The 288,358-nt window shown below is 39.9% G+C and overlaps 1 protein-coding gene and 1 non-coding gene across 2 annotated transcripts; both read right to left on the reverse strand.

Moving 5' to 3' along the window:
• Nucleotides 1-5,272: 5,272 nt before the first annotated feature.
• ADAMTS19 (ADAM metallopeptidase with thrombospondin type 1 motif 19) lies at nt 5,273-233,654 on the reverse strand. Its single transcript, XM_054568513.1, is given in 24 exon segments — nt 5,273-5,589; nt 7,781-7,958; nt 26,273-26,425; nt 28,864-29,068; nt 33,200-33,335; nt 45,061-45,214; nt 50,556-50,713; nt 63,165-63,245; nt 69,233-69,353; nt 73,295-73,422; nt 80,031-80,070; nt 80,072-80,204; nt 81,478-81,608; nt 86,777-86,878; nt 102,542-102,692; nt 104,056-104,196; nt 119,344-119,449; nt 156,948-156,991; nt 166,276-166,433; nt 167,114-167,197; nt 168,784-168,956; nt 173,909-174,074; nt 232,278-232,951; nt 233,529-233,654. Coding segments are annotated over 24 exon segments (3,663 nt in total). The 5' UTR covers nt 233,623-233,654; the 3' UTR covers nt 5,273-5,437.
• Nucleotides 33,580-33,743, reverse strand: LOC129066804 (U1 spliceosomal RNA). Its single transcript, XR_008528738.1, has one exon. It is a non-coding gene; the product is annotated as a U1 spliceosomal RNA (small nuclear RNA).
• Nucleotides 233,655-288,358: the final 54,704 nt, after the last annotated feature.

A 288,358-nucleotide genomic window follows, 5' to 3' on the forward strand; every position in this document is an offset into this window, starting at 1 on the left:
CTATAAGTGTCGACAATAAAAATGAAAATTGAAAATAGAAGAAATCAAGCTTTCTGCTCCCTCTCCTGCTACTGGCCATACCCCACCCCCACCCCCACCCCCAAATCTGTGCCCTTGCTTATCCCTGGAAATATTTCCTCATGCCCTGACTATTGACCCCCCGTTAACCATCTCTTAGGGGTCATCGCTAACACCTAGCCTTTCTTCCACAAAACCTTGACATACTTTCCTAGTAGGAATGGGTTTTTTCCTCCTTTGAAATCTTAGGGCGACTTGCTCATACTCTCACCTTGCTATCTTGTGTTTGGTAACATATTTCATACTTTTTTTCCATGAGTCTCCACACTGGTGCATCATTACAAAAGGGCGGTCCTATTGGATGCCTCCTCCCCGACAGGGGTCATCTCTCAAGATCCTCCTGAAGCTTCTTGCTCAATACACACTGAAGGTTGTTGTCTCTTCTAGAGCCCTAGGAAGGGCTCTACTTTGGTTGGAAATTGGTAATCCAGTTAAATTTGATGTAAAAAAAAAAGTGGCTTAGTGCCCTGTTTCCCAATCGCCCATGCTCAGTGAAAAAAGGAATCCATTGCCAAAAATGTTTATGACATGCTCTATAGTCTCCTCTGGTATTTATTAATGTACAAACTCACATTGAAGAATCTGCTTTATTAACTCTAGAATTTTCCAAATCTAATTGATCACATAACACCCATTTCATTGTTTTTAACTCTTCAAAATTTTACCGAAGAGTACTTGGACAAATGTTGACTTAGGGTTTCTATTACTTTACTGTCATTAATACCTTCATTCTAGAGTGAAAAAGAGTATCAATACATATAATTAAAACTATGGTGCAGGAACAATCTGGTGGAAATGTGAATATCTGCAACTTCTCAGCCTTTACTATGTAGGTAATCGCTTGCTTTCTTTCTTTTTAGAAAAAAATCTTTGAAAGTCTCATTTCCCCTTGGATTTGGACCCAGAATTATTGTTTTTTGAACCATGAGGATTGTAAAAGTAGAATTAAATATGGTTCACTAGGCAAAACTGTCTACATATTAATTAACCTCATTTTCTTCTTTCTTCTCATTCTCTCATCTTTCCTTCTCTCTTCCTTTCTCTCTCCCCCCTTTTCTTCCTTCCTTCCTTCCTTCCTTCCTTCCTTCCTTCCTAAATTGCACCAATAACCTACTGAAATGCCTGAAAGTGTTTTCAGTGAAAAGCTTGTACAATGTCCAGATGAGCAGTTGGAATTCATCAAATTATCTGAGAAAGTTTCAAAATTAGTTGGATGGTTTTGATTACAAAGAAAGCCTGTGATGAGGTTATAAATCCTGTGCACCTATTACAAAACTTTTTCAAAGCTGGTGAACAAGGGAGGCAATCAGGGTAATTGAGTGCACAGAATTTGGAGTCCTGGTAGCTTTACTGCATCCAACTAAAATGTGTTCTTGAGCAAATCACTGAAACTTTCTGAGCCTCAGATTGCTCAGCTATAATGTGAAGATACTACTAGTACCTCACACGGTTGCTATGAGATTTAATAGATATAATACGAACATGGATTTTCATTTCAGTTGTCTCATTTAAAGCAAACTAAAAAAATTACTCATATTAGCCGTTTATAGCTAAAAAGCTAACTCCATTTCCCAGAATCCCCTCCTGTGACTGATTCTGGATTAGAGTTGTCCAAAAGAGGAGCTTGCATGAAACTTGAAAGGCAAAATGGAAGCGGCATCCATTCATCTGAAAGTCTTGTTGCAATGAGATACAGCGACAGACAGAGGCACAGGGGCTTGGCAGTTTCCGGGTGGCCTTTTTTCTCTTGAGCTCCATGCCCACTTTCTTCTTTGCCACTCCTGGTGCTGTTGACTAACAGCAAACTCAGATCCACTACCACATGTTTGACTGTGGACCTACGAAGGTGGAAGGTATATAGACACAACGGCATCCCAAAGACACTTTTACAAATGGTCCTTTCACGGCCAGACTTACCTGGCTGTGCCTGGCTGCTCAGATCCATTGGTGGCTCCTCTGATCCTCCCGCTCTTCCCTGGGACCTTCCCTGGCTCCTCCTGATGGTGTGAATTCAAATCTGTTATTCTGTAACACTCCCACACTGCTCTGCTGACTGAACTATTACGATTACTGGTACAAAACCCCAATGTTTCCAAGGAAGAGACTTTAAGAAATGAAATCTGGAATTAGTTCTCTGATCTGACTACACCGAATGGCGTTAGTGACCCTGTTTCCAGGAGTAAGGGGGACCCTGGTCAGCCATGGCACATAGTGCCCAAATGGGTATCCACATTCTCACCTGTAGTCGCCTGGAGGGATGTACCTATTGAAAGCGAGGCTCCAGGTTACCAAGTACCTGCTGTATTAGAGCTTTTTCATAGAAACAAAGAGGATAATGACTGTGGGGTTGATCCATTGCTTCTAAATGGGCTGGAGAACTTACAGAAAGAGAGTAGTATGCCTGAGGTTTTAAAGTCCCTGCTCGAGGTCTAAGCTGGGAGCCAGAAAGCTCGTGCGACTGTATTGAAATAAAACCTTTTTTGCTCTACTGTTTGTTGTTCCACGATCTGTCATGTCTTCTAAGTCCATATCCAGATCCAGTCCTGGAAGACTCAGGGGGCCAAGCAAACACTGTGGATTGGGAGGTGGTTCCATAAATGGCAAAGGAATGGCAAGATTTCACTCATTCATATTTATTGAAACCCAATGTTCAAGGATGTTTCCTAAGAGGGTTATGTTAGGATGGAAGGAAAGGACCACGATGTTGAATAAGCTAAATGTTTTTGAAATGGGTTCATGAAGTAGAGATTCCAGAAAGTGTTGGTTCATATGGCTGGGAGTCAATCTAACAATTCACCTGAAACCCGGACCTGTGGTGGCCGACCTGAGTGAAGCGGATGTGCTGTAGAGGAAGGCATGTGGACATTTCGGAAGATTGGCTTTGATAGGACAGGTGTCCCACCTGTCCCACCTGTCCCCTGAGTGTATCTAGGGGGCATCCCCTTCACCAAAGCTTTGAAAAGTCACTGGGGAAGGCAGCCCTGGAATCCTTACAGAACTTGCAAGCAGCTCTTCTCTGAATGTTGGAAACGCCATTGGGAAATGCTGCCTCAAGCTGGGCTTCCTGAATGTCATGAGAATATGGACACCCCCCCGCCCCGCACAAAAGGGTGGGTACCACATGGCTGCATTTCACCGCCAGAGACCAGGAGCGCATGGTTCTCATAAAGGGCAGTAGAGACACAGGGGTCAAGGGAGTGGTTTGACCTGCAAAGATTTCTGGTTTTGGCTAATTGTTCATGGGGTCCTAGGACTGAAAAACATACGCATTCTTCTGAAGTCTTATATTTGTATAAGCATTTCATTTCTAGTCTTAGTGATCAGAAGTCTGCTTTGACTCACCACAGCAGGGGATTGCATTTCTTGGCCAGTTCCAAACAAAGGCGGGTTCGCAGATCCAGAACTCCTTGAAGGGAGCGGAGGCTAGGTCCCTTTGAGGAAGGACTTTGCTACACTCTCCAAAATTCCTATGGTTAACCTACCTTCTAGTCACTCCTGATGGGGACTCTATACTGGGGAAAGGAAAATAATCTGACTTGGTGATGTTTACATTTCTGAGAGACTGGCCCTAAGCTGCTTCCCGGTGGCCTGAGTTTCCCCCTCATGTCCCACCGTCAGAGCAGGAGCTTTGGAGGTCCGGCCACGTAATCAGGCTTTGGCTTCGGTCTGTCTCAGTGGACCCGAGAGCTCCTGGACGTGTCCCATAGCAATTTCCCTAATTCTGGAAGGTGCGTTTGAAATAGACATATTCAAAAGACGTTAGGTGGTGAACATACAATAGAGTATATAGATGTCATATTATAAAGTTGTACACATGAAATTTATATAACGTTATGGACCAATGTTATCCCAATAAATTTAATTAAAAAACCAGAGACCGGCCAAAGTCCCTTTCCCCTTTCTGGTTCCATAGCCTGTGGAGTGAGGGCTTTCACGGTGGCAAAGCCAATGGAGGCCACCAGGCATGAGGAAACCCAGGTGGCACGGCACAGGCAGGGGGCTGCAATACAGGCAAGGGACCCCGTTTCAGGGGATGTGAACCTTTTCTAATGAGACATAAGCACGACTGCCCTTTGCTCCAGAGAGAGACAGTGACTTTATCTTCCAAGGCCGTTCACCGTACAAACATCCCTCAGAAGATATTCCAGAACAAGAGCGGACAGCGCCAAGACTGGTGGAAATATGAGAGACCTGTGAAGAATTGCCTCCCAACAGGAAATTTCACATATTTTATTGAAAAAAATCTAAGAAATCATGTGAATCATGTACAATATTTTCTCACAAGAAAAAAATTTAAGCTGGTTTTTTAACGTTTCACAGAATTGTAAAACTTTTTAATTTTAAAAAGAAAAAACACAATGAAACTACCACAGTATTATCAGCTTTTTGTTTTTCCTTGTTTCTAGGGAAAAAGGCTGAAAAATATTTAGTAAATTTTCTCATTATGATTTGCAAGGTTAAGTACTATATTCTTTTAAAATCTGCTAAAAAGATACAAGGAAATGGGTGGATCAATGCTTTCTTTGTTCAAAAAATTTAAAAAAGCTAAAATCTAATGACAACATCTTAAAGTAATACACATTTTTTAAGGCTGTTACCATTTTCTAGAACGGTTTCTCTACACTATATCAACAGTGCAATGGTGATTCAGTGTAAATCATTAATTACAGTGTTTCATTGTTACAATACTTGTGTTCAAGTACATGTTCATGAACATGATCAAAGTCTCTATTTTGACTTTTTCTCTTCCATTATTAAAATAAGGTTATAATTACAGTAGAATTTTTCCAATAGATGTCTCTAAATCTGAACCAAATTCATAATACATTCTCTAAAAACCTGCTCAACACTACGAGGTGTGTTCTGTTTACACATCTCCTTCCAAGGACAGAAAATGAGCTAATTCTGCGCAAGGACACCAAAACACAAAAACAATTTCCTCCTCAGATAGCTAAACTATTACACTAACTTAGCACACATCCTGCGTAACTCAATGGTATTGGTGGGGAGAGAGTAGCACCTCAGAGACAGCCCTAACTCTTAAAAAAAGATTTTTTTTTAAGCCTAATGATCATAGTTTTTTGGGTTTTTTGTTTTTTTTTTTACCTTTTTGCCTTTATTCTGGTAACTGGATCCAACGTATTCATATAAAATTACTAATGAAGCCCTAGAGTATAAATCACAATGTTTGTAGCACCAAAACAAACACCATATTGGCTGTTTGGCAGGCCCCCAAATAAATTAATTTGATTAAATTATACGTGATCTGATAATGTTTGATCTGAAAAACATGCTAGTGTGTGTGTGTTTATAAATAATGTGACCGCAAAGAGCTGGGAGCCAGCCCGCCCGCTGGAGGTCAGCTCTTCTGCTGCAGCTTTTGGGCATAGAAGTCCCTGCAGGTCTCACAGCAGCGCTGATACCAACGCATGTCCTGACACAGGTTCTTCTCGCGGATCACGCGGCAGTACACGGGCCACTGGTCTCCCAGGCACTTGAAAGTCAGAGCAGCTGTGGAACAGAACACAGGGAACTCAGCACCTGCCGGTACCCCAGCTGTCACGAGGAGAAGCAAGGAGCAACCATGTAAGTGGGCATTCCCTGCACGCACTTGGACTCGGTTATACGGTATCACCTCTGGGACTTAAAAGACGGAGCTAACGCGCGTGTGTGCGCGCGTGCGCGCGCACAGCCTGAAATAAAGGGGGGAAGCGAATGCATCATGTCCTCACTTATTAAAAATAGCTGTCTTACATTCAAAGAGTTGTCCTGCAAATGGCTTTTAAGGTTCAAGTTGATGACTTTCGTTTCTGTTTCTATTGGATTTTTAGGTGAGAAGGTTAAATAAAGACAAACAAACGTGCTCAATAGATCTACCTTTTTGGAGATGAAAATTAATAAGTATTGTTATGGGTGAAATTATAAAGAAAGAGCAAAACAATAATAGGCTCCCACATTTTATTTTTTCTTTCTTCATTTAATATTTCAATTACGCTTTGCATTTAATGTTATTCTGTATTGGTTTCAGGTGTATGCAAAGGGGCTGGACAATCGCGGACTTCACAGAGGGGCCCCCCGGCAGCTTTCAGTGCCCGGCAGGCTCCAGGCGTCAACATCGCGGTGTTATGGGCTGTGTTCCCTGTGCTGGAGTGTCTGTCTCTGGGACTCTTCTGTAACTGCAACGCGTCACTCCCTCACCTTTACCACCCGGTCCGCGCCCGCCTCCCTCTGACAGCCGTCCCGTCCGTTCTCTGTCTCTGTGAGTCAGTTTCTATTCTGTTTGTTCAGGCAAGTCTTAAGGGGGAGAACTGGAGGTAATGACTTCATGCACCTTTAAAATCAAAGCCATTTATCACATGACTGAAATTTATTACATTAAAGTGTTTGAGATGAGAACTTGATATAAAAAAATTGGTCGTATAAATTTGGCCTCTGGTTTTGTGAAGAAACAGTGTGTTCTGGCATGTGTAATAAAAGTCACTCCTGCTACAGTTCTTTTCTTTTGCCACTATTCTAATAGGATTTATTATTTTACACTTAACAACCTTGGATTTTTCAATCACTGTGCTTTTGTGTTTGAGGGTACACCTTTAAGAAATACTAAACAGAAAAAAATGCAATTTTAATTAGATTCTTCTTTTAACTCATTCTTTCCTGCCACACATTTCAAGAAGGGCTCCAAGTATGCTGTTCTTGAATACATGGATTTAGCTGCATTTGCTCCAGAGTTACTTAACTTTTTGTTTTAACTAGTCTTGATTCTACTTGCACTGATGATTTCTTAGAAATGCTAATTATTTGGCCCCAAAAAGAAAATTTTTGTATTTCCGTGAAGAACCAAACTTTTTCATTTGATTGAATCTTATGCCTGGAAGAATATCTATGACAATTAATGATCAAATTGTTCCCCTGGAGATTATGAGCACAGATTAAAACTCAAAGTGTTAAACATAGATTAACCCAATAACAGCCCAGCAGCCGTCCTGGTAAAAGCCACTAATTGCCACAGACATAAAGGCTAATCCATTCGTGAATATTTGTTATGCAAGTGCAGGCTATATTTACTTAAAATACATACCGTACTTCTTCATGATGGATTGGAGTAAATAGCTGGAATTAGGAATGCATATGAAAGCATTTTTCATCATAAAATATATGTAAATCAGTAGGTTGCTAGTAGTTATTTTATTTAATATTATGTCTTTAAATATGAAAAAAAATGGTACCTCTTGTTTGGTCATATACACCATGCACCTGTTCATCTTGAAAGCAATTTTTTATTCTCGGTTCTCCGAAGGGTAATTTATACCCATGATCAGAAGGAAGGCTACTCACAGCAGGGAGCTCTAAGGCACGTGCCACAGCCTACCTTCGCACGAGACATCACCTTAACTGACGGTTCTGCCATGGGACTGGCCAGAACCCCATGTGTGGCTACAGCCTCCCACCCTTGCTATGACGGCCTTGGGTGTGACACCCATCCTTCCAGGGTCTGGCTCTGAGGAGACGGCTTCCAAAATCCAAAGAGTTCAGTCTTTGGGATTGTGTACCAACCTGGCCATTTGGACTAAACCATAGTTCAAGAGAGCCAATTTAGTCAGGACCAAATTAATTAGTATACATTTATAACTAAGCTTAAAATTCTGTGCAAAATAGAAGAAGCCACAAGTGTCAAAGGCATCCCCTTTGGTGGTCTGCTTACCCAGCCTAGGTGATGTTATGGTGTTTACATTAATCTTCTCATTGCAGGGCTGAAGGTGGCAGGGCCTGTATGCTGCAGGTTTTTCTGAAGAAAAACATTCATTTCCATGTCTTCCTGTGATCTTATGCATGCACTGGATAACACGCGACTGCATTCCTTTGCCACAGGTAATTGAGCACTAGGAGAGATACGGAAGGCTTGTTAAAAGTCCTCTTTGCTGTTTCTCCTTTCTAAGCTATGAGCCACCCTCTCCCTGTACTTCTTACATCTGAACATGAGCCATAACATCCGGAGTTGATGCAGAACATGGGGTAGAAGCATGGGCACTCACGTTTGGGTACAGTGTGATTGGTGCCTCTGGCTGGCCTCGGGCAGAGCTTTGGGCAACGCAGGACGCAGGCGAGTAAAGATGGAGAAAGGAAGCTGGAGAGTTTCACGTGGAGTGAATAGAGTGACTAATATCAGACATGCACTTGGGCAGTCAGTTTTTAAAGTTCTAATATCTAGCTTGCAGCAAGAACTTGATTTGCTATTTTTCAAAATAAATTTTCACTTCTTTATAATGTTAACTTTAAAAAAAATCCCCAGTTGAGGCTGTGTTTATTGATTTTAGAGAGAAAGGAAGGCAGAGAGGGAGGAAGTGGGAGAAAGAGAGAGAGACAGGGAGAGAAAGAGAGACACAGAGAGAGAGAGAGAGAGAGAGAGATGAGAAACATTGGTTGGGGATTGAACCACCACCTAGGTATGTGCCCTGATGGGGGATCGAACCTGCAACATTTCGGTGTATGGGATGATGCTCCAACCAGCTGAGTCACCGGCTGGCCAGGGCTGGTTTGCTATTTTTTAATCCAGTCATTGATATTCAAGAGTTAGCATACACCCAACCACGGACCTGGATCCTTGTTACAGTCTTTCAGTCTACTCATCAGCTCCATTTGCTCTGGTCTTCAAATGTATATCAACAGTTTCAACATGGCTGATCACCCTGATAAGTTATTGAAATAACTGCTATCTTGGCAGATGACATGATACCCAATATTGTGCCAGTAAAAATATTTGATAATCTAGATTTCTCTAATAAAGTACCCTTTTATGGATTCTTGTATTTCAGCTAAATATTGTATAATCTTCATTTGTAAGATATTTTGCAAAGAAAAACATATTTCATGTATAATCATCTTTAATTAGAGAAGTCTCCTGGGTCCCCACATAACCCCAGATTTGATTTCTTACAAAAATAAGCTGGTGCTCGTTAGACTAAGAGAATACAATGATTTTATGGTATCACAAATACCTGTGAGAGAGGGAAAATGCTTGTGTTTCTGAAAATGGTGATTTATTTTACTAGTCACATTATTTTCTATACAGTTACTCATATTGATATTTAGCCAAATAATCCTGGTGTATTCTAATTGAAAATTGGTAAGTACTTTCTGACTGTCACCTTTTAGATATACACAGGCATAAGGTTTGTAATGTGCTTTTTCCCTGTGTGTTTTACCAACTCATGGTTAGAGGATTACATTCTCTTTGCTACCACTTCTTCTTTTACATTATCATGGGTCCCAGCTCTTATTTTCATTTGCACAAGATGCACTCTACACAAACCCTTTTCACCCCAAGCCTACCCTGCTAATATTTGCTTTGTCTTTAGTCCCCAGCCTTCTAATCAATACCACTTATTAACACTGAATATGTATTCTTTCGAGTTGCTTGACATATACAGTCTCCTTGGACAAAAGTCTTTGGTTTTTCAGTTCATTGCCTACAAGATAAAGCGCAGTATCCCAGGATCTCCGGGCTGGTGTTTACCTACCCCCTCAACCTTACTTTCCATCCTTCACTTTAGGAATAGCATCTGCTCTATTACAGACTAATCATGCCCGGGCAATTTCTATTCCCACACCTACAACTGCATTCATAGTGCTACTCCTTTCCAAACGCCTGGTTGCTTTTCAAATTGCAATCTCAAGTCACTGCCTCCCTGAGGTGTTCCAAATTACCCCAACTACTTATGCATATTTATGGTTTAAAACCATACATCCATATATCTAAGGCTATCCCTTAGAATCAGTTGGAGATTTTGGGTTTTTTTTTTTTAATTGTAGAGTTTAAGGCCTAGAAATTTCTAAGTGAGGTGAGTCTGCTCTGCAGCCTGAGTTTGGAAACTACTGGTCAATAGCATGTGTTCTGTAGTCAACATGCTCCAATTTATATCAGTTCTTGTCTTGGATTAATATCTTTTAAAGCACCCAGCTTGTCTCTTCTGGCAGACAGTAAATCTCTTGAAATTAGGCTCATTGTTATGCCACCTTCAGTAATAAAACTTACATGTCAGGGATGAATGTAGCTTACGAAGAACAATGGGATTCTCTGTGCATGCCATTATGTGAGTCTACTTTATAGATAGCTGATCTTTCAAAATTTTATTCTGCAAACATTTCTACATAATACCCTCTTTGTATCTAATGAATTTGTAGCTTTCTGGAGATAGCAGATTGAAAGAACAACAACTGGAATGTTACGTCCCTTTAAATCTGATTTTTTTCTTAACCTCTGCCGCATGTGAATGTTCTGGTTCAGTTTAAGCTTTATTATAACTTAAAACTATTGTATGAGGAGTGACTGTTTGAAGTGCTCTTTCTTCCCTGAAAGCATCTTAATGTCACTCTATAAAATGGATATACTTATGTAAGTGAAGACATTATGCTTCTTAGACAAATATTTCTAAGAAAATGCAAGAGAGTTAAACTAAAAACTCTTAAGGGGTTAAGTTAATATGGAAAAATATCATTCCAGGATCTACTCCTAAAATTTATGTAGCTCTTGAAAGTAATGACATTATTTGAGAAACCAAAAACCCCCCAGAAGCTTTCTAGCAGATGAACTCATTCTCATCAGTAGAGGAGGTTCTCTGCCGTATCCCCGAAGCCAGGGATCTGCTGCAGGCTCTACCTCGTATGTACTTTTGATTAATTTATATCAACTGCAAAGGACATGAGCAAACTAAAGTATCATATCATTTTTCAGAATTATAAAAAATTCAGTATAGTAACTAGAGACAAATGATGACTCAGAATACATAATTTTAGCAGATAATGGCCGGATAATGTCTTTCCTAAAAATTTGAAAAACTTTAGGAAAAAAAATGTGAGTTGCATTTCTTTGCAAGTTAAATTTTGTAACTTCTACTTGGGAATAACCTGGAAATAAAAAATAGGATCCAGATAATAAGAAGAATTCTAGAATTCATTTAACTAAAACAGATTCATTTTTGCCTTTGAAGGACACAGAATAAGCTTTATTATAAAGTACAGAATTAAATAGCCTAATAGCCTTAGAATCTAATTCTCATTACTATACTTTAATAAAATATCAAGCTGTTACTAGTAATTATTTTCTTTATAAAATATATTTTTAGTAAACATTTTATTACAAATATGTGAAAAATGAACAGATATTTAAAGAGTTGAAACCCTTAAGTATATTCTAAATTAGTTATTACTTCATTATTGAAAATACCACTAAATAATTGAATATTCTCTCAAATTACATTATTATGATTAAAGACTGGCATTAAAAGAAAAAACCAAAATTAATTCTTGAATGAGGAGACCTGGGCTCTAATATTTTCTCTAGCAACTAATTTACCTGCAACTTATTTTTTCTTTTGGGAAGCAAGGCATTAGAGTAGGTCGTAGTTATAATTTCAGGTCTAAATTACTATGAAAATAAAAATTCCAAACATCTTATTAAAAGTTACTGTAGTCTGGCAATTTTTAAGAACTGGAGCTATGTAACAGTAAAGACTCTAATTTCATTATCTAATTATTCACTGTACTACCCAACAATGGGATGACAAAAATTCTATTAAGTGAAATCCCAAAATATAATTTGTTTGGCTGTCTCAGAATATTCAATCATTTGTTGGTTTGCCAAATATTTACTGATCACTCATATGTTCAGGATCCCATGCAGAAAATAAAAATAGCAGAAATTACTAATATTGTAGAGCCAGTACTTTATTCAACATACTTTATTACAAAACACAATGCTATAAAATAGCACTATAGACTTCTACTAAAGGCCAAAATGCTAAAATGTCACCTCAATTTGCCAGCATCTGGTAAACAAACACGGGGTATATCAGATAACTTGCCAATGATCTCTCTTTCACAAGGAAAATTTCCTGAAAAGAGTATTTTAAGAGAGAATTGCATTGTGTGACAAATATTCTATTCCCCAAACAGTTCACTATTGCCCTGAAGGGCCTTTTGAAACCCGGTGAATCAAGTTTGTGAATTAGAAGCCTTTCATTCTGAACAGCAAACACAATCTTGACATCCAGCTTTACTGGAGTAGAAAGGAAACAGTAATCTTTAGAACAAACTTAGAGCAGCTTAGAAAATTGCTCATCGGGTTTTGGCGTTAAAAACAGTATGTGGACAGACACAACACGGCACAAGGAAATGGAAGCTAGCCGCTCCTCTTTCTCACTAAGAAATGAGCCTCGCCATCTTTGAAAATGAACTTTTGTTTTGTTGACTTAGTGATGTTCATCATATCCATCTACTTGAGAACACATGACTAATGTTTTTAGATAACGTGGCTAAGGATTTCTCTTTGAATAAATCCTTTCTTGACCTGGGTCACTAAACAGTGACAGTTTCTAGAACTAAATTATGTATTAAATTATGTCTGTTCTGCAGCTTTCACATCAAACACAAGACACAATAAGGGAAACTTTCTCGATAAGTCAGTTTGAACTATTAAAAGATTAAACAGTCTAGTAAACAAGAACCACAAATACAAGTGGTGGCAAATCAACAAGAAAAGGGCTTTATCCTCTTTTAAAATGAGATATATATTACAGAACTGTATAATCATACTCAATATCTAAAATTCCATTTTCCTCCTGTCTTTCTTATACCAGGTAAGAAGAGCTGACTGACTTTGTTTTATCTAAGAAAATTTCACCTAAATAAATGGAAAGGGAAATATGTTGGGACATATAAGCAATGCTCAAGTTGGCAGAATAGTCTAGTAGACCTGTAACTCAGATGTTTATAATTTTCTACAAACAGGCAAGGGTGATCTGAGGATAGATATAGATGTGAACTCTTGGAAAGTTTTATTGAATGGGCAGGACTTGCCAGTATTGGTAAAGAGAGCAAGATGCCAGAATTACTTGGCAAATATATGGATTGGCCTACATGCAAACAAATGAGGGAAAATAAAAAATGTAGGGAAAACCACACTAAAAAATTCTTAACAGCGGCATTCTCATAGACACCAAGGAATGAGATGAACTCTAAATGACTATGATGTCCATCTGACGGACAAGCCAAGGTGGGGAATCCTTTCTTCCATCACAAAGGACAGGTAGATGGTGAGGCACGGCCCAAAGAGTAAAAGAAAGAAACCAGCCATAGAAGTTTTATTCCTGACATAGCATCACTTATGGCATTAATAGACAGTGTTGCTAAGATCTTGGTGTAATACTTTGGGAAATATGCAAACACCTCATAGAAGGAGTCCAAGGAAAGGCCATTTATCCTGAGACATTTTATTGAAGTTATCATTTTAGTACATTTAAGAGTAGTGAGTGTGTGTTGTCAAATAACTGTGGCCTGATGAAATTATTTAAGTTTTCAAGTCTAATCTGATGCATGGAGGATAATTAGGTCTTAATTAGCACAATGGTGTGTGTAAGTTTTTGATGGATCAAATACTACACATAAAATATGAGTGTATTCTGTTACTAAATATTCATTATTTTATACAGAAGTATTCTTCTTATGATACATTTGAACATTTATCAAAACTCTGCATCATTTAAAAGTAACGTCAATGTATTGCTCCTTATTGTCCCTGTGACTACCACCGTGCCCACTTACATAAATCCACTAAATACTAGAATGATAGCAAGCATGCTCTGTATTATAGACATGAGTAAAACATGGTTAATTTGAAGAAAAAGGACTACACAGGCATCAAACAGTCACCTGCAAACTTGTAAAATGTCAAAATGAGTGAGAACAGTCACCGTGATTTTAGGAGGTTCTCAAGGTTTGCCATAGTACCACTTGAGTCTACTTTTGCAAGATATAAAATTATTTTTCTATCACTGAAAATTCATGGATCATGAAGGAATCTCCATAATGGCTCATGATGTAATCTACCTAGTATCTTGACTCTGTCAAAATGACCAAAGAACATCGTTTTCTTCTTGCCCAAGTAAGTAACCTATGTACTTCTGATCAACTTTCCTTTCAGGACTTTAGAATAGTCACATAGACATTTTTTTTTTTAAATCTTCACTGGAGGACACGCTTATTGATTTAAGAGAGGAGAAGGGAGAGAAACATCGATGTGAGAGAGAAACACCAATCGGTTGCCTCTCATACCCCGCTACTGAACCCGCAACCCAGGTATGTACCCTGACAGGGAATCAAACCTGCAACCTTTCTGTTTATGGATTGATGCCCAACTGAGCCACATCAGCCAGGACCAATAGACACTGTTTTGGTGCTAGGCATTAGTGGTTACTCTGAATATTGAGATAACTTAGTCTGGGGAACCAACTGGGAAATGATGGTATAATAAATTCGTAGACTTAGGCTAAATAATCAACTAGTTTGCCAGTGAGCTTATGGCACTATTTATCTATGTATGTTAAATGCTAATGTTAAACTGTGAAACTCTTCAAGCTGTAAGTCTTGTAAAATGTCCTCTTGAACATTACAAACCAAAGAGACGGAAAGCCCAATAGCAAAAATACAAACTACTAAAAGGTACTTATTTGGAGGTTTGTTGGTTAAGACACATAACTAAACTAGCACTGGTCTGCTTTTGAATTCCATAAAAAAACAAATTTCGGTGTGCTTTGGGGTTAAAAATAATAGTTCTCACACTTGGCCAGCACAGAGATTACCCGAGATTCCTTCCTTCTCGGCTGTGCCAAAGATATATATTTTGGAGAGAATGTGTATTCTCCAGGCCAACAGCTAAGGAAGGCTCTGTAATGCTTTACTGCCTTCCAGCTGGCCTCCGTAAGAAATAGGAATTCCTAAATTAAGAGAAAATTGTCATTGGCAAAAAGAGTTCAAATTATTTTTTTCGACTAATATAATACACAACCTTATAGAACCTGATATAATCTGCAGTGATAAGTGTCAATCTATAACAAGGTTCACAGCACTGACTTGAATAATGTGTCTCTGGGAATAAATGGATTACTCCAAAGTGGTTTTAACAAGACTGAAGTAGCATTCACAGTGGAGAATGGATCTCATAAGGAAACTAAACGATGACTTCTAGTGGAAATTATTAGTGCAGCATTCCTATTCATTTATGTATATGTTTGGCAGTTCCATCTTTCAACTTTTTAATAAAGTGAGTGTGAAACAAACATACTAAGGAACAAAAGTTAGGTTTGTTTTTTAAGATTTACTATTTATTTTGGTCAGTGTTTCAGCATCTTTTGAAAGTAGTTCATCTGCCTTATTTAACACACGGGTATTTGGGATTGAATCTATTCTTAGAGGTCAGACATTTGAGAATTTTTTTTTTTGCATATGTGTTTAATTAATTCATCGTTTGGTTCTACAGTTCAAACTATTTTTGCTTCTTTAATGAAAACATTTGCATATAGTTACAGCAAATCAAGAAAATGTGTGGCAAAATCAAGCAGAAAGTAATCTGAATTATGAATGATTAGCAGAGAACTGACTATGTTATGAAAGGACTGTCAAAATAACCCCCAAAATAATTTTTTATATCAAAGTACATGTTGATCACCACAATGATAAAAGGAAAAACAAGATGTTTTGCATTAAGAAGCAATTAGTAAACACAAAGTCTTGGGCTCAGATACAATTCTGACAGTGCTCAGACTATCAATCACAGGCTGTCACAGAGGTGAAAAGAAGATAATTAAGACATTTCTATTTTATTGCTATCCTTGCAGTGAAACATCTTGCCACCAGGGAGAACTGTTGGGATGACAGTGATTAAATTTCCTTTTCAAATAACACAGTTTCCAGGTCCAGCCCGACAATTCTAGGTCAAAAATGGATCAGATCCTTGTGTAGCCATGTGGGAAAAGTGTGTGTTTTTGTTCTGTTTTAATAGATAAAGTCTTGATTTAAAATAGCACAGAGAGCATTATATAGCCACCTTTAACTTATTCCAGCCTGAAATAAATACTGTCCTTGCCAGTTCACAGAGAAAATTCCTCAGTGTGCTTTGCTTCCGTCCACTACTTTCCTTCCAGGTTAGATAATTTCTGTCTAACCTGCTGGCAGATGTTCCTGCCAAGTGGACTCACGAGAACGTGGAGTCCGCCAGCTTCCCTGAAGCTCAATGCTAAGCGCCTTTTTTTGACTTAAATAGCATGTTCTTCAAATAAGGGTGGATTTACTTTTCTTCGTTTTGAAGTCACATTTTTAAGTAGTTTGATTTTTCATACAGGAGTATGTCAGGGAGTCATGTGTTTACATAAAATTATTTTGGGTAGTTGAATGTTCCTGGAGAAAAATAAGCTGGTTACTAATTCTTTGTAGGAAAATATAGTTGTCATATAGTTGTAGCTATTATAGAATTAGGTCCCCCCAAAATAAAATGGATCAGAAGAAAAGAAATACAGTGTTTAGGTATCACATTTTTTTTTGTTTACTTGGTGAGAAAAATTAGCAATCATTTATTTAATAAACATCCCTACATGCAGTGCAATGTCTGGTCACTCAGATTAATGAGACATGTGAAGGGGTGAAAACATTCTTAATGAAACAGCAACAATATAAGGCAACGAATTATTAATTGAGAAAAAGTAATAAAGTCAAAAACTGCAAACAAATCCTGCCATTAATTGGAGAAGCCCTTTGAAAAATCGGTCACTAGAGGTGGTCCCCAAAGGATATGGATAATTGGGAGAAAGTCATTCCAGCCAAAGAGAGATGTATAAACAGAGACATGAAGGTGGAGAAGTATGCACTGTTCAGTCCCGAGCTTAGTGGACATCCTAAATCCATGAGAATACCGAGGCCATTTTCAATAGGTAGGTCAGGACCAGAACAGGGAAAGCTTTGCGTGCGAGAGTGCGTGTCTGGTAGAGGGCAGCACAGCCAGGAGGGATTCTCCGGAAGTGCCGGGCTACAGGCTAGAGCGAGGAAGTCATGCCTGGGCGTGACGGACGTGAAAGAGGGGTGTCAGGGGGTCAGGGAGCACACGAGGGGTTGTTACTCCAGTCCTGGAGAAAAAATAAGGGTGGCAGTACCACACTGGGACTAAAGGGCCACTGACAATCGGCTGAAGATGGGTTTCTGTATGTATACATAAATATAGGTATTAGTTGGCCCTAAACAAAGAATGAAATCTTATCATCTGCAAAAACATGGATGGACCTAGGGGGTCTTATGCTAAGTGAAGTCAGTCAGACAGAGGAAGACAAACACCATATGATTTCATTTACATTTGGAATCTAAAGAAGAAACTAAATGAACAAACAAAACAGGAACAAACTCACAGATAGAGAGAACATTTTGACAGTTGCCAGATGGGCGGATGGTTGAGGGGCTGGGTGAAAAAGGGGAAGGGATCAAGGACAAATTGCTGGTTACAGAACAGCCACGGGGATGTCAAGTACAGCACAGGGAACATAGTCAATTATAGTGGCGTAACTATGTGTGGTGCCAGGCGGGTGCCAGGCTTACTGAGGTGACCACGTAGTGAGTTATAGAAATGTCTAAACACTCTGTTGCACACCTGAAACGAATATAATATTGAATGTCAACTGTAACTGAAAATTTAAAAAAAAAAACAGCAACTGAGACAAAACCCTACTGTGTATAAAGAAAGGCCAAGTACCTTCCCACCTGGGTAAATGGGAAGACAATATCGACATATTTCCAGAAAAGGAAGCTGGGAGTGGGATATGGCTTGAGGAAACAAAATACAACATTTTCTTTTAAATATTCCACTAGCACAGTCCTAGGGAGGTGGAAGTTTGAGTTGAGAATAAAGACACAGGCTTCTCTAACTTCCTCTGATTCAATCCCCGTCTCATCGAACTTCCCTAAAAGGGCACCTCTCTCGTTTCCCAGGAGCTTCCTCCTGCTCCCACCTCGGTCACCTCCGCAGCCCTGGCTGCCCCCGCCCTCCCCACCGCGCAGGCGCGTGTCTGAGGGAGTCTGTTCGGCTGCATCTTGTCCTCTCGAGCTGGCCTCCCTCCTCAGACCCTTATATTTTCAACATTTAAACACCATCTGATCGGGGACCACTTTGTAAAGTATCTGATTGTCTAACCATCTAATCACTATGCTGTACACTTGAAATGAATACAAAATAACACTGAATGTAAGCTGTAACTGAAAAATAAAAATTTTTAAAAGACACATGCATTGGGCAGGAAAGGGTAGGGAGGAAGAGTTATTGCAGGAGTGAAGAAAAGAATTCATTTAATCTCCTGCATTTAATATTTGGTTCATGTCATGGAAAGGCTCTGAGTAGATTGGGAAGAAAATTAAAACCACTGGATTTTTAATAAAGTTACAAACAGTTTTAATAACAGGCACCAAACCTTATTTTATAATATCTCAAATTGTTTTCCTGGGAAATCCTGTGTCATTTACTCTTTCCTGAAGACCCAAATTACATGAATATTATCATATTAAAAAATGTAAGCACTGTCTAAATGGCGATGGCTCCAACATTTATATTTTCACCCCACCCCCTCCTCTGCTGGACACTAGTGTCTGACTCTTTATACGGGCACGTGGACAGAGCACACACTAGAACTCAGAGTCTTTCTTCTCCAGCTGGATTCTTTTCTAGGGCTTCCTGTCTCACATCACAGAACCAGCATCCGCACACATTGTTCAGACCAGACAGCTACCCTGGGAGTCCTTCTCAACACCTTCTTCTTCCTCACCTCCTCCACAGGCAACCAACCCCGGTTCTGTTCATTCTATCCTCACAGTTTTCGAAGCCAACTATTTCTCCCCATCTCCCCTAACAGGACAATACAAACAGCTAGCATGTATTTATTTGCCATGTATCTGACGTGATTCTAAGAACTTTTCAAGAATTATTTCATTAGGCTTCATTAACTTATTTGAACAGAAGATCCAGAATTTAAACCCAATATTATTTGACTCCATACATTGATTTATCTTAGCTCTTCAAGTCCCAAATCCTTGAAAAATCACTAGAGATATTTCGCATTATAGGAACTTGCTACACATACCCATATATACAACACTTATAAAAATGAACACTACTGCGGTCTCTCTAAATTATAAATACTCTTTAGATAGAAGCTATATATACATAGTATGTGTGCCTCATTCTCTTTAAGCTAATTTATTTCTTCTGTGTTCAATCATACCAGCCAAATGCATTTGACTAGGTTGAGTGATTGAAACATGGTGAAAATTCCGTTTTTAATATATCTAGGACGATAATAAGTGTCTCGAGAGGTCTTATTGTTTTAAAAATAAAAAATGAGAGCAACGCAAAAAGTGTCTCACTCCCTGGCAGTGTAGAGACCAAGGCAAAACAACTTGGTAGCCAGTAACTCAGGGATTTTGGACATGGTTTAGGAGAGCTCCGTTCTCCAGAGAGAATGGTAAGTAGCAAACTGTGTACATGCTCAGTGGATGTATCTAAACAAAATAATAGCAAGTCCTTCTTGAGGAAAAGAATTCTATTTATCACTGAGCAACTTTTTTAGTGTGAACAGCTTACAGACGAGTGAGTTTTCAAATAAAGGTTCCTATAATGCAAAAGATCTCTTATTTAGGATATCTTTTGGGACAGTTTTCTTCAATGGACAGTGTTTAAAGCCATGCCCACAATCTTTGATTTATATAAGTCATTGGCTGACCCAACAATGACAGAATTTCAGTGTGATAGATTCATATTTGTTTAGGGGGTTGCTGTTCAAATTTTCCTGTCTTGTGAGATTATTTAAAACTATAAAAACAATAAGCAATTATTTTCCAATTATCAGTAGACTCATAGATATAATTAGGACATAGTTCTGTAATTGAAAAATAATTTTTTAAAAAGAAAATAATTCTGAACGTAAATGATAATTCACCTAAAGAATAGTTTTCTAGATTATAGATAACTTTGGTTGGGTTTCAATATACAAATTTTTTCTAGTTTGAAAGAAAACTCACCAAACTAGTCTTTGAAATTAGAAAAATCTAATGTAAGCTTTTCCAAAGTGTATTACACTAAATTACAAACTAGCTACATGATCTGTAAACGTGGCCTTTGGTAAAAGGAGAAGAGACCTGAAAAGTCCTATAGCAAAAACTATTTGCTCATCGTTGATTAACTACCGTATTTCTCATACATGGAGACCACATGCCAAGGAATGTTTTCCATGGAACATAATTTTGGGAATGCGAGTCTCAAGAATTCATAAATTATTATGAATTTAGTCTTACAAAAAATGTTGACATTCAGGTCTTTAGCAACTACAAATTTTACTATTGTATCTACTTGACAATATATTTTCTGCATTTGGCAGTTCCCATTTTATTCATCCTTTTACTCTCTAGTTTCAGCCAATACTTACCATTTTCGATTTTTACATTCTCTGTAGGGCATTGAATTTGGTTATTTGCTGTTGTTGCTAATTATTTCTTTAAATGTGAATGGGAAATCTTTCTAACACCTGACTGAGCTTCCCTCTACTAGCCTGTTAATAACCTGCTTAGTTTTATTTGAATTAACACCAGCAAGCTACGCATAGCCCCAGTTGCATTCTGGGATCTCCTGCAAGCCGATTTTAATTGGAGTGGGTACGTGCCAGCATTGGGTCATCCAGACATGTAAGAATCTGCCGTCCTGAGGTCCCAGCCTGACATGGGGCAACAAGAAATCCCTCCTTTGGGATTTTTGGGTCTGGTTCTTTGCATGCCTTTTGACTTAATGCAGAAACATGAGGCTGCAGACACATCATTAAAATCACGGCATTATCTAGTCATCTTGTTTAAGATCTTCTTGGCTGCGATGAGTATGATGTCTCTTTACGATGCCTTCAATGATTCACTGAGTTTTCCTTCAGTGGAAAGAAATGTCCTCATTGATTATCCATAATTTCCTACCAACTGTGATATCACAATTACTGCTGTCCCTATTAATTTTAAGGAATGACAAGCTTCTGTGTAGAAACAGAAATGGTATCAGTAAGCCAAGGACCCTGTGAGATTTGGGAGCAGCTTGCTACAGCCTATTAACTTTCTAAGAGCTTCAAATTCACATGGTCTGTCTCTCTAGGCATCCACTACAACATTCAGAGGTGACAGAAATATTTTTTTAGGGACTTGGGAAAAGGTGCAAACCAAGCCACTTATATTGATTGCTGGCCAATCTGAATAAAGGCATGACAGGGTAATAAATCTTCTGTTTGTCTTTGTAGATTTATTTTAAGTAAGGAATCTTTCATGAAATTGTTGTTTCTTTGATTTTGCACCTTCCTGTTGAATTGTTTTAATTGAATAATTAAAAAAATATGAGAACACTTAAGGTTGTATATGCAAAGCCCCCTTAAAGAAAGATCTGGCATAATTCACTTAATTTAAAATTCTGTTTTTGATTTCTTTTTTAAAAATTAGAGGCTAACTACTCAGGAAAAGGCACACTTGTTTCCCCACAGTTATTGCAGAGTCCCAGGACAAGGCGGGTGTCCATAACGTCTGCAGTATGTATGCTAAGAAAACTGTTTCTTTTACTAGAAATAATCCAGACAGATGCAGGTCTTTCATAGCTACAAAAATAAATTACTGAGCCATCAATATGTTTTATTTTGAGTTTCAGCCACAGCATTGTTTTCAGGAAAGAAATGCAAGAAAATTATTGTAAACACCAGTTTGAGATGTGTAACTACATAGAAATTAAAAATCTACACTCAGAGAATGATCTCAAAATAAGCAGAATTCCTATTAGCTTAAATGTAACTCTTATAGCTAGAAAGCATGTATTCGGTTTGCCTTATTTCCCCTATTCATTAGGAAGAATTACCTTAGTCTTGGGATTCCTCTTCTATTTAACTGACTATACTGAACATAATTGTGGTTTTCCTTTGCATCAAAAGTTAAAAATGACCTTTCTTTTTTTTACTATAAGCTTTACATATACTACTTTTAAACAAAGATATACCATACTATCTATATAATTAAGTCATATAAAATGATTTCTTTTTCTCTCATCAGCATTTTGAATTGTATCATCACAAAGACTCATAATCTCCAAAAATCTATTTATCATGTCATAATTTGATATATGGCCAAAACTATTCACTTCCCAGAATTTTAAAGAACTAAATTAAATTTCAATTGTAATGTATGAATTGATTCTACGAATAAACCATAATTAGGTGCAATTCCAAGGTGTCTTGTTGTCACTATAATTCACATGAGAAAGTATAAACCACTTGTTAGTACTGCACAGAAAAGTTAATCCTAAAAAGCTTCATGAAGAACTGAATTCTGTTTAGCAGGTAAATAAAACAGTACTCTTTGCCCTGGCTGGTGTGGCTCAGTGGATCGAGCGCCAGCCTGTGAACCAAAGGGTCACTGGTTTGATTCCCTGTCAGGGCACATGCCTGGGTTGCGGGCCAGGTACCCATTAGGGGGTGTGTGAGAGACAACCACACATTGATGTTTCTCTCCTCCTTCTCCCTCCTTCCCCTCTCTCTACAAATAAGTGTATAAAATCTTTAAAACAAAACAAAAAAACCTTTATTTTCTCTCTCCTGGCTTCCAATAATGAAAACAAGAAGTTATAGAAGTTCAAATAAAGTTAGAAAGGCCAAGGTCAGGCAGAAAAGATGGCATTTCACTGGACATAAAAGACTATGTTATTTTTAAAGTAAGTGTTCCATACTTGGACAGCTTGACTGTGTAACTATGGATTTATGCTGCCAGGGAACATATGGGTTATACTTCTCTCTGCCGGCAAAGACCCTAAAGCCATATCTGTGTCAGAAATACAGTCACAATGGGGCATCTGATTGTGTCCGCGGTTGACCCCAGCCAGAGCCAGGCAATGACATCATTTGTGTCCTGTTTTTGCCAAACTTTCAGTCTCGATGAAACAAACATGAGTATTGCACAAAGGCTGCATCGCATTTACTTAGAAGTCAGAGGTCGTGATTATATGCCAGATTTTTCTCTTCGAGTATACCCAGATCTATAGCTTTTCCCTCTGAAGCAGAGAGCGGGTTTCCCACTGTTGACACAAAACCGCCAAATCATAAATTCTGGAAATCACACGGGCTACACAAATGCCGCAGGCACTGTGCGAGGCATCAGCCCTGTTCCTAGTGAGTCTCCATGCCGCCAGCGTGGCCTTGGCCCCATGGTGGACAATGGGTTTCAGACAGTGGGGCCCTGGGGGTCTATCTGTCCTTTCATTGATTCCCTGGCAATATCAGTGTGGGAGGAGAGTTTTAGAGCGAGATTTATGGAGAGTCCGCTGAATATTCTGGGTTAAAGAATGCAAGGCTTGCCCTGGCTGGTGTGGCTCAGTGGATTGAGTGCTGGCCTGCAAACCAAAGGGTCACGGGTTCCATTCCCAGTCAGAACACATACCTGGGTTGCAGGCCAGGTCCCCAGTAGGGGGCACACAAGAGGCAACCACACACTGATGTTTCCCTCTCTTTCTCCCTTTCTTCCTGTCTCTCTAAAAATAAATAAATAATAAAAATTTTTTAAAAAAAGAATGCAAGGCTTAATTTTAAGTCCACTTAAGGTTGTCAATAGTTTAACAATCTTAGACGTGGAGTGAAACTAGCAGATAAATCGACCTCAGAGAAGCCCAGAAATCCACTCACAACTGCACACAGCTTGGTGCTTTTCTGGTCCCGGCGTCGCAGCTGATTAGAATAAGAAATCGATGCTGCCTCTGTCCATTAATATTTTAATCACTGAAATTCAAATATCACAGCATTATCTTTGCTCTCTGTAATTATTTTGGGACGGTCTTCATGTTAACATGCGAATGATGTCTTGGGAGTAAAAGTGGGAGGAGCGAAGTAGGTAGAGTTCACTGGGAGCTCTCTTTCAGGCTACAGTTGGCATCTGTTCTGCTGAGGCTGCCATTAGGAAGGAGGGAGGAAGCAGCGTTAAGGAAAAGAGCAGGCTTAGATTCACAGAAGGCAAGAACATGCAATAGACCAGACCTTCTAAAAAGCAAACAAAGAAGAGAACAGCCCAACAAGCAGAGATGAAAAGTCACGGGAACAAAATTGAACGTTGATTGTGGCTGTCCATCTCCTTCCTTACAACGGCTATGTTCTAAATGGGCAGCAATATATAACACAACACAATCAGCTGAAAGTGATTCAATCCAAGTATATTTAAAAACTGCATGTCACTGAGGTGAACTTTAAAAAGGTTTTTTCAGGCTCAGCATGGAAAACCAAAACTAATGTTTTCTATAATCTCCCCAGTTAATTTTCATTTTGCCTAAGACTTAACCAGAGGCCACATACGAGGCACATTTTAATCCTCAGCACTTGTCATGAAAACAGGGCTTGGCAGCCATATTTCCATGTGCTGCAATGGAGGAGCTTACAGTTAGTTCTGTGTCATAAATTACAGTAACACTTGGGTCTTCTGTTTTTTTGCAATTACACATTTGTTTTTTGTAGTTAACAGGGTTGACCACATTTACCATTCAGAATATCCTACTAATAAAATTGGAAAAATGTAGCTCATAGATTGTTGCGGTTTTTAAACTTTTCCTTAGTGCAGAATCACTTAAGGAAAATATCCAGAATTTCACTAGCCAAAATAAACGAGCGTGGAGTTCTCACAACTGAAAGTGGGCCGTGGGTGACCTTCGCCATACCCCTCCAACTGGTTTTTCATCTTCTCATCCTATTTTATACCTTCCGTGGTGAATTAAGAGTTGATATATACGCACAGCTTGCAAGTAATACTGATGTCTGTTGCCCTCATTTCACTCATATGGAAACAAAGACACAAAGGCGTTCGGTGGCTTGGCCAATTTGGTCCTCTACGCAATGGAGTCCGGGCTGTCCCCAGGTCTCTCGACTCCTACACCATTGTCTTTCCGTATCACCCTATGGTTTCTCTCTCTAAGAACTGGGGAAACATAAGCCTTGAACATTAAAAAAAAAAAAATCTGTATTTAATTTGGAATTTTATTTCACCTAGAAGCTGTTTACTCTGAAGTGTGATGTTGCCTTACATGGTTCATCAATTAAAAGCTGCATGGATTGGGCTGAATATTTCCTAACTGTAGCCAGGGATTGATTTACATTGTTTACAAATGCCTCCTTTAAGAGTCTGAACTCTGAATGTTCTAAGCAGTGGAAAGAGTACAGTTTACTGAGAACTCTGATGTGCCATGTTAACAAGCAGACTTCTGTGAGGGAGGAAAGCATGGATAATCAGAAGAAAATAGATTTTCAATGTCATGTATTTGGGGGGTGGGGCAACATTGGGCAAGCTGCCTAAGCCCGGCGTATAATTCAATGAAAACGTTTCTTTCAGAATGTCCCTCAGTGCTATTTATGAAGAGCTACTGCACTCCTTACCTCGCCCCCGGGGTCACCGCTTTATTTTTATTTATACAATAAATAAAAGTAAAGAAGAGAGGATTTATTAAGTCTCTTCTAAGCTCTAGAATTGTACAGTCCCATGACAGTAAATATATTATGTGATTACGTGACAGTAATTATGTGATCCCCTAGCTGTGGCTGGGCACGGGGGTCATTTGAGAAATATTTATATTTTTTTAAAACTGCTGGTTGAGAGATATTTGCACCTGGATAGGATCAGAATTTTATCTTAAACCATGAGTATTTATTAATACTTTACAGAGCAAATACAGTTCATTTATATACGAGACGCTATCTACTTCATTCATGGACTTTAAATAAACACAGCTACAGTCATGGTATTAAACTCACTATTCAGCTACCAAATGAATTGTGTCCACTTGATTTGACCGAAAGGCTTCAAGAATTCCATCCCTTTCCATTGCTTCTATACACAAACCCAAATATTGGTGGGAAAAAGAATGTCATTGACCTATTATGATGAGAATTCCTTTGATTCGTTCTGCTGATTCTTTTCTAAATTATATTTTGAATTGTCTTACCTGATAGCATTTGATTTATTAGGTAAGTTTTATGCAAAAATATTCTTACAAAGAACTGTATCACAAAAGTTAGCAACAAAACAACAAAAGTATTTTTGAGAGCTTTCTTTGTGAAAAAATGGTGTTCATTGCTTTATACATTTTATCTTAACCTTGATAACAGTTTCCTAGAGCTCATGACCATGCACAGACAGGCAGGATTTGAACCCAGGGATATAATATTCCAGTGCCCATGATCTTGACCTCCACTTTGTACCCCCCTAAACGTCTCACCACGTGGGGCCAGCACCCAGGGCCATGCAGGCAGCACTGAAACCTAAGACTGAGGGTGAACGGAACGATGCTCACCTTAGACCAGTCACCCATTCGCCACACGTAGCATTTCGAGTAATCCTCACAGTCCTCGGCCTCCCTGGGTCGGGTGGAGAGGACGCATTTCTTCCTGGGGTTAGTACACCTCACAGTCCGGTGACGGACGCCTTTGCCACACTTGACCGAGCACTGGAAAATACCACCAGACAGTTTGGGTCAAGTCAGTGATTCGGAGATATAGACAAATGATGGAATTATGGTAAGTTTTGGTTCTACTTGCTTCCCAATAGCCTATAACCCACAGCAAGGCCAGGTGAAGGAACAGGGAACGAGGAGGAAAGGCTGCCCACCGTCCCAGGCGCCACACGTAGTCCAGGGCACAGCGGGCAGTGAGAGGGTTTCGGGAGCAAGGACCGTGATTACAGGGACAAATATAACGTGGGGATTGCTGACGAAAGCCGAACAGTATGCAGTGATCAAAATGTAAACACTGCATTTGACTGACATCAAATTTTCACACAGATTTACGTAAGAAAACTCACTGTTTTATTTTGCTTAGATTTACTCCATTTTAGCCTTAAGAAATGTTGTGAAAAACAAGAAATCCCTACAGATTGTCGTTTCCCACAAACTGTTCTTGCAGCTAAAACAGAGAAAACCTTAGCCAAAATAAAACAAAGAATATCTTTACATAGTTATATGTTCCTAGAAATCATCATTCTAAATGGTTGCATGGATGGAAATACACTTTGGATCACAGATAGTTTAATTTGCATTATAAATAACTGATGCTCGATTTGACACTGGCGATGTGACAGGAAGCGCCCGTGTATTTCACTGATATCTCAGGGGCAACTACCCTCTCTTACAGTGATGCTTTCTATTATGGAATACGTATAAGCTTCCCAGGTTTACAAAGGTGCGTGCCACCGACCTTCTGGACACAGAGACCAGAATGGTACTGGGGGGACCACGGGAGTGTAGAGGGGAATGAGCTATGGCAGACGTGAAGGTCCACCTTATATTTGTGCCTCAAAAAGGTCTGGAGAAAGAGGTGCAGGTAAACATTGAGCACTGATGCAGTGCAGGAATAACCACGCGGATTCCAACACTTAGGTTTCTGAAAACTTGAGCGTGGAACCAATGATGTTTTCAATACACTACATTTTGCACAAGTAAGTGGTTATCTCCTCATTTATGGCTTGTGTTTGAATATGGTGAGCTTTAAAGTAGACTACATGTGTGATTTGGCGTGTGATTTGGCATTTGTAATATTATATTTTTATTCTTTGCAATTGAAACTAACCCTGATCCATGAAAATCAATTTTTAAATGAACTCAATATAAGGGAGATGTTTTTCAATTAGCATATTGCATTAAGATGTATCATTTTTTGCAGCTGCTGCCAGAAATCTGTAGAGCAGAATCTTTCTGACTATTTACTTCTGAAGAGTTTGCAAAACATTATGGTTGGGCTTGAGGGGGCGGGTATTTTTGTTTCTATGGCGTTTCTGTGAATCTTCTCTCCAGATTGAACTGATTCACTTTGATGTAAAATTGGATATTGCATTCATTCTCAAAAGTACACATCACACATGAAGAAGAATCTATTAAACAGCAAGGTATAGCTCAGGAGATAAGACAACAGAAAGTCACACTATTTGCTCACGGGCATTAGGGGGATTGTGTTCATTCAAATATTGTCACAAATCTTATTCTCTAAGTTATTTTATCCTCATTTTCCAAAGAATGGCTACTAACTGCGGCCTAGCATTTTCTGTTTGTCATTTTCATATCCTATCAATTATGCTGAAATTAAGTGCACAGATGATTCTGTTCTGGGTATGTGTGTGCCTCTGCCTTCGTACATGCGGGTGAATATGTAAATGTGTGTGTGCTGTGTACACACTCCCATGTACTCACCTAATGTGCTCCAGAGCAGCCAGGAAATGTAATGACTGGTATTTGTTATTATGTAACAGTATGCATCATGATAACAGAAAATCAAGCAACAGTTTGGCATGGAACACACAAGCGCACCACATGCTATGAGCTAGCAGGTGAGCGGGGCACTGGGTTCAAATCCCAGCTTTCCCACTTAGGTAGGACTTTGGGTAAACTAATTACTGTGTCTGAGCTATATCATAAAAGGATAAAACTGTTACATTTCTTCCATCGGTGATTAAATATAAATAATACAGTAAATGTGAAGTAAAAATGCAATCCTGGATCATAAAATGATTTGTTAAATGTTCATTACTTTCTTCTACTTCCCCTTTTAAATGCTCTGGGTTATATAATGAGTCAAATGTGGATTTTCATATGTGCCTACTTAACAGTATATTCATGGTATATAAATGAAAAAGCAGAATTCTACAATGTGTATAAAATATGCTCTTGATCATGTTACAGTATTTACGCAATAAAGAGGAAATATATCTGTTTTTTCCTATTTTCGAAATGATTTATAATGAGTGGACTCATTTTATTATCCGTAGTGTCAACAGGTGGCACTGAAAAACACCCGCTGTGGCGCACAGAGATTCCCATCGGGATACGGCGCGCCCTGAAAGAGGCCGGAGGTCAGGGAACAAAGAGGACGAGCCGAGCAAGCGGCATGTGCGCACCTCGGACCACACCCCGGCTTCCCACACGGTCATGCAGTCCTGGCCCTCGCAGCGCTGCGCAGCGGCGGGCTTGGGCCCCGCGCAGTCCCTCTCCCGGGCCCTGGTCAGGGTCCCATTGCTCAGCTGCTGGGTACACGCCACTTGTCTGCTCTGCATCCCTTTTCCACAGGTCCGCGAACACGGGGTCCACTCTGTCATCATCCACCTAAGAGCAAAGCGAGAGTCACGGGAACAAATGAAAAGGGCGCTACCATTTCCAGTGAACTGGGCTCTGCCCAAAGGACCCCCGATTTAAACACCTCTCCAAGTGTCGTTCAGGACGGAATCAAGGCCTACGCCAGAAGAGCGATTCACGAAATCTGGTATCTGTGCAATTCCTGTCACTAAAACCCTCTCTGCACTTCCCATTATTGGGACGACCTTCTGGTGGGGTCTGAGCGCCCTCTAAACGATCTGCACGGTCGTGTTTGAGCCCAGCGCAGGGCCGGCAGGAGCCGGAGCCCCGTTCTGGGTTCCTTACTAGCTGTGCACGTTCTTCAGGCAGCACTTCACAGCTGCGAAGTTTCCACTCTCTCATTCGTAAAAGTGTTCATTGGGCTGCCCTTCAACAGGTTCTCAGCATATACCACCTACATCACAGTAAGGTCATAGCTATTCCTCCACTTCCGTAGCTCCGCTGCACTCTTGTTCGGAGAGGAGGCCACATGCTCAGCCGCTCCCCAAACACTGTCTCCACCCGCGGACATTTGTTGCTGGGGCGTTCGCTGCGGAGATCCGCGGCAGCCGGTTCCAAATCCCCTCCTCCCCGAAGGGCTTCCCCCATCGCCCCCCCCCCCCCTCCCCCGTCCCCCATCCCCCCCCCCCCCCGCCCGCCCCGGGGGACTGCGTCCCCTTGGCCCTCTGTCAGCTGGCTTGTGGCACTCACAGGGCGCTTACAAGTTATTCTCTGGGGAAGTCCAGGGGCTCAAAGGCTGCCTACAGAATGTGACCTTCTTTTGCTGATAAGTAAATCATCTCTTCACAGGGCCTCATTCTTTGCATCCATGACACTTTCCACACAATAGCTTTGCATCAAACATTTCTCGAAATAGAATTTATGTTCCTCTCTCTGTTTTATAGAAACAGTCTCAATTCTTCCAAATGTACTTGAGCCTATGTGTTCTTTTTTTTTCTATTGTTCAAATACATTTGTCTCCATTTTCCCGCCACCACTTTCCCCTGCCCCCCCCCCCCCCCCCCACGCGTTCTTAACAACGGGACAAAGAGATGGTATATCTTCTTATAGCCTAGTTTCCTCATCTGTACAATGTTTAAATTCTAAATGATTCTTTGTTTCTGTTTCTGGGGGGGGAAAAAAAACAACCAAAAAACTCATGGTGACATTTGGATACCAGTGTCCCTTCTACCAAGGTTCTTGTCTGCCCGCCTGCTGAGAGAGGGGCAGACCCACCAGTTCACTTTGGAGGCTCCTGGTAGGTTTTTCCTAAAGGAAGTACTATCCTGCTTCATCAGTTTCTGCTTCATCTTTCTGCACAAGGATACCCAGTCAATGAGCACAATAATCAAAATCCATCTCTGTCCCTTTTCATTCTCCCACTATGGAACTCAGGACACCTGAAAAAAGAAGTACTTGCAATTTTATGGAACCTCATTTTTTGAAATAAAATTCATTTTAGGGATCCCTCAGTTAGTGATACAAAGTTGCTTTTTTCCGTTGCTTGTGAAAAATGCTCAAAAAAAGAGAATACATCAAATGTATTGTAATGAGAGAAAACAGCCTGTATTTTAGAACCCAGCTAATCTGGAATTATCCCATTTCTTTAAGTTTCTTTCTTACAAAGCTATTTACTAGGACATCAATATATTTTATATTTGGCACATAGGGTTCCATCAGGCCATCTGGTGCCATTGTCAAGAAATGTGAATGGAACTTAGACTGTTTCTTACTAGGATGGGGCAAAAGAAGAGGCAAGAGGAATAAAGGTTGTAGGATATCAGGAAGCCTTGGAAGTTTTCCTGTGAGGACCACCATGAATCACCCAGGTCTGTTCTTGCTTTCCGATATTTTGGTTAACCTCACCAACATCGCTTCTTGCTGGTGCAAGGCATACTGCCTCCTTTTCCAAGAGATGAAAAATACTGATTCTAACAAAAAGACTTCCAGTCTCTAGCTATAAAAACCCCTCCCCCAGAAACAGACTTTTGAAACTATTCATTTTACCAGGCATTGTTGCGCCATTTTCCCCCTAGGTGGCCGAGGTCAGTGAATGAACAATAAACGTGCATTGTGCCCTCTGGTCCTTCACTGACTGAGTGAGAAAGTGACACATACACTCCTGTCCTCCAACCAGCTCATTCCAGATTCCTGAGATACCAGAAAAAGCTGCCACTCCTTCTTCCATATGGGAAAGTGACTTGGTATATAAAACAAACGGTGTTTTGAAATATTTTAATAAATTACTTAATGCAAGATAAATAGCATTTTAATGCCTATTAAAAAGAAAAAAGAGAAAGACAATTCTTAGGAATAACAAGAAGAAGAAAGGACCCAGGTTCTTTAGCTGACAGGACAAAGGCCCAAAACTTGCTTCTAAATCTGTCCAGCATGGAATGCAAAGGACTCAAAGATAGAACTGCAGGTAACAATAATTCTTTAGGTCGCCTTTGCTGTTGATTGCTACTCCACTTTAAAAAAAAGCGTCATTAGTTCATCTGCTTATGGAGTTAGGCTGAAAGCATGTAAGCAGGCAGGTGCATAACATTCTTGAATGCATGGTAATATACTCTTGTCTTGCGCATTCTTTGACAGTACATTCTTTTGTCCTATTCTTTAGAAACAGACTTTTTCCTGGCGGGGGTGTGCGATTGTTAGAGGATGCATGCAAAGGAAAGGAAAGGCTGATGATCAAGCTTCCGACACCTTAAAATGCATGGCATCTACAGCAAAGCAAATTTGGAAGTTTCAGCTTTGCAGGGGAAGGAAGGATTTCCAGAATTCTTTTAAGCTCCCATTAACATAGCATGAGCCACATCCACAGGGCTTAATAACTGAGCTTTGCAATGGGCAGAAATTGAGGGAACTCAGGAAGCAGTGCTACCTCAGAAAGGGGGTAGGAGGGAACGTGGATAAGGAAACCGGAAGAGAGCGCTGGCCTCCAGGACCCTAATTCCCAAAGAGATTACTGAAGACAGAAGCCTAAAGAGAGTTCAGGAGGAACTCTGGTCTTCCACCCTTTTCCCTGCTCACACTTCTTCATTGTGGTAGAGGGTCAGGAAGATCATATTAGTTGCAAATCCCTACAAAGCTACAAACTCTGCATATCTGAGTTGCAGGATGTATACATTCACTGACTCCACTGCAGACACTATAGTGAGAGGAGACCAATTCTCTGTTTGGCTCCTTAAGAACTTGCCACTACACGCTAACTCACTGAGCCTCAACAATTCTCTGAGTGCCAGGATAGAAACCGGGCCCCTGTCTTCACATTCTAGAGGAATCGATCCAGCCTCACACTCTTTTTCTCATTCTGTCCCTAAAAGTTTTGGGGACTTTTGACACTGAAGCTTAGTGCCAACACCAACGGTACATCGTTTTATATGAAAATGTGTGGATTTTCAGGAGCCCACTCCCACGAGCCTGGCTGCTAGCCTGCTCCCGGTCCACTCACTCGTCTCTGCCAGCTGCTAAGGCATGGCTTCTGTCTACGCCACTTTGCGCTGCTCTTGAGTTTCTTGCCTGCTTTCTTGCCTAACATTCCTTGGGGAAGTCTTAGGGGACCAAAACAACCAACGATCCAGTAACTAGGACCCAGGGCAGGAATCTGGGATCAGAGATGAGAGTTGGGCAGTTGGCCTAATGGGGGAGGAGGTAAGGATCCCCCAGCTGGACCAGGGAGACTCCACTGACCCTGTGACCAAGCAGGGGACTGGTTCCTGGCCAGTCCTGCTTCGGTTCACATCAGCCCAGGCAGGTTCTAACACACAGTTATGAGGAATTCAGGAAGAAATAGCTGCATTCAACCCAATAACCAGGTTTTTGAAGAGGTGACCGATAGCTGACCCAGCAATTGAAGTGACTTTTCTTCCCCTCAGCAGTTGTTTTCCCGCTGCAGAGAGCTCAGTTAAAGTGAGGCAGATCCTAGCCTGGACGCTCCAATATTCATACCATCAAGTCACCGTCTTTCGTAGACCTTGCTTACCTAACACCTTACATTTTCGTGCAGATCCCTTGCACTGTTTTTAAGAAGATGTGATTCTTGTAACATTTTGAGTGTGTTTTAAAGACCAGCAATTTAACAGGCAAATGGGGCCTCAGCGAGTGGCAGGACAGGGCTACCTGGTTTGGCACGGCTGCTCGTTGCACTTGCGAATCTGTGGCTCTGGCTTTGTCAAGTATCTGCATTTCTTGTTGTCCACAATGCTGATGTTTTTGTTCATGATTTTCGTGCAAGACACTGTTGTCTTCCTTTCTCCTGAAAAGAGCAAATAAAGATATAAGGAAATGTTATTATAGGCATTCATCTAATGGATCTAGGAGGTATGCAGCTTGTTGTAACTTTCAGAGATATTTTACACAAATCTTAGGCTAGATCAGTGAAGGTGATATTTTTTTACATACAAAATGCATCTCTAGGCTTAAGGAAGATGAATGGTAATTTTTTCCATGTTAGAAATTAAATGGCAAGTTTTTATTTATTTTTATTTATTTTTTTAAATCAGGAGAGAGCGCGAACGCAGTCCCCCACTACCACAAATTAGGCAGTCGAGTTTCCCACATGTGGGGAAATCGCAAGGGTCGGCACACCCGGAGCGCGATGGGTGAGCCTCGCCCTGGGAAGGCCGCCTTCGTGATCATGGGGTCTCCCCTGCCAGGGAAGTATGCAAGTTTTTATTTTTATTTTATTTTTTTATTGTTGTTCAGTTACGGTTGTCCCGCCTTTGTCCCCATTGCTCTCCCCTGCTAAATGGCAAGTTTCATATTATGAAGGGCCTGGGGCACCATAAGTTGACAAGATATTTATTAAAGATTTGTAAAGAATATGCCATGTTTAGCATTGAGTGGTGGAGAGATGTATTTGTCTAACACCGATGTGCTTTTATGAAAACACATAAACATGCATGTAAATATGTATTTATCTTTTTCATTTATTGTACATGATCAGTGCTCCGCACTAGGTGAAGCAAAGCAAGCTTATTTAAGGGTATGACTCAGACCTTTATTCTTATCACGTCTGATAAAGACCCCAAGAGTTCTAGGCATCCTCATTCCCTAGTGATTGTCGCGTCCTCTACGAATAGCCATGGGGCCCTTGCCATTGTTCACCCGATTTCAGAAAACTGGCTTTTCTACTTCCTCTGGCATAGGAAAGCCAACGATAGGAAATGAAGTCGGTGATTTGTAGGCTGCTAGAAACTCACTTACTTGACAATACCTTCATTTCACCTTATATCGAAAAAGTCTACTGAAGATGTGCTAATTCTGTTTCCCTACAAAAACCTAAATGTTTATATAGGATTTAGTAATCTAACTTATTCTTAGACATTATAGAATAATGAAATAGGCCAACAATTTTAAAGCCCCATTGATCATGAAGGATTAAGAAACAAACCACAAGTCTTCTGAGTCACTCTTCCAAAGCCCAATAGTTAGGGCCTTATGACCACCTTGCATTCATAATTAGGGAGCTCAGAGTGTTCGTGCTGGTCATGTCAAAAAAGGACAACCGGGGCTGGCGGCAGACAGGCCACTCTGTCATGACAGAGAGGGAAGGCTGGCATCAAGGAAGGAAAAAAAGGGATTGGAGAGAGAGAGAGAAAGAGAGAGAGAGGAAAGAGAGAGGGGGGGAGATTTTAATAATTTTTGAGCATCATTTACTTGGACCTAAATGGGGGATGGGAAGAGATAATGGAGTGGCCAAGTAGAAGGAAAAAGAACAAGCATAAGTTCAGGATCTTCCCTTGACTTCCCTCTCAACCACAGTGAGCATAGTGCTGCGACAATTTATAGTATAAAAACATGACTATGCCTGTATGTATGCAAACGTGGATTAACTCACAATGTATCTGTGGTTGCTGCATGCCATGTAACCAAAACCATTAGATCTTCAGTTCAATCTTCTGGCATAGGCAGCACATTAGACTTAATCACAGTTGTGTTCAATACCCACCTGGGGTATTGAACTGGACTGGGGACCAACTTCACACAATTTTCAAATAAACTGCTAGAGAAGCAAAAATGACTTATTATGCTCCTTTTTTTTTTTTTTTTTTTTTTTTTAGAGAAAACTGGCCCCAAGAGGTAGGCGTTATCTAAATGTAAGAATCTGGGAGCCATTTTTGGTCGAGTTCCTCCTAATTTCCAATGCTTTGGTGCTCCTTTATGACCTGATGCATGTACCACATACATATCTTGGTCAATTTTCTCTAGTGCCAGCCTATAGGAGTATTATTTCTATGTTACAATGATGTCAGCCTAAAAGTAGGATTAGAAATATTACATTTATGAAATATAAGTGCTAGTTTTCAAGTCTAATTAAAAGTCTTCATAGTCAACAAGACACTCCTTCGCAGAATAGACATCATTGCCTAAACCCACTTGAATAATGGCTTTTTGCCAACTACAAAAATAAAAAGATAACCCCCACTACCCAGAAGGCTTTTGCTGAACATATATGTCGTCATGGAATAAATAGCTCAGGGCTAATTATACCGCATTTTCTTCCTTTCCTCAGAAAATATTGTATCTAATCTTAGTTATGTTAGCCCAGAGCTAACATATTGAGCTAGTGGAAAAAAATCTTGCAAGTATCACTACTGGTATATCATAAGGGATAAAGCTATCAGCAACATTTCAGGGAGCGCCTAAGTGGGGCTCAAAGCAAGCTTGAAAGCGTGTGAGTATGAATTGGGACATTTCCACAACGTAGCCAGGAAGCTCACAGCACAGATTTTTTGGCAGATAGGAGAACCTTAGTTCTAATTTTTAAAAAAATTTTATTGAACAAAAACAATAGAATCGGGGGAAAAAATGTATTGCTGAGCTACAGACACTTCATGCCTACGAAAATACAACTAAGATCATAAAGCCATATGGAAATGTTATTGTTCGATTTTTTTCTTTTATATATTTTTATGTCCTAGCCAACACAGGAAATTTCCATTCTAGCATTTAATAGGAGTATTTATAATGCATCCAGTCTGCGGAACCCAGGGACGAACAGAAAGCGAAGCAGCTGGCCTCCTGCCCGAGCCGTGAGTGGCTGCCGGCTGCCGGCGGGCAGAGCGTGCCCACGGCGCGCACCCGCCTCCGCGCCACTCCCACCACGTCCGCGTCGGGGAAATCTGTTTCCATGTTTTGAGGCCAATTATGAATAAAATAAACTAAGCATTCTGCATTTGTCTTACTACCAAGTTTGGGCAATAATCTGCACAGGTCAGGTAATCCTTACGTACCGACTCTTAGTTTTCTGAAGACACTTAACAAAGACTAGACAGATGCTACGTTGCGTCCCTGCTTTCCCGGGCTCCGAGGTGGGCTGATTCTTTTTTCTATGCTGTGTATTTAACCTCTGAAATGGGTGTTTTTAATAAAACTATATTCTATCCAGGCACATCACCTGTCTAGAACTTGCATCACAAACGCAAAACCATGTCCTCAGGAGCGAGTCCAGGGTTTCGACGCGCACGGTGGGAACTGTCTATCTGCTCCTGGAAAAGGCAAAAGGAGCCCTGGCCACGGACAGCAGTGCGGTGATTGCCGGGGAGGGCGCTAGACGGGACTAACCGGAGATGGGAAAACACAATAAAGACTAAATCAAAAAATAAAATAAAACTGTGGAACTCCGGAAGATGGAGACTATATATGTCTTCAGTAATTTTTTTAAAAAAAATTTATTTATTTACTCATTTCTTTGTTGTTGAACTAACAACGGGCAGCAAGCAAACCAGAAGCAAGCACACTTTAATGAGGACGAAGCCCTTTCCTATGAGCACGTCTTAGAGGTCCATAAATTGCTGGCTATTTTCTAGGCATACATTTTAAAGTTGAACAACTGCCAAAATCACATCATGTCATTTACTTCTCAGACTTTCTTTTTAATGTTTCTATAAATTTTTTTTTCCCTCAGGGTTCGGGCTTTATAGTAAAATGACTATTTTGGTTTTTATTTTAGTGAAAACATTTTTATTTTGTACAGTGCACAACCCCCAATATATAATCCAAACTGATCGTGCCATTTCCATGCACAAGCATTTAAATGGGATCTCGTAACCTTCCAGTCCATGTACCCTGACTGCTAGCCTAACACTGAGGGCCTTCATGAACTCACTTCCTTCGACTTTGCTGGTCAAATCACTCCTCCTACCTTGATCCTCACATTTTGCTTCCTAGTAGGAAGTATTCTCACTCAGTCTCAGTGCCTGGGCGCCTTTCTGCACCTCCAGCTCTCGACCCCTGCAGGGACTGCGCGGTTACCTGACCCCTCCCACGGGGGCAGTGAACTCTCTAAAAGCAGAAGGCACGCATCCTTCGACCTCCCAGCAGCAGCAAGTACACAGTCAGTGTTGGTGGAAGAATCGATGAGCGACACATAAGCACGCAATTCAAGCCCCCAGTGCGTTCTGTACAGAGATTCGTCTCAAAATGTGTTTCCTAAAATGGTGGAAAATCACCTGCAGATGAAATGACAAATTACGGGGAACAGTTATCTATACCAAATCCAGTTAATGGGTTATCATTTAGGGATTAAAATTCAAGTTTATAAAGAGTTGATGTTAACATAAGAATGTTCCTACTGATTTAAGGAAAGGAAGTAGGACACAAAATTGTATTAATTTTACTGAAATAAAATAATGCAAAAAGAAAATTACTTTGTTGGCTAATAACATTTATTTTGGTATGTGCACAGTGCCTCTAAAATGGAAAAACGAAGTGCACCCTTGAAAACGGACAGGCATTTGTATGCCGAGATGTTTCCTGAACTTGGACCCAAAAGCTTGGACGCCTCCTTAGAATCTGGCCGGGGACAAGGAAAGTCGTGTCCAGGACATCACAGTACAAGGCTGACAGCATGCAATTCGTAAGCTAGCAGGATCCAGACCAATGTGAATGATGTGGAATGTTGGCTTATGGTTCTCCCCTTTAAATTGTATCTATTTAGATGTCCTAAAAGCCCGTTCGACTCTTCATTTATTTCAAAAGAGGTTATTGAATGTTGGGCTCCTCCTTCCAGGTTTTATTTCATTAATTTATCCTCTGGATCCCAGTGCATCCTGGCAGAGACAGTTACTGTATGCAGCGTGTGAAATGCGGGTTCCTCACATACCGCGCAGGTGCTACGCAATGAAACACCTCTAATGTCTCGGAGGACCCAGACCACCTAAACCGGTCTTTTATTTCAAAAAGAACTTTATCCATGACCTACACTTCTGAGGTGCCAAAATAAATTTGAAACATTCCTTCTAAGATTTTTTAGATATTTTAGAAGACTAAAGCAGAGCAAACATTTATTTCACAAGTATATTTTCAGCTGTTTGAAAATAAAAGGACTGATTTCAATGGCCAATGCTAAAATACAAAATAAGATAGCCATTCAAATTTTCCTAGAATTATCATTAGCATTTGAAAAGATGATTAGGAAATGCATATGTATTTTAAACTGTTAGAAACAGCTGCTTGAGATCACCAGCATCCATTAGATATATTTAAAATAATATTCCCTCTCAAAGAAGGGATTTCTATATCTGGGGCTTTCCCTATCTTATATAACTGATATTAATAAGTTAATAGAAATGCATAATAAATTAACTCCTTAGGATTAACATTTCAAAACACAGTTGAATATGCTGATGTGAAAGATTGTTAGAATAAAAATTTAGCTACATGACACTAAGGTAACTTCTAAAAAATTTTTTTCCCACTTATTGCTGGCAATCTAATGCCTTATAAGAGAATTCAAAAAATAACTTATGTCAAACAATGAAATTTCATACTGCCTTGTGATACTTTATTTGTTCTTGCTTAATATTTTTCTGTGAAGTAGAGTAGTGCTATTTTTTTCTCTATTCTGTTGAAGATAAATTTTGCATGAATCTGTTTCCAATGTTCTGTGCTTTGAACTTACTCTCATTTAATTCATGAATATGCTGAAAGATTACAAAGCTTTTTCTGGCTATAAAATCGACAATGCGAAGTCAGAAATGATGAGATTCCTGAAATCCTGTCCATCCACTTTATTTATGAACTGCAAAGGAAAATAATATCCAAAAGCCCAGAAATATTTTGGCGTTGGAATGAATATGTGCCCTATTAACATAGGGATAATCGAAAACTGTTGACTGAACACAATGGAAGAGATCTGAGAGAGAAGGTCTATTCCAGCACGAAGTGTGTAGAGGCTGTGTATAATTACAGGGACTGTTTTACAAAAGATGCCATTGGAAATCATCAGAAGAACATATCTAAATCCCTTTTAAATTTTCATTTTATTTTTAATTAGGTTTGTTAGGGTGGCATTGGTTAATAAGATTATGTAAGTTTCAAGCGTACAGTTCTGCAATACATCATCTGCCTATTGTCTTATGTGTTTACCATCCCCCCGAAGTCAAATCTCCTTTCATCACCAAACCTTTGACCCCCTTAACCCGCTTCAACCCCCACCCCCACCTAACCCCAGAAACCACCATACTGTTCTCTGTGTCTATGACTTTTTGTTTACAGAGTATATGCCACATGAATGAAATCATATGGTTCTTGTCCCTTTCTGTCCGACTTTCACAGAATAAAACATCGCTTTGAATCCAGAGGAAATCTATATAATCTCTTAAGGAACACGGCCTATTTTGTGGAAACAACACTTAGCTTCTAAGCTGTTCTTGAAGAAAGTATGTGATGAGGAAGAAAGGAGACTTGAACTCAAGTAATCCTGGTTCCAATCCTGGCTCCTCCCCAATTGGGAAGTCACTTAATCTGGCTCTCCTTCCATTTTCTCATGTTCATTACTTAGAAGTTATGCTTAAAAAATACTGGAAAGCACTTCTGACTCTGAAGCAAAAAGAATTTATAGTAAATCTCTCTTTCTTAAGGTTTGGAAATTGGCAAAATAGATTCCAAGTGGTAATTAATTTTTTTTAGAAAAAAAATTTAGCCCTAATAACTTGCTTGTTCAAACTGAAGACTGACACGTTCAGAATGTTTACTTCTGGTGCAGCTTTGATTAGACACAATTAGAAAAGAAAGAAAGAAACCCAAGGATCATGAAGTGCATCGGGCAAACACTTCCCTGTGCAGTTTCAAGTGTAAACACACTTTGAGGACTGTCCCTCAAGGCTCTAACACAAACGGCCCACCTGTCGTCACCCCTCCCCCGCAGCCCGCCCTTCGACGGGCTGCTCACGCTTCCCCGAGTTACAGAGAAAATTCTAAGCGCCTGGATTTTCATTTCAAGTATGCGTGTTTGTGGTGGTGGTGTTTTTTTTTTATTTGGATGGAGGATGTGAAGCAGAACCCTCCTCCGCAACGAGCCAGGGGCGCAGCGGGCGGGCCTGCGGCTCGTCCGCCGGGGGGCGCCGGAGGGCGGAGGCTCCCGGGTCACACGGCAAGTCAGGGGCCCCGGGAGACACGGGGCCAACGGGAACTGCATCGTGGCAAGCTGACCGCTCAGCTTTTCTAAATTGTAAGATCGACTTGAAACCCCTTTGTTGTAATGACCCTGTGTCCTTGGGAGCAAAGTGCGTTCTGTGACATCGCCTCCTTCCCTGCCACAAACGCGGCCTTCGCTCCGGTGACTCCAGAGGACAGGTGTCCGCAGCCAGGCCAGAAGCCCGGAGCCCTGAGCGCTCTGACAGCGGCTGCGCCCCATGCCCTGCACTGCTGGGGGGTCCCGGCACATCCTTCTCCGCCCTCCCCGGGGCCTTTCCTTTCGCTCAGCCCCAGCGGTGCCCATTTTTCACTCATTCCCGGTGCCAATGGCCTAGAGGCGCGGGGCGTCCTTGCTCCTCGGGCCACCACCGGCCGTCGCCCCTTTGCTCCTGCTCTGCCGCCAGCCTTGGGGCAGGCTCTGCCCCTCAGTCCCCTCCTTGGTGACATCAGGCTTCAACCTCTGCGCCACCCCGTCTCTTTACAATTTCAGCCACTGCATTCCTTACATGAGCTGTATTGTGTAACACCGCTCCTAGCCCGAGTTTTGTAACAACGACGTCGATCTGAGTGACTTCTAACACCGCCGCCCCTCGGTCCCCGGCCCTCTCCGCTTCCCTGAGGAGTTAGCTTTCCCTCTGAGCCAATACCCCCCGGGGTCTCAGCCTGTCACCACCCATCACCAGACCCCTCCGTGATCGCAGCTCTATTTCCTTCCTTACGCAACTGGATTCCATGGCCAACCATCTCCAACTCCTTACAAACCATCTCAGGTCGACCACGTGCTCCTTTCCTTTTATTGCCTTCACCTGGCAATTCCTAACCCGACCGCGCAGGTGCTTCCGCAGGCCGTGCACAGCTTTTCTAAAATTGTGAGATCGATTTGAAACCCCTTTGTTGTAATGACCCTGTTTTCCGGAGGCAACGCGCGTTATACTGATCGGCGTCAAACTAAGCCCATGACCATTAACCTGACGAGGACCCCTGTGCTCCCCCGCAATTAAAATCCACGTCCCTGTCTGTTCGTTCTCTCATTCTCTTAAGTGACCTCTTTTCAAAATTCCAGCATCTATTTTCCACCTTCCGTCTCAGCGAGATGGCTTTTACTGGTAAACTTGCCGCGACGGGGAGAGTTCCACCATAAATCACATCTACTGCGCCGTCTTTTCTCCCGTTACTGGTGAGGGGCCTTCGTATTTCTGCCGGACGCCACCTGCTCCATCCATCCCGTCCTGCTCTCACAAGGTTATCACTCCTGCGCTTTCTGCTCTTTCGTTTGCATCTCTAGTTTCCGTCCTATTCTAGAAAATGCACACTGGCAAACAATCCTGTATTATTCCCCCTATTAAAAGCAACAACAAACTCTTCAACTCATATTCCCCTCCGATTGCCGCTACACTAATCTGTTTTCTCCTTTCGGCCGCATTTCCTGAGTTACCCTGAGCCTTTCCTCCACTTCATTGCAAGCCATTTTCTCTTGAATCCACTCCACTTAGTATTTTGGGTCAAATACTTCATTAAAATTAATTTTGGCAGCGTCATCATCGATCTGTTTGTTTCAAATACAATACATACAATGTATTTGAAAATATAAATATATTTAGACATGAGAGTCAATTCGCAGTCCACTTTTTTCATTTTAAAAAATTTATGGGGGTGATATTGGTTAATAAAATTGTACAGGTTTCAAGTGTACAATTCTATAATACATCATTTGCATATTGCATTGTGTGTTTACTACCCAAAGCCACACAATTTTTTACTTATTAGCAGCTTTGATACAATCTATCACTCTGTCCTTGTAATACTTTCTCACCTGCCTGTCTTTTCTCCTATGTAGGTGGCTATTCGCTTTCATCTGCTTTGCTATTCCTTCTCATCTCTCTGAATTTGAGATGATAGAGTGTCCCAAGGCTCAATCCTCCAACAGCTTCTCTCTCTTCATTCACTCCTTAGGTGACTTCACTTAGAGCATTCAAAAATGTCATCCATATATGAGGTCTGTCCAGAAGGTATTCAGCCATGTAATATGAAATATAGAGATATTTATTGAAGATAAAAGAAATAAGAAACATTGTACATAAGACAATGACGCCTCAGTCCCCTTCAAGGTAGGTACCTTGGGACCTCACACAGTTCTCCCAATCGCCATCAGCTGCCCTGTCATATTTTCCTGAATCTCATCCATGGTCTGAAATTTCTTCCCTTTCAAAGGCAATTTTAGTTTGGGAAAAGCCAGAAGTCACAGGGGGCCAAATCTTGTCAGTAGGACGGCGGGGTCACCTGGACGATTTGATGTTTTGCCAAAAAACTGCACAAGATGTGATGCTTGTGCAGGCGCATCATCATGAGGAGGCTGCCAGTCACCAGCCGCCCACAGCTGCGGCCTCCTGAATCATCCGAAGGGTTTCCACGGAGGGATGTCCAAGCTTAATGCAAAATTTGATGCAGATTCATTGCCCTACTCACTCAGTCATTTTGAATGTGATGGCCACACAGTGCACATGCTCACTCAACTGTGGCTACCGCCCCCCCTGACCAGTACAGTGATGGCATCATTGTTCACGCATGTGCATTCCAGTCCACTGTCCTTGGTTGCCAGGTTACATCGATGTCACACAAACCGTTTTCATCATATTAACGATGGCTGGACTTTTTCCAGACAGACCTCGTATCGTATATCTCTAGCCCAATCTTCTCTCCTGAACACCCGACTTATATATCCAATTGCTTACTTGACATCATACTTAGAATGCCAATAGGCATCTCAAATCTGTTTGGAAAATCAAACTCTCCTAATTGTGCTATGCCACAGACCTTTTTACGTAAGTCAGTGGTGACCGCATTCTGCCAGCTGCTTAGCCAAAACCATCACAGTCACCCTTGACACCTCCCTCGCTCACGTTCAACATCTAGCCCATTGACATACTCTCTCAGCTCTGCTTTCAAAATGTGCGCAGAACCGAGCCACTCCCCTTGGCTCCCTTGCCACCACCGTGCTCAAACTTCTGTCACCAATTTCTTGGCTTTTACGATAACCTCCTGGCTGATCTCTTTGCTTTTACCCTTTTCCTTCATTCTATCTACTCTCAGCTCAGAAACAGAAATAACGGTGAAAAACATAAGCCAGAATAAGTGGCTGCTGTATTCAAACCCTCCAATGGCGTCTCACCTCACTCAGAGTAAAGGGAGGCCAGGCTGGTGTTCCTCCTGCCCCGCCCGTGTGCAGCCCCCACGCCCGCCGCGGGCCTTCGCTGGGAACTCTTTGCCCAGGACACCCCCGCAGGGGGCCCTGCTTCATACCAGATGTTTAAGTTACTGCGAGCCCATTCTGGCCTTTTCTGACTCCAATATCCTGTGCCTGCCCCTCCCATATTCACAAGCCCCGCTTACTTCCCGCTCTTGAATTTTTACCGAGCGCTTATCACGATTTGGTTCCACGTTGTTTATGTATGTGTGCGTTTTCTGTTTCCCTTTCCCCCAAACACTCTTCTTCACGTGCCAGTCTCTGTCTGCACTTCTAGCAAATCTCCTGCAGCAAATCTAGGTTATATGTAGCAATGGTCTCTTCCCTTAGAAAACAAAATTGATGTTCTGTCTCGTGCTAATCAGTTTATATGGTATAGAAAACACATACTTTTGAATAATTAAATGCAATGTTTCCTTTTCGCTTCAGGGGGCCCTGAGTTACTACAAAGCAGTGGGAAATTTGCTAAGTGTAAGTAAGAATGCAAATACCACACTCCCAATGTGCAAGATACAGGCGCAAGTTGGGAGCCTGGTGACTTGGGATCTTGGCCTGGCCTTGGTGCCCACTGGTTCTGTAACTGACCACGCATTTACCCTGCGGCGGTCACCTCTCTCATCGGTAGGATTTTGTGATCTCCTGGACTCACATTTGATGCTGAAGTAATTTTGTACTTTTGCCTACTCAACTTCTAATAGAAAAACAAAAATAAAAAACTTTGATTCAAATTTCAGGATACTTCTGTATTTATTGAAACTACTGATATACTCTAAAACAAATCAGAAGAAAGGAATTGGGGAAATTAAATTATTTTTCCCATCGGCACTATACAGATTTAGCTTAAGTACGCAGACAACACAGACGCAAACGCAGTATCTCTTTCCTAGCACCGTCGCATTCATTTCAGGTCTTGGGGGCAGATGTGCTTTGGAATTTAAAACTTTTAATATTTTACACAGATAAAAAGTAAAATATAAAAAGTGCATGTATTTGACATAATGACCAGTATGGTGCCAGGGCAGCCCCTGAAAGCAACTACATTTGTATTTATAGAAAGCAAAGCAATGAGCAGTCATATCAAATGACATATGTAACGAACCTCAGTGGCCTTTTTTCAATTCACATCAAATTTTGCAGCAGAATACTGAATAGTTGACATACTTAGCCACTAAATGTGCCACAGAAAAACTTTCAGTTTCCATTCTTTATGGAGTTTGGAATTTCAGATAAGAGGTTGCAGGTCTGTCTTAATGATCAGTAGTTAATCAGGAAACAACTACTGTTTTGGAAAGGTACATATTAGGCCGTCCTTTACCTCCTCCACACGTGGCATCGCAATCCTCCCAGCCTGTGTGTGTCCACATGAAAAGCGGTTCAGGGGCTTTAGAGCTCTGATTCTCCGCCGGGGGGTCTGAGGGGACGGTGTATTCGTAGTGCAGGCCGTAGGTCTGGTCTTGAAACAGCAGCACCTACAATAGAAGATATTAAAGTGATGAAGGTAGATGGTCAGAGGAGAGCACACTCAATGCGAAGCATAAAACTAAGGATGCTATAGCCTACAATGCTTATTGCACGGTGGGCACGCTTCCCTAGTAAACAGTAGAAATGTGACACTATGGTTTCAGTTTTGTAACTGTCATACTTCTGAAAAGCTGGAAGTTCCACACTTGCTTCTGAGCTAAGGACATCATGAAGGAAAGACCACTTGAATGAGGTCAAAGATACCAGATCATTTGCTTTCAGGTCGATGTACTTGGGTATGTACCCCTCTAATGTCAAGCTATAACCCACAATTTAATATCAGGCATAGCCTTTTGATTCGTATAAAATGGAAAGATGACTAGAAAGTCCCTACATCAACAGGGGAAGAGGACAGAAGACTCCGGAATTCCTTTTACTCCACAAGGGTGGAGAACTTCCAGGCCACCTGGAAGACGAGAATTTCATTCCAGGGACACTTACAGTTAATTTTGAATATTGTTAAAATATTAACTTAATAATGGGGCAGTTATGTGCACGCATGCGGACCGTGCAATGGCCTATAAAGGATGTGTGGCTACACAAGAATGGCTGGGTTTGGGGGCTACGTGGGCGTGGGCGGGGCGCCGTCCGTGCTGTTCTCCCTGGGCGTGCCGTTCGGGGCTCAAAGCCGGTCACGGGCAACCATACCCGTTTCAAACGGTCATAAGCGATTATATGTACCTGAAATATAATCACTTTAAATAAAACAATGAGTAGACATATGTTTCTTTATAAATGCATTTGCACAAAATATGTTAGACAACTCCGTGGCATATATCACTTCCATGAACCCGTGGGATTATAGAAGCTATCTATGTAACACATTGTGATGCGTGAAAACACGTCCAAGGGCGGTCAGGAAAAAGTCCAGCCATTGTTAATGCTCGTATATTCTCCCATTCAATGGGTTGTTTCTCATTTTGTTGATGGTTTCCTTTGCTGTGCAAAAGCTTTTTAGTTTGATGTAGTCCTATTTGTTTATTTCTCTTTTGTTTCTCTTGCCTGAGGAGATAGAGCAAAACAAATACTGCTCTGAGAATGTTTGAGGTTTTACTGCCTATGTTTTCTTCTAGGATTTTTATGGTTCCAAGTCTAGCATTTAAGTCTTTAATCCATTTTGAGTTTATTCTCATGTATGTATAAACAGATAATCTAGTTTAATTTTTTTTGCACATACCTATCCAATTTTCCCAACACCATTTATTGAATAGACTATCTTTAACCCCTTATGTTCTTGCCTCCTTTGACAAATATTGACTATAAAGGCATGGTCTTATTTCTGGGCTCTCTAATCTGTTCCATTGATCTATCTGCCTGTTTTTATGCCAGTACCATAATGTTTTGATTATTATGGCCTTATAGTATAGTTTGATGTCAAGTGGATTGATTCCTCCAACTTTGTTCTTCTTTCTCAAGATTGCTGTGGCTATTTGGGGTCTTTTGTGGTTCCATATAAATTTTTAGAATATATTTTTTAATTCTGTGAAATATGCCATTGGTATCTTGATAGAAATTGCATTGAATCTATAAATTGCCTTGGGTAGTATGGACATTTTAATGGTGCAAATTCTTCCTATCCATGACAGGATACATGTTTCTACTTATTTGTATCTTCAGTTTCTTTCTTCAGTGTCTTGTAGCTTTCAAAGTATTGGTCTTTTACATCCTTGGTTATGCTTATTCCTAGATTTTATTCTTTTTGAAGCAATTGTCAATGGGATTGTTTTCTTTAATGGTGTATAAAAATGCCACTGGTTACTGGATATTTATTTTGTATCCTGCTGTTTTACTGAATTCATTGTTCAGTTCTAGTAGTTTTTTGGTGGACTCTTTAGGGTCCTCCACATCCAGTATGATGTCATCTGCAAATAATGACAGTTTCATTTCTTCCTTTCCAATTTGGATGCACTTTTTCCTTCTTCTTGTCTGATTGCTATGGCTAGGACTTCCAGTATTATGTTGAATAAGCATGGTGAGAGCAGACACCCTTGTCTTGTTCCTGATCTTGAGGGACATGCTTATAGTTTTTGCCGATTCAGTATGATGTTTGCTGTGGTTTGTCACATAAGGCCATTATTAGCTGAGGGATGAATCCTCTACTCCCACTTTGCTGAGTTTTTATCATAAATGGGTGCTGGGTTTTATCAAATCCTTTTTCTGCATCTATTGTTATGACCATGTAGGTTTTCTCCTTCATTTTGTTTTTGTGATGTATCACATTAATTGATGTGTGGACATTGTAGCAGCCTTGCATTCCCAGAATAAATCCCACTTGATCATAGTATATAATCTTTGTGACACATTGCTGGATCTTGTTTGCTAATATTTTTTGAGGGTTTTAAAGCATCTATGTTCAACCGGGATATTGGCCTACAGTTTTTTTCTTTATAGTGTCTTTATCTGGTTTTGGAATTAGGATAATGCTGGCCTCATAAAAGGAGCCTAGGAGTCTTCACTACTCTTGCATTTTTTTGGAATGGTTTGAGAATAATAAGTGTTAGACCCAGTCACTCTCATCTTAGAAGTCATTCTTCTTTGAATGTTTGGTAAAGTTCACCTGTGAAGCCATCTGGTCCAGGACTTCTGTTTGCTGGGAATTTTTTGATTACTGCTTCAGTTTCACTAGGTATGATTGGTCTATTCAGATTGTTTCTTCTTGATTCCATTTTGGAAGATTGTATGTTTCTAGGAATTTATTCATGTCTTCCAGATTGTCCAAGTGGTTGGCATGTAATTGTTTGTAGTATTTTCTCATAAGCCTCTGTATTCCTGTGGTGTCCGTTGTTCTTCTCTGCTTTCATTTCTGATTTTATTTATTTGGGGCCTCTCTTTTTCTCGATGAGCCTGGTTATTACAGAGCTCTTAAATTGATGAAATAAACATAAAGAACAGCTACTTGCCAACTTATTTAACTAAATAAAAACCTGTCTATTTTTCCTAAAAGAACAAACAAACAAAAAACCACCTTTTCCCTGACAGAACTTTAGATTGCCCTCGAATAAATAATGCTCTTTGAAACAGACGCGCTGGCCACAGCAGCACCAGCTCCTCCTGGAAGCGTCTGAGGTTGGCGGCAAGCTCGCGCAAGAAGGAAAGTGTGATAGTCTCCAGTGGAGGGGCAGGGGCCGGGGCACAGCAGATGTGCTGCCTTTCAAAATGCGGCACAGGCGCTCCGTCTGCAATAGTCATTAAGGAAAAACATCTTAGAAGTGCAGTTTCCCTTGGATTACTGCATAAATCCAGGTCACATAGATGCCTTCTTTTAGACATAGTTCACTGACTTTAATTATGTGTCCTGCTTCCAGGAAAAACCTCGGTAACTACCAGTCAGATTAAGAATTCTGCAGCAAGGGAGTCCCTCTGCCCAGCACTGAGGTCTCACATCGACTGTTTTGAGATTTTGAATTAGAGGCTCAGTAAAAGAGCTCTGGTCTCGTGCCATAAAAAATGTGGGCCACCCGATGGCATTTCCTGTCATTCAATCATTAAAAATGTTTGTTGCTGGGAAGGTGGTTATTTTAGGGGGCCCCCGGGTGAGCCCTTCCTAAGGTATATAACCATCTAATCACTACGTTGCCCACCTGAAACTAACATAACATCGCGTGCCAACTGTAACTGAAAAGTAAATTTAAAAAAAATAAGTGACCCAACCATGGAAAGAGTCAGCTATTGGGCATACAGTGTTTGTTTAGTCATTTTTTTCCCTCTCTCCAGATGGCGCACAGCACAGAGTGAAGTTTCCCATTCAAGTGGAATAATGGGACCCAAAGAAACTGTGGGGAGGTGAACAAATCACTATTCCAAGTGCACACACTAGCGATCCAAGGCTGTTGTAAAGAGCTTAGGTCTAAGCTTCATGTCAGGAGAGGCAGCATAGTAGGCTCATTAATATCTGGTTAAGTCTCAGCTAAAGAACTTATTGGGAGACACTGTGCATATCTCTTAACCTTTCCAGTACTAGTTGTTCAGTAAAATGGAGTAATAATAGTACATGTTACACAGTGTCACCGTGAGGACCGAATGCTGTAACAGACATAAAGTACTTTGGACATGTCTGACTCACTGCTCAGTGAAAGGTAGTCATTTTTAGTAGCAGCAGCAGCAGCAGCAAGATTTGGAACAGAAGGCCCCATGCAACTCTCTTTGCTCCCTTAATCCCTGTCGATAACACCTATTGATTGAAATTCTAGAAAACACTGTCACTGTAAATGTGGCCTGAGGACGCGCAGCAGGGGCATCACCCGGGGGCTGGTTAGAAGTGCAGATCTCAGGCCCCTCCCCAGACCGAGTGCAGCAGAGTGTGCACTTGAGCAGGAACCCGGGCGCTCTGCCGGCCCGTCCAAGTAGGAAAAGCAAACGCGCCAATACGTGATTTGAACCTCTAACTCCTAGTCTAGCAACACAGATGTCTCCAATTGAAGGCAAATTCAACTTAAATTGTGCGGCGATATTAAATAATGTGGCATACCACACTCCAAATAAAGAGTCAGCCGATCGTGTTTTAAAGTTGTTTCTACATGTGGACTTAAAGAGGTGTTGAAATGCCTGAATTTTAGACTTTGTCACTAGGACGGAAAACATGCCAGCTCTGCCGTCAAGCCTCTGGTCCCCCAGCCGTTAGCATGACTGCAGCGGCGAAGGTCGCAGAGGGCGCCTGAACTTGCCACGCGCTTGGCCGCAGAGCCCCGGGGTCCTGCTTCATCCACGCCAAACTCTGTCCGGCTGCACGCCCCGCCTGTTCTTACAGGGGAAAGAGACCGATCCCAAACATTCCAGATGCCACAGTTCTGTGCAGGAATCAATTAACCTAGTAAGAAAACGGAACAGAGCACTGAAAGCACTGTTGGATGTATTTACCAAATCTTTTCCCCAGAAACAGTATCATTTTTTCGAAGGCATTTTATACAGAGTCAGACAAGGCCCATTTCACGGATGTATGAAATGCTATGATTCACCGCGTTGCAGCACTGTCTCCATAGACTTCCACTGTGGTTAGTAAATGTACGCTTTTAGGAAAAAGAGGGTTTTTTGTGTGTGTTGCTTGTAATTCACCTCTACTTTGAGTCTGTGGGTCCCTATAAAATTTGGCTCCTCTTGTAATAATTTCCGTTTTTATATATCACGATTGAAAACACATTTAAAAAATCCCTAAAAGCCCACCTCTTAAATGATTTTAAATGTCTACCTAACATTTCAAATTTGGAAAAAAGATTATAGAACGCGCAGTGGGAATGTCCTTTGCCACAGGGACTGATTACGCAATGTCATCATCGACTCTTTCCCTCATACCAGGAGGTGTAAAGGTGACGTGGTGGGACCTTTGGCGGAGATCTTCTCCCAGAGGCCTCGTCTCACGTAATGAACAGTAGTTCCCGCTAAGTTGAAGGCTCCAGAGTGTTCGATCTTCCAGTCACTGTTGATAGACTGCTTCCCAGTGTCTCTCAGTGCTGTAAAGAGGTTCAAAAAGGCGAGAATTCACCAGGAGGAAGTATTAGTCAATACCCATGTCACATGACTTCATTAGAAGTATTTCATTCACTTCTGAACAAATGGGTCGACTCCCTGTCCTAAAACGAGGCACATCCTCGTTGGGGAAGTTCGAAACCAGAGCAAACGCCACAGGCTCTCCTGCTCCCCTGCGACTGTCCCAGCTACGTGGCCACGTTCGCCGCGACCTCTTCTGGCCTCCTTTGCACAGCTGACGCCTGTAACCCTTATTCTGGCCCTTAATCGTCTGCAGTGTATTCCCACTTCAGGGCGCCGTGTGTCTGTGCTGTCCGCGCAGTGGTCCCCCGGGCAATGTGAGGGCTGCACGCCATCTCTGCATGGCCACAGCTCCCGCGCCACTGAGCAAAGTGAGTCATGAAAGAAATGCCACCAATAGTTCATTTTTATTGGATTTTTTCATTACCATTTATCCCCCCATACGCTCTTCCACAGCCCTCGTGATTGCCCCGTCGTTGCCTGTGTCCATGAGTTCTTAACAAACAGCATTAAACAGCGATGTTAACCAACAGATCAAAATGGGAGGATTAGGTTCACTCCAAAAAAATTTCAAAAATAATATGTTGGTCTTAAAAACAGGACTCAAGACCCTTTCACAGCCTTAATTTGTGATTTGCTGTACACAAAAATGGGAGATGAATGCTAATTCTCACCCATAAACAGCCACCATTTGTATGGGATTAAACTGTTTACCTACCTTCTTGTTCTCTGTTTCTTTTTTGAACTGATTTCTGGTACTATTTATTGTAACTAAGATTCATGACATGGACATGAGATGTCATAATTACCATTTTAAAGATTTATTTCAAAAACGATTTAATTTTTTAATTAAAAATTTTAATTTTTTAAAAGTATTTCATTCATTGATTTTTAGAGAGAGGGGAAGGGAGTGAGGCAGAGAGGGAGAAAAACATCAATGTGTGAGGGAAACATCAATCAGTTGCCTCTTGCAAGCCCCTGACCAAGGACCAGGCCCACAACCCAGGCCTGTGCCCTGACCAGGAATGGAACCAGTGACCTTAAGGTTCACAGGCCGGTGCTCAATCCAGAGCCACACCAGCCAGGGCTAAGTTAAAAATTTTAGGCTTTCCCATATAACTGAATTCTCTTTCAACAGTCATTTACATGTTCACCAACGGTTTTATGTCATAATCTATGAAAATGTTTGATAATTTGAGCCAATAATCTTCCTAAATATTATTTACTCTAATCTCTATTTACTGAATGTTTGAGGGTTTCCAAGATTTTTATATCATAAATAATGCTCAGATAAATATACTATACACTAAGAATGTGTTCATCTGAATATTTCCCTTGGGTAGAGTCCCACATTTAGAATTACAAAATTGAGCATTCATAGATTTTGAAAAACAACTTCAAACTGATTTTTGTAAAGGTTGCATCTACTTATGCTTCCATAACAGTGTCTGAAGTACCCATTCTGAACACCTTCTTGGAAGCACCTTTCTGTTGCATGACATCTAATCATGACAGGAATTACATACCAAGTATCAGCTTTAGATCGGGCAATATTCAACATTCTGGGCCCTCTCAAAATGAACAATATAAAATATATTCTCTGGCTTCATGGCATTTATAATCTAGCTGGTGAACTAGAACTCAGACGAGTTATTTATGTAAGTAACTAACACTAATTATGCTGAAGCTTGTGGGGCCAGGGAGTTGGAAGGGCTTGCCTGAAGGGCACCATGTACTGGAGACCTCGGCCAAGGCGAAAGGGAAGCAGAGAAAGCGCCCTGGAGCCTGAGGAAACTGTGAAGGGAAAGGTCTGGAAGCTCAGCGCAGCAGCTCGGTGAGAGCACCGCGTCTGCCGCCAGACACCCTGGAGGGGACCGTGAGGACGTGAGGCTGGAGCAGGGAGCACCAGGCCTCATAGGCCTCGTTAGTTTTTGGAGGGTTTTTTCCTAAGGAAAACAAAAGGAAAGCTGTAAAAGATATTGAACAATACTGTGCAGAGAACTGGCTGCAGTGGGACCGATCCGGAGAGAGAAGAGAGGCTGTAACACTCACATAGAAGCCCCAGGAAAGCAAGGGGGCCTGGGTTAGGAGTGGAGAAAACATCCAGAGGAATTTAGGAGTGTAATTTACAAAATATAAGGTTGACTTGATTGTCGTAAGTGAAAAACGTGTCTGGTATCACACCAAGTGCCTAGGGTGAGAAAATGGTGGGCTATAATGGCAAATAATGAGATGGAAAAGACTAGAAAAAAGCGATGGGTGAGGAGACATTTTAGGAGTTAAATTCTGAATAATCTAGATTTAAAAAGCACTTGTTTCATTACTATGGAGGTTAAAGACATTTTTCAGTTGCATTTTTATTTAAATTAACTAAATATATTATTGATTATCTGTTAGGGTTTTTCTGGGCCATGGAGGGATGTTCTGGTGCTGACGTTCACATAATTCCAAGCAATATGTTAATAAAATTACTGAAAATTTTACCTCATCAATCTTAATTTCTAGCAAATAATGTATTTATAATGTACTGCATATAAAGTATATGTTTCAGATAAAATATTAAACATACATATTTTCAGATTTATGAAAAATATATAAATATTAATTTTACCTTACATTTTAGACTTGAAATATGTTGATAGAAAACTCTCAATGCTTTGCAAACAGCTACTACCCTCTGGAAATGGTTATACTTCACGTAATGCTAAATTGATTAAAAATAATGATTTCCCCAAAAAGGTAAAATATTTCTTTTTATTTCTCTTAAAGTCTATTAAACATTTTGAGTAATTATTTTGGCCAGTATAATTCTATTTTCTTCTTGTATTTCAACATATATTCAGGACAAAATTATAAAGGAGTATTTTTTGAAAAATCTCTAATAAAAATGCCTGAAAAAACTTCTTAAAAAATACCATATACCTAAGTTATTTTTAAAGTCCAGTCACATACATTTTGTTAATTACAGATTTAGGTTTTTAATTTGCTGGTATGTTTTGACTTGTGTATACTATCTTATTTTGTGATTGCTTTTTTTTCTGCTTGCTGTGCAATTTTTATTTTTCCCCTATCTTGTTTTCTACTGTTTTTAAATTTTTATTTTAAAAATTACATTTGGTTCTCTAAATGTATTTCATCGATTTCTATCTATTCTTATTTTTAAATACCTCTTTTATACATTTAAACATATTGATCATATATTTTTATATTTCCTATGTATGAGACAAATATGCCTCATTCTTCTTGCCCTTACCTTTACTGTTTTGTTTGTAGTGTCTATTTCCTTTTATGCTTTCGGAACTTTTTTTTTTTTTACTATAAAATTATATTTGTTGAACCTTAGAGAATTCCTTTGAGGCCTTCAAAGGTGCATTACTTTTCATTTGCCTACACCAACCACCGTGGTAACCTCATTAAAAAACCCTCTTTGCGTTTCGGAGGTCACAGTCGGGGAAAGTGGACCTGCAGACGTACAGGAAGACCTGCTTTCGACTGCAAATTCTCAGGGAAGCGATTTCTACCTCTGCCTAGTACCAAAGTCGACATTGCCTTTCTTTCACCTTTGAGGTGCAGATGCATTTCCTCTCCCCTTCCCTTTGAGCTCAAGGTCCTCTGGGGTCCCGCTTGATCTCCTATTAGAGTCTCTACTTTGCAAAAGTCTTAGGCCGTGTTTTTTGTCCACGGTGTCACCAGGATTCAGGATAAATCCCTGGTGGGCCTTCAGGCAGCCCAATACCCTGGCTTCCCAATACTTTGCGTTTGGCAGGGGAAGATTCCTTCACTTCTTTCCAGTTTGGAGGTAAATTTGAAAAGTGTTTTTCTTTTTTTCCTCCCTTTGTATTTTGCTCAACACGTTCCATTGTTTTTAGTAAGAAGTTTTTCCATAGTGGGGTGTATGCTAAGCTGCAGGCAAGGCAGGTTGGCCAATATGACCTTTTTAAGATCTTTGCAAATCATAGGCTATAATGATTTTGTCGAGATATAACATGGTGTCCGTGGTAGGCAGCTAGAAACACATGAGCAGAGCAAAGCCCTGGCTGCCTAGCAACCGGCAAAACTGGGGAAACAAGGTTTAGACCCCCTGACCTTTCACATCACTAGTCATGTGGTTCGGACCCTCCCCCGACCTCTTCTCCCCTGGCACGTTGCTAGTCATGCGGGTTAGACCCTTTGGAGAGGGAAGGCACAAGGGGGCCAGAGAATAGGCCCTAAGCATTGAGCCCCCAGGACCGTGAGGTTCTGACCTGCATCAAATTCGTCCAGGCCTCCATTGTGTTTCAGTTCCAGACCCAGAAAAGCAGCAAAACCAGAGAAGCACTGACGCCAGGACCAGCTGCATTGACTAAGGACCCCCTGCCCTGTCATCGACCAATCAGTGGAGACCACGACCCTGAAAGGACACGCCTGGAAAGCGGATGACTCTTCTATTGAGATCCTCCCCTGGGACCTTCCTTAATATCTCCACCCTTAAGAGCCTTTAGGACTGAGGGTCCAGGGCTCTCCTTCACCTGTGCCCTCCTCCTCCTCTCTCCTTCCTCCCCCCAGGTGCGCTCCCTTTACCCTTCTCTCTCTGAAGCTCCAAGGGCCTCCCTCTCTTGCCTCCGCAACTTGCTTCCTGAGCCTATTTCTTCTACCGTTCACTTCTTCTTCCTCTGCGACTTTCTAAATAAACTTTCTCTTATAGTTTGAGTCTTGCCTCTGAATACTTTCCTGGCCAGAACTCAAGTACTGAGGCTGGCGAACCAAGGCCCCATCTGACCCCACTAGTCTGACACCTGGGGCTGCTCTCACCGCTGCCAACGGGTCTCTCTGACCTACTCTGTTCTCCACTTTAGGCTTTGGAGTAAATTATTAAGTTATTAAAACAATAAAGCTGCCATCTTCAGAAAAGCAGATTGTTGCATATGTGAATGCAATTCAGAGAGTAATAAAAAACAATCATTGTACTGGGAGGAAATTAAATGTCTCCTACGAGATAATACAGTTTGACGTAGACAAATTGATTTGTTAAAGAATGATCAGTTAGCCGGGATAAGATCATTTTCCTTTCTTTTTCCTAATGCTCTTTCAGATGATGACTTTCAATGACTTCCTTCCAATGCCCAAAGGGGCTTTTTGGAAACGTGGTTTGTGGTATGTGTTCTCTGCCTAAAGATTGGCAGAGAATACCTATCACAGGCTTGAAATATAGGATTTTAATACTGTGTCATTTTCTTTTCTCCCAAATTTGCCCCTCATCCCTTTGCCTTATTCTCAGTAAATGCCTTCATTACTTGCCCAGTTGTTTCAGCCAGAAACATAGAAGTTATCCTTGAAACTTCATGGTGTATCAATACTCACACCCACTTTCCAACAAGTTTCAACGGTTCAACCTCTTCAGTGTCCCTGGAAGCCACTGGGGTTTTCCCAGTCCTACGATTTTGACTGGATTATGAGCTGGTCTCTGCGTCTTCATTCTTGTACACTCCCTCTAATTCATCAAGATAGCTGTATTTTCCTCACTTAAGCAAATAAGGAAACTTAGTGAGTTCTCAAATAACCATGGTAATGTATTAGCATTTTCAACCTTGATTTAATCTCCAGACTAGTGTTCAGGACATTTAGGGGCATTGATGCTACTTCCTGATACAGGCAAAAGACCCTGATAACTTAGGTCTGAGCCTCAGACTAAGCACAAGGAAAAGTGACAATGAGGCCAACACTTAACACAGATTGGTGATTCCATTTTTAAAGTGGTCTTTTAAAAAAAAAAAGATTTTATTTATTTTTTAAAGAGAAGGGAAGGGAGGGAGAGAAACATCCATTGGTTGCCTCTTGCACACCCGCAGCCGGGGACCTGGTCTCAAACCCAGGCATGTGCCCTGACCAGGAATTGAACCCACAACCTTTTGATTTATGGGATGATGCTCCAACCAACTGAGCCACACCAGTCACGAGGGTGAATGGCCTTTTAATGACAAAAAGTGATTGGAGATTCATGTTTAGAGATCTGCATCAGGGAAGGAAGGTGGACGGGATCTGGCAGAGGTGGAGGTGGCAATAGGGGACACAGTCATTCCATGATTTGTACTCCACTGAATTAACTCTGTGCATTTCATCACATCAGTTAAGAGAAGGGGAAAAGGAGGGATTTGGGGGGAAGTTCAGGGAAAATTTGTTCACATATGACATGTATTTTAAAATCACAAGTGTTGTGTAGAAGGCTATGATTAAAAAAGAAAAAGGAAAAGTGAGACAGCAGGAACCAGGTACTATGGCCACACTGCTTGGGTTTCAATCTAGGATCACAGTTTTTTCGATGTGTGATCTTAGAAAAGAAACTTAAATTCTGTTCCTTTAGTCTCTGATTTTAAAAATTGGGAAATTAGTGCTACACACTTCATACAGTTTTTGTGAGGATTTATTTAATGGATATATTTAATGCGCTGACTCATACAAATCACTATACAAATGTGAACCATCTTTCCTTAATTAAAGTTCACTCAGAAAGTCTTTATTACTTCCTGTGTGCCAGACTCTGTTTTAGTTACTGCAGATACAGCTCTGAGCAAAAAGACCCCTGCCTTCAAGAATTAACAATGGAGACAGACAATATAAAAGCATGTGTGTGAACAAATAAGACAACTCACACAGTGGTAAGTCCTACAGAGGAAATAAAGCAGGAGAACGTCATAGGGAGTGGCCTGGTTAGGGGTCACAGTGGATATTGGAAGAAAGTGACCGATTTGAGGAACTGACAGGACTGGCTGATGTATTAGAGCGGTGAAGTTCCAGGGGAACTCCTGGAGAGAAATAAGTGAGTGCGGTAGGAGAGATAATTTCCCCCAAACATATCCATGCCCTAAAAGATAGATATCATACAAAGTATATTCTCTGGCCACAATGGGATGAAGTTAGAAATCAGTAACAGAATGAAAACTGGAAAATTCACACATCTGTGGAATGTGAAGCAACATACTCAAACAACTAATGGATCAAAGAAGAAATCACAGGGAAATTGGAAAATACTCAAGACAAATGGAACTAAAAACAAGCATCCCAAAACGGATGTTGCCAAAGGGAAAGCAGTGCTTTGGAGGAAATTAATATCTATAAATACAGTAACAAAGAAGAAAGATCTCCAATTAACAACCTAACTTAAAGAATTTTACAAAAGCTACCAGGAGGAAGAAAATAATAAAGATTATAACAGGGATAAGTGAAATAAAAAATAATTGAGAAAATCAACAAAACCAGAAGTTGGTTCTTTGAAAAGATCAACAGAGTTGACAAACCTTTAAGATAGATGGATTAAGAAAAAAAAAAGAGACAATTAAAAAATCAGAAATGAATGTAGGAACATTTAAACTGATGCTACAGAAATAAAGAGGACTATACGAAACTACTACGAACAATATTATGCTAATCAATTGGATATGAAATGAACAAATTCCTATAAACACAAAACCTACTGAGACCGAACCGCAAAGAAACAGAAATCCTAAATATACCTAATATGTAGTAAGCAGACTGAATCAGTAATCAAAAATATCCCAACCAAGAAAAGCCCTGGACTTTACGGCTTTATTGGTAAATTCTACCAAACATTTAAAGAAGAACTAATACCAGCCCTGGCTGGCGTGGCTCAGTGGATTGAATGCTGGCCTGCGAACTGAAAGTTCTCCGGTTTGATTCCCAGCCAGGGCACAGGCCTGGGCTGTGGGTCAGGGTCCCAGTTAGGGGTGTGTGAGAGGCAACCAGGGATGTTTCTCTCACATGTGGATATTTCTCTCCCTCTCTTTCTTCCTCCCTTCCCCTCTCTAAAAATAAATAAATAAAATATAAAACAAATAAAAATAAAATAAAGAAGAACTTAACACCAATCCTCAAATTTTCAAAAGAACAGAAGTGGAGGAAAGACTTCTTAACTCCCTAGGAGGCCAGCATTTTCCTGAGACCAAAGTCAAACGAAAACAAAACAAACAAAAACAGAACTACAGAACAATTTCCCTTATGAAGACTGATGTAAAAATCTTCATGAAAATACTAAAAAAACAAATTCAGGAGCACAAAACGCATCCAACTCAGAAGGAAACAAGAGTAATTATTTGTGTTCACATATGGTATGTTCTTGTATGTAGAAAACCCTAAAGATTTTACCAAAAACAAACAAAAAAACAGAACTAATCAATGAATTCAACAAAGTAGCAGGATATAAAGTCAACAAGAAAAAGCAGTTTCATTTCTATACACTAAAAATGAATAATCAGAAAATGAAATTAAGAAAACAATTCTATTTACAATAGCATCGAAAAGGAAAAAAGTACTTGGGAATAACTTAACCAAGGAGGTGAAAGACTTATACAATAAAAACTAAAATACATCATTGAAAGAAATTAAAGAAGACATAAATGGAAACACATTCCAGGTTCATGGATTGTAAGACTTAATACTGTTAAGATGTTAATATTATCCAAAGTAACCAACAAATTCAACCCAATTCTTATCAAATTCTCAATGCTCTCCCCCTGTTTTTGCAGAAATAAAAGAAAACTATCCTAAAATTCATATGGAATCTCAAGTGACTCTAAATAGCCAAAACAATCTTGAAAAAAAGGAACAAAACTGGAGATTCTCGCTTCCTGATTTCAAAACTTACTAGAAAGCTACACTAATCAAAACAGTGTGCTACAGGCATAAAAACAGACATAGACCAATGGAATAGAATACAGATCCCAGAAATAAAGCGTCGCCAAATGATTTTTGACAGGGATGCCAAGACCCTTCAGGGGAAAAAGAACAGTCTTTCAACCGGTGGCTCTGGGTAAACTGAATGACCGTACAGACAGGAAGATGAAGTGGGACCTTTAACAAACACCAGGCTCAAAAATTAACCCAAAACGGATCAAAGATCTAAATGTAAGACCTCAAACTATAAAACTCTTCGAAGAAAACAGAAGGCAAAAGCTTCATGACACTGAATTTGGCAGTGATTTCTTGGATATGGTACCAAAAACATAGGTGATAAAAGAAAAGCAGATGAATTGAGCTTCATGAAAATTAAAAATTTCATACACATAAACTTTTGTGTATCAAAAGACACTATTAACGGAATAAAACCCCACAGAATGGGAGAAAATATCTGTAAATAATATGTTCAATAAGGGATTAATATCCAGAACATATAGACAACTTCTAAAACTCATCAACAACAACAAAAAAACCTACTTCAAAAATGGGAAAAGGACTAAGACATATTTCCAAAGAATGCATGCAAATGGCCAATGAAGACACACAAAGAGATGTTCAACATCTGTAATTATTAGAGAAACGCAAATCAAAACTGCACTGAGATACCATTTCACACCCATGAAAATGGCTACCACCATGATAAACAGAAAGCAGCAAGTGACAGTGAGGATGCGGAGAACCTGGGCCCCGTGCACACTGCTGGTCGGGGGGACGACGGTGCACAGCAGTTTCTCAAAACAATTAAAAATAGAATTGCCGTCTGTCTCCGCAATTCTCCTCTGGGCACATGCTCAAAGGAATGAAACACGGGGTCTTGAAGAAAGACATGCGCACCCATGGGCATGGCGGCGTTATTCACAACGGCTGAAAAGGGGACGCGGCCCAAGTGTCCGCGGATGAAGGGACGGATCAACAAAACGTGATATATACAAACAATGGAGTATTAGTCAGCCTTAAAGATGACGGGAATTCTGACACATGCTATGGCATGGGTACATTTTGAGGACACCCCTCTAAGGGATCTGAGTGAGTCACAAAAAGGCAGTTATGCATGCTCCCACACACCGAGGTATGCAGAGTGGTAAAATCACAGAGACAGAAAGCACAATGGCGGTTAGCAGGGGATGGGAGGAGGGGAGAATGGGAAGGTATCACTTAATGGGCATAGAGTTTCAGTTTTGCAAGGGAAGACGGCTTCTGGAGATGGATGGCGTGGTGGTTGCACAACAGAGTGCGTGTGCTCAGTGCCAACGAACTGAATACTTGACACAGCTAAGGTGGTAAATTTTATGTGTATTTACCACAACTTTTAAAAAAAATGTTAGTGTGGGGAAAAAAGACATCCATGCCTGAATCCCTGGAACCTAGTATGCGATCTCATATGGCAAACACACGCGCGCGCGCGCGCGCACACACACACACACACACACACACACTTTGCAGCTCTGATTAGGTGAGATGGGAAGATTATCCTGGCCTATCCAACCGGGCCTGAAACACAATCAACATGTTGTCTTGTAACAGGTAGGAAGAGAGAGATCTGAACACAGAGAAGATGAGAAGGCAATGACATTAGTGAGGCAGACACGGGAATGCGGTGGTCACAAGCAAAAGAATGCTGGCAGCCACCAGGCGCTAGCAGAGGCAAGGTCCGGATGCTCCCTAGTCTCCAGAGAGAGAAAGGCATTGCAGCTGCCTTGAATTTTGGTCCACTGATCAAGCTGATCATGGCCTCCAGCTCTGGGAGAGAATACGTTTGTTTTTTGAAACCTAAAAGTATGTGGTAATTTTTACAGAAGTCATACACCATGGATTGGGTGACATTTACTATAGAAAGAGGTTTTGGTATGTGATAGAAATAAAAATTTCGATTTAAACTTACTGTTTCTGAGGTGCATGAGGGACATTTGACAATTTGCATCAAATAAACACAGAAAGCCATGGAGGTAGACACAGCTCCCTAGGGAGACAGGACAGCAGGGAGGAGAGCAGAGCCCTGGCTTGAGCTGACAGCACAAAAAATCTGGAAACCACGGACAGGCTGAGAGTCCTACAAAAGAGACCAGTAAGGGGCACCCAGTGAGGGAGGGGTCCCAGGTCTTAGAAGGCAAAAGAAGAAGGCAATTATGGAACTGAGGAAAGGTCAACAGTCTTTAATGCTGTTTACAGGTCCAATAGCACATGACCACGGGGTTGTCACTATGGAGGACATTTGCTGACCTTGAGCAGGGCATAGAGAAGAGACCGCATCAAGGCAGGGTGGGCTGAAGAGCCTGGGAAACCAGGAACCAGAGGGAGCACGGAGACCGCCCATTTGGAGAACTGGCTCGTGCATTCAGCCACATTTTTCAGGTTCTTAAAAAACATAGTATGATGCAGAGTTCTGTAGAATCTGAGATAACTCCATCTGAGACATGTGTATTCCCTTCCAGCTCGGGCGGGGCGGGGGCGGGGGCATATTCCCCAGCGTAATAGCCAAGTGTCGGCTATTGAGTATTTTGAAACTGTCTAGAGTTGGCAGAGTGTCTCCAAAAACTGGGTATTAGAGCTTTAATCTGAATTTTGACATCTGGGATGATTTACGTGCACTTAAAATGCATTTTAAAACCATAGAAGGTTAAAAGCAGATAAAATTTAAATATCAGTAATAACACACTAATGAACGGGCTATGTGACAAAGGGTTTATTTTACTTTCCCTTTTACTCAAATCTTCCTACTCCTAGAAAGCAAACCCTAATAAGAACAATAACTCAATCCAAGTATAGACTATTTGTAATATTATAGAGTACAATCATGTAATATTGGATTTTTTTTATCATGTACAAAGTGTTTTCTTATTGGGATATTATTTCTTATTTGAGAAAGAATAATGAGGACATTATTTTTGGTAAGAAAAAAAAAGACATGGAGGCTTTCTTTAAAGATATTACAAATACAATGTGTAAGTTTTGGGAGAATATTGTGGTTTTTGCCAGACCTAATCACATTAGGTCCATCCACCTCTGAGGCTGTGACTATAACACTTCACTCCATATGAGTTAGTTTCAAATTTGAATATACGAAGCAATATATATTTTGACAATTTAGTATTTTCTTTCATATATTAAAAATCACTAATTGGCCCAATTAAAATAGCTGATACAATTCTCTGCACAAGTAATAATTAAAAATTTTAAATACTGTCTACATAGGTGAGGCAAGAGAGAGCATTATTTCCCATTAAAAGATTAAGTCCTTTCAGTTTGTAGAATTTTTTAAAAGAATTCCACAAGATTTCCTAGTTCTGAACTAACCATTACACACATACACACACACATATTTATTTACATATGCAACAAATAGAAATATGTGTTTATATATGAAATATATTTATAAAATATATATTTTATATAAATGAATGCATATGAAATAAAACCTATCCAAATCCTCCAATGAGTGTTTTTTTTTAACGTAGACTAACACATGGAAGCAATTTCTACCTCCCTCCAAACACACAGACAACCAGATTGCTTTTGCTCCTGGGAAGTCCCCGGAAAGAAATTTCTACTTGATGTGACAAGAGGTGCTTCCTGGGAAATTCACACACATAACTAGAAACAGACCGACATCCTTGTGGTCATCAGACTCCCAGCGCAGGGAGCTGGGCTCGTGCGGGCCGGCTGTGTGTCTCTGACGCAGGTTACCTAAATAGCTGTGCGCCGGCTTTTCCTCCACCACTTTGATCCTTCGGGCCCCCGTAGGTATCACCAGCACTTCCACGTAACCTGTAAGAGCCAGTAAGTCAGGAAATAAATCTCGTGTTCTTAGGAGATGCCTTTTGCTTAGTTGACTTGCCCTTTCGTCTTTTGAGTTTGGTGTTTGATATGACATTTCAATACCCATAGAAAGAAAAACATCTTAGGTACAAAAGCTGTCATAATTTCAAGTGGAGAAGTTTCTTGGAAAGATGCTAAGAAAGATCTACAGCGCTATCAAGGGCAAACAGACACTTGCATTTTATGTCAAAAGCTTACTGATCGCTTAGGAATCTGAGAAAAGAGAAAGCACAATGGGGCAGCCCGGTTAGAAACACGTGGATCTTGAGACAGAGCAGGTAACCTCTGACTCTGCTCCAGGAACTCCTTCAGGTTAGAAAGCGCGGGGAAGGAGGTGTGGCCCGTGGGGACCGGTCCCTGGAGCAGCTAAGCACAGGACAAGAGACCGTGCACTACCTGAGCAGACTAACATAGAGTTTTGAAACTGGGTGTATTGACATGTAAGTGTAAGGCCACCACAAGTGATCCAGGGTCACCCTGGGAGGCGTCAGAAGGCTAGAAGCAAGGCACAATTAGCCATTTCCCAGGAAAGGCTTTTCAGCCAAGTTTTACAAATACAGAGCTTGAAGTGAAATAAGATAAGAATAATGTGGGATAAAAGAAAGAATGTGCAGAAAAAGTCAAAATCAAGACTTTGTTCAGTGTGGAATATACAGACGACTACTCTTTTAGCTGAGTAGTTAGGTTTCAAAATTAAATGGAAATAATAGTGAACATTCTCTTAGTATATATGTGTAGCTCCATATATCTGATAAAAGTCTAATTTCAAAGCTACTTTTAAAATAGCACAATAGGTAATCCTAGAGTTGTCTGCTGCTAATTATTCAAATTCCTGAAATTGTTTCAATTATTTGGTGTATGCCAAAAGGTAGCATATACCCCACCTGGTGGCGGTGGCTGGAATTAAGCTTTTAGAATCATAATTTCCATTAGCCAACACTGTTTATTCAATGTAACCATTTTTAGCAATACCAAGCCACACAAGCACTATCCTTTTGTTCCACGAACAAGCAGGCAGCAGTGAAAAGAGAAAGAAGTGCTCACTGTCTATTCGTACATGGAAGTAAGGTAAGGTCTGAGCACTCACTGAGCTGATAACAGAATTGAAAAGACAAGGCAGAAATACCTTATATAAATGAGTTACCTAAAACTTCAAAAATTATGTTTAAAAGATCATACGCAAAATGACACGGTTCCCTCCCTGCTAAAGAATACAAACCACGTTGTTTAAACTCTTGCCTTTCTCTGATCCCATCACCGCTCAAAAGGTTTGCTGCTATTTTTAACTCACAGAAGTGGGATTTATTGTCCCTTTTTCCCTTGTAAAGGGTTATATACATTACTCATGTTTGAGAAACACTGACATCAGCCAGAATCACTATGATTCCGAGGAGAGAGCCATTTTTATAGTCAAGGGGAGCTTCGGAGAGAAGTGTTTGGAGGGATTGCCTTTGAAAAGTGGAGGGGCTCTGGGTATACACAGAAGGACGGGTTCAACAAACGTAGAGAAAAGGAAGGGGGTAGGTGGTGTCCTTAGGAGCACATGAATAACATAATTCTGACAGAATGAGACGTAAGAAGACAGCTCTACGAAAGAGAGTTCAACACACGCCCAGGACACTGGATCGATCAATTTGCAGCCTCAGGGCATGGTAACGCAAGGAACCTGGGCCCCCTCCCCCACCGCCCCCCGCCGGCTGGAGAGCCTTTCCCTGAAGGCAGGATGCAGGACACCCAGCAACGCAGTTGTAGGTGACAGCATCGGGAGTCTAACGTAAAAACCCAGGAGGGCATTGGGAAGGGAAAAACGTCTGACCTTGAGGACCAGTTGAAAGTGGGAAAACAAGCACTGAACTCTGGGCTTTGTTATTCCTGATGTGAGCATGGGGCCCCGCCTACGGGAAGGCGGAGGTCAAGTTGGAGTGAGAATCTAATGAGCTCAGCCCTGGAATTTGTATTTAACAAAATGGTATCACACACGAGTACAAATGCCCAGTAAGAACTCGGAGGCATCTGCAGCTCTGGAGAAAGGTCAGGCCACTGGAGAACCTTCCGGAAGCATCTTCACTGAGGCAGCTATTTCAGCCATGACAGTGAGTGGAAACAACTGAGAGAGAAGTCAAGAACCCCACCTTGGTGACAGTCATCGTTTTTAACAGAGATTAAAAATAAATCAGGAAAGAATTAGAGAAGGAATAATCCCGAGAAGAAGATCTGCCTATTTAGGTGCAACAGGACCCAGTGGATTGGAACCTCAAGAAGGTTTGTTGGTCAACTGTGCCATAAGCAGTCGGAACATCAAAGAGTGTCACACTCAAGAGATGACTTGGTCTCCGAGTGCATGAATTCAGCTGCTTGGAGTTGTTAGATTTCAGGATGTTACAAAAGAAGACTTGGTAGGGAAAAGTAGAGGTAGTAGCTGGAAATTCTTGTTTGCATTTAGCAGTAAATTCAGAGGTATGTTGTACATTAGGACAACAGTTACATTTAGGTTTATAGTTAGATCCAGAGCACCTTTTTGTTATTCAATTGGGATGGCTTGGAGAATAGTTGAATTAGCCTGGGCTTAAAGAAGAGAGGAAGAAAAATATTAAGCAAAGACATTTGAAGAAAGGTAGACAATGACTGGGGGCCTAGATATTTTTTAGTAAATAAGCATTTTAGCACAACTGAGAATGCACATGTTTTAAAGAGTGTAAGAGTGGCTACCATTGAACTTAAAAGTTGGGATAAAGCCTGTGATGTCAAAGTCGTAAGTTGTATCCTTATTTTGTGACAGTTTGCTTTGTATGTAGGAACATCCTATCCCATTTTATAACCAGAGACTCATTATTAATCAGCCATCATAAAATGCCAACCTGTAGTAATCATTATTTTCATGGAACTAACAACAAAAATGCCACATTTCAAGCAACCTTATATGCTAATCACTGTCATAGGTGATTTATTATTACATTTAATCAGCATGATAACACCCAAGGTAGATATTACATTCCTCACATGATAGATGAGACAATAAATGTGGGGGAGGGACCCCTTTTCCAAGGCTGCACTGTCAGTAATTAGCTGACCCAAGTTTTGAACTCGGATCTGTCTGATTCTGCTCTGTGCTCCCAGCCGTGACCCACTGGTACTATTTTATAACATAACATATGTGACACTCTGACTGTCCTACTCCCATGGCAAACATACAAACAAAAAGCTACACAGAATCACTGCCGTTATCTTTTATACTAAGAAGAGAACATTGGATGCCCATTTTCTCTTTAGTGTAAATTGATAACTATATTGTTCCACATTGGCCTTCTTCACACAATTTCCCTTTAAAAATTCTTTAAAAAAATTATCTCCCTGCCAGGCAAGTTACAATGAAAGACATGACAAATGTACAAGAAGAAAAAAAAAACAAACCTCTCCTTAAGTTTATTTTCTAGCTCCAACAAAAATGCCTCAGCAAACTCTAAATAGAGCACAGGGACTGCAAACACCCACATGCATCTGCACACGTGTGACTCACACAGCACACAGGGCGCACGCGGCCAACTGGACCAGAGGCGGCTGCAGCTCCTTCAAGAAATTCTAGGAAGTCCATAAAGCGTACGGATAAAATTGTCTCAAGAGAAATGAATACAACATTCCTAAAGTCACAAGTAGATGAAGTCCATGATATAATGAAGGACTCATGAAGATTTGTTGTTGTTTTTTTAAAGTTCTGAATAAGGTAATGTTTCATTATTCATTTAATCCACACAGATGAATGAATCACACACTATACATATCATTGAGAATATGGGACACAACAGAAAGAGCCATATCTTTTTTCATTGACATTAAAATCTAGTGGGGAAGACCAATAAAAGTACAATTACAAATATGATCAGAGCTACCATACAGATACAAGTACAGGAAACGTCCCTAGAGCAGTTGTCAGCGGTGGGAGAGGAAGGCCGTTCAGGGAGCACTACAGCGCAGAACCGGGATCTAAGTGACGACTAGGAGTTCACCGGGCCAGGCTCAGAGCGAGCTAACAGAACCATATTTTCTAATGCAACGCGCTGGAGGGAGCGAGGGCAGTCAAAGCATCTGGAAGAAATCTGGTGGCTGTAGATTGGAGAAGGAAAGGGGCCTGGATGAGAGGCAGTGCTGGGGGGACAGGTAGGAACAACATGCAGGGTCGTCTTAACGGCCCAGGTTAAGAATTCTCATCTCTTCCCTGGGAGCAATGTGAAACTAGCATAGAGTTTAAGAAGGAAGTTATGTTATTGGTCTCTGGTGATTCCAACACCTGAGGCATCTCAGACATCTTCCAAGTAACAGATGCCATTAATACTTACCTATAGCACACAAACAAATGAACAAAAGTAGAAATGAAAGTGCAATGAAAACAAATTTTGAAGTAGGAATCGGGGAAATTGACTCTCATAACCGCAGTCAGAATGAGAAACATCACGGGTTTGTTAACTGGTGTTTCTCTTTTCCGTGCTTGGTGGAAAAATCCAGTGTTATTGCAGTTAAAGAAATCAGTGCTGAGTGTGCCTCAGTATTCTTCAGTGAACTGTGTCCACGCATGTTAAATATGCCAGATTATCCTTCAAAAATTTGAGTATCTTTAAATCTTCAATCTTTCAGGCCCCATCTGCACTTCTGCACTATAAATACGTCTGCCATCACAGTCAGGCCGAAAAGCTTGTTATAATTGCACTTCCGAGTTGAGTCTGGGAGCCTGTTGCAGCTCCACATGACTTCTCTAAATGAGTTCCGGCAGATGTTGACTTGTAGGACCCGTGACCCTGTCTAACAGCTTTGGAGCCTGAGATCTTGATCTGTAATTTACCCTGGGCCTTAGTTATTTTTAGGCTCCAAAATCTTCAGGCTCACTGATCTTTCATTCTGCTGGAACCTAGCGAATGCTTATTTTCAACTTCAGGGGACTGTGCCTGATATTCTTTCCGGAAGGATTCCGTTATCTAGAATAAACTCGGTTCTCCTGATTATTCAAATACAAATGACTTGTTTCTTGTATTCATATTGATATACATTTTAGTCTCAGGTTTTTTAGTATTTGGCCAGGAAAGAAATTTAAAATACTTAAAAACTGATCTATGTAATATACGCAAACGAAAGATGATGAAAATATAATCACAGATTCTAAGATGGTTCAATAGATAGATGTCCAGGAGAGACATTAGTGTAAATACAGAAATGTCTGTTCTCTCCCAGAAGCTTGAGGGCCTGAGTATGCAGCCTTTTCTTTCCATAAAGCATATTTGAGGTAGGTTACACTTCAGCACAGACATTACTTTTCGTTGTGGATCACTTTAAAACTCACACTACATAGATCATTCACGTTCAGTTCATCCATGAGCCCCTGAGTATAGAATTTATAGTGAGGAAGCAAGAACAGGGATGACTCCCCACCGTTCCTCCATCTGGAACACTCCCCCATACCTCTGATTCCCCTTGTTACTGCTTCCACCACACTACACGGCTGCAGGCTCTGTTTCCCAAAATGTATTCCCTTTACATTGAGTAAAAATATTAAGAGAAAATAAAGAAAATGGAAAGCTGAACGCCTGAAGACTAATGCTCCAAACAGTTGGTTTGGGCTGTTGCGAACCATGACTCTCGGTGCGACGGCATGTCTTGCGCCGGAGAGCAAGGTCTGCCGAAACCCGATAACATTTGCCGATGCAAATTAGATTATTCCCTTGCTGCTCCAATTTATTAAATGCAAAACAGATGACTTCATATTTTCATTACTGGGAAATGGGCTTGTTAGGATTTCTGGCTCGTATCACACGTACAGTATGTCTTCATGAAAAATCATTCATGACCCATTACAAAGTCTTCAATAGAATCAGAACTGTGATCAACGTAATCTCTGTCCCCAAAGGTTGGTCACATCATTAATTTTGAAAAAATGAAACTATAATTACCTGCTCCTCTGGTGTGATTGAAATCCCCTTTAATGATTCTGCACGACTTCCCGCTGCCGTTGCACACCCCACAGCGATCCTCCCTCGCGAGAGACCCCAGCGCGCCGTCGCAGCCGGCTTTCTGCAACGAGAGCGGCAGCGCCCCGCACACTGAGTTTTCCTTTTGCTTTTTTTTTTTTTAGGACAAACGTAGTCTCTACAAACTAGACACATTTAATTGACAAACCAATAAAATGCTACATTTTCTGGTGCCAACTAATACAGCAAGCTCATGTCAAATAATATCTATAAAATGATCAAATAGCAGACGAGTGATGAGAATCTTTTTCTCATATTAAAATGAAATGATATCCTAAAGCAATTTGGTAAACTATTACTGAGAGAAATGCAATTTACATAAATCCCAAAGGCAATGACATTTCTATTAAATATAACACAATTAATCTAATGCATTCCACTCCACATAGAACAGATATGCTTCGATATATGGATAGCTTCACTTCGAAGGTGGTAGCAAAGCAAACGCTGACTATTACATATTAATTTTGTAAAAACCGAATGTAAATGTTTATTTTCACTGCAGTTCACGAATGGATTCTATCCCTGTCCCTTTGGCATCCAGCCTGCAGATGTAAGAGCTGCTCACACCCTGGGCGGCTGCAAGAAAATATGGATGGCAGTGTTCGCTTCTAGATGCTCCCAGGAGGACTGTGTCACTACAAATCCCCTGAGATCCAACCACTGACTCTTTTCTGGTGAATTACGTTGGTCTCCCAGCGATGTGCAGACAATATAATCCTAGTGTGCTAAGCTGTGCGGACGCACGGCCAGAAACAAACGGTAGGATTGCACAATTATCCCTAAGTAGGCGTTGCAAGAAAGTCTGATGATACGCCCATGTACAAGTTACAATTACTTTAGAGGGGTTTCTAAAATATTAATAAAACAAACAAAAACAGGGTTTTTGGCTGTGGCTGGTGTTGGCGGTGTTGCAATGAGGGAAGCAGGGAGATGATAAAATGCAGCTGTCGTATAAATATCCTGAGGGGAAAAATCCCATGAAACCGGTGTAGCAGAGCATCTTTCCTTTGTCCCGGGTGCGCCGGTGTCAGGAGGTAGACAAAGCAATGCCTTGGCGGGGAGCTCTCGGTCAGAAAATCAAGGCTTATTCGGGGGGCTATAAAGGGAACATCTCTGGACGAAAGAGGCGGCCCCCACAGGAAACTCTCCACAATACCACAAAGGGATGGGAAAAGTTCACTACGGCGGAGCCACGGAAAGACCTGGGAGTCCTGGGGTGAAGGAAAAGCCTAGAGTGGTTTGTCAAGGCAAAAGCAGCATGACCGCTCTATCCCCAGCATCTAGCTTGTTCCCTGGCGAATACAATACACCCAATAAACAGCAGTTAAAAATCGAATGCACTAGTACCTAGTAGTGCTTCTGTTTTTTTCTAACCCTTGTAACTGGGATATTACATCTGTAAACCTAAAAGTCAGAGATAGATATAACGCTGTGGCTCAATAATCATGTATTTCTTAGAATAAGAATCAAGGCTTTCATATTCTGTCATTGGAAGCCTCAGGTACACGTCCTTTAACAAAACACGCTCGCGTGGCTCTGAGAGCTGAGGAGGAACGACTTCGACGAGGCGACGCTGTGGAACCGGAGGCGGTAGCCGGGGTACCCTTGGCCTGCGGGGGACAGCGGTGGACAGCTGGACAACACGGGGCGGAGCTTTCCCTCCCCTTGGCCGCAATGGGATGGTCCCTATTTTCAACTGCCCGGCTTAGTCCACTCCCCAAGGTTAGTAGACTAAGTTAGTGGACGTTCAGCTTCGGTGCTATGCATTTTGTGATAAAACAGAACATTCAAGCCAAACCCAATATATTGAAGGCTGTCAGGAAAAAAGAAGTGTGTTTTTAATTATACTGAAAGACTGAATGAAGCATTTTAGTTAAAAAGCCAGGATCTTGAGGTATTCCAATGCTGTTAGAAGCCAAAGTCCATTTCCTAGAACTTTAGTTATCATCCTCGGATTCCCACAGCACTGACTTACGCATAATTTTTGGCTGTTGCTGTAATTTGATTGGCTAGCTAGGGGGAACTCTAACAGATCTGCCTTCACAATACTGCTGAGTGAAATGCACAGCAATTTAGGCTGCTGTACGTGGCATACGCAGTCGGAAAAAAATTTTTTTTGAAAAATAATTCATTTAAGACATTTACTAACCTGACAGATTTATATATAATGACAAAATTAGGTTAAAAGTTTTAATTGCACAACATACAGTTCTGAAAGCAAAATATGTAGAGGTAAATACTTGCAATGATTTATTTTTACAGATAAATGAAAAATTGCATTTCATGTTACTGCCATATTCTGTTAAATAAAGGGAATTAATATGTAATTATAAAACCACATCTTATGCCATTGTTAGTACACAATTCTGTGCTTTAAACTTTTACAGCATGCTGCAAAACTATGGAATCTTATAGATGGTGAGGCATTTAAGTTGCATGGTGTTCTCGAGTTTTTACCCAGACGTCCATAGACCTCTACAGAACCACAGGCTGATCTACCTTTAGCCTGCAATTGTTCTCAAATTTTGGTGTGAGTGTTTGTATGTGGTTAGGTGTGCATTTTGGTGGGGGGAGGGGACGGAAACTTTTCATGAAATTCTCAAATGTGTATATTGAACACACACACAAAAATCAATGGCCACCAGTCCAACAATTTCATTTGACAGATTAGCTAATGGATGCACCCCTATCTTAAGTGACTTTACCATGCACACAGTTTCCTAGCGGCGGTCATGGACTCCACTCGGGGGCTCTGTCATAACTAAGGGGTTTATTTCCCACCTGTGCCTGGGAAGCTGATCAGCTGATGGCTCTCAGCCACCCGCCCTTTTCAGAAACTGCCGTTCCCCAGGTCACCACACCCTCTTCCAGGGACAGCTGACATCCAAACGCTCATAGGTGCTACAAGTAAAAGGGCTCTTTTTCTTCCCCTCGAAAGGAGACAGCTTTAAAGAGCCATCTGGTTTCAATGCTCCCTGAGGATCAGCCGAAGTCTTGTGCCGGCACTACAGCCCCGTTCCTCCCTGTGCCCAGCCCTGCCTGCTTCCGCTCCCCGCATGGATGTTGACCATGAAAACACGTGGCATTTAACGTCCTGCATATCGATCTTCCAGGGAAGCCAACCTGAGGTGGTGGCAGAGCTGTAATTAGCAGCCTCCAAGTTGTAGCCTTTGAACTTGCCACCATGCTTCTCATCCTTGCTTCACAAAGTCTCTACCTTTCTAACGATAAATGAAGAGCGCAGGTGCGTGCAGCAGATGAAGATGACATGGATGGATGCTGAGAATGCTGTGCTAAGTGAAATAAGCCAGACAGAAAAAGTCAAGAACGATATGATTTCACTCATATGTGAGATATAAAACTGAAAGCAACAAATGAACAAATAAGAAAACAAACAAAAACTCATACACACAGACAACAGTATGTAAAGATATCAGAGGAAAGGGAGATGGGGGGGTATTAAAGATAAATGGGGTCAAACACCTGGTGATGGAAGAAGATTTGACTGGTTGGGGTGCACAATGCAATATACAGATCATGTATCATAGAAATATACACTTGAAACCTATGTAATCTTATTGACCAATGTCACCCCAATAAATTTAATGAGGATTGATTTGATAGTTGCCTACCACATGGCTCAGTCTTGGACACAAGCCATGGAGAACTGGAGCGTTTGAATTGTGGGTCTGCCATGTTTTGACATAAAATACCCAAAGTGTGACAATTTTAGACCTGTAATATGTACACGACGGATTAAGAATCTCAGATTTTTTTCCACCAGTAATGGATATTACAGATCATCTAGCCCAAACCCGACATTATACAAAGTAGATCTGACTTGGTCAAGATCACAGTTGAGTCAGGACAGCACGCACGACTCTCGACTGTCAGCGCAGAGTCTCCCCCACGCCGTGCGGCTGCTCCAGGCTCCCACCGGCCTCCCTCAGCATCTGCATTCTCCCTTTTAAAAGGTCTTACCTGACACCTGCCATTGGCACAGAAATCTAATCCCTGATATCCACAAGCAGTTCCATCCATCACTTTCTCTGACAGAAGAATGGGCTCTTCTTTCCCAACAGGAGAGCAAAACAAGGCACATGGTTTTTCTGAATCCGGAGTGGATAAAAAGAAATGAGCAAAAGGGACTCCATAAATATTTTTATCTTAAGCATTATTTTTTTTTTCAGAATAAAAGCTACAATTCGATGCTAACTGGATGATGTGCTACTAGAGCAGGTGACACTCGAGGGCTGTTACGAGAACAGGGGATGATGCCTGGGAGAAATGGGGATCCAGTGAGCGTTAAGGTCCTGCTTACGAGACCTCTCTTCCCACTGTTTTCAAAGTGTATCACTTATTCTTCTCTGGCATTAAACCTGTACCACATGCGAGCCAATCATTCTTCTTGAAAAATGTTACGCTCACCCCTACTATGGTGCACATCTTAAGATTTACTTTATCCATAAAACTTCTTTAACTTTTTTTAAAAAATTATCTTTCAGTTACAGCTCACATTCAATATTATTTTGTATAGTTTCAGGTGTTCTCAACATCTCAATTATAAAGCCCAGTACACTAAATTTTCAATCCTATGCCTTTTCATTTTCTAACTGAAAAATTACTAAAGGGAGGGAAAAGAACTTCTAAGATAAGCAAGTCTCATAAGATTTTGCGCGACCAGGATGTTTAGAAACATAATACCATCCCATGAGAACACCTATTGGTCTGCACAATTGCTTAAGTGCTGGCTAGGGCTCAACCTCCTTACTGCTCAGTCAGAAAGCGAGTCGCTGAATAGGACGTTGGGGTTGAGACCTAAGTTCTAGATAAAGTATTCTTGAATGGCTGACTGTCTTCTTAGGTGCTTCACTAAACAATCGAATAGGACGGTTAGGGTTAAAACACTTGCTTAGTAAGCTCAAAGATCGCCAAATTATTTTTAAAGTGCCGTTTCTAAGCGTCGTACAGAGGAGCTGTAGTATTTGGTAACACCGGTAGTAGGATTACCCAGATCTGAAACCTCAGAGCAATTTCCATGCTACGTTACCACTCTACTGGCTTGACACTACTCTGTCCCTTTACTGTTTATTAAGCTCATATAAATGGTATGGAAAATAGTCTACAGCCTCCGACACTGATCTGCGCGTGTGTCTTCAGTGAAGTCCCACGTTTGCCGACGGGGTTCTGTAAACACCAAGTAACAGCCAGAGGCGTGGACCAGGGTATCACTTTGCAAAGAGAAGACAGGCAGTCAAACGAGCCTACGGAATTGAACCTTTCAGTTTTCACAAGTGGCTCCTGAATACTCTGCTTTGAACAATTTTGATGAGTTGGAACAAGGCCTTCGATGTGCATGGTTTTGAAATTTTCCTTTAAGATGTTTTATAAGCCACAATAAAGCATTTCAGTGTGCTCTCACATCTCAAAGTGGGCTACGTTTACTCAATGAGTGCTTACTATGTCATATCCTTGACTTAAAAACAGTTGTTGTATTGTAACACTTTAAAAGTGATATACATATACGTATGTACATACATATCTATATGTATGTTCTCTTTCTGGAGTTTTCAGGGAAGTGAGGAGCACACCAGACATATGACAAATGTTGACAGTAGTTAATCTAGAAAATTCCACTCACATTCCAAGCAAGACTTCAGATAAAAATCTTCGTACTTCTCCTTTTACAACACAATGCCCATTGGCTGTGCTTACTTCAGCTTTGCAGGTGACATGAACATTTGATACCTGTCTTCCTTCCTGGAGTGCACCCTCGAGGTTGTGACGCTACAGTGACCCATTTAACATGCCAGCCCTGGGCAGGCAGGCTCTGTCTTGACTTAAGAGACAAACCCTTTCCAAGATATGCATTAAATATGAGTTTCAGCCTAGTTTCAGCACAGAGTATGCAAAGTACCTGAATATAAAGCCATGCATCTTTGTTTTTCTCTAAAAATAAATGTCCACTCCGGCACTGGTACCTACACTTAATTCTCCTAGTCAAAGACCACGCCATCCATAAGAGTGACCGGAGTAGCCACTGGTGCTTCAAGGTGTCATATGTTATTAGGACTTGGGCTTTCAAAAAGAAGTATATATTTCAATTTCTTCCATAGTGCTATAATATATGAAGGCTATTGTATATTTTATTCATCATACAGACTTCTGTGTTTGATTGATGTCTCACTTGCAACAAATTCATGATCAGAAATGTTAACCTACTGATTATATAAATATCCATTATGGATTACTCTGGTGATAAATGTCACTTTATAAGAGGTAGGAACTTATTTAACTGTGATTTCCAATATCTTTAATATTTCGAATTGACCCTCATCCAATTCTGATTTTTTCTCATCTGAAGGGAACCCGTTTCCTATTTCTGACTTCAAGCAGGAGGAAGTAAGCAGGCTTCCGGTGACTTTAATGTTATCAAATTGTAGTCGGTTAGAGGCAGAGACAGAATTAACCCTCGCAAGATCAGATCATGATCTGAATAGTCATCTTGATTCCATTTTTACAATGGAAAGGTCGGGTTTATATATTTCAAATTAATGCAACAAATATGCATGCGAAGCTCAGCGGCCGCGCTGCACAGAGGGCCCAGGCGACAGAGAGAACGGGCAGGTCGACGTCTGCCGCCGCAGGGCGCTCGTGGGGTGCTTGCGAGGGGCACACGGCCGGTGTGGGATCAGGGGGGCTCTTTTTTTCTAGAAAACTTGGCATGAGCTCTGTCCAAAAAAATCATAAGTTTCCAAGGTAAGTAAGTTGGGAGAGAGAGCGCCCAAAGCTTGAGAAAGAAAAGGTATCGCGCCACGCAGCTGGCCCGTTTGCAGGCCCAGAGGGAAGAGCGCAGGATGCATGGGGGCGGAGGGGACCAGCCAGGCCGGGCGGAGACGCGGGGGGTGACAGACGTGCAAGGGGGCCACAGGGACGGCCTTAGACTCGCAGCGATGGAGTCCGAGAGGGGTCCTGAGAGTGCTCGGCACGGCGCACGGGGAGGAGGAGATGAGCGGGGTTTCGAGCGCGAGGCCATGCCACAGATGGCCGAGCAGGACAGGGCAGTCTGCGTCGGGGGGACTGTCGGTGTCCCTCCAGCATATACATGATAAATAAAACCCAGTGAATCAGTAAGATTATCCTAAGGAGAACGTTTAGCGAGAAAACTAGAGGGGCCAAGATGCATCATCAGAAAATTCCCACTGGACACATCGTTTATTCGCCTAATATTTATTCAGTGACTACTCTGTTCAGTTGCTGATTACAGTGCACCAAATATGACAAGTCATATTTGCTTTTACAGCTATCATTTGGGCAGCATATAATAAACAAGACATAGAAGTTTTATAGCAAATAATAAGCTCTGTGAACAAGAGAATAAAGAAGGGAAAGGAAAGGCACTGCGTTATTATTTAGGAAAAGACCCAAAGGAGAGAACGGATCATACTGATACGTGGGGACAGCGTTTTGGCACAGAAAACAGCAACTTCCAGGACTCTGGGACAGGAAGGAGGCCGCCTTATTCTAGAAGGAGCAAGGGAGCCAGCCGGGGGTGGAAGGGTGTGATGAAGAGGTGAAGTTAGGGGGTAACAGAAAGCCACCGCGTGGAGGTTCATGCAGGCCATTAGGAGAACTCTGGACTTCTAGTGAGCTGTGAAGCTACCAGAGGGTTCTGAACAGAAGAATAACATGATATGACTGATGTTCTAAGTGTATCATTCCAGGCATCATGTTCAGAATATACATGGCAGAGAAAGGACACAGGTATCAAGAGCAGTCAGAAGGCTACTGCTGTCACCGGGGTGGCAGGTCTGGAGATGCTGGAAATGATGACACTCTGGGTGTACTTTCAGGATTGGGCGAATGTGACCTTACCAATATTTTGAATGTAAAGTAAAAGAGAAAGAAAGGAAATTTGATGACTCCAAGGTTTTTGGTCTAAGCATCAGGAAAGACAGAATAACCAGTTATTAAGAGGATTGTGGCCCTGGCTGGGTGGCTGAGTTGACTGGAGCATCATCTGTTACCCCAAAAGGCTGTGGGTTCGATTCCCAGTCAGGGCACATACCTGGGTTTCAGGTTCAGTCCCTGGTGGGGGCACGTACAGGAGGCAACTGATCAATGTTTCTCTCTCACTTCGATATTTCACTCCCTCTCCTTTCCCCTCTCCTTTCCTCATCAACAAACACACCCTCAGGTGAGAAATAAGAAAAAGAGGATTGTGTAAGTAGAATATTGTGCTCTCATTTCTTCTCAATTGAAGAAACTGTAGTTCGCAGACCATTTGAAGGAAGAGAGCATGACACGCGTGAGGCATTAAAACAAGACCAGTGTTGGAGCACAGGGTGAAAGGGATCGAGGTTTTAGGTGAGGCAGGAGACCACAGAAGGGGCCAGGTTAAGGACGGTCTGGTTGTGCACGTCCTATTGTGTAATTTGGTTTTCACCTGAAGAGCTATGGGAAGCCTATGAAATGCTTCAAGCGGGAGAGTCGAATGAGCAGATCTGCATTTATGTGAAGGCCTCTAGGCTGCCCCATGACCAGTGAGTTGAGGCGGCAGAAGAGTGGAAACAGAGGGACTACTTCAGAGCCACGAAGGCAGCTCCAGCGAGAGCCTCCGGGTGCTGAAGGGCGGAACAGTGAAAGGGGAGGCGGAGCGGGGAGAGGTTCAGGACATGAGACAGAAAAGACACGGTGATGGGCTGGACAGGGGGGAGGAAGGTAGGCAAGTTGAGAAGGGCTCACCTGTGGCTTGCGTGCCTGAAGAGCTAGTAAGACACTGAGACAGGAGACTCTAAAGGGAATCAGATGGACACAGACTGAAAGGGCTAAAATCATGAAGTTAGTCCTAACCTTGCCAATACGCAAGTAGAAATGTCAAGGAGAAAGCTGTACAAACAAGTTTGAGGCGCAAAGGAAAAATCTGGCTGCAGACATAGCTTCCTGCGTGCTTTGCATATTCGAACTCACGGGTCTGGAGGAGACCCCCTAGGAAGAAAATGGAGAGTGAGAACAGAACCGCATCTGGGCTTGTGAGAACATACCAGAGATCGAGTAGACAGAGGGCCATGTTGCGGGAATAAAGGCACACAAGTGTTTCAAGAACCAAGAGGTAGGCATCCATTTGAACGCATTTGAGAGGTCAAATATAAAAAGGACTGGAAACCATTCATTAGGGTTAATTTCCACGAAAGACCTTGACGACATCGGTGTGATTTGTGCGGGTGAAATTCAGACTGAAAAGTCAGGAAACAGGGCTGGACACCAGGCGGCTCTTTTGAGAAGTGTCCGTGAGGGGAAAGCTGCATGTACACCAGCGTGGGGGACGGGTTATGAGCTTGAAAGAAGGTCTGTAGTTTTTCTTGGAGGAATCCTAAATAGGTGTAAAACTCCAATGAGAAAATCCAGCGAGAGATTGAGTCCATAAGAGAAAACCGGGGTCACCAGTAAGCCAGCTGAAAGGGAAGGTAGGAGTGACGTCCGGGACTCAGCGGGAACCACCGGCTCTGGGAGGGAGGGCTGAGAACTGCGCTGTGGGGCTGAAAGCGGAGGAAACGCCTGCAGAGATCGTTACACTTACAGGTTTGACAGCAAGAAGAGGAGGAGGTAGTTATTTATCTGAGGGTTGCGCCCGCTCCCACCTGGCGTGTAGTGGAATAATGCACCATATTGTTCGGCTCCTCCCATTCGTGCTCGTCTGCTCAGATGCCCACCCTGAGGTTGCGCTTTGTTAGATGGGTGCGCTGAGATGGGGAAACAGTAGAATTTAGGGTACGACGGAAAGATTAGTCCAAACTGACTAAGGGGAGAAATAACAAAAGGAGAGACCAGCGGCGTGATGGTCAATTAAGACAGAGCATTCACCACCATTTTTGGTAACCGCAACTTGAACCCACAGCCCCACTCACCATGGGCAAGAATGATCATTCTTAAGTAATAAGGCAACATATAATTTTCTTAAAAATCCTTAGCATGATTTAAAGATTTACAGGAAGTTGCAAAAATAGTACTGTGTGTTTTCCATCTCTCTAGTTTTTGTCATTTCAACAATGCTACATAAATGGAATCATACAATAGTGACCATGAGAGACAGTTTATTTTCAATCAGCATAATGCTCCGAAATAAAAAATGTCATTGCACATATCAGGAGTCTGTTCCTTTTATTGCTGCTTAATATCCCATGGTCTGGATGTACGTACTTCAGTTTGTTTAACCATTCAACTATTCAGAACCTTTTTGGTTGTTTCTGGGTTTTGGCCACTGAAAATAAAGCCTGTTTTAAACATGGGTGTACATGATTTTTTTATGATTGTAAATTTTCACTTCCTGGGATACATGCACAGGACTGCACTTTCTAAATTATATGATGAGCACGCCTTTGGCGACTCAAGAAACTGCCACGCTCTCTTTCACAGCAGCTGCACGTGCCATTTCACATCCTACCAGCAAAGTCTGCCGGACCCAGCGTCTCCTCGCCCTCGCCGCCCTTGAGTAGCGCCACTCTTTTTTATTTTACTTGATCTAATGGGTGTGCGGGAAGAGCTCCATATTTTTAAATATATATATTTTTAGCCAGTGCCTGTGGTTGTTTTTATGTCAGTGAAAGGCAGACAAAAATAGAGCTTTGAAAGACCTAGGCTATAATCTGTAAAATGACATTTACTGCTGTTGTAAAACACTTTGCAGACCTGGATGTGGAGGCCTGGTTGGTCCTACCTTCATCCGTGACAGCTTGCCACTGACGCACATGCTTTTGAGGACGAAGCTCTAACACTACAGGCCTGACATTGCCCATCTCTGAATCCAGGCAAACCTGCAGGACAAGGTGGATTCTCACATACTCTGTATTGTTTTCTGGGACCATTACAATCCCTCGCTTCAGAACCTAGCCTAGAAAAGATAGTACAAATAATCAATTTTATCCTTTTTTTTTTTAGGTTAACTGCTCTTTTTTTAAAAAAATTAAAAGGCATTATATGAATAATGTAATATTCCTTTATAGTAAATATACTTTTGAAAATGTGGACTCATCAAATGGTCAGTAATAGCAGGAAATCCATGTTTACTTTTTTAAAAACTATGTACTTTTTTCCAATCCTTGAGCAATTTACCTTCCAGAATACATGAGACATAAAAGCTAACTTGCCATGAAAATTAAAAAGAGGAAAAGGCAGAGTCTGGGCAAAACACAAAGCCTACAATTCCCAGGAGGGAGGTTCTGTCTAAGAATGACTAAGAAGATGCTTCTAACGTCCTCACATAAATTCTTTAAAATTACTTGGGAAGGAGTTGGGCCACTGAGCCCACACCTGGAGGCTGAAGTGCCCTTGTCACACCCTGCCGAGGTCCGCTCTCAGGGTAACCGGTCAAGCACGGGGATCCTGCCGCGCTCCCTGCCTGTACATGTGCTGAGCGTGTTTTTATTCCCCATCACCCTTAGCTTGTTTTGGCACCGACTTTGCGCCCACGCCTTCCACTTCTGAAGTCCTCGCCTCTCCCTGCTCTTCTCATGGTTCCTTTAAGTGCTGACCTACTCTTTCTAATACTATCTCCCTGGTCGTCCAACACATTTTATTGGATTGAATCAAGAATCCACCCTGTGTAGGGTTTCAGTGTTTGTTCTTAGAAGGATTGGTCTTATTTCATTCTTTTTCTTTTTTTATTCTCAATGACAGTTGACATTCGACATCATTCTGTATGAGTTTCAGACGGCAGCGCAGTGGCTGACAGTCACGCACTTTACAGGGGGGTCCCTCTGGTATTTGCAGTGCCCGCCCAGCATGCGCAGTTATTGCAATGATGTGACGATATTCCCTGCGCTGCACGTTACATCCCCACGGCTGTTTCCTGACGACCGATCTGTACTTTTTAATCCCTTCCCCTTTATCACCTGGCCCCCCCACTCCCCTCCCCTCTGGCAACCATCCGCCTGACCTCTGCGCCGGAGTCTGTTTCTATTTTGTTCATTCTGCTCTTCAGCTTCCACATATAAGTGAGTTTTTACAATATATAAAATAAATAATTTGAGGGACTCATGAGTTTCCCCAAGTGGAGCAGGGTTCGAGGGGCACTTCTGGCTTTCTGACATGGCTTAGCAGAAAATCTTCGCATTTCACAAGGGAAGAAAAACCTGCCCCCCCGTCCCCGGGAGCCTGGCGTTTACCCGGGCCACTCGCGCGCTTGGCTGCTGACCCCGGCACTGCAGGTGCGGCTGCAGGGGCCCCACACGCTCCACTCTCCGGCCGCGTGTCCGGGTGCGGAGGTCCTGCTGGCACACTCTGCCGCCTTACACCACTATTCCAAAAGCTGTGTCTCAGGGGACCGAATCAGGGCACAGCAGAAAATCATTCACTGGCCTACAGAGTCACTGAAATTGCAATGAAATTGCATTTCCTCGAGCCCTACCCCAAACATTTGTCATTGAAAAAGACCCCCCGGTGAGGTGGCACTTGCTTATTGTCACGGTAGCAGAACGGTCCAGTTCCCCCAGATCTCTTGGCAGATCAAGCGGTCTCGGCAGGAACACAGCACACAGACATCTGCACCGCAGCCCCGAGAGTTCAGTACTAGGGACAGGGGAGGGGTGGAGGGGGATAAGGGATGGGGACGGCACAGGCCAGGACAGGAAAGCAAACACACTCCACAAACACAGCAACGTAAAGGTGATGAACAGGAAAAGCAGAGAGACATACAGATAAGAATGGAAACTAATACATCAATGTCCTATAACTAGAGAGAAGCAGAATTTTTGAAATCTAGCAATTTTGATTTGAAATGTCAGGGATTCAGGGTACTCTCTTGATAATGAAAAAATAAGTAATATTTAATTTTAGCACTTGATGCTTTTTTTCCCTTTTTTTCTGAGAGTTCTCATCAAGTTCAAACAAGTTTTCTTCTGAAAGCCATTTATTTGAAAAACCTGAGCAATTAACTCTTTGAAATTCTGTTGTTTCAATTTTTCTGCAGCTTACTTCATATCTATTCGCTAAGAAAGGTAGCGGTGAGCGAAGCGAGCGTGTGCCTTCTTTTTTTGTAGTGACTTTTTCATGAGCTGCAAACCAAAGCAGTGGAAGAGGCGGTTTCTGTGGTCGCCGAGGACTGGCTGCCCCGACCTGGTAGGTGGCTCATTACAGTTTCTCCTCAGGATCATGGCAAACGGGTCCAGTGTAAAAATCGATTGAACAAAATCATGTGGAGAATAACACGTAAAGATCAGGAAAATTTGACTGATGACTGCGTGGTGACGGGGGTTGAGCAAGCGGACCCTCCTGTCCTAACCGATCTTCCCGCACTGAAGGGCCCCGTGATTTATGAGGCATTTTGAGAAAACACTCTGACCCTCAGTTTTCCCATCTCAAAATGAGGGTGACAATCAAATCGATCTGATAGACTTTTTGCAGGGGTTGAATCAAGTGCTAAGCACAATCAGTGCATAGCCCATATTAAAGATGTAATAAAGGTTAACTATAACAAAAATAATTTATGGGTATTATTATATTAATGCTAGTAACAAGTTTCCAGACACATAACCAAAATTTTGTTCATTCTCATCTTCATTGATCTATGTTTCTTTAAAACTTATTCTGAGAATATGTTTTTAAATGTTTTTAGAAAACTTAGAAACTATGGTACATAGTTTCACTTGAGCCCAGACAATGCTTTTCTACGCAATAAAATAATTAGTTCCTACAGATCTTCTCTGATCATGTCAAATTTTAAATTCAACCTCTTTTAGAGTCAAGAAATTTTAAATATGGGCTTAAAAAAAATAAACCTCAACAAGTCAGGTGTATTGATATACTTAGTCTGTCATGAAACAAATTGAGATTTCATAAAAAGACCCCGTCTGAAAATGTCAAGAGAGGGACAAAACAGCCCCTGTGAAAACTTTCAAACAACTTACGGTTTTAAGGGTTAAATGATGTTATGCCATTCACAGGATAGAAAATCCAGGGTGAAAGCTGTCAAACTTCAACTGGTCAAATTGTTTCGGCCTACCTGAAAGGCATTCTCCCTGGGGTGAATGCCATAGCTCCTCGCCCGTTTAGCAGCAGGCTGACATAACATGCTGGGCGAGAGGTCGCCGCTGCCTACAAATATCCTGGGAAAGCCCAGGATCTAGACTGCACACCACTTCACCTGGACCAAAGCTGGCAGATGAAGAGAAATGGAAACAGATCTGCAAGCCAAATTTGCATACACCAATCAGTGCAGGTCACGGAAAACATCATGTCCTATTTAGAGCTCATCACCTTGCGGAGTAGCCTATCACCCACTGGAGGCAACGGTGAGAACCTGCTTTTGTGTCTTATAGGTCTACGGTGCTTCAGTATGGAGGCAAGTGTTAAATGTTTTCTTTCAATTATTTTACAACATATTCCAATGAGTTTGATTATAAAATGATCCTAATGATGTCTTTCATTAATTTTCTAGCTGTATGTTTTGTTTCATTTATATCTTTTAGCCTCAAAACAGATATTACACCTGGTTTAAACAATTCACAATTTGTCATATCTACTAATTCAGTTTGAATTGTGAAAATGTTATGAGGATATGTATTAATACAGACTGTTTCTGGGACGATGCATGATCTAAAAAGTTGATTATATTTCTATTCTCTCAAATTTCTATGCAGATATGTATAGGAAGCCCATGAAAACACCCAGTGGGAAGCAATCCATAAAGATGTCAAAGGAAACATTACTTTCTAATCAAATCTTCTTATATATACACTGTTGGATAAGAGAAGAGAGCAAGAAAGAAGGCATAGCAAATTTCTTATTGTGAAGATATTACAATCTTCATTTTATAATATAAAGAATGACAATGGTAATTTCAAGAATCTCAATTTAGGAAAGTAAATAAAATATGTTACATAGAACCCTTCAAAATACTCTAAAGTTCTAGTAAATTGGTGTAATACTTTCCTTTCCCCTCTCCCAATTTCTAGCAAATATCATAAGTTAAAAACATAAATTTCTTGGTTTTTACCAAATCACTTATCAACTCTTTAACCTCTGTTCACTATAAATGTAAACACAGATGACAGAATTATTTAAGAGAAAAGAAGAAAACAGGCTGCTTTTAATTTGGAAAATGCATAAATAGTGATTAATCCCTGTATTTACAACCATTTTGAGTCATAAAATTCTGTAGGCACCTTCTCCGCTTAATTATATGCTCTTAGGTAAGCTAGTTATACAGCTAGATTGACATCCCGTAACAAAATTCCCAGCTTTGTTTCTTGGTGAGCAGCCTATGGAGCCGGCAGCGTTAGTGCAAGGTTGCAAGCCTTCAAATGCCGCAGCACCTCGGCCCCTGCTGCGGAGCTGGAGGCTATTGTGGGGCGGCTCTGCAGCAGCGGCAGCGGACGGGCCTGGGAGGAAGCCCATGCGGCCTGAGGAACTGAGAAGCTCATCAGTTATTTCAATACACACAGCACTACAGCAGCACCACGAAACGGATATCATTAGCTCAATTACAGGGAAATAAAACATTTTACTTCTGATGTGTTTAGACACCTTGAGGATACAAATTATTCTCATAGATATCAGAAGAAAAGTAATAGCCAAAAACTATTTACACACCAGATTATAAAAAGAACAAGCTTTTATATGGCTAAAGAATGACAAAGGAGAATGGGTTGTGTGATATTTGAGGAAATGTGGCAAAATATTTGGATACCTTTGTTTTATTAGTGCTTTCGGGTTTCAGGGCTGATGAAAAGTATTGCTGGTGCACAGTTTTATGATTCAAGCAATAAATTACTCAGCGCAACCCCATGAGGCTTGGCCAGTACACACGCACTATTGTACTTTTGTGTATCATTTTAAAAATAAAACCAATCCAAACCCTCACTCTCTGTATAAGCTCCTAGAGAAACATCTGGCACCAAAAGGGAACAGCTGAGCCATGCCTCACAGAGGCTCCTGTCGGAAGAGCCATTTTCTTACTGAGTGCACCTAGTGATACACCATTTCCAACCTTTTAAAAGATATTTTGGACTCAACAGTTTGTACATTTTTTTCCTGTTTTTAATTAGAGAGATCATGGAAGTAATAAATGACTATGTAATTATAGCCAACAATCAAGAAATGCCTGGAGAAAAGTTACATTCGCCCTCACCTCCCTGTTGCTTTACTGCCGTCCGTCAATTCCAGTTCCCTCCCAGGAGTTAACTCCTAATTACAGTATGGAGTTTATATTTTCAAGCCATTTTGTATATATTTAAATATATATGCTTCGTAATGTGTAGTCACATCTGGATACAAGTTGTTTTTCCTTAAACCTCAAAAGGCATCATAAAGCGTCAGTTTTTCTGACATGCCTGGGTCCCGACCACCGTGCCTTGCAGACAGTTTCATGTGGGGACATGAATATATCTCTGCTTCATCCCTGTAATACCTACACTGTAACCACTGCTCCTCCGATGAATGGTTCTGTTGTTTCTCATTTCTTACCATCGCAAATCGTATTTACATTACCATCAGTGTATGTGTCTACGCGTGTGTGTATGTTACACAGCCATGTGCCTGTCTTGGTACATATGTGTAAGTACTTCCTTAGGACAAAATTCTAGAAGCAGAACTGCCAGATTTCCATTCTGTCAATTTTGCAAATCAATGTGTTTTTAAAGTAGTTCTTTTTTCACTAAATATTCACCCCAAGTAATCTTTATGTTGTTGTTTCTTTTCAAATGTAGTAAAAGTTCATGTTCTTCAAAAGCAAGGTTTCTGATCTTTCATCTGGAATAAAGTATTCTAATATTCCACTTTCCCTTCATAGAATAAAAAATTTAAAGCTATGGAAACTATTGACCTGATACATTTTGATTCAATTTACCACAACTATAAGTTTATATGGAGTCTACGTCCTTTGTTTTCTTCAAAAGAAAATTAAATTTTCAACAGCAATTATTTTGATTTGGAAATACGTACTAATAAATTCCTATAGCCTTATAATACATATTAAACAACTTACACAGCCAAATATTTACTAAATTTCAAAATGTCAATCAGAATATTTTGTTTATGATGCTTGAAATGACAAGGAAAAATTATACTCAGTGGCTCTCCTGAGACAATATTTTATACCTAAAAGTATTCATCAGTTCTGAGAAGTTTTCTTGAGCAAGTTACTATTTGTGACTATTTTACTTATGTTTGATTTATATAGTAAAAACTATGAACTCTTTTTTTGGCAAGGTAACACATATATCTGCCTCTCACCAATTCAGAGTCAACAACGATACAAATATTTGCATCAATATGAACAAAACAACCGTGGATTTAAAAAATATAAGCGTGAAAATTGAAAGTAGACGAAATGCTGAAATTTTTATACATACTGAAAGTATTCCACTAGTGTTAAGATGGATACATATGTAACCGGCAGCAGAAAGTGCAAGTTTCTGAAGCCGTATCTGACGTTCTGATTACCTTCGGGCCCCACAAGTGACTTACCTTCCCAGGGTCGCAGTCGGTCCCGTCCACCGGCGGGTCGAGTTTGGTTCTGCATTCCTTCTCGCCTTCCACCTTGCACCACAAGCCTGTGCAAATCACATGCTGAAAACAAGGGCATCATAACGAATAAGGAGGACATATGCCATGGTTGAGGTTAAAGCAATAATTTCTGAGAAAGCCATTTCAATAAAACAACAGAAATTACTTGGAAAAAAGTAGGCGTTAGGTACTTTTAATATTGAACTTATGACTGAAATAATATACGGCTTAGTTATAGTGATGAGAAGCTTTCTGTTCAATAGGTTTAAATATTAAGAATTCCGTTTACTATGTTTAAATGTTTTATCATTTCTTTTCATAAAACAGGGGACTGCAACAGTAAGTAGCTACAACAGAAAAGTGTGAGCTAAAAGTCCTTAATTACGCCAGTGCACGAGCCAGGGTGGTGGCGCTGGAGTGAGGTGTGGGGGTGTAGACAGAGAGCCCCCTGGCCTGCAGCCTAATCCCACCAAGCTCTGCTTTCCACGCAAAGCCCACGGCCAGCGACTCGAATCTCATTGCAGAGCCTCCCAGTGGACGTACTTCCATAAGCTGCCAGCCGTTTACCTCAGCAGGGATGCCTTCTAGGCCTCCAGGATACAGGGAGCTTTTTCTAGGGAGAACTTGAAAGGAATAACCAAAAAATACTGGGAGGAAGCAGCAGAGACACGGAAACAATGAAGGAGGAGAGCTCTGAGGAAACGCAGGATAGAAGACGCTCAGAAGCGTGAGCCACGGCTACGGCTGTGGCCACCCGGGGACGCCGACGGTAACAGCCACAGCTGGCACGCTCTTCAGGGCTCTCTATTTCTCTCAGACGGTTGCGTTTTCAGACGTGAGCAGATCATTTACATATCGCATAGACATAGGAAATCCATGAGGAATATTAAAGGGGGTGAAAGTCATCTATAGTGAATAGAGTTGTGTTGTTACCTATCCAGATATTTGGAGGAGAAGGTAGAAGTGAACTAGTCAACGGAGAGAGAAGAAGTGGGTGGCCGAACGGGAGACGAGGTCATGGAGGGGCGGGAAACCCAGCGATGGAGGAGGCACACGGAGGAGGGAGCCGTGACGAAGGTTTCGGGGGCAGAAGAACCAGATCTCAGTGCAGGAAGGACTAGGGTCTCCATATTTGGAGGGAGAAAGAAGCCACTTAGCAGTTGACCAGTAGGCTGATAAGATAAAACGGCTATTTTAGGAGGTTTACTTTGGCAGTGGTATTCAAAACAGACTACAGACCATGGCAAAGTTCAAATTAACATGACTCAAATCTATGAAATACTTTGGAAAAGATATATTTAAGCTAACGTTTTAAAAGGGTCTGCTACAGCTCTAACAACAGATTTGTCACAACTCCCAAAATACTATTTTCCTATACTTTCTTTTTAAATATTTAGATTTCCGAATATTTGTAAGCTCTTAAAAATCCAACCATCTAGCAAGAGTGTGCTATATTTTATTTACTTTGTATTATCTGCTATGACAGATAGTTTTCTGCTTCAAAATATTTCGTACATCTTATTATATTTAGAGTTATGAGTTAGCTTATTTTGTAATGCTTTTATTTGCACATATCATTTATAAAGACTTCGTCCAGGAACTTATTTACAAAAACCCCTAAATCACATTGCTTCTATAAGATATTTTAGACTCTTGAAAACAGGTTGACTGTTTAATTTACTTATGCGGACACATTTATATTTGAATGAACAGATCTCTAACCTGAGAATTTTAACTCCTAAAAGTATTTATGTATTTATTGACCTTTCTGGTAGGGACGTTTGTAATAATGGGGTCAAATACTGAATATTTCGCCAAAGAAGAATGTTGCTTTACTTATATTTAATAAAGCTTACATGTGTGAAAACACGGATTATTTTCATCGAGCTCATTAGTTAATGCACAGTGAACTATAAGGGCCAATCTTCGGTGCTGGGGCGCGAGGACCGCCCTCGCTGGGTGAACACGGTTGGTGGTCTGCATTCGACCTTGCGCCACCGTCTGCTGTTCAAACAGCAGGTGCTTGCATTGCCGTCCTTGCCAGACACCGAGAGCCTAAGAGCGCGCTTGGCAGCGGTTCAAGGTAAGCACAGTCCCGTCAGACAAACCTCCGAGAGGAGGTCTCTTCACCCATTCGTTCTGCGGGTCCAGGGATCTGTGGTGCATAAATCGCAGGCTCATTCTTAAAAATAACTCGGATCCAGAAGTTCAAACTAAACTGTCTTTAAAAAGCAAGAAAATGTTGAAGGAATGGAATGGGCCGTTTTTGACCTTCGGCGGAACATCTCAGATGTGTGATACTACAGCTGGGTAGTATGAAGCCCTTTCTTAAGGTATGAGGAGTGGGGTTGGGTATTTTGCTAGAACCAAACACTCCATGTGTTACAGGAGTCAGAGTTGAATTTATTCAACTTAATTGCTGAAACCACTTAATATGCCCATTAAGAAAAGAACGCTCAAACCTAAAATGCTTTGCGTAGGAATCCAGAACCAAAATGCGCAACTCAGCAAACGAATAAAAATAATACAACATCCGTTTTCTCTTCTTCCTTAACCAGAGAAGACCATTATGAGCACATAATATGAATTCAGAGTTTATCTCAAGTAGACTTTTAAAACTTTACATGAAAACACTATATTTTTTAAAAAATAATTTAAGTGGACGATTAATTGTTCATGGATAAATATCACAAAATTTATCTTCAAAGAAACCTGTACCCATGTCTTTTTTTATAGCGAATAATTCCATTAAGATGCTCTGAAATTTATGTTAAAATAAAAAACTTAAGTGCATATACAGGGAAATAACAATTCAATCTTGAACGTGTAACTCTTTGTTCTTCTATATATTTTTCTACAAAATACAATTTCAGTAACGTAAACATTTGATTGCAAACGTAATCCAGTATGGGATGGTATTTTCAAAACCAGTCTTTTCCATCACAGAACACCTTAGTATCATTAAGAACAGAAGACGAGAGAGAAGTATTTAAAGAATCAGAAAAAAAGAAATAATAAAAAGATGAAATCTAGTTCTTTATAAATACAAAATTGAAAATTAGTAAGACAAAAGAAGACAAACATTATTAGGAATAAAAAATGATAGCATAGTTACAGGTAATGTAAAAACAGAAATAGAAAGATTATAAACTTTATGACAACTTGACAACTTACATAAAATGGAACAATGTTTCTAAAAACTTACTAACGTGGTCCCAAGAAACAATAGAAAAGAAAAACTGTTTTGTAACCATAGGATAGTTAAAATTGATTGTTAAAAATCTTCCTGCAAAGAAAGCATCTGGCCCCAAAACTAACAATCTTTCAAGAAATTTAAATTCTCAATTTACATTACCTCTCCAGAGAACAGAAAAAGAGGAACTCTTCTAAATACACCTTATGATATCTAAACTAGACAGGGATTTTAAAAGAAAGTAAAAATAGTTATCTACCTCAGAACTAACTTAGATTTAAATATGCTAACAATGCAGTAAGTATGCAGAGGGTTTCATAAATATACAAAACAAGCTTTAACAGACTGAATGCAGCAATGCATAAAAAATGCCATGTACCAGGACCAAGTTGGCTTTTTCCTCGAAATGGTACTGCAATGTTAGAGATTTGATTAATGTGATCAAACACATCACCAATTTTAAAATCTGTAATTCTCACATCAATAGGCACAAAGCATATGATGCAATTCAACATCCATTAAAACATTGATTAAATAAGATCTCAGCAAACTAGCCACTGAAGGAAATGTTTTCATGATTAATGGATATTTATAAAAAATCTACAGCAAACATCATAAAAAACAGTGAAATGTGGAAAGTTTTCTTTTAAGATTAGGAAATGACAGAAATGGCATCTTGGCACCAACATAAGGAAGGGAATACATAACATTCAAAATGGCAAGAGAAAAAAATGTCATTATAGACTCTTAAACTTAAAATTTTATTCAAGATTAAAGGTCAAATAGAGACTCTCATGGAAACAAAAACTCAGTGTCTGTCACCGACAGATCTGCCCACAGGGATTTCAAAATGATGTACTTTGAGAAGAAATATGATTGGATAAGAAAGGACTGAAAAGCAATGGCAAGAAAAGAGACTGATAAAAATGAGAATACATAGAAATAAATGTTGACTAAATAAAGCAACAATAGTTGGATTTTAGACATTATTATAAACCTTTTTAATATAAGAACAACCAGAAATCTAGCTCATTTACATCCCCAAACTTTATTCCTTAACAGAGGAGATTTGGCTATTAACAGTTCCATAAGTTTGACTTCCCTTTTACCTTCCAATCCACATACTGCAGATTGTTAGTGGCAGAAGTTAATAGACATGGGAAGAAAAACATAGCCTATGACTAGCAAACAAATGAAGCAGCAAGTGGCAAGGGACTCCTCATTAGGGCACATCAGAAAGTGTTAGAGAAAGTTGAGCAGGAAGGGGAAATTTAGAGAAGGGAGAACTCTCACCACCTACTTAAGGAAGCCCCACAGAAAAAACAAGAATGAAAAGTGGGAAGAAACAATTGAAATTATTTGAAAGAAAAATGATCCAGAATTCCTTAGGGTAAAAGATATAAGATAAAAGATCCTGCCTGGCCAAGTGGCTCTGTCAGTTGGAGCATTGTCCTGTACACCAAACGTGTGCTGGTTCAACTCTCGGTCAGGGCACATACCAAGGTTGTGGGTTCAATCCCTGGTTGGGGCACGTGCAGGAAGAAATTGATGGATGTTTCTTTCTCATATTGATTTCTCTCCCCCCCCCTTTCTCCTTCTTTCTCTTTCTCTCAAATCAATAAATGTATCCTCAAGTTAGGCTTAAAGATATAAAGATTCCCCTTCTTGAATGAGGGAGTAAGTTCCCAGAAGACCAACCCTTCTGCAAATAACAATCATACACCGAGGACAGGATACAAAAAGCAACTTCCTGGTGGTTCTGGAGCGTGAAAAGAGGTAGGTAAATATTTTAGGGAGCTGAAAGATTGTCACACGTTGAGGTCATCATTTTTGCAGCTTTGACCTAACAGTGGCTTCTGGTCGTGGCATGACATTGGGTGGCTAAAGCAACAGTGAAGACAGAAACTGGGGTGGTCAGAGCTCACAAAAACTGAAAGGACAATTCCCCCAAAAAAGACTGAGGGAAGCCTGTCTTTAGATGGCACCCAACCCACACAGACATCAGACACGCTCCAAATAGCGAAGGTTAGGGAAGAGTTAACTCATCCAAGACATGAGCAGATCTACATGGTGGGCAAGACAAAGTTTCCAATTTGAGTTTAACAAACTTAATTGGCTTTGAAAACATAAAACAGAGAGAGAGAGAGAGAGAGAGAAACCCCACTCTTTGGAGGGAAAAAACAGAATCCAAAGTATTTGCAACAGAGATCAGAACATTTTCTGCACGCTGCCACACAGTAAATATTTTAGGCTTGTGGGCCATATGGACTCTGTTGCAACTATTCAGCACAGTCATTATAGCTCGAAGGCTGACAAAGAAAACATGTGGACAAACAAGGGTGACATTTTTCCAGCAAAACTTCACTTACAAAAACAGGCAGCTAGTTCCTAGACCACAGTTTATAAGAAAATAATAATCTAATATATAATATGTTATTAATGTATTAATATTACAGAACAAATCTACACAGGTAGTCATGAGAAAGTGTTGAATAGTCTTACTCACAATAGCTGAATTTCAGATGTCTGCATAGCGGTGAATTGTAAAACAAAATAGTTTATCTACCAGGGGAATGCTATTTAGTAGGAAAAAAATAATCAATTACTGACATACATAAAACATGTAAAGAATATATGAATTTTGAATGCAGAGGAAATTTGGTTTCTCCAAATAAGGTAGAAAAGGAAAAAGTAAAGCATATAAATAAACACAAACATAAAATAGGTTGACAATAAAAATCCTAAAAAACACTAATTTCAATAAATGTAAAAATGTTAAATTTGCTGATGAAAATTGGAAGAAGTATAACTTGGTTTAAAAAGAAAAATATAAAATCTAGCAATAGCTTTTCTCTAGTAGACACATATATTTATCTATATCAAAATCTATATTTATATTAATATCTGGAAAGTTTGAACATAAAGGTATAGAAAATATTAGCCAGGATAGTGTTTTTAATTCCAGACAAAATGTTTTAAATACGGATCATTAAAAAATGGAAAAGGAAAACAGGTCAAGTGGAAGAAAAAAACTTAAATGCATATACACTTGTAATATAACTCAACATATATAAGATAAAAGTGACAGAATTATAGGTAGAAATTAATAAATCAATAGAGCTGGCATACTTCTAGGCAAGATGATGGTGTAGCCAATGTGGTACTTGCCTCCTCTTGCAACCACATCAAAATTACAACTAAACTACAGGACAATCATTATTTAGAACCACCTGAAATCTGGCTGAATGGAAGGCCTACAACTAGGAAATTAAAGAAAAAAAACCCACTGAGACTGGTAGGAGGGGTGGCAATGCAGAATGGGCTGATCCCATACTCACGTTGGGCAGATAAAAATCGGGAGGGATATATTGGCTGCAGAAGTCCCCCTGAGGAGCAAGGACCCCAGTCCCACAGCTGGACCCCATTTTAGTGTCCTAGTGCCAGGAAGAGAAGTCCCCACAACTTCTGGCCGTAAACCAACAGGGAATGAGGCAGAAGGAGACAGAGCGCTGTTGGACCCCCAGAAAGTTCCTTGTTAAGGGCCCACGTACGAACTTACTCAGACTCACTCCACCTGAGCTCCAGCACTGGGACCGCAGCTTGAAATGCACCAGAGACATACAGGGAGAAACTGATTTGTCCAGCATCAGGACAAGACCTGGGGGGTCAGCTTTCTTCCTGACAGAAGCACTGGCAGAACCAAATAAATGACTCAAACCAAAATAAATGAGTCATTATTCCTTTGATGAGCCCTCCCCTCACAGAGCCAACAGGCAGGTGCCTTATCTGAGACTCTGTCACCCTGGCTCACACTATCTGCCCCACCCTGGTGATTCCTTGAGGTTCTGCCCCACCTGCATTTCTGGCCACCCAAATTGTCTTCAGTGGCTTTTCCATAAGAATGGCCTGCCTAAATTCGTGCTTTAGATTTTCCTAAAAATTTCTCAAACCAGGAGCATCTGGCTTCAGAGGGCTCTGTACTCTCACTAAGCGGCCCCAGACCTGGCACTAGCAGCAGCCGGCCTGGGTTTGCAGCTGAGCCCCCCCAGGGCACCTCCAAGCTCAGCGCAAGTAGCAGCCATCTGTGTCACTTTGTGATTCATGCTGGGTCCATGGCCCAGGCAGAACAGGTTGCTGCTGACCTTTGCCTGCTCCTGCCAGGTGACCCCAGAGCCAGCTCACCCAATGAACAGCTTCAGACCATGTCAAAGCACCACCCAACCACCTCTACAAGTGACACACGCAAGGGGTACACTTAGTGGGCCCCAGAGCTCGTTGAAGTAAGTCCAGCTCTTTAGGGTGGGTTCTTGTCCAGCTGATCCTCCACAGAGGTTGGAGGTCTATGGTCAGTGGTCACAGTCAGTCCTTGCAGTTGACTGCCCTGGGTATAAATCCTTCCCTTTGATGTGCCAGCAGCAATGAAGCCTCAACTATAAGAGGAGGGTGCACTCAGCCCACATGGAAGGTGCACCTTAATTAACCAGCTTGGGTGATAGGGGAGGCTGTGCCACTGGGCCCTACAGGACACCTACTACATTAGGCCACTCTATCAAGCCTGGCAGATGTAGCAGCTCCACTTAATACAATATAATACATAGAAACAAACACAGGGAGGATACCAAAATGAGGAGACACAGAAACATGTCCAAATGAAAGAATGGAACAAAACTCCAGAAAAAGAACTATACAAAATGGAGACGAGCAATCTACTAGATGCAGAATTCAAAACACTGGCTATAAGGATGCTCGATGAACTTAGTGAAAACCTGAACAGCATAAAAAAGGACCAGTGAGAAATAAAGGATACAGTAACTGAAATGAAGAATAACTTACAGGAAATCAAAAGTAGAGTAGATGAAACAGAATCAAATCAGCAATTTCGAATGCAAGGAAGCAAAAAACACCCAATCAGAACAGCAAAAAAGAAAACAGAATCCACAAAAATGAGGATAGTGTTTGGAGCCTCTGGGACAACTTCAAGTATACAACATTCGCATCATGGGGGCGCCCGAAGGAAGAGAGAGCAAGAAATTGAAAGCTTACTTGAAAAAATAATGACAGAAAATTTCTTTTAAAACAAAGAGCATTGATCATTTATTTCAAATATCTTTAAAAGTAAATACATAGCTTCCTTCCAGGAACAGCCTTACAGGTGAGCGGTGTCTGTAGTTATCTATAGAGTATGAAAACAGAGGTAGAAAAGACTTCCTTAAGTTTATCATCCTGGTTTCCTGTGTGTTCCAAAGTTGACATTTTAAGGATATCTTTGATTAACAGTATAAAGGAAATATCTTTAAAGCCAACTTTTTAAAAAGAAAGATTTAGAAACCACAGGAATGTTGATATACTATTGTTCATCAACTTTCTCATTTCCCAGATGGAGGAACTCAAGTCCAGAGAGCGCAAGTGAAGTGCCCAAAGTCCCTCCAGATGGACACCTACTGCTCTACCAGTCACATGAAAATATACCACATACAGGCTCTGGCCTCAGTTGGTTAGTGCATGGTCCTGGTACAGCAAGTTTGTGGGCCTGATTCCTTCTTTTACTCTTTCACTTCTTTCTTTTCTTCATTTTCGCCTCTTTTCTTCCCTCTTTCTTTTTCTTTTTTCCCTTCCTTCTTTCCTTTCCCTGGGCTCTGGCAAAGGCAGGGACAGAGTGAGCCAGAGACGCTCGAGGAGAGACCGGGGAAAGAGGCCCTGGGGAGAGAACTGAGAGAGCAGCTGAGGGGATCCCAGTGGTGACCCATCCCCCAGACAGCAGCAGCCATACTGCTCAGGAAGACCAGAAAACTTCTTTAACTTGGGGAAGGAAATAGGCATAAAAGTCCAGGAAGTATAGTGTCCCAAACAAGATGAACCCAAAGAGGCCTACACCAAGACACATCATCATTAAAATGCAAAAGGTCAAAGACAAAGAGAGAAGTTTAAAAACAAGAGAAAAGCAATTAGCTAGCTACCTACAAGGGAGCTCCCATAAGACTGTCAGTTGATTTCTCAACAAAAACTTTGCAGGCCGTAGGAATTAGCAAGAAATATTCAAAGAGATAAAAACAAGGTCCTGCAAACAAGATTACTCTATCCAGCAAAGTTATCATTTAGAATCAAAGAACAGCTAAAGAGCTTAGACTAGAAAAAGCTGAAGGAGTTAATCATCACACACTCAGTATTACAAGAAATGTTAAAAGGTCTTAAGAAGAGAAGAAAAAAATTTTTAAATATGACCAATAAAATGCCAATAAATACATACCTATCAATAACTGAATCTACAAAAAAAATAAACAAGCAGAACAGAAACAGACTCATAGAGATAGATGACATTTTGACAGTTGCCAGATGTGAGAGAGATTGGGTGGATGGGTGAAAAAGGTAAAGGAATTACAAAGTACAAATTAGTTGTTAGAGAACAGTCATGAGGATGTAAAGTACAGCATAGAGAATAAGACAATAATATCCTCATAAATATGTATGGTGCCAAATGTGTGTGAGATTTATCAGGATGATCACTTAGTAAGTTATATCATGTCTAATTACTGGGGTACATACCTTAAACTAATATAATAATGTATGCCAACTGTTATCAAAAAATAAAAATAACACAAATGAAAAATTTAAAAAAAGAGTTGATATTTTAACATGTCTGTCAGTTACTGATAGACCAATCAAACCAAAATAAGAAAAAATAGATATTTTGAATAATATTAATATGTTTCCTCTAAGATCCTGTGACAAAAATGAACTTTAAAGAACACACACACACACATTCTTTCAAGTATTCAGAGGACAATTACTAAAATTTATCGTGTATTACATTAAACAAGAAACTTCAATAAGTTTTAAAGAATTGGCATTATATTGGTGTCTCCATTTTATTGCAATGCAATAAAAGTAGGTATAAATAATAAAAAGTTATCTTTTAAAAATCCAAAATGTCCTTAGTGCTAAAGAAATATTTAAGCTGAAAGAAAATGAATATGCCATATAAAAATTTAATTCTGGAGTAGTGAAGAATTTGTATAAGAGGGGAAACAAAATAAAACAAAACAGAGCAGTCTTAATGAGAAAATTTGATGGATTTACCACCTGAAATTAAAAGACAAAGAACATCGTATACAAAGTTAACACACAAACAACACACCATGAGTATAGAAAGACCTGCAAATCCTAGGAATTCTCACCTAGAATATAGAAAGAACTGTAAATCAGCAAGAAAAACAGAAAATCCAAAAATGGGCCAAAATGAAAATAGGCCATTCACAAAGAAAGAGACATTACAAAGAAAAGCTCATGTCAATAAGAAGTCATGGAAAAATTAGTCCTGATGAAAGAAGTTAAAGAGCTAGATTATCCAGTCAAACAAGCTGGATAAGACTCAAGCACTCACAGACTAGCGTTAAGATTCAAAGGATAAGATGAAGCTTTGATTAGATGGCCAAATAGGCAGAATCAATTCTTGGTGGCTTTAACCCACCATAACTGTATAGATCTCATAGGAAGGGGGACTTTATAAGTCTACAACTTCCCAATCTCAACAACATGATTTATTAATGATGCTATTTTAGTTGCCCAAACAACTACTAGCCCTCAAGGGCAATTCCATGTTAAACCTTTTAAAGTCCAAATTCCCACTGCCTCTGGAAATCACAATGCCAAATCACAGTGGCTCAGTCTCCTAGAAGTCTTCACAGGATACCTAATTCGCTGTCAGCCTGTTCGATGAGAGGTTTTAGAGGTCCTACATATTTTGATGTATTGAGTTGATATAAGAGCAATGTAAAACTGAAACTCTCTATGTAACTTTTTAAGGTCACCATGTGATTCAATTACACCAGAAAGTTTTCTACATACTATTTATATCTATACATTTCACAAAGAGCCTAGTCCAACAGCAGCGGCAAGAGCCTTAAGGCTCCTGGCGGTCTTCGAGTTTTTAGCACACGTCCTTATTATTCGAAAAATGTAACTCTTCTGTGGCCGCTCCTTGCTGATCCCAGGGAAGCACCCATACCTCTGTGTTCTCAGCGAAGCTACTACAGGTGGCTCTTGCAAGGACTTGGTGCAGCTGGAGCTGGCTCGGCCACAAAACGCCAGGTGGCCTATGGGCACCAGGACTCAGGAACAAGGCTGCCCAGGAAGCTACCATATTAATGCAGATAATGCAGATCTCTGAGGTCAAGATGTTTCCCGAGCATCTTTACAGCTATGTCTTAGGGTAAATTTATCGTTAATCAGATCAGCATGTATGTAATGATGGAGTCTCTAGTGCTGGCGTATAAATGTTTATAAGTATGGAAGAGCAAGATCTAATACAAACACTATAGACCGACTAGCATTGTCTCTAGTATTCTACCAGGGCACACATTGCTGAAAAGCTGCTCTGAGTGCTCACTCCATGCAGCCTGGCAGTTACTCATAAGTGATTGGAGGTGGAAAGAGCCAAAAGGATGTCTGAGTAACTCATGTATAAGTTGTGAGACATAAGTTATCTGCCCTTACAGTTGGTTTTTACATCATCATATATTAATATTTTATTGAACTATGAATTATTGCATTTAATAAATTAATGAATTTGGTTAAGTCAATATTTTAGAAGGTTATCTTCATGTTATCTTGCCATGTCATGTAAAGGCACACCTCAAAAATATTGTGGGTTCAGTTCTAGACCACTGCAATAAAGCAAGCATGGCAATAAAGCGGGTCACAATGTTTTTGGTTTCCCAGTGCATACGAAAGTCACATGTACGCTCTACTATAGTCTGTTAAGGGTGTAATGCCATTATGTCTAAAACACAACGTACTGTAAATACCTCAATTAAAAGTGCCTTCGTACTAATAAATGCTAACCACCCTCTGAGCCTATTGGAAAGTGGTGCCGACGGGCCTCGGCTACACGGGTGCCACTGACCTGCCAAGCGCCATGAGGCAAAGCACAACAGAGTGGGACATGCCTGTACCTAAGAAGCAACTCTATGTTGGCGAAAAAGCAGGATCCCTCCGTGGTCCGTCATTTGACTGATTCATTTAATCATTTAACAGATACTTACCGAGCACCCTTTCAGATGCTAGGGGTACAGTGATAAAAAGGATAGACAACTCCTTTTAGGAGATTTGTTTTGTATAAAGTCTAGATGGCAGATTGGTAGATGTGGTAATTCCATGTGTATCCACTTGAAGGTCTAGGTATGTGCCTTAACAAGCAGAACTATCCAATCATCTACACTTATAAACTATTTCCCCTGATGTTTTTAAGTTATACTTCCTGACAATGTCTGTCTTGGACCTACTTACATCTACTTGGATGTCTAATAGGCATCTTAAACCTAAAACATGACCAAAATGCCATTCCAGGGTATTTTGCTTTCTGGTTCTTCTTGCTATATTCCTCCCAAGATAAATGCATGGGTTGCTATCACATTCCTTCAACTATCTAAACAAATGTCACCTCCTACAGGAAGCCTTTCAGGCCACCCACTATAAAATAGCACCATTCCTACCCTCCCACCCAGACTGTACTCCCTCTCCTTCTTACCTGGCCTTATACTTCTCCAAGACGCTTATCACCAACTGACACATTATATATATTTACTTATTGTCTGTTTCCCCAACTGAAATATAGGCTCCATAAAGGCGATCTGTTTCCTGCTGTCTCAGTGCATAGAGCAGTGTCTGGAAAGTAGCTGGAACTCAATACACATTTGTCACATCAGAGGCTGAGTCTGTAAATAACCTCTTCAGTGGCTCTATCCGTCTCTCTCTCCATCCATCTCTCTCTCCATCCGTCTAGTTCCTGCGCTGCACGCTGCAGTAATTTGGGATTGAAATGATCATTTTCAAGGGTAGTACGGAATTAGGTGTTGGAATCACAGGAGGCCAACCTCGCAGTTCTAAGGGACTCGAGAAGCGCATAATGCAGCCCCGCTTACCATTCTCTAGAAAGCATGGCTCAGAGGGAAAAAGAGCTTTGACTGCGGGGAACAGCAGACCAGAGGGATGGCTCTGGGAGGGCCCAGGGCTCGTGCCCCTCCCGCCGGACCCCGAGGCCTGCCCTTCCCCGCGGCCACAGCGGCCTCCTCCTTCCTGGCATCGCTATAAAAGTTGTCTTTGATAAAGATGACACACAGACAGAACTAGGGAAAACACATAGACTTTATAAATTAAAAATTCACACACATATAATTTGAGGGGGGGAACAAAGGAAAACATTTCTGGACACCTAAACCTAAAACTAAATTTTATTTGCAATATGTTTAGTTTAAAACAAGGCAGCATTTTAGGATATGGAGAAACTTAAATATAAAGTCCCATAAAAAACAGTTATATTTTCAGAGATGGGGAAAAGAAAAAGTCGTGGCGGTGGGTCTGCGAGGAATAATTATATAAATAAAGCAAAAAGCCCAGAAAAATAAATCAATTAAGGTATTACTTAATCCTGATGGTGTAGATGCTATGGCAGATAAAATTAATTCAGTTTAAATGCAGGAAATGATGTAAGGCCTTTCCACAGAAAAGACAACACGTAAAGGAGTTTAAGTGCCATAAGAGGTAGTGGAGCACAGCGCTTACAATGAACTCTGCTGTTTGGACTTGCATCTAACACTCCCTCTTAACAGGGAAAATAACTTAATGTATTATATAACTTCTACAGGCCTCAACTTGTTGATCTGTAAAATAGAGTTGAATAATAACTTTGGCCTATAATTGTTCTAAGAATCAAAAGAGACCATAAATGTAAATGATTTATACGCTGTGGCACAGAATTAAAAATACTGTAGAATGGTACTGGCAAAGTTTTACTAACTCTGATATATCATTATTTTTAAATTAAAATAATTTTAATAACTCTGATATATCATTAAACATAATGATCTATCATTAAAAATAATAATTTCTAAAAACTTTTTAAAACATTTATAAAAATAATCTAAAGTTTACCAAAACCATGTTTGTTTTTGGCCATTTGCTGGGTTTTCCTAACCCTCGGAGTACTTTATGAGACAGGAATGTTTTCCGTTTATCAGCCCTAGCAATTCCCTACAGTTGATGAACTGAAATTGTCTACTGCGCAATCCAGTGGGAACCGTGTGCCGTTTTACCAAAACGATAAGACTGTCAGCATGCGGACATGTCTACGCACAAAACCAGCCCTGTGTACCTCACATTTATTTTACCACGAAGACTTCGGAAAGAACACGGCACCCACTTTCTGCTTATCTAAAGGCCCAGAGGCGAGAGCAGGCTGAACAAGAAGACTGGTAGAAGGGAATAGGGAGGCCTCAGGGACAGCTCACACAGAGCCGACCTGGCCACTGCTCCACGGGTCCAGGCTCCGCCACGTGGAGACCGTGGGTGCCAGGTCGCAGTCGCTCCCATACACCCGTTTCTCCTGAGCATCGCTATTCCCAGATGGGCATTACATCATACACATGCTTTCACCTGTCACACTCCACACAGCTCCGGCTCCTTCACATGTGTGCTCACTTTAATCATAAGTCAAATATTCCCGGAGGGCCTACCCTGGGCCCGCCGCGGGGCTGGAGGCCAAGGGCGCATCCTCTGCCCCGGTGGAGCTTCCACACCAGTGTGGGGATCGACAAGAGGAGAAGAATACGCAAGTGAGCAACTCCTCTGTCAAGAACTACAGAGCAGAAAACAGGTCATAATGTCAGGTACTCTTTTCCTTACAATGGATTTTAGTCAGGTCAACAGCGTCCACAAGAGCGTTACCGTCAGCAAAGCCAAACTCCTTTGAAGCAATCATAGAAACTTGGAAAGAGGTGCAGTTACCAATTCACTGTAAGTGTGACTCCCAGTTTATTCCTGAAATACTGTGTGTGTGTGTGTGTGTGTGTGTGCGCGCGCGCGCGCTAGGAAGAGATGGGCAGCTAGGGGATTGGTAGCAGGAAGAGAGATGGGAAGAAGGAAGAGCAAATAGAGCTAAAATTCTTACATATTTAAGAAGGGCATTTTGTTCAGTCCTCCAGACTTCAGATTGCTAGACTGGAGCAACAGGCCTTGCTGAGTAATGAGTGACTGTTCGAATACTCAAACATAGAGCATCATATGTTTACTCTGGTTGGACTATTTAAAAATGTATGCTCTAATTTTTATTCTTACAGAATACACTTCTACCTTTTCATTTCCAGGGTTAAAAGACAACTCTTTCTCCACAATTACCTGTTCATATATTGATTTATTACTTTTTTACCCAGTTACCTACCATGTAAGAAAGTTAGAGATTTAAAATAGAAGCATTAAAATGGCATAAGGCAAGTATTTCCCTGACTTTGGTGCCATCTCTAAGTAGAAATTCTTGGGTCACTCCCTATTTATTAAACGCCCACATCTTATTTCTACACTCCCCCCGCCCCGTTGCTGGGGAACATGCAAAAACTTTTCTTAGAAAATCCTTCTTTCCATATTGGGGTGATTCTGAGCCATAAACTTTAAAATAAAGTCATCTTCCCCTCCTCTAATTAATACTTCTAAACAATGAATGTGAACATGCCCTTTCAAATCCCACTGGACACCACACATACCTGCATCTCTTGACAAAAGGAAGCCAGTGGCCCAAAGAGAATCTGACATTGCTCGTCAGCGGTGTATGTCATCCCTGGCAACTTGGAGGGGACCATCACGGAGTTGACACTCTGGGGACTTGTCTGGAGCAAGCAGTTACTGGCCTTTGACCTGGCAATATGCAGACATGGGCAAAATTCTGAATGTAATGTAAAAAGTTATCATTAGCATGCAACAGGAAATATTTCATAATATGAAAAATGTTCTTACTTTTACTTATAAGCACTCTTATTTACTGCTATAGGAAGTAGTCCATATATGACAATCATTGACTTATAATTCTTTAAGATAATCCTAATAGTAATAATAATCTTCAAGATACCAATTTTTCGGTTTATAAAGGTCTTTCCTATGGGTTAACTCAGCTAATCTATGTAACTCTGTAAGATGGCTTCCCATTTCACACATTTATAAGGTGAAAAACCTCAGGCTCAGAAATTGCCTAAAAGCAATGTGTGAAGGTAAAGTATCAACAACATTCAGGGATTTAAAGAATCTATGGAAATTGTCCTCTAGTATGTATTTATCGGACGAATAGGCACTTGACACTGTAGTACAATTTCCATTTAATTTTATCACAGTTCGGATTCCCGCGCTGAAGGCAGCCAAGCCCAACCCCGCGAGCTGCGCAGGGGCCCAGCAGGGCCGCCGGGGCGCGGCCGTCCCGGGAGGCGTGTGCTCGCGCGCGGCGCGGGTGCTGCGGCCACGGCGTCGCGGCGGAGGGCGGGCAGAGCACAACAGATTGTACATCTTTCAGAAAGCTACGGTAGTGTGACAACAGTTTTATTTCAGATTTTAATATTCATTGAGCAGAAAGAAATGGGCTTTCCCATTTATGATGTATGTAAAAATGGAGTATAGCTGTGCAGTGAAATTGGCCAGCTCGGTGTTTGCAAGTCTCTCCCTTAGACTTTGGGAACTTAAGTAACTCCCTCTTATTCACCCACTACTCTCACCTACTGTTTCAGCGGCTCCTTTTATGACCAGAGGAATAACTAAAGGACAAAGACTTTAAAATGAAAATTAAAACAATAATAATACTTTTCATTTCTTTTTCCAACCAGGCAGACGCCCAGCGTTATTGCTGTTGAAGGTGGATAAGAAGAAAGCAGAGGACTATTTGTAAGGATGAAAACTACACAGTAATGAAAAAATAGCCAGCGCTTAGAAGTGTCCCAATGAAAAGGGCTTTTGTTACAGAGGGTCTTTGTGATGACAAAAGGCAGTGCCGAGCGATGAGCGATGAGAACGGTCCTTGCAAAATTCTAAAAAGGCAGTTAGATACTGTGACAGGTTTTTTAAATCCTTACAATTTTTCAACACCGGGAGTCCATGGAAAAGCCTGAAATGGAGCACAGCGCCTTGATTCCCAGCCCGGGGTCCTTCTGCCGGGCCACACCCCCCGCCCTGGTCTGCGGAGGAAGCAGGTGCCCACAAACATTCACGACGGACCAAGAGGAAGTGGCCCCAGTACCTTAGGAATCTTTCCAAATCCTCCTTGCTACATTGGGACCAGGAAACATCTCCCAGGTTTTGCCCTTTAATCCATTCACCAGACATGATATGAAGACCGTCCGCACACGACGGGTGGTCGTTGTCATGACTGATGCCCATGCTGATTCGAAAGAGAATTAAAATGTTAAAGTCACATTAGAAAAATGTTTTTAGCTTTTTGTAACTGCAATTAAATAACAGCTGAATACTTTACATAATGGGAGAGAAATCAGTTTTAAAGGTCGAAATAAAATTCAATTTTGGATGGATTTATTTTAAAATTTTTGTTTTCTAGATTAAAGGTAAATATTTTTACTTGGTAAAAAAAAAAAAAACCACTTTTCCAATCAATTTAGTCAATAATATGCTTAGTTCACCTGTATCAAAATGACCTACAGACATATTTTTCACTTAATAGTATATGAAACAAACAGGAATAGTAAATTTCTGCTTGACCACATGAGACTCTTGCTCTTGACCAGAGATTCTTTATTTATACATTATGTCAAATCTGAAACCGCATTAAACTATTGCTTTCCCCTTATGCTTCACTGGGCCGCCTTCTTCACCCATCATTGGACACACACTCTCCCCGGAACCTTCCCATTTATTCCTGGCCACCCTTATTATTCTACTGAATCCTGAACCTGTTCTGTTAAGCTGGACTGCCATTCTAAAAATCAGACGTAAGATGTACTAAGAGAATGTTGAGTTGAATGCGCCTAAAGACTGCCCTCCTTGCTGTTGCTCTCAGACCTCTGCTTGCCCCTGGGTCCTCTCACTCTCTCCTTCGCGCCTTCCCCAGCCGCCTGCTCTGCCAACCTAAGGATCTTGAGGTTGTCCTTTAGCCCTTCCTTTCCCAAGGATCCCCAAGCTATTTAACTTACTAAGGGTTAGGAGCAGGCCCTGCTAATTCTACTTCATAAATATTTCCCTCAACTGTCACCTCTTTTCAACTCCTTTTGTTATTGTTAAAGAGAATTATAAAATACCTAGTTTTGAGAACTCCTGTGGCCTTCTAACTGGGTCCCCTGCCTCCAGTCTGGCCCAGCATCGTCCCTTCCGCTCCTCCCCTGCCCGGGGAGGTCTACTGAAGGCAGAGCTGGCCGGCCACCCCTCTGCTTTCCCATCATGCACGGGGCAGCTTCCCGCTCTTCGGCATGGTGCACGGCCTCTTCGTCTTCTCCCAGGCCATTGGCAGCACCTCCTTTCCAGCAAAACCAAAGCATTTCTAGTTTCCCAACTGTCGTGTTGTTCCTTATTCTCTTGCAATTAATAGTTACTTAGCAGTTTCTATGTGTCATACGCCATACAGAGGAACTTACAAGTTTGAATTAAACAATTCTGTGGTAGAGGAACTATCCTAACACCCACTCTGTTGGTGAGAAGTTAACTTTCTCAAGACCGTGCAGTGTGGAAGTGGACAGTGGAGATGTTGGAGCTGAGTTGGTTCGCTCTAGAGTCATGTGACTAACCGGTACACACTTGACATCTGTGAATTCCATTCCCGCCCCTGCCCTGTCCAAAGCGCCTTTCCTTCAACATCTTTGCAAGGGAAATGCCATATAATCTTCAAGATTCAGGTCGATGACTTTCAGGAGGTTTACTTTTACTAACTCCCACCTCCCCTGTTGCACTGTCTTTTTCCCACCATAGGATCCTGCAAACAACATTGTTATAGTGTTTTCTACAATGTATTAATATTATATATTTTTCCTTTTTTTTCCCCTGTCATTTCTTGAGGACAGGGACTTACTCTTCTCTCTACAATCCTGACTTATTGGAATCATACTCTATAAACCATGCTTAAATGCTGAACTAAGTCACCAGGTAGAATCACTTCTATGTCAGGAAAAGTTCATATAACCTCCTATGAACTCTCATGATGAGGCCATTAAAATAACTGTGAGTGAGAGTTAATAACAAAGAAGCAGAAAGAAGAAAGTTTGTTCTTTACATGCCAAGTCTGAGATGATGACAGGGGAGCCAAGTGTTCCCTCTTCTCACTGTGTAATGACCTAGATAATAAACTCGTCTCTCATAACAGAGAGTTGTAAATAAAAAAATATTTATATTGTCTTTTAAAACGCTGAGAAAAGAATTATTATAGAAGTTGCTAAGGAAAACCACAACTGGACTACATTTTCCGAAATAAAAATAAAAATTCTGAAGGCTATCAAACTACATTTTCGTTACGATAAATTAAAATTTTAAACCAAAATGATAACACTTAATATATTTTTGAAAGAAGGAAATTACATAGAGGGAATTTATTAATGCTTAAGAATAATAAGTAACAAGTTCCCTATGTTTGCTAGCTTTGAAGACTATGAAAATTATGATAAAAAAACCCCCACAAATTATTGAATATTATTTTTCACTTTTAGTGTTAGAAAAATTTAGTTATAAGATGAATCACATTTATCTTTCCTTGTCTAATGAATGCCTTTAAATAGGGCCTATCTCCACACACATCAATAGAATGATTCACAGAGAATAAGAAGTTAGGTGTTTTTCAAAGAGGGAAAATAAGAGACGACACCGTGTGGGTGTGGGCCAGTTCAGTTACTAGGGGTAAACTGGAGAACGGTGGAATTAGAAAGAGATCGGAATTGCGCCATCTCCTTATTCACGTGCACAGAGTCAACTTCAATGATCAAGACGTGAATGTGCCCCGGCGTCCTTGTCTGTTTAAAGCGCCTCCCTGCCGGACGTGCAGGCTGCCCCCGGGTGGTGTGAGATGCCCGGCGCGGCGCCGGGACAAAGTGGGAGCTCACAACTGCTCTTTTTGTGGCACCGTAAATCAGAGAATTTTCTTATTGTTCTAATGTGTCAAAAGAAAAAAACACGCAAATTGGTAATATCATTAAAGGTAATCGGTTGTGTTTGCTGACTTTGGTGAAAGTTGTGGACTTAAAGAAAACCGAAGACATAATAATGGCAAGAATTCACTTTGTTCAGACGTTAAATTAAAATCAGAAATTGTAGACAGGGCACAATCTCCCGGGGGGAGGAAGAGGCCTCCCGCTGTTTCCGAGCGCGTGGCTGGGTAGCAGCCCCTGCCAGCGCCCCCCTCCGACCCCGCCCCTCACCTCCCGCCGCAGCACCGTGGCTGGGGGACCGGCCCCCAACTCCGGGCGCGGGCCCTGGGGAACGTGCTCAGCTCTCCCCTCCGAGGCCTGCCGTCTTTCAAACCACACACAAAGACTATTTCCTTTGAAAGGCAATTGGTCTTTTTCAGAAATAATAAAACTTCTTAAGTAATGTGTCCATTTGAGAGTAGAAGAGGGATTTGTTTCCAAGATTTAGCAATTTGGATTTTTTCCCCAAGTAGTGTAACGTGATTTTCTAAATTGGGAAGATTACAACTTCTCATCCAGATGAGCATTTTCCTTTTGGGATCCTGCTTCTCATGTAAGAAATTAGCTACATCCAAGGAGAGATCTGGTGATTCAAGCATTGTTTACCTTTAGTTAAATTTTCCTAAAGCTATTTCACTTGTAACAGAAGAGATGATCACTAAATTAGGACAAGGCTTTTTACTGTACATCTGCAACTACCATCACGAGACGTCACTTAGGCCTGGTTCTACAGATTTGAAATAAAACAATTAATTGTGAGCCTTTACCTGTTCCAGTCACTATATTAATCATTTCCAGCAGTGATATCATTTACTCCTCGCAATATTCCCATAGTGTTCCTATTATCCTGATTTCCAGCTTACGGATGAGGGAGCGCTGAGGTTAACGGCGCAGCTGCGGCTCAGACCCACGCAGCCTGATGGTCAAGCTGAGAGACCTCTAAACCACCAAACTACAGTGTTTCTCCTTCTGGTTCCAAACTCTCGATTAATGCAAGTGATTTCTTGTTTTCTGAATAATTACAAACGTCTCCTCTCGGTGAGCAGAAATGTGCGTGTAGTCCTGCAGCCAGGCTGCATGTACTGAATGGAAAGCATTCTCGAAATAAGACATCAGCAACACCTTTCCCCAAACTGTGCAACTGAGCTACGTTTTAATAATCTCAGTTTAAATTCATTTTGACAAAGAGCCTTGGGCAAATAAACTCTCCACTAACATCGTACATGGTTGTCAAGTCAACTGAAAAAATATTTTTATCTTATAAAACTTCTCAACTTGTTTAAAAGTGCCTGCCAGGAAGTTTTGTGATATCCTGCGGAAAGCTGGAGAAGCATTCGGATTTTGAAGATAGTCCCTTTTGATGTTCAGAGTTACAGAGGAGAACATTTATGAATTCACTCACATTTTTTGGATAATTTTAAAAAGATCAGAATTTGTTAACAGCAATATTTTAAAAGGGTATATTTTTTGTGCTGAACACATTAAAAATTTTATTGTGATATATAATTTCCCACTACAAGGCACATATTATATGAAAAAAATCAATTTAAAAAAGAAATGAACTATAACAATATTTAACTGGAAGTGGATTGTATTTCCCAAAATGACACTTAATTCCAGAAAATTTGGTGTCTAGATCTGATCTGATGTAACTCCACTGTTGTGTGCTCATGGAAAAAAGCCTAATATTAAGACACACAAGATATTTTCATTACTTTTTATATTTTAAATTATTTCAATTATTTTAATTTGCACAGAACAATGAAATATGTACCTCTATTATAATGCAAATCAAAAGGCAATGAGAAGCAAGTTAGCAACAAGGTAAAAAATTAGCGGTTAAAAAAGAGTAGAGGTACAAAAAGATTCTTTTTGACCTTGCTGCGCATTTATGCATCAGGTTTTTCTAGCAATTCCACAAACGGTGTTGAGGACCCACCGTATGCTGGGTACTGCACTGCCCTCGGTCCTAAAAATGAGTAAGATCCAGCTTCTGCCCTCAAGAAGTTCATTACCTGCTGGAGTTGGAACGCTCCTTGCCCTTATGCAGCAAGTAAATGCCTGGATCCTGCTACTTCCTTACGCCTTAAAACGCTCCTGCCCAGCCAGCCCTCCCTTCCCGCGTCTCCTGCTGTCAGCGAAGGCTAGCGCGGGTTCTCTTCACCCCGGGGCTGCTCTAATGTCTGGCCCACTGACTTCTTGCCCCTTAGCTCTTTGCCTTGGTTTAATTACTTCAGCTTCTTATAAATACATTAATACAAAAAAAACAAAAAACTAGTTTCCGAGGCAAAAATCTTTTAGTCTTCCTACAAGCAATGATATTGAAAATATGAACTCTGTGCTTCAGAACTGGAGGGCGTGACGGCGTTGACTACTGAACACACGGGTTCCTGGGCCCTATTCCAGCTGATGGAGAATCCTTAGCGATGAGGCCTAAGAAACTGCATTTGAACACATTTTCTAGATCATTCTTACTTAAAATTCAGAGAACCAATAAACTTGTTATCTTGTTTTTTAAATGATCTGTAATCTGACTCCAATCTACTTTTCACGGTAACAGTCCACCCCAGCCTCCCCTCTTGTACAGGGCTTGCCTATCAGGGGGCCTCTCCCAGTTTACCTGTATTCAAGACTCAATTTTAAGACCTTCTTCCTGTACAAAGGACTCTTCAAAAATTCTAGCATGTACGTCTCATGTTCCTTAACTTCTTGGCCCTCCAGATACATGGAATGTAGGATATATCAGAACTACCTTCTAGTTCTGGTGAACTTTAAGTAATATAGTTGTTACATAAACTATCACCACCTAGAATTTAAGTGTTCAGAGAACAAGGATTGTCACATTTTCTTTTTAATTCCTCGAATTATTTCATTCAATACCTTATTAAATAAATGTCCACAGATGTCTCAACTGATGTAGAATCATAGATGCAACTAAATATTCTGTAAATTTGATGGACAGTTGAAACTAACACGGTCTCTTGCTGACTTTGAGAAACTGTAGCTTGAAGAGTCTACTGATACTCCACTCAAGCAGGGTTGCTTGCCTCACTCAGAACACACATTTGCCAAGATGCGTTAGAGAAATGCAAACAGAAGGACGGTTCTTGTAGGGCTCTTCATTAGCTGGGTAGTTTTTTCCCCTCTTCTATGTGACTCACTACGACATCCAAACCTACATTTGGAGAGATTCTGGTGTGGGAGGGCAGCCACATCCGGACGGGCTGAAGTCCCATTACTGTTATTAACTTGGACAAACCCTTTATTGCACTAATTGGTATCACTGTCTCCATAAAACATAATACAAAAGCTATGTTAGTGCTCTATAAGAAATAAGCACACTTCCTGCCAATCCAATGGGATTCAGAAGAATGTGAAATCACTGCTTGAATGAACTGAGAGACGTATGGCCGTGGGAGGCCAAAAATCTCCTTTTACATTCAAGTGTCCATAAAAAACTATAGTATGACTGACTCTGTATTGAGTCAACCACTGCACCACACAATTAGGGCATCACCAACCTAATAAGGAACCTTGTAAGGTAAAGTTATCCAAATTTTAGGGATGAAGCAAATGAGTTTTCAGCAGGTTGACTTGCCCAAAGTTCACTCAGTGAGTAGCTGGCATGATGAAAATTCAGGTCCAAGCCTGCATGTCTCTAACACGCTTTCTCTCCACCTGCCCACTGAGTAGTTTCTGACCTTAATCAAGGCGCCAGATAGAGGAAGACACTCATGACTTCTGCTCCAGGGAATTCTGAAGCGTACAATGTGGGGGACAGGAAATTTACATGTAGCTATCACCGATTTCAGTGGGTTAAGGAGCATTCATAACAGAGTAATTCATTCTGAACATTTTAAGGAGTTCTAGAGGTAAGTGTATACTTATTTTTATCTACTTACAGCAATTGGTTATTATTTCACACTTTCCCATCCCAACAGTCTAGGTGAGGATTTATTTGCCTTTATCTTCATTTCCTACTTCTTACTTTTCTCTATTCTCCCTTTAGATTATGTCTTCTTGTTCTTTTAGGAGATATACTGATAAACATCGATGCAAAATAAAAGGCAAACATTTTATTCCCTTCTATGAAGGGCTCCTCCAGCAAGCTGAAGCGGACCAGAGTTATGTCTGCCAGCACGCCTCCTGGGGCACCGCTGGCTTCCTAGCGAAGTAGCAGAATTTCAGATTAAATAGCCATATTGCTACACCTGCCAGATTTGGCTCTTCCAAGTCCATGACTTCGGGACTTCCATGAAATCATCAGATACAACTGTAACCAGACTTCAAAGTAGATGCATCATAACTGACATATAATTTAACTATTTTACTTCCACATAGTCTATTTTACATAGGAATTCAAAATATCATGTACCAAAAAGGAAAACTATTTTGCCATGGTTATATTTGTATAGTCATATTTTCTTTTACTCAGTCAAGGCAATTGTATCTTTAACCCAACTAATTTCTCTTCTCTACTTCTAGAACTCAATTGCCTTCTGTGTCTCAAGAAGACTGTCCAACAGATGAGTATTTTGTACAACAAATGCTTGCTCGTTCATATAACAAATGTTTGAGTGCCTATAATGTACAATGCACTCAACTTCGTGCTATGGGGAAAAAAGTATTAGACAGAAATCCTATTTTCAGAAAGATTGTGTGTGTCTATGTGTGTATGTGTTAAAATATCAGTATAAATCAGTACATATTAGAAATTACTTTGTGATATATGTTGCAAATACTTTCACTGATTGTGGTTTATCTTCTGATCATGTAGTTTTCTGATCGATATTTAATTTTGAGGTGTTACTTTTATGTGACTCTTCCTTAAATATTTATAGATTTCACATCTAGAATAGACATTCCCTATGAAAGGACTAAAAAGCCAACAAAAACAGAACATCTCAATGCACAAATCATCTTGGTGTGTTCTAATGTAATGTCGAAGGTACAGAATCAGATTCCTATTACTTTTGTTACTGAATAATTCATTTCCTTCCATTGATTGTAGGTGCAGCTCCTACTATATACTACATTTCCACAGCATTTCTTGGTTGTAAATGGAATTCTTCCATTGACCTGTCTGCATATTCAAGCACCAGCACAAACTGCTTTATCTACTCTGAAATGTAATAATATCTGATAGCGTTCACTCTTCCCCTCACGGTTTCTTCACTTTCCTCCTCACAGTTTTTTTTTAACAAGGAATTTCTTATGTTGATTTTTCCATATGGACTCTATAATCAGTATGTCTAATAAAAAAAAAGAAATAAAAATTCTACTCGTATTTTTGGGCAGATCACATTACATTTATATATAGATAATTGTCATTTTATAATATTGACTGTTCCTATTCCAAACCAGGAAATGTCTTTCCATTTATTTAAACCACTTTTATGACTCTCTGTGTAGTTATAAATTCTTCTTTTTATAAGTTTTGTACATTCCTCTGTAAGTATATTCCTAGGTGTTTTATCTTTTAAATTTTTATTTTATTTAATTTTTTGGTATCTTCAATATACATTTTTTCTTAATAGTTTACAAGTGGCTGTTGCTTATGCACTGGAAAGCAAAAATTTTCATATAGTTTTGTAACAGGCCAATAAAAACTCTTTTATTATCATAATAGGTATTTTTTAGATTGTCTTAAGTTTTCCAATTACACAAATAGTGCTCATTTTGCCATTCCTTTCTCCTTTTATTTTTATTTTAAAATTATGAAATATTTTCATAAAAATACGTTATATGTCTATGCGCACTACAGATGTATGTGTCTGTGTGTGTGTTATGTAGTCTAATACAACTTAAGCATTAAAGGAAACATCACACAAAGAAGAAACTAGAACAAGACCAGTCTAAGATCCACATCAGGCTTCTCTATCAGACCTCATTCCTTTGCCTGCCAAAAAAAGACACACAAAGGTGTGCTGGTTCAGAAATCCTTTCAGTCCTGAAGTCTTAAAGACAGACTCACACGTTGTCTCTGAAAAGTGTTATCTGTGACCTGTCGCTCTTTATTTTATCCAGAATTGATTCTTAGAAATTATATAAAGACGATATTTAATGTCATTGTTATACATGTGGAAAATCAAACGCATCATCACATTTTTCTGAACAGTCAACTCCCCTGACTGGCGTGCAATGACCCTGTGGTCCGACGTGAGGTTTCCACGTAAGTCCTGGCCTGTTTATGACTCTGTATTTTATTCTTTTGGTCTGTCTATATCCGCAAATATGTCAAAATGTCTCAGCCACTTTCATTTCATAATAGGTCTTGATCTCTGTTAAAGCAAGATTCCCCCATTATTCTCCCCCACATCTTCCTCTGTTTTTGCTTCCAGCTTCACCTATTCCTTCTCCAAGAATATTTTCACTATTTTGGCAATTGGCATCTATATATAAATTTTGGAAATACTTTGCCAACTTCCATAAGAGAAGCTGTGATGGTACATTTATTGGAATTTCCAGGAACCTCTACATAATTTACAGCAGAATTGGCATCTATTAGATACTGAATTTATTCATAAACATGGTATATTTTTTATTGATAAAGGTTTCATTTAATGCATTTTAATAAGGGTATATACATTCCTATATTTTGTTGCATTTATTCCTAAGTACTTTGTGTTTTCTATTGCTACTGTAAAGAGTATCTTTTTTTAAAATGATATTTTGTATTTTTGTGTTGACATTTGATTTTTGTATATTTGTCTTATATCTAATAATCTTACTAAAATCATCAATTAATTCCATACTCTTTTGTACCTTCTATCATGTTTTTATGTAGGCAGTCATATCACATCATTTGCAAATTAAAATAGCTTTGTCTTCCATTCTCCTCCTTCACCTTTTACTTTTTCCTGTTATGCTGCACATCTTTGGACTCCCAGTACATAATAGAAGCAGGTATAGTAAGTTTTTTTCTTAATTTTTAGTTCCAATATTTCACCATTAAGAATGATGTTTCCCATTGATTTTGGTAAATATACTCTCTATATTTTGGTACAACTCCTTATCTAATAAGAGACCACATTTTGAACAGTAAGATCATTCACTGAGCAGTTACTGAGAAAATCAAATTTAATGGTGAGAACTTTACTATATACACTAAAGTAAATTCTAGATGTTAAATGGCCAGTGTTAAATGGCTAGAGAGGAAGAAGAGACAGAGAGACAGAATGAGAGAAGAGAAAATATAAAACCAAGGGACAAAAATGCATCTCCCTAAATTTAGAATGAGGAAGCACTGCTAATTGCAAAATGCTATAGAAGAAATAGTAAAAGAAAATATGAAATTTGACTACTAACAAGTATCTGTAAGTCAAAAACATTTAAAAACAAGATTAAGTTAACTAAGAGAAAATCTTAACAATATATTTTATCAAAAAGTACATCCTTAATATCAAACAAAAGAATCCCTGAAAAATTCATCTGTTAGCTTCAGTTTACTCATCTGTAAAAAAGATGATAATAACCATGCTTAGCTCAAGATTGCCATGAGATTGGATTAGATGTGAATACACAATATTTAGTGCAATCCCAGCTGATAAAAGAAAACATCATTCTTTTTGCTAGATAGACTTTAGCAACCTAATAAATACATTTTTTAAGACTTTGAAAATATTGCATAAATATTGCAGTAAAATATTGCAGTAAAGAGTTAACTCCACAAGTCTGGGTGGTCCAAAACTTGCACATTTCAAAGAAAGGTCTGGTCCTTGCTTGGCCCCTGGGAGGTAACGTTTAAGTCTCTGAAATATCTTGCCTGATAAGAGCGCCTTTGTTTACCTGGTTAGTTTACACTAACAATGTGACTGGGGGGAGGGGAGGAACTTGGGCCAGCTCGGGCTCTGAAGGGGCTGGAGACTGAAAGTCTGCCTTGTGGGTGGTCAGCCACCTACCTGACCGAACTCCAGGAAAATTCCTGGATATCGGGATTTTACCCCTGGATATGCTCAGCTTGGCTTCTCTGGTTGGCGACACCCTCTGCATGTTTTTACACGTTGTTGTTGAGAGAGTTAAAAGCACTGTGCGCACACCACCAGTAGGAAAGGACAAGCAGAAGCTTGTGCCAGGCGTCCCCTGACCCTGCCTTGTGCCTTGTTCCTTTGTTGATTTTAATCTGTACCTATTCACTATAATAAACCCTTCTTAGTAGTAAAACAGCTCTGCTGAGTTTTGGGAGTCCTTTAGCAAATCAGAGACCTCACGGTGAACTCCGGGACACTCTCCTCAGATACCATAATCCCACCACAATTATTGTATTAATACTAAATTATGGCTTGAAATCAAAGGAAAAGCTTTCTCCAACAAATTGCTGCTTATAAAGATCATATAAGATATATAAAATGTAGTGAATGTGTTACATATGCACTCAACAAACCCTGTCAAATTTATGAACAATTACCTGTGAGTTTTATTTATAAAAATAAAGTTATAGTTTTCCTCACAGTGAATTGATGAAGATCTCATTCATGTTTCATAGTATAAAAACACTCAATACAAATTAAAACATTACATTCTTAAAATTTTTGGTTACAAGAAAAATAATCACTCCCCTGAACTATAGTTTAAAAGAAAAATAATTTTAAAAGGGACACATAAAACGGCATAAATCATTTATTTCTCCTGTCTTGCTATGACTCGAACTTGCATTTTTAATATAATTACATACCAAAATTTTTAAACTGATAATTTCTGAAGAGAAAAATTCAATACATTTTTGCTGACATTATTTAAGAATCCTTTGTAATAGTAAAATAACTTTTTTGTTCTCTTCAATTACTCAAATTCTCACCCTTAAGGATCACTTTTAATTACTTGGTGGCCCATATTGATTTTTCCAGCTATATGTGGTGTTGCTCTGGGAATTTCTAGAAATCAAATTCAACTAACATAAGTATGCTTGTCCCAGTTCAATTTAGAAACTCTTCATGTGTGATTATGAATTGACAAGTTTAAATGAAATCGTTCTGCAGAATTATATGGTCCATTTTCTTCCTATATTAGGAACTACAGGGGAAGAAGTTATAACCAAAAAAGAAAATAGAAAAGATATAAATTTTTAAAAAACCAGAAAAATTTAAGTTTTACTTAAATAGCTGACTCTTAATTATACTCTAATTAAAAGAGCTCTATATTTTTTCCCATTTTCTGATTAATGTCATAAGCATTTAGTAATCCTTTTTTCTCTTCAAAAATAGATAGACAGACAGATATTGTTTTTAAATACTCAACACTGGCAACTTCCTAAAAAAAGAGCTTTGTTGGTGTGTGTGTGTGCGTGTGTGTGTTCACAGGTTTCATACATATAATTATCTAACATCTATGAAAATTCTCCCTATTTGAGAGGCTATCTATATATGCCCATTTAAAAATTTTCCTCTTCCTACATATGTCTTCTTTTCTACTTTTTAAAATTCTTTTTTAAGTAAATTTATTTGGGTGACATTGGTTAATCGGATTATATAGGTTTCAGGTACACATCTCCATGATATACGACCCATACATTGCATTGTGTGTCAGCCACCCAAAACCAAGTCTTCTTCCAGCACCATATATTTGACCCCCTTTGCTCTCACTGGTGGTCTAGCGGCTTGAATTCGGGGCTTTTACCTACCTTTTTATCATTGTGCTTTATGTCTTACACTGAATTTATATAGATGAACTCCATCCTTTTGATTTGTTCTTTATAAACATACCATGATTCTCAATATTTGCATCTACCAATCTCTAGCATTGGGAAAAAAACACTAGTCTCTACTTTCAAGACAAATACTGCTTACTACTAGTAAGAACTTTTAGCAACTAAGTAGCTCAACATACAATATTCATATGTCCTGGTCTTAATCCATCAAGCATTACACATACTTTTGGCATATCTCTATTGATTTTGGGTACCGTTCTATAAAAGTCAAATAAAATAATATTTCACTACCATTTTAGCCATTCCAACCTGAGTTCTTGGTCATAAAGCAATGTTTCTACTACATAAAGTTGAAGTGGCCTTTCCCTTAATCATATCATTTAGTTGTGTTTTTATTTAAACTAGTTACAGGAGTAGGTTCTTGATCAAGACTTTACATGTTAATAAAGTAACATGGATTGTGGTTGATTCCTTCAATTAGTGTTTTTTCCTACATTTAAGAATATAACAAATGAATAAAGTAATTTCACATATCTCTTTTTAAAAAGTAAAACAACGTTTTAAAGTGAAACTTCTACTATTCAGAGCACTTGAAAAAATTATTTAACATCTGTTGCATAAAAATGTACTGACTGCTTGTATATCAAGCTGTTAATGTATAGCTAAATAGTGAAAATTATAATTATTCAGAAATTTGTATTTAATGTACAAAACTATATTTATGATTAATTTGCATTTACTGTCTTAAAATTCTTTAGTGATAACATTTTTCTTGCCTTTAAACAATTTTCACTCTAATGAGGCACATGGTTTTTCCTGGTATGATTAAACTAATATGTCTTTAAATTATAAAGATGGAATTAAGGTTCTAAATCCCATTATTTATGGGATCCCACACTGAATGAGGTTATTGCATCGCACATTATTCCTAAAAGATGATGACTTAACGGTATTTATTTTCTGTTTGTTTCTTTATTTTTTGAAGAACAAATGTGTATTCTAGAGCACTCACCTGAAGACTCAAAGCCTGCATGGGAGAAAGTGAAAGTTTATCTACACAGTTAAATAGGGACATCAGAAATCAATCACTGCTGATAATGTCTTATCTCTTGGACTAGGTTATGGACGCATGGCTATATTCAATTTTTTTTTTAATTTGGCATACTATTAATTCATTAAACTACAGATTCTGGATTTCAAAATATATTCAATTTTTATAATTCATTGAGTTGTATCATTATGACTTGATTATTTTCCTGTGTTTCATTTACCTGAACAAAAAGTTGTTTTTTAATTAAACACTGTTAAATGCTATAGAAGTTGTCTCCTAAACTTCCTTATACCGATCAGACCTAAAACCACTCCTTGTCCAGGGTCCAGGCACACAGCGCACATGCCGTGAGCTGGGCTCGGGCGGGGGCCGGGGGGCGCGGTGGCTTGTGAGGGGCTGGGGAAGGCGGCCCCGGCAACCGGGCACGGGCGCCGCTCGGCCCCAAGGAACGGTCGTCCTGTGGGACTGTGGGTCCAGGGCTGCCAGGTCTGCAAATCTGAATTTTTATGTCTAATTCATACTTTTTAATGTTGGTAACCAATTCCATTTTTTAAACACTGCTGGCCAAACTAAATATGTCTTTGACCAAAGAAGCCTCCGTAATGATCCCTTCCCTGTGAAGAACCTCTCCAAATCTGAGTCCAATCAAAACACTTTTCATTTGTACTACTGATCCTGCTACCTGGCAGGGAAGCCTGAAGCCCATGCTCCTCTGGTTCCCTAACTCACACTACTTCTAATCTCACATACCGCCTGCAAATATGCGCATGGATCTTACATCGTTTGGATCCCACGCCAACCTCATAACACAGGTATTATCCCCATTTTAATGATGAGCGGCCTAGGGCCCAAAGGTAGCAGGCAGATAACAGAGAAATTCAGAACAGTGCGACCGATGTTAGATGACTTGAGCTCAAATCCCTCATCGAACATTTAATATTTTTATAACTTTGAAAAGGTAAATTAACTCCCCTATACTTCAGTTTTCTCTGGCTGTAAGATGCCTACTCTAATAGCACTACCTCACCAGAGTCTTGTAGGAATATATAAGGCACGTAGAAACGTGCCTGGCACCTAGTAAGCGCTATGTAAGTGTTGTTGTTACTAATTATTTATTGCTATTATTAATATTATCTGTAAAATGAGATCCTTGCTTTCTGTAAGTTTTAAATGAACTAATTGATGTAAAGTGTTTAGATTGTGCCTGGGACATAGTTAATGTTCGTTACGTGTTCATTTTGTGTCCAGTTTAATTCTCTTTCAAATACATTACCTCCGACCATGCAGATGGAGTCCTTTCCTCTGAGTCTGGTAATAACAAACATTGTTACTATTAGAGGATAAAAGTATTTAAACTTGTACTAAGTGTTTTCCTTAGAGGTTTAAATAACACATAGCTTCATAGTTGTCATGATTATTGCAATGTTTATTTCATTTGAAAATGTGTAGTGAAATCAATCATATGCCATGAAAGACTACCCTAATGAGGATTTCGATAATGTAATAAGATGTTGCTCACACTAACAGGAATAGTTACAACATTCAGAAGACATTTTAAATTTAGATGGCCTTCTCCAGCTCTTCTTGTTTCCCTAATTTTTAAAATACTGGAGCTCAAAGGGGGAGAAAAACAAAATATGTTCAAGCAACTCAATAACTCAAAGTGTAGTTACATGCCAATTTGCTAGCATAGCCAGCACTTTTACCTACTTGTGACCCATTTCATGAGCAATTGTAAATGCGAGATTCAGGCCATTGTCTTCGGCAATAATACATTTTCTTTTTTCACTGCACATTCCACTCAAGTAAGCTATACCTAGAAAACACAAACATTAATTATCATATTAATGCAAACACTCAAAATGCAAATTAAAGTGCAAGAACTTATGCTAGGTACTAATAGAAGAAACAAAAATATGTCAATGTTAAAATATGATATCTAACCTTTATATGTGGAACTTTAGGGGTAAATGCATACATACAAGTCACATAATAAACTGTTAATATTCCTTTCAATTTCAAAATTTAGGTGAAATTATTTTATCAATTATCTAATTCTCAAAAGCTATAGTGTAAGAATGCATTTTATAATTACCATTTTTATTGTCACTTAAGATAAATGATGGGTACCAACTTAGAAATGTAAATAAAAACCAATGATTATGTTAAATATTTTCAATTCTTGTGAAGAACCTAATATCAAAGAAATACCTTAAAATAAAATAAAGCGCATATAGGACATTCTTGTACTTACATTTATATTGAGTAAATAAATTCTGAAATTTAATTTTGTGAAATATTTTAATTAATATGACATACAAACTCTCTGTGATATCTGAAAAACTGAACATGTTTCTTCTGAAAATTTCTTGGCTAATAAGATGGTCTGACAGCAGAGTATATGATACTGAAATATTATTTAAGATAAAACTTCCAACAAGATATTTGATCCTTTGGTTTAAATCAATAAAGGTGATAATATCTGAAATCATTGATAACTTTGTAGTCAAAGATTTATGTACTACTTTACCAACTCAAATATATCCCTGAATAAATATTATTTAACCAAGGGATTGAAATCTCCTAAGTGTAAGTTTTAACGTATTCTCAAATAACAGAAGTTATTAAAATAATGTCTAGTATTTATTCTAGTCTTAATGTCTAGTATGAATTCATTGTATAGTCTCTAATTCTCATATCCTTATAAAATACATTTTGTCTTTATGACAATATTAAGGCATGAACAGACAAAACGACTTTCCAAAGATCACATGACCACTAAGGAGGCTAGAACTGGGGCTGGCCCCAACCTGAATCCACGGGCCGGCCCACGTCCATATTGCTCCTGATAACGATCTAGTGCAGAGTTGGCCCTGGTTAAAGATGCCTTAGCTGACTGCTTGTGAGTTTCTTCCCCTCACCAGAAACTTAAAAAATGTCAAGGGATAATTAAATTGAAATAAAAGAATAAATCACCTTGTCCATATTTGGGAAAGATAAAAGACTGGTGGGGGAATATGAATTATTTAGTGGAGCCACAGCCAAATGACAGGAGAGAAGGAGGTTATGAGTGAGAAGGAGCCCACGAGAGGCCTGGGAACTGAGGCACACGAGGGCCGAGGAGGGACGGGCGCTGAGGCAGGGCTGGAAGCGGAGATGAGTTGAAGGTATATTTGAAATCCTCTACTACCGATTCAAACCTTTGTTCACAATGGTAAGGCCTCATATTCACTGGCCTACCAGGGAAATGAGATATATTCTTTAAGCAAAATATAGTATAAACATATTATTTTAAAAATACAACTACAGAAACAGCTAAGAGATGAAATATACATATACGAGGGGGACCCCAAACCCCCCTGGATTTATTTATAAAAAAACTGTGTATTTATTCTCACATGTTTAAACTTCAGTCACCTTCAAAGTACTTTCCATTTGATGCCATACACCTATCAAGTGTCTTTGCCACTGCTCAAAACAGTTTTTTAACTCATCGATTTTGATGTCTTTTAGTGCTTCTGCTCTTTGTCGTTTCGTCTGTTCCACATTGGCAAAACATGTCCCTTTGAGGACTTTTTTCATCCAGGGAAACAAACAAGCAAAAAAAAAGTCACACAGGGCGAGATCAAGTGAATAGGGAGGGTGGGGCACTGGGATCGCACCATTTTTGGTCCAAAGCCATGTTGTGGGCAGGGGCGCGTGTATGTAAATCGCCCGTCACAAAACGGGCAAACACGTTGAGAGTCTTCAAAACAAAATTCACTGATGCTGAACGCAGCCTCTCACAACAACGCCAGCTGGCAATGGATACAGATGGGCTCCTAGAGCACTCACCGACCGGGGGAAGCCAGTACTACGAGGGGCCTGCCCTCCACAAGATAATTCCAGTCTTTTGAGGGTCCCACATCATGTGTCAGAAAGCCCGTCTTGTAGGAAGAGGGTCTCATGTCACAAAGCCCGTCTCCCTGGGAAGATGGAGGCGCACGTCTCAAAGCCCATCGGAAGTCTTTATAAGGAGGAAGAGGGGAACAGGACAAAGAGTTCAAGGGAGGGGGATGAAAAATGCTCTAATTTCCCAAATTCATGTAAATGTTTACAATAGCTTTGTAATGACAAAATTAAAGACATAAACATGATACTGCATCTATAAAATTTGAATAATAATTAATAAAATCTCTTAGAGACCAGGGTATAATTTAACAACCAGAAAAGATCCTCTACTCCTATTCTTCTTTTATGTGACTCTGAAGTCTGAATCTTTAAGATTCTGATACATTCGAATGTCACTGTCCTTACACTTGGAGTACCAAGATCCTCTTTTCCTTAGAAGTTACGGAGAATGACTGTAGCCATGACTAATTTTAATGACTTGCATTATTCTGTTTAAAAGCCCATGCTTTTCAGTTCCTTCCTAAAATCCACATGTTTCCTATTATAATAAAGGGTAGAGGTTAGGAGGAGAGAGGATTTAATACAGCTGTTATTTAAAGATAGATATAATACAGACCCTTTTCAAAGCACTCTTTCTAAGAATGAAACGTTGAACCAAAAACAGCACAGCAGTCCAGAGGCAGTTTGTAAACAGAGGAAAGATGCAGCCAGGACTGTGTGTGTGTCGGCGGTGGCGGGCAGGGTCGGGGGACGGTGTCGCGGGAGTGGGCAAGGCCAGCCCCTATCCATGCCCCATGTGAGGGAAGGGGAAACTCAGAGGCTTTGAGTGGAAGTAGACAGGTGGGGGGCTCACCGCCACCCCTCCGCCTGCCTTCCCATGCCCCGGGGGGCTGGGGGGCTGTCCTACCTAGGGCCAGGACTAGGCAAGGTGGGGAAGAAAGGAAAGTGGGCATCTTGGGGCCAAACAGCCCTATCCAGGCCACTCGTGCCGCTGCCGCCAGTGGACTGAGCGTGTCAGAGTGAGACGGGGCTCAGGCCCCTTTAAGGCCAGGGGAGCCCCTCCAGGCCCCCTATTGGGAAGCCAGGGGTAAGAGTGGGAAGGGACCCCCAAACCCAGGGCACAGTCAGCAATTCACTGCCTCTTGTTCTGCCCACACTCCCCTCCAAGAGAGGCTCTCGGGAAGGGGCCGGGCACAGCAGGCTGGGAACTGGCTACATCAGCCCCAGGCCGCTGCGGCAGAGCCAGGCCTGTGCTGACGGTTGAGGGTGGAGGGCCACCCCCCACCCTCCGTTCTGCTGGGCCGGAGGTAGCATTACTTGCCCTGGCCTGGGCACCCCCTTCCCTCGGTTTCCTATTTGCAGTTACTTGAATTTTAAAAAATCCTTTTTTAGAAAAAAAAATAATAATACAGCACTCTTTGAATATAAGAAACTCTGGAAATACAAAGGAAATCAAAATAATGTCTAATTTTTCACCTAAAAATGAATCAAGCCACACACCAGGAGTCAACAGAAGCCTGCACTTGAAAACCAGCGCACTGTCCTGGGACGCGCTGTGACCCGCCTTATCGAGATGGTCAAAAACCCCTGGAACCACAGCAGATGCGCGGCGCAGCGGTGGGCTGGCGGACCTCAGCGTTGGGATGTGAGCGGAGGGACGTAGCCTAGCACAAGTCAGCCGTCCAGCTGCAGAACTGTGTCTTTTGATGACTAGCTAGACGCCCTGAGTTCAAAATCCTTCTCTCCTGACACAAAACCCTGGCACAGTCCTAGGTGAGTTATTAATCCCGTGATTGCACAGTACGAGTTACCCACGAGCTCTAGTGCCACTTGAGGTCTAATGGAACAAGCAGTGCAACAGGATGAGCACCGAAGGCACAAAGACGAATACGAGCCGAGTGTCCCTTCGGGAGCATGCGCCGCACAAGCGCTCGTGCTAACATAGGATTGAGATGTGGAGATGTACAAAGGATATTATGGGAGAATAAAAAGAGGCATCTGATATGGAAAAAAAAAAAAAAATCAAAGCAGGAAAGGCTTTTAGGAAAACCGGCTGACATCACTGAGGGGGCAGAGGTTACCAGGGCAAGGCGCCGGAAAAGGGGGCGCAGGTGATTCTGAACAAAGGACTGAGAAGGACAAGGGCAAGGCGATGCTCAAGAGAGGGGATGCGGCCCGCAGAGGGGTGGCTTAGCTTCTTCAAAGGTGCACGTGACGTGGGACACCTCTACATCAGCACCGTGCTTAGCATATTCTCAATAGGGAGTGTGTTAAAGGAATTACACGGGTTAAATTCCCTGAAACAAAGGGTAACAGAAAATGTGAGCAAGGCCTTAAGAAAGGTAACTTTAAAGAATCAAAAAATTTATTTCATCCAGTAATTAGAAAAAAATATATAGGATTATTAATGATGGCCAGACAATATGAAAACCGTTTACAGGATTACATTTCAATCGGGCTTTAAATATATTTTAAGATAACTTGCCTTACTAGTTTGTTAATTATCTGTTGCTGTTCCATTAAAAAACGATGACCTAGTAATACACAAGTATAATTATACAAGCTATGAGCTTAATATCAGTATGGTTATAAATGTATTTTAAAAATAGGCTTCCCGTGCCCTGGCTGGTGTGGCTCAGTGGATTGAGCACCGGCCTGCAAGCCAAGGGGTCATGGATTCGATTCCCAGTCAGGGCACAGGCTTGGGTTGTAAGCTAGGTCCCCAGTTAAGGGCGCACAAAAGGCAACCATACATTGATATTTCTCTCCCTCTCTTTCTCCCTTCCCCTCTCTCTAGAAGTAAATAAATAAATTTTTTAATGAAATAAGTAAATAAAGGCTTCCCAATGCTTTTAAATGTTTAAGTAATCTGTAATATTCTTAAAGCACAGTTTCTGTGAATATTAAGAAACATGTGAATTCTAACAAAAAGAAATATTAGTTTAATAAAATATACAGTGAATCCCTGTGGTCAAATAACAACATTTTATAGACATTAACATGTTGCTCTTGTGTTCCTGCGAAGTGGCAGACTGAGCCTCCTTCTGTGAAAAACAGAGTTGCCAAATAATATGTAATATATTAAAATGTTAATGCATTGTAAAGCTTGAAGAGAAAGAATTCCCAAGTGTAAGAATGAAGCTTCAAAAATTCAAACCTGGAGTGATAAGATCATCAGTTATTGCTGATAAGATAGCAGATAAGATACCAGAAAAGATCCAGTCTTATTAAATAACAGGCGTGCTTCAAAATCCCTGCAGAGGCAGGTGTTCCCGAGCAAGGAAATGAGATCCATACACAAATACTAAGCCCTGAATGTGATGTACAACTTGACCACACAGTGGGGAAATCCTTGTCAGTTCAGTAAAAAACAAATGAAATATCACTATTGCAAAACACTTTATCATCTCAACAACAAATAGCATATTCCCACTGAAGATGAGCTCACAAATAAAAATTACAAACCAAAGAAAGAAAATGTGCACAGTGAGAGGGAGCCACTGACATAAAAACTAGAGACAAGCCCTGAGCGGTGTGGGGAAAAACTCAACAAATTTCAAAAGTGTAAATCATCCAAAGCATGTTGACTGGCCACGGTGGAAAGAGTGAAGAAATGAGGGTTGAAAAGGTAACTGGAAAACGCGCCCTGCCGAGATGCGGGGTGACAGACACTTCCATAAGTGAAAGAAGAAATATAATGAACACTAGAAAATATTTTAAATATAATCATAATAAAAATAGGATACATCAAACATGTGTGGGCTGAAACAAGAGAACTTAAGGAAATTCATAGCATATGTTAGAAAAAATAAAAAGACAAAAAAATCTGTGGTTAAACTTCTTTTCAGGAGCTGGGAAGAGTGTATCAAAGCTTAAGAAAATACAAGAGAGAAAAAATAAAGAGGGAAATCAATGAACAATAAAGTGAATGTAAAAAAAATTGGCAAAAGTTGGTTATTCCCTAGTAAACAGACCAAAAATAAAAGAGCGACAAATACAAACCACCAACCTCAAAATGAGTAAGAAAATATCACTACAATTCCTAAAGATATTAAGGTAATAGAAAAAAATGTATGCCATTAACTTTACAATTTACCAAAGCTTTCAAAATAAGAAATAGCAAATCTGAAATTTGCTATAATTATCCCCTTTATTCTATTCCAGGTTCGCTGGCTTTTTTATTTCTGTCATTTCTCAGATGCGACAAGCATGCTTACACCTCAAGGCTTCTTCACTGGCTTTTCGCTATGTCTGGAACATTCTCTCCCTGGATGTCTCTTTCCAGGTTCTCTTCAAATCTTTTTAAAATATCGCTTTTTTTAATGAGGCATTTCTTGATCACCAAATTTAAAATGATAAATACCCTTCTCCCCAACCTAGAGCTCCCAAATTATCTTCTACTTAGATATATTTTTCTTTGCCATTTTTATTTTTTAATATACCAATTAATTTAATGATGGATTATGGATATTGACCAACTTTATCAGAATGTAAGCAGCGCCGCAGCCAGAAACTACTGAAAAGCAATCTGTTCATTCACCCTGTGTAGGACCACGGCTCGCACAGCACAGTCATGGTGAACTTGGAAGTGTATGAGTGAGCATTTCTCTTCCGTTATGCCCACGTACGTGAGTCTTCCGGTCACCTACAGGCCCTTCTCGGAGAGCAGATGGGAAGGGATAAGGACTACGGCAAACTCGGGGACTGGAAGTCCTCAGGCCAATACAAGATGCTCAAGTAGAGAATTCACGGAAGTACCACCATGACTAGGAAGAGAGAAGGACTGAGCTATCAGGTCTGAGCCCACTGACTCTCATTGACCTGGAGGCCAGCAGGGTGGGTGACGTGGGGAGGGCACCGCCCAGTGAGTAGCAGTACCATCCGCACGGGTGGGGTTCGGGGTGGGTGGGAAGATAAAGAGTGTGGCGAGGAGAAGCGTGGGGAAGGTCTCAGGGCCTTGACCAAGACAGCATTCTTGACCACGGACTGCACTCCCGGCGGCCAAGTCCGGCAGGTGCCCCGTTGCCGTGCACGGTAAGGGATGCATCGCCGAGATGCAAAGATCAAAGGCCTCCGAAGGCAGCAAAAGAACTGGGGTTGCTGGTCTACACCCGCCACCCCAGCTGCTAGGAAAGGCTCCAATGAGAGGTTAGGGGGACTATTTGGGGACAATCACTGTAAGTTAAACAAAACAAAAATAAAAACAAGACATATAAACAAAGTCATTTAAACTAGAAGAAAAAATAATACTAAGTAACAAGTAGAAGTTTTTATTTTCTTGGAATCAAGCGAGGTGTGGATTTGTGGAGAAAAGACGTAATACAGTGTAGAAAGCTAGACAGAACATTTTCTTTGCCTAATATAGCATAGCTTTTGACCTCTATATGTATATTGAGACAAAATTAACTACAGATGGGAATACACACATTTAAAAAAAGTGCGTGTGTGTGATTTTAGTGGGTTTCTAAAGGAAAATAAAACAGCGAAAAATCATTCATTATTATCCTAAGGGATAATAAAATATCTAAGATGAATGAACTCCTGGACTAAACAGCATATATACGTCGTATACCACTTCTAAGTCTTTGACAAGCTTTTAAATGGAATGTAATATCATGCAGGAAGAGGGTGAAAGATAGTTCAAGTAAATGTTTAGTAAAAACAGTGAAAGAAGGGGAGTCCGGAGGGAGAGCGACATGCAGGGTAAGTGGCCAGTTCCTAAAATCTGCTCCTCTGAGGGGCGGAGAGGCTGCTGGGGGAGAGGGTGAACTCCAAACCAGGCCTGGCTGTTACTCTGATGTTCTTGCACTTCCTTTAACGTAAGCTTTATCATAAACCACTAAGTCCATCCACCTCCCCCCACATTAAGACAATGACAAGGGTTGCTTTTGTATGGGAGGAAAAATAATTAAGAAAATTTATGTCTGCTGGGTGGTTTCGTGCTCTGGCTATTCTAGATTTATTCTACTTCGCATTTGCATCCCATCTCTCTTCAGAAAATTTAAGGGCAGGTTAGGAGGGGTTAGAAGTTAAACTCTCAAGTTCTTAGTTTAAATTACACCAGTTTCGAATGTACATCATTGTGGCTTTGACCTATCATTAAGACATGATGAACAGGGCAACTTCGAAAAATATAATTCTTGTGTCACATTGAAAAGGCCACAGGAGGTGGATTAGACTAATTCTTGTAAATCCGTAATCGGAATTTACTGTGGAGTCGACCGCAATCATGGCTGAACGTTGGTGTCCTCACTGCTGTGTTAGGTTAAAAAGGTAAATCAGAGTATTTAGGCTTTCTATATGACTCAGCTCACAAGTGAAAAAGAAATAGGTTTAATTATTTCATCTGCCTTGGAGATTAAAAAACTGTCATGACTTGAAAAAAATAGGTAAGATGAATCACTGTTAAAGGTTTTCGTGACGTTTTAAGATACACTGGAAAAAATTTTAAGTGTTCTGATTACATATAAATCAGGAATTTTGGCTAACATAGTTTTATAATGCCATAAGGTAATCATACCCTGAAGGCTTTAAGCAGGGACAATTAAAACTAAAAATATCGTGCTACTAAAAAAGCTGTATAAATTGTTTTTTTAGTATACTAGTAAAAACGTTGACAGTGTGCATTTACAACTATAAACCAGCCCAATCTTCAAAACAGTTTGACACAATATTCTTTTATCACATGCCAATTTTTAATCATTTTGTTATTCATAACTTGCTTTCTAAGTCAGTATTATCAGTGTTTTTAGTCAAGTAAAGACCTAGAGAAATAAATAAACTGAAGAAATCTAAAGAATGTAAATTTATAATTATAATGCAGTTACAATTACAAATATCTGGATGTTCTTAAATCTCAACTACTAATATTTAAAATATTGTTTGATATAACTTATTAAATAAAATCTGCTTACCTAAGGGCCAAGGATTTCAATTCTAGATGCATTTTTAAGATCTTGGTTTTTTAGGTCTTATACAGAGGTAGTTAATAGTAAGTTGGTTAAAATTTTTCTCCAAAATAATTTGCTACTTCCTAAAATCCTGATTAGAATTCATTAATAATTTTTCATGACTTGTTTTCTACATTAGGTGTAAAAAAAGGCAAAATGCAAAGAAAGCTTTAAAAATTGCTGCTCTTGGGTCAAATATTCTAGAGTCTGAGACCAACCTCAATTTTTAGTTTTGTGACCATAAAAACATTAGATCTGTTTTCAAAGGCCTCTGTTTTCCCAACCATAAAATTGGGAATAGTTGGTCCTAGGAATGCTAATTAATTTAGATAACCTATTTCAAGCATATGTTGGCATATCTGGAACACGGTTGCCATTAAGTATTAAATTTAACTTTCTTGTTTGTAAAATGAACTTACAACCCCTTATGACAGAGAACTCTTGAAGGGTTAAAGAAGGTAATGTATTTAGGAGTATCATTGTTCACTAATAAAATTGAGTGCATGGTGAATAGAAAGCTGGATTCCCAGATGCTTATAATAGCAACTCCAAAAACTACCAGGAAGACCTCAGGGAGTTTTCTAAATTAAGATGACTTTTGTTTCCCAGATATATACTCAGTGTGTTTTAATATTCATATGGTGTTTAATAGCACCATTAAAACATTTTCTAATATAAAGAAAATTCTATAATTAAAATCAATCTTTAATAATAAAAGATCTTAAAAAGAGAAATATCTTGAGAACAACCGCTTTTCATAGTAATTCCTTAGGAATTATGTATCCAAGTCCTGTCCCTGCAACATGTCTTGCCAAAATAGAAATATAAAGTGTCTGATTTATGTTTTTTCCAGTACCTAATAAGATATATACCAGCAGCCAAGAATTAAACAAGATAAGTTCGACCTTGCTTTTATTGTAAACTATAGGAAGATGTTATTTTCTAATCAGGAATTTACTTCATTTAGGAAATACAGATTGAGCATTTGGGATGTTCAATCATTGTGCTTTGCGCTGCAGACACAGAGCATTGAGCATGATCCTTGACCACAAAGAGATTAGAAAGAGAGGGAGTGAAGGAAGGTAAGTTGTAAGAAAAGCACACTGTAGTCTACCAAGTTGACGCACGGTGGAATGACAATACAGGACATCCAAACGTGGAAGCTGATCAGGGTTGAAGAAATTGAAGGACAGGTAGAATATAAACAAGGATACAGGGAGGAAGGGACAACAAAAAAACAGCCCTCCGTTTGGAAATTCTAAAGCATTTGAATACACACTAAAATCTGCAAAAATTATTGGTTCTTAGCAGGGCCTCAGACAGAGGAGTGCACTAGTGTGGATTACAAAAGAGCCCAGAAAGCAACAAATGACCAAACAAAACAAACAAGCTAAAAACTCAGTTACAGACAACGATATGGTAGTTACTGTTGGGGAAGGGGGGTGGGGGGAGGTATGAGAGGACAAAGTGGGTCAAATACAAGGTGACAGAGGGAGACTTGACTTTGGATGGTGAATACACCATGCAATCTACAGATGATATGTCAGAATTGTACACTGAAAACCTGATAATGTTACTAACCAGTGTCCTCCAATAAATTAAATAAAATTAAAATTAAATAAAAATAAAAAGAAGCACAACACTGGGGAAGCAAATGACTTTTTTAAAAAGAAAGAAGAAAAAAAGGGAAAAAAAAGTTCCCCAAGTTAATGGAAGGATTAGAAAAAGATCTGTGTAGGTGAATTGGCAGAATTTCAGCCCCTCCTCCCTTCACATCCTTTCGGATCAGACACCCTTGTGTAGGACTCAACCCGAAGAAACATCTGTGGAATCCTCAGTTGTCCCACCAAAAGCAAATCTAATGACCATATCGTTTCTTTCTTTTTTGTTTTCATTTTAATCTTTAAATTCATGCACAGTAGCGTTTACTTTTTACTGTAGAATACTGTGAATCTGAACCTTCACATTGATTTGTGTAAACACCACCCCCAGCAGGAGCCAGAAGCAGGCCGTTGGTGCCCCATACTGCCCTGTGCTGTCCCTTTGTGTGATAATTACACCTTTCGCAGCCCTACCCAGTAATGGTCCCTGACCTAATCAATATAGGTTTGACTCTTTTAAAGAGTGTCATGAGATGTAACCAGAGAGTATGTGACCTTTAGAAACTGGCTTCTTTCACCCAGCGTAATGCTTGGAGAGTCCTCCAAACAGTTAGATGGATGAAGAGTTCATTCCCCTTCACATCTAAATAGCGTTTCATTGTGTGGCTTGACTACAGATTGTCTATACACTCACCTGCTGAAGAACATTTGGAGCGTTTCCAGTGCAGGGCAATTATGAATAAAGCCCATATAAAGATTATTCTTTCTTCCTTCTATTTAAGAGTTTGTACCTTTGTAGAAAAATGATTGGACATATTTGTGTAGATCTATTTCTGGCAACTATTTTGAACCACTGACTCATGTTCCAGTTCCTTAACCAACACCATACTCTCTGGTTACCAAAGCTTTGTAGTAAGTCTTAAAATCAAGTAATAGGATTCCTACAAAACAATTTTTCTTTTCAAAATTATTTTGGCTATTGTTATTTGCCTTTTCATATAAATTTTAGAATCATCCTATTATCTACAAAAAAAAGTGCTCACATTTTAATTGGAACCACACTATGTCTATTGATCAATTTTAGAAGACTTCGCATTTGGGCTATGCTGTCTTCCAAGCTTTTACTGCTCTGATCAGCACTTCAGCCCTTCGTAGTTTTTAGCACACAGAAGTTGTACACGTTTGCTTAGATTTCTACCTACATATCTCATTTTAGAGCTATGATCAAGTTTACATATATGTACACACACATATATTAAACTTAGATTTTATAGTATTAGATATGCACATGTTTATATATTTGTGTGTACACATACACACACACAAGTATATTTAAAGTTTTGGTTTCACCGTTCAATCCTAATACATAAAAATACATTGGATTTTTATTTGTTTTTTTTCATATACTACTGGTCATTTTCTATATGAAAAATCATGTTTTTGCAAAGAAGAACAGTTTTATTTCTTACTTCAAATTATTTGTGCCTTTCATTTGTTTTTCTTACCCTATCCCACTTCTAGGCCTTCTATAGGAACAATACAGTAAACAACCTTGCCCCATTCCAGTCTGAGTGGAAAAACATTCATTCTTTAACCATTGCATGTAACATTAACTGTCTTTTTTTGTAGACACTTTTTATCTGATTAAAGCAGTTCCCTTCTATTCCTCTTCCTGAGAGTTTTTATTGTGAATGGATGTTGAATTTTGTCATGGACTCTTTTTTTTTTTTCTTCAGTTGACATGATTGTATGTCTCTTATTTATACTTTAAATATGCTTGATTATACAGGTTGATTTTCAAATATTGACATAAGCCCCACTTGGTTCTGTTGTATGTTCTTATATTTTGGTTCAATATGCTAATAATTGTGTCTACAAGGTCTGTCCAGAAGGTATCCAGCCATGTACTATGAAAAATAGAGACATTTACTGAAGATACAGGAGACAAGAAACATTGTACATAAGACAATGACGCCTCAGTCCCCTTCGAAGCAGGCACCTTGGGACCTCACACAGTTCTCCTAATCACCATCAGCTGTCCTGTTGTATTTTCCTGAATCTCATCCATGGCCTGAAATTTCTTCCTTTTCAAAGGTAACTTTAGTTTTGGGAAAAAACAGAAGTCACAGGGGGCCAACTCTGTGCTGTCGGGAGGCTGGGTGACCTGGGTGATTTGATGTTTTGCCTAAACTCTCTTCACGAGACGTGATGCATGAGCAGGCACATTGTCGTGATGAAGCTGCCAGTCACCAGCTGCCCATAGCTGCGGGCTTCTGAATCATTTCAATAGTTTCCACGAGCAATGCTCAAGCTTAATGCAAAACTTGATGCAGCTTCTTTGCTCTACTTGCCCAGTCATTTTGAATGCGATGGCCACACAGTGCACAAGCTCACTGAACGGTGTCTACTGCCCCCACTGACTAGTACAGTGAAGTTGTCATTGTTCACACATGTACATTCCAGTCCACTGTCCTTGGCTGCCAGGTTACATTGATGTTGCACAAATCGCTCTTGTTATATTTACAATGGATGGACTTTTTCCAGACAGGTCTCGTATGTTCATGAAAAACATTTGTCTGCAGTTTATTTTCTCCCCTTATACTTCTTCTTTCAGTTTTAATATTAAGGTAATGCTGACCTCATAAAATGAGTCACATTTAAAATTTTATTAACATTTTCAAAAAACCAGGTTTGTTTCCATTGATTTTTCACTATTATTTTCTGTTTCCATTTCATCCATTTCTTTATCATTCCCTTCTTATGTTTGATATGAGCATGTTTGTTTTGTTTTGCTTTCTCCTCAATTTATTTAGGTAGAAACTTAAGACTATTGACTTCAGACCTTTCCTCTTTTTAATAAGAACATTTAATCCTACACATTTTCCTCTAAGCATTGCTTTATCTGCAGCCCATAATTTACATGTTGCCTTTTCTTTCTTTTTTGTTCAAATCATTTTCTAATTTTCCTTGAAATTTCCTCTTTGGCCCATAAATTATTTAGAAATATTTTATTTTCCAAATACTTTGGAGGATATGTTCTTATTTTTCTATAATCGGTTTCTAGTCTAATTCCATATGTTCAAGAACATAAATTGTATAATTTCAATTCTTCTGAATTTGTAAAAGTTTGTTTTATAATCTGTAACATGCTCTTTCTTGGAAAATTTTCCTTGCTGCTTGAAAAGCCTGTATATTGTTATTTTGGGTAGAGCAGTGTATATTTGTTAGTTAATAGTGTTGTTCAATTCTTATATTCTTAATTTTTTTAATTGATTCTTCTGATTAGTAAAAAAGGAGTGGTGACATCTTCCAAATATAATTGTGCATTTGTCCATTTTCCTTTTAGTTCTGTCAGTTTTTCTTTCATGAATTTTAAAACACTATTGTTAGATGCAGAAAAATTTAACATCATATCTTCTTTGTGAATTTAATCTTTTATTAGTACATAATGTCCCTCTCAGTTCTTGGCAATTTCCTCTGCTCTGAAATGTAAATTGTCTGATATTAATATCATCATTTGAGTGCTTTTTATTTTTATTAGTTTTCTTAGGGCATGTATTTTTTTATGTCTTTCCTCTTGACCTACTTATTACATCTGAAGTGAATTTCTTACAAAAGTAACTTGTATCTGTTTTTTTACTCCATTCTAGCCATCTCTCTCTTTCTCTTAATTGTGTATTTTAGGCCATCAATATTTCACGTGATTACTGGTGTGTTGGGATTTAGGTCTGCCATTCTGTTACTCCTTTATTGTTGTTGATGTTGTCTGTGCCCCATTTTCCTTTCTTCTGTTTCCCTTTCCCTTCTTTTTTGCTCTTTTGAACAAAAACATTTGAAATTTTTATGTTTTTAACTACATTTTCCTATATACTTTAGAGGTTGCTTACTGCAGGTTTTACATTACACCTATTCGTTTTTCAAAGTCTACTTAGAATCAATATTTCACTCAAGTGAAACATATGTTGTTTAATCCCCTCTAGGTCCCGTCCCCTCCTCCATGTATGTTGTGGTTCTCTCATGTATTACACCCACATACACAAGCAATTTCATCAGAAAATGTTATAACTGTTGCTTCCAACTATCTAACATATTTAAAATACTCAAGATGAGAAAAAATCTACATTATATTTACCCAGGTATTTGCCATTTCTTTTGCTTTTTCTTCATTCCTAATGTTCCATGTTTCCTTTAAGTTTAATTTCCCTTCTGGCAGGATTAATTACTTGAGCAATTCTTTTACAGTAGCACTTTTGGTTATTGATTCTCTTAGTTTTTCCTCATCTGAGAATGCCTGTATTATGTCCCCTCCTGTGACAATCATTTTGTCTGGTATTTTAAAAACGATGAGCCACTTCTGGCTTCCACAGTTCATCATAAGAAATCTGCTGTCATTAGTATCACTGTCACCTAAAAGTAACAAGTTGTTTTTTCATGTCATTTTTTTTTTTACCTTTGACTTACAGTGTTGGGTTATAGTTCTGACTGCATTTCTTCAGGCGTTTCTGGTTGTATGTCTCCTTGCCTTCTCTCTCCTTCTGCATTTGTCCATTCTCCATTTTAGCTCTGTCAGTTTTTGTTTCATGAGATTTAAAGCACTGTTGTTCGGAGCTGAAACCCTTAAGGTCATTGTATCTTCTTAGTGAATTAACTTTTTTATTATTGTATAATGTTTCTCTTAGTTCTTGGTAATTTTCTTTGTCCACAATGACTACTTGTGATATACCCCACAGATCCCTGAGACTCCATATTTTTCCCAGTCTCCTTTTCTCTTCGGTGCTCAGATTGGAAAATTTATTCTGATCTCTCATTAAGTTCACAGACTCTTCTCTGTCATTTCCATTCTATTCCATACATCCAGAGAGATTTTTATTCTGTTATTCTTTCATTAACTCTAGTATTTCCATTTGGTTTCTCTTTATATAGTCTATTTCTTTGCTGAGACTTTCTATCTCTCTGTTCATTTCAAGAATGTTTGTAGTTACTAGCTGGAACACCTTTATAATAGATATTTTTGTCTTCGTCAGGTAATCCCAAAATCTGTGCCATTTTAGAGTTGGCCTCTGTTGAGTGTCTTTTCTCATACAGATTGAGATTGTTCCATTTTTCTTTATAGGTGGTACAAATTTGGATGTATCCAGGAATTCTGAATTTATAAGGCTCTCACTCTCATTTAAATAATATGAAGAATGCTGACACTTATTAATTTTTAGCATGAAATCACCTAGTTGGGTTCGGGGTATAAGTTCCAAACTCCCAAGTCATCTCTGGGCTTTGGTTTCACTGTCAAATTTTCAAAGCTTTTGCATTGCTATTCAATTCTATTCCAAGTGTTTGTCACCTAGTGTCCAGCGTGCATCCTAGGTGGCTCAGTAGCTCATTTCTCAGAGGAAGTTTGGGGTCACGTTCACAAATGGAGACCTTGGAGAGGAGCCCCAGAACTGATACTCAATTCCATGGGGTTACTTTCCTGATCCCCTCCGTCTGCATCATCTCCCAGCTACCTCTCACATCCGTCCTGCTTCCAGAAAGACTGGACTTCAATGACCCCTCTCTGCCATACGCTTCTCATTACTGTGTCTTCTTCTAGGTCTGAGCAGCAGGAGGACAGAGGCAAGGGGCAATGGGGTTCACCCCACCCTCTTGGAATCAAAGCCGTGCCCATTAGACTGGAAGGTTCCACTCAGATCGTCATGACTTCCATCGCTGCCGCCGTGGCTATCCCTGCGGCCGGTGGGCGAGGTTTCTCGCCAGAGGGGGCAGGGGAGGAGGCAGAGGATTTTTTTAAAGGGGGTGATTACCCGACCTTCTCTAAGCATGAGGGGGCCTTCCTGGTCCTTGATCCAAACTCGAGGGATGCGCTGGCGCTCCCTCTATACCTGCCCCCAGGGACCTCCTTTAGGTGTGGTCTGTGTGGCGTCCAGGAGCAAGAGAGAAATCATAAACTCACAGCTGGTCTGGTGGTGCTTCAAGTTCTTGCCTTCTTCCCAATTTTCTCACTGCCGTTTCTTTGTAAAATCCTCAAAGAGCTGCTCATTCTCCCACGCTTTACAGTGGCATTCAGTGAAAGAGAAGGGGGGAGTGTGTTGACTCCAGCTTACCTAAAACTAGACACAGGTAGTTTCTTCTCTGAAAAAAAAAAACAATATAAGCTGGCATCTTGTAATTAAAAGATTACCTGTGGATTTTATTATTTCTACCATGCAAATGAAGCAGCTCAATAATCTCGATATTCTCCAGAGTCATGATCACTTTCCAGCTACGTGAGAACCAGGGCTGGGAGGGCTGTGGCAGATGCAATGCAACAGCTCGGCTGCACACGAGACAGTTTACGTATCAAAGACACAAGGCGTTGCGATATCCGAAAAAGCATTTTCTTCTCTTTGGGTTTATACAGTTTCTGCATTTTTTGCCATGTAATATTGATAATATTCTATGTCCACCATAATGGAAATGCCTTACTAAACATTTGCATTGAAATAATGTTATATTCATTTAGTTACATACTAATGATTAAACAGAAAGCAAAAATAATGTATAAACTGGCAATTTTCTTCAATACACTTACATGAAGAAAATAAACGATATAGAAAAAAATTTACTGTGTCAAGACAGGATCTTTAGATCCTAACAAGATTATTGAAATTTTGATGAAAGATGATATGCATATCTAAAAAAAAGTACTAAGGTTTCTCAGTTCTTAAGAAATGTGTCCTAATACATTTATGCTTGGAAGCCATGAGAGTATAACTGTGGAAAGAAGTTGGCTCACAGTAAAAGGAAGACAAATAGATTTTTTTAGTTGTCTAGGCAAGAACAACAAAATGATAACAAAAAGAAAGATTTAAAAGAATGTGCAAATAGTTTCATTTTAGTCACCGCTCTCTCTCTAGTACTTGATAAGCTTTCAGGTGCACAGTAGGGCTCCAGTATTAGAGAAAACAGAATAACTGGGGAAAATAAAGAGATAAGACCCAGAGAAGTGAAAAGAAGATCAACCGAAATGAAGCCAACAGACACGAAGGAAGACGGACAAATAAAGAAGCGCAGTTCATGTTACCGTCTAAGTGTGGTTCCAGGCCTTTCAGAGGTCAGAGTTCAGAACGTGATGAGCATTATTTTCCCCTTTCAAATCTGATCCGAGACTCAGACCACTGCGGTGTACCAGTCCCACGGTTCTGTGGTCGTGTGGGCTAAAGGAAGGCAAGGGCGAGAGAAACGGGGCGAAGCCAAGCTTCCAGCACGAGCAGTAAAAACGCTCATAGGTTGCTTCCTAGTAAGTTTAATTATTATGATCAGGAAACCAGGTGATGAAATCTCTAAATTACAAAAATAATTTTATAGCTTACTGTTTCTGCAGTCAGCACGTTTAATGTATAATTTACAGTTCTGTTCCATAGGCAAAAGTGTGTCTCGAACACGTTCGTTAACAGTAGAGTGTCCATACAGCTGCTTTGCCTGCTGCATCCCACTCTGTGCTTTTGTCCAAGCACAGTTATTCCTCATGACTCCTCAAACTTTCCTAAGTGTCCTCGTGTGAACTGTAGATTGCATGATCCCCTTTCCAAAAGATGAACATCACAATGGGGCCTTTTGGCTGCAAAGGCAGAGTCGCGCCCCGGCTTAGTCTGACTGCCTGGGCTTCTCTTCCTTTCTGTGCTGGAGGCGAGGGAGCGATGCATTTGCCTGCGTTCCAAGCTGGTGCCACCCAACCCTCCTTCCACACCCCGTTTTTCCTCTCTCTTTCCTTTCTGCCCACAGGGCAAGTGCTCAGACACCATTCACTTTAGCTTTTGTTCATCACTGATGGGATAAAGGGAAAGAAATGTCAAAGATGGACAAACCACAAAGACTGCAGGGAATTCCCGGAAAATCTCCTCAAAATCCTTTCACTGTTCTGCTGTGCCATTGGGTGTGAGAAGTGGAAATCCCTGAATTTCTCCCTGAACTTTAATTTCTTAACAAACATTTTCTTCTTTCTTACTCCCTTTCACAGAAGGCCTTGAACTGTACTTTCATCCAACATGACCTAATTTCCTCCAGCATTTACACCCCAAATCAATACCTAATAATATGCGTCCTTTAGTCTGAATGTGTTAGTTTTCTGTTGCTGCATTATAAATTATCATAACGGCTAAAAGTAACACCCACTTGTCATTGCACAGTTCAAGAGGTCAGAATCTGGGACAGCTTAACTGGGTTCCCCGCTGAGGGCCTCACAAGGCCAAAGTCAAGGTGTCATCCAGGCCAAGCTCTGGGGAAGTACAGCTGTCAGGTTCATTTAGGTCATTGGCACAAGTCCGTTCCTCGCCTCTGCTTTAAAGGGCAAACGTGGTTAGATCTCAGTATTTTAGGATTAACTGCAAGACTGTAAATACAGCTGCAAAATCCCTTCACAGCGGTACCTAGGCTGGAGTTTGAATAACCGGGAAAGAACCTCAGGGTTGTCACCTGTAGAACTCTGTCCACCGCACCGACCATATTCAATTGCATTTCTGAGAACACCCAGGTTAGACGCTGAGCAGCACCTCATCAAGACAGTGTCTCACACAAACAGGACGACTTCTGGGTCCTTCAAACCTCAGCCTAGTTTACATGAAATCATTCCCATTTAAGGTTGATGCATGCTTCCAATCTGTTTAATAATCTCTTCAGCTAAAGTATATGTCCCTTAAATTCCACGCATGAGTGAAATCATATGGTATTTGTCTTTCTCTGACTGGTTTATTTCCCTTTCCCTAATGTTCTCCAGGTTCATCCGTGCTGTCACAAAGGGGAAATTTTTCTTCTTTCTTACAGCCAAGCAGTATTTCATTGGGTAAGTGTTCCATAGTTGTTCTATTCACCCATCTGCTGATGGGCACTTGGGCAGAGACGGACTCATAGATAGCGAGATGACAGCTAAGGGGGGCGGGAAGGGCGAGGGGCAGTGATGAAGGAAAAGGGCCTCATGGACAGGGACAACCGTGTGGTGATCGCAGGGCGGAGGGGGTATACAGGGACTCCACGGCAGTAAGAAATACAATAAAGAAATTATTAAATAGAAAATAACAAAAACTCTGGAGCTTGTGCACACACAAAAAAATTTAAAAACAAAGCGCATGTCCCACAGTCATCCTTGCTCCTAACACAGAGCTCGGCGTGGAACTCCAAATGTGGCAAATACCAAATAAATGTCTCTGAGCCCCCTTGAAGACTTAATTACACAACTAATTCACTTAAGAGGTAAGATTTACATAGGGAAAAAAAGCTAACTGCATACTATGCCTAGTCCACCAAAGGATGACAAATTTCAAAATACTGAATATTAAACTAATATGATTTTCCAGGAGAAAAAATATAGTTCTAACCAAAGGGTATTAAAGTAGAGAGATGATGTCAGTGATATAAGCATTTTTACTCTCTGAAATTCTCTGTGCTTTAGGTGCCACAATGCAAGGGGAAAAGAAGGCCACAACTGCCATGTAATGAAAATTAAGCTACTTTTAAAAATTGGCTTGACCTCTTCTTCTCACCCAATAAAAATGATTACTTCTGCTGAAATGTGGTTTGGAGAACGCATTGGTGTTTGGAAAGGGAAGTGTCTGGAGATTCTCACATGCACAGTGTCAACATAAAAGGGTGATTTAAGTATGTTTTAGTCTCTGAATATGCTTTTTTTTTTTTTGGCAGTTGCTTCCCAGGTGGTCTGTATGCCTGTTTGACAATCTGCAAGTACATAAAATCAGAATTATTCAGAAGCATATAGAAGAATAAAGTGTCATTCCAACCTGCTGAAAGGCAGGTGAAGGAACTCCATTAATATGGAAGCATCTAAGTGTTGACAATCGAAGGCAGGGAGGGGTGGAGCGCCCCCCAGTGGAAACCTGGTGGGAAAGGATACACAGCCTCTCACGTCTGCAAGGACTGGGGCAATATTCAGAGCTGCCAACTCGTATTGTTCAATGTGTACCTTTTCCAGTTCTAAGTATTTGACAATTTTCTATCCTTGAAAGTCCATCAGAGGTTTCATGAAACACACACACACACACACACACACGCGCGCGCGCGCGGGGTCAATGAGTGTCACCATCGATCAATCATTCGCTGATGTGGCAAAATTTCCCTTAGAGTGCTCTGCAGAATCCTGGGCTTCCATCGTATCTTTTCCGTGGGTCCCTAAGATCCTTTTCAAGAGGCCAACGAGATAAAACTGCTGCCGCCTGCACTGAGTGGAGCGGCGTGGGACTCGCGGGACGGAAAATTGCCCCGCTCCACTTGGCTATGGCACCAGCCTTCCGGGTCGGTCGCTTTATTTTTCACTGCCACTCACTCCCAGAGGGACACAGGCCAAGTCCACTTAAAGTGACCGAAATGAAATGTATTCATTCTATTCAATCTGAACCCTTGAGCATACCCATTTTTAATATTTGTGTAACAAAAAGGAAGTGAGGAGAAAGCATTTCTGCTTCAGACTAAAAGATAAATGTTGTCTCTGGGAACAGTATCCTGAGGTGGTTCGAGTTCCGAGCTAAACTGTCTTCCATTGAACACCAATTTGTGCTTGAAAGAACGGCAGACAAACATGTTTATTCACACTTGGGAATTTGGCTGGCATTTACTCAAAAATGAACAAAGAGAACCTGTTACTCCAAGGAAACCAGCTGATGGTATTTTTCTTCCCAATGATAAAATTTGAGCTTTCAAGTGAAATTAGAATATTGGAAAACTTCTACCTGCCACTGTGGGTTTGATAGCCTCCCAATACTGATGAGATCCATGGTGATGTTGACAAAGATTTTCTTTTATATATAGGAGTACTGTATGGTGAAATGTGTCAAGAAAAATTTGTCTAACTCAGTGAACTAATATTTTCTAATTGACCAAAGAATGATGCCAATAATACATGCTTAAACACATCCACTTAAGTGTAAAATATACCAACAGATATTAACAAAGTATAAAATTTCATTGATGTGCTTCCACATTCCACACCACAATCTACTAACCATTACGACACCGCCACACGCTTCAGTGCACTTTCACAGAGAAGTACACATAGTAACCGGAAGATACTCATCCATTCTCTACATTACAAACCTTTGTGAGGCCACATGGTCTTCATACACTTCAACCAAAATAGCCAAAGGCGACCCTCACAAGCACAAGCAGATAAAATATCCCAGCTGTCTTCTATGAGCCAGATGAACATACAGAGATTCGCAAAAATCCGGAACAAAGTCATATCTTCTCACTGTTTTTTGTTTTGAATAATATACTTTTTATAAAAAAACATGCTTTTATGCTAACATTTGATGGGTTTATTGTTGTTCATTTGAAATAAATCATTTTTAGAATTTCTCAGTTTTAATTTCTAATATGGTGACAGCTGATAAATATTATTTACATAAAAAAGCACTTTGGGATCTTCAGTAATTCTTAAGAATATAAGGACCAAAACGTTTGAGAATCACTGGTTTATAGCATATAGACAATTTAAACATCTACAGAACAGTTTATAATGATATTTTTTAAAAACTTGTGGTTGTCAGACTGAGAGTTGCATTCTCAAGAGCAACAACTGACACCAGAAGGAAGGTGACCTAGACCTGCAATGTACTGGAAATTAAAATACTTTCAGAAATGAGTGTACAATTAAAACACATTCAGACTAAGAAATACTTAAAAGATTTGCCAGGAGCACATCTTTACTAAAGGAAATTCTAATAAATATCACTTCAGTTAGCAGGAGAGTATGATCAGAAGAAAGATCTGGGTTGCATGAAAGAATAAAGAACTAATAAAATTATAAATATGTGGATAAATCTAAATAAGCATTGACTGTAGAAAACCATGATAACATCTTGTAGGTTTTATAGACAAAATAAAATTTATAAAAAGGGTAACAGCCTACAACCAGAGTAAAGTATGCAAAGTGTTTTAAGGACCATATATATTCCTGGGAGAAGAAAAAAGATGAACTTTAGACTTCAATCAGTTATGTTTACATGTTTCAACCTCTGGGGTACATGCATCTTCCTGGACTCACTTGCCCAAGTTCTTCTCACACTGAAAGTGATCTTGTTGAAACTCTTCATAGCCCGAGGCATTGTACCTTATCATCCCTACAACTCTTCCACCAGGTGACATTTTCCAGTTACACACCACACAGACCCTGGTTTCTTGAATCATCAAATACTGATCAATGAATTTGCTCTTGACTAATGACTATTAATATTCTATTGCATGTCTCCAGCGCACATGAGATTCTCCTATCTATATGACTTAGAATGAAATGGTCACAGGATAGACATTTGCCTATTATAGTAGATACTGCCAGAAGTTTTCTAAAGTGCTTATATCAAGTTTACATTATTCCCTCCTGAAGTGTAAAAGATTCACGTTCTTCCTATTGCTCGATGATGTCAGACTTTTCACTTTAACTTATTCCTTCTCATTGGCAGAAATTTCCATGGGATCTGAATGTGTATTTCCCTTATTACTAATGAGGTTGATGTTTTTTCTTTTTATAAAATTCACTCAGTGTATTCTCTCCTAAAAATGGCTGTAAGAGTCTTCGCCCTGTTTAGCATGTCTACTGGTTTGTTTCTTACCCACTCTTTTATAGAAGTTGTTTTTATACTCTGGGTTTTAATACTTTTTTGGTTATATATGTTGCAAATGTTATATATCTCATGTCTTTTTTTTCCTTTTTTTTAAAATTTTATTTTAAAATCATGTTTATTCTATTACAGTTGTCTCAATTTTTTTCCCCTCTGCCCCCTTCTCCCACTCTGTTGTCCATGTCCATGGGTCATTCATACATGTTCTTTGTCTAGTCCCTTCTCCTTCTTTCCACCATTGTCCTCCTTCCCCATCCCCTCTGGTCACTTTCAGTCTGCTCCATGTTTCCATGCCTGTGGTTTACTTTGTTTGTTAATTTATTTTCTTGAACAGATTTCACTTACAGGTGAGATCATATGGTATTTGTCTTTCACTGACTGGCTTATGTCACTGAGCATAATAGTCTCTGGTCCCATGCACGTTGTTGCAAAAGGTAGGAGTTCCTTCTTTCTTTCTTCTTTTTTTAAATGCAGATTGATTTTATTTATTTATTTTTTAAATGTCAAGATCCACTATAAAATCTTAAAAAATTTAAATCCATGATACAGTCTGAGCAATTAAAACAACATGGCACCAGCACAGAAATAATCAAGTAGATCAATGAAATAAAATGAGCATTCTAGAAACAAACGTATATATCTGTCTAACAGTGTAATATATGAATAAATTGATATTTCAGATCAATGGGGAAAATAAGCCTTATTCAACAAATAAGGTGCATGGAACACTATTACTGGAAATAAAACAAACATGGAGCCCTATTTCACACATTATACAAAAAAAATTCAGGTGAGTTAAAAATCAATATGTAAAATCTAAATGGTTTAGGAAAAAATACAAAATAATATTTTTCTTACCCTGAAGTAACATATTCAAACCCAGAAGCTATAAAGTAAAATATTGACAATATGACTATATTAAACATTTAAGACTATATAGTAGTATACATATAAAAAAAAGTTAGAGGACAAGTAATAGAATAGGAAGGTATTTGCAACACATCTAAAAAAGGTTAATAGTTTTTTTTAGGGAAAAAATTCTACAAACATTTAATCAAAAACTCGATAAAGAATACCAAAAAGTCATTTAATGCTTTTTAAAAATAATACAAATAGAGAAGAAATAGACAAAAACAGGTTTAGTTTCAACAAATAATAAAGTAACAATTAAAATAACACATCATTGTCACAATTAGATTAATAAGTAGTGAAAATATTGGTAATATCAAGTACTGGTGACTGTGAAAGGAACTGGGTATTCATAGACTCTTTCTTCATCTACTTAAAGCAAGCCCTTTAGCATATTTTGCAGTGCTGGTTTGGTGGAGATGTATTCTTTTAGACTTCTTTTGTCAGGGAAACCCCTTATTTTGCCTTCCTTTTTAACTGAGGGCCTTGCTGGGTAGAGCATTTTCGGTTGCAGGCCTTTGCTTTTCATTACTTGGAATATTTCTTGCCATTCCTTTCTGGCTTGTAGTGTTTCTGTTGAGAAGTCAGATGCCAGACATATTGGGGCTCCCTTATATGTTACTACCTGTTTCTCCCTTGCCGCCTTTAGGATTCTCTGTTTGTCTTTGATATTTGCCATTTTAATGATGATGTGTCTTCGAGTGGACCTCATTGGGTTCCTCTTGAATGGGACCCTCTGGGCTTCCTGGACTTGCGTGACTTTTTCTCTCCTCCAATTAGGGAAATTTTCCATCATTACTTTTTCAAACAGACTTTCTATCCCTTGCTCCTCTTCTTCTTCTTCTGGTATCCCTATTATAAGGATATTATTACGTTTCAGGTTGTCCTGCATTTCCCTCAATGCCTCTTCATTCTTTTTGGTCTTTTTTCATTTTCTTGCTCTTTATGGGAGTTTTTTTCTACCTTGTCCTCCAGCTCGCTGATTCGATCCTCTGCTTCATCTAGCCTGCTTTGGATTCCTTCTACTGTGTTCTTCAATTTGTAAATTGTATTCTTCATTTCCTCTTGTCTCTTATTGATAGTTTCTATGTCCTTCTTCATGTTGATATAGTTTGCAGTAAGTTCCTCATAGTTTCCCTGTAGTATTTTGTAATTCTGAGTTCTGAGCTCATTGAGCCTCCCTAGAACTGTTGTTTTGAACTCAGTATCTGATAGTTTACTTGTCTCTATTTTGTTTAGTTCTCTTTCTGGGGATTCCCCCTTTCCCTTCAACTGGGGGGTGTTTCTTTGTCTTCCCATTATTTGTGAGGCTCTTCTTTTTTACTTCTGCTTCTTAAATTGATCTGTTTTGACCTCCTGACTTTGTGGTGTGAGCTTCTATGGTAGGAAACCACTTTTTTTTTCTTTCTGGATCTGCCTCTGATGATGTCAGATGTTGACCCTGTCTGACCTTAGGCAGTCTGTTTGAGACTTCCAGGAGTCTACTGTCTGTAGCTGTCTCCTTCAGCTGTTAATCTAGTCACTCTGCACTCAGCAGACTGGCTTAGACACCACAGGGTGGGGCAGTTGCTGCTGGGGGAGGGGCTATTGGGTCCTCTAATACTGCTGCCACTCAGGGGAGTGGTCTCTGCCTGAGAAAGATAGCTGCTGCCGCATGGGGGATGAGTCAGCACCAGGGTCCCGCTGCCGGCTACTCTCTCCGTTCTCTCGCCAAAGCCTCCTTCTCCAGTCTTTCCTCAGGCATCTCCAGCCCACTCTGCCCCCACCGTTGCTAGAGCCCAGGGTAAATGGCTGCAAATTAAAATTTATGTGTTGGCCCTTTAAACAGCTCTTTGCGTCTCCAGTCATCTGTCTCTGGCAGAGAGCAACTCTGCTGCTTTTCGCAGCTGGCTGTTATCTGTGTACCTTTTGGGCTCTGGTGCTGTGGGCTGGAGAATCCCATTCTTAGTTTTGCCCCCACTCTTCTCAGGGGAATCCAACTGGCCATTTCAATATCCTTCTGGGGCTGCCCCCCATGGGCGCCCTGCCCACCTTCTCCAGTCTCTACTGTACTCCTCATCAGTCAGGTTGTGCTAAAGCTGATTCTTCTGTCTGTCCAAGGTTATAAGGCTCCTCTCTCACTACCGTTCAGTTGTTCATTCCAGGTGATTTCTCCACAATTTAGTTGTAATTCCAGGTTGGTCCTGGGAGCAGGTCAGTGTGACTTCCACTCACTCCTCCACCATCTTGATTCTCTTATGTCTTAAAGTCACTGTCTTTCATTAGAATTTACCACATGGTTTTTTCTCTTGAGTGGTACATAAAATAACAGTATGCCTTTAAAATCAATGACAATGAAAGCACCTTTAAATCTATGAAAGGAGGTACCATATTTGGCCATATACAATGCCCACTTTTTGCCCTGATTTTTGAGGGAAAAATAAATATGTGCACTATACATGGGTAGTATTAATTCTACATCTTTATAAATGTTTTTAGTTCTTTTATTTATGCTTATATTAAAAGTGTAACTCTAGAAAGCAATAATGGTATCTGTATGCAAAATAATACCCTGGAATACAATGATCAGTTTAGTGTCTAAATATAAGTAAATAAAAAATTGAATTAAAAAATTAAAACGAGAGATTTCTTTTTTCCTGAAAAGTTTGGGCCAAAAACGTGGGTCCATGTTACATAGCAAAATATGGTATTTTAATATGGTATTTTAACCTGTTTGTTTCTCCACTGTCATTATAGTATCTTTTTATACACAAAAATTTTAAGAATTAATATGGTTGAATTAATCAGGAATTTCCTTTATGATTAACATTTTTGTGTCCTTTTTAAGAACTCTGTCTCTACCTAAATAATTTTAAATCACTTTTCTTTCTTTCTTTCTTTTTTGAACATACAGGGTCTGGCAGAAGTAAGGCCTGCTTGAGTGTGGTTGGCAGGGTAACAATATTGGTATAATAATTTATAGGTTTAATTTGAACATTTTACCTAAAATGTCATATGGTGTGCTTGAGTGTGATATTGTTATGTTACAGAATTACATGCTTATGATTTTGTAATAAAAGATTCTTGTAATAGGAAAGAGGTGTTATTTTTGCTAGGCCTGTATATGCATAGCCCATGGACATGGACAACGGTGTAGGAATTGCCTGAGGGAGGGGGAGTTTGGGAAAGGCGGTCCCAAGGGGAAAAATTGGGATTTTTAGCATAATAGCATAATAAAAAAAAAAAAGAATGAAAAAATTAAATTATTTTTCTATATTGTCTTTTCTTAATTTTAAAAAACTTAAACCACATGGAATTCATTTAAACTTTTCTCCATGTGAATGATTCACTGTATTAATATCATGTGCCTCCTCCTCTCCCAGTGTTTTCCCTTATTTACCAATTTCCCAAATATGTACAAAAGCAATATCCTATTTATTATAGGTTATATCTTGATTTCTCATAGAACAGATCCCCCTTACATTTTCTTCTCTAGTGTCCTGGCAATTCTTACGGCCTATGCTCCTCCATATATCATCAGCCAATCAATTTTCTTCCAAAATTTCCATTAGAATTTTTATGGAAGTACATTGTATCAACAGATAACTTCGAAAGAAATGGACTTTTGTATCACCTTCAGTCTTTCAGACTATGAGTGGAGTTCACCTTTTCATTGAGTTATGTCTTCTTTACTGAGTTACAGGATAGCTCAATAATTTTCTCTATATGTCTAATCTACATTATTAGATAGAGTCCAAAGAATTTTATTTTTTCCATGTATTTGATATTTTTTAATTAAATTTCTCACTGCTAATATATAAAATGAAATTGGTTATTAAATATAAGTTGTTATCTAACCACCTAACTCTTGTTTATTTTAATAATTTAATTCCATATGCTCTATGTTTCCTTAAAATGTAGATAATCATAGTATCCACTTTATTTTAAGGCCTAGAATTTCCAATGCATTGTTTAATAGAAATAGTGATAACAGAATCCACTTCTTACTTCTGATTTTAAAGGAATGTTTTTAATGCTTTGGTAGTTTTGTAAAAGATACTAATGCATTCTTTTTTTTGTAAATCTCTTTAACCAGGATAGTAAAGTTCCTACTTTGTCGTATTTTGTTAAGAATTTTTATCATGAATGTGTTTTGAATTGTATGAAAGACATCTTCCTTTTCTGCTGTGATGATCATGTTGTTTTTATCTTTAATTGGGTTACACACATACACTTTATGATTTTCTAATGTTAAACTACCCCTGCATATCTGAAATAAATCTTGAATAAGACAATCCTGCTTGGATATTTAAAAAATACATTGTGAGATAACATCTGCTAATATTTCATTTCAAAGTCTTCCTTTCTCAGTGAGACTAGCTTATTATTTTTCTTTCTTACACTGTCCTCTTTAAGATTTGGTAAGAAATTTATATGGTTTTAATTTACCCTTTTATATTCTCTAAAATTATATATATAATATTGGAATGATCTCAGTAGGTTTTGTTTTTTGTTTAATTTTAGTAGAAATCACTTGTAAAATCATCAGGGCTTGGTATTGTCTTAGAACCAAGATTTAAAAAGATTTAAAAAATTGATTACCTAGATTTCTTTCATTGGAAATGGGTGATATAGACAAACTATTTTGGGGGGATATCTAGTCTCTCTGCTAGAAACAGTCAAGTATAATTAATCGTGTTTGTTAACAGAGACCCAGTTTATTGTTATTTATATATACTTACATATTATCCTGCAAATTTCTATTTTTAAATCTAATTCCAAACTCTACCAGTCCTTAAAACTATATAGCCAGAATTGTTGACCTCATGAGCTAAAGTTTAGAGAGCGCTGTGTTTCTTTCTTCCGTCTCTGTGAGTGACTGGAGGGGGAACATTAGTAACTGCAAAGCACGTGCTTTCCTCTGGTTGCTGTAACAAATTACCACAAATTTGGTAGCCTAAAACCCCCAAATGCATTACCTTACAATTCTCCATGTTAGAAGTTCCATCAGAGCTCACTGGCTCAAATTACGGAGTCACACAGATGTCTGTCCCTTCTGAAGGTGCTAGGAAGAATATCCATCTCCTTGCTTTTTACAGGTTCTAAGGGAGTGTCTCTTGGGGCCCCCTCCTCATCTTTGAAGCCAGTAACGGCGCGTCGAACCCTGCTCACGTTGCAGCTCTCTGTGCCTCTCTCCAGGAACCGCACCGCCCCCCGGCTCGGAGGTCTTCCATTGCTGGAACCCGAGCGATTGCCCCGGGCCCAGCACTCTGGCCCAGGAGGACCTTCCAACCGTCAGGTCACTTGACTGACAGCCTTACTTTCATCTGCAGCCTTCATTTCCCTTTGCCATGTAACCTAACATATTCCCAGGTTCTAGGGATTAGGATGTGGACATCTTTGGGGACTGTTATTCCTCCTGCCACCGAAAGTGATGCCACTTCACTAGCAACGCAAGTATACATGCAGGATCTGGAACAAATAACTCCTTTTTATTGTAAAATCTTTTATTACAAAATCATAAGCATGTAATTCCGTCACATAACAATATCACACTTAAGCACGCCACATGACATTTTAGGTGAAATGTTCAAATAAAAACTATAAATTATTACACCCATCTTATTATCCTACCAACCACACTCAAGCAGGCATTGCTTCTGCCGGACCCTGTAGAAGTAACTGGCACTTCCATCCAGAATTATACTTTATTTCTCCTGAAATATAAGGATACCATAATACATCATAGTTCACCCACGCTAAGATTTTTAAAACACTGCATTGAACTATGAGACAATTCTGATAGGCCATTGATGATAAAATAAATCTCAATTTCAGGGATGTTAAAAGGTGAACACGCATGTTTTAGAATTGATATTTTGTTGACTAAAACATTTAATAGAATTTTTTCTTACAGTATTTAGATACCTACCTACCAATCTATCAAACTATTTACCTAAAACAACAGAAAAAAAGTGTGATTCTGGGGGTGCTGAAACTTTTCCTTTTTACCCTCTAAGAGCAGTTTAGTTTTTTGAATAGAAGCATAATAAATAAGTACAATTTATCAACTGAAGCATTTATAATATCCCATAACATTGCTAGAGCCCAGCTCATTTAAAATGCACGTACTTTTTTGCAACAGCAAATGAGCAAAATACCCTACTGTTTCAAAATTGAAATGCTGGCAAACAACAATTACTTCCAAGTCTGTATGTGCCATTTCTGTGTGTATTTTCATTCACACAATTTTATTCTATAACTTCATTCAAATATATTTTTCTCACCTCGAGCATTCCAGTTGGCGCTTCCAATAACAAACGCAGCGTGTTACAAAGGAACGCGGGCTCGCGTGAGGGGAGGGGCTCGGCCGCAGAGGCCAGCTCCGCTCTGCGCTACCCGTGAGGCTGGGCAGTCGGCACCCTCTCTGCGGGCAACGAAAGGAGGGGTACCCCCGCCCCCAGCCATCACCACCCTGTTGTCCAGGCCCATGCCCATGACAAGGGGACCACATGGTAATGGAAAAAAATACAATAAAGGTTCAATCAAAAAAAGTGATAAACACTAGTGCATTCCGAGTGCCCATTAAGAAACAGCTGCCTTCGCAAGCGTCAGTCTCACAACATTCTGTGAAGTCAATAACACAGCCTCTATTTTTGTCTATTTTTGTACAATATAATGTGACCTTTTAATACAATCACAGAGGGGTCCATAACAATATATAGATGCTAAACTCCACAACCAGGAAGTGTGGCACTAGTATTTTCTCCACTTATTCATGAGGGAATTTAGACATGAAAGAAACAATTCTGGGAAATTTTACATGTTAATTATAAAATTTGGGACTTTATTAAAAAATGAAGGTGAGGAATCCAAACTTCCAAGGTGTTAACTAATGTGCCCACATTCACGTGGGTAGCAGCAGAGCTCTGATTCAACTCTAGGTGTCCAACTTCAAAAAGCATGCTCTGTTCTATTTCAGAGTTTTAATCTATAAGCAATAATAAAACGAGTTCAGATTTTGAAGAAATGAGATAATGTCCATGAAAGCGTGGCTCAAATTTTAATGCACAACATAAATCTTACCATTGCTTTTGAAATACAGGCATTACTATAGGGACTGTAGACAACAGTATTGTAGTAACTATGCCTGGTGCTGGACAGGTACCAGACAGATCCCTTTGTAAGGTATATAAATGTCTACCACTATGTTGTACACCTAAAACTAATATAATATTGTATGTCAATTATAACTGAAAAATTAAAAAAATTTAAAAGATGTGTATTTATACAAAACGGAATATTATTTAGACATAAGAAAGGAGGATTTCCTGCCATTTGCAACAGTAGAGATGGACCTTGAGCACATTATGCTAAGTGATATAAGTCAGAGAAAGACAAGTTCCATATGATATCACTTATATGCAGAATCCAAAAAAGAAAATTCAAAGTGTAAAGAAAAGAGAGAGAATAAAATGATAGTTACCTGACTGAAGGTGTTTAAGGTACAAAGTTATAATGAGCATTAAGTAAGCCGCAGAGATCTAATGTATAGTATATTGAAACAGACAATAGGTATGTAATGTGATATTGTTACAATACCCATAGTACAATATGTAAATGAATCAAAATAATGTGCTGTACATCTTAAATTTACAGAATGTTATTGGTAAAATTTATTGAATAAAATTCCTCCTCTCAAAAATAAATAAAATATAGGCATTCCTCTCCACTTATAACTCAACTTAATAACCATATATTCAAAGTCATTAACTGCTGTCCTTTCTCTCTCACTATACACAGGTGAGTAGGAAAATTGTCATGTTTAAGTAATCATTCAAGCCCATATTATCCAAACTAATCAATAATAAATGCACATATTTCCTTTCTCCTTCCTCTCTTTCCCTATTTTCCTTACAGTATCCTAAATGAAATAGGCTGACTTCACATCAGTAATAGGTAAAAAAGAAAAGAAGGTACACACTGACTTAAACACCTGACAAAAATATAACCCGTATATAACATGAGATTTAGAAATGTGTGTAGACTTCAGGCATGATAGCAGCATAGGTAAACATGTTACTTGCTTCCTCCCACAAACACATCAAAATTACAACTAAACTATAGAACAACCATCATGCAGGACAACCTGAAGTCTGGCTGAATGGAAGGCTTACAACTAGAGGATTAAAGAAGCTAAATCGAGACTGGTAGGAGGAGTAGCAATGCAGAACAAGCTGTTCCCACACCCTTGTGTGGCAGATAAAATCAGGAGGGATATCTTGGCTGTGGAGGTCATCCCTGAGGAGTAAGGGGTCCCAGCCCCATGCCAGGCCCCCAGCCCAGGGTTCCAGAGCCAGGAGGAGAAGCCACATAGCTTCTGGCTGTAAAAACCAATGGGAATTGTGGCTGAGTGAGATGAAGGCTTCTGGAGTCCCAAGAAGTTCCTCTTAAAGAGTCCACACACAGACTTAGTAAGACTCACTCCTTCTAATCTTTAGCACTGGGGCAGCAGCTTGAAAGGCACCACACACATACAGGGAGTAACTGAATTTTCTGGCATCAGGACAAGAGCTGGGGGGCAGCTTTCTCCCAGATAGAAGTGCTGGCAGAGGCCATTATTCCTATGATGAGCCAATTCCCCAGAGCCAGCAGGCAGGCACCCTGTCTGAGCCCCCATGTCCCTGGCTCACGCTGTTTCCCCACCCTGATGATTACCTGAGGTGCCATTCCACCCAGCTTTCAGCCTCTCCCAAGCTGTTTCCAGTGGCTTTTTCATACAAATGGCCTGTCGTGGCTCATGTTTCAGAATGTCCTAAAATCTGTCAGACAAGCAGCACCTGGCCACACTAGGCCCTGTACCTCTTTCCAAGTGGTCCCAGGTCTGGCACTAGCAGGAGCTGGCCTTGGATTGCAGCTTGGCCTTGCCTGGGCACCTCCAACACCAGCACAAGTAGCAGCACAAGTAGCAGCAGACTGTTTTATAGCTCAAGCCATTTGGCCCTGGGCAGAACACAGGAAGTGGCTGAACTTGGCCTGCACCTCCCAGAAAGCCCCAGGGCCAGTGCACCCAATGGACAGCTTCGGATCAAGTTGAAACACTATCACCCAACACCTCCACAAGCAACACACTCAAGGGGCAGACTCAGCAGCACCAGAGTTCTGCCGAAGGAAGTCCTGCTCTGTGGGGTGGGCCCCTGCACAGCTGATCCTCCACGGTGGTCAGAGGTCAGTAGTTGCAGCCAGTCCTTGCAGCTAATTAGCTTGGGGGTAAATCCTTCCCATTGACATGCTAACAGCATTCAAGGCTCAACCACAAGAGGAGGATGTACACAGCCCATATGGGAGGTGCACCTCAAGTGCCCAGCTTGGGTGACAGGGGAGGCTGTGCCACTGGACCCTACAGGACACCTACTACAATAGGCCACAATACCAAGCCTGGGACATGGGAACTCTACCTAATACATAGAAACAAACACAGGGGGGCTGCCAAAATGAGGAGACAAAGAAACGTGTACAAATGAAAACACAGAACAAAACTCCAGAAAAAGAACGAAACAAAATGGAGACAAGCAATCTATCAGATGCAGAGTTCAAAACACTGGTTATAAGGGTGCTCAGTGAATTTAGTGAAAACCTCAACAGCATAAAGAAGGACCAGTCAGAAATGAAGGATACACTAACTGAAATGAATAATAATTTATAGAAAATCAACAGTAGAATAGATGAAACTGAGAATTAAATCAGTGACCTGGAATATAAGGAAATAAAAAAAAACAACAACTGGAACTGCAAAAAGAAAAAAGAATTTAAAAAAATGAGAATAGTGTAAGAAGCCCCTGGAATAACTTCAAAAAGTCCAATACTCGCATCATGGGGATGCTAGAAGGAGAGGAGAGAGAGCAAGAAATTGAAAACTTATTTGAAAAAATGACAGAAAACTTCTCTAACTTGGGGGAGGAAATAGACATACAAGTGCAGGAAGTACAGAGAGTCCCAAACAAGATGAACTCAAAGAGGCCCACACCAAGACACATTATAATTAAAATGCAAAAGGTTAAAGACAAAGAGAAAAATCTTAAAAGCAGCAAGAGAAAAGTAGTTAGTTACCTACAAGGGAGCTCCCATAAGACTCAGTTGATTTCTCAATTGAAACGTTTCAGGCCGGAAAAAGGGGCAAGAAATATTCAAAGTGATGAAAAGCAGGGACCTACTACCAAGGTAACTCTACCCAACACAGCTGTGATTTATAACTGAAGGACAGATAAAGAGCTTCCCAGACATGAGAAAGCTAAAGGAGTTCATTACAACCAAACGGTATTATATGAAAGGTTAAAGGGTCTCTTTTAAGAAGAAAAAAATGATAATAAATATGAACCATAAAATGGCAATGAATACATATCTATCAACAACTGCATCAAACAAACAAAACAAACAAGCAGAACAGAAACAGACTTATAGATACAGAGAACATTTTGATGGCTACAAGATGGGAGGGTGTTGGGGAGATGGGTAAAAAAGGTAATAGGATTAAGAAGTACAAATTGGTTGTTACAGAATAGTTATGGGGATATAAAGTACAGCATAGGGAACAAAGTCAATAATACTCTAATAACCATGTATGGTGTCAGATGGGTGGGAGGTTTACCAGGATGGGCACTTCATAGATTATATAATGTCTAATGACCAGGGTGTGCACCTGGAACTAATATAATAATATATGTCGACTGTAATCAAAAAGTAAAAATGACTTAAAAATTTTTAAAAATTAAAATGTGCATCAATAAACATTCTATTGATTTAAGCCCTATATCCCTTTTGGTTTATTATACTAGATTGAGAGCTGTTAAATGATCAATAAGCTACACATGCTTGTTTAATTTTTGGAACAAGTCACAGAGTAAGTTACCAGCACCCTCTTAATAATAATGAAAATTATTAATATTGCCCCACATTCTTTTCTTATAAATGCATATATGAATGTCAGAGAAGATCTATGCCTTAGGCTACAAGTTACAGAAATAAAAATCTTAAATTGGCTTAACTACTAACCATATTTACTGGCTCACACCTTCCAAAGTCCAGAGTTTAGAAAGGGCCCAAGGTTGGAGAATGCAGGGAATCCACAATGTAATCAAGGAACAAGGCCCCTTTCCTCTCTCCATTCTGCTGTGTTTGAGTTCAGATTCATCCCAAAGCTCATTTCCTTTGCGATTATAGCTTCTTTGTTTACATCCAGTGGGGACTTACATGAACAAGCGTCAGCCGCGAAAAATGTTCCTCCCTTCAGCTTCATGAAGCAAACATAGGTAACAGGTTACAAGTCCCAACCATGGCGGTGCCATTTGCTTCCTGGTTTAGGGCTATGGTCCTGAAACGACGCTGTGGATGGGCCTAGATTAATCATTACCCATCACTTGAGAAGCATCCTTTTCCTCCATGACATTGTCGCTGCACAGCGCAGAGGCATGAGTGACAGGTGACAGCCATCATGCCTATTCTCCCAGTGTCTATAACCCTTCTCCAAGTACGTCTCGAGGCATAAGCATGGTCAGTGTACCAAGGAGATTTTGGAGGGTAGGGGGAGGCGGGAAATGGAATGAAGAGACTACTCTTCTGATGTGGTTGTTGTAAGTTTTCATTTTCTTTCTTCTGAAGAAATATTTCAGATTTTTATTCTGCTCGAGACTAAATAAGAGAAAGACCCTTGGCTCATATTTGGGCTGAGAAAAAGAACTGCCATTAGACAGAGAGGAAAACTAGGATTTAGTGATGCCAAATGTGATCCCAAGAATGTAAGCACACACACATCTTCCTGAGAGAGCTCAGGAAGGGCGCTGGACTTCCCACATTCTGCGCTGGAACAAGCTCTTAACATGCAGGACTCAGCGAGCTGGGACTGACCACCCCTCTTCCCTGACTTTCCAAACACACCAAGGTACCTCATTCATCAAATAGGCTTTAAACCAGAAAATAAGTTTCATAGATAATATATGCATATATCACAAAAGGAATGCCATTTTCAATGAGCAGATTCAGCAAGAAGTGAAACATAGTCGTAATTAAAAAAAATGGATTTGCTTCACATTAGTACTTGCTCCCTTAGTTCGTGAGCCCACGCTATAAAGGAGCATAATTACTGAAGATGCCGCTGATTTCTCACAGGCGTTCAAATGAAGCAAGAAATTGGTCTGTTACAGAAGGCTTTAGGGGCAACACAGCTGTTTAAGTGGAGAAAAGGTCATTATTTTGAGACAAGCTTTATGGGTGATCAAAAGTTTCCATGGCTGGATTGATTAAAACTACAGTAAGATTTAATTTATGAAGATCCAGGCAAGAAGAGAAGAAAAAAAGAAGAAAATTGCCAGAAGTAGGTGAGTTAACATTATGAAGATCCTCCCTAAATCAACTCAGCTTTTCCTTAGGTGTCCAGTGCTTTTTATGCTTAAAGTCCCTTCTGAACCAAACATTCCTTTCACTCCATCATCATCTGCTTTATTTTAACTATTTTCCACTTATTATTTCAGATTTCAATCATATGAGGAGGCTGACGAGAACTTAAGTTAATGAAACTAATTAGAATTATTTTTTAAACACCTATAACCTTTTATTCTGTTTTTATACCCTTTTTATTGTTCATCTTACAAAGAATTTCAAGATGGTTAATACACATTACCCTGTAGAGACAAACCCCATATGACGTCCAAACCAGATTATGACTCTTAGATTTGTCTTACCAATAATATCTTATTATGTACAACTACATGACTTAAAACTATATATAGCTATATAGTTTATACCTATATATACTTACATATTTTTGGATAGGTAAATTTACATAGATGAATTTACATTAGCATATCCTAGAACTGTGGTTTCATGGATTCTATTGGCTATATGGTTATGTTCATGGGATTTTTAGATAGGAAGGACAAATACGTAGAAAATTTACCACTTCATATATCCATTATCCATGCAAATTAAATGTTCTTTCTTTGCAAAGAACTTCAAGCATACAGAACTTAAAAACAAATCTGTTAGCTTACAAATGGTCAAGCATACTGCCATTAATATATTTTGCCTTGGTTTACCAATAATAGAATTTCATTAAACCCTTGTGTATATCTCTCGGAAAATAATAAGAACTCATTATATTCTAAAAGCATCATTTAAAATTTTTCCAAATATATAGTATACACATATCTTTAGGCTGTGTCATTAATAACTGAAGTGTTGACAAATGATTAAACACATAAATTGGAAATATACAACTCTGACATTCTTAAAATATTCCATTAAAAGCAGTACTCTCCAATAATCTCCTATAGTTGTGTTCAAGGTCCCCAGAACTGCTCCAAAGTGTGGAAATTTGTATAGGTACTTACCAACAGTGTCACATGGTTCATCTTTGTGTACACAGAAATCCTTTCTAGAAAGAAAAATATAAAATTGAAGTAAAAAACTTTTCCACAAACAATAGTTGTATGAATAATTAATAGTTGTACGAATAATGAACCACAATCTCTATAGGAATTTAATAGAACTGAAATGAGATTAAATAATTTTTAGTTCTAAGAAAATGTGAAAATTAAATTTTCATGGTACCTTTTTACCTGATATAATCCTGAACATGTTCTCCTATTTCATAGATAATACTTCAAAAGTAAAATTCCATCTTGTTTTGAATTTTACAGGAATTCATTTATTTAATTACAAAAGAAATAGTATCTGGTATTGGGACATGGCTTCTTGTTTGAAAAAATATTCTAAAATCCCTACTTCACATGACTCAAAAATAATTTCTAGATTAAATATTTAAATGTTAGAAATGCAACTTAAAACAATGTAACATTTTATATCATAAGATTGGCAAATTTTTAAAAGACAGATAGTCATTCTAATAAGGCATGAAGAATTGAATATTTTCACATAGCTGGGGTCTAACCATGAATGACATTCTATAATTTGTTTTTTATTTGACAACTGTATCTTGGAGAGCATTCCATAGCAAATTATGAATTTTTGAGACACACTATCTAAAAGCAAACTTCTAGCATTCATAAATATAGATTAAAAATCTGCAATCACCTTGCTCTTTCATGCACTTGCTTTCTGGTTAACATTTTTATTGAGTTATAATTGGCATACATCATGGTTTCTAGTTAATTTCAAGATTTCTTTTTGTATTCATAGTTCTGTAGTCCCATCCAGATGTGTCTAGATGCTGATTTTGTTTTTATTTATCTTCTTTGGTACTTGGTATATTTTTCAGTTAAAAGATCCATGAACACATGAAAATCCTTACTATTTTCTATTTAGCTAATTCCTCTCACATTCTCTCTGCTGGAACTCCTTGAAGGGCATGTGTGTTCTCATTTTAATGTCTGTAACTCACACTGTTTTGTATTTCCATCTCCTAACAACTCTATGCAGCCTTCAGGGAGAATTCCCTCATATCTATCATCCAATCCACTAGTGCTCCCTTCAACTGTATCTATTCTGATTTTCAACTCAGAAATTAAAACTTTAAGTAATAATAATGGTTTGATTTTCCTCTCAAATCAACTGTTCTTTTTTGTTAACCACCTTATTCTAACATTTTGAATTTTTTGTGTGTTTTTCATCAAGAGAACATGCTTTTACAATCCCTGTCACCTTTTTTTTAAAAAAAGTTACTCTTTACTGTGATTTTTGGCTTTTACAATGGAAGATATTGCCATGTTGAGAATTCCATTGTGAACTCATTTAGTTAAACTCATTTCTGGTGCCTGGTGTAGTCCACGGTGACAGAGGGCCACTTCAGAGCCACCTAACAAAGGCTTTCACTAAGTGCTTCATTGGGGAGAGTGTTACATGAGGTGCTGTTTTTTCCTAACCTGGGGCCATGGTTGAGACAAAATGCTTCCTGTTGACAACTTGTGCTTGTGTGCAGAGCTCTTACCAGATCACACTTTCATTCAAGGTGTGGGTAGCTATAGGTTCTGGCTGTATGTCAACACTTCAAGTTCTACTTCCCCATTTTGTAAAACCTGAGAGGCTTTTCTTCATGTGGGAGCTAAACCTAAGAACCCACATTTCTGAGTCCAATAAACCTTTGCCAGGGCAGCTATCACATTACCTCAGAAGCATACTACTTTTTTTGGCCAGAGCACTCTGTTTTTGGCTTATTTTTGCATATAAAAGTGTTTTATTACATTTTTTTTCTGTAATTCCTGTATGCCTACAAATGGGAACACTTTCTGATCATCTACTCAGCCAGATTATCACATATTTAAAGGAAGTGAACCAATCTGTGACCAAACATATAGTAATTAAGAACAGTAAAACATATATGTGTGCTGTTAACTTTGGATCTTAATATACATAGAAACTAGCCATATAGCCCTATTGTATTATTATATTTTATATCATGGATCTAGTTTTACCAAACTCTTTAAAAGAGTGTATAAGTGCCTAAATAAAACATTCACATTGACTGCAATTAATAATATTTTTTTCAGAGGATCTAAAGTGGATGATATAGTAAGAGATGGCCCTGGATCTTCCGAACCAAGTGGCTGAAATTTCTAGAGAGTCCTTAACTTGTTACCTTTTTTTCTAACCCCCTCCACCTTCACTGTCTTTCTTTTTTTTTAAATCCCCACCCAAGTATATATTTATATGATTTTAGAGAGGCAGAGACAGACAGAGAGAAAAATAAACATTGATGTAAGAAAGAAACTTTGATCAGTTTCCTCCCATACACACCCTAACCAGGGATGAAACCGGCAACGTAGGCGTGTGCCCTGACCAGGACGGAGCCTGCAACCTTTTGGCATACGGGCCAATACTCCAGCCAACCAAGCCTCCCAGCCAGGGACTCACTGTCTTTCTTGATGCCTAGTTCTTCAATGCTGTCTTTGATTTTAAATACTACACAGAATTTTTCCAGCTATCAAAAAAAAAAAAAAAATCTGCCCTGGCTAGATTGGTTCAGTTGGTTGGAATGCAGACCTGTAGACAGAAGGGTTGTGGTTCAATTCCTGGTCAGGGTACGTGCCTAGGATGCAGATTCCATCCTGGTCGGGCACATGTAAGAGGCAATCAATCGATGTTTCTCTCACACATCAATATTTCTCTCCCTCTCTCCCTCCCCTTCTCTCTAAAATCAGTAAGCTTGTCCTTGAGCAAGAGTATAAATTATTTTTTTAAACTGAAGACGACACTTCTTCTGGTGCTCCGTTTGGGCAAAGTTGGTCTCTGTGGTTCAAAACCAACACAAAATGATACAGGAAAATATATCCCCCAGTGGTGCACCATATTCGGAGTCTGAATAGAACTTCAGATGAAGAAAAATGGAAAAGGTTTGCTGACTTCTTTTTTATCAGTAAATAACCAAGTAGTAGTTGGACTTTCTCTGCATTAGAAGATATTGACATCAAATCTCCCATGGGGACACCATGCCTAGCATACAGGTTGTATACTGCTTATTTCGAGGGGTATATTTACATACATAACAATGTGCAATAAATGGCTCCCTCTACTGCTGTGTAGCACACAACCTGCCTATGCAATTGGATATGGTGGGATTCATTACGTGCCTCTATATGCCAAGCACTGAATAAGGGGAAGACCACAAAGGCCAATAAAATAACTTCTCTGAAAGCAAAGAAGAGGATGAACACAATCACCTCTGTGATAAGGGCCCCCGATCAGCGAGGAAGAAGCCTGGGGAATTGTATGAAATAATGGATAGTTCTATTTTGCAACTGCCTTTGCCAGTAAAAGGAGAAACACCCAAAACAAATGATACTGAATAATATGGGAATGCAGAAAATTAAAGAAACCTAAAATCAAATCTTCACCTTAGGGCCAAGAATCACTGAGTGCAAAGTATATTCAGATGTAGGGGGAAAGGGATTTTATGGGCTTTTTCTAAACGTGCAGAACATCACATCATAATGCATGAGGCTGCAACATGACTATTTGATTTACATAATGTGAAACAAGGGACTTCATCTGTAACTAAACAACATGATAAAACTAGGACAAATGCACTGCTTATTGTCAAGGGCACTTAGAGTTCTTCACACAGCCAATTTCTGTTCACTTAGCAAACAAATGAATAAAGCACATTATTTCAAAAACCACAAGGCCTTTTATTCAAAGCACTGGAGCATTGGAAATACCTCTCAGAACAACTGATGAATAAATTGTCAGCACCATTTCAGATCTTCAGATCAGACTATAATTCTTAATCTTCAATTTCTTTCCAGAGGACCACAATAATATATTCTTAATTTTCATAATACTCAAAGATTTATTGGGGGGCTGGGGGATTTGTTTGCCTAGACTTGTGATCATGTGAATTCAAATTCTCACATTTTTGGCTCGCGGTGGCCCAGTGCGCCTCAAGTCTGCATCACGCAGTTTCATTATGTGAGTTTATGGAAATGATACTGTTAGACTTTGGCAACTGGGAAGGCCAATAAATTCTGCTTAAGTTCTGATTTATATTGAAAAAAATGAAATGTAGCCTTTAATTTCCAAGAATGAAGATGCATCTGAGAATAAGTCTCATTGTAGAGTTTTATAGAGCCCTGGGTTATACCTATAAATGACTCATTCAAATATTATTCTGTGATTTGTACTAAATTAATATATTTCTGCCATTTCTACTTTTTATTAAATTTTCTATCTTACTTGCCAATGTCATTAGTTTAAAACTAACTTTCAGAAGTACTGTACATAAACCAAAAGCATTTCAGTAAATACGAAAAGCAAAACTATCATTAATAAAATGAAGTTTTAAATTAAAGAGTGTTTTCAAGAGACATAGACTTAGGCCTTCTCCCTGATTTCAAAGAGAAATGTGAAAATTACACTAAGAAATCATAGAGCTGACAGCTGGGATAATATGTTTTGTGTTTTTGTTACTATGAGCCCACAAGCACTAAGTCAGCTTGAAACTATTTACTTCATTGTAGCCACAGAACAACTTAACAAATATATTACTGTGGATAGGTCTGGATTTATACAAACATTATTCATTTTAATTGAAACCAAAATTAATAGCTGAGCTAAAATTTAATAACTATCTAAGATGAGCATTCACTAGAAACTAGGCTGGTTATGAGTTTAGTTTGTCAAATATGGGTAAAAATGTGAAATCCAAGGAGATTAAATTTTTTTTTTAAATGTCCCACAAGTTTCTTCCAAAGCTATATATCTGCTTACCTTTATCTTAGACTAACTAAAAAGGGATTCCTCTCTAATTAGTCCAACTGTTTATTTAGACTTTCCTGAACAAATGGTGCTAGGTCACTTAACAGTAAAACCTTCCCCTTGTGGGCAGATTTTCACTGTTCCGGTGCTGAACACGGCAACAGGGAGAACCCGAGATCCACCACAGGAACCTTATCTCCGCAGGCGAAGAAAGGCAGAATTATTTGTCAGTATCTATTAATATTTAACATGTGTATAGCCTTTGGGAGATTTTTTTTCTGTTTTCAAGCACAAATTTTTATTCTAATTACTTTAAAGAAAACAGAAGCAGTCTATTAAGTCCTATTCTAAGTCCTAGTCACCAGGGTGTGGGACACTGAGGTCACCGCTTCTGCAGCCGAACTGAGGAGGTGGACAAATCCTTTCCCATGAGATGTGAAGTGGCTTAGCAAGACTTTACCTACCAAACAAAGTTTACCTACCAAAAAGGCTTTTCCATTAAGTTTTGAACACAAGTAATCCTGTTTAGACAAAGAAGCTTGGGTTTTCTATCCATGACTAAAAGATAACCTAGAAGTAAAATAATAGTGCCTTATCTCTGAAAAGTACAACTTGGGCATAGAGAGTACAACATTAGTCATGTGGCAGTAGTTCAAGTTTTGAAAATCTGAGGACGAGTAGTTATTTTATCAATTGACCCGATCCAGCAGATTGAGATTAGGAAATACAGACTGTTGTATGTTTTCCTGAAGACTGTTATTTCGAATAGTCTCATAAATCCGAGATATTATTACTTTTGGTCCATTCGTTTAATATATCATCCCAGCCTATGCCTAAACATGAAGTTCAATTACATTTTATGAGTATTTGACAATAAGGAAGAAGATTATATTTCTAAAAACAATATCTGATACTATTTAATCACCCCAAATAAATACTAGCACAACATTTATATGTTTTTCTCTAAATGTAAAAAACCAGAAAGATATACAGGTATAGAATAATTATATAAATTAGGATACTTATATGCAATAAAATGTCTGCTCCAAATGATGTAGACCAATATGGTTATATCAGGTTCTCATCGTTGCTATAACAAATTACCACAAACTTAGTAATTTAAAACAACAGGAATGTATTATCTTACAGGTCTCGAGGTCTGAAACCAAACATAGGTCCTACTGGCTTAAATGGAGGTGTCCTCAGGGCTGCATTGCCCCCAGGGCTCTCAGGTGGAACCGACTGGCTCGCCTTCTGCAGCCTCGAGAGGCTGCCTGCATCCGTTGGCTGGCGGCCCTGCCGCCATCTTGAAAGCGAGCTGCTTAGCATCTTCCCGTCTCTCTGACTCTGACTTCTGTTCCCTTTTCCATCTTTTAAGATTTTTGTGATTACATTGGTTCCATCTAGATAATTTGGCATCATCTCCCCATCGTGACATCCTTAACCACATCTGCAAAGTCCCTTCTGCCACATAAGGGAACATAGTCACAGTTTCTGGGAATTAGGACATGGACATTATTCTGCCTTTCACAATTTGTGGCATGAAAGGGCTTATAAAACATAGCATAAAGTTAAAAAAAAACAGAGAAAACTGTGTATAACATGAAACAATGTTCTTTAGAATACATACCAACTCAATATTGGTTACCTTTGAGCACCTTGTACCCTGAGCATATGTTCATGCCTTACTTGAGAATTATGCTACCGTGTTTCCTGAAGAACTATTTAAAAACAAGGAAATGCTGCCCTGATCAGTGTGGCTCAGTTGATTGTGCATTGTCCCACAAACCAAAAGGTTGGGGGTTCAATTCCCAGGCAGGGTACATGTCTGGGTTCAGTCCCTGGTCAGGCGCATATGAGAGGCAACTGGATGTTTCTCTCTCACATCGATGTCTCTCTCCCTCTCTTTCCCCCTCCCTTTCCTTCTCTCTAAAAATAAATAAATAAAATCTTTTTAAAAATAGAGATAAAAATAACAAAATATCTGGACTAGATTTTTAAGGGAAAATACATATTATATAAAATGGTATATAAAATGAGAACTTAAGCTCTATGGATAACATTCTTTCTTCTACATAGAAGGGTAAACAGGCAGCTGTTAATTTTATTATTCCTTATATTGTCTTCACACAACTCTTTTTTTTTTTAAGAGAATACCTGTGTCGCCATACTCGTGCAGACTAGCGATAAGGGAGACAATGATCAAGAGTGGTCAGTTAAAAGTGTGGCTTTCATGTCATCATTTTTGAGAATCTCATAAAAAGCAAGATAAGTCAGACCGAAAAAGATGAGAGCTATATATATGATTTCACTCATACGTGACATAAAAAACTGAAAGCAACAAATGAATAAGAAATACAAACAAAAACTCATACACACAGACAACAGTATGTAAAAATACCAGAGGGTAAGGGCGTGAATGAATAGTAAAGGATAAAGGCGTCAAATACATGGTAATGGAAGAAGATGTGACTTTCAGTGGTGGGCACACAATGCAACATACAGATGATGAATCATAGAAATGGGCACTTGAAACCTATATAATCTTATGAAACAATGTCACCCCAATAAATTTAATTTTACCAAGTGTGGCTTTTAAAGCTTTATCACAGAAAAAGATATTGGATGCAGGAGATTCTCTTTTCAGAGTTTTGAAGGAAAAAATGGCATTGGGGATAAGAAATGAAATTAATGTCACAATATCAGCGTCATGTAGAATATGAGCCCAATATTAAAAATATATGTATTTAGTAACACAAACACATGGGAAACAAAACTGAAGGAATATATTTTTTAAATGTTACCTATGATTATTCCTAGATAATGGAATTATAGGCTAATGTTCCATCTTTATTCTTGTATTTCTCAAATATCTATAATAAATGTTTCTATTGACTACTTTTCCTTGACCATGGGTCACATTTTTGTCTCTTTGCTTGGCTAATTTTTATTCTGTTTTAGACATTGTGGATGGTACATTATTGAGACTCAAGATTCTGTTATCTTCCTCTGAAGAGTACTAACTTTTATCATAGGAGGCGGTTCCATTACTGGCTGACCACTCTGAACTTAGGTTGGTTTGAGCTTACTATTTGGTAGGGAGAAACGTGTGGTTCCCAAGCCTTTGTAAAACGGTAGCACTCAAACTCCAAACTATCTCCCTTTAAAGACCTTACTGGGGTGTGGCTTCAGGTTTTGTTAGGGCAGGTCAAGGACAGGCAGTTCTCTGGATTGTGGTCCCTACTATGAAAGCACAGCCTTCCTGTTTTCTCAGCTAAATGCCAAGCATAATAAATAAGGTATTAACAAGATGGCTCCACTCTCGTAGCCTGAGTCTGCTGAACTCCTAGTGTCTTTCTAGAGACTGAACTCCATAGCAGAAGCATTCTGATAAACTGTGGGCAGTTCACATCTGCATGCGGTACACCCAGACCAGCCTTTCAAAGGGCGCACAGGTGATCTGCACATGGACTTCTGCGCACTTTTCCCTGCACAGGACCCTCATCTCTGGCGTCCTCAGCGGGACCACTGTGCTCTATCTAGATTTCAGCTTGCAGTCAAAAAATTGTCCCCAGGCAAAAAGCTGCATTGGCTGTGGGGCTGACTTAATACATTTTCCTTCTTCCAGAGTTGCAGTCTTGCATTGCTCGTTCTCTGATGATTGAAAGCAGTTGCCAGATAAATATTTTCCAGTTGTATGCTTATTAATTGCAGTGGTTCAGTATCAGGCACACCTAATTGGGGAAGTCCAGTTGTGTTTTGCATAGAGATTTTTTCATCTTTATGAATTATTTATAACTAGAATAGCTTTTATGTAATTCAGCAACAGAAGCTATCACGCATTGGAATCATTACAAAACATCACGTTTAAATGTTGCTGTGCATTATGTGACGTGAAATGCCAACACTATTGATACGACAATTAAGTTGCTACTGAAAAATTAATTATCATTCATTTTTACTAACTCTAAGCAAGATCCATTTATCAATAATTATTAATATAGAATACTCATGGTATATTGTTGCTCATTATTTCATGCTGTTAAATGTATATGCAATGCTGTATCGCAAACACTTGAGAGCACTACAGACATTCGCAATGCAACTCAAAATTAATTAGCTCAAAACTTAATTGAAACTTTTTTCTCAGATTGAAACAGAAAATTTGACAATTTCTGAATTTAATATAGTGGATTACTTTACAGGGTGATGACTGAAAAACACAAAGTGCGGGTTCATAATTTTGACGTTCCAGCATAATTCACCACAGTTTTCACTGATCATCATCAATACAATATCTTCACCTTAAAAACGTTTTGTCAATATGCTGTCCGATACATGGCAGTTCAAAAAGCAGTTACTGTGAACTGAGGGAAATGATGGACATCATTACACCAAAAGTTTTCTGGAACGAAATCTAGAATCCAAGCATTTTGCGCAGGGATGAACAGCATCAACAGCATGGCCATCGAACGAGGAATGTCACTTAACTCGCGTGGGGACGTTTACCTTGTTATAAGTATGGCTGCATCCACGGACGCCATGTCCTCTCCCCAGCTGGTTGACATCTCTAAATGTATGTCATTCTTTTTGCCAAATTCTTCATGTTGCCACTTACAAAAACTCTCCAACATTTTCTCCCCATGGTGCCCAATATAGAGATCTGCCTGCAAAAGAGGAGATTTCACTTCCAGGCAAATTATGCTCAGATACACAAAACGCTAGAAACTGAGGGGACGTCTTCCATGACTAAAGCGAACTGCTGACTAGAACAACAATTAGAATGGGGGAGACATTCAGGATCGGAGTCGCCGGAGCTAAAAATCTTAAAACTTGGTGCGGTACAATAATTACAGAATGTGTTTAATGTTATTCGGTAAAAGGAGAGAGGTTCACTGGAATGTTGAGGATGTGGGACTTCTGGACTTAAGTAACTCGTTATTTCTGTAATTTAAAAACAAAGGTTTTACGAAGTGCCAGTTAAGCAGCATGCTTAAAATGTTACAGAATACTCTTCATTTAAAATGAATTACAGATAAGGCCTTATAAGCACATGCTTAGAGAAGAAAATGAAACTGTCATTAAATGTGACTTTTTAAAATTACTTTTAGAAAGTTAAGGTTTGTGGTCAGGATCCTTGGAAACCAAGAACATTCCATTTTTGAAATAAAATTGAGGTATTCACCAAAACTCAGGACCAGTTTATGCATACCCGAAGTCATTCAGTAGATATTTCTGGATTTTAAGTCAACAAAAAGCACATCCCTGACATTCCCTTTACTTAAAAGGACCTGAACACCATTTCTCACCCACTTAACTGAGGACCAAAAACTCAGGGCTTTCTTACCGGAGTTTCATGGAGCAGAACAAGCTTAATCACACGAAGGCTGACCTGCACGCCAAGGCTCTTGTGTTGGAAAAGGTTAAAAACCTGGAAACAAATAAAAATAAAAATCCTAAAATAAAACTAAAAAGCATTTTAATTTTTCTTAAAGCCCAGACATGGGATAAGTCTTTATTTAGCTGAGAAGTCTTATATATTTTTAAATTGTTTAAGATATCAGCTTAATATGCAATAACTGAGCTAATTCATTTTAGATACCGAAAAATTTAGACCCAGTATTCAGAGGTGCTCACTGCAGCCTTAATAGTTTGGGCGTCTCAACGGGGTGCAGAGACAAGGCTGGGCGTTTCACGATACACAGGAGAAGAATCTTAGTAAACCCTAGAACCTTTCTTGGTTCTTAATTCACAAAATGCCAGCGTCCTCCTTCCTTCTGAGGAACAGCCGTGAAAACTCGGCCTGCTATGCGCCGCCTCCCAAGGCATTCCTCGGAGTCTGCCTCCCTCCCAAACCAGCTGCCGAACAGAAACAAGGTTCCCAAGGCTCCTCCCTTCGATGCTCCGCGAACACAAGCCCGTGGGCTGCTGAGGCTCAACGGTTTCACGTCATCGCTGCGTTTTCTCAAAGTGTGGAGTGTGTTGCCATGCTGGAAAGCAAGGTGAACTTTTTTTATGTGGTCCCTTGAGTTTTCGTAAATGTTAGCATTTATTTAATTTGTCATAGGAGATACTGACCCACCAAGCCCACGGCCTCGGAGACAGCTCTAATTGCAAAGGACTGACCTGGCCAGGCTGCGGTCACCGGTCCTACACGGACCGCTGGCGGAGGCCGGGGAGGGAGCTGACCATATACGGAAATGACTCAAATGTGGGAAAGCAAGCCAAATAATAACAAAAAGAGGAAAAACGGGCATTTTACAAAAACAGAACATATTTATCCTTTAATCAATGGCACTGGCCCTGCCTACTGTGGTAGCTGGAATTGCAAATGGACATTTGCCTTTGGCTTTTATTTATGTGTATTCTCACCACAGCCTTCTGATTCTGCCTTCCAGGAGGTTTGCCAAAAATGATAACGCAATTAAGTCAAAGGATTCACTGGGTAGTGAGAACCTGTGAGAGGTGAGGTGTAAACTAGACTTCTGCAGTCTGGAAACGGTCAACTGAAGTTAGCTGCACGTGACTCAGCCGGTTAAAAATTTAGCTATTAGCTAGCAGGTCTTATTCATCCACTAGTTTTGTATCTAACATCCAATGTTATATACCTGTATAAGAGCTCAGTGGATTACCAAGCTCTGTTTTTGTTCCACCTCAAAATCCAGAGTACTGTGGGGGGCCATGCATATAAACAAATATATCATTTCTATAAATGTCAACAAATGGCCTTTTATAAGTGAGAATAAAAAGAAAAGAGTGAAAAAAGAGGGAAAATAATAGGGAGTTTTGCCACATCAAAGTGAAAGGCAAAGTTTTTATCTTTATTTTACTAGATGACGTGAATTACTACTTTGATACCTTTGAGATCAATTTGGTAAACCTAGAGATTTTGTTACTGATGTCAGCAAAAGAAAGGAATAATAATGAGTTAATTTTTAAAGAACTTCATTATACTCACACATTTCTTCCTTAGAGTTTTCTTGAAAAAATTCCAAGCGGACTTTAAAGTTTGCCTACCATATTTAAGATGGTCAGAATGAACCTCCGGGCGGCGTCGGCTCCATGATGGGAAACCATTGCTGGGTCTGCAACCACTACAGTCTCTATGTTGTATTCTTGAGGTAATTTGTATGAATATCGTTTCCCTCTTCCACTCTCTGTTATTTTTTTAGATCTAGGTCTTCCTTTATCTGCAACAGAGAAATGAATTTTCAAATATGCCTCCATCTCGGCAGAGTAATAAAAATTTCTGTTTATTCCATAACTTATAAAACATTTAGTGTTACCAACATGCAATGATGACACAATGGTGAACAAAACCAAGTGAGTTCCCTTCACAGGCAGAACCTCACAGGGCGCCTGGCGCTGGAGCCCGACTTGGAGTCAGACAGGAAGGGCCGCTACCACTTACTAGCTCGGCCGCCTGGGAAACGAACATTACTATGGCAGCCTTCGTTTCCTCACCTGTGGAATGAATAATACTGACACGTACTTTCTAGGGTTGTTGATGGCTTATACGAGGTCACATTAGTAAAAATCTCTACGAATAAAATACTAACTCAACAAATTTAAAAATGCCATGATTTTCTTTTTGAAACCAGTAACCAAATAAAGGTCTACTTGCAAGAAATGCCTGAAGTGACTTCACTATATATCCTAATTTTAGGCAGGTGCCCCTAATTACAAAAACATTATGCATGGATTACAAAGGATCTGGTTCTGCCTTCCATCAGGATCATATAGAAGTTATAACCTTAGGGTAATAAAGATTCCTCAAACTGAGCCAAATAAAAGCAGTAACCACAAATAAACATATTTATAAATTTAAGTACATAAAAATATAACATTTCTGCTTATTAAAACATGCCACTATCATAATGAAAAACATGCCACCAAATGGGAGGAGATATTTACAATGTTTTTCCATAATAAAGAAATAAAAGCTACTCTAAATCAATGACAGATAAACCAATTGGAAAATTGGCAAAGGACTTGAACAGTGATTTTCTCAAAAACTATATCCAAATGGCTAATGAGAAGCATATGAGAAGACGCTCGATTGCATTAATCTTCGTGGAAATACAAATTAAACTCACAATAAATTAAATTAATTAAAATCCCTAGAATGGCTAAAATAAAGAGGTGATTATATTCAGTGTAAACAGAATGTGAGGACAAGAACTGGTAGTTGCATACACATACACACTGGGAGTTGAAATTGGGATACACTCTTTGAAAAACTGATTGGCAGTATCCATTAAAGGCAGACATTCACATACTCAATGATCAAAGATCTAAAATATATACTCACCAGAAATGCATGCAAATCACATGTACAAATTGTTCAGAGCAGCACTATTCTTAATAGTTCAAATAACCATCAACAGTATAATGGATAAAGAAATTTTGGCCTACTCATACAATGAAACACTGTACAGCAATAAAAAGAAAAAACCAACTACTGCAACGTGCAAAAATATAGATGAGCCTCCTAAAGATAAGGCTGAGCACAAGAAGCCAATTGTGAAAGAGTAGGTGGGGTTTGGATTCCGTCACCCCAGAAAAGCATGTGAAATGAGGAAGAACAGGAGGAGGTCCCCGGAAATGCCTCCATACATGTGGAAAAACACATGCCCACAGAGGAGACGGAGATATAAGAAAAATCAAAAGAGAGTAAAAATGAAATCACAGAGATAGTTACGAAATGAGGGGCTTTGGAACTGTAGCAAGAGTGTTAAACAGACCATGGAACAGAGACAGGAGAGTCTGTTTCCTGTATTACCCCAGCTAGCGACACACAGCTATCGGGTCCAATTGTCAGCGTGCAGCAGCTGTAGTTGTGAGCTGTGTTTAAATAGGCTACTTGGAACAGTGTCCGTTTTTAAGACTCCACTTCGCGGTAGATGCCATCATCCCAGTTACCCATGTGAAAGCCATGCATATTGAAACCACCTTTTGATTAAGTTGCTTTCTTTGAAGAGTTCATTGTCTACATCAACCATGCTCAGCTCATTCTTCCTCTCCTAAATCCTGACACCTTTTCCCACCCACACGCACGTACGAAAGCAACATAAGTGATTTTGCACACTTCCGGTCAGAGAAGAAATTTTAAAATGTATGTTTACCAGTGCTCAACATACGATCTCCGTAGTATCCTCCACATACCGACAAAAAGCTGCACAACAGGCATGGCTGGCGCATGGACCCAGTACCAGTAGGGGTCTGAGTCCTAGAATACTCGTCGTTTATACTAAAATGTCATGGAATATACACTGATGATGTCACTTGCCTAGAGTCTCCCAAACCACATTTGGCCTTCCAGATAAAGGCCTGCCCCTGGCACACAAGTAAGTCCCCCACCCTCGCCATTAGCCGATGACAACTCTCCAGAGCTGAGGCTTCTCGCAATGTCCTAGAGTTCGGCTTCAGCTCCCCGAGGGGATGCCACTGTTCCTTCTGCCCAAAGGTTTTCCCCACCAACAACGTGCACTGAACAACATGCGCACACGTTTGTCATGGGCACACGTGATCTCACTTAATTCTGACAACACCCCTGAGCTTCGGTATCTCCCTCCCTGTTTTGTGTATTGTAAATGGAGCTTTCAACAAAGTTAAGTTTCCCCAAGTCACAAAGCTGGGAGGCGGTCGCACGAGGATGTGAACACGGGCAGTCCCGCCCCGCAGTCCGTCTTCGCCAGCCACTCTGCTCCCCTTGCCCCCTGCGGTGTGAATACCTTTTACTTGATCTGTAGGCTCAGCGCCCCCGTAGCAGAAGCTTGGGGTCTTGTGTACTGAGTCCGTCCCAGTGCTTATCAAACTCCTCACAATGACTCACTTACCAGTTTGTCTAAAATGATACACTGGCCACCTCTTCCGAATAAGAGTCATGTCATTTAGCTCTACATCCCTGTGAGGTGACAGGCCATTGAAAATAATAAAGCTAAACTGCAAAAGTTTAAGGGATTGAAGAAGAGCACGCAGCTGGAGTGGGACTGAGGTGGGCCTTGAACCCCGGGCCTCTCAGCCTCAACCTCATGCGCCTTCCCCTCCTCTATACTACCTTGTAATAGAAGAATGTAACAAAGTCATCCAAAAGTATGAAGGTCCCTTTTTTGAAAAAGTATTCATATAATAAATATATATAAACATAATACACCTAAGGCATTAAAACACAGAAGGGGAATAGCACAAGGACTAAGTTGAATACAAGTAAACTTTATGGTTCCATTGTGCAAAGGCAAATACTGCAGTGTTATTCAAATTTGAATCTAGTGTTTAATAGGTGACTACATCAGCCTAAACTAAGTAGAGCTACACAATTAGGCAGAGCAGTATAAAAAAAAATTTTTTTAAATTCTAGGCCCTTAAAAAGCTACTGAGAATAGGTCAGCTCGGTAACTATCCAGCTGACGACAGCCAGCGCTCCCTGCGTGCGAGTGCTCGATCCCGATAGGTCAGTTAATATGTAACAGTTGTGCCTAACAAAAAACAACTAAAACTTCATGAGAAATGTTTGCCAAATCTGAACCATGTATTTATGCTTTATAAACGTATTATAATTAAAAAATTTTTTAGAAACCTTTCCTCTGTGCACCATGACACACAAAGCCTGCTTTGTGTTGTCCGTGCACATGGTCATTCAGAACAGCTGGAACTTGCTCTGAGTCAAGAGCTGCACAGCACAGATTTTCAGTATAATTCATAGAAGGGTGTCTCCCATTCCAGGACTCGATTCACGCTGTGGGTGCCATTGTCACTTTACGATACAAAAGCCTTTCTTTTGCTTGCTCAGAATGCTATGGCTCTAATTCAGCTGTTATCTCTTTGGTGTCTGCAATTCTTAGACTACTCAAGAAGGGTGATGTCTCTTGTTTAAGCTGACTTGCTTGTGTGCCTGGAATGGTGTGACAGGGAGAGATTCACTTAGCCACCTTTGAAGGTGACTCCCATACAGACTGAAATCATAACTTTTCACAAAAGAAAATAGACATCACGGATTAGTTTAAGATGAATCTATCTAAGCAGAAACATTTTGTCATCCTTTCTGAATCCAAACACTGCAGGCGAGTGATGAGATGAACATCCTATAGCCTCTGTGAATGTTAATATTGTCATAACTCATATATCTAAATCGACCTCAAAACCATGACCAACTTGTGACCTAATATCTTGTCACTAACTATACTAGCACCTAACTGTAAATCTGCAAGTCAAATTTTAAAGTCTTTGCACCAAAAATTCTTCAATAAATTCCTATTTCCTCAGTTTCTAATCTCCTATCAGTGAACATTCACTGAGAGGTCTGGCTTAGATGTCTAAACATTTGTCCTAGGGAAATTCATTGTTTTCTGGATACTGGCTAAGACTTCCAGGTCCTACTTCTGTGGGAGAAACCACTCATTTCCCTACCATTCTTGCAAATGCCACCATCCCTGCCCACAGAAGTAAGGAAATGCACAGCATGCTCACCACTTCACTTACGTGAAGAACTGGCAGACAAACAGAGACGAGCATTTGGTCGTTGGAAATGTTTATGTGCCGCTGAAACTGCCAGGTTTAAGGTATTCTGATACTGAGAATAAAATTCAAAGAAATAAATGTGTATGTTTCTTCCTAGTTGTCTAATAATCTGAACCTCCAAGATGAGTTTCACTTGGGTCAAATTAAAGAAGAAAGAAAGAATAAAAGATGCTTCTGGCCCAAGGAAGGAGGTAGCTATGCTGTTCCAGTAGAGGTGGACTAAATGAAGGCCATGAGCTCACAGTATCAGTTTCAGGAGAGCTGAAATTCTCAGTGTCATTTCTGTCCCAGGGAGGTGACCCAAATCCCATGGGAAACTTCCCAACTCAGGAGATATGTGGGGCATGTCATATATTAATCTCGGAAGTCCTTTCAAGTTCACATTTCTTGATATTAAAATGTGGTACTTCCTGGGAAACTAAAAGATATATTTAAAATAGATATATGTAATTGTTGTTAACCAAAACAAATAAACAAACAAAGATAAAGCTAGTAAATGAATGGATGGGTGGATGGATGGATGGTTAGCTGGATGGACAGTTAGATGATGGATGGATAAAATTTTCGAAGGATCCATCCATCTCCCATTGCCCATTGAGTGAAATCTTTCAGAAGGCATTACCTGAAAGGATACCACAGTAATGGCTGTGAGGGGGTGACTTCTCTGTGACTTTCTCCCCCGTGGACCTTTTTTGCCTATATACACGATGCGGGTGACCCGTTATCGCCATTGTGTCGTTGAGTGGTTCAATAAATATGAAGTCCTCATTGAGCTGTATAAATCCCATCTGGAATAAATAACATAAAAAGACATGTAAGAAACACCATTTGAATAAATTACTCGCTGGGTTCTCCTACTCACACACTATTTTCTTTCACATATGTGCATACATTCTTCTAGTGAAGCTATTTTAGCAACCGCATAATAAAGTAACTGTCTTCCCATTTTATTACTTCATCTTTATGTACTTTATTGCACTAGCATAAACTTCATTTAGTGAGTCTTAGCCTGTGTGGGTGGGAGGCTGGATGCCAGCAACAGATGCACAGTCAAAATTCTGGAATGTTAAAGGCTCACTTTGGGAGACCCATGGGTTCACTTACATGTACAGCATGTGCAAGACCAATACAGTTTTAATTGTACACACCACACAGTCCAACTTCTTGACAATCATTATTTAATAAAGTAAGTCATGTGACCCATCAAAGCAAACAGAGGAGACAGAGCATTAATGTTATTACATAAAGTATTCTTAAAGCCTTCTACTAAATTTTGAAAACCTGTGAACAATAAATTACAGAAAAAAACAAAGCATGACTTACATAAGCAAGTTTCATTTCATACAATGCCATGTTTATAAAGTTCACCAATTGTGGGCAGAGGGCTAGAAACTGTAAAATATGGTTATGATCAATAAAAAGGACTTATAACAAGTAGATATCCTTTTATTATACTGAAGCTAAGCCTAGTCATTTCTTTCTTTGCTTTTTGAGAATATAAATTTGCATTACAGCTAGGAAAATATTCCACATGGAAGAATATATGACTTAATCTTTTCAATTTCTATTATTTTACTCCACTGTAATATATACAAATACGTATTTGATGATGCTATTAACTCTTCAGCAAATATTTTTGAGGAAATAGTCCCTTAGAACCTGCATTATTCACATCCAATCTAATATCAAAGTTCATAATTCTGTTTTGCATTAATTATATGAAATTATGTGCAGTTCATTTTAATTTAATCCACAACATACCTAGCATAGTAACAATATAATTACTTCTTCAGACATAGAAATTCTCCTGAGCTGAATATTAAGAAAAAAATAAATCTATGTTAAACAAAATGTGTGTTGTCTTTAGAAGTAGAGAAGAGGCTTTTTCTTTTGCTCTGTTTTAATTATTAAAGTATATTGAATTTTGTATAGAAAAAGGCCCGGTGATTGCCAATATGCTGCCTCATTTTACTCTGTAAGAATTGACAAGATAACTTAATAATAAATCCAGCCCTGGCTGGTATGGTTCAGTGGATTGAGCGCCAGCCTGAAAACCAAAGGTTGCCAGTTCGATTCCCAGTCAGGGCACATGCCTGAGTTGCAGGCCAGGTCCTCAGGAGGGGGCGCGTGAGAGGCAACCACACATTGCTGCTCCTCTCCCTTGCTTTCTCCCTCCTTTCACCTCTTTCTAAAAATAAATAAATAAAGTCGTTTTTAAAAATCTAAAAATCTTCATCAATTTCTTGTATCACTAATATTTATATCACTCATTTTTATATCACTAATAAATTTTTTATATCACTATTAAAATTCTCAAGTACTAGAGTAACAGTTCCACCATCCCTGTCTGTCCCCTTTTCTCTCTCCCTCCCTTTTCCTCCTTCTCTCTCACACATCTATGCACACACCTGCACACATCATTTGGGGCTGGGGGTAATGCAAAAAAAAAAAAAAAAAAATTTTACTTCAATGATTTTTTTTAATATGTATATATTTGGATCATTTTTTTGGTGTAATTTTAATGAGTTCTGATGAGCTCTTTTATTTTCCATACACGTTTCCATTCTCTCAAATATAAAACTAGCTTGAATTTTAAATAATTCTATGAAGTCCAAATTTTTTTCTCTGCATTCTAATTTGATGGGAAAGAAGAGAATAACAAATATTTACCAACAGAAGTAATAATCATAAAAGATGCAGTTCATTGGCACGCGGATTGAGGACCAGTGGTGTCACATTATGTGTCATTGATCCACATTGTGAAAATACAGAAGGATGTTACTGTTCTTATACAGCAGTGCGATTCTTAAGTTCAGTTGGTATTCAAGATCACCTATATAACTGACAGTGTGGCTGATGATTAAAATAATCATTATGATGCTCAGTTAGAACATCTCAGATAAATATGTTCACTTCCCAGATATTAAATCATGAATTTGCAACCTGATAATTCTTTCAACAGGCTATAAGTATAGTTAGACTTCTAACAATAAGCCCTGTAAAATTTAATTGCATACTATCATGTAAAACTTAATGACTCCAAGGACAGAGTCTGGATTTAAGACTGAGTTCATAACCTACTACTAGACCTGTAACTATGAGAAATTTACAGTGCTGTTATCACAACAGCTTCAGGGGGTTGTTTGGAAGATTCATTTTTTAAAAACACATGTAATACTTTTATCACAGAATCTGATACTGGGCAACCAATCAATAAATGCTCACCATAATTTTTATTTTATTAAGAATAACCATAATATAAGCACCCAAACATTTGAGTATGGACTGCAGAACTCAGAGAGTCCAAACAATCAAAGTTTATTCCTTTGTGTCCACATATTAGCTTATGAAATATTGTCAGAAATAAATGGGGGTTTTTTGTTGTTAAAATTTGGAAAGCTCTTCATAACTTAGAATTATCTGTCGTGCTAGGATGCTATCTATAGAGATTTTCAAAAGGGGAAGGCCACATTTACAAAGGGAAAAAACACTGGCGTAATTATGAATGGTGACTCCCTCCTTCGTATCTATTCCCTGTCTGATCACAGCGTGGAAGGCCCAGCTCAGCCCGGGCCCCCCTCGGCGCAAGCGCCGGGCATCCTCGTTCCGGGGAGGCGCTTTCTTCCTGCGGCCAGAACGCCGTCCTGCAGCCTAGGACGTGCTCTAGCTGCGTCAGTATCTTCCCAGATAATGACTTGAATTAAAGAAGAATTGCAGAGAATCTTGAGGTTTTCTGTGTCTCCGCAAAGGGCTTACTTTTCCCACCAACAACGTACGTTGTTTTATCTGTACTGTGACTCTCCAGGCCGTGGAAGAACACAAATCCGTATTAACCTCTTTGCACAAGGGCACCTATGTACAGCAACCCACAGCCTGCGGCACTGGCTTTAGGGCAAATATCATCCTTTCAATTTTAGGAGAAAAGTAAAGATTACAGGACTTAATATGACACAATTCATTGTCTAAAATACATGAGGACTAACTATATAAGCGTTTTTCTTCCAGTTGCCCTTTTTAGATTTTCTCAATCGGGCGTTTTACGCAGATAATATTTGGAAATGCAGTTAAGTTTCACAGTCATTCCCTACCTTGCTTCTGCCATCGTATGTGTTTCTTCATAGGGCGACATCTGTTCTTTTTGTCACTGAATGTTACTGCTTGATTTCACGATTCAGCAAGAATTTCAGTATTTTGCAAATTTACCATCACTTATGTGAAAAAGTTATCAGCCATTTCTTTTCATACTGGTTCTGAGATTTTATTTCTTTACTTAGACGCCTTTATGCTTTTTTAAAACAACCATTAACATTGATTTTCATGTAGGTACTCTGATACTGCCACCAACTACAAATCACAACATGACATTTCATTTGGCCAATATGAGCGAATTTTTATGTATTGTTTCTTCAATTCAGCAAATACCAATGTTTCTTTTGTTCACATTTAAATGGGCCATGGTCTATTAAACAGACAACCAGATTCTAAAGCTCTACGGTAAGTATAACTAAAAAATAACTAAAAAAAAATTAGAAAACAACATGGTACTGTCCACTCTTGTTCCCACCCCTACTAGGTTACCTACCTCCCGTTCCCAGCCTCACTTCCTACTCACTCACAGAAGGAAGCACTACTGTGGTTATCTCAAGCTTTCTCTTTTTTAACTTGATTTTTATTGTCGACACTATTACAAATGTCCCCCTTAACCTCCCCCACCCACTTCCACCCAGCCCCCACCCCACCTTCTCTATGCCCTCCCCACACGCTTGTCTGTTTCCATGAGTTACACATATATGATCTTTGGCTAATTCCTTCCCCTTCTTTTATTCAGTACCACCCCCTACACCCCCCTTTTCTTCATTCTTCCACATTCCTTTCTTGAAATTTCCTTTATATTCCAGAGCCTTGGTCTTCTAGCTAACCTTTCACTGGATTGGCTGAAGTCATTTTATCTGAGGCTCAAATTGTGTATTTTGAGAGTCTTTTGAGAATATCCAATTTTAAAAAACCTGTAGCACATCACAAGAACGAAACAGCACTCATGCTAAGAGCTGTGCGGAAGATGGTAGATCATTATAATTTCAGGATCTGAGAAGAGTCTTGAGGAAGAACAGGATTTGGGTAAGATGGTAGCGAGGTTGCTCCTTTGGAGAGGAGGCACCGGGACCACGGGCAAAGAGGACGTGCAGTCTCAGAAACAGTTCAAGAAGAGAGTTGGAGAAATGGGGCCAGAAAATATAACGAGCCCATATTGGGAACACCAAACAACCGAGTTCTCGATAGGAAAAGGGAAGTCAGCGTCCTGCTCCGAGGACGACTCATCCACGGTTCGACAGTAAGACAGATCAGAGGACTAGTGAAGGGCTTCACGTGGCATGAGCGTTTTATTTCTGAGCAACAGTGAGAGAAGGTGCTGAAAAGTCTGGCATCGTTATATGCTTGCAAAAACATTTTAGACAAATATTTGCCTGATGCTCTATATGATATGAATGTCTACACAAGTTTGGCTTTATTTTCTTAAGTATTTTCTTGTATGGTAATGTTAGAATGTCTATCTCATTAAGTAAATACAGCTCTATATACTTTAAAATGTAAACATCCCATAGGCTAGACATAAATTATACTATAAGTTTGTTTTATGCTTTATTCGAAAACGTCGTTTTCAATATTCTTATAAATGGGAGTCATTTGTCATACATTTGTGCACTTTATATACACATGCACATCTCTGTGAACACACCTTCCACACCGCATTCTACTGTCTCAGGCCAAAACGCTCTTCCTGACTCGATCCTTTGCGCCTTCCCCACACACCCACGGGGACAGACGCCGCAGTCATGACAAAGTCTAGCTACCACTCCAGCTTTATTTTTACCATTCAAACTCCACATATAACCCTTACAAACTAATGGTGGTGGTGTGAACAAGTTTTCGATTTTAACGTGTTTCCAAAAAACAACCTGGTACATGGCATGTGTTGCTTTCTTTCCAGAAAGTCACTGTCTGTGTGGAGAGTTATTTCTCCAAAGTCCAGCCAGCTCTGCTCTCCCTCCAAAGTGACCACTGCCTTCCCCGTCGACTTCCACCCCAGCCTCTTCCACTGTGGCCCACACGACGTCGCTGTGGCTGTGTTTCTGTGTCTGATGAGACGGCGAGCTGCCTGCGGGAAGGCTGTGGCCACAGGGCCCCCCTCTCACCTTCAGGACATAAGTCCTGCTACTCCGCGGGCGCTCAAGAAATGCTGCTCTTTACCCACTACATTCTTCCTTCTGGAGATCAAAGAAAACATATCCACTCACTGCTCTGAAGAGCATCTAGTCACCCCATCGGGGACTCCATCCGTGGAAGGACTATAATTTGATTTCTTCCCTAGGGCATTTCAGCTTTCTTTGTGTGCCCAAGTTCTACCTTTAGGAATAGCTTTCTAGTGACCACATGGCGAACATCATTCCACATTCTTTCCTTGACAAAGGGCTACAAAGAAAATAACAAAACTACAATGGAAGAAAGAAACTTAGAAATCACCCAGCCATCCATGAAGTTTTAAAAATCCAGAAAACCAAGGCTTAGAAACGTGTCCTGACTCACCTAAAATCACACAGAAAGTCTATGTAATGCCAGGGCCAGAATCGAAGGCTCCCCATTTCCAATCTGTCTTTCGGTTTTAATCCATCATCCTAGACGTGCTTGCTGCCTCCACTCTCCTTCTATTTCCACCTGCACTTGAGCTTCCCCACCGAACGAACTCCAGACAGCGTTCAGGGCCACCCGCGTTTCCTTTCCTTTCTTCTCCTCTTGGAGGCATTTGACGCCAGACCGTTTTCACCTTGACATTGCTCTAGTTTTCCTTTTGTCCAGTAACTATTTCTGTTTCCTTAAACAAGCCGTGTTCCTCCCTCCAGGCAGGACTTCAGGCAGCCACTGTTCTGCGCTTACCACCTCCGCTGGGTTTATAACCCTCCTCGGAGATGGTTCCCCAACCGCCTCCGGTGCCATGACTTCCACGCGAGACCCACTCTCATCTGTCGCTTCTCGTCTCAGTGCAGTTGTACCCCCTTCTCCCCAAACTGGCACCTCTTCCCAAATCTTTACCTTTGTTCATGACTCGGTGTTCTAGTTACCCCAGCTGAAGTAAGTATATAGTCCTTTACTCTTTCCTTTTCAAACTTATGTAGAAATACTAATATTTAGATGAAAACGATAAGAGAGTAACATGCCTCTATTCCAGACACTGTCTACACATGATTTCATTGAATCGAACAGCTAGCTTGAGACACCTATGCTAATTTCACCAGCCTTAGAGTTGGGAAAAAAACAAAACAAAACAAAAACCCATGAGTTTCAAAAAGATTTATTGTGTCCTAAGGTCACAAATCAGTCTGTGGTGAAACAGAACTCAGGCCAAAGCCTGCCTGGCTTCAAAGGGCGCTGCCTCCGCGCGGCTCTCTGCGAAAGGCGAGGCCTGCCCCGCCAGTGCCCTTCCAAACGACTCTCAGCTGAAAAAAAATCTGCAGTTTGGGTTTGACGTCAAGCACGACACCTCACAGATAGTAGAGGTCCAAAATGTGGTATCAGTGGCGAGGCCGGGCCCCACCCCCCACAAAGCAGAAGACAAAGGACTGCGCTCAGCCCTGAACTTTGTCTTAAGCTGCCTGTTTTCTGTGACCAGGCTCGCAGGCTGACAGCGCGCGCTGGCGCCCTGAGTGGGCCGGGCCGCAGCTCCAGGTCCTCAAGCAGCGGGTGCCCAGCCACACTGTCCCATGGCAGGCTGGGGAGACAGCGTCCAGGTTTTTGTTTTCCTTTCCTTCTCTTTTGTATTTACTTTCTTAAAACGTGATCATAAAACCTGAACTTTTAAATAGCAGAACATTTAAAAATATAAAGGAAGAAAATAGCCATCTCAAACCACATCCTATGGAATAATAATAACATATATATTCCTTTCTAGTCTATTTACATACACACACGAAAGGATATATACGTATATGGGTGTGTATGTATCAGGGTGTGTGCATGTGTGTTTCTATATACACGCCTGCATGTTAGCTTTATATTCTACTTATTTTTCCCATTTAAGAATAGCTTAATAGCTACTTTGCTTCTTAATAGTGTTAAATAATCTTTATACGCTTGGTTTTTAATTGCTGGATAATATTTTATCCTCTCCATGTCTCATAATTTTACTAGCTATTCATTCATTCTACCCTCTATTCAATGGACTGCCTGTGAGTACCAGCTCTGTGCAGCCAGAGCGCAGGGTGCAGTGGCGAATGAGGTTGGCGAGACCATCACTAACTTACGCTTTAGGAAGGCAGGCACCATGCTACTTATTCAACTGGGTCAAAGTTACTCACAATTGCTCCATGACCATTGGTTAATAAGCTTCACATTGACGGTTTATACACTTATTTATATCTGTGTTCTATTTCACACTGTAAACAAGGTTAAAATACAGCCTCCAGGCCACAGACCTTGCTGGAAGTGACCACCTGAAGAAGACGAATTAAGCATCTTCAAAGGACAAGCGTGAGACCCCAGAGACCGAAGAGTGTCTCTGTAGAGAAGAGCCTTCAAAAATCCACACAGGTGCTCACGAGAGCAAGTGTTCACTCTAAGCAGCCCCCGAACTCAGTGGTCAGCAGCACCATTCCACGGCGCCATCAGCCACCTGAGCAGTGTCCCGCCCGCCACCTCACTGAAGCTCAGCCCTAGAGGCGCCGAGGGGGAGCACGTTGAGAGCAGGAGGAAACAAAGCTCCAGGGGCGGAAGTAACGGAAACTCCTGCTTCTTCCCCATGTGTCATTAGCTCCCAGAAGCCTGGATGCGGAGGGCGTGTGGCAGAGAAATGTTAACTTGATGTGAATTTGGTTTGCCTGATGATTATAGAACATGTAATTACCAAACGGGTTTTTTGTGACTAAATTTACCAGGAGACTTTTCACAACCTAAGAGTGAACAACACTGGAAGGAAAGCCAGGAAAAAAAAAAAAAAAAACACCCACGTGTTTTATTAAGACATCCCTGAAGTCCTGTTCACTCAATGAAAAGGTGTACGTGTATTATATGAAGTGGGTGGTGTGTGGGTGGCTTTTGGGGTAAGGCGACATCGCAGAGACCTAGAGTCTGGGAAGTGGCCAGGCCACGGTGTGGGAGAGGACATCCCAGGTAGAGGTAGAAACAGAGGCCCAGAGACGAAGGAAAAGCAAGGCTAGTTCAGCTGAAACCAAGTGGTACCTGGGGAACGGGCATTAGAAAGGAACCCAGGGCATTCCACAGCGAGTGCCTTATTCGACTCACATTGATTTCAATCCTGATGAAAACTCCCTTTGGTTTTTAGACCATCTGTCTTTCTGGAACACTGGTCACAGATTTTACGATGAGCTGCACGCGATGGTCCCCTGTGTTCAGGGGCTTTCAACAGTCTTATTTTATCTGCAGAATAACCTCCCAGGACTAGAAAGAAATATGCTTCCTCTTCCATTTTATTGAAAACCATCGCCACTCATTTTTCTCCAACATCCAACAGAGATGTGGATCTAAAAGCAATTTCAAAATGTTTCTTTTTAATTGCATTACAGATAAACAACATCACAAGTAGGATAATAAACAAAAGCTGTTCTGTGTTGAAGACATGAAAAGGAAGCGGTAAAAACTGGTAAAATGGAAAATGAACGTTCCATCCTAACATTTACTTATCCAAAATGATTGATTTGGGGTTATTATGATGATAGTTATCTCACTGCTCAGTTTATAGTCTAGTGTTTGCTCATATCAAGAAAAGCTATGATCTTCATGTTTTTGTGTATCCATTCACGTTACTGTAAACTCTTGTTGCTTATAATGATTTTTAAATTAATCCCTTATAAAGTCTATGGATTCTCTAAATACGCAAAAAGCCACTTGATAAATAGGGAGCAAATTCCATTTTAAATCTATTTTAAGTTTATCAACCAGTGCCTTCAAAATCTACTACGTTCCATTGTGTCTTCCTGAAGATGACTTAAAGTTCACTGCCAAGGCTCCCGCTGAGTAGCTACCAGATGGAAGCCTGCAGGACTCTAAGGATTCAAAGATGAAAACAGATTTAACCTCTGTCTCTGAGTACCTTCTACAATTCGGGATAAGACAGGGAAAAAAAACAGGTATTCAGACAAATATCCTTAGGAAGTTATAAATCTACTTATAATAAACTATGCTTGTGCTCCACATGTTTATGTCACAGTTAAACATATTTAAAAATAAAAAACAAAAAGTAAATAATATAACTACACTACTTAGCAATACAGAGGCCAGGCACGCACCGAAAGAAATGCAATCACCCCCAGCAGGCAGAAGGCGAGGACAGAGACGAGGGGCAGGGGTGTCCATTTTTTCCATTACAATTTTTGTACCAAGTACGGACTTTTCTCACGACGTACATGTATCACTTAGATTACACTTTAATTAAGAGGGGATGGAACGGAGGACACAGGCTTTTTGGGAGGCAACTGCAATCATTAAAGCGACAGCCAATGGTAGCACTGTGTGAGGTCCATCCGTGAGGAAGGCCCCAGGATGAGTGAGGACACCGTGAAAGAAGTGACAGGGAGACTGAGGCAGGGGCCGGAATCACAAATAATTACAGCAGCAAAAAGAGAACAGAGGGGTTGGTGGCGTACAACTCACGCAGACGTCTGAAGACAGCAAGACATTTAGATTTTATTAGAAGTGTAAGAGGAAGCAACTATCAGTGGAAGGCATAACTTGATACCCATTTTGCAGAAAGTCACTCGTGTTCTTTTTGGAAAATAGATTACAGGGTGCTAAGAGTAAAACCAGGGAGGCCAGTTAGTTATAACAGTTCGAGTGCAAAGTCATGATGGCCAGACCAAGGAGGCAACGCATGCTGGCCGACCTGAGGATGCGTAGATAAGTCAAGGGCGTGTGACATTAATTTTCAATTCTCATACACACCTCAGGGCCACCATCCACATTTGTTAATGGTTTAGATGTTGGGCCATGGAGAAACAACAACATAAGAATTAAGGATGACTCCAGAGTCTCGGGCTTACGTACTCAAGAAGGGGAGACAAATGCCTGTGACTACGCTACAAATGCCAGGACACTGAGGATGAAACAGCTTTTAGGGGCAGAGAATCAAAGTTTCTGATGCATCAGTGGAACATCCAAGTGGAGGAGTCAAATGGATGGTTAAGGTTTGGATCTTAGTGGAGGGTTTTGAGCTGGAGACTTACATTTGGGAGCTGCCAACGCAATTTTCCAATCCACGCGGTGAGTGATGTTACCCAGAAAGAGAGTGTAGAGAAAGAACAGAAAAAGGGACAAAGACCAAACCCTGAGGACTCAAGCATTGAGAAATGGAGACAGAATCGGCAAAGGAGGCAGAGGACGAAGGGCTGGTGAGGTTAAAGGAAAGTAGGAACTTGTATTGTTGATTTTTAAAACTCAGAATTAACTCTTTGTAGAAGCGGCTGAAAAGAAAAAGCTCTCAGTCATTGACCTCAGAAAAAATGCTGTTGCCTGGTCTAATCATTCTGCTCAGGTTAAAACTCCAGCCGTCCCGTGCATGATGATCAAACACAGGAGCTCGTGCTTCTGTTAAGTTCAATGGCAAAAACAGCAAAGGAACGTTGCCCTGACAGGACTCGTCAGGGTTCACAAAAATCATAACAACGTGGCTTACTTTTGTTCCATTCTGTAGACACGTAAGAAGAATTTAAACTTATTGACTAACTTTGCTTGACACATGCGTAATTTTTAAAGGGCACCTCCAGCTTGCCGCCCGCCCTAGCACTTCATGAGCTGGTGCATACGCAATTGTACATCTCCTGGTTAAGGGGTCAGCTGCTTGGTGATTTTTCGGAGCCGTTCACATGTGATGAGCACGGGCGGCACTTGTCCATGCAATTCCAGCCCAGTTACACACCGCAGCGGGACTGAATGAGGCCGCTGAGAAGCCGCACAGCTGCATTTTGGAGAAGGACTCGTCACTGCCAGGTTCTTTCGGGTGACCTCACAATTAACAGAGACGTTGCCAACCTCCTACACACCCCTAGAGAGTGGATGCAAATGCGCTTTACCATGGAAACAAGATGAGTGGAGCAAACTGCTCAAGGACCACAGCCCTGGTACTGAGAGACACGGAAAATGTGCTGGAACTCATTTCCCGGATCCAATTAAGGTCAAATAAATACAATTCATTTATCAACAATATTTACTGGGGGCAAACCGTATGTGAGCAGTGCGCTAGGTGCAGGAAATACACCAGCGTACAAAATGGTCATTTCAAAACAATCTTAAGTATCTTTGATAATAATTAAGGAGTTTACTCATTGTAGATTTTGAGTCTTCTTTCCCATTTGTATCCACGTCAGCAAAATGTGTTGTTCTTTCCCATTTAGGACCCTTGGATAATTCAAATATTCTCGCCTACCCCCATTCTGAATGGCATTAAGTAATATCCAATAAATTATACTGGCATTTTTTCCCCCTTAAAGGGCGCAATAAATCTTGTACCAACAAAGTTCTTTTTCACATGGCCTGTTCCTTAACTACAAGATCCCCAAATACAAATGTATGACCAGGGAGAGCTGAAAAAACACAACATTTTTTCCTCCCAACCTTTCTTTCGTCTCTTTCATACGTGTCCCATCAGCACGTACAGAGGCCCAGAAAGTAATGTAATTCAGGCTGATTTATCAGAGGCTACCCTGGGAGCTCACAGACCTAAAGAGCTGAAATAATCTGGTATAAACCAGGAAACGCAGCATGCCCGGCACATCCCACACCACGACAGCAACATTACATCCATGAGTCACATTTTAAGAAAGACGCATATAAGCAAGAGTATATCCGAACAAGAAATTAGGGGTCAGTTTGTTGCCAATTCCACCCAGAGAAGAAATCATTCATCAACATCCCTTGTAAATATTTAATATCCTGTTTATGCATTTTAATCACTAAAAGAGCGATCTCCACTCTGAAGCAATCCAGGCCTCTACTGGACAGCGGCAAGTCTCACAAACATTTCTACAAGAGCTCCCCAGATCCTCGCCACTGCTTCAAACCACGAGCCCAGACTCTGCACCCTGGGCACCTTTTCAAGCTTCGGAGAGATGACAAATGTTCTCACGGCCTCTCTGAACTTGCCCGGTTACTATAATCGCTCCCAATGTGAAGTGGGTCCTCTACCCTTCTTCAGTGTTTTCATTTTACTTAGCCGTCCTCCAGTTTACGGATGTCATTCTTAGGTTTGATTTTCTTTGATGTTAAAGTATGGAAATGAATGTTAAACAAAAAAGGTCTTTATCACGTAGGATGAGTTGAAATAAGAGACTGTAAGAAAAGTAACACATTAAGAACCTGGTACGGACTGGTGTAGGATAACGAGAGGCAAAGTGTTTTCATTTATTATTTCTTATCATTCTGTATTAGGAAATATTTCAAACCTTAAGAAATGTACAGGATAAGAGAGTGCTTAGTAATCCACTCCCAGTATTTAACAAATGTTAAGATTTATTTTCTGTAGATCATTTTTTTAAAAATATAACAATTTATTGATGCAGTTGAAGTGGACCTGCACACCTTCCCAAAACAAAGCCCCTGCTGTTATTGCTCAAAGGTAACTACTGCATTGAAGATGTGCCTGTGTTCTGTATTCATGTTTTAGGTGAACCTGCTTGGACCGATATAAAAGGGTCCAGATCGGTGGCTGTTTTGAGGATCGACCACAGAGCGGCGGGGAGAGAGACCACTGAAACAATTCAGGTGAGAGGTCACTGGCGGCTCAGGCCAGGGCGGCATTAGTGGCAGTGGAACTGGTCAGACTCAAGATGAATTTTGAAGGTACAGCAAACAGAACATACAATGTTTGAATGCACAGTTTCAAAGAAAGAGAGGAATCCAGAACCACAAATGGCTTCTGGCCCTTGTCAAACCCAACTATACAGCTGACCATCAGTAAGATGATGAATAATGTGGGGAGAGCAGGATGGGTGAGGGAGGATCCGTTCTGTTGGAACATAGTGAGTCTGACGTACCTGTCAGGCCTCGTGCTGAAATGTCAGGTAGGCAGCTAGACATGCAGACTTGGAGTTCAACAGAGAAGTCTGAACTGGAGTTAGATATTTTGGAGTCATTGGCATATAGTTGACATTTAGGCCATGAAACTGGATAAAATCACCAAGTAAATGTAGAGAGAGAAGGAGAGAAGGCCCACGACGGAGCACTAGGTGACACCAGTATAAAGAAGGTACAGAGAAGAGGAATAGTCCATAAAGTTGCCTTAGGGAGCAGTCAGAGAGTCGTGGGATCCTGGATGGCAAGTGAAAAAGACATACTCGTAGATCAAGGGGGAGGCAGGAGCAGTGAGGCCCAGCTGCGGACGGTGCAGGAAGACGGGGACTCCCATTGAGCGGCCCCGAGTGACCACACCCTTTATCCCTTTTATCCCTTGCAGTCGACAAACAATTCTAAACTATAGCCGCTTATTCTTATTATCAAAATGAAAAATTAGATACAACTACCATTCGATTCCTTATTTCATTAATAATGAATGCAAAATAAATTTCGATAGAAGAGGGGGAAATGTCTGACCTCAAAATTCATCACACAGCCTATGGATTTTGCAACTTGAACATTAATGAATGGAATCTCTATGGTTTGGAAGAAAAATAAAATATCAGAGAAACTAAAATACTTGCGAGCAATCCACCATGAACAGAAAAATAACTGGGGTGCAATTCTTGTGAAATAGGTAACTCATGAGTAATTTTTACTTCTGTCTTCTTAGTTGTAATAAAGTATAAGAGTTAAGTCATTCTATTTTATCCAAATTTTTTACTTAAACTAAGACTTCTCCTTTATTCTTGTAAGTTTCATATTGTTAGATGCAGCCAAGATATTAGAAATATTTTTGTATATTAACTTCCTCATCCAACAAATTAGCAACTTATAGATTCTTAGCCTTTGCCAAATGAATTAGAATTATATTAATGTTCATATCTAATAGAGTAATTAAAATTATTGAATAAGCAAAGATGAAAGAGTCTGAGCCTCAGCCAGTGTGGCTCAGTTAGTTAGAGACTCATCTTGTAAACTGAAAGGTCGCCAGTTCAATTCCTGTCAGAGCACATGACTGGGTTTCAGGTTGGATCTCGGGTCAGGGCACATGCAAGAGGCAACTGATTGATGTTTCTCTCTCATATTAATGTCTCTTTTCCTTTTTCTCCCTCCCTTTCCGTCTCTCTAAAATCAGTAACTACGTCCTCAAGGGGAAAAAATGTTGAAAAATCTCTGTCTTAGACTAAAATGTGCATATGCAACGACTCAGCAGTTTCACCAAAAAGAAACACTTGCACACGGGCATAAGGAAAGTGGCAAATGTGAGACCAGCAATGCAAATTGTTTCTCAAAATTAAAAAAAAAAAAAACCTAAATATCCTCTGTGTGGTTCAATCTAAAACAGCTATTTTCAATTTTTTTCATCTCATGGTACACACAAATTACTAAAATTCCAAGGCACACCAAAAGATGTATTTTTTTGCAGATATGACCAAAAATAGATATTTTTTTAATTTCATCTTATTTACTTTTAGAGAGAGGGGAAGAGAGGGAGAAAAACATCAATGTGCGGTTGCCTCTTCTGTGCCCCCTACTGGGGACCTGGTCTGCAACCCAGGCATGTGCCCTGACTGGGAATCGAACCAGCGACCCTTTGCTTCGCAGTCCAGCGCTCAATCCACTGAGCCACACCAGCCAGGGCATGTATAATTTTGATTCATTCACAGATGACAGCTATTGTGTTGGCTGTTGTCATTTTCTTATTTGACAATCTAAGGGAAAAGAGGTCAGTACCCCTGACTAAGTAGCTAGGCGATGCATGTTTTAAAAATCCTTGCAGTACACTAGTGTGCCTTTGCGGGTCTAAAAGAAGGAAATGGATATAAAATATATGCTTTTAAAAAATGAGCAATAGCAGTTCAGTGTTCACTCTGCAAATCTCTCAGTAATCTGGGATGAAATAACATTATCTGCCCCAGAACCCATGGATTTTAATCTGAAAAATTAGGGATTCTCCTATTACCTACCTGGCCTTCAATTCCATTAAGCCAGTGTTTATCTTTTTTGACCTTGAAACTAAGTATTTTCATTAATCTGGTCTGGTAGAGTCAGCATGGGAATCCTAGCACTGTTTGCCTTTCATACAATATTATGACTTTATTCTTACCCTGTGAGGCACTTAGCACCGCCCTAGGCTACCTCTCCTAGGCTACATTCTCCTCTCACTGCTGGTCCTACACATTCTGCTGAAATTTTTGAAGACCAAACAGGAAATTGAAGGCTACAGAAAAACAAGCAAATCAACCATCGTCTCTGTGGGTGTGCATTTTATAGTTACTTTAATCACTTGGCCACAGAAGTCGCTATGTCTCTTATCTGTACTTGAGTGGGGAAGTGTCAGAGGCTTTTTGGAGATGCTTCTGAATAGCATTTTAGCACTAAAAATGTGAAAGGAATGTTGGGAAAGAATGTTGGTGAGGAAACTTCATTCAACCAACAGACATTTCTTGAATGCCAGGGGTAAGCTGTTGTATACACTTCCTCTCAGACCTATTTGAACAATTTGTACATTGAAATAAACGTACAAACTGCACAGGGATAAATTGTTACTGTTAACCTAATGTAATATTCTACATTCATTTAATTCCTTTCAATCTAATAGGTAGCATTTTGAAAGGTTTAGAAAGTCATTTAATGCATTGACCAAAATGTATTCTATTTCTCATCTCGTTTATTTAATGAATACATGTATAGTCCTTGTAGTGATGCCAAAAACCGGTGTAAGCCACTTACTGAATCTTAACAGGTGAAGACACAGAGCCACTGACAGGTTCAGTGAACTGTCTAACGTCCTACAGCCGGCAGGGCAGTGAGAGGGGAGACTGGATTCAAACCCGCACACCTGGCACCTGAGCTCCTGCTTTTAATTTAAAGGAGCCAAGAGCACTGCAAAAGTAAGCTGTCTGCTCCGGCACTTCGTTGTCGAACATTAATGAGTAAATTTTTTTTCCCCTCAAACGTAGCATTGGATTTAAGGGGGAAAAAAATACTGTTTTACCTACATGTAAAGTGACCTTTTCTGAAGCAGAGTTTTTTGTTTTGAAGCAGAGGGGTGTTTTTTTGTTTTTGTTTTTGTTTTTTTCTTTTTTTTGGTTTACCATATGAAATTGCTTTCTATTGTAGGTCAAATATTCGCATATTGACAACTGCATAGATTCAGACTAACCGGGAGACACCTGAGGCTCAAGGGAAAGGCAAAGGAGGTGGCACTGGAGACCCAGCTCAGTGTCCGCCCCACCAGGTGGGACCTGGGTGACCTGGAGCAGCTCATGTCACTTCAGGGCCTTATTTTTCTCACTGTTGGTCACAGCTACTGAGAAATAAGCAGTTTAATCTGTAAAAAGTCTTCACCCACTACAATGTGAAAACAAACAGTATGTACTAAAAAAAGAGCACCAATGCCCTCATTACAAAAGATGGACACTTCTGCAAGTACTTACATAATTAAAAATAGGCTTCCTAGAAAATATTTCAAAAAAAGCAGCCTCAGGAAATTATAATTAAGTTGTTCATCCACTCAGAAAATTAATAGCCAATGGTCCCGATCAGATTCTTGTAAAAGATAACATGGAAGGTCTGAGATGGCGGAATTAAGAAAGGAAACGTTAAGTGCCCTGCAGTCTCGTTTGCAAACTGAAGTGGCCACCAGGGGCCACCAGAATTTACACAGCACAGGCTTCCTCCTAATGGCTGCACTGAGCACCCTCCACGCGCTACTGAGATGAGGCTGCCTTGGGTACCGAAGGGATCATACAGGCTGACACCCCAAATCAGAGGAGAACACAAGAGCAGCGGAGAACAGAACCTCTGAGTAGCCCTTCCCCCCAATGGGCACTGTTCCCTCCAACTTCCACGGCATCGCCTTTCTTTCTCTTCCAACAATCCGCTTTAAGACGGGAAGAGCAGCTACACATCATTTACAGCTTATAAACCACATTTTACTTTTCATGTTGGGCACGCGATAAACGTTGTCTTTCATGATAACGACATCAGAATTACTATCTACTGACTTGGGTGGTAACCCAAAACTATGAAATAAAGTTAAACAGGCTCAACTGCAACATTGAATGCCTAGTCTTCACATACTAGCGAGGCTTTGTAACATTTCAAATTATCTTTTCTACTTTGGATTAATTCCTTGAATACCACTCTTTAGTGTACAGGAACACTCACCCCAAATTCGGTTCACTTTTCAGCCCAGGGAGCTGGGCTGATGCCTGGCAGATAAGAATGGGAGCGAGTGTCTGTGCGAAGCTCAGGACAAAGGCCACATTAAGAGTGAAATTAAAGCGGGCCTTTCCTATCTTACAAATAGCACTTTCCTTTCCATTAAATGAAACGATATACATGAAAGCATTTTCTACATCTATAAATCTCTATAGAAATTAAGCCATTCCTGTACTCTACCTGACAAAGTCCTAAGTACTTGATCTCTAGGTAACTCTAGATTTTCAACTCAACCTAAAAGTCTGGTGTCTTTCTTTGGCTATGACAACTAGTAGGGTCTTTTACAGAAAATAAGTACCACCAGAGGCCTAAAAAATCACACCACCTACACAACACAGAGTTCCAACATTGTGTCATACTTTCTTTCTGGTCTGGTCATTTATCTGTGACTTACTTATTCAACTTATCCAACGTATAGACTCCAAAACCATATATGAGTAAAAATCCCTTCAGGTTTAATTAAACAGCTACCGAAAAGAATACATAGGAATGACATCTCTCGCTCATTCATTACATGCCAGAGTAAATTGCTTCACAAATTTCCTGAATTAGTCTCTTAATTAGTGAGGACACAGGCCATTCCGAGTGACACAGTGAAATTAATAACTTCAATAAACTGATTATTTCAAAATGAGGAAACTTAATCTAGAAAATGTTATGCTATTTGGAATTCAGTATGCATACAAAGGGAAAAATCAATGTGTTTATCATCTTACAGATATAAAAAGAAAAACATAAAACTTTATAACCCAGTTACATTAATTAGCATACATATGCTAATATGTCATGCATATTATGATTTATAAATAGAAATCTGAGCATTTACAAGTGGATCAGACACCATGCAAAATGGTGAGCCAGATCTATCCTAAAGTTGTTATAAACTATACGTATATATTTGCTGTAAAACACACTTGTATTAAATTTTAAAACAGACCTCAAAGCCATAAATTAATAAAAATACTTTTATGGAATTACTATGGGGGGTGGTTTTTTTGGCTTTTTATTTTTTCTTTAATTTTTTATTTTTATATCATGTTTACTCTATTACCATTGTCTCAGTTTTTCACCCTTTGCCCTCCTCCACCCATCCCACCCCGCCCCCCCCCCACAGTCAATTCCCACATGTTGTCCATGTCCATGGGTCACTCATACATGTTCTTTTTCTAGTCCCTTCTCCTTTCCACGACTGTCCCCCTTCCCCATCCCCTCTGGTCACTTTCAGTCTGCTCCACATTTCCTTGCCTGTGGTTTATTTTGCTCATTAGTTTATTTTGTTGAATAGATTCCACTTACAGGTGAGATCATATGGTATTTGTCTTTCACCGACTAGCTTATGTCACTGAGCATAATAGTCTCCGGTCTCATCCATGTTGTTGCAAAAGGTAGGAGTTCCTTCCTTCTTTCTTATTTTTTTAAATGCAGATTGATTTTATTTATTTATTGTTTTTAATGTCAAAATCCATTATAAAATCTTAAAAAATTAAAATCCATGATACAGTCTCAGCAATTAAAACAACATGACACCAGCACAGAAATAATCAAGTAGATCAGTGAAATATAATGAGCATTCTAGAAACAAACGTATATATCTAACAATGTAAAATATGATTAAAATATTTCAAATCAATGGGGAAAATAAACCTTATTCAACAAATAAGGTACATGTAGCACTATTACTTGAAATAGAAGAAATATAGAGCTCTATTTTCACACATTATACAAAAAATATTCAGGTGAGTTAAAAATCAATATGTAAAATCTAAATGGTTTAGGAGAAAATACAAAATAATATTTTTCTTACCCTGAAGTACAATATTCAAACCTAGAAGCTGTAAAGTAAAATATCGACAATATGACTATATTAAACATTTCAGACTATACAGTAATATACATATAAAAGAATTAAAGGACAAGTAATAGAATAGGAAAGTATTTGCAACGCATCTAAAAAAGAGTTAATAGTTTTCTGGGGTTTTTTAGGGAAAAATTCTACAAACTTTTAATCAAAAAATGGATAAAGAATACCAAAAAGTCATTTAAAGCTTTTCAAAAATAACAGAAATAGCAAGAAATATACAAAAACAGGTTTAGTTTCAACAAATAATAAGGTAACAAAATAACATCATTGTCACAATCAGAATAATAAGTATTAAAAATATCGGTAATATCAAGTACTGGTGACTGTGAAAGGAACTGAGTATTCATAGATTCTTCATCTTCTTAAAGCAGTCCCTTTAATATATGTTGCAATGCTGGTTTGGTGGAGGTGTATTCTTTTAGCCTTCTTTTGTCTACAAAACTCCTTATTTTGCCTTCCATTTTAATTGAGAGCCTTGCTGGGTAAAGCATTCTCGGTTGCAGGCCTTTGCTTTTCATTACTTGGAATATTTCTTGCCATTCCTTCCTGGCTTGTAGTGTTTCTGTTGAGAAGTCACATGCCAGACATATCGGGGCTCCCTTATATGTTACAACCTGTTTCTCCCTTGCTGCCTTTAGGATTCTGTTTGTCTTTGATATTTGCCATTTTAATGATGATGTGTCTTCGAGGGGACCTCATTGGGTTCCTCTTGAATGGGACCCTCGGGGCTTCCTGGACTTGTGTGACTTCTTCTCTCCTCCAGTTAGGGAAGTTTTCCATCATTACTTTTTCAAACAGGTTTTCTATTCCTTGCTCCTCTTCTTCTCCTCCTGGTATCCCTATTATAAGGATATTGTTACATTTCCGGTTGTCCTGCATTTCCTTCAATGCCTCTTCATTCTTTTTGAGTCTTTTTTCATTTTCTTGCTCTTTCTGGGAGCTTTTTTCTACCTTGTCCTCCAGCTCGCTGATTCGATCCTCTGCTTCATCTAGCCCGCTTTTGATTCCTTCTACTGTGTTCTTCAACTCAGAAATTGTATTCTTCATTTCCTCTTGTCTCTTATTGATAGTTTCTATGTCCTTCTTCATGCTGATATAGTTTGCAGTAAGTTCCTCATAGTTTCCCTGTAGTTTTTCATAATTCTCTTTGAGCTCAATAAGCTCATTAACCTTCCTTAGAACAGTTTTTTTGAATTCAAATTCTGATAGTTTACTTGCCTCTATTTCATTTAGTTCTTTTTCTGGGGATTCCCCCTTTCCCTTCAACTGGGGGGTGCTTCTTTGTCTTCCCATTATTTGTGAGACTCTTCTTTTTTGCTTCCGCTTCTTAAATTGATCTGTCTTGATTTCTTGACTTTGTGGTGTGAATTCCTATGGTAGGAGACTGCTGTTTTTTCTTTCACAATCTGCCTCTGATGATGTCAGATGTTGACCCTGTCTAACCTTAGGCAGTCTGTTCGAGACTTCCAAAAATCTACTGTCTGTGTCTGTCTCCTTCAGCTGTTAATCTAGTCACTCTACACTCAGCAGACCAGCTTAGACACCACAGGGCAGGGCAGTCCCTCCTGGGGGCAGGGTTATTGGGTCCTCTCATGCTGCTGCTGCTTAGGGGAGTGGTCTCCCTGAGCAAGATGGCTGTTGCTACATGGGGGATGAGTCAGCACGAGGATCCCGCTGGCTACTCTCTCCATTCTCTCGCCAAAGCTTCCTTCCCCAGTCTCTCCTCAGGTGTCTCTAGTCCACTCTGCTCTGCCTTTGCCGGAAACCAGGGTGACTTCAAATAAAAATTTATGCATTGGCCCTTTAAACAGCTCTGGGTCCCCAGCCGCCTGTCTCTGGCAGAGAGCAACCCTGCTGCTTTTTGCAGATGGCTGTTATCTGTGTACTTTTTGGGCTCTGGTGCTGTAGGCTGGAGATCACCGCTTATGGTTTAGACCATACTCTTCTCAGGGGGATCCAACTGGCTGTTTCAATATCCCTCTGGTGCTGCTGCCGTGGGTGCCCCGCCCACCTTCTCGAGTCTCCACCACACTCCTTACCAGTTAGGTTGTGCTAAAGCAGATTCTTCTGTCTCCGAGGTTATAAGGCTCCTCTCTCACTACTATTCAGTTGTTTGTTCTAGGTGATTGCTCCACAATTTAGTTGTAATTCCAGATTGGTCCTGGGAGGAGATCAGTGTGACTTCTACTCACTCCTCGGCCATTGAATTTCTACAGAGTTTTTAAACAAATTTATTCATTTATATAAGTTTAAAACTGTAAGTTTATTTTATCATTGAAATGCAGTTATTTTTACAATACATTAGCATTATATGTTCAAAAACTACCATCTTGCTCTTGAAGCCCAGAGTCAGATTTTTCTCTGTATCTTGACAGTGCCCAAGTATCCCTTTAACAAAAAAAATCTTGAAACTTGAATAATTAAAATGAAATCATTACAGCGTTATACAGTTATCTAAGAAAGAAGTTATTGTTTTAGTTACCTCAAACTTTACTCTGTTTACTATGTAAGTTAATACTGAAAATTTTTTTCTAAATTGTCATCACTTGTTATTTTAATAGCTATTTTGTAGTCTCCTTAGTATTTTTAGGTATATGATCATGTTGTCGGAAAATAAAGACAGTTTTATTTCTTCCTGTTCTACCTACATGGCTTTAATTTTTAATTATTTGATGACTTATTTTTGCTAATTGTACTGTCTAGGACCCCCAGTGCAATGATTAAGAGTGGTCAGAATGGACATTATTGTCTTATTTCTGATAATAGGTGGGAAAGATACAGTCTTCCACAATGAAGAATAATGTTGCCCTGACCAGCATGGTTCGGTTGGTTGGGCGTCATCCTGTAAAGCAAAAGGTCACAGGTTCAATTCCTGGTCAGGACACATGCCTGGGTTGAAGGTCTGGTCCCCAGACAGGTGAATATGACAAAAAACAATCAATGCTTCTCCCTCACATCAATATTTCTCTCCCTCTTTTTCTCCCTCCCTTCCCCTCTCTCTAAAAATAAATAAAATCTTTTTTAAAAAAAGAATAATGTTAATCATTGTTTTATTGTGGATCCCTACTAACAGGTTGTGGTAGATAACATTCTCTCCTTAGTTTGCTGAGATATTTTATGAGAAAATGAATGTTAAATCTTGTCAAATTATTTTTCTGCATTTATTGCCATTATATAGTTTTTCTCTTTCATTTGTGTCATATAGTGAATGGCAATGGTAAATAGCTTTAGTGTTAGGCACTTTCGTATTCTTGGGATTAACTCTTTGGTAATGATGTATTACCCTTTGTATCTACTGTTGAAATTGCTTTGCTAATATTTGTTAAAATTTTTAGTTTCTTTATGTGAGATTAGACTGTAGCTTTTTTCCCCCCTTGTAACATCTTTACTGTTTTTGATATCTGGATAACGATGGTTTCATATGAATTTGTTGTACTTCATCATTAGATGTCAAAAAAAATGCATCAATGAAGCCATCTGGGCCTGGAATTTTGTTTGTGGCAGAAATTTCAATTATAAATTCAAGTATAGTATATCTTTGGATCCACAGATGTTCTGCCTTGTTTTATTAAGTCAATTTGTTAATATGTATCTTTCAAGGAAATGGTCCCTTTCATCTAATACTGTGAACTTTCTTGACATAAAGTGGTTCCAATTTCCCTGTTATTTTAATCCTAAAGAAACTGTAGCGATGTCTCCCTTTCATTCCTAATATTGATAACTTACTTTCTTCTTCTTTGATCAATCCAGACATAGAGATATTAGCTTTATTGTTCTTTCCAGAAATTTTATTTTTCTCCTCTTTTTTCTCGTTGTTTTTTTATCACTTCATTGATTTCCGACCTTACATGTATTCCCTTGTTCTATATATTCCGAACGTAATTTGCTCTTCTTATTTTAATTTAGGATTGATCTATCTTCTTTCCTAACAAAAATATTTAATGCTATAAAATTTCCCATGAGTATAGCTTTAGCTGCATCCCACATTTCAATATATTGTGCTCTCATTTTCATTCACTCAAAATATTTTCTAGTTCTGTTGTGATTTCTTCTTTGATCCATGCGTTACTTTGAGTATATTGTTTCATTTGCAAATTTATGCTAAATTAAGATATCTTTTTGTTGTTGATTTCCATTAAATCCACTGTTGCCAAAAAACACATGGGTATGTTTCAGCTATACTAAATTTGTCGAGACTAGTTTGACAGCCCAGCATATGATCTATCTTGATGGCTTCCATGTGCATTAGACACAAAATTTTCTCTTTCAATTATGTCTAGTGGTCTGATGGTATCATTCATTCTTTCCATATATATTTTTTATTTCTTCTATTAATTATTGAGATGTGAGTAAAGGTTAAAAGAAAAATAATTGTATGAGAATAGCAGGAGTTTGTTGGTATGGATGTGAGAAAATACACAGCTGGCAAGAGGATAAAGCATTTTAATCAAAGTTAAGAACAATCCGACAACAATTAATAACTATGAAGATGTCCATCTCCACAAGCCAGACTTTTACTGACAGATATATACCCGAGAAAGTCTTGCACATGTGACATACAGAAAAAAAGATCATTATTATATTGCTTATAATCCCAAAAAGTAAAAATGTGGGGGGATGAACATCTGTCAATAGGGGAATGGATTAATGAACTGTATTGTATTCAAACAAATAAATACTTCAGTTTAAAAGGTTGACAAGAACTGCAAGAGTCAAGTTGGCTAAGTCTCAAGAATACAACATGAATTTTTAAAAGACAACTTTTAGAAGAATTTGTACAGTATGATTCCATTTATGCAAATATTAAAAATACAAAATACATGCTATATATTTTTATAGATGCAAATAACATAATTATTAAAATATGTACTGAAAATATGTATAAACATTTGAGAACAGTGATTGTATCCATGGGACTCAGGAAAAAAATTGGTTGGAGAAAGAGTATCATGACAGCTTCAACACCATGTGCAAAATTTAAAAGTAAACATCTTAAGCAAAAATTGTAAAATATTAATATTTCTAAAATCTGGGTGTTGGCTGTATTAATCTCTGTACTTTTCTGTATGCCTAAGTAGTTTTGGAATTGAAGATCTAGGGGTAGCCTTTGATGACAAATAGGCTAATAAAAAATGACCAAGATTATGAGCATGTGATCCACAGAAAAAAATTATAAAATTATTAAAATTCATAAAATATGTTTAAAGATAAAGAACATTCACATTCACTATAAATAAGGATACAAAGAAAAGGGCACTCAGGTATATTTGATGGGAGTGTAAATGGGTCAAGCATTTTTTGGAAGGTAATTTGGAAGAATATATAAAAATTTCAAGACTGCAAACCCTGTCTCCAGAATTCCAAGCAGAGGTATTTACAGGAACATCTTTTGCAGATATACACACTTAGGGGTGCAAAGAGCTCTGTAATTGATTGTACCATATTTTGCCATGTACAATGTGCACCCATGTTTTTGGTCCAAACTTTCAAGAAAAAAATCTTTCGTTTTAATTTTTAAAGTCAGTTATTTATTTATTTATATTTAGATACTTGTTTTTTGTACTATAGAGGAATTTTAGTATTTATTTTTTAACATATTAAGGTATAAGAAAATTTATGTAACAAGTAATTACAAAACACAAGAACGGATACAAGGTATTTCAGGTACTACACATCTATAATGTGCATCCTTATTTTCCCCTCAAAAATTTTGGTAAAAAAGTGCACATTATACGCGGAAAAATGCAGTATATTGTGCAATTATCATTATTTGTGTTGGTAAAAACTGGCACTTTCCTAAAGGCCTAGCAATATGGGAATCTTTTTATGAATTGAATTTACTCGGGTAATACTGGTTAACAAAATCATATAGGTTTCAGGTGCACCAACTCATCATCTGTACACTGTACCATGTGTTCACCACCCCAAGTCAACTCTGTTCATCACAATTTTGCCCAACTTTAACCTTCTCCACCTCACTCCACCCCTTGCTCCCGACATGGACACTGTTGTTTATGTCCATGTTTTTCTTTTTTTTTTCCTCAATCCCTCCAACCCCAACTCAACAACCCCACAAGGTGGGCCTCTTGTAGACAGCAAATATATGAGTCTTGTTTTATTATCCATTCAGCTATTTTATGTCTTTTCATTGGAGCACATAGCCATTTACATTTACAGTATTATTGATAGGTATGTATTTATTGCCTTTTTTATAACTTCCTTCTATTGCTCCTTCCTCTTCTCCTTTTTCTTCTTCTTCAAGAAGACCCTTTAACATTTCTTGAAATACTGGTGGTAATGAACTCCATTAGCTTTTTCTTGTCTGGGAAGTTTCTTATTTCTCCTCCAATTTTAAACGATGGCTTTGCTGGATAAAGTAATCTTGTTGTCAGTCCTTGTTTTTCATCAGTTTGAATATTTCATGCCAATCCCTTCTGACCTCAAATGTTTCTGTTAACAAATCAGCTGACAGTCTTATGGGAGCTCCCTTCTATGTAACTGTCTTTCTCTTGCTGTTAAGATTCTCTCTTAACTTTAATTTTAATTTTGATGTGTCTTGGTTTGAGCTTCTTTGGGTTCATCATGTTTAGGATTCTCTGTGCTTCCTGGACATGTATGTCTTTTTCCTTCACCAGGTTAGGGAATTTTTCAATAATTATTTCTTCAAATAGGTTCTTGATCCCATGCTCCCTCTCTTCTCCTCCTGGTAACCCTATAATTCAGATGTTGTTTCACTTCATGTTGTCCCAAATGTCCCTTAAAATGTCCTCATTCTCATTTCTTTTAGCTTCTCTAATTGGGCGTTTTCTTCACCTTGTCTTCTAAATCGCTGATTTGATCCACTCCCTCATCCAACCTAATGTTTATTACTTCTAGGACATTCTTCATTTTTAACTTGTTCTTTTTTATGGTTTGTATGTCCTTTTTAATGTTAAGTTCTCATGAAGTTTCTTGAAGTTTCACTAAGTTCCTTGAGCATCCTTATAACAATTTTTTGACCTTCACATCGGATAAATTGTTTGCCATTATTTCATTTCCCTTGTTCCAGAGATTTATCCTGTTCTTTCACTTGGGCCATGTTTCTTTGTCTCCCTGTTTTGGCTGCCTCTTTGTGTTTGTTTCTGTGTATTAGGTAGATCTGCTATGTCTTCCAGTCTTGGTGGGGTGGCCTTATGTAGTAGGTGTCCTGTGAGACTACAGTGGTGTAGTCTCCCTGATTACCTGAACTGGGTGCTCCAAGAATGTCTTTTATGTGTGTTAGGTGAGCCTTCCTGTTGTAACTGAGTCTTGATTTTTATTGGCCTGTTCATGCCTTGGATTGACCCTCAGATTGGTTGACTGTGAGTATTGACCAATACCTCAGTGTAAAAAGGCTGCTGTGCAGGTGTTGACCACAAAAAGTGGAATCTGCCTCAGCATGGTCTGGTGCCTGTCATGATCTCCCTTTGGATATGCTGCGTGTGAAGCTATTTGGATCCTGCTCTGATGTTGTCTGAGTCTGGCCACTGGGTTTGTTGGTTGCGGGGCCCCCTGGGAGGAACTATGGTGCAGGTAATGTCAGATGCTGCCTGTGAATGGCTCTGCACAATCTGTTTGGAGCTACAAAGTGATCCAGTTTGTGGCTGCCTCTGTTGTATCTGGGTATGTATGGAAAGGACAAAGCTGTGCATCAGGGCTGGCCTTTACCAGAACCAGGCCTGGAAGCAGGTCAGGAAAAGTCCCAAGCCACCACGAGTTCTGCCTCTGCCTGCTGGCTGCCTGTTAGCTTCAGTCACTGACAGAGCCTCTGGCAGTATTCGAGTTGCATGAGGTAGATTCTAAGTGAGTCTCCAGGTAGGGGAGAGTGGTGTTCACCAGACTGATACATGTTCAAACTTGGTGCCAGTGCTTGGTCTGAGGCCACTCAGCAAATGTCCCAGGGTCTACTAACTCTTGCTGCCACTCACTGGGTGCTTGCACACCTTTGTGGTAGGGTCAGGGTCTCGGGGAGTCATCAGGGTGAGGCCAGCAGAGTTTATCAGGGCCAAACAGATCAACATTTGGCCATGTGAAGCGAGGGCTCTGCGCAGGTTAGGCATGCAAGGGAAAAATGTCCCCCGTTCTAGAGCCACACAACTCAAGTCTGTCCCAGATCCAGCCAGGAGCCCAATCTCAGCAGGGTGAGGCTGCCAGGGGCTGGAAGAATGGGGCTAGTGGATACCTCATAGTGGGGAGGTGCTGGTCAGGCTTGGGGGAATGTGGAGGGAGTTGCCCCTGCCCCAGAGCTACACAGCTCAGTCACTGACACCCCCTGAGTCTGCCCAGACCTCTACACCACAGCCCAGGCAGCTGATTCCTTCCCAGCGTGTGAGCTCCACAGGGCTGGGCGACAGGAAGTCCAGAAGGTGAGGCTATTGCCTTCCCCCAGGCTGATGCCACATGGAGGAGAGTGCTTCACCCAGGAAAGATGGCATCTGCGGTGTGAGAGAGGGACTCAGCACAGGGATCATGGTGGCTGTCCTTTCAGCTCTCTCCCCAGAGCCACAAACCCCAGTCTCTCCTCACAGGACTCTGGCCCACTTTGCCCTCTCTCCACCAGAGCCAGGGCGAGTGGCTACAAGAGATTTTGAGTGCTGGCCCTTTAAGAGGGCACCTGTGTCTCTAGCAGACTCCTGTCTCCCTGGCAGACAGAATCCCTGCTAATTTTCACAACTAGATGTGATGAGGGCTTCTCTCCCCAGCTCTGGAAAGAAACTTTGCAGCTAAGTTATCCCTCCAGAATCTCAGACGCCACGTGTGGGAGCAGGGCCAGCCCTTTTCATGTCTCTGCCCTTCCTACCAGTCTCGACATGGCTTTTGTAAATCCTTGGTTATGAGACTTCTCTTCAGCTAGTCTTCAGTTGGTTATTCAGATTGGATGCTCTATATTTTAGTTGTAATTCAAAGCACCAACTTTTGATTTGAGTAACTTTCCCTATGATTGTTCTATTCTCTTTTTCATTACATAGGCTTTTATGTTTATTTTTTGTTTTATTTCATTTGGATTATTTTGCTCTTCTTTTTATAATTTCTTCAAGCATGAGCTTAGGTCATTGGCTTGGGATCTTTTTCTTATTCTTTTATATCTATTTGATGTGAAACATTTTCCTCTGTGCACCATGTTAGTTACATTCCACAAACTGTATGTTGTTATTTCATTTTCATTCACTTCCCATTATTTTCTAATTTCCTTTATGATACATTCCTTGACCCGCAAGTTACCTAGAAAAGTATTTTTCATTTCCAAATATTTGAGATTTCCCCAGATATCTTTCTCTAATGAATTTCTAATTTAATTTTCTTGGAGTAAGAGAACTTAGTTTGTATTATTTCATTCCCTTTACGTTTACTGACACTTTTAATGGCCCAGAAGAAGGTACTATGCTGGAATACATAGAAAAAAGTAATGTGGATTCTAGGGTAGTAAAGGGGAATGTTCTACAAATGTCAGTTAGGTAAGTATCCTGACAAATACTCCAGAGGAACCCTCTGCAGATGATGAGGGCTCTCTTTACACTGCTCCCCCTTCTTTATTCTTTTCTCTGCAAATTCTAACTTCGTTGGCCTCTCTCAAATCCACAACCTGTCTCTTCAGTTCGACAAGAATCCGGGCTTGATGTCAGTCCCCTCTCAGTCATGTAACTCGGAGCCCCTCTCGGGCTACAAGCTGGAACATATGCACAGATCCCTCCTCTGTTCTTTTCCCTCAGGGGTTACCACGATGTGCGGCCTTCTGTGCAATGTTTGAAAACCACGCATTATGTATTTTGTCTGATTTTCTAGCTCCTATTTCATCATGGTTGAAAGTGGAAGTTTCAGGAGTTTTTAAACTTTATTCCACTTAGATACTTTTTTCAAATCAAATATTTGAAGATGATAATATATTAAACAGGAAGCAATGGAGTTGATCACACTCAAGTTAGGATGAAGGGACTGGAGTTCACCTTCCACTCCCAACACTGCCCTGCGGTTCACTTTATCCCCAAACCTGAAACATGGCAATTCCTGGGACAATACTTCAGAACTGTGCAGCTCTGCAGAACCCAGTCTTCAAACCACTTCTATGAAGAATAATTAGCTTTAAAATCAGGCAGACCTAATTTGATGTCCTGCTCATTGCCTTGGTGACCTACAGCAAATTACAGTTAGCCCTCTGTATCCACAAGTTCTGCATCAAAGTGAATTCAACTAACTGCAGATTGAAAATATTTGGGAGAACTAGGTAGTTGTTGACTGTACTATGCAGTTAGGCCTAAGATGGTTGCATCTGTACTGAACATGTACAGGCTGTTTTCTTGTCATTATTTGGGCTAAACAATACATCATAACAACTATGTACATAGCATTTACATTGTACTAGGTATTATAAGTAATCTAGAGATGAATAAAGTATGCAGAGGATGTGTGTAGGTTATATGCAACTATTATGCCATTTTATATAAGGGATTTGAGCATTTGTAAATTTTAGTATCTTTGGAGGGTCCTGGAACCAGTCCCTTGTGGATACCAAGGGACAACTGTACTCAACATCCTAGTCAATGAAATGGGTATAATGACACATTCCTTGCAGAGTTATTGTAAAAACTAATTATGTAACTGTTTAGAAAATACAAGGTACATTGCCCAAAACTTAATTGATTCATAAATTATCATTGTCGTTAGCAGTCGTTACCAGTGTCATTGCTATCACGAAAAAAAAAAGGGCATTTTGTGTATTCCAAAGACCAAGATTAATTCCAAGACGCCAGGTTTCCCAACAACAGAATTTTCCAACAGTGAAACTGGTAGATGAAATGAATAAAATCTTTGCTTCTAGAAATATTAATGGTACTGGACTCGGTCAGGCATATTTTTAATCCCTCTAATGTGTAATAAATAATTCCTTGTTATAAAACTTTAAGAATACTGAAACAAGACAGGAACTAGATAAAGGGAAAATAAATTACCTTAAAATCAGTAATTTCTTACCATACAATTTCACTTATATGTGAAATCTAAAAAAAAAAACCAAAACAAATTCTTAGATACAGAGAACAAACTGATGGTCACCAGGTGGGAGGGTGGTTGAGGGGATGGATGAAAAGAGGATTAAGAAGTACAAATTACCAGTTATAAAAGCAGTCATGGCTATAAAGTACACCGTAGGGAATATAGTCAATTATATTGTAACTTTATTGGCTGAGTATGGTGTCAGATGGGTACTAGACTTATTGAGGGTGATCACTTATTAAGTTATGTAAATGTCTAATCATTGTGTTGTATACCTGAAACTAATATAATACTGTATGTCAAATATAATTGAAATTTAAAAAAAAAAAATCAGTGATTTCTACTCTGTCAAATTCAACTCCTATATCTACTCTGTGTAAATTTCTACCCCATATCTTGGATCAAAGAATTAAAATGATGTGAATGTGATACATCTCAGATAAATACAACTGAAGCAACAAAATATTTTCAAAACGCACGCGCGCGCGCGCGCCCACACACGCACAGCGCTTTGAATTTCCCCTCCAGGCCTTACCAGCTGCCTGGTGTGGGTGATTTACTGTTTCCATGCGGTGTAGCATCCTTATCTACAAAACTGAGTGAGAACATGTATTTAGTGGGCTTCTATAAAAATTAGTCACGCCTACAGCAGTATGAGTATAACATATAGTAGCATTCAATAAATAGCAGCTATTATATTCTGGGCCTTAATTATTCGGTTAAAAATGACGCCAACAGAAACAGCATCTCCACTCACTGATTTTTCTCCACTGATTTGATAACCAAAAAGGTGAAGATGTCACTTGCTTCCTGCCCTCGTAGGTATGACTAGTGGAAAACTCTAGAACCTTTTCTATTTTTCGCGGGTATGTTTCTTGTAATTTACTACCTACCACTGCCAGTGTATAGAAAGCTATTCTTATTTTTTATATGTAAAGTTTATGAATAGTTTCCAAATGTATAAAAATATCCTAAATTATTAAAAAGTAAAACACAAGGCATTCCCGAAGTAATTTGTGCTAATAAAGCGATCTTAAATTAGGGGTTGTTATTATTATTATTTTTTAATTGCAACAGGTTCCCCTTACCTAAACACATCCTATAGGGTCTTTCAAATATAATTTAGTTTACGAAAACTAGGTTTACAAATAAGTTTTTTAAGATTTAAACAAATTTTTTAGGTCACTTTCTAAAAATGTGTGTACATACTACAACCAAAGATTTTGTAAATGCAGGTTTTAAATTATTATTAATAATACATTGATTATTTATACTGTTATATGATACTTGTTTATAATAATTTTGTAAATGCAGGTTATTAATCATTAATAATAATTATTTATAATAATTAAAATAATTCATATGTATAATAATTATAAATAAAATGAGTATTATTTATTATAAGTATAAATAATTATAATTATTTGTAATAATTATTCTTCATAATTATAATAATTTTATTATTATTGAACTCTAAAGTATTTTTAAAACCTATGTTAGTATCACAGTTATAACCATTTGTTATATTACTTATAAAAATAATTATACATTATGGTGGCCCTCCACTGTTCTCTCTTTTCCTTGTATTATTTTTTCACACTCCAAGACTAATTAATTGCAATTTATTTCAGAATTACCAGAATAAGAGAATATAGTAGCACCAGACACAGGGCTGAATGTGTGTCTTCTAGAGAAGTGGGTAATGGAAAGAGATGAGAGAAGGATTAAGTACACAGTTGATTATGCAGCTCTAATATAGAGTCTGATGGATTCTCTTACAAGCCTATGGTGAGTTATTAATAGGTTCAGAACATGTAGTATCATGTGACCAAGCACCCCAAAATTGGACACTGTGCACTTGCGGAGACTCCACAGCCAGGGGCAAGAGCAGCCAACTTATTAGAACACTTACTAAAATACTACAACTGAGCTAACTATAGGCAAATGCTTTGGAGACCTTTTAAACCATATTAATGTTCGCTGTTAGGCTGTCCCCAAGGGTGTTTTAGTGTGTTATTCCAAAAGCATTTCAAATAGAAATAGAGGTTTCCATATTCTTAGGCTTAAAACATACTCTAAATATACATGAGTGAATTCACTTCTCCTCTTCTATCTTTCCGCCCACTGAGAGCCTCACGATTCTGCCTCCTTCGCAGGAAGGCTGTGTCGATTCACACAGATTATGTCAGCTCTTGGGGCCTGACAAGGAGAAGGAACTATAGAAACTGAAAATCCAAAATAAACAATCATGGAAATTAAATAGTAATCAAATATATTTTTTTACCATTTTTACCAGGTAAGATGTGGTCCCAACTTAAAAGTGACTCTTAAACATATGTCTCGTCCGTTTTCCTCTGACCAATCCAAAACATCTCTTCTAATAAAATTTTCGGGCCATCATTTTATCCCTTGAAACCCAGATTTAAGATAAGATTTACAAGGATGAAAATGGTTTAATCCTGACTTAGAGTCAACTTAAGCAGTAGATTTGTAAGCACATTTAAAAAAACTATAAAGGTTTCCCATGTTTATCTCCATACATTATGATTCAAAACAACAGCTTTAAATAGAACCATTCAGGTATCATTCCGTTACTTCCTGAGCCAAGTGTTCCAGGACAACAGTTGCAACTATGCCTCCATAAACATGCATTTCCTAAAATGACAGCAAGTCCACATTTGCTTTCATATCAAATTTTATCCATTCTAAGATGCCGTAAGTGTTATAAACCACCCTTACGTATAAACTGCTAAAATATGAAAAATTATCTGTTGGAATTAACTGAACACAGTATTTCTATCCTTTACTGGGCTTCTTTATATCATTATTAATTGATACCTTACTGATTAACTACGTGCATTTATTTCCCTAATGTTTCCTCAGTCATGATCCCTATAGCCTAAACTCAGATTTCCAGAAGAGAATATTGCTTTGGCTTTTTTTTCCTTTTATTGTTGTTCAAATACAGTTGTCTCCATTTTCCTGCCACCACTTTCCCCCGCCCCACCCGCCCGCACCTCCCACCCTCAGTCCTACTCCGCTTTGGCTTTGTTCAGGGGTCCTTTATACATGTTCCTTGACGACCCTTCCCCTTCTTTCCCTGTTGTCCCCCTCCCCCTGCCCTCTGGTTACTGTCAGTATGGTTCTTTATTTCAACGTCTCTGGTTATATTTTGCTTGCTTGTTTGTTTTGTTGACTAGGTTCCACTCATAGGTGAGATCATATGGTATTTGTTTTTCACCCCCTGGCTTATTTCACCTAGCATAATGGGCTTTTAATAAAGGAATTCTTGGTTCTGTTTGAATAAACACACAAAATAACATAGATACAGGTTTATATTTTCAGAATAACTGTGAATGTTTACTACTAAAATCGACTTCCTGGAAAGGTTGATTTGGATGTTGCCTATATTTATTTGTTTACCTGATTTGAGGCCTGACCCTAACAACTTTGGTCTTTTTCACAGCAGTGGAATATATGAGACAGTACTGAACTTATGCCTGAATTCATGCCCTAATCCTGCAAAGACACTAACTGTATAATTTCTTATTTTGTATACCTCATTTGTTGTATACCACGAAATGAATGGCTTTGATTACTTGTTTTTATGAATCCTTTATGAATTTTAAGTCTTATCAATTGTAAACATTATGAGTTACCAGTAGATATTTTTATTATTAATCAATGAGATGTTCATAGATATCCCTTAATGATTGTTCTAGTTTTCTGACTGTCCTGATTGTTCTGATTGTTATTTGCAGACAGAAAAAAAAAAAAGCTTGTGTGTTGTTTAACGTGTAAACTCTCCCAAAATTAATCTTTAAACACAATCTCTCTCAAATTCCCAGCAGACTGTTTGGAGATACTGACAATCTGATCTTAAACTTTATATGGAAATGGAAAGGATCCAGAAGAGCTAAAACACTCTCAGAAACGGAAATCAGAGTTGAAGGACTTCAATTTTCCGCACTTAAAGCATATTATAAAGCTACATAACTCAGGACAGTGTGGTATTGACATAAGAAAGATCAAAAGAACACTATTAACAACATTTATGGTTAATTAACTTTTGACAAAAGTTCTATATATGGCATTTCATTAGGAAAGGATAGTCTTTTCAACAAATGGTGCTGAGAGAAAGTTGGATACATATATGCAAAGAGATTTACACTCATCTCACACCTTCCGCAAACACTAACTCAAAATTAATCACAGACCTAAATGTGAAACCAATTTATGGAAGAAAACATAGGAGAAAGTCTATGTGACTTTGAGTTAGATTCAAAGTTGGCTTTAAAAAACACCATTAAGAAAATGAGTAGAAACCCATAGACTGCAAGAAAACATTAGCAAACCATATGCCTGACAACAGATTTACATCCAGAACACATAAAGAACTCTAAAAACTCAGTAGAAAGACAAAAAACCTAATTTTAAATAGTCAAAAGATTTGAGTAGACATTCCACCAAAGATGAAATGGCACATGAAAAGATGCTCAACAAAATTAGTCATTAGAAAAATAAACGTTAAAACCATGAGGTAACACTGTCCAACCATAGCAATAGTTATAATCAAAAAGAGGCAGTAACAGGTTGTTGTTCAGGATGTGGAGAAATTGGAATTCTAACATACTGCTGATGGGAATTTAAAATGGTATAGTACTTCGGAGAAGAATTTGGCAGTTTCATAAAATATTAAACATAAATTTATGATATGCCCTAGCAATTACGTTCCTAGGAATCTACCCAAGAGAAATGAAAATAAATATCTATCTATACAAATCTTATACACAAATGTTCATGTGAGCATTATTCATCATCACAAAAATGTGGGAAAAAATCCAAATGCCCATCAACTGATAAATGAGTAAATAAAATATTGTCTATCTAAACAATAATTTATTACTCAGCAAGAAAAGAAAATAAACAACTGATACATGCCACCACATAGAGGATCCTCAAAAACATTACACTAAGTCTGAGAAGTGAGACACAAAAGACCAAATTTGATATGATTTCATTTACATAAAATGTAAAGGCAAATCTATAGAAACAGAAAAATTAATGGTTATTTGGAACTGAGAGAAGGAATAGAGTCACTGTAAATGGGTATGAGGAATCCCTTTGGGAAGATAGAAACGTCTTAAAATTGGATTGTGGTGATGGTCATGCCATTCTGTAAACACACTAAAAATAACTGAGCTTTCAGTCAAGACGGTGGTGTAGGCAGACATGGCTCACCTCTTTGCACAACCACATCAAAATTACAACTGCAATACAGAACAGCCATCACCCAGGGATGTCAGAAATCAGGCTGAATGAAGTCTGATGACTACGGAATAGAGTCAAATTTGAAGTCTGACAACCACAGAATTAAAGAAACCACATGCATCCGATATCCAGGAGGGTGCCCGGGGTCCAGCCAGCCCCTGCCGCTTACTGGCCTGGGTGAATCCTCCCATTGACCGGCCACCAGCAACCAGGCCTCAGCTACAAGAGGAGGGTGTACTCAGCCCACACAAAGGGCGCATATCGAGTACCCACCTTGGATGACAGGGGAGGCTGTGCCACTGGTCCCTACAGGACACCTGCTCTATCAGGCCACGCTACCAAGACATGGAGTCAAAGAAGCTCTTCCTAAAACACAGAAAAAAAACAAGGGGAGGCTACCAAAACAAGAAGACAAAGAAACTTGGCCTAACTGAAAGAACAGATCAAAACTCCAGAAAAAGAGCTAAACAAAATGGAGATAAGCAATCTATAAGAGGCAGAATACAAAACACTGGTTATAAGGATCAACCAGTGAACTCAGTGGCTCAAGGAACTCAGTGAAGATCTTAACAGCATAAAAAAGACCCAGTCAGAAACAAAGGATACACTAATTGAAATAAAGAACAATTTACAGGGAAACAACAGTAGAGTGGATGAAGCCAAGAATCAAAGCAATGATTCAGAACGTAAGAAAGCAAAAAACAACCATGCAGAACACGAAGAAAAAAATAATCCCCAAAAAACAATGAGGATAGCATAAACAGCTTCTGGGACAACTTCAGGAGGTCCAACATTCACATCACAGGGGTGCCAGAAGGAGAAGAGAAAGAGTAAGAAATTGGAAACACACCTGAAAAAAATAGTGAAAGAAAATTTCCCTAATTTGGTGAAGGAAATAGATTTGCACTTCCAGGAAGCGCAGAGTCCCTTACAAGATGGATGTAAAGAGGACAATCCCAAGACACATCATAATTAAAAGGCCAAAGGTTAAAGATAAAGAGAAAATCTTAAAAGCAGCAAGAGAAAAGAAGTTAGTTACCAGGTGGTTGAGAGATGGGGTAGGGGAGGGGGAGAATGGGTAAAGAGGTGAGGGGATTAAGAAGTACAAATAGGTAACAGAATAGCCACGGTTACAGAATAGCCATGGGGATGTAAAGTACAGTATAAGGAATGGAGTAGCCGAAGAACTTGTACACATGACCCATGGACATGAACAATGTTGGGGGAATTGCCTGAGGGAATGGGGGCGCTGGGTGTAGGGGAGCAAAGGGGGAAAAATCAGGACAACTGTAATAGCATAATCAATAAAATATAATTAAAAAATAAAATTAAAAAGTAAAAATAACTGAGTCGTAGATTTGGGTGAATCTTATGGTACATAAAACACACCAGAAGAAAGATATTAGGAAAAAAAAATTCACAATATCTTTTTAAATTTGTTTCCTTGAAAAATCAGCTCGACATATTCATGAATCTATCTTACTCATGAAAATAATTAGATGCTATTTAGAAAAATTTCAAAGTAGGAATTTTCACCTTAAGATACCAATTCAATATTTTTAAAAGATTCCTAATTACAACCACCTATTTTGAACTGACAAAATTTTTTTAAGTAATATTTTGTTTTATTTTACTTTTAGAGAGAGGGGAAAGGAGGAAGAAAGAAAAGGAGAGAAACATCAATTGGTTGCCTCTCGCACACCCTCACCGGGGGACCTGGCCCATAACGCAGGCCTGGGCCCTGACTGGGAATCAAACTGGTAAACTTCGGGTTCACAGCCCGGTGCTCAGTTCACTGAGCCACACCAGCCAGGGCTAAACTGACAAAGTTCTAATTAGAGAGAGTTATTGAGACACTGGGATTATCCATACTAGGGGATAAAATAGACCACTAAATAATTACATTTATAAAAAGACATATTTCCACAATAAATTACTCAGACAGTATACTTTGTTAATTATATTTATACATAATTGTTATTTCCATAATGAATTTCTCCAACTTCTTGCCCTGACCAGTGTGGCTCATTTGGTTGGGCATCATTCTGCAAAGCAAAGGGTTTCAGGTTCAATTCCCAGTCAGGGCACATGCCTAGACTGTGGGTTCAGTCCCCAGATGGGGCACATAAAAGAAGCAACCATTCGATGTTTCTCTCTCACATCAATGTTCTACTCCCTTTCTTTCTCCCTCCCCTCCCGCTCTCTAAAAATAAGTAAATAAAATCTCTTTTTAAAAAATTACTCCAGCTTTACTTTTTGTAATACAATTTTGAAGTTTTATTTACTTTATCTGCAAGGAAACAACTAGAATCAGACAGCACAAAGCCCCTATGCTAATTATACGTAAGTTCCTCTATCAGTAATTGAAATGCCTATGAACTGCACATTAAGATATTTGCTGGTAATATAATACTTTAATAATGAAGATATATCTATAACATTTTAGTTGCTATTATATGCATTTAAATCCAAATTATAATGGAGACAATTTGCACTAGTCAGATTAGCTAATATAATTATTTGCCTGCTCACTCCTGTTAGCATGTTATTTTTTGGATGTTAATGCTAATGAGTTTTATGGGACTCAACACAAAAATTCTTAGGATGTGAATGAGTACATAAAACTTGCTATTTTCTTCCTGCCATTTGAGTAAGCTTACCATTTCATTCTTGTCCATGTCCTGGGTCCTCTTCACTACACCACACTGCGTTGCTGGTCAGTGCATATAACCCCTCACAAAGATTTTACTGGTGTTCTAGCCCTGGCTGGTGTGGCTCAGTTGGTTGGAGTATTGTCCAGTAACCCGGAAGGTCAGGGGCTGGATTCCCAGTCAGGGCATATATGTAGGTCATGGGTTATCCCCAGTCAGGCAACCAATCAATCTTCCTCTCTCACATCAATGTTTCTCCCTCCCTTCCACGCTCCCTTCCATTCTCTCTAAAACCAATAAACATGTCTTTGGTTGAGGATTAAAAAAAAAAAAAAAAGTTTACTGATGTTCTAAAATTCCTCTACAACGTGCCTCCAGCCTTCATTTATCCACATCTGAACTTGGTAGTATGAGAGGCCCCTTTCAGTCTGAAGGCATAGTTCTTCCTTTATTTCTGATAAATTTCATTTTATTACAGTAACTATTGTGAAATATCTGGTAATATAATACTTTAAGTCTCTTGCTACATTACCCACAGAACTGTTGATGACAGTTTAAAATAATCTGCTCTGTTTACTTTCAGATTCTAGAATAGGAAGCAAGTTTCAACTTCTGGATACTTTTTCACCTTGAAGAGTAGACAAACATTCACCCTGGCATTAAGGTCATATTACATTATCTTCCAACTAGTTCACATGGATAGCCTGTTGAATAATCATTTGAAATCCATAAAATCTGTTCTAGCACCGTGAAATCTAAATAGGTTTCTGGGAGGAGGTTAAAGGTAAAGACAAAAGACATCCAACTTTACTATAATTGGAGCTAGAAACGAGTATTAAAATTCATTCGAGATGGCTAGGGCCTGAAGTTTGGGGGATGTGAAGCTATTCATTGAAGATCATGAGCTCTGGAGGTTTCAGAGCCACTACAGTGCCTGCCCTTGAATTCCAGTTTGCACGATTTCCTTGGATCCTCTTTAAAAACATTTCTTAGGTTTGAGGCTCCATCTGGGATTCCAGTTGTAAATGGACAATCCCCAACTTCCTCTACTTCACCCCCACTGCCACGACTGTGAGAAGGGGTCTGCACCCCAGACTTTAAGAAATGGCATCAAAAAGCAGGAGCAAATAGCTGATGATAGGGGCTCTCTGCAGAAGGCGGTCCTATAGTATAGGTGAAGCCAGGCAGAGGTAAGAGGGCGGAAAAAAAATCCAGGGCAAAGTATCTTTACGTGCTTGTGAATAGAAAAAATATATTTAGATCTTTTTTTTTTTTTAAATGGAAAGCAAGAGGCAAACAGAAGCTGCTTAACAATGCCAACACTGGCCCGGGTTTATCAATCCCATTCCCTAATCATCTGAGTTAAAGCCTAAATAGTTAACAATTTATTGCAGATAGATGCACATTAATTATGAAATGAAATCCAGTCCCTCTTGCTGGAAAAGGCAAGGCCTGAGATACCTCGTCCCCACGGGCCTTCCCAGCACCGCCATGCAATAATTCTGTTCCAATATCTGGGAGCATTGAAGTGGCTGGGTTCCCATTTTCTCACTTCTCTCAGTCTAGGGCTTGGCATCAGAATAAAGATGAGATGGAGACAGATGATGTGCTCACCATGGCTGCACCCTAAATGCACTCGGCAGTAAATTATGCTCCTCACTTGGCTGGGGCAATATTAAAACTTCCTTTCAAGAACGCCCCCCAATCATAATCCAAGCGGGACCACTGGTTCTCCCACAGCCTTAAAATATGTCCGATTACATCCCTAACTTAATACACCTCCCAACTATCAGGAACCAGGAATGCCTCTGACTGTTCTTTATTTTGCAAACACAAAGCCATAAGACCATCTGGGGCAAAACTGTAATTGCAATTAAGCGAAAATATTCAATTGTGTGTGAGCACAATAAAAATATGCTCTGTTTGAGTGCTGCGTAAAAATATTTTAAGACTCCCTTAAGGAACCTCCTTGGGGAATAGGAGTACAAGACGGCCACGTAGGTGGAAGCTGCACTCGCCTCCTCCCATGACCACATCAAAATTACAATTAAATTATAGAACAATCAACCTAGATAACTGACTGAAGACTACGTGAATGGAAGTCCTACAACTGAAGACATAAAGAAGCCAGAGCGAGACTGCTGGGAGGGCCAGAGACACGAAATAGGCTGGCCTCACATCCCTGTGTGGCGGTTGAGAATCTGGAGGGATATTTCAGCGGCAGAGGTGCCCCTTGAGTCGCACACCAGGCTCCCCAGCCCAGGGCACCAGAGAGAGGAGCCCACATAACATCTGGCAGTGAAATTCAGTGAGGATTCTATCCACTCAGGTAAGATGAAAGATTGCCGAAAATTCAGGCAACGTCTTAAAAAGACAATGCACAAACACTCACAGGCACTCACCCTAGGGACTAGCAGAGGGACAGCAGCTTGGGGTACCAGGGTCACACAGGGAGAGACCGAGTTCTGTGGCTTCAGGGCAAAGGCTGGATGGAGGGACAGCTTCCAATGCCCCTGTGTTGAGTCTTCCTACTGCACAGCTCAGGGGTGCCAGCTTTCCTGGGTTAAAACTCCCCCCACAGGGCACTAGCCTGGTGAGCACACTAGCGCCTCCCTGATGAGTCCCTGAGACCCTGCCCTCTCCAGCTCCCACAAGGCCAGAGGCTCTGTCAGCGGCAACCAGCCAGGGCCTGTGTTGCAGACTTTCTTAAAAAACCCTCAAGGAGCCCTGATGGGTGTGACTCTGTTACTTCAGTGTCGTCACACAAAGTTGATCAATGTTCCCCTCTCACTTCGATGTTTTTCTCCCTCTTTCTCCCTCTCTTATCCTCTATGAAAATAAATAAAATGTTTAAAAAAACACACACACAGAACACTCTAGAGGAGTTCCAGTCAACCTCAGGGGATGCCAGAGACACAGAGGGAGAAGTCAAGTTCTGTGGCTTCAGGGCAAGGACCATCTTCCTGAATGGCCAACAGGTGACATCTTTCCTGTGCTAAGATCTCCCTCCACACCAGCCAAATCTTAACCTGCTCTAGCCTGATGACTCCCTGAGACCGCACCCCACCACAGAGATCCATAGTCCCCAGGACCATGGTGCCTGGCCTCAGAGTACCCTGCGACTTTTGCTGAGTAGTCTCAGATCCAACACTGATTCCAAATTTGAATATGTGTTAACCTGGAGGACACTATTCACCCATACCTAGTGCCTCCCTGAGCACCTGCCTCAAGCAATTCACATACTGCCCAAGGGTCTTTCAGTGGTTGAGCCTAATAAGCAACCGGCAGGTCTCAAGGTGCCTTGGACCTTTTTCTAAACTACCCCAGACTTGGTTCACAGCACGGCTTCTCAATGCACACCCAGGCCCAGCACAGAAAGCTACCAACCGTAGATTGCTCTGTACTTCCTGACAGGTAGCCCAGGGCCGGTCACAGGCTGTGCATGACATTGAACTGCACCAGAGATCCTTCCAAGAGGCCCTAGAAGCAACACGCATAGAGGCTGGATTCAAACCAGAACAGAGCACCACCCCCAGATAGCTCCACAAGCAACACACAAATGGGACAACTGCAGCGGACACAAGGCCCTGCTGGGGCACATTCTGCTTCATGGGTCAGCCCCTGCACAGCAGCTCGTAGATGATGATCATGTGCAGTCCTCACAGCCAGCCAGCCTGAGGTCAACCCCACCCGGGGACGTCCCAACAGCAATCAAGTCTCATCGCCACAGGAGGGCACACACAGCCACACTAGGCACACACCTAAGGCACTCAGATCAGGTGATCAGGGAGCCTGGGACAGTGTGTTCCATAGGACACATTCTACATAAGGCTACTCAGCTAAGACTGGGAGACACCTTAGACCTACTTAATACACAGACCTACCTAATACCCAGAAACAAGTACAGAGAGGCAGCCAAAATGGGGAGACAAAGAAACATACCCCCTCAAAAAGGATAGGAAAAAATCCAGAATAAGAGTGAATGAAAGGAGGCAAGCAATCTACCAGTTACACAGTTCAAAACAATGGTTATAAAGATGCTCAAGGAACTAAGTGAGAACTTCAACAAAGAGAAAACAAGCATAAAGGACACAGAAACCATGAAAAAGAACCAGTCAGAAATAAAGAATACAATAAGTGAAATGAAGAATACACTACAAGAAATCAACAGCAGTTTAGATGAAGTAGAGGATGGAATCAGCAACTTGAGAGACAAGGAGCAGGAAAAACAACAATCAGAGCAAAAAGAGTTTTTAAAATGAGGATAGTTTAAGGGACTTCTGGAACATCAAGTTTAATGACATCTGCTTGATGGGGTAACAGTACAAGAAAAGAAAGAGCAACGAATTGAGAATCTATTTGAAGAAATAATGACTGAAAGATTCCCTAACCTGGTGAAGAAAAAAGACACTCAATTTCAAGAAGCAAAGGGAGTACCAAATAAGATGAACCCAAAGAAGCCCACATCAAGACACATCATAATAAAGTTAAAGATAAAAAGAGAATCTTAAAAGCAGCAAGAGAAAAGTAGTTACTTACAAGAGAGTTTCCATCCGACTGTTAGCTGATTTTTCAACAAAAACTTTTTGGGCCAGAAAGCATGGGCATGAACTATTCAAAGTGATGAAAAGCAAGAAAAAATGACCAAGACTACCCTATCCAGTAAGACTATCAAATAGCCATGGTACATTTACACAATGGAATACTACTTGGTGGAAAAAAAGAAAATTTTATCCTGTGCAATAGGAAGGGTAGACCTGGAGAACATTCTGCTAAGTGAAATAAGCCAGTCATAGAAAGACAAGTACCACATGTTTGCACTCATATATGAAATCTAATAAACTAATCTGACAAGCAAAACAGAGACAGACTCAGAGATAAAGAGCAGGTTGACAGCTAAGGGTTGGGGGGTGTTGGGGTGTGGAGGTCCTGTGAGCAAAAAAGAAAAAGAACTCGTGGTCATGGACAACACTGCAGTGATTTTTGGTGGGGGGGACGGTAGGGGGTGGTGGAAGAGGATGTGAGGGAAAAATGGTAGTGGAAAAATGCAATAATAAATTTTAAAAATAAATTTAAAAATTAAATAATATAAAATGAAAAAAAGACTATCATTTTTAAAAGAAGGGGAAATAAAGAGCTACCCAGACAAGAAAAAGCTAACGGGGTCCATCATCACCAAATATTACAAGAAATGTTACAGGGACTTCTTTAGGAAGAAAAAATAGGAACACACATGATAATAAAATGGTAATACCGATGTACTTATTGATAATAACTTTTAAAGTAAATGGACTAAGTGCTCAAGTCAAAACACATAGGGTAGCCGAATGGATTTAAAAAAAGTAAGACCCATATACAGTTATATGTTGTCTATAAGAGACCCAGTTCAGACCAAAAGACACACAGAGGCTGAAAGTAAAAAAAACAAGATATTTCATGAAAATGGAAACAAAATTTAAAAGCTGAGGTAGCAATACTTGTATCAGACAAAACAGACTTTAAAACAAAGGCTATAATAAGAGACAAAGACAGACATTACATAATGATAAATGAATCAAACAAGAGGATATAACCCTTGTAAACATACTATACATGCACCCAACATTGGAGCACCTAAATATATAAAACAAATCTAGATGAACAGAAAGGGAGATATCAGGAGTAACACAGTCATAGTAGGGGACTTTAACACCCCATTGATATACTGGACAGATCTTCCAGGCAGAAAATCAACAAGGAAACACCAGCCTTAAATGACACATTAAACCACATGGATTTACCCATATTTTGCCATGTATAATGAGCACCCACATTTTTGGCCCAAAGTTTCGGGAAAAAAATCTTTTGTTTTAATTTTTTAATTCAATTATTTATTTATTTATATTTAGACACTTGTTTTTTGTATTATAAAGGAATTTAGCATTTATTTTCGGACATAATATGGTACAAGAAATTTTACATAACAAATAATTACAAAACACAAGAACAGATACAAGGTACAAGAAATTTTATGTACCAGTAATGAATTCACAATATTTATGCATCATGGAAGGCCAAGAACTATTCATCACTGTCAATATCAGAAGTATTGTCTTTTTCAATTTCTACATTACTGGTGTCTTCTGAAGAGTCACTTTCCTCTTCCTGGTACATTTCATCATCCTCGGTTCCATCCAGAGCATTACTGATGCCATATTTTTCAAATGATTTCACAACCGCTCCCTCCTTTACACCGTTCCACGATCTTAGGTTCCAATCACAAACCTGGGCGATGGATGCTTTCTGGATCCTGTCTGTTGGTGTGAAATCAACACCATCTGACTGCGTCCACAACAGCCACTCTTTCTTCATTAGGACCTTAAAGGGCTTGTTTACTGATACATCAAGAGGTTGAGGTTGGCTGGTTAGCCCATCAGGTATCACAGCAAGCTGGGTTTTCAAGTCTGCCGTCATTGCTTTTGCGCTTTGTGTAGCATGGTCTTCGAAGTGATCAAAAACAAGCAAAGCTGGTTTTCTAAGTAATCCTCCAGGCCTTCGTGACCAGAGTTTTTGTTAAACCAGATTTTAATGGCTTCTTCATTCATCCATCTTTTTTCATGCATGTGGACAATGACTCCACTTGGAATCTTTTCTTTCAGAAACATTTTTCTTTTAAAGATGACCATAGGTGGTAGCTTTGTCCCATCTGCACACCAGGCCAGAACAACAGTGAAATGTGTTTCCTCATGAGCACTGGCTTTAAGAACCACGGTCTTTGCTGCTTGAACATCCGCAGCTCTGTTGGATGGCACATCAAATGTGAGTGGGACCTCATCCATACTGGCAATTTGGGACCACTCCAAGTTGTGAGTCTTTCAAAGACTGATGACATAAGAATGAAATTCCAAAATTTGATTCACAGAGGCTGCCAGAAGATTCTGGGCAAGTTTCATTTGTGTCCCCACGCTCAAACCTTCTCTCTTCATAAAGTTAAAGCACCATTTAGGTCCCTGAGAAATCATCAGTGTTTTTTTCTCGTGCAATCCTTTTATCTTCTTCTTGTGTCATCTTGGTTGAAACAGAGATCCCAGTTGTCGCTGCTCCAGAATCCAGGTCTTCGCCTCCTACTCCACTTCCGGCTCCTTTGGAGGCTTCCCTCGCATTGCCTCCTTCCACCTTGACATCTGAAGATGCTTTTCTCCCTGGTGCCTCCACAATCTGGCGACACTCTCCGTGGGCGGAGGTCCGAAGTGTCTCTCGGTAGCTCTGTTGCCATGCTTTTTAGCATAGTTAATAACTTTTAGCTTAAAGCTCTCAGTGTACAGAAACTGTTCGACATTTTCCAAGGGATTTTCCAATCATTTCTCCCACCTAAAGTGTATGAAGAGAAATGTCGCACTGTTTGCCCTGTGGTAATAAAGTCAGGATCACCTATCTTATCAAGTGGATAGCAATCAGCCTCATCTAACTCTGTGTCATTCTTTGTTTCATTTCATTGAATCATTGGCCAAAACGGTTTTCATTGCAAGTCTGTTGTAAGTTCAACACAACCAATTATCGTATTCCAGGGTATTATTTTGCATAGAGATATTGTTACTGCTTTCTAGAGTTACACTTTTAATGCATATGCACAAATTAAAACATTTATATAGCTACAGAATTAGTACTATCCATATATAGTGTGCATCCTTATTTTTCCCTCAAAAATTTTGGCAAAACAAGTGTGCATTATACATGGCAAAATACAGTAATTGGTATTTTTCAAAAACATTTCACCCTAAACAGAAGAATATATGTGATGTCAAGTGCATATGAAACATTTTCTAGCATAGACCACATTAGACCACAAAACAAGTCTCAATAAAATTAAGAGGACTGCAATCATATGAAGCATTTTCTCTGACCTAAATAGGATGAAACAGAAGTCAATTACAAAAAGAAACTGAAAAACACACAAACACATAAAGGCTAACCAACATGTTCCTAAACAATGAATGGATTAACAATGAAATCTGGGAAGAAATCAAAAGCCACAGTGAGAAAAACTAAAAGAAAAAACACAAAAACACAATATCTCTCAGACACAGCAAAAACAGTCCCAATAGGAAAATTCATAGTAATACAGGCCTACCTCAAAAGAACAAGGAAAATCTCAAATAAACAATCAATCCATACACCAAAAGGAACTAAAACAAGAACAACAAACAAAGCCCTAAGTAAGCAAAGGGAAATAATAAAGACCAGAGCAGGTTAAATAAAATAGATATAAAAAAAAATTCAAAGAATCAATAAAACCAAGAGCTGGTATTTTGAAAAGATAAGCAAGATTGATAAACCTTCAACCGGACTCATTAAAAAAAGAAAAGAGAGAGCTCAAATTAATAAAATCAGAAATAAAAGAGAAGTGATGACTGACAGAAATACAAAGGACTACAAGACATATATACCAACAAATTGGACAATCTGGAAAAAATGGATAAATCTCTAAAGACATACAATCTTCCAAGACTGAGTCAAGAAGAAACAGAAAATCTGAAGAGAACAATTAAAACCAACAGAATAGAACTGGAATCAAAAAATTCCCAACAAGCATGGGCTGGTATGGCTCAGTTGATTGAGGCACTGTCCTGTACTCCTAAAATTCAGTTCCCAGTCAGGGCACACACCTAGGTTGCTTGTTCAATTGCCACTTGGGGTGCATATCGTAGGCAACCAATTAACATTTCTCTCTCACATCAATGTTTCTCTAACCCTTCCTCTCTCTCTAAAATCAATAAACATATCTTTAAAATTTTTTATAATTCCCAACAAAAAAATGTCCCAGACTGAATGGCTTCACATAAAAATTTTACCAAACATTCTAAGAAGAATTAACACCTCTCCTTCTCAAACTATTCCAAAAAATTCAAGAGGAAGAAAGATTCCTAAGTTCATTTTATGAAACCAGAGTTATCCCAATTCCAAAACCTCACAAAGATAAAACAAAAATGAAAATTATGGGGCAATAACCCTAATGAACACAGATGGAAAAATCCTCAGCAAAATATTAGCAAACTGATTTCAGCAATACATTAATCCCGAGATCAAGTGGTATTTATTCCTGGGATGCAAGGTTGGTTCAATATCTGCAAATCAAAGTGATATACCACATAAACAATATGAGAAATAAAAAGAATATAATCATATCACTAGTTACAGAAAAAGCATTTGACAAAATTCAGCACTCATTTATGATAAAAACTCTCAGCCAAGTGGGAACAGGGGGAACATACCTCAACATAATAAAGGCCATATATGACAAACACAGCCAACATCATACTCAAAGGAGAAAAACTAAAAGTGTTTTCTTTGAGATCAGAAAAAAAGACAGTGATGTCCATTTTCACCACTCTTTCTCAACAGACTAATAGAAGTCACAGCCATAGGTATCAGACAAGAAGAAAAAATAAAAGGCCTCCAAATTGGAAAAAGAGAAGTAAAACTGTCATCACTTGCGGATGACAAAATACTATATAGAGAGAAGCCTAAAGATTCCCACAAAAAAACTACTAGAACTGATAAGTGAATCAATAAAGTAGCAGGATACAAAATTAATATTCAGAAATAAATTGCTTTCTTAGAGAAATCAGGTAAACAATTCCATTTACCCAAGGTATGCAGGGAAAAAGTCCAGCCACTGTTAATGTAACGGGAGTGGTTTGTGCCACATCAATGTAACCAGGCAGCCAAGGAGAGTGGACTGGAATGCACATGCATGAACAATGATGACGTCCCTGTACTAGTCAATGGGGGCAGCAGATACCGTTGAGTGAGCATGTGCACTGTGTGGCTGTCCCATTCAAAATGACTGGACAAGTAGAGCAATGAATCTGCATCAAATTTTGCATTAAGCTTGAAGATTCCTCCACAGAAACTATTCAGATGATTCAGAAGGCCACAGCTATGGGCAACTGGTGATTGGCAGCTTCATCATGACAAAGTACCCACTCATGCATTACATCTTGTGCAGAGTTTTTTGGCAAAACATCAAATCACCGAGGTGACTCAGCTCCTCTACAGCCCAGATTTGGTGCCCTGAAACTTCTGGGTTTTCACAAAACAAATATCACCTTTGAAAGGGAAAAGATTTCTGACCATTGATGAGATTCAGGAAAATTCAACAGGGCAACTGATAGCGATTGGGAGAACTGTGTGAAGTCCTAAGGTGCCTACGTTCAAAGGGACTGAGGCATCATTGTCCTATGTACAATGTTTCTTATATCTTGTATCTTGTTCAATAAATGTCTCTATTTTTTATATTATATGCCTGGATACCTTCTGGACATACCTCATAATTGCATCAAAAAGATAAAATACCTTGGAGTAAATTTAACCAAGGAGGTAAGACTTGTATTAGAAAAATTGTAAGACATTGAGAAAAGAAACGAGATTTAAAAAAATGGGGGCCTATACCATGCTCATGACTAAGAAGAAGTAACTTTGTTAAAATGTCTATACTATTCAAAACAATCTATAGATTCAATGCAATCTTTATTGAAATGCTAATGGTTTTTTTTCCCTCAGAAATAGAACAAATAACCAAAAAATTTATATCAAACCATGAAAGTCCACAAATAGTCATTGCAATCTTAAGAAAGAATAACAAGGTTGGAGATAACACACTACCTGATATCAAACTATAGTACAAGCCTACAGTAATCAAAGCGGCTTGGAACTGGCATAAAAAAGACATACAGATCAACAGAACAGAAGAGAGAGCCCAGAAATAAACCCACACCTTTATCGTCAGTTAATATGTGACAAAGAGGGCAAGAATATACAATGGGGTAAAGACAGTCTATTCAATAAATGATGTTGGGAAAATTGGGCCAATACATGTGAAAATAATGAAATTAGAAAATCTTACCACCATATACAAGAATAAACTCAAAATGAATTAAAAACTTAAATGTAAGGCTGAAAATCACGAAACTCCTACAAGAAAACATAGGCAGTAAAGCTCTCTGACATTTATCTTAGCAATATTTAATTTTTTCTGATATAGCTCCTCTGGCAAAGGAAACAAAAGAATAAACAAATGGAATGACCTCAAACTAAAAAGTTTTTGCACAGCAAAGGAAACTACCAACAAAACAAAAAGACAACCTGCTGAATGGGAGAAGATATTCATCAATAATACATTTGATAAGGAGTTAGTAGCCAAAATTTATAAGGAGCTTGTGCAACTCAACACTTACAAAATACCCAATTAACAAATGGGCAGAGGACCTGAATTGATCTTTCTCCATAGAGAACATACAGATAGCCAATAGACATATGAAAAGATGCTCAATGTCACTAATCATCAGAAAAATGCAAATTAAAACCACAATGAAATATCACTTCACCCTGTCAGAATGGCTATCATCAATAAATCAACAAACAACAAGTGCTGGCAAGATGTGGAGAAAGGCAAGCCCTTTTGCACTGTTGGCGGGAATGCAGACTGGTACAGCCACTGTGGAAAACAGTGTGGAATTTCCTCAAACAATTAAAAATGAAACTGCCTTATCACCCAGAGATCCACTGCTGGGAATATATCCTAAGAAACATGAAATACTAATCTGAAAGAATATAACCACCCCTATGCAGTGTTATTTACAATAGCCAAGTTATGGAAGCAGCTCAAGTGCCCATTAGTAGATGAGTGAATAAAAAAGCTGTGGTACATATATACAATGGAATACTACTCACCCATGAAAAAGAATGAAATCTTACAATAATAAACTCAAAATGGATAAAAGGCTTAAATGCAAGTCACGAAACCATAAAAATTCTGTAAGAATATACAGGCAGTAAAATCTTAGACATCTCGTGTAGCAATACTTTTGCTGATATATCTCCCAGGGCAAGGGAAACAAAGGAAAAAATAAACAAATGGGACTATATCAAGCTAAAAAGCTGCCGCACAGCAGAAGAAATCAGCAGCAAAAGGAAAAGGGAACCCACTGAATAAAAGAACATATTTGCCAGTGATACATCTGAAAAAAGGATTAATTTCCAAAACACATAAAGTGCATGAAGTACTTATACAACTCGACACCAGGAAGACAAACAACCCAATTAAAAAATGGGCACAGGACTTGAATAGACACTTCTCAAAAAAGGACATACGGATGGCCCATAGATATGTTAAAAGATGCTCAACATCACTGATCATCAGAGATGCAAATTACAACCACAATGAGATCTCACCTCACACCTGTCAGAATGTCTATCATCAGTAAATTAACAAGTTTGTTGTTTGTTTGTTTGTTTTCTCCACAAGATGTGGAGAAAAGGGAACCCTCATGCGCTTTTGGTACAACCACTGTGGAAAGCAGTATGGAGTTTCTTCAAAATATTAAAAACTGCCTTATCGCCCAGAGAATCCACTTCTGGGAATATATCTGAAGAAACCTGAAACACTAATTCAAAAGGACGTATGCACCCCTATGTTCATAGCAGCATTATTTACAATATCCAAGATCTGGAAATAGCATGAAGTGTCCATCAGCAGACAAAAGGATAAAAAAGCTGTGGTACATTTACACAATGGAATACTATTCAGTAGTAAGAAGGAAGGAACTCATACTTTTTGGGTCAGCATGGATGGACCTGGAGACTATTGTGCTAAGTGAAATAAGCCAGGCAATGAAAGACAAACACCATATGCTCTCACTTATCTGTGGAATCTAATGAACAAAATAATCTAAAGAACAAAACAGAAACAGAGGCACCGATACATGGAACAGACTGACAGCTGTCACAGAGGAGAGGGGACGAGGGGACTGAATGAAAAAAGGTGAAAGGATTAGCAAAAGAACACATATGCATGACCCATGACACGAACAACGGTGTGGGGATTGCCTGAGGGAGAGGGGTGGCGTAGAGGCGGACAGAGCGGAAAAAGTAGGGACACCTGCGATAGCACAAACAATGACATATAATCAAAAAATTAAAAGTGAAAAAAAGAATAAAACCTTACAATTTCCAAGAACATGGATGGGACTAGAGCATATTATGTTAAGTGAAATAAGTCAGTCAGAGGAAGACAAATACTATGTGATTTCATTTATATGGAATCTAAAAAACAAAATAATAAACCAACAAAACAGAGAAAGAGAATGGACAGATTATGGCCAGAGGGAAGAGGCATTGGAGGAATGGATAGAAAAGATGAAGGGAGTAAGAAGTACAGATTGGTAGTTACAAAATAGTCATGGGGATATAAAATACAGCATAAGGAATATAGTCAATATTATAATAACCATGTACGGTGTCAGATGGGAACTCACCTTATAGGGCGGGGGAATCCCTTTGTAAGTTATATAAATGTCAAATACTGTACTGTGCACCTGAAGCTAATATAATATTGAATGTCAACTGAAATAGAAAAAAATAATATTAAAATCAGGAAAAAGAGAGCTCTGGAATTTGAAATGAAAAAGACCGAAAACCTAATAGAAAAATGAGTAGGGGATATGAAAGTTTACAGAAAAGGAATTGAGAATGAAAACATGAAAAGATCTCAGCTTCACCATAATACAAAAATAAATAAATAAAACTACATTGAAATAACATGGTTTTGCCTACCAGATTTCACAAAGATCAAACTTTGTTAACACCCATACTGGTAACAGCGCAGGACACATACCTTCGTACACTCTGCTGGCCTCAGAGTGGGAATTGCCGCCACCGCATGAGGTGCAATCAGGCAATATCTCCCCAAATGACCAACGCATGTGCCCCTCAACATAATATTCATTATGTCAGCAAAATGGCACATCTACGGAGTCTTATTCATTTTGCACTGTTTACAATAAGAAAATATTGGACTCAATCAAATGTACATCAATGCCAAACTAATCGTGTAGAATATGGCACATACTTGCAGATAAAAGTTACCAAAAAAGAAAGGAGAGCCTCTCCATGCACTCACATGTAATGATCTTGCATGTGTGTAAGCAACGTGGGTCTAAAAGCTATAAACTTGTGTGTACATATTTGTTTGCACATCGACTGCCTCTAGATGGCACGCTGGTAACTAGTGGCCCGGCTGCCTCCAGGAAGGAACCCTGAGCAGTGCCCGGGGACGGGAGGTGGCGGCAGAGTCTCCACTGGACAGCTTGTTGGAGGTTCTGTGTGGTAAAGTGTGAGTCTGTATAATTTTGAAAATAATTTTAATTTGCCTTTGGATTTAAATGATTGTTTGGATGAGTCCAGAATTCAAAACCGTTTCCTTAGAACCCTAAACTATCAACTCACAGTTCACTAGCTGCCAGTATTACTAATTCAATCTCTGATGTCAATCTGACACTCATTCCATTACAGATAATCTTTCCTTTACTAAACTGATATAACTTTCTCTTTGCCTCTCTCTGATTTTCTAATACTCTGCCACGATGTGTCTAGGGTTGAGTCTCTCTTGATTTATGCCACTCTGAGCACGGTGGCTGGTCCTTCGGTCTAAAAGTGTGTTTCTCATCCTTGTTTCTGATACAAAAAAAGTTCTCTTTCCCTCTTCCTGACACTGGTTATACCAACCAATTCAACTCAAGTCACTGAATTAACACTCCATACACCACCCACAAAATACGACCACTGCCAAACACTCAGTTTGCAGATTGCTTCCTTTTCTCTCTGTACACAGTTATTTCCAACACCAGAAGGCCTGCATGTCCACCAAGAATCAGCTGCATTTGTTTGGACCCATATAGGCACAACATTTGTAATCACATAATCTAAGGAAACACTGAACATTAACAGGCAATGAACTATGAGTGCAAAAGATGTGTTTCCATGAAGACTTTGGAAACACTTGAGACAGGAAGGTTGCTAAAAATAGATTAGATGATAGATAAATAGATAGATAGATAGGCTGATCTAATTTCATTTGGGATGAAACAACTGTAAAAGGTTTGAAAACTCATATTCACAAAGATGAATGTACCCTAATGTGCACTGTGGCATTATCACAATTGTCAAGACATGGAAACAACATAAGTGTCTTTCAGCAGATGATTGGATAAAGATGTGGTACATAACAATGGAATAGTACTCAGCCATGAAAAAGATGAAATACTGCCATCTGTGGCAACTTGGATGGATCTTGAGAGTATTATGCTAAGTGAAAAGGGCGAGAACCATATGCTATCACACATATGTGAGATATTTAAAAAAAAAAAACTCAGAAACAGACAACAGATTGGTGGTAACAAGAAGGAAAGAGGGGTAGAGGGAGAATGAAGAGGTTAAAGGGGATTGAATATATGGTGACAGGAGACTAGACTTTGGGCGGTGAGCGTACAATAGAATATACAGATACATTATAAAATTGTACACCTGAAATTTATGTAATATTATTAAACAATGTTAACCCAATACATTTAGTAAAATATAAATGAAAAAAAGATTTAAAATTTTTACAGGTCCAGGATTCTGCGCATCAATTGCCTTGCACTTGTCTTTGATTTTTATTCTAAATAGAGAAACGTATATTGGAAATTGGTTTGGTGCACATTGAGTAAGGCTCACCTTACATGACCTCCACTCAAAGGAGCGGGTCGTGTCTGACCTCACATCAGAAGGCTAGCCGATGAGTGTATATTTTGGTGATTTAAATTAGAATGAAATGTTTAGGGTGCACTACATACATTTCAGAAATTCTACCCTATAACTTACTTTAAAAATTAACAACTACTAGAGAAATTTGGACCATGATTTATGGCTCACAATTTCTCTATCATTTCTCATCTGTCTGTCCCTAACATTATGTTCTGGGATAATTTCTGAGTTTGATCTTCTAGATCACAAACTTACTGATCAATTCATCTGTGAAGTTTTCAATTACAATGCTCAAAAAATTTAGCTTCACTGTATCTAATCATTTCTTTCTAAAATGAAGCTTTTTTTAGAAGCTGTTCTTGTTTTCTAGATTTATTTTTTCATGAATATATATCCACTCTTCTTTTCCTGTTAAAGGATTCTATTTATTCTATTAATTTTGTTGCTTCATGTATTAATTACCCAGAGTTTGATGGCTCTCTCTTACTTGGATTGTTTTTCCAAAGGGTATTCTTGGGCGTCAGCTCATCTCTTCCTGGTTTCCCTGCTCACCCGCCCACTGCCAGTTCAGTTGCTCGGCTCTCCTCCAGTTACTTGATAAGGCAGGTGGGACCTTCTCCTGCATGCAGGGAGCCAATAGCTCATCTTTCGAGAGTGGAAGGCTCTTTATCCTCTGATGTCACCAACGAGCCTAGGAAAGCTGTCTCTCTTCTCTCTGCGCTTGCCTGGGGACACACATTTGGCCTCCACTTGCTGGCATTAGCAGAGATCAGAGAAAGCCAAGGAGCTGTTGTTCTAGGGCCGCCTCTGCCCACTGCGTGTGCAACAGCCCTGCTGGCCCAGCTCCCACCATTCACAGATGTTTTCTAACGTCTGTACATGTTTTCCATTAATCCCATCCAAACTGTTCCAGTCTTTCCAGAGATACTCCAAATGCCCAGTGCCCTGACAGCCCTCCTTTATGACAGTGCTTTAGGTTTGCTTAGAATATCTGTTCTGTCATTCCTGAGGTTTGGCTCAAGCGAAGAAGGCAGGTATGTGAGGTTAGTCTGCAATCTTAGTTTTTCCATCTGGATGCTGAGTCCACGTCTCCCCCAGATCTCCTAGGGTGCACTACCCTTCCCCCACCCCTGCCCTGACACCCTGCCCCCCACCCTCCTCTTGCATGCTGATACTTGATGAAGCACCTTGTCCAAAACAGGTCCTCCAAATATTTACGGGTTCAACACTTGCCATGGCATCAAATACTTTAATTCACGTGAGGGAGTAAACTGAAGGAAAAAAAATTGAATATACACAAAGCTGCAGATTCTGTATCAAGAACGGATCAAAATGACTACTGCATAAAACTCTGTTTTAGGAGTCACTCTTTATCATCCTAGAAAAATAATCTAAATATGACCGACAGTCATTTCAACAGTCCATATAAAGAGAACCATAAGCAAACAAGGTATGTCCCGATTAAGGTCCCATGGCCCAGTGCCTAGAGAGCGGCGTGTGCGTGTGCGCGCGTGTGTGTACTGTGGTAACTCTGGGACTGTGGATACTTTCAAATACATAACTCCCCAAAAGGTGCCGCGGAGGCCAGGCCCCAGCAGGCATAGTTCCCAGCAGGCCAAGGGAAGGTGCCCTGAGCCATCTGCTTTCTGCGCCGTTGACAATCAGGAAGCTTTACTAACTGAGAAGGAAATGCTGTTGCAAACTAAACACAGTTGCCTTCATAAGGAATTCACCTTCTTATAAAGACATCACGAGGCCTCACATTGGAATTCCAGGACCCGGGAATTCTGGAAGTGACCAGGAGCAGAAATGTAGCCAGAAGGAGCCCTGCTCTAGCATATGAGGCTTCTGAGGTCTGATCACCCTGTTCCTCAGGCGCTTTTCCCCTTATTCCACCTTCTGGACTAGTCACAGGAGATTTCTGTCATTCCCTTGATACTTTCTGCACCCCCACAGCTCCACTCAGTCTCCTCCCTCTACCTGAAAAGCTCTTCAGCCCTTTCCTGCCAAGAGCAAGGCTCCCATGCTTAAAAATCCAATTAAACTCTGGGAAGCCTTCTCCGGCTCCCCACGCAGAACCTCACCTCAGGCACAACGTCTGATTCATCACGTCGGTATATCACTATTTCCTGGTGGCTTATGTCATATCTACTTGTATATGATGTCCTCCTCATCTGTGAGCCCCTAACACAGGACCAAGAACACATTTCACATCCAGTTGAATTTTAATTCTATCACCCAATTTTTAATGAAATCATCCAGCTGTCTTACTTACGAAAACTGAAGCCCAGAGAGGGAGGGGACATGTCAGTCATCAGGAAATGAGCCAATGTGAGGGCTCAGATAGCAAATTACATTCTCTCGTTCCTAACCCACCCACCTAAGGGAAAGGGCTGGCATGGTAGAGTCTGGACTAACAAACCCACCCTTCTTGGCTATTTGCCTAACTTTTTACTCGAAGTCTGACTGCTATACTGTATTGCTGGCGATGTCAGTTTTCCCCAATAACAAAGACTTCCCAGTTCAGAACACATACATATGTGGCTAATAGAAAAAGTGAGTAGAAGTCCAACATGATAAACAGGGAGGTGTGGCAACCTCCTATTCAGTCTATGAAAAACCTACTCATAATTCTCACTTTGCTCTCTTAAGTATGGAGAAAAGGCATAGCTCACTTGGAAAATGTGACCAAAAGCCCACATTTCAACACAGTGTAATGCTTTATCCCCTATTCCTTCCATCACACCAAGAACTTTCTATATGTAATTATTTAATCCCCGGCCAAAAACTAGTGGACAATGAAATCCCCACAAAATGCACACCCCTCCCCCTGTGAAGTGTTCAAACATCGGCTCCACAAGAAACATTTCTAAAAGCTTTTCATGTGATTTTTCCATGCCAATTTTTTTTTTTTACTATTAGCTAAAAAACGTTCACATTTGAATATGCATCATTATGAGCATCTGGTAAAATACAGCCCTGTGCGGTAATTTACATCATTTGACTATGGGACCTTAGGAGGGAATAGGTAAAAAATTCCAGTTTCATTTTGTTTAAAATTTTTAACCATCTTTTTCCATTTCATGGCTTTGCGTGGCTTTGAATGGTCTCATATTTCTTGCTATAAATAAGGAAAATGAGATTTAGAAAGATGAAGCACTTTGAAATGGACTACATAATTACTATTAGATTTTTCTCCAAATTGGTTGCTTTTCAGATGAGTCCTTGTGGATTTCATCAATGGCTCATTCTGAACAACAAAATGAAGCCACAGATCCCATGCGCATTTTCAATATTTTGTGGGTTTTGCCTTAAGCCAATAGTCAAGAGCATGGTGATGAAGGCTGAACAAACCACATGAACGTACTTAATGCCACTGAAGTGGACACCTAAAAATGGTTTAAAATGGTAACTTTCATGCTATGTATACTTTACCACAAAGTAAAGGCCAGCTTACAGGAGGTAACAATTATCCCAAACCCTGCATCAAGGCAGAGGGGGCAAACCGATGAATGACCTCTATTTTTCAGACAGAATGGCTTTCGCTCTCCAGATCCAACAGGCCTCTCGGCAAAGCTCCCACGCTCGCTCCTTTCCCCGCACAGTGGAGAGAAGAAAAGGAACTACTGCCAGATAAAATGTAAACTTAAGGAAAGATTATGTCAAATCACAGAGCCATAACCCTCTGCACCTGGGCTGGATTCGCAGGCCATCCCTGAGTCAGCGGCCCCCCGCCTGTCTGCTTGGTCCTGCTGAACTCCTGTCCTTCGCGGGGTGCGTGACAGCTGTCCAATGTGGTTGTGGACGTGTTTAAATTCTAGGCAGTTGTCAGAATGTAATTTAGAGAACTGTTCTGACAACTTTGAAGTAGTACATAAAAAACTGTAAGATAACAGCCAAGGAACTCGGGGTGGGGGGCACAGACAGAGGAGATCCAGCAGTGAGCAGATTGGTTGTCTTCCAATGACACCACGTGGTGGGCTTATTTTGGAAAACAGAAAGAAGTAAAACCAGGGTCAAGAGTTTCCTATAGTATTCAGAAGAAACGTATAAGCATCTGGACGGAGAAGGCTACCAATCCACCCAGCGAGCCTTCAGGTTCACTCGCTGCCTTGGAGAGGTTCGTTGGGAGGAAAGCGGCGAGGACTCCTGGGTGGTGGTGGCGAGGTCTGGGCTGAAGTTCAGGGCGAGCCCTTGGGAAGGGGGTGAGGCGCATGCCCATCAGCCTAGTCAATGAGGGGGGAGGGGAGAGTGGCGAAGGGAGGTGGGACGTGGGGAAGGAGGGCGCTTACCAGGCCACCTCCACAGGTGCTGAAAGAGGCCAGGGAGCCGGGGTGCCGCAGCACCGCCCCGGTGTAGAAGCAGGCGGCGTCGGGCGGCGCGGGCGGGCCCGGGGCGTCGGCTGCCCGCGTGGGGCCGGGGCCGGGGCCGGGGCCGGGGCCGGGACTCGGCCGCTGCTCCACCGCGAAGCGCGGCGCCAGGAAGCGGCCGTCTCTCCGGAGCAGCAGGTAGAGGTCCCGGGAGAAGGCCGGGATCCGCAGCAGCACCTCGTCGCCTTCCGGCTCGGCGTGCAGGGCCGGGGGCGGAGACGGGGGTGGCTGTGGGGGCGGCGGCGGCTGCCACGAGGCCGGGGCGCCCGAGGACAGGGCGGCAGCCCCGCCGGATCCCCGCGGCAACTCCTGCGACTCAAACTCCTCGTCCTCCTCGCCCTCCGGCGGTGACGGCTGCGGGGGCGGTGGCGGAGGCCGGGGCCCGGGCTCAGACGGGTCCTCCACCGGCTCCTCGGGCGGCGCCGGGGCCACGGAGCGCACCTCGCGGGAGCTGCCGGCCGCCTGCGTCCGGGCGCCGCGCACCCAGCCCGGGTCGGCGCTGACCCCGCTGCCGCCGGCCGCGTCCACCGGCTCCCGGCGCCAGAGTGCAGGAAACACGACTTCCCACTCCTCCCGGTCCGGGGCGAGCTGCAGCCCTGCGGGCGGGGCAGACAGAGAAGTGCGGGCTGAAAGTGCACAAGCATGCCCGGCTCACGGGCGTGGAGACCACCCGTCTAGCCCCTGAAACTCCAGCAACCCCTGAAGCCTTGCGATCAGATTACAGATCCCAGCGTTTTCAAAATAAAAGTACGATTATAGGGTGGGGGGAGGGGAGAGGGAGTGGGGCAGTCAAATCTGGTGACAGCCCTTGGTTGTAGAAAGGTGCAAAGACTCCAGCACAATTAAATAATTTTTTTAAGTGCATGCCAGAGCAGAGCTACCCATTTATGGACTTCCCAGTTTTCCTCCAGGTGCTGTAAACGTACCTTTGCAAACATCACTACTCTCACAGAGGAAAACGAGTCCTTTCAGGATGGTTTTTTTTAAAGGCCTGGAGCACGGCGCTTGGCTCGGGAGCGTGACCCCCTCCTCCGCGCCCGCACGCTCCTTTGCTTGCTGCCCACGGAGCCCTGCTCGCTGCGCACGGGCTGCACCAGCTCTGCCGACCCGTGCGTTCCGGGTCTCCGCTGGGGACCTTGGAAAGCAAGCCGCAAGTCACGGCAGAAAACTTACCTGAAACGATCCCATTCGACAAGACCCCCAGCTGGTAAAGGAGGCAGCAGCAGCAGCAGAGGTGAGCCAGGCGCATCTCGCGGCTCTTCCCCATCCCGCGCTCCCGCGGCTGCGGCTCCCTGCCCCGCGCGCGCCTCCCTGCGCGATCCACCGCGGGCGCCGCCGCCTCCCCGAGCGCAAGGAGGCCGGGCGGCGAGTTTGCCCAGGCCCTTTGTCTGCCGGGGGGGGGGGGGGGGGGTGCTGTGTGACTCCGAGAGGCTGCCCGAGCACAGGCGGGGGTGGGGTGGGGGGAGGAGCGGGGGTAGGCAGCGCGACGGCCCCGCAGCTCTCCGGCTCCCTCGCGAATTAGGTGATGAGTCTATTTTCTGTGTTCTGGACGTTGCAGGAGTTTCCGGAGCCTCACCGGACCGACCCACAGTCAGCCGAGAGCCCGCAAGCGCAAGGCGGGCAGCGCTGCCTGGAGACGGAGGGAGGACTGCCCCGCGCCGGCAGGAGAGCCGTGGTGTCCGAACCGAGGCTCGCCGCGTGCAGCCGCGCCGAGCTGCCAGGGGTCGGAGCCGCGGTCCCAGCAACCCGGCGAGCCAGAGTCCGCGCACGCCTCGAGAGCCGAGCGCTGCAGGCGCTCACCCGCAGCTGCGCGGGAGCTGACTGGTGGGGGAAAGGGGGGGAGACTCGACGCGCGAGGTAGGGTATGGAGAAGAAAAGATACAGACAAGAAAAAAGGACCCAGCCTGCCCGCCAAGTGCGACTTTGCGGGACAAAGGTCCAAGAACACCGCACACGTGCTTGCAAGCCCGGTAGAGACGGGGTGGGGACCCAAATTTCCTCACCTGGCTCCTGATTGGCTGCTCTATGGAGCCCGATTTGCATCCTTACACCGCACCCATTCACCCACCCCCAGCGGAGGTGTGAGCAGGTAGACGTGCCTCCCTCCTCCCACCCCACCCCCTACTCAGGCTCCTCCTCTGGTCGAGTTCCCCCCATCGCACATCGCACAAAGCAAAACTTACTGCGGACTTGAGCACAAAGCTGCCGCTCCATTTACAAAAGACCTTTGACTTTTCTTCCCATCTTTGTCTCTAGGAATTTTCTAAGCCTGGAGATAATGTAATTCGTCATGGAGTGTGTTTCGAAGATTCCCAGGACAGTAGACACCCTGACAATTCAGAGCCCCTTATCCCACCTTATCTTCCAGTTTCCCATTCACCCCTCCCTCGCCCCCCCACACACACATTCCTAAGGAGACTGAGATTAAGGGGACCATATTAAATATTGTATTCTAAAGATATCAAGCTCGGTCAGATTATTTTGCCTCTTACTTTTTTGTACATTAAATATATTTTAGCTATTTCTGCCTTTTGGGGGAAATTCAACCTTATATATTATGGCCTCCTTTGTTGCAGCTCTTCCTGTACCTGCACACACTTCTCCTTGGCCACATCAAACCTTTCAGACCAGACCCAACGGTGATGGATCTAACCTGTCATTTGCACCCTCTGGACTAGGCCAGACACCTAGAAACAAGAGTGAATGCAAATCAATTTCTTTAAAATGCCAGCACCGAGGTTGGTTCCCCACATCCTTTGTTGTTTTATCTTCTGTTCCTTGTGTCAAAGGTGACTACTATGCCTTTCAGGGAGGCAGACGATCTTATTTCAAAGGAAAACCATTGTTTGAATAAGCTGGGTCCTAGAAACTCTTTGAGTGGTCCAGAGTTTAAAAACAAACGCGAAGACCCTCTAGGTGAGTTTGTCAAGAGCATTTTTTCTCCAAACCTTGTCTTGCAAAAGCTCCAAAATGAGTTACTAGGGTGGGTGTGGGTATCCAGACGATCAAGAAATATGTGAGTTACTTAGGAACCTACACACTCCTTTTCATGGGACTCAATTTTACAGATTTAAAATTAGGCAAGAAATCAGAGGCACTTTATTTTTAAGAAATACTGCAAGTCACTAAGACAGAAGGCTAGTTTCAATAAAACACCTCCACTACAGTATGTCTTAAATGTTTCTCATATGATTCTAACAATGACAACAAAAATATCAGAGTAAAATTGTAGGAATGCATATTAAATTGTATGCATTTATTGGAATAAATTTTTGATTCCTTAAAACAAATGAGATGTATGATTAATATACTCCTCAAAAGTACAGGTTGCCTACGTAAGTTTCCGTCCCTGCCTCCCCCGCACCCGCCTACCCCCCACGCTCCCCCACCCCTGCTCCCAACACAAAATCCTTACCAGTTCCTCACGGCAGAGGTTAATCTTGATTGTTACAGAATGGTTTGCCTAATTCCCAGCAAGCTCTTCTCTTTCTCCCATTTGAAATACTATTATAATCTATTAGTATATTTTCAAAGGCTTTTATAAATCATTTAGGTTGTAATGACTTGTAAACATATTTCTCCTACTAGACTATCAATTTTTGAAAGATAAATGATTGCTTTGTATATATCTTTTCTTTTTTACATCACCCTACCTAATTCAACAAGTTATACCAAATAGGTGTGGAAATCCTCAAGACATTCTCTAAGATGCTTTAGAAGATGATGGAAATTGATGTCTGTATGGTGTTTTATTCCAATTCCAATTTTTGAGCCTTACTATCAGCATGATTTGTCTGGCTTATAGACAGAGCAAGCCTAAGACAGAAATGACTTGTGGGAAGTTTCTGTGCTCTAACCAGAGGAGACTTAGCTGTGCAAACAAGAGCATCGGTTAGAGTGAGTTTGAGTAAATTTCGCATATGTATGTATGTGAAAGCAAGAACTAGCCTGATTTGGAATTGAGTGAATTGTGTATGGTGAGCCAGAGGAGAAAAGGCAGGACTGTGACATATGTGTGCATTACCAATCTTAGAGGAAAGGAAAGAGCAGCTGGGAAAAATATGTTGCTTAAGACAGGTCAATACATATGTCACCAGATGGTAGCAAGCATCAACCGAGGACGGCTTTTGGGGGGTGGAGGTAAGTGACCAAGCATCAGAATAAGTGGAACCAACTGTTCTTACACACGAGGTGCTCACATGTTGCATCTTATAACCCATGCTTTTCTATGTAGAAAGTTGGCTTTGATGCCTTCAGCCCTTCTTCATTCTCTTCACTTACTGGCCCAAAGCCTCTCACTACCTAAAGCTAATCTTAAATCTTTTCCCCTCCCAGAAATCATAAAATCTTAGGAAATACAAAGAGCTCTTTCACTGAGTTACGTGAGGGTACAAACTCCCAGTAGTGCTCACATCGAAATGGACATCAAGACTTAAGCTGGTTCTGGCCATGGTAGAGTAAAGGAACTAAATTAATTCTCACCTTAAGCAATGAGAAAAACAGGAAAACTATAAAAACAAAACAAACAAACAAAAAACAACAATGCTTTTCGGACATTGGACAAGCGACAGCCTAGGACTATGTATGACCTATTAGAGAAAGGAAGAACATAGGCTCCGGCACAGGACAGAGAAATCCAAGGAGAGCCCTAAAGACTGGCAGAGTCGGGGAGACAGCGCAAGATGGCGAGCCTTTACAGGGCAAAGTACCAGAGACGAGTGAGCTACATAGAGAACGTAGTATTTTTCTGTTGGGACATAACCAACTTAGCAGTTGCAAACAAACATGTATTATCTCACGTGATTTCTAAGGATCAAGAATCTAGGAGTAGCTAAGCCGGATATTTCTGGCTCAGGGTCTCTCACAAGAGAGCGGTCAAATCTATGACTGTTGGGGCTCAATTGGTTGGGCGTACCCCAGCAAAGCAAAAGGTCTGAGGTTCAATTCCCGGTCAGGGCACATGCCCGGTTTGCAGGTTCATTCCTGGTTGGGGCACGTACGAGAGGCAACCAATCAATGTTTCTCTCTCACATTGAGGTTTCTCTCTCTCTCTCCCTCTCTTCCCTCTCTGTAAAAATAAATACATTAATCCTTTTTAAAAAAAATTACTCCTTTAATAAAAAGATTGCAAACTCATGTCCAGGGTTATAGTTTCTGAAGACGTAACTGGAAAGAGAGGCTCTATTTTCAAAGCCACAGTGCTGCTGGCAGGAAACTTGCCACATGGATCCCCGCATCGGGCCGCTCATTATATGTGTTCCCTCAGAGCAAGTGATCCGAGAGAGAGAGAATCCAGACTATAAGCTATGGTCTCCTTTTAACCTAATCTTGAAAATGACATGACATCTTTTCTACTATATTCTATTCATCAGAAGCAAATCACTAAGTCCAGCCCACACCCAAAGGGAGAAGTATCAAAAAAAATTATGTACCTATTTTTAAAACCATCAGAGAGAATTTATGCCCTTTGGCCATAAATTAGTAACATTTCCTCCATGTGCAAAATACATTCATCCCCTTGCAAGGCCCTCGAAAAGGTTCATCCTATCAGAGCATCAGCTCAAAGTCAAGAATATCACCATCTAAGAATATCACCATCTAAACTATGTCTCTATGTGCATGAATGTCCTCGGTGTAATTCATTAAGTAGAGTGCTTTGAATTTAGTCCTTCTTCCTCTGTAGTCTTGTGAAATTAAGGGACAATTTATTTCCCTTCCATACACCCAACATACTGTGGTGGGACAGACAGGAGGTGACAGCAATAAGCATTTGTGTTCAACAGGGAGGAAAAGAGGGGACACAAAGGAGTCACTGGTCCACAGTAATTCTGAAATCCATCTGGGAAAAGGTTTAAAGTTCCTTGATTTCATCTCAAGATCTGGGATAATTCTCCATGGCTCTGGGCTCTGCACTCTGGGAACTTGTTTCTACCCTCTGAGTCATCCTCACATTTTCATGAGAGGTAGCGTGCATTCACAACTGAGTGGTTTTCTCCATTGGCTTCCTGTCAGGAGAATTTGAGTCAATTGACTCCATAGTATTTTATATAGCATCTGCCCCTTTCTGTCCCGAAATGGTTTTGCATATGTAATTCTGTTTTCCAAAGTTTGTGAGTCTTCTGTGAATCTTTATGGAATTTACTCCATTAGACAAAGGTCACACCCTCTAATTTCTGAAAGATAAACCCTTCTCTACCTTGACTTTCTGAGGAGACAGCTGAGAAACAGAGCTTTTATACTTCTCAGAAGTCCTACAGCTTGACTGAAAGGATCTGGGAGACACACATTTACACACATGAGAGGGTCTTCATTCTAACTGGAAGATACTCTGAACAGCCCCATGTCACCTTTATGAGTTCTTCACAAGGGCTATTACAGTTGCACCTTTGGGTTCCTCATTAGACCATGCTTTCCTGAAAGTAGCCTGTATTTTGTCTTTGCTGTGATGCAATTGTTCTTAATTTTAGCATTATTTTCCAGAAAAAGAGGCTGAACAATTTTAAAGCCATCCAGTCCTGGCCGCTTTTTATTAACAGCCTTCTTTAGTTTATCTTCTCTCCTTTTACATGTTCTATAAGCAGGAAGAAATCAGGTGGCACCTACAAAAAAACCTTGAGAATGTCAATAGCTTGATAAGCCAGCTCATTAGGTCCATTTTCTATTGCAGACAGCAGTGTTAGTAAACTTAATGCCACTGTAAAACAAGGATTCCCCTTCCTTAATTTCCAGTAATGTTTACCTCATTTTTCTACAAGCCATCACCTATAGCCCTACCAACGATCATATGGCTTTGACTAAAAACTTTCTTAAGGTAGTAAAAAAATTAAATTTGTAGTTTAAAAAAAAACTTTCAAAAAGAAAGCTCTAGTTCCAGATGGTTTCAATGGTTCACTCTACTGAACATTTGTTTTTAAAGTAACACCAATTCTACATAATCTTTTCCAGAAAATAGAAGACCACAGTTCGCAACTAATTTTATGAGGCTGGCAGTGCTCTCATACCAAAACCAGACAAAGCCAGTACAAAAAAAGGAAAATAAAGACCACTATACCTCATGAATGTAGATGCAAAATCAACAAAATATTAGCAAATTGAATCCAGCAATATATAAAAAGAATAATGTAATATGACCAGTGAGATTTATTTAAGGAATGCAGGGCTAGTTCAATATTCTAAAATCAATCAATGTAAATCACCGTAACAATAAGCTAAAGGAGAAAACCACATGAGTATACCAATTGATGCAGAAAATGCATTTAACAAAATTCAGTGTGCATGCATGTTTAAAACTCTCAGCAAGTTGTAAAAGGAATAGAAGGGAAATTCAACTAGATAAAGAATATCTATTTCTTTAGGAAACAAAAGAATGAAAGACTGAAAGCTGTCCCTCTAAAAATTGAGATCAAGACATAGATGTCCACTCTCACCACTCCTACTCAACGGAGTACTGTAAATCCTAACCAATGTAATAAAGCAAGAGAAACAAATATAAGTAATACAAATTGGAAAGGCAAAAAAACTGCCCATATTTGCCAATGACATGACTGTCCATGTAGAAAACACTCAAAATACATGCAAAAATGATTCTTAAATCTCAAGATTACAGGATAAAAGGTCAAAACTAAATATCAATCATATTCACATCACTAGCAATGATCATTTGGAAACTAAACATTTAATACCATTTACATTAGTTCCAAAACTAATGAACTATTTATTTGAACTATTCTAAGTTTAATCAAACATGTATAGGATCTGTTTGCTGGAGATCACAAAACATTAATAAAAACTAAAGACCTAAATAAATGGAAAGACATAATGGGTTCACAGTTTGGAAGAATAAACATATAAAGGTGACAATCCTGCCTAAATTATCTTTTTGTTTATATCAATTTTTATTAACATCCTGGCAAGATTATTTTATAGATATAAACAAACTAATTTTAAAATGCATACAGAAATAGAGGGAACTAAATTTGTAGAAAAAAAATGACAAAGGAAAATAAAGTTCAAAGACTCAACACCACCTAATATTAAGGTTCACGCTATAGCTATAGTAACCAAGAGATTGTGGTACACCATAGATTAGCGGAACACAATAGAGTCCAGATACATTTTCTCACAAGCGCGTAAGTGATTTTGCAAAGGTACAAAAGTAATTCAATGGAGAAAAGATAGTCTTTTCAATAAATGAGGTTGGGACAACTGGATATCAAAGACAAAAAAAAAGAACTTTGACTTAAATCTCATATACCAAAATTAACTCAAAACAGATCATAGATCTAAATGTAAAATGTAAAACTATAAAACAAAACTTCTAGAGGAAAATATAGAACAAAATCTCAGTCTTTGTGATTTAGGGTTAAAGAAAGGGTTCTTAGACATGACACCAAAATAATAATTAATTAATTAACTCTGATTAATTAATTATGGATTAATTAATCCATAAAAATAACATGATAGAGTGGACTTCACCAATATTAAAAAGCTTTTCCTCTGAAAAATACCATGTTAAGAGAATGAAAAAATGGTCCAGACTGCAAAAAGTATTAAAAATATATCTGACAAAAAAGACTTAAGCTGAGAATATTTTTTAAAAATCTTTGAACTTATTAGTAAGAGAAAAAATCTAACTACAAAATGAGAAAAGACTGAAAAAGCAAGTATATTCAGAAACAATAAGCACAGGAAAAAAGAGTATGCATCATTTATAGATAAACGCAAAGTAAAATGATGATTAAATACCTTTGCATACCTATTAAAATGGATAAAATACAAAATAGTAAAAATTCCAAGTATTGACAAGGTTGTGGAATCAAATGGAACTCTCATACATTAAACAAACTATTGAATGAATCACAAAGATATTGTGCTGAATGAAAAAGATCAGTCTGAAAAGATTACATGCTGCATGATTCTATTTACATATCTTGAAATGATAAAAATATAGTGATGGAGAATCTATCAGTGGCTGCCAGGGATTAGGTTTTGGAGGAGTATCAATTGGTATCTATCAATAAATATAAAAAGGAGTTTCATTGTGATAATTAAACAGTTCTCTCTTAATCATAATGTGGTTACACAAATCTATACATAATATTCTATAGGACTACACACACATACAACTGGTGAAATCCAAGTGAGGTCTGTAGTTTGCTTAATAATATTGTACCAATGTCAATATCCTGGTTTTGATAATGGACTGTGGTTATATAAGACATTATCTTTGGTGAAAATTGGATGAAAGATTCATAGGAAATATCTGTAGATTTTTTAGTACAATATTATTTCAAAATAAAATTTAAATAAGCTTTTTTAAGGTACTTTGGGCTTTCACTAGTATTCCCCTCAATGCTCACTGGCCTGCTCTAAACCACTGTCACAACTGAAGTTGTTGTTATGGCAACAATTCCTTCAAGTTACCAAAACATGTATTAGTTAGCTATTGCTACATAACAAATAACCTCAAAAGTTAGCATCTTAAAACAATAAACATTTTTTATCTCACACAGTCTCTTAGAGGTAACAATTCAGGAAAGGTGTATCTGAGTAGTTTTGGCTCCAGATTTCTCATAAGGCTTCAGTCAAGCAGCTGGTCAGGTCCACAGGCTACAATCACTGACAACTTGACTGTGCCAGAAGGTTCTGGCTTCCCCTGAAGCATCTATCCAAGAGGGAGCAAGAGGCTACACCCAAGAGGGGGGCCACAACAGTTTCATAACCTAACCCCATGGCAGTGACATGCCGTCACTGCTGCCATAATCTATTGATCAGACATGGGTTACTTAGTCCAACTCACGCTCACAGGAAGACAATAAAATTCCACCATTTGATGGGAGGAATAATTAAAGAATTTGTGGAAACACTCTTAAAATTGAGATATATATATATATACACACATATATATCACTATATATAATATAGCTATATACATTACTATATTATAGATAATATATTAATTACTATATATAGTAATATAAAATATATTAGTATATAGTAATATATATTACTATATGTAAACTTACTATATATGTACATAGAGAGAGAGGGAGAGAGAGAACAAGAGAACTGTGGGGGCCTGCTTAGCAAATGCTGAAGTTAATTGTCTATATCCTGATTTGTGCATGCATTTGAAAAAACTACCCACAGTCTGGGGGAAAGGCAGAAAGCATAAGGCCAACCAACACTGTGCCATGTGTTTCCCCAGCTAGTGGAAGGACCTCATAATGAAAAGAGCATTTGATAGTGTTTCTAGAAAATTATCTGATTGGTGGGGCTAAATTAGCCCTATAATTAAAATTGACTTGAACCCATTCCAACAAGGCTTAAAAGTAAGCCATAAAATGATCCATTTGATTCCAAGTATCTTAATTGCCTATCAGAACAAAGTCCATTGCATTTAAAAGGACTAATAATAAGCAGCAAAGGTGTAAAATTCTCATTATCTGGCATCCCATAAAAAATTCCAGGCATGAACAAAGCAGAAAAATATTATCTTAACAAAAAGAAAAAGTCAAGTAGTAAAAATGGATCCAGACATGACAGAGGTAACAGACGAAGCCAACAAAAACCATTAAAACACCTGTTGCAGATAGACTGCTTCACAAGAAGATAGAGGAAGGATGGACTTGATGAGGAGGGACTTATAAAGGGACCAACTGGTTGGAGCATTGTTCCACACACCAAAAGCTTGCAGATTGGATCCCCAGTCAGGGCACACACTTAGGCTGTGGGTTCAAAACTCAGCCTGGGAGCTTAAGAGAGGCATCGAATCAATGTTTTCTTTCGCATCAATGCTTCTCTTCTCTCTCTCTCTCTCTCTCTCTCCCCCCCCCCCAAACCCTGCCTTCCTCTCTCTCTAAAATCAATGAATGTATCTTCAGGTGAGGATTAAGAAGGAAGGGAGGGAGGGAGGGAGGGAGAGAGGGAAGGAGGGAGGGAGGGCAGGCCCAATTGGAAATTCTATAGATAAAAAGTACAGTATTTCAAATGAAAACACACCTAGTCGGATTGAAAGCAAATGAGACACTTCAGGGAAAAACAGATTAGTGAACTTGAAGACATAGCAATAGGAACTATGCCAAGTGAAGTACAAAGAGGGGGAAAAAAGGCAAGAAATGACTTGAACACTATGAGCTGTGGGATAATAACAAATGATCCAACACGTGAGCAAATGGAGTCCTAGAGGAGAGATGAAATGCAAGATGGGAAACTATTTGAAGAGATATGGCTGAAAATTCTGCAAATTTGATGAAAACTATAAACATATATATGCAAACAGAGCACAAACTTTGCCAACATATACCTCAGTTAAATTGCTAAAAACCAAAGAGAAATGTTTTAAAAATCTCAAAATCAGCCAGAGTAAAAAAGATGATTATGTAAAGAAACAAAGATAAGAATGACAGCAAATTTCTTATCAAAATATATAAAAACCAGGAGAGAGAGAGAGAGAGAGAGAATGCTTTAGCAGATGTCTATTTTGTAAACTAAAAGTTTTTCTCTTAGTCTGTGGCTTGCATTTTTATTTAATAAACAATGTCCTTTGAAAAGCAAATGTTTTTAATTTTTGTCTAATTTATTAATTTAAAGTATGATTTTTAAATTTGTTCTGTGGAGTTTGTCCTTTTTGTTTCCTATCTAGGAAATTCTTGTATAACCTATGATCAAATGCTTTTCTCTTAAATTTTCTTCTAGAAAATATAAAGTTTTTCCTCTTCCATTTAGGCTTCTGATCCATTTTGACCTGATTTGGGTAGATGAGGTGAGATAAGATAAGGGTTTCTATTTTTTATATATGGATATCCAACATTATTAGTAACTGGAGAAATAAACATTAACTGCAAATTAAAACCACAGGTAGATAATGCTACAAACCCATTAGAATGGAGAAAACATCAAATATCTACAATACTAAATGCTAGATGTGGAACAACTGGAATTCTCATGAATTACTGATGTGAATGCAAATGCAGCCATTTGGGGAAAAAAAATGAAAGTTTCTTACATTTCTTAAATATACTTTCATCATACAACCCAGTAACACATTTCCTAGATATTTTTACCAAGAGAAATGGATACACGTGTATACAAAATACTACCAGAATTTTCACATTAGCCTAATTAGTCATAGCCTCAAGCTGGAATTAACCTGTATGTATATCCATCAACTGGTGAGTGGATAACAAATTTTTCTATATCTTTGTAGTGGAATTTCACTCAACAATAAAAGGAATCCTGGCTGGTGTGTCTCAGTAGGTCAGGTATTGTCCTATAAACTGAAAGGTCATAGGTTCAATTCCCAGTCAGGTTATGTGCCTGGGTTGCAGGCCAGGTCCCCGGTTGGGGGTCATGTGAGAAGCAACCAATTGATGTTTTTCTCTCACACATTGGTGTTTCTCTCCCTCACTTACTCCCTCCTTTCCTCTCTCTAAAAATAAATGAATAAAGTCTTTTAAAAAAAACAGTAAAAGGAAACAAACTACTGATATATGCAACCTCAAAAGAACTATTCTTAATGAATAATGCTCCCATTTATATGAAAGTCTAGGAAAGACAAAACTGAAGTGATGGGAAGATCATGTCAGGAGCTGACCTGTGGGCACAGAAGGCAAAGAGGCAAGAGAGAGCCTTCTTGAGTGATGAAAATGTTCTTCGTTGTGACTATCATATGGGTTACAGAACAGTATTTTTCAAAATTCATTCAATTTGTACAATCAGCAATGATGAACTCTATTGTATATAAATTGTATTTCAATAAACCTATTTAAGGGAAGACTTAAGATGAATATGTGACATATGCTTCAAGTTAAGGTATCATGAGTACCTGTACCCCGGATCCACCAGGTGAGCGATATTACCATCTTCCACCTACGAGATGTTGCTTATCAAACTCCTAGACCCAGCTCAGTGCATAGCTCCGGGTCCCTTGAGTGAGGAAAAGGTTGGACACCCCAAGGAGACCCAATAGCAATGTTCATAAACCAACCTTCCTTCTTTCCTGCCGGAAGAGAACCTATCACTGTTCACTGAGGTTGTTTTGCTTTGGGGATTAGAATATGCCCTGGTCTTTTGAGTCTTTCTGTTGGACACCAACTCTGAGAAACGGGGTTGAGGACCAAACATCCACTGCAATTTACACATTAGAGTGGTGCTTCTGAAAGTACAAATGAATTTTCACTTGAGTTTGCTTATGAACGGCGTAGTAAAATTCCAAACCCATGCTGTACTTTAAAGACTATGGTAACAAATATACTGTCAAATATATTTCTGCCTGTGAATTGATGTAAAAAAAAAGAAATATATTTCTCAATTATGTCCCAGTTAAGGTAGGCGTGCCTCCTACCCTAGGACCCAGGCTCTTTCCTTCTTAGGGCTCTACCACGTCCCTTAGCCTTGTCGTTGGCACCCAGCCCATGGAAGGGGAAGAGGCAGGCAAGTGTCCAAAACACCTTCGAAGTGCTACATATTGTGCCTGTTCACATTCTGTGGGCAAAATCAGATTATAAGATCATCCCTATATTATCAAGGATGATAGAAAATATAGCCTAATAGTTTGTCAAGGGAAAAGAGGAAGTGGATTTTGGTGAAAAATCTAGTGATCTCTGTCAAAGTGCTATTTCTCTCCACTTGCTGAGTATGTACTAGAAATAAAAATACTGAGAACTGGCTGACCTCCCACATGGGTTTCCAGACACATAGGGTAACGGCTATTGCAACAGACACCAAATGGAAAGCACTAGAACTTCCCCTCCAAACCAAAATTCTATATCAAAGTAATTCTGAATTACCGTGAAACAACAGAAATTAGTGCCTCTATCAAAGACTTAGGAGATGCAAAGGTGGTGAGTTTTTAATATACATTTTTATTTAAATCACTCCTGCAGATGACAGACCCTGGAAAATAGTAAATGAGTATTGTACATTTCATCTATTTAAGCTGCTATTCTAGATGTATTTTTTTTACCTTAGACAAATAAATATAGCCTCTGACAATTAGCAGACAGCTATTGATTTGGTAAAAGCTTTTCCTTTATCCCTGTAAATGTAAATCAATGGAAACAACTTGTTTTTACCTGAAAAAGATCAAAGTATAGCTTCCTCCTGGGTGATATCTCCTCTCTAATGTTTCCATAATTTAGTCCACAGAGACATTAAAGTTTCTGTTCCTCCAAGGACATAATGCGTGTCCATTAAATCACTAACAATGCTGAGAGAACACAGAGAGCGCGATGTAGCCAGTCCTGAGGAAAAGCTCGCGCACTAAAGAGCCGGAGATTCAAGGCCCATCACCTTAGAGACATTTCTGAGAGTCCCGTGACACCAGGCAATTGGAATCTCCCTTTCAAATCAAAGAAATAGTTTGCTGTACGTTGTACCTCCACCAGTAAAAAACAAACAAACAAACATTTTGTGGGTGCTATGAGTTTAGGAGAAACACACCCCTCCTGGGAGTTAGCCTTCCCGACGCACTTACTAGCTGACCCAGAGGAGGACGAACGTTGGGTGTGTTCAGAGCCCTCCCTGCGGTCTCCTTGGGGCACGAGCAGCTCCGCCTCTGTCCCCCGCAGCCCGCGGAATTAAGAGGGGCATCCGGCGAGGGTGTGTCATCCCATCCCTGTGTGGAGCAGTGGCAAAATATGATTAGAAAACCAAAGTGGAGAGCCCCAAAATCCTGGAGCGTTGTCAGGCCCTCTTCTGCAAATAACTACTCCCTCCTTTAGAAAGCTCTTGGCCCCCTCCAGGCCGTGACTGAGACCGAACGCCTGGCCGTGGAGCAGGAGGCGACCAGGGACACCGAGCGGCCTGTCGCAGAGCAGGCGCTGCTCTGTCTCCCGCGGTATTACTGCCGCGAGGGGGCACCGGTCGGTCTCGTTCACCACTCTTCTCCAGGTTCTGGACTGACATCTACTACGCGATCGTTGTTTAGTCAATATTTGCTCACAGACGGAAGGAAGGAACAAGGTAGGATGGGAGGAAGGAACAAGGGAGAGTGAGAGAGAGAAAGAGTCCTGGCTACACTTGCCCAGAATCATTCTCACTGAACGGAACTGGCATCAACAGACATCGACACCGGTCCCCAAAACCCGTTTTTCATAAGAATGCGAGCACGCTGACTGCTTTCACTGACGTTCTTCCCTCAAACCTTATCTGTTGTTTCACAGGAAGTTTCCTAAGAGTCGCTGACAGCTACAAGGGAATAAATTCAGCCCTGGGTCACAGGTGTCTCTGGGCAACGTGCTGGCACCGAGGGCACGTGGGCAGCCGCAAGGCGACAGCCCACTCTCAGGAGCCGTCCGGAAGGGTGGCAGCGGGCTGAGCTGCCTGCCGCTGCGAAGAGGCGCGGCCTGAAGCTGCCGGGCTGATGAAAGGAAGGGGGTTAACGGTTTGCCAAGGTGGTGAGCCTCTAGGAAGGCGTCTGAGTGGAAGACGGGTGAGAAGGGAGCCTCTCTGAGAATGATGTGTATGAAATTCTGGAGTTGAAGTTCAAGAACTTCCCGGAGTGGAAGGCGTTCGTGTCCCATGGGAGCCCTGCGCCGAAGGCCCTCTCTGTGGAAGGCGGCCCGGCCCCGGTTCACACACAGCCGCGCTCTCGGACGGCGTCAGCCGGCCTCCGTCTCCGCGCTGTCGTCAGGAACCCGCGAGGCCCGCCGACGCTGAGGCGGCCTCCACTCCTGTGGATTCTCTAATATGCCGGCGGCAAAAATATCACTACGTTATAGGGGAGTATCCGAATAAACTTTGGTTAAGAAAGCCTTTTGAAATAACATAGAAAGGCTAAAAGTCATCAATAAAAAGATATTTGACTTAATATTTTTAAAAGTCTGTGTATTATAAAATATATTTTAAAAGTCAAAAACACATAGGATAAAGGGTTACTATCTCTAATTTAAAAAGGATTTTTATAAATTAATTTTAAAAGAAGGCCAGCAGTCAGAAAGAAACACAGGTAATGGATGGAATAAGTCATCGAGAAAAGAGGAAATTCAAATGAGAAACAATCATGAAAAAGTTGCCGAACTTCGCCACTAGGGAGAGTAATGCAGATTATTGAGAAAGCACCTGTTAGGACTTTTTTTGCACCTCCCTCCACAAGTAAAAAGGGTGATAAGAGTCCCTGCAAGGGAAGTGTGAGCGGTGGCCAGTCTTAACCTCGCCTCTGCGAGTGTGTGCTAAGCTCTCTTTGGAAACGAAGCTGGGCGTCTCCAGCACATGCTGTTGGTCCAGCAGCTCCACTCAGGGAAATCTACGGGGTCTGGCATAAATAACGCCCCCCTTTTATCACAAGGTCTTTTATTACAAAATCGTAAGTATATAATTCTTTCCCTTAACAATAGCACGCGCAAGCACGCCTTACGACGTTTTAGAAAACTATAAATTATTACACCCATATTATTACCCTACCCACTGCACTCAAACAGGCGTTACTTCTGAGGGACCCTGTATCCTGGAGAGAGAGAGCAGCCTCGCGAGGCACCTGAGGATGTTTGTCACCACTGTGTCAGGTGGCACTCAAGGGCAGGAAAGCCTCAGTGGTCATCACTAGGCAAATGACTGAACAATTCACAGCACACCTTACTAAGGCTTACTCTCAATTACTTTTCAAAAGCACTGACCTTCTTCTACCGATATGCAGAAAGGTATACAGTATATTTTACATTATAATTTTTTTAAGTAAGTTATAATGTACCACCCACAGTATTCCCTCTGACAGACAGTGGCTGTATAACTTGTAGGGATACACAGAAAGGATGACAGAACACACAACAAACTGTTGGACTATATCAAAGGCACATAAATGAATGTTAGGAGTTACTAGAGCTACACAGAGAAAAACTTCTCGGAATGTTTTTTATTGTGTCATTAAATTCTCTGCAACTTTTTAAGGATCTGCTAAAGAATGTTTAAGGGAAAAACATTAATTCAAAGTGCTCAATGCTCCTCTGTTTTGCTTTATTTCTCCTTTTACATAATTGAGTCATTAATGTTTATTGAGTGAAAGTACACAGAGAAAATCAGCCATTCTTGAACAATTGCGTTCTAGGAGGACTTTAAATAATGCCACAAATTGTTCAGGAAAAGCTCTTATTTTTTTTCTCCTATGATTTAGCTGTTAATTATTTGGGCATGTGTTTTAAACCTATGACTGATGATGCCCTTGAGGTTTTTTTTTTTTTTTTCAGCCTGGGAGACATTTGTTTTAAATTTTTACAATTTAACAAAAATACACTTGATCCATAGGAGAAACTACCCTGGCCGGAATACCTCTCACTACATTAAGGTCACATATCATATGACTATTTAAATTAGAACCAGAAACTTATGTCTTCCTGTTTCTGGAAAGTCTTTCAAATGTTATCTCAGGATAAATAAACTCTTATAAAACTTCAAGATGGATTATAAACTGGTTTTTCATCTCTGAAGCATACATAGATGTGCTAGATCTTGATTTTTGTTTTAAAATGCTTGGTGAAAAGGGTGTTGTTCTCATCTATGAGGGAAACAATGTATTTCTGTTGATCTAAACAGTTAATTTACATCACATTAAACTCACGATTTCCAAATGTTCAACGTGTAATTCTATACTATATTTATATGCTTAAATAAAAGATTTACTTCAATGTGTGTATATAAAATATATTTATATTTGAGATTACTTCAAAAGCTTTTCAAAAAATTTCTTAAGGAAACCTTGCTTTAGAACAAAATTCACTTATAAAGACTCAACTACAATATTGAAAAACTGTTAGGAAAAACAATATCAAATAGCTGTGAATAAATAGTGTGTAGCTGACAGGTCTTCCTTTTTCTTTTTGTTACTCCAACTAAAATAGCTCTCCTTCTCTGAGAATAAAAAAAGATAATTTCAGTAATTAAAATATTTTTATTAGGTTACAAATATTTATGGATTTAATCTCAAATTCTCTGCAAAAAGCTTTCATGGACTTAACAATATTCCCCACTTAAGTGATTATTAACATGTTAAATATCATCCACTTCGATGACATATAATATTTATATGTTACAAATTAACATGTGACTTGTTTAATGTAAACTACAAGAAATCTGAAAGAATATTAGAGCAATATATTTATTTTAGATACAGTGTTTCTCAAGAGACGTGAAGAGAGAAGGGAGAGAGGGGCACAGACAGACGGAAGTGCGGAAGCCTCTCCCCCACCCCCGGCCCGGCCAGGTCGTCCTGGGTCCCCTTGGCCGTCCAGGTTCTGTGGTAGCCCCCGGGGCAGAGGCTGCGTCTGCTCCCTGTCAGCACCCAGCAAATAATAAATAGCACTGTTAACAGCAGTACATGTGGCTAGAATTTGGATGATTTTTTTTTTTTTAATAGCGCTGTTCAACGGAACACTAATTGGATTGTCAGTCAAGATTTTCTTGATCTCGTCTTAGGTGTGCTATGCTGAGGAGAAATGTTAAACTGATCATTTTTACTTTTGAAAATACAGCTTAATGAAAAAGCGATTTAGTACATTTCGGGGGCTGTTTTACATCATACACAGCGTTGTGTTTCCACAGAACAATTCAATTTAGTGGAATTCCCTGGGAAGTTTAGTCTAAGCTGAAATAGAAAATTGTTGCTGCCTGAAAGGTTGTGTGCTTGTCTGATATGCAGAAATTTCTAGAATAAGTAGCATTCTTTCAGACACAAAGCCCTTTCCCATCTTTACACCTAAATTCATCCTTTGAAAATGAGTGACTTTATGCATAAGTTAATTCAGTTGTTTTTATTAAATTTGATAAATCAGCTTAAAGAAACATTTACACACACAAACAACTTTCTATTGTATCTGCTTGCTTTTATTTATTTTATTACTCAAGCAATCCAAAAGAAATACAAGTAAGTTCAAAACACTTGATAGGTCAAATCAGTATGAGTTCTTGTGTTGGTAGAAGTATGAAACAAGGAGCTAAATAACAACTGAATTTTGTTTTCAGAGCTCTGAAAATGAAGGAAAAAGAAAGCATCGTCATTACCGTTACTGTGTTTTTGATTTCTAGTATTTCCATTTGAATCGACTCTTTCCTATTGTTTCCCGCTCTATGCTGAAGTTACCCATCTACTCTTGCATGTTGTCTAACTTTTCTATTAGAGCCTTTAACATATTATTTGTAGTTATTTAAAATTCCCTGTCAGTCCTAGCATCTGGGCCGTACCTGAGGCTAGTTCTGATCATTATTTTCCATCTTCAGACCGTACTTATTCTTGGCTTTTCAAAAGTCTTGTAATTTTTGTTGGAAGCCGGACATGTGAGAATCTGATGCAAGTTTACCTCACGCATGAAGACGAGCATACCTTTTTAACTTCTACACCTTTCGTGTGGGGGTTTGGGTTAATCTAGTCAAACATCAGGCTGGGTTTAAAGTCTGGGTTGCTACAGTTACCCTCCACGTTCCAGCGGCTTCCTATTTCTATAGTGACACCTCACGTTAGGGTGTGGGCGACTTGACCAGGGAAGACTTCTCCTTGTCCCATCGTCAGGGGCTCCATCTCCAACAAGAGCCGCTAACAGGCCGGTAGTTGTTTCTTGAAAGATGTTCAGTGTCCACTGCAGATGGCTGGGCTATGCTCCCCAGCCGCGCAGGACTTCATTGAGATTCTGCCGGTGGGGTCTCCGTAAGCTCCGCGCAGCCCCTTTCCCGGCCCGACCCCTGCAGCACCGCAGAGGCCGGCGGGCTCTGCGGCCCCAGCTCCGACCTGCTGCCAGGCCGCTCCTCACCCAGAAAGGAGCGCGGCCCGTGGACACCGTGGCCATGGCCCGGCAAGACCTGAGTAGGACTTCTAGCCGACATAACTCTAAAGTAAGTATGTTGTTCTAAGCCTCCAACTGGGTGGTAATTTGTTATGGCACCAATAGAAAACTGATACAGAACATAGAAAAATCATTGGCAGTAATTAAAATATTAGTTCTGACTTCAAAGACAACTGCAGGTATATAGTAGGGAAAGGAGATCTGCTGATAATCCATGTGGTTTTATTTTTAAAGCTATGAGACCCGAGGAAAAATAGTTCTATGGACAATGGGATGGTGAAAACAATTGGGTTTATCAAGCAAATTTGAGTAATAACATTGTGGAGGTATAAACATTTGGGTAGTACAAATACTGATGGATTTCAATTAAATAAATAAGAGGAAGATATCCTGATTACAGGCTGTATCACTCCTAGCAGTAGAACAGACAACTTAAATACAACTAGTTGTATGGTGTTTTTTTCCTAGTTCACACTGAAGAGAATATGAAGAGATGGGCATTGAATTCCTTGCTTTCCAACACTCTCCCTCTGCTTTTGAGTAGTCTCTCATTTTATTTCTTCTGAGTATTATACTCCATTTAGCTAATACTGCACAATAAACCTAAAGTAAAGATGTTTTATGTATGAGTCATGGGCGATCCAAGGTACCTCCAAGTACAGTAACTGAGTAGGTTATCCCAGAGGTCACAGAACAGAAAGGCTCACAGACACAATTAAAATGCTCAAATCACATTTAGGACAATGAGAAGCAAGGGGAAGAGAGAGATCATGTTAACACGTGTAGTTTAGTGTAAAATTGGTGCATCCTGGGGTACACCATGTTCACATGTTCTGTCTTTCTCTCTTCTGCCTCTGCTTTCCTCACTGATGATGTGCTCACTGGTATCAAAGGTCAACAGATGAAAGGCGTCCTGGACCAATGACATGGACTCTTTTTAATTAGAGAGTCACAGGGACCAGTACACCTGGTCAGAGCTGTAGTGTGTCAGTTAGCCTCTTGAACAGACTTGGGTTTTACTTGTAGTTCTTGGGTAGAGGATATGTCCTCATAGGTGACCAAATTAGATATTCATGAAAACTGAGTGCTTTATATATCTCATGAATATTAGGTACCCTTTGATTTGTTCATTTTTTTCTCCTTTTTCTTTATTAAGGTATGATTGATATACAGGCTGCACATATTCAATGCATACAATGTGATGAGCCTGGATGGGTGCGCATGCCCATGAAGCCATCACCACAAGCAAGGTAATGGCCACATCCATCACCCTTACAAGTGTCCTTGTACTTCTTTTGCTGTCATTGTTTTATAAGAACACAGCATGAGATTTATTCTCCTAATCAATTTTAACTGTGTAATCCGGTATTACTAACTGTAGATACTGTGTAGTATAGCGGACATCTAAAACATACTCATCCTATAGGACCGGAGCTTTGTGCCCAGTGAACACCTCCCCATTCCCCACTCCCCCTGTCATTCTCTTCTCTGCTTCTATGAGTCTGACTGGTTTAGTCAGTCATGTAAGTGGAATCATGCAGTTCCTGTCCTCCTGCGGCTGACTTACTCCACTTAGCATAACGTCCTTCAGGTTCATCCACGTTGTTGCAAATAGATGACAAGCGTTGGCAAGGCTACGGAGAACTTGGAGCTCTCGTACACTCTTGGTGGGAATGTAAAATGGTATAGCCACTATGGAAACAGTACAGAGGTTCCTCAAAAAATGAAAAATAGAACTACCTTATGATCTCACAATCCCACTTCTGGGTATTTATCCAAAGGAATTGAAATCAAGATCCCAAACAAAGATCTGCCCTCCCATAGTTATTGCAGCATTTTTCACAGTAGCCAAGATACAGGAACAACACAAATGTCCATAAACAGATGAACAGATAAAGAAACTATGATATATTCCTAGAATGGAATATTGTCTACTCTTTTTGATGTTTAAGATTACTCTACTACAAAGTACTTATATTTATTAAACACGTCCTATGAACTCTGCTGATGTCTAACGAGCTCTTTGCTTCTATTTATTTATGCTTTAAACATGTAAAGTTTTCATCTGTGTTTTACAAACCACAGGCCTATCCACATTGCAAAATAGAATTCAGTATTCTGAAAGGTAAATGCACGTCACACCAAGCCTGGGAATTCCCTTTTGTGTTAGTCCACACGACACTATCGACACTGTCGTACAGGTGCTGTCCCTCCAGTTCAACATCCTTACATGATAATGGGCCTGTAGCTCAAGAGCAGTCAGCCAATAGCCTGGAAAAGGCTGCACGAGAACTAGAGATTTCCTTCCTCTTGGTAATCCAACCTGGAAATAAATAGCCAGAGGTTATTTGCTCGGTAGTGGGAACAGAAAGTGAGAGAGACAAAAAAAAGAGACCAGTAAGTAGCCGGGAACAGGAGCAAACAGAATCCAGGTGTTAAGCACGAGTCTGAAAGGCCTTCATAGCAAAGAGTGCACTAATGGTTTGGCAGGGAAAATGGGAACCTAAGATGAAAATCTATTCGGTGAAGAGGCAGGAAGCATAGCTGATGAACAGAATGGAGACTGGTAGGCTTCCAATCCTGAGGACACGGTTCGTAGGGTTACCTTAGATGTTGAGAAACTGGCCAGTCCCTACCTTTTCTGAGCTCTGACTATTCTGACTCCGATAATTGTAATGATACCTAGTTTGGGAGCTTTCTTGACATTCACATGAGATATAGCCCAGTAATTAAGATTCCTGTTGGCTTGTTTTATGCACTCGCTATAATGAAATGGACTTAATTTTTTCAAGATGTACCCATATAATGACCTGAATATTTTCTAGGTAAGAATTCTCTCAACTTATGAGGGCTATAGAGCATTACTCAAATGTATCAAATAATTCCCATCAAAATTTTTAGAAGGCATCAAGCAATAATATTTGGCATATAGACTGTGCTTTCTTTGAGTTTAATTTATACATCAAGATGAATAAAGCTACTGCCATACTTTCTTACATTCCTCGCTACACTAGCATATGGTGGTAATTTTAGGAAACTGACTTAAATGATTAAGATAAAGCTTAGTAAAGAACTGGTTTTGGAAAGGATCAGCAAATAAATGGCAAGCGTACCATCACTCCCTTCTCTTAAACCAATGGTTGATATCATTAATTAATCAGAGTTTCGTTTCTCCCTACATCCAGATGAATTCATAGTGAGAAATATTCACGGAATCATATTTCAGGTCTCACTACCAACAGATGTAAGCAGCACTCACAATTAAACCTACTAGCCATCAGTGCACTATTTCCTCCTTTGGACTTTTGCCTTTAGTGCTGGCTATTTTCTCCAAATGATTAATGTTACCTCATTAAGTTAATGAATCAGGTACTTTAACATTTCTTAAGGGATAGAGGACCTAAAATTATCAGCTATATGCTATTCCATACACTAATACATTGTTTACATTTATTAAAGTTGCTTATAGAAACTAAGCATGATTTAGAAAACCTCATTCTCTAAACCGTTACCAATCCCCAAGTACCATATGATTTCACTCATATGTGGAATCTAATGAACAAGCTGAACTAACAAGCAAAGTAGAGACAGACTTATAGAGAGAGAGCAGGCTGACAGCTTGAGGTGGGGGGATGGGAGGTGGGAGTTGGAGGGATTGAGGAAAAAAAAAGAAAAAGAGAAAGAACTCAAGGACGTGGACAGCTGTGCGGTGATCTCAGGGGCGGGGTGTGCGGAGGATGGCGAGTGGAGGTGCCAGAGGGTATAGGGGAAATAATTGGTGATGGAAAAAATAAAAAATAAATTGAAAAATAGAATAATACTGATGGCAATGTCAAAATTAAAAATTTTTGAAAGCCCAAATCTCCTTAAAGAAATAAAACAATAAACACTGGGAAAAAATATTTGTAATAATGCAATATACCAAAATGATTACTAGTATCACTAGTAAATAAAATATTCCTATAAATGAATAAGCAAGTCCCCTGAATTATTATTTTCACGGTGTTATTAGAAGGGGCACAAGTGTAAGGCTGTGCTCTGAAATACTTTTTTTCCCCCATCTCTATACTAGTATAACTTCATATATGTGTAGGGTGCTTTTAGCGTTAAGAATTCCAGTGTAAGGTGATAATACACTTACGAAAAAGGATTGCTTTAATATACCTGAGTTAGAATTAGGTGGAAACAAAATGAGACAATTTCCACCTTTAGTGCCAGTTAGAAATGGGGTATAACAGATGGGATGAACAGTGATTATGCATAACCTTTGTCATTTCCCAAGTACTCTTGAAATATATTTCTGTTGAATTGTCTAGACTGAATACCCTACGACCACATGCGAGTCCTGCAATGTCAGCTGGTGGCCGTGGTCAGGCAGGCATGGACGTCCACATGGATGGATGACGGAGGCACACGCCGCTCGCGGTCCTGTCCTCTCCCCACTGAACTGTAACTTGAATGTGGCCAAGATTTTACATCTAATTAGAAATGTACAACATAAATAAGTGTCAGTGGGACATGTTAAATTGCACCGTGATTGTATGAGAAGACAATCAGCAAAATACAGACTGTGAGAAATGTCCAAGACAAACAACCCTTTTCTTCAATAATGAAAACTGGGAGGGAGGGGGGTAGGATGAGAGAGGGGAGAGAGGGAGACTCCATAGACCAAAAACAAAACAAAATAATAAAACTAAAATAGTTGAAGAAACACACCAGCCATTCACAACTTGTGCACCTTCGTTGGATCCTAATCTGAAAAACAAATTGTTTAAAAATGCATGACAATTAGAGAAAGTAAACACTGATGGAATATATGATGATAGAAGGATTTTTAGGCCTACTGATGATGTTGCTTTTGAAAAAAGATTTCTTATCTTTAACGCATACATCCTTTTAAATATTTAGAGAAGTGATAGACTAGCTATGGGGATCAACTCTACTCATTTGCCCAGGATTGAGAGGTTGCTTGAAATTTAGGACTTTCAGTGCTGAAGCCAGGAATATCCTATGCATGAGGCGACTTCCATCAAAACTATCTCGGATAGCTGTGAAGTTGGTGGGGCTACAGGTGAAACTTGGTAGGTTTTTGGAGGATAATTGTTGAGGTTCAATCTATATTTGAAAATGTCCAATATTTTCTAAAAAATCACAATGACCAATATTGCACTGTATGTGAGAAGAGGGAATGGACTTAACTAGCCAATGTTGGGAAACTTCATGAAAGAATTATATTGGAATCATTTTCAGAAGAGATAAAGACTGCGTATGAAACATTCTTATCCAAGATAACGCAATGATAATTTTGTCCTCATACTTGGCCCTTGCATGTAAGACAACGAAATCGGCCGTAATGACTTGAGAGTTCACCTATTATTGTAAGGTTTCTCGTGTTATAGTACTGCTAGCAGTCAACATTGACTGAGTGCCTCCCACTCATAAAGTTCCTGTAAGATACCCTGACATAGGAGAAATATGAAAATTAACAAAGCAATGAATTCTAAGTGTTTTTTTTTAATTTATTTTTCTTAGGAAAAAAGGGAGGGAGAAGGAGAGAAACATCAATGTATGAAAGAAACATCAGTTGGTTGCCTCACCTACCAGGGACCAAACCTACAACCCAGGCATGTGCCCTGACCGGGAATCAAACCGGCAACCTTTCATTTTGCAGCTTGATGGCCAACCAGGCAAGCCAAACCAGTCAGTGCTAAATGTTTTCTTATACACAGAACCCAGGTGGAAGCAGTCACTGATCCAGAGATGTATGTGAACACACAATAAACATATGCATTTATCCCAAATTTCACATGATCTATATATAAATCAATATTTAAAATTGATGCTTGTAGGTAGATCTGACTAAAAAGAATGTTGAAAATTTTCACAGAGAAAAAGAGAATTTGTGGAGTCTTTTTTTTTAACATTGCATGTGTACCTTTGATGTATTCTTCTCTTTATACAAACTTCACAGTACAAGTGATGAAGTATATAGTTTATTTCTTGTCCTAACAATATTGAGTCAACAATGTAAAAATGAATAGTTATTTTAAAATAACTTTTATAGTCAGATCAATGGTTCAGTGACTTGCGTGAATCACATTCCAAGTAGAATAGTCTAGCAACAAAGTCCAAATGTCTTTGTGAAAGGAAATTAATTAACCTACCAGTCATCTTTCATTCAAATTGTGTGATGAATATCTTCTTTGCTCTGTTTCTCTCCTAGAAGGGAGAAAGATTCCATTATTCTTGGCAGATTTTAAAAAAACAAACGTTACAGAATTGATTTATGTTTTTCCAATGCACTTATTCATAAAACTGAGATGGGGAAGCTTGCAGAACAGGTTCTATAAGACAGCGTGAGCTGTGAAAACAAGCTATGTCACTCACTGCCTGAGCCCTGTCTTCAAGCTGTTTGCTCGAGGCAAAAACAGGCCAGTGCCCAAACTCTGGCCAGAGAGCTTTGAAAACATTGAGGAAAAACCGAGCAACTGAGCACATTCTTATTGTCATCCTGAAAAATAGACACAATGCCAAGAGCTTCAGATTCACGCAGCCCCAACACAATCTCTTGCTGTGAACCATGAGGACAGACACGGGGCTGGCAGATGCTGTACGGCTGCCTCAGCGCACGCTGCAGTAAGACATGGAAAAGGAGAGGGAAATGGATTGTGGGAGAATAAAGAGCTCCGGACAAATCTGCCTTTTGTCCTCAGGATGCGCCCTGCGATAAGTTATTCTTACAACTCATTCTGCATTCTTTCTTCCTCCCCCATAGTTACTTGTCCAACTCTGACCACCCTTCTTTAAAGCCAGCATACCTGCCATCTCCTGAAGGAAGCCTGACAAGGTTTCCTACAAAGGGGTGCCCATGAGACTGGCCGCTGATTTCTCAAAAGAAACCTTGCAGGCAAGACGGGGCTGGAAAGAAGTATTCAGAGTCGTGAAAGGCAAGGACCTACATCCAAGATTCCTCTATCCAGCAAAGCTATCATTTAGAATGGAAGGGCAGATAGAGTGCTTCCCAGATGAGGTAAAGTTAAAGGAGCTCATCATCACCAAGCTCTTACTACATGAAATGTTAAAGGGACTTATCTAAGAAAAAGAAGATCACAACTATCAACAACTGAACTTAAAAAACAAAAACTAAGCAAACAACTAGAACAGGAACAGAATCACAGAAATGGAGATGACATGGAGGGTTATCAGTGGGGAAGGGGAGGGAAAGAATGGGGGGGAAGGTACAGGGAGTAAGAAGCGTAATTGGTAGGGACAAAATAGACAGGGAGAAGTTAAGAATAGTATAGAAAATGGAGAAGCCAAAGACCTTGTATGTATGACCCACGGACATGAACTAAGGCTGGGGGGTGTGGATTGCATGACGGTGGGGGGGTGCGGGGTGAAAGGGGACAAAGGGGGGGAAAATTGGGACAACTGTAATAGCATAATCAATAAAATATACTTTAAAAAAATTTCCTAAAATGCCCTGGGGGAGTGGCTCCACTCATTGGAGCATCTCCCATGCACCAAAACACTGTGGACTGGAGTCCCAGTCAGGACACATACCTAGGTTGTGGGTTCAGTTCCTGACTGAGCATGAATGGGAGGCAACAAATTGATATTCTCTCTCACATTGATCTTTCTCTTTCTCTCCCTCTCCCTACCTCCCTTTAAAATCAATAAATGTATTTTTAAAAATTTTTTTAAAAACTCTGACCTGTGTGGCTCAGTGCATTGGGTTACCTGTGCAAAGTGAACGGTCACCTGTTCAATTCTGGCTCAGAACACATGCCTGGGTTGCGGGTTCAATTCCTAGTTGGGCACGTGGAGAGGCAACCAATGATGTTTCTCTCTCACATCATGTTTCTCTCCCTCTCTTTCTCCCTCCCTTCCCCTCACTCTAAAAATAAATAAAGAAATGATCTTTTTGAAAAAATTATAAAAAAAGATTTCCTAAAGTAATAATTGCCTCTCCTTCCCAAATATCCTCATCGTCCCCTACCGAGACTTTTGTCATGGGATTTCTTGTAGCTTAAATCCACTATTTGTTATGTATGTGTATCTTCTCCTAAACAGAGTCTTTAGACAGCAGTGAGCATGTTTTAAAAATTTGTGTATGTACAATAGCTCTAAGATCACACTCTCATAGAACACATTTTAATAATACAAGTGGAACTGAAATAATAGGTGAAAGTTATTGCTTTAGTTAAGCTCTCATTCAAAAAAAAGAGCTGGTTGAATATTTTTTTAAATATTTTGAGCACAAAAAAAGGAAGATGAACAAATAGAATACAGGCCTCAACAATTGATTTAGTTTAACTATCTTTTACTTCTTCTATAGTTGAGTTGCAAATTTTAGAACTCTGCTCATTGGAGTTATTAATTTTGGGGTTAATTAAATATTTTCTTTTTGGAACATGATGTAAAAGTTAGAAACGTAACAAATTAGATGTAAATATAAAGTTTAAGTTAAGAAACCCAAGTTTGGGACATACCTTTGTCATTTGTTTAAACTTAAACTCAACATTATCAAAATGTTTAGCCAATGCGTCAGGATTATAAATGCAGTCAAATGTCAGAGTTTGTAGTTTGCTCTCATCCCTTTTATTTCCATGTAGGAAAAGTGATGTTTGAAAAGCCTTTTGGTTTACATTTCTAAGTGACTTTGTAATTTTAAAGACTCGTTAGATGAATTGCTTTTAGGCTAAAATGCTTTGCATTCCAGTCCAGAGACCATTGTTGTATATCTACGCTATGCCAGAAAAATAGAGCTATAGGAAGATCAAAACAGCCAACAAGAGTGTAATTACTATGTTTTTGTCATTTTTCTTTCTGTCTTCCATGCCTTCATTTTTTTGCTTCTTGTCTCCCAGGTCAGCAAATCAAATGAAAGCAATTTTGTGACTCCTTTCCTGAACCAGATTAAACCTCACCTGGGAATCAAAAGCATGAAACAGAAAACATAGTGAAAGTATTTCATTTAACTGCTGAATCATTTTATGTTTATGTGTGTAATATTTCCAAATCATATTATATTTAGAAAGACCTAGAATTTCAACTATATACTATAATTCATTAGTATCATTTCTATTCAGTATTACTGGATGGAAATGGCTAATTGAATAAATTTCCTTAAAACCAAAGATCACCTTGCATGTGTCTTCAAAGCTCATGAACATTTTGGGGGGTGATCTGTAGAATTTCAACTGAATGAATACATCATTTATTTTCACTTTCCATCTCTTTAAACAATCATGGTATCAGCACAATGCAGATTCTTCACCTTTTATCCAATTGCTCCTTTCAAGAGAAACTATTAAACCTATAAAGACTAAATTGTTTAAATTATTTCATAGTAAAACAAATTTATTCAACAATTGAAAAGTAGTTCTTGAGAGGGAAAAATGATATCCAAATTTTGTAAATAAATGACAATAAAGAAGTGATTTATAGCAGTTGAAAGCACTAAGCTGCAAAATAGCTCATTTTATTTTACTATGTGATTTTGTGCAAATTTACATAACTTCTTTAAAATATAACACCAACAGTACTATATTTGTAAAATGAGGGATTTCAACTATATCTTGTGATTATTAATTATTCAACTATGAACTACATAATATTAGCTAAAACTGCACAAAATTATAATTAATTTATGTATAAACTAAGGTACTATTATTTTTCCCTTTTATAAATTAGAAATCTGAAAATCAAGGAAAATAAATAGATACCATCAGGTTCACACATTCTGTGACTATCAGGGATGGGGTTTAAACCTGAGCAAGCTGGCTTGAACATAAGATTTGACTATTATACTATAAATTCAAAGTTTCCTTTAAGCTCAAAGAACTTTAATTTGTATCTATAAAAGCACTTTTAGCTTCTCACAGTTTCTAAGAATTAAACATGGGACTGGAGCAGCCACTGTGGAAAGCAGTATGGAGATACCTCAAAAATTTAAAAATGGATCTGCCTTTTGACCCAGTGATGCCACTTCTGGGAATATATCCAAAGGAACCCAAAACACTAATTTGAAAAAATATAAGCACCCCTATGTTCATTGCAGTGTTATTTACAATCACCAAGATATGGAAACAGCCTAAGTGTCCATCAATAGATGAGTGGATAAAACAACTATAGGACATTTACATAATGGAATACGACTCAGCCATAAAAAAGAAGAAAATTTTACCTTTTGCATCGATATGGATGGACCTGGAGAGCGTTATGCTAAGTGAAATAAGCCAGTCAGAGAAAGACAAATACCATATGATTTCACTCATACGTGGCATCTAATGAACAAACTGAACTAACAAGCAAAATAGAGACCGACTCATAGCTGGGGAGCAGGATGAAAGCTGAGGGGGCAGGTGCAGGGGTGGAGGGATGGAGTGAGAAGGAAGAGGACTCATGGACAACAGTGTGGTGATGGCTGGGGAGCAGGGGTAGAAGGGACTAAAAGGTAATGTAAAAAAATACAGTAAAGATTACATTAAAAAATTAATTGCTGCATGGGAAAGGTAAGCTCAACTTCTTGGAAGTCCAGTAAAGAGATGTTATTGCGGAAAGATGGTTTTTTTTTTAAGTAACTTTACCAAGATATAATTAATATACCATAAAATTTACCCACTTAAAGTATAAAATTTAGTGATTTTGTATATTCACAGAATTATGCAAATATTACCACAATCTAATTTTAGATTTTCATCACCCCTAAAAACAACCCTGTACCCAAGAACAGTTATTTCCATTTTTCCCTCCCAGTCTCAGGTGACCACTAACCTACTATTTGTCTGTAGAGATTTGCACACTCTGGGCTTTTCATATAACAATCATACGATATGTAATGTCTTATGACTGTTTTTTTTTCACTTAGCGTAATATCGTCAAGATTCATCCATATGTCAATACTTCATTCCTTTTTAGTGTCAAATAATATTTCATTGTCTAGCTATACCACATTTGTTTATCCAATTAAACATTCCTCCTTTCACGGACATCTGGGTTGCATCCGCTCTTTGACTATTGTAGATAATGCTGCTATTAATATTAGTGTATAAATTTTTATCTGGAGATAGGCTTTCATGGGCAGGGGGAGGGTAGCCAGATTATTTAGAGAATTTTAAAAGAGTACTCACAATTAAAACTCCTACTCTGCTTCTCTATTTGATGGGCATGTTATAAAGAGCATTTTCACAAATAAAAAAAAGAAACAATGTGAAACTTGACTCTTCCGAACATGTCCAGATTTCGCTGTCATAAAACTTGAAACTCTGTATAGAGACAATAGAGCAGCCAGTGTTTCAATGGTAGCGCAATGATTTGGCTTTATCCTTAAGAGCAGAGCTCAAAAGGAATGAGAAAGAACAAAGCGGGGAAATTTAATTACAACACATTCCCCTACTCTTTTGTCATGGGCACTGACTTGGACTTATGGCCCAATGATCTGAAATAAGAAACAGGTTACCATGATATTGGCTGAATTATATCTACAAAATTTCAATAACATTAATTAATTTGCAATGAACATAAAAAAAAAAAATGAGGCCCGAAACAGAACATGGCTGGTTCAGATTAAAATATTCACATGCGAAGGGACGCGACCGAGGGCTATGCGGAGAGAAAGCCGTGGAAGCAGCTGGCGCGCTGGCGCAGTCCGCACGCAGCCTGGCGTCAGTCCGGCCGTCGGCACAAGGGCAGCAGCTGAGCCCTTCATGCCTCTGGCCTGCAGCTTCCTCTTCAGAAAGGACTAGAAAACTGTTCATTAGTCAGGCAGCACTTACACCGGATAACTTTAGAGTAATGTCTTTAAGATGTCTGAACCAACGTGCAGAATTTAACAGATAACTCAGACGGTTCTGTCCTCTACTTCCACATTCACTGCCGGTGCCAGTAGATACAGGTAATTCATATATTTATATATATAATTCGAATCTGAACACAGAACCAGAATTGTCGGAGCTGAAATGAATCTCAGTAATCATTTGGTGAATGACACAACAAGCTCATCTTAGAGATTTTTTTTTAAATACATGGTTATGACTTGGGCAAGGACACATCAGAGCTACCGTGGATCCAAGACCGGCAGGGGCGTGTGGCTCTCCATCGCGACCACCCACTTTTCCTAGTGCTTCCTGGGAGCCCACAGCTGCAGCCCTGTCTTCATGGCAGACATAGGTGATTAGGTTTCCAAGAAAGAAACAAAAAAATCATTTTTTAACTACCTGTAAAGAACAAAAATCGCTGACAGACACTGAGGTTTTAAATAACGGTTCGCTTTCTTTTCTCCAAGCACCTGCACCATCAATCAGCACATTGTCCTGAACGGAAGAATTCTTTCTCGCATCACTCAGGCTGTGCAGGGAGACCGATGCAGGCATCTACTGCTGAGGGGTTTTTTTTGCCTTCCTAGAAAACTTTAGACATGTTCTCTATTGATGCTACTGCTGTTGAAGAAAATAGCAGTAACAAAATATTTGGCTTGTATAGTCACCTTCTAATTACTCTCTGCCTGTCACACTGTATATTAACTTCATAACGAGTTTCACAGTCTGTAATGATCATAGTCATTTATGTGTTTACTTAGTACTTATGTGGTTATGATCTGCCTTCTTCAGCTGCAGTGTCAGTTCTTTGGTGGCAAGAATTCTGCTTGTCTCGCCCACTGGGCTGCCAGCCATGCTTAGCGCACTTCCTGGTCGTTGGTCAATGAGCGACCTTACAGAGTATGCATTGCAAGAAGAGTCTGTAATTTTCTGCACTTCAGTAAAAGTCTGAAAATTTTTAGACTTTTTTCGTAAGGCATAATTATTGACATCCAAATATTTCAGATGTTTAGCTCAGCGCATGGCAAAAGCGGTTACGTTCTGATCATTACCCTCCATTCTTAAAGATGTTGTGGATTTCTGGCTAATGTGATTAACAGCGTGAACTAGAATTTAATGCCTGATGCATGAAGCATACCTTTATTTAATAACATAGGGCAAGGAACATAAATTTGGCGTTAGGCCTGCATTTCAATTTAGTTCTGCCACTTCTGACCTCATGGGGTACTGGGTGAGAAAATTCACTTCCCCGAGCCTTTGGATTTTATCTGTAACTGTAGATATTAGATATAATTTTTTTTTTATTACAGAAGTTTCAGACATGAAAATATTCAAGCTGTTGGTAAATTTTATTTACTGCAAACAATTAGCTTTACCAGTATTACAAAATTAGTGAAAGTCAGATTTGAGTACAGTGGGTGCTTGACCAATGCATCTGTTTTTATTATTACGAATCTGTGGCAACCTATGGCTTCAGCGTGGGCAGCATTCAGGTTTTTAAATTAGTCTTCAGCGAGAGCCCTCTGCTGTGTTCGCTGGGCCTCCCTGTGGATGCACAGAACCCTGGTGCGCTACCATCTTTGGCCAACCTGGTGCAGCCCAGAGGGCGCATTTGAAAGGAATGCAGCCAAGGTGATAAGAAACCAGCTGGGTTTCAGACCTCCACCAGCAACCTTTCTGGTTTTCGTGTTTTCCCAAGTACAGCACAACATCTGAGAGGTAGTGCGCTCCGTGGTAAATCGGGAGATGGCAAGTTAGACCGAGTTCAGCCTTTACAGCTTTGCTTTTATACCCCAAGCACATTCTGAGTCACGTTTGGAGGGTTACAAACGCCCTGCTTCCTACAGGTGTTGCAGTTTCTTTCTGGGAGGTGGAGATAATACTAATAGATCCTTAGGTGCTGTGCGAGTTAAGGAGACACTAACCAGAAGCTTATATGCTTGAGGCTAAGGATTTTGCTCTCTCTAACTACTTTGGTTTCTTTAAAATTTCCAACAAAGTTTATAATGTAGTATCTTGCCAGATTCTGAGAAAGAGAATCTTTTGAAGTCCTTCTGGCCCCAAAGCCGCCCCTGCTCCAGGGAGAGCGCCGGCAGGCTGCTCCCTGGGGTCTTCAGCGCTCGCTCACCGGCCTGCGGACAGCCAGGCGCTTGGGTTTTCCTGCTACATGATGCGGCGCCAGGGAGTTTGTCCAGGATGGTGGAGAGGCCTGCATCCTGGTGGCAATTTTCAACGCTCCGTTTTCTGTCACCCCTTACAGCCCACGCAGCTTCCATATAAATTGGACAGCTATTAGGGGTCGCAGCTCTTTGCTGCGGACTCTGAAGAATGTTAGTATAGTCAGGTAATGATAGGCAGTCACAGTACATGTGACAGATGTTGCAAGAGGTGGAGGAAGAGGGGGGATAGCAGTGTCGCTGAAACTTCAGGGAGGAAGTGAAAGACAAGCAGGAGTTGTCCCTGTGAGGAGCGGGGCCGAGAGCACAGCTGTCCCTGAGGCGGACCCCACAGGCCTCCTCTGCAGCAAGCGGGCCAGGGTCTTGGGGACACGGAGTTGAGTGCTGGAACCAGCTAATAATATGAGTTAATGACAGCCAACTGTTCAAAGTTGGGGAATTTGCAAGTGTGGTTGATAAACACAACCATTATTAAATATCACTTTATATAAATTTACAACCAAATAAATTATATTAAAAAACAAAGGTAATATGTAGAGTGCCATCATGTTGATGGTTTGAAATTGGCCATAGTGGGAGTATGTGCGACAGAAAAAAATAATCAAACACTACAAATCAAGTTTTTATTTATTGTTTTGTTGGCCATCTGAGCCTAAGAAAGCGATGGAGGACATATAAATAATGCAGATTACACTTAAAATATGTTGACACTGTAACTGGTATGTCATAAATAGCATAAGCAAATTGTGGAAGTGTACTTCCGGGATTAGAAAACTATTATCTGATTCAGCAGTGAAGTTGTTTGTTACTAATAAGTGACATTCCAACATGTCATCATTGTGTATGTCCATCTGAATCATTAATGTAAATGAAAATATCGTTACCATTCATGTCAGAATGATAGCTGTTTAACAACTGCAGCAACAGCTTGACTCTGGATCCAATAGTTCAGCAAAAATTAACAAAAGTAGTCTCTTAGAATCAATTGGCTATATTGAATTTACAAGAAGGAGTATTACACTTTTTTACATGTGTAAATTATATGCTGTGCATTCTTTACATCAGTAAAATATACAAACCATATATATATATATCCATGCACATACATGTACATATGCGGGCACATGTGTTTATTACATATACACGTGTGCTGCTTTTTCCTCATGGAGAGCAGGTTGTTAAACACGGCAGACGCACTGCTGCGCACACGCGTCCTTGCGCCCTGCACACCAACTAGAAAGTTCTGGCATAGTTAAGGGACCCATTTAATGATTTAAGGTAGGAAGTGCCATGATTTTATCTGCATTTTGGAAAAATCTGTTTAATTGAAATAAGGACTAAAGACAAGGAAACAATGTAGGAGATAGCAGATTTCTTTGGGGGTAATAAATAATGACAGCCTTAGATTAAATCAGAAAAAAGGAAGAGACAGACCCGAGGGACACATTCCAGTTAGAGCTGTGAAAACACAGCAGCTGAGTAGCCATGAAGGCGGGGTGAGCGCAGAGCACCGCAGGTTACAGCTCAGAAGATTATGTGAAGGAGTAGATTAAGTAATAACTTTTTAAAAATCATAGACACTTAATCTTGTGGTAAGAATTTAGGAGCTTCATTTTAGAGAGAGGAGAAGGGAGGGGGCGGGGGGGAGATGGAGAGAGAGAAACATCAATGTGGGAAACACCAATCGGACAGGGGGATGAACCTGCAACCTTCTGGCGTATGGGACGATGCTGCAACCATCTGAGCCACCGGGTCAGAGCGAAATACTTAGATATTTAAACAAAGTTTTCCAGCACAAAATTGAAGAGTCTAAATGACTGAAAAGGGCCTGGTTTAAGTTAGAAATGTTGGAGATTTAGGAAATAGATGGTTGAAACACATGAGTTATGGAAGGAGGCATGAAAGAGACTATATACCACAAAAAGAGAAGGGAGACAAGATCCAAACCTTGGAGCCATCCCTATTTAATAGGAAGATAAAAAAGGGGCTTGATAATGGAAATGAAAAAGAATTAAGGTTAGAAGAGAATCAGGAGACAAAGGTGCCTCAGAAATTAAAGTTTGGAGCCCTGGCTGGTGTGGCTCAGTTGGTTGGGCGTCATCATACACACTGAAAGGTGGTGGGTTCAATTCCAGTCAGGGCACATGCCTGGGTTGCAGGTTTGATCCCTAGTCGGGCATGTATCAGAGGTAACAGATCGATATTTCTCTTTCACATCAATCTTTCTCTCCCTCTTTTACTCCCTCTTTCCCCTCTCTCTGGAATCAATAAAAGAAAGAAAAAATTTTAAAAGAAATTAAAGTTTGGAAAAGGCAAAATCAGAGGTATCAAATGCAGCAGAGTCTCTCACCCTCCCCCCCGCCACACACACACACAAAATAGGTTCACTCAGGGTAGCGGCTGCTGTGCGAACTGGAGTGGAATTATTTTGGTTGTCAACTGATGTATAACCAAGTGCCCCCAAAACTGGCAACTTAAAACAACCAGAGTTCATTATTTCCCATGATTCTGAGGGTTGGCTGGCTTCAACTGAGCAGTTCCTTTGCTGTACATGGAATCTTCTCGAAAGCCCACGATATCCTCACTCCCCTGTCTACTGCCTCACTGGAGTGGCTGAAATAGCTGCGGGCCCCTGGGCCTCTTCCTCTCCCTTCAGAGTCTCTCATCCTATAGGGACAGCCTGACTTCCCTAAGTTGCAGTCGGTTTCCAAATAGCTAAAGGAGAACCTACAAGGTCTCTAAAGGCCTGAGCCAAAAGTCAAGAACATTCCTTCTGCCACATTTTATTGATCAAAGTAAATCACAAGGCTGGCTTAAGTTCAAAGGGTGAACCCACACCCGACCACCTGGTGGAAGGCGGGCGTGCAGGAACAGGGAGAGGAGAAATCATCTGTGACTGTCTTTGTAGACAATTAGTCCATGAGTTCCTAGTTTGTGCCATGTGAGTACCTTTGAGTGCTGGCCCCTTGTTTCAGTCCAAGCAGCTCCGATGAACATGCTTCTCCACAGCTCCCAATGCCGTACCGCAAAAACAAAGATTCTGTATCTATGATCTGCAAATGAGCTCCCACCCAAGCGCAGGTCTCAGGAGTCAAGGAAATGCATACCTATCCCTAGCAGCAAGATCTGGCTTAGGATGTGGGAACGGGGCCAAGGAAAAATGAACACACCACAGATCCTCATATATATAAAACTTCAAAAAAACAAACAGAGCTCACTAATTTTCCCACCCAAGAGTCAGAGTACAAACGTCCTAACTGCCTCCTTCCATTTTTGTGCTTCAGCACCCAGACAGCTTTAGATCTCTTGTGGCCATGAGGTATCGAATGACATGAAAAGGGGAGGGGGAATTTTTGCATTAACAACAGGCTCTTTGTCCACATTGAATGTGCCAGAGCAATACCTTAGTATGCAGAGAAATACTGTAAACAGGGCAACGCTTTGCAAGACAAGTTTTCAGGAAATGTGCTGGCCTCATTACATATCTCTAAGACACGTCACATAGTCCGGTCTGAGTGCGTGAATCTTCCTGCTGACTTCACATACGCAGATGGCCAGAACTTCGTATTATTCTTCATGCGTTTCTAACCTAAGATCTGACTCTTCAGTTACATAACTTGAAGCACTGTTTTATTTTCCTTTTTTTTAGCTTTCAAATGTAAATACATAGGCCAATTTTACCATTTTAGAACTATTTCTTAGGACCAACATTTAAGCACTACATAAGGAATGAATGCACACAGATTGGAATTCATGATAAAATTCCTGAGCCACAACTGTGTAATGGTTAAATCGTAGCAGTCTAATTGGAGAAGTCACTAATTATCACAGTTTGATATAGTCGAGCTGGCTGTGAAATTTTGCATTCGTCACTATAGAATTATTTCCTAGGACTAATAGATGTTTACACTAAAAAACCACTATTTATACCTTATACAAACAAATCAATATTCATGTGTAAATTCAAATGCATGCTTTGGGATGCATTTTTATAATTTTCCATTGCTAAAACAAGGAAATAGAAGAATAGATCAGCTCTAAAATTCTATCATTTCTTGGTTTTGAAAATATATTAAAAGTTACCAACAAAAACCAGTACAGTTCCTCAGAAGAACTGAATCTTTCCCCATCTTGTGCAACTAAATCATTTTTTAGGCCTCAGAGGATCAAAATGTCAGCATTAGAAGATTAGAATCTAATCTCCTCCTAAGTCCTAGTGAGCCTCCCCTGGTTACTCCAAGACATCTCACTTTTTCATATAAGAATAGTGAACGGCAAACTACCCAACCCTTTAAATGAAGAAGATAAGAAATAATTATTATTCACTGTAGTCACACTCCACCTGCTTATAAAATCAAACCATTATAAATTGAAAAGTTCAAATTGCTCAGTTTAGCTAGAATTTCATTTGCTAAAAAGACGTTAATTCTGCTCTCATGGATATGGATGGCTTTCGCCCTTTTGGGACCACTATCAACATAATCTTTTAAACGAAGTTGGGGGAAACGAAAAAGTGAGCTTGCAGACAGGCAAGAGAAAGCAAAGCTTGTTGTGGAAAGGAAGGGGCTGTGGCAGATCTGGACGGACCTCGCTGAGGCAGCATGGAGACTGGGAGCCCTGCTTCCCTCGGGGACCACGCAGGCCTGGGGTTGAATCCCAGCTCTGCCACCTCTTACCTTTGTGCCTTGAGAGAAGTGCTTCCTAACTCCAACCCTCAGTTTCTTTTGAAATAATATCAGCAGCAGTATCATAAACTATTATTAGTGGGAAAATAAATTGAAGGAGCCTAGCACTGAGCTCGACACATAGTTCCTGCTCAAGTGTTTGTTGTTATCACCATCATCATCATTGTCATCATCATCATCGTCATCAGAACTAGGGTCCAATGGGTCTTTCATTAAAAAATGAAATGTAAATGAAATATAACTAATGCTACAAATCACTACTTTATCTTACTGTGAGAGGAAAACTTAACAAGAGATTTATTCTATTAAGTTTTTAAATGTACAACACATTACTGTTGGCCATAAATACAATGGTGACAACAGATCATTAGAGCCTAATTATCTTGCTTAACTGAAAAATGCAGGCCCTTTGATCAATAACTCCCCCTTATTAGCTGCCCCCAGCCCTTGGTAACTACCATTCTACTCTTCGATTCTGTTACTCCGTTTTAGATCCCTCCTATAAGTGGAATCACGGAGCATCTGTCTTTCTGTGGCTGGCTTATTTCATTTAGTGCGATGTCCTCAGGTTCGTCCTTGTTCTTGCATATCACAGAACATCCTTCTCTTTAAAGGCTGATTAGGATTCCACTGCATGTATACAGTGCATTTTCTTCATCCACTCATCTGTCGGTGGACATTTAGGTTGGTTCCACATCTTAGTGCTGCAAGGAACGTAGGAGTACTACTACCGCTCTGACATGCTGACTTCAATTCTTTTGGATATATCTCCAGAACTGGGTTTGCTGGATCATAGAGTAAAAATATAAGCCATACACTGTCAGAATAATGCCTATAACTAACACAGGCTTTTTATTCCGAATATTCCTATAGGTCAACAAAAACAATTACTAAATAAAAGAGTGGTTGCAACATCGATAGGAATCTCATAAAAAAATAAATGCAAATAGGTCATAAGCCTATGTAAAGAAGCCCAACCTCATGAATATCATAGAAAAGAACTTAAATCCATAATAAAGTTCAATTTTATATTTAGCAATTTAATAATAATTAAAATTAAATTAAAATCTATCAATACTCGGTGTGCGAGGGTTCGGAACAACTGGAAGTTTTTATCCTACCACCAGGGGGAGTGCGATCGATAGTCACTTGGTTTTGTTGCGGTGGTGGTTTGGCAGCGCCGCTAAACATGAACGTGATTCACTGGGGTTCCCAGGAAAGCTGCCCACTGGAATTCAAAGGAAATATTTCTTAATGTGAGACATGAATACATATATTTTAATTTCATTATTGTCCTTTAAACTGATGTGATTCATTTGACTCAATTTTCTCTTTATGATATTTCACAATAAAAATACTCGAAAAGAAAACAAAAATGGAAATTACTATGCATCACATGTTTGCCTGTAGAGGTGACATAGGGCAAAGATATCAGGCTTCATTTCTACTTTCTAGGAATTAATAAGGTAAATAGTTACAAATAGTTCGGACATGCACTACACTAATAAGTCAAGGTTTTGGTTTATGTGCAAGCAGAAAGCACTGGTGTGAACGCAGCGACTGCCAGCAGCAGCGGGCAGGGGGGAATCGCAGCAGCGATTTTCTCTGGTAAAGGGAACCTTTCGGAGGGAGGAAAGAGGTACCTACCATGTATTTAAATTTTCTGATCACTAATAGAGTATGTAATTATTATTTAACAAATTCAATACAGAGAGCTACACATTCAAATATTACCCCAAAATTAACTATGCAGCAATTACTTCTATTAATGTCTTATTCTACGTAGCTTATATTTCAATATTTTGTTTTTATAATCTTATTTTACCGAATTGATATATTTTTCTTCACCTCACTGTATAGTTTTCCTATCAAAATTAATATACTTCCTTTAATAGTGAATGTATGCAGCTTATATTTTATTATGAATAACATTCTAAAACACATTCTTATAAGGTAAATTATATACCTAATTTTGACCATTTTTCTAGAAAAATTCCTCTGAATTGGAATTGTTGGGACATTGAGTTGATTATGTTTAAGGCTGCTGACAATGTATGATAACACTATGCTGAAGTGCCTTTGAATTATTGAAACAACAGCCTCGGGATGGAAAGGGCCTTCTGACCTAGTCACTCCAGCTGCTCGGTACCTTTTCTTCCTCCGACGTCACACCAATTGTCACATGTACATTTATAAGAATATAGAGTATGGTCTGTCCTGACATGAAGTATTTTATGCATGTTTCTTATGTCTCCAACAGGTAAGTTCTGGATTGTAGCTATCGTATCAGACCACATCTGAAATAATTACACATCACCAAACACGGAGCTGTGCTGTGTACTCCGTGACATTCACAGCAACTCCACATTGAGACCTGCTGGAAAATGAAGATCATGCAGAAAAGAGAAAGTTAATAACAGAAAATATTTATGTGAAGACTTTCAAATACTTAATAGTAAGACAAAATAAAATAATATTTCCCTACTGTTTGTTTTGTTTTGTTTTGTTTTTTTGCAAAATGAGATGACGTGAAAAGATGCTAAGTGATACTTTCCAATGCTATCTTTCTGCGGAGCAAGAAATAATTTTTGGGGGGGGATGGGAGAGTGATCTTAACAGTATAGATGATATTTAAAGACAGAAGAATGCATAAAATAACCAAAGGGAGACTGTCAAGAGGCAGGAGAAAGCTTAGGATCCGGCCTGTGCAACCTCCAAGTTTTACGGCACAGACGAATAAGGAGAGAGCATGCCTCGGGGAGCAGCTGCAGAGGTGGAGAAGCTCGGGGAAACTGGTAAAGAAGAATATTTGGAGGAAAATGGATAGAAATAGCTGTGTCAAACACATTCCTATAAGTTAAATTACATGCCTAGTTTTTAAGGCCACCGAGAATCTGAATAACATGACTAAAAACTACCCAATGTGATTTGGAAAAGTGGAGTTCGCTGATGAGAACGGTTTTGTTGTGGGCTGGAGACTGAGCCCAGCTGGCAAGAGCCAAAGCTCGGATGGGTAGTGAGGACAGAGAGACAGGACCTGTTAATGGGTGTCCCATCAAGTTTGGCTACCAAGGGGAGAGGAAAAATAGAACGCTAATGAAAGGGGAAGTGGGTCAAGGGGGCTTTTGTTTTTCTAAGATGTGCATTGTTAGAGTTAACTTTCCTCCAGGAATGATTTACAGAGGAGAGCACTGTGAATCAGAAGCGATAGACGGTAAGATAAGCAAAGTCCTGGAGACAACGAGGAGGAGGGGTCTAGCGGTGAAGGTTTTGTTAGGACCTGCCCTCCCAGTACTGCTACGGAGAAGGAGAAACATCCGTAGGACAGGTTTTTCAACTCTTCCTCCCTAGCTTCTGCCTCAAGTCCCCAATGCAAAGAGCTGGAGCGCTCACAGATGCACAAAGCTGAGGCAATGTCTACAAATTCCAGTTGTGAGAATGTGAAAGTGGATAAAACTCAGCAGAAGCGCACTGATAAAGATCAAAGTGGAAACAGACTGTTCATAATGGGCATACCTTTTTTACTGTTCCTGGGGAAATTGCAGAAGCAACTAGATCAACGTGAAGCAGTACCAAGCAGACTTCAGCGCCACGGTCTGCGAGTAAGCAAAACAAATGCCTATTATATCAAGATAATGTAAAGTACTGTGGACACAGAACAGATGTGAAACAAATTCACTGTGTTTCAGGAAGCACGGCAACAATACCTAGTCAAATAATCAGGCTGAAATCTGTCTGAGAACACACAGTCCGCGAAGACATACTTACATTTTGTGTAACCCAAGCCAGAGCTTTAGGAGTTTCAAAAATCCCAATACATTTCCCTCTTATTGATGCCACTGAGAGGGTGTTTTTTTTCCATTTAAAAATTAAATGAGATTACACGTGTGAAAGTGAGCAAGCCAATGCCTAGTAGAGAACCGACATTTAATAATATTCTAATTAAATCCAAACCTTTACCCCAAGGGAAGTAAGCCAAGGAAATAAGGGGGTACGACATTTGAGTCTTTGGGAGAACCTCTGTGGTTAAAATTCTAGCAAAAGTATTTCCTTTGATTTAATTCTGATTATTCAGGAGACCAAATATTAAGCAACTGTTTCAGGTAGCTGTCATACTGGAGCGGGAAGTGAATCAGCAAAATGGGACTTTTCAGAGACTTGAATGTGAACTAATTTTCGAGCCCATTATGCTTAGTGGGTGACCAGTCTTGTTTAGGCTAAAATGGTAAGTAATATTCACTGTGCCCGATTTTAGGCCTGGCTTTCTAGGAATAACTCTTTGGTCTGTGCGTTTTGCCTTAGCCTATAGGAATATGAGTCGAAGTGGGAAGCACTAACCACCATTAACTACCCATATCACTTTGAAAAATTGTTCAATCAAATTTGCTTTAATGAACATGAATGAGAGGGCTTCCTTATAAACCAGAAACTATAATGTTAATCCACAATATTTGAAAACAGCCTTGGCTGTCACTAAAATTTTATGAATGAATTTAATACATATTCAAACTACCTATTCTATATGTTTATATTAAATATATGCTTGCAATTCTTAAAGTTACAGCAATAACATGTTTAAAGGTTTTAGGGTTTCAATGAAATACATCTTTTTTTTCTTTTTTTTGCTTTTAGCTTATCTTCTGATCTGCCTTTGGTAGTATGTATGCTTTGAGTTAATGTTTTTGAGCCAGAGAGTATTTTGTCCCAAAGAATGCACTTTAATTGCTATAATATATTTTATGTCACTGACTGTGGGTTATATTAATCTTAAATTACTAAAATATGACTATAATGAATTGTTTTTATGTATTTTTATGGTGGAGAGCTGTGACAGAAAAGCTTATGTATCATGGACCATGAACTTCCCGCTGACTTGGATGCTCAGTGAGAAGAATACAAATTACATTTGTCAGGGGGAACAGTAGGGAACAAGAAGGATGACAGGAAACGTTCTTAACCCTAACCCAACTCTAACCCTAACCCAACTCTAACCCTAACCCCAATCCCACAGAAACCTCCCTTTTGCTCTGATTCAGGAGTCTTATCAAAGTCGGGTGACAGCATATCCGTCACTCAGAGAGCATCAGGGAAAGACATTCTCTGTGGCTTGATAACAAGACACCTCAAAGACAGTGACAAGCCTTGAATTCCCCAAGTTTCAAAACATCAACAGGGTTATATGAACAAGATGGGGTGTGTTTTTTTTTTTTTTTAAAGATTTTACTTATTTATTATTAGAGAGATGGAGAAGGGAGGGAGAAAGAGAGGGAGAGAAACATTGATCAGTTGCCTCCTGTGCGCCCCCAACCCGGGACCTGGCCTGCAACCCAGGCATGCGCTCTGACCAGGAAGAATCAAACCAGTGGCCTTTTGGTTCTCAGGCCGACACAGCCCACTGGGCGACACCAGCCAGGGCAGCAAGATGTTTCCTGAGACCAGATGCCACCATTTCTTAGAGATCTCTTATTAATTCTCCTACTAGTAACAGGAGTAGGAGCTAGAGGACACACTGAGAAGTCACTGTGTAAGTCTATTCCACAGTCACAAAGGACATGAATCATCCGGGACACACCACCGGAGTCCCTGTCTTGCAGCTGCCGGCCTGCTGTGGTGAGCAAATGACATCTTTGAAGTTATCACCTCATCAGTATTCAGGTCAGCGGAGGCCGTCCGGGCGCCCCGCCCCGGGCTCTGGCCGGAGCTCACCCTGAGAGGGGGAGGCACCTGATTAAAAATGAAACAGCTGAAGGGTCTTCTTTCCACGTGACAACTTGAAAAGAATGTTTGTGGAAATGGCTCTTTTAGAATCACGTCAGGGACAAATTCCAACAAAATCAACTCTAACACTTAAAATTAGAGGCAAGGATTATTTAAACAAAGTGAAGTGACATGGATTTGGAGCTCTTAAAAAAAATTTAATGCACTTCTTGGTAAGTTTAGGAAAGTGTGATTATTTTTCTATAATTGTAAGGAAAAACATTGGGAAAGATCACATATTTGATCTGCATTTTCCTCTTCTGTGAAGCAGTAAAATCTCTAAGCATATCACAGATTTTTAAAGTCTCACACATGAAAGCTGTGACTTAGCATCTAGTGAATTAAATGATCAGAGGAAAAAAACCCTACTTTTTTTTAACATTTTAACACAATAAACACAATCAGCTCAAGAAGAAATCAAATATTCCTATGTTTTCCCAGTACGTCAGTGAAAATACCTTTGAGTAAAAACACAGAAGATACTACTCAAGCCTGTACATGCAGCAGCCCCACTAGTTCTTTCTGTGGAAATTCATGGTATCAAGAAAAAAGTAAACACAGAACTTAGTGTTTCTCTCCGGGGTCATTTCAGGTGCAGAGTGGACCTTGCCATTTACTTGTATGAGAGCTTGTTGTCAGAATCACATGGTGTTTAAATTACAATGTACATTTTATTATTATCAAACATTCTCATCATCGGATTTAGCAATCATTTTACCTTCAAATCATACAAAAAAAAGTCTCCTGTCACACAGTCTCAGTTTGTGATATTTTGGGATCCTTGGGGGACTGCCGAAGCTCTCAAAGTCTCCCCTGTCTGCTTCTGCGGTCCACTGTGGCCACGCTCCGCACACTTCAGCGGCGCCCAGCCTGGCGCGCTTACCGAAGCTGCGTAGTCTCCCTCCCATCAGAAACGGCACGCCCATTGCTCCTGTGCCGATTTTCTCCTTTGCTGCATGGCTCCGGTTCACCTTCTATCATTCCTCCAGAACCTTCTCTCTTCTCATCAGTTTTCATAGGCTCCTCTAGTCGGGGCTAATCCTTCTCTCCCTTTAACTCTCTTAAAAATTGGCAACTTAAAAAATGGGCAGAGGGCACAAAGAGACATTTCTCCAAAGAGGACAGGCAGGTGGCCAACAGACATGTGAAAAGATGCTCAAGGTCAAGAATCATCAGGGAAATGCAAGCCCAAACCACAATGAGCTATCGCCCCACATCTGTCAGAATGGCTCTCATCCATAAATCAACCAACAAGTGCTGGCGAGGATGTGGGGAAAAGGGAACCCTTGTGCATTGTTGGTGGGACTGTACACTGGTGCAGCCACGGTGGAAAACAGGATGGAAGTTCTTCAAAAAATTAAAAATAGAACGACCTTAACACCCAGCAATTTCATTTCTGGGTACTTATCCAAAGAAATCCAAAACACTAATTCTAAAAGATAAATGCACCCCTATGCTCACTGCAGCATTATTTACAACAGCCAAGATGAACAAGTAACCTGAGTGTCCATCAATAGACAAGTGGATAAAGAAGAGGTGGTACATACACTATGGAATATTGCTCAGCCATTTAAAAAAACAAAACAAAAAAACCCTGAAATCTTGCCATTTGCAACATGGATAGACCTAGAAGGTATTATGCTAAGTGAAATAAGTCAGAGAAACACAAATACCATAGGATTTCACTTATAAGTGGAACCCAGAAAACAAAATAAATGAACAAACTCACAGATACAGAGAACTAATTGATGGTCACCAGACTGGGGGTGCAGTAGAGTTGGGGAAGAGGCCAAAGTGAAGGGATGAGGAACTACAAATTTCCATATACAAAATAGTCATTGGGGCTGTAAAGTACAGCACAGGGAATAGATTCGATAATATCGTAATAACTCCGTATGGTGCCCGGTGGGTATTGGACTTATCAGAGCGATCACGTCATAAGGTATATAAACATCTAATCACTACTTTGTACACCTGAAACTAACGTAATGCCGCATGTCAACTGTAATCGAAAAATAAACCTTTAAAAACTTGGCACCTTGATTAGAGTGTTTATCATATCACACTCTAATCATTACCAGCAAGGTCCACTGTCACGTTCTTTTCTTCTCTTGCGGCCATCTCTATTTCAGTAGTGACACGTGGGGTTACCCCATGATGGCGGGCGTTCAGCTTCATGGGATCAGAATTTTAAAAGATGCACAAACTCCTCAGATTTCAGAGGACTGTTGTCCGAAGGGTCTCCTCGAAGCCCCTATCACTGGGTTTCAGGGGAGGGGGTGTGTGTGTGCCGCTCTCTTAGGGCTGGGGCAGAAGTTGCGTCGCATTCCTGTGTGCCTCTGCTAAAACACGGTCAGCTTCTTCACACTTAGTTCTCTGATAGGTTCGTCCTGCATCTCTTTATGAAGGCGGGGATTTATTCACTTCTACGAACCTGAAGAAGTGCGGCATTTAGTTTTAAAGTGTGGATATAGTTGCTAAACGTTGTTTTGGTTTGGTCCTTTGTGGGCTGTAGCTACAACTAAGACAGAAAGTTATCTAAGAAAAGCAAAGGGATCCCAGGCAAGAGAGTTCTGGAGAAAACGCCCAGAGCTTCCCATATACCTAAAGTGGAATCTGAGGGCATAAAAATCGCTGTGATTCCCAAGTGAGCAGAGAGTTAGAACTGGCGGTCCTGCCCTGTGTCTCGCTGCCCTGGAGGGGGCCAGTGATTAGAACTGCTTCCTGCCGGGTAGGTCACTCACTAGTACAGCTGGGTTGAACTCAGGTGTGAGGGACACCTCAGAGCCCAGGCTAAACTGTGCGGCCACACTGTGTGGACTAGGAAGGAGACCCGGGGCCCCTGGCAGCGCACTGACTGGAAGCTGAGTTCAGCTTCTGTTGCTGCCTGAACCTTCGCTGAGCACCATCATGTGGCTGTATGATTAGTTTCTTGACAAATGAGTATCTGTCTACGCATTTAGAATGCTGTAATGCATTTTATTCCTAGACCACTTTTAATAATTTAAGATATTTTCAAAATAAAAAAACATAAGCGGGTATAACTTCATGGTGAATAGCTACTCCATAGATGCCACGGTAACGGAGAGAACGTTGAGAACCCACCTTCACCTCTGTGCCATCCTGCCGAGGAATCCTCGTGCCGTAATGCTCTTTGAATTTAAGATTTTCAGGCTAGTGCCACAAAATAAACATCCGTCATAACGCCACATGTGGCTGGCTGCTTCGATGAAAGACAGAGTAAGCTGTCATAAAAAGCATTTCTGTTAGTGACCTGTGGCATGTGTTTCTAAAATAAAAGTTCTTTTGAAGTTGATACTTCTTAGTAGAGAGACATTCTTAAGCGTGTGCTTGAACAATCGATTACTGTGCCCATTTATATCCTTGGACATGAGGACTAGCATGATTTTCTTGCCCGACGGATGCCACCTTTTCCTTTATGTGTAAATATACCCAAGATCCTTGTCACCATAAGGTAAAAGGTGGGCTCATGTTGGTCAGTGTGTTACCATATTTATTCCAAGTTCCACAGAGGCTTTGCCTTGATGCTCTAAGGCTGTGAATTTCCCGTGATGCGCCACAAGAATTTTTAAAATATGCAACACCTGACTATTAGTCAGGGGCACTGACCTCCTTTCCCTTAGGTTGTCAAGTTTTAAAAAATGACAGCAGCCAACACAACAATAGCCATCCAGTGTGAATGAATCAAAATGATGCCTTTTTGGGGTCAGGTTGGCAAAAAATATATTTTTTTTGGTGTGCCACAGCATTTTAGTAATTAGTTTATGTGTGCCATGAGAGGAAAAAAGGTTGAAAATCACTGTTCTAAAGTTGTTTTGGTTTTTTTTTCCCGTTGTGATTCTGATGACTAGGAGAAAATGGCTATACAGTCTGAGGAAGCTGAGTATTTTTGTGTTCACCATCAGCTTTTGTACTTTTTATAAATAATTCACCGCAGAATTTCAAACCAAAGGATGTGTTTTTAGTAAGTCCCCTTCTCTTACAACTCTGATACTTGCTCTGGGCCATGACTGCGATGTGCTTCGCCAAATGGCTTTGGGGGACCTTGTTTAGCACAGTAATGGGGGAGGAGAGGAGAGGGGAGGGATGATTCATCAATTTTTAACATTTCTATCATGGAGTCTCTCTCCCTCTCTCTCTCTCTCTCTCACACACACACACACACACACACACACACACACAGATAGTTCCTTAGAACACTTAATATACTCACCTCCCAACTTACGGACTTTCTCCTTAGCCATTGTAAACAAATACGTAAATAAATATTTATTGTATTGTAGCTGTATTCTATGTATAAGTAAATATATAAAATGTAAGCCTTCAGTACATTCTCATTTTTACACTCTCCAACTTTATTTAGATTTACTCTCATTGTTACCATTGTTGTTTCTTTTCCAACCGAATCTCATTTTGTCCAGTCACACAAGCAGGTGGGACTGGAGGACTCCTCTCACTTTATCTGGGGCTGCAAAGCACCCACTCGAGGCTGAGGGCAATGTCTTTGTAGAAAGGCACTTCCAGAAACCAGCGCTCAGGTGCGGCTAATCTCAGTCCCTCCCATTGAGTTGAGGCGATCCCAGATTCCTCATGTCCCCGCACAGCTAGCAGAAGCAAAATAAAAAGACTTTGGGACAAGATATGTTTGGGACTAGAAAGCACGTTTGGTCTCACATTAGTTTCCCAAACAGCCTTTCAAACAGATACCCAAATTATTGAAACAAACATAACCAGACAAATGAGAACAGCATGAGTGAAAACCAGCAGCAGCAACAAAACATAGTGCCCTGGGCTGAATGTGTGTGTGTCCCCCGCCTCCAAATTCGTATGTTGAAATCTTAGTCCCAAGATTCCTTAGTCACAAGGAAACAGTATTAGTAGGTAAGACCTTTGGGAGGTGATTAGCTCATGAGGGCAGCGCCCTTGTGAATGGGGTTAATGCTTTTGTAAAAAGAGATTCTGAAGAGCTTCCCGGTGCCCCCCCCCCATGTGAAAATACAGTAAGAAGTCTGTGATCTGCAAGAGATACCTCACCCACCAGGCTGGCACTCTGATCTTGGACTTCCAGCCCCTTCAGGACTGTGGGGAGTGAACTTCTGCTGTTTGTAAGCCACTCGGTCTGTGGCATTTTGTTACAGCAGCCTGAACAGACTAAGATCTATAGAAACAAATCTTTGGGGGCTCCAAATATCAGAAACAAATTTTGAAATAATTATACAATGTATAAAGTGATACTAGCCAGAATTGAAATTTTCAGAGAACATTGCAAACTATGAAAATAAATAGAAATTCTAGAAGTGAAACATAAAGTTACTGTAAGGAGGAACTCAATGAATGTTTTAAGAACAAACTGAAGCAGCCGAGAATGAATTTGTTTAGTGGAGGAGCTAAGAGGAGATATCTTGAGTAATGCACAAAGAGACAAAGATAAGGAGAAAACAAAACACTAGAGACATGAGGAGGGTACCAGAAGACAGCTTAACATAATCGCAGTTGGAATCCTAAAGGAGGGCAGGGGAAAAATAGAGCAGAAACAATTTGAAGAGACAATGACCATGACCTTTGTAAAAACTGATGAAAGACATAAAACCACTTTTCAAAGAGTATGAACAGCAAGCAAAGTGAATACAAAGAAAATCCACACCTAGTCACATCAATAACTGCTGTAACTAAGGATGAAGACAAAAGTTAAGAGCAATCAGAAAGTTAAGAAGACTTTAAAGATTATATTCAGTGTGTGACAGTGAAATTAAAACCCAACTTCAACTTTGCTTTGGCAACGAAGGAAAACAAGAGGCAGCCGAGTGATGTTTGCAAAGGGCTGATAGAAAACAACTGCCAACCAGAATGCCATATGCAGCAAAAATGCCCGTAGGAAACTAAAGTGAAAAAATGATATTTTCAGGCAAACAAATATTACATGAATGACCACCTAAAGAGCGTACCACTGGGAAGAAAAACACCTCTTCCGAAGGACTATATGGGATCTCAGGCAAGAGATCAGAGATGCCAAGCACAAGCATAACACAAAAATTGGTGGGGAAGGAAAAGGGTCTTTATTAACAGGTTGCCCAATCTGGGGGAGGGGCAAGCCCCCGGCTCCAAGCCAATCCCTTCTGCAAAACACAGAAAGAAGCCAGCCACCCCCAGCGTCAGATTCAGTGTCCAGACCATGCTCCATTCTCATTCGTCCTCCTGGGACCCATGATGTTGCACAAAGAGGCCTCCGTCTCTCCAGCTCTTTCTCTCAAGTGTGCACTTGTGGGGTCGGTGACTCCACAGCTTCCTCCCTCTCCCAGGGCCTGGACGCACTGCCAGATCACTGCGGCCTGTCCTGCCGGGGCTCTGTCCCTGGGCCCCAGCACCCAAGGGTGCTCGTGCCCCGTGGCTGGCGAACGTTCTGCGCATCTGCGCACTGCTCTCAGAGTGAGAGTATGGGAGCGGTCCAGGCCCACGCCATGCAGCACAAAGCTGCGGCGTCCTGAGGGCTGCCACCAGCGAGGCCCACCTCCTGCACGAGCCTGCTCCCGGCCAGACAAGCATGACCAAGGCAAGAGCCACGAGCAGGGCCAAGCCTCTGCCAGGTCCCCTGAACACTCCGGTCCCACTGACCAGGCAAGCAAGGGGAAGGCCAAAAAGGGCCAAGACTCCACGACATCCATTTAAATCTTCCACCCCTAAATCCTGTGCATTGTGGGAGCTTCCAGCTTACCAGCCAATTCAGGCTGGTGTCCCTACGCACGTCGGCCTGTGCGGTGTCCTTGCCCCTTCTCCTGCCGCCATGATCTGGAAGCGAGTATGAGGGCCTGTGGCTGTGCTCAGGGGCACAGTTTCTCTGGCCAGAGTGGGGCGTTGCCATGTTCACCTCCACGATGCACATGTGTTGTGATCTTTTCTGCCTTCCCATGTTCTGGGTCACAGGCCACGTTAGTTGTTTATCCTCGCTCAGGGGTATGGAAGCCTGGCACACAGTTTTGGTTGCAATTTCAATCTTGCCACCTTTAGCACTTCCTGGTCCCTCCCTTATCAGGGGCCAGGCTCTCCTGCGCCACCTCGGGGCTGCCTCTGCTCTGCCCTAAGATCTGGCCAGATCGCCCCTGTTACTTTTAGAGGTTCCTGGACCCTAATTCCCTTTTCCCTGTCTACACCAGACTGTCAAAATTCTTACTTCACCTCTTTGTGCCGTGGCTCTCGTGTCCTGAGTGGCAAATGCTTAGAGAAGAAAGCAGCCCCAAATCCGAGGCTTCCCGAAGCAGGGCTCTCCCCTCTCCCAAATCATGGTCTGATAAGTCTGAACTCTCTCTTCCACTCTCCAGTATATTCAGAACACATGATCAACACCAGGTTTTCTAGTCGTTCTCATGAGGTTTTTTTTCCAAATTATCTAATCTATTCTATTTGAATCCAAAGTGCCTCCAATAATATTTTAAATTATCCTTATAGTACTCAAATATCATTTGTGATCTCCCCACTTTGATTATCTGATCTTTGATCCATTTAAAATATATATTATAAAGCACATCTCAACACCAATGCAAAGCATTATCACATATAAGAACAAGTAAAATTTCTTTCTTCTTTTGTAAGACTGTGATCAACAAATAATAGTGAGTAATGTATTTTTATGGAAATTGGTGGCATTTCTAACTGACCATTCAGAAAGTCTGTTAATTAGAAATGTTCATCAAAGACAACCTGATGTGAACGTCTATGAACTTTGATCCAAATTTTCCATTCACAAGATGAGAACTTCAGGCAAGTTTTTACTTATGAGTACTTCATTTTCCTCATATATAATATGTTTTAATGATACTTTTAATGAATTATTGTTATGATTTAAATAATGTATTTAATGTACTTGTTAAAAAATAGATAATAAAGTTGTTTCTTTTTCTAAGAATGGAAAGTTGCTTTCTTTTTGTAACTACTCCATATTTTTCATTATTAAAGGAAGTGATTCAAACTTCTATTTAAGGAGTCATCTCAAATGCATTTTCAACTTGTCAGGAGACAATTTACATGAACATTTTTGAACCTGGTTTCAAGCCATTTCTGTCATTATTTTCAGATCTTGGAAAATGAAAATGAATGTGATGCACATTTATTCACCAGCTGTACTTTGTCCTCCCAGCATAGGCGAACATCAACGATACTCTAATTAGTGTTGCCACAATTTTCCGTTGTCCTCTTTTCTCCTACCATACATGTGTGATGGAAAAGGGGCCACACACTGGACCTGACAAGCTCGGGGGAGGGGGCTTCTGTGGGGGCTTACAAACTCAGAGGCCTCAAGTAACCACATAGGATGGTCCGAAATCAAAACTTCCTAACCAAAAGCAAGTCATGGTGGGTAGTCACATCCTAAGGTGGTACCTTCCTTGACAAACGCCATTCTTTACCTTATGTGAGTCAGTCTATTGTCTTTTTACATCGATGATAATATACTTTTGGAATGTCTGAGTAACCCCCCTTCCCAGACCCCTCAGGGCTCACTCTCCCACCAGAGCAGGCGACCACAGAGCCCTCATTGTTAAGTTGTTCCCTCGAACCCCTTCTCTATGTGCTGCAAATGTGAACTATCCTATACCCACAATGTAAAAGGACACTGTGTCTATCTGCTTTACTGTTTTGTCCAGCCTCAGAGATATGCCCATTTGCTTTCTCCCGCCTGCCTAACCTACCACCAATGGATTCACGTAACCCCCTTACATCCTTCCCTTTGATTCTAATGTATAAAATAAGTAGTAACACTGTCATTTTCCAGAAAATCTTCTCAGTTTGTTGGGATTTTGCTTCCCAACAATTGTCAGTTTGGCTCAAATTTACTCATAAAAGTTCTCTACACATTTGGACATTTCATATATCAACACATGTAACATACCATGAACGATTTATCAAAGCCATTTTTATTCATATTTATTCTTTTACTGTATTTGGATATATTTTCCATAGAAGAAGAGAGGGGGCATGATGTTTGGTAATTCATCAATTTTTAAACAAATATGGGATAATGCACTAGAAGCCACAAAAATATGTGGGCAATATAGTTGTATATATTTGTAGAAATTTAGAAACTGGATTCAGTACATGGTGTGGGGGGGTCTTGTTCATTATATGTAAGAATCCTCTGTGGAATTCAGATGGCAGTCATTTCTTACAAAACAATATTTACCTAAAGTTTAGAAATAATTAGAAGCATTTCAACAAAATGTTTATATTTACTTTCTGTCACTTTATATTTTTGTGTTTTAAACAATTCTAGAAACCACTTGAGAAATATTACTAGTTGTAGAAATTTTTGACCTCCATCATTAATAAGATTATACATTTAAATACCAACATAAAGAGCATAAAAACATTTTCTATTTTGACTAATCACAAAAATAAATTTATAAACCTTGAGGGGTAACTATATACCCACTACTAACAGCACTTTTGTCTGTATTATATCATTTGTGCCCCAATAGAAATTTGAGATCTCTGACTTGTGAACTTTGCAAATAGATAGGAAAATAAATAGATACAGATAACTTCCAGATACAACTGCTTTTAAATATAACTTGCTTAGTTCATTTCGTTTTATTTCTGTTAAATCAGTCACATGCCACCTAGTGAGATTACAAAGAACTGCAACTTATTTATTAATATAATAATACACTTTCTTACAAGAGATACTTTAACAACTTTGTGCCTCTTTCTCTCTCTTTCAAGCCCCTTTCTTCCACCTTCCTGTTGAAAGTCAGTTAATTACATGCTAGCAATGCAGCACTTAACCATACACGCTTGCCTGAGGCAACTATAACATAAGCTTGTGCTAATAATTAAAAGATAAAAATCTCACCTTTACTAGTCACGAAGAAAAAAGGAAGTATGGAGAAAAGGGGTCAAAAGAAAAATTTTAACTAAATACACTGAATGTCAATGAGAGTTAGATCAAATACAAAAGGAAATTACTTTTAACTTAATGTATTTTGATCTTGCTGTATACCTAATACATAACTGTACATCTTGTTATTCTTCTTGTCCTTTCAAGAAATCTTAATTATTAAAACACTTCAAGTCTAAAATTTTCTCTCAAAAGGATAGAGAAAAAAGCCTTAATTTCTTTCCTTAAAACCTTTCAATCACACTGTTTCAGAAGTTAGCTGCCTTATCTATATCTTTCCATTTCTTGATATCAAAACAGAACACATATCCGATTACAGATTGAAAGGAAAAACTGCCGTAATTGCAATGTCCATATAATAAGGAATGGACTTACTACATTTTTCTATATATCCCATGTTGACTCTACTTAAAAACAAGTTGATCGAACACTGAGCCTGGTTAATTATATCAGGCAAAATAAATAAGAATAAGAATACTATTGTGCGCTCCATGGCCGGAACGAGACCTCAGGGGACAGAATTGTGAAGTGCTTTTTAAAAAAAAGAGAAAAAAGAGACACTGCCTTCCTGGCCCGTTGTGCATAGATGTGGCATGAGAAGCTACCCGTGACAGGCTACTTAGGAAGTGCCTTCGCCAGCCCTAAACTCTAATAGGCTGGCTAGACTTTCAGGTTTTTTTCATTTAGAAATTAGCTTCTGGGCTATGTGGTTAAAGAGAGAGTTCAGTGTTTAAACGAGCTCAGAAGACATAACAGGTGATGGATGTCAAAAAAAATGAGTGCCTCCCCGCCCAGCCCAGCCCTTCCCTCAGGCTGTTTCCCAGCCATCCTGGAGCCTGAAGGAAGGTGGAGAGAGGGACGCGGTCAAGAAGACGGGGAGCGTGCCCACACGGGGAGGCCAGAAAAACATTTCACGCGCTTGCCACTGTTTCCTTGAGTGTAACTCAGAGCTCAGGCCTCTGCCCGAGCTTCCGCCCCGCGCGGTTAGGCGCGCCCTCGGTGGCGGGAGGGCGCTGGGCAGACGCCAGCCTCTATCTGCAGGCCAGTGGCAGGAAGAGTGGGGAGCTGCTAACTTCCTTTGCCAGCTCTCTGGTGGGGCAGATGTGAGGAGCATGGCAACAGCCTGGCATCCCATGCCAGCAGAGATAAGCGAGCCCCTAGCCCAGAGCCTGGTCTTAATATCCTGGCTGAGCCACACCGGGCACTGTCTGCAGAAAAACAGTATGTCTGCAACCTTGAAAAGACATATGGCTTGTGTAGGAGACCAGGAAGAGAGAAGCCAATCTGAATTTAACAAGAAGGGAAAGTAAGTATTAAGGAACATTCAGCCTATGACACTGTTCATACAGTTCCACGTAAAGCCAGTTTCCATACAATTTTCTTTTTTTACAAATGATTCTATTTGTCTCTGTGCAGGTGAGCAGCAGTTGAAGCCGGCAGAATCGATATTTTTATAGATGTGTGTGAGGTTCAAACGGTGTTCAGGCTCCAAGAGGTAAAACACTATGGGCATCAATAAAGCATGCGTGCCAATTTAGTTAAGAATAGAGAAACAATGAATTACTTAACAAATATTTTTAAAGAATAAATTACAGAAGACAATGTTATTTTATATAAAATTTGTGGTATTTCCACAAAGTTGAAACTTTTCTCAGCCTATTTATTATCTCTTTTGGACACACACACACACACACACACACACACACACACCGTGCGCACACACTGCCTTTTTTATCTTGAGTGTTCTTCTAAATAAGTAGACTTCACAGGCTTGGCCTTAATGCCAGAATGAACCCCTTTCATTTGCTGATTGAGCTCTGGCTCAACAGCAGTGTTTCCCGCTGGGTCCTTACAGAGGGTGCATTCATATTTTGTACTAATTTATT

The sequence above is a fragment of the Pteronotus mesoamericanus genome, unplaced genomic scaffold (genome assembly GCF_021234165.1).
Source record: "Pteronotus mesoamericanus isolate MK-2021 breed Mesoamerican mustached bat unplaced genomic scaffold, CSHL_Meso_final contig_2, whole genome shotgun sequence".
Taxonomy (NCBI): domain Eukaryota; kingdom Metazoa; phylum Chordata; class Mammalia; order Chiroptera; family Mormoopidae; genus Pteronotus; species Pteronotus mesoamericanus.